This window comes from Aythya fuligula, chromosome 4, assembly GCF_009819795.1.
Source record: "Aythya fuligula isolate bAytFul2 chromosome 4, bAytFul2.pri, whole genome shotgun sequence".
NCBI lineage: Eukaryota > Metazoa > Chordata > Aves > Anseriformes > Anatidae > Aythya > Aythya fuligula.
The window spans coordinates 11,639,782-11,901,923 of record NC_045562.1 but is presented as its reverse complement, the minus strand read 5'-3'; the positions used below and the strand labels follow the sequence as shown (position 1 = coordinate 11,901,923).

At 45.5% G+C, this 262,142-nt stretch overlaps 8 protein-coding genes across 15 annotated transcripts; 3 read left to right on the top strand and 5 right to left on the bottom strand.

Moving 5' to 3' along the window:
• Positions 1–14,379: 14,379 nt before the first annotated feature.
• CLDN23 (claudin 23) lies at positions 14,380–15,075 on the bottom strand. Its single transcript, XM_032185961.1, has one exon. The coding sequence runs from the start codon at positions 15,073–15,075 to the stop codon at positions 14,380–14,382; it is 696 nt and encodes a 231-aa protein (XP_032041852.1).
• Positions 15,076–29,979: 14,904 nt separating this feature from the next.
• Positions 29,980–49,181, top strand: PRAG1 (PEAK1 related, kinase-activating pseudokinase 1). 3 transcript variants are annotated; one of them, XM_032187495.1, is made up of 6 exons: positions 29,980–29,989; positions 32,002–32,395; positions 33,428–35,187; positions 42,478–42,635; positions 44,764–45,500; positions 47,907–49,181. In XM_032187495.1, the coding sequence occupies exons 2-6, from the start codon at positions 32,042–32,044 to the stop codon at positions 48,942–48,944; spliced, it is 4,047 nt and encodes a 1,348-aa protein (XP_032043386.1). In that variant the 5' UTR covers positions 29,980–29,989; positions 32,002–32,041; the 3' UTR covers positions 48,945–49,181. The 3 variants fall into 3 exon arrangements, with proteins under 3 accessions (XP_032043386.1, XP_032043385.1, XP_032043384.1); XM_032187494.1 differs by lacking the exon at positions 29,980–29,989 and adding an exon at positions 30,879–30,935; XM_032187493.1 differs by lacking the exon at positions 29,980–29,989 and adding an exon at positions 31,769–31,919.
• Positions 49,182–51,764: 2,583 nt separating this feature from the next.
• Positions 51,765–53,673, bottom strand: MBOAT4 (membrane bound O-acyltransferase domain containing 4). Its single transcript, XM_032186020.1, has 3 exons — positions 53,555–53,673; positions 52,861–53,076; positions 51,765–52,674 (listed from the first exon to the last, which is right to left on the bottom strand). The coding sequence occupies exons 1-3, from the start codon at positions 53,671–53,673 to the stop codon at positions 51,765–51,767; spliced, it is 1,245 nt and encodes a 414-aa protein (XP_032041911.1).
• Positions 53,674–62,350: 8,677 nt separating this feature from the next.
• Positions 62,351–62,788, bottom strand: LOC116488437 (ribonuclease CL2). The gene has a single exon (XM_032185954.1). The coding sequence runs from the start codon at positions 62,786–62,788 to the stop codon at positions 62,351–62,353; it is 438 nt and encodes a 145-aa protein (XP_032041845.1).
• A 5,492-nt stretch (positions 62,789–68,280) lies between these two features.
• On the top strand, positions 68,281–90,406 carry LOC116488556 (probable E3 ubiquitin-protein ligase HERC3). Its single transcript, XM_032186212.1, has 24 exons — positions 68,281–68,374; positions 68,993–69,125; positions 69,811–69,887; positions 70,444–70,665; positions 71,450–71,541; positions 72,144–72,274; positions 73,056–73,201; positions 73,531–73,607; positions 73,922–74,019; positions 74,506–74,565; positions 75,126–75,228; positions 79,132–79,315; positions 79,655–79,839; positions 81,357–81,452; positions 82,552–82,683; positions 82,772–82,902; positions 83,442–83,556; positions 85,382–85,672; positions 85,760–85,926; positions 87,017–87,083; positions 87,294–87,367; positions 87,999–88,182; positions 88,564–88,663; positions 89,282–90,406. The coding sequence occupies exons 1-24, from the start codon at positions 68,281–68,283 to the stop codon at positions 89,494–89,496; spliced, it is 3,174 nt and encodes a 1,057-aa protein (XP_032042103.1). The 3' UTR covers positions 89,497–90,406.
• Positions 84,284–85,064, bottom strand: PIGY (phosphatidylinositol glycan anchor biosynthesis class Y). The gene has a single exon (XM_032187304.1). It carries the CDS (start codon positions 84,994–84,996, stop codon positions 84,766–84,768), a length of 231 nt encoding a protein of 76 aa, XP_032043195.1. The 5' UTR covers positions 84,997–85,064; the 3' UTR covers positions 84,284–84,765.
• Positions 90,407–93,507: 3,101 nt separating the features above from the next.
• On the top strand, positions 93,508–132,813 carry HERC3 (HECT and RLD domain containing E3 ubiquitin protein ligase 3). Of its 2 annotated transcripts, none has more exons than XM_032186771.1 (25): positions 93,508–93,529; positions 96,659–96,916; positions 104,164–104,323; positions 105,753–105,829; positions 106,410–106,631; positions 108,638–108,729; positions 109,742–109,872; positions 109,994–110,154; positions 110,682–110,758; positions 111,371–111,495; positions 112,040–112,099; positions 114,204–114,315; positions 115,269–115,458; positions 117,168–117,331; positions 117,685–117,798; positions 119,048–119,071; positions 119,159–119,248; positions 120,157–120,327; positions 120,949–121,092; positions 122,448–122,614; positions 123,778–123,844; positions 126,562–126,644; positions 129,272–129,455; positions 130,199–130,301; positions 131,041–132,813. In XM_032186771.1, exons 2-25 carry the CDS (start codon positions 96,691–96,693, stop codon positions 131,247–131,249), a joined length of 3,153 nt encoding a protein of 1,050 aa, XP_032042662.1. In that variant the 5' UTR covers positions 93,508–93,529; positions 96,659–96,690; the 3' UTR covers positions 131,250–132,813. The 2 variants fall into 2 exon arrangements, with proteins under 2 accessions (XP_032042662.1, XP_032042663.1); XM_032186772.1 differs by lacking the exon at positions 93,508–93,529 and adding an exon at positions 94,112–94,138.
• Positions 132,814–133,658: 845 nt separating this feature from the next.
• On the bottom strand, positions 133,659–261,820 carry FAM13A (family with sequence similarity 13 member A). Of its 5 annotated transcripts, none has more exons than XM_032187025.1 (23): positions 261,782–261,820; positions 259,210–259,399; positions 256,298–256,507; positions 246,095–246,275; positions 235,430–235,589; positions 211,748–211,920; positions 184,426–184,467; positions 174,858–174,902; positions 173,106–173,285; positions 170,069–170,252; positions 166,879–166,955; positions 166,130–166,172; positions 160,813–160,963; positions 152,896–153,109; positions 152,369–152,507; positions 151,212–151,293; positions 150,850–151,070; positions 149,422–149,505; positions 145,251–145,346; positions 143,622–143,705; positions 139,683–139,879; positions 138,871–138,972; positions 133,659–136,998 (listed from the first exon to the last, which is right to left on the bottom strand). In XM_032187025.1, exons 1-23 carry the CDS (start codon positions 261,806–261,808, stop codon positions 136,872–136,874), a joined length of 3,009 nt encoding a protein of 1,002 aa, XP_032042916.1. In that variant the 5' UTR covers positions 261,809–261,820; the 3' UTR covers positions 133,659–136,871. The 5 variants fall into 5 exon arrangements, with proteins under 5 accessions (XP_032042916.1, XP_032042918.1, XP_032042919.1 ...); XM_032187027.1 differs by having other exon boundaries at positions 160,813–160,960; XM_032187028.1 differs by lacking the exon at positions 143,622–143,705.
• Positions 261,821–262,142: the final 322 nt, after the last annotated feature.

Below are 262,142 nucleotides of genomic sequence, written 5' to 3'. Positions count from 1 at the left end.
CACCTCCTCAGCAAGGAGGCTTTGAGCAGGGCTTGGCTACAGCCTGTGGAGCTGCGAGGTGAGCTGTGGGGAGGCTGCAAGGCATGGCCTGGGCTGTGGTTCACTTCTCCATCCTCCCTGGGTCTCACAGCTCACTCGCAGAGCCTGGGAGGAGCAGCTTGACAAGACGGGGCCATCCTGCAGCCTTCTGCTGCTCCCCAGTGGCCGCGTGGAGAAGGCTTCACAGGAGGATCCCAAAGGGTGAAGCCCTGGAGATGTTGAAGGGGCTGCAGCATCTCGAAGTAGAGGTCCCGATTCCTTTCTCACCAGCTCCACACCTCACAGATAATTTTCACAGGGCCTGGGAAGAGCAGGACAGCAGAAATGTGGGAGAGGTGTGCTCCCAGGCTTGGAGTTCTTAGAAAATAAGCGAATATTTTTAGGTCCGTTGGGCACCAAACAGTGCTTTCTGGGTTTATTGTTGCAAAATCACCGAAGAGGTCACAAAAAAAATCTCAGTTTCTGTATTCAGGCAATTCACCTGCTTGTTAAAAATGGTTTTGCTGCTGTTTGCTTTGGGGCTGGTGCTGGGGTACTTTCTCAAAACAGAGAGAGGCAGTGCCTGCTAAGGACCAAAGCAGGAAAATGACAACTGAAGGACAAGGTCTCCAGTCGTTTCCTATCCCTCTGGGCACAGCCCTGCAGGTGTCAGGGTTGTGGTCAGTGTAGAAGTAGGGAGAAATTGGGAAAGCACAGAAGTGGAACATGCAGGTCCCTGATAAGAAAACTGCCTAGGGTGAGAGGTGTTTAAAAATAAAATAAAAAATGCAGCTCTCTGGTTATTTCTGCCTCATCCAGCTTTCTGGGCTGCATGCTCTCTGGATGGGGAAATGTCAGAGAGATTGCACGTATTTTCAGCTTCTATTTCAATCAGTCAAATGATCTGATACAAAAAACAGGGAGATGAATTGCTGAAATACTTTTCTCAAAACTTTCATTTGGGGGAAAAAAAAAAAAAAGAAAAACCGAGCCAGTAGGCTGTTTGTGTGCCGTGGCTGACCCACATAGATGTGGGTAACTTGAAAAAAGGTGATGCAGGCATGGAGAACAGCACGCTGAGAGCTTAAACGATAAAGGGATGGGGTTTCCTCGCTGAGGCACTAACCTCCATTGAAATTCAGTGCGAAGATCTCCATCTGGGAATGCTGCGAGGGGCAACGCTGAAGAAAGGCTGTTATACCAGTGTCATCAGGCCACAGCTTAAAATGGAAGAAAGGGCATCTTGTGATTGCAATCAGCTGCGACACAGCCAAGGAAAATAAAAGATACATTTTGAGTTATGAAAGTTGATAGATGGAAAAGGTGAAAAAACTTACAGCCCCTTCCCACAGGGTTTTTTCTATGTGACCAAAATGACTACTTCTGCTGTCAGAAACTGGCAGGCAATGTATGTGCCACATATTAATCTCTTCTTCTGTGGGTCTTCCCGATCACAGCTTGTGCAGATGAGGGAAGGAAACAAAAGAGGGGGATATGGTTTGAAATAATTTTCACTTTGCAAGCTGAAGAATGGGGCGTTCGCTCTGCTCCCTCACCTCACGCCCATGCTTTGGGGATGCTCCTCACCCAGCTCCCTGCTCCTGAGACCTGCACACCCCTGTTCCCTCGGAGGTGCTGTGAGTGCCTGGCACGCTCGGAGCACCGCACCGTGGCACATAGGGTGTCTCTGCCTGCGTTTTGGGCACCTCCCCTGTGCCGCACGATGCCCAGGATGCCCCGTCACCAAATAGTGACGAGCACCCAGCCGAGATGCCCACCCCAGAGCCTGTCCTGTGCCGGCAGCTGCCTGTTGCCCAGCTTCACGGAGGCGATCCAGGAGCGATCCCTGCGCCCTGCGCTGCGCTCGGGGCGGCGGCGAGCGCTTTCCCAGGCTGCCGCAGGTGCCTTATCCCACCGGGGGGGCTGTTCCCCCCCTCCTCGCTCCTTGTTGTGCTGCACACCCGTCCTCCCAAGGCCGAAGGGCCAGCGGCAGCCCGTGTTTTGGGTCTGCGCCCCGGCTCTCAAGGTTTTTCCCCGGCCCCCCCCGCGGCCGGGCCCCTCCATAAAGGCGGCTGCGGCCGCCGCGGGGCCGTCGCGCTGCCCCCGCCGGCCCGGAGCCCCCGGAGCCCCCCACCATGGGCCGCCCCCCGCCGCTCCGCCTCCTCCTCCTCCTCATCCTCGCCGCCCTCCTGCCGCCCCCCGGGGCCCGCCGAGCCCGTGAGATGGGGCTGGAGGGAGGGAGGGGGCGATTGGGGTTGGGGTTGGGGGTCCCCATCCCGGGACGAGGTGGGGAAGGGAGGGGGATGGCGCAGGGCTGAGCGCCCCCCTCGCCTTCCTCCCGCAGCCCCCGGCGGCCCCCCGTGCGCTGCCACCCGGCAGGCAGCCTGCGGGGCTGGCTGCGGCCCCGTGCCCTGGCTGTGCGATGGAGAGAGGCAGTGTCCCAACGGGACGGACGAGATGTGTGGTGAGTGAGGGTGGTGGGTTTTTTTGGGTGGGGGGGGGGTTTGGGGGGCACATCCTGCGCTGGGCAGCCCCTCAGGGCATGGGGATGCGTCCTGGAGCCTCCTCCTCGGAGGATGCCGGGGCAGAGGGGACCATGGTGGTTGTTCCCGGAGCTGTGGGAGATCCCACTGACCGTGTGCTGTCCCCACTGACCGTGTGCTGTCCCCACAGATGCTCCCTGTGGCGGGGACCCCCACGCGTGGCAGTGTGACGACGGCCGCTGCGTTTCCAGCAGCTGGCGGTGCGACGGCGCTGCCGACTGCCCGGATGGCTCCGACGAGCAGGACTGCGGTAGGTGGGCCCCAGAGGGCTGAGAAGGGCCGAGAGGGTCTCTCGGGGGGCGCAGGGCGAGGTGTGAGCGTGGCTCCGTCCCCGCAGTGTGTGGGGCGAAGAAGCTGCAGTGTCCCGGCACTCACCACTGCATCCCGCACTGGGAGCTGTGCGACCGGCACCAGGACTGCGAGGACGGCTGGGACGAGGAGGGCTGTCCCCTGCAGCCCTGCCTGCCCGGGCAGTGGCAGTGCAGGAACAGGGTGTGCATCGCGGCCGAGTGGAAGTGCAACGGGGTCGACGACTGCGGCGATTCCTCGGACGAAGATGTCTGTGGTGAGTGGGCACGCGAGATGCTCCTCGGTGGGCTGACACCTGCCCGGGGTGGTACGTGTGAAGTTTTTTTGGCCTTCCCGGACCCCAGCTCCCCTTGGGATGGTGGGAACCTGCAGACACTTTGTGGGACCTCCCCACAAGTCAGGGACCCACAGCACCTCCCGTGCCCTCCTGGCACTGCTCTCCCCTCCTGACACGAGCTGTGTGTGCCGCAGCCCCCTGCCCGGCCGGCATGGTGAGGTGCGACGAGGGGAAGTGCATCCTGGAGTCCCTGATGTGCAACGATGAGGATGACTGCCTGGACGGCACCGACGAGCCCAGCACGTGCGGTGAGCGGGCGTGGGGCCGGGGGAGCTGCAAGAAGCAGCCCCGAATTATTTCACTCCTCCGCTGCCTCCCTGCAGGGCGGAGCTGCTTTGTGCGCAACGGGGGCTGCGCGGAGACGTGTGCTGACACCCACTGGGGCGTGCGGTGCTCCTGCGGGGCCGGCTGGGTGCTGCAGGCCGACGGGCAGAGCTGTGCTGGTAAGGAGGGGTTGGGGTGTGCACACTTTGGCCTTGCCAGAGCCAGCGTTCGTGCAGGAGCACCCACTTCAGCCCTGCTCCTGCCCACGTCTCCTACCTGGCCCCGAGAAGGCTGCGTGCAGGTCGTGTCCCTGCTGTCGCCGATGGGTTTGGGGTCTGGGGGCTGTCTGGGTAGTCCCTTGTGGCCAGGGGCTGGTGGTGCTGCCTGAAGGGAGCCGGGCAGCCGTGCCGTGGGCTCCCTCCCAGCAGCTGCTGTCGCTGCAGATGTAGACGAGTGCTCCTTGGAGTACAGCCCCTGCAGCCAGCTGTGCAGGAACACGCCGGGATCTTTCAGCTGCTCCTGCCTCCAGGGCTACACGCTGCGCCACGGCACCATCTGCGAGGTGGCAGGTAGGGTGTGCTGGGCTGCCTTGCCCGCCCCGAGTCTCGTCCCATTCCCATCCACCTGCTGACACCGTCCCGGCAGACAACTCCACGCAGCTCCTGGTGGCCGTCGGGGAGGACCTGGCTCTTCTGGACGTGCGGACCCAGGCGTACCGACCCCTGCTCTCCACCGAGACCGAGCCCCGTGCCCTGGTGTACGACCTGCTCCGGGAAACCTACTACTGGCTGACGGAAGAGGGTGAACTCTGCGCCCACCACCCGGGGAAAGGAGCACGGCTTCTCTACGCAGGTGCGGAGACACAAAGGTGGTGGGGCTGAGAGCTGGCCTGCCACCCCGGCCCTGCTTTCCTGCAGTGGAAAGGGAAAAGCTGGAGTGTGTGGCCAGGAGCCGAGGCTGCGAGCATTAACCACTGTGTCTCTGCAGATGCTGGGGAGGTGAACAGCATCTCCGTGGACTGGTTCACAGGGCAGCTGTACTGGGCCAGCAGCCACCCCGCGGCCATCTGCGCGGGGCTGGGTGACGGCCGGGGCTACGTCAGGGTGCTGGGGAAGGACGTGGCCCCAGAACAGCTGACGGTGTACCCCGCTGCGAGGTAAGGAGGCGGCGAGGCAGTGCTCGGAGCTGAGGCTGTGCTTTTAGCGTGTGAGGGGGTTTTGGGCAGCCCTGGGGGCACACCAAGAGCCGGGTGCCTGTCCTCAGGTCCCTGTACTGGGTGAACCGTGGGCAGAGGGGCCGCACGGTCATCGCTGCAGCCGGCATGGACGGCTCGAACCGCCGGGAGCTCACGGTGGTGTCGATGGAGGAGCCTGTGGGGCTGAGCCTGGACTACGTGGCCGGCAGGCTGTACTGGATCAGCGAGTACAAGGAGGTAGGGACGGGGGGCGGCAGGGCTCAGCCCCGCCACGAGCTGGGAGGTGGCGAGGCGGGGCTGGGAAGGGCGGCCCCGCTTCCCCCTGAGGCACGGGGTGCCCCTGTGGCACGGGGTGCCCGTGCCGAGGCGTGCCACGTGGCGGCTGTGCCCCGTCCCCAGTCCATCGAGACGCTGCGGGTGGATGGCAGCGGGCGCCACTCCTTCCCCTCCGTCCTGCGGAGCCACGCCGAGCCGCTGGGCCTGGCCGTCTTCGAGAGCCGCTTCTTCTGGGCCGACGGCACCGAGCTGGTGTCCGCCAGCAGGGCCTCACCCCGGGAGCACGCCGTGCTGCTGCGGGCCCCCGTCTCGGCCTTCACGGTGCTGCACGTGCTGCAGCAGCCTCCACGTGAGTACTGCGCCGGGCAGCCCGCCCGTGGGTGCAGGGAGAAGCGCGAGGGGTGGCAGCTGCCCGAGCTCCTCGTGTCCCTTTTGCTCCCAGGGGATACCGCTGCCTGTGCGCCGGGTCTGTGCAGCCACCTCTGCCTCCTGTCCCCCGTGCACCCCCAGGGATACCAGTGTGCCTGCCCGGAGGGCCTCTACCTCCTGCCCTCGGGGAAGTGTGCAGGTGAGCAGGGCTGCAGGCTGCCTCCCTGCCTTGGGGCGCTTCGGGGAGGGCCCCGGGGAGCCCTTCCTGGTGCTGTGCCCCATGCAGGGGGGGAAACGAGGAGCTGTCTTCACCCTGGGGAGGGGATGGTGACGCTGGAGCCACGCTGACACGCTGTCCTTGTGCCCCACAGAGCTGTCCATCGCCTACTCCTCAGGGAAAGCCATCTCCCTGGTGCAGGTGGGCCCCGGGCCACGCAGCCGACGAGTGCAGCAGTGGTGGGAGCCCCTCCAGCTGCAGGACGTGGACTGGCAGAGGTCGGTGCTCTACGGGACGGACGACCGCGGGACGCTGCTGCGCCTCGTGGGGCACGCCGGGAGGAGAGAAACCATCGAGACCAGGCTGCCAGGTGAGACCCCATGGGGTGCCGGAGCCCCCCAGAGCTCCCAGAGATGCGAGGCTCTTCTGCCAGAGAGCTCCGCAGTCCCTTGGTGCCCACGCTGGGGCTGTGCCCTGGCTGTAGGGACAGGGGGGGACCCAGGCGGAGGAGCTGAGCCGTGGGGCAGCCCCATAACTGCTTGCTTGCCTCTTGCCAAGTCTGCTCTGCCCGCGTGGACGTCCGCTCGGGGAGCCTGTACTGGCTGGCGTGTAACCGGAGGGACATCGGGGTGACCCAGGCGCCCAACATGACCTCGCACGTCCTGCACCGCGCCCGCAGCAGCATCCAGCACCTCTTCTTGGACTGGCAGCGGGGGGCTCTGTACTGGCTGGCTCCTGGGCAGCCCCTGCAGCAGCTCAGCCTGGCGGGGGGTGACCCACGGGATGCCTGGAACGAGACCTGGCCTGGAGAGCTGCCCGTGGCCATGGACAGCAGGGCCTTCACCCTGCTCTGGAGCTCAGACCTGGGTGAGTGCTGGAGAAATCTGGAGCAGAGGGGGTTGCTGTAGAGGCAGGAGCGACCAGCCGTGCCCTACATGCAGCAGATCCCTGCCTGGGTGGTGAGATGCTCGTGGGACAGGCTTTGTCCCACGGGTGGGCTCCTGTCCTCAGCCATGGGGTCCCTGCCATAACTGGGGGCTGTGGGGGCACAGGGTGGGCCACAAGGGGTGCTGGCAAACCCCAGGTCCAAAACATCCCCCTCTGCCTGCAGGCCTGAGGGCGCTGAGCCTGACCAAACGGCAAGCGGTCACCCTGGCGCCCAGCTGGCCCCATGGCCTCGTGGCTGCCTTCGAGCCCTACCTGCTGTCTGTTAACAAGACGTCTCTGCTGCTCTGGGACCGGCGGACGCTGGCCCTCGTGCTGGCCGTGCCAGCAGAAGGCGTGCAGGGAGCGGTGGCCTTCGTGGAGCTGGAGCTGCCTGCAGGTGAGAGGGGCTGGGGCCAGCAGGGTGCCTGGTGAGGCTGGGTGGCCCGAGCAGGGGCAGTGCCGGGGTGCAGGGGGCATCTGGGCTGCTCCTGGACGTGCCTGGAGCGTGGGCAGCCCCAAATCCAGGCTCGTGTTCCAGTGCCAACGAGCAGAGGGCCTGCCCTGCCGCTCCATCCGCCCGTGACCGCCGCGTCGAGGACGAGCACGAGCCCTGCCTCGAGGACAAGCCCGGCCACCACCTCCACCACACCACCTCCGCCACGCAAGACGACCACCGCTGCGCCTCCCACCACAGCGCCAACCACCTCCAGCACGTCCACGCCGGCCAAAACCACCCCTGCACCAACCACCACCACCACCAGCACCACCACGTCCACCCCAACCACCACCTCTGCGCCCGCCACCACCCAAACAACATCAACCAAGGTCCCCTCCGTGCGGTCACCCACCACGAGGAGCTCCACCACCACCACCACCACCACCACGAGGAGCACCACCCTGTCCGTGCCACCCCAGCCCGCTGCCCCACGGCTAACCACAAGCACGCAGCACCCACCCAGCCCTGCACGCCCCCTCCCCGCCGCCCCCCACCTCTCCTGCCCTCGCACGCACGTGCCCTGCCGGGACGGCACCGAGTGCGTGGCGCAGGAGTATGTGTGTGACGGGGAGAGGGACTGTGCGGACGGCTCTGACGAGGACGGCTGTGCCCAGCTCTGCGACACCCCAGGTAGGAGCCTTTTTCCCTGAGCAGACGGGTGGCTGAGTGCCAAGAGTGCTGGTGGGGCATTTTCAGTCACCGGGGGGTGCTGGCACCCTGCCCGGCACGGCTCCTCATCTCCCCAGGGGCCTTCCACTGCGTGAGCGGCTCCACGTGCGTCGGGGCGGGCGAGCGGTGCGACGGGGTGCCGCAGTGCCCCGACGCCTCGGACGAGGCGGGCTGCTGGAGCCCCACTCCAGACTGCGCCCTGCGCTGCGACGCTGCCACCCGCTGTGTCCCCGAGAGCTGGCTGTGCGACGGCCACGCCGACTGCCTGGACCACGCCGACGAGCAGCGCTGCGGTGAGACCCCCGGCGGGCGGCCCCGGGGGTGGTTTGGGGTTGAGCTTTGGGTTCCCTCTTTCTCATCCGTCCCCCTCTCCCCCCGGCAGCGCCCAAGGAATGCAGCCCAGCCGAGTTCCCCTGCCGCAGCGGGCAGTGCGTGGCCCTGTCCCTGCGCTGTGACGGGGACCGGGACTGCCGGGATGGCTCGGACGAGGAGGGCTGCGCGGTGCCGCGGCCCCTGCTGTGCCGCGAGGGCGAGGTGGCGTGTCCCCGCAGCAGGCAGTGCGTGCCACACGCCTGGCGCTGCGACGGGGCCGCCGACTGCGAGGACGGCACGGATGAGGAGGTGGGAGTGAGCTGGGGACCCCCTGCCCCAATTCCCGGGGGGCTGGTGGCACCGCTCACCCCATCCCTTGCTCCTGCAGGACTGTCCCCAGGAGGAAGGGCCGTGCCGTGACCAGCAGTGGGGCTGCTCCCGGGACCACGAGTGCGTCCCCAGCGCCTGGCGGTGCGACGGAGAGGAGGACTGCAGGGATGGCAGCGACGAGGCCAGCTGTGAGCAATGCGCTGCGTGTCCCCTTCGTGTCCCCCCGCGGGCAGCGGGCCCTGCTCTGCGCTGAGGGGAAGGGTCCTGTGTGCAGAGCCCCCTCCCAGCACCGCTGGTGGCTCCAGGCCCCGGCTGGGTGTTGTCCCCATGGGGCTGGTGGCCTCGGTGTTAGGATATCCTGTAGGCAGGCTGCTGGCACAGCTCTGGGCATTGCTGCCACGCGTCCTGGGCACCCTGCGGGCACAGCTCAGCTCACCCTGGGCACGTGGAACTGGTGGACGAGGCTCAGGGCAGCTTCCTCCTGTGTGTCCCCGCAGGCCAGCCCGCCCCGTGTCCGAGCCACGAGTACCCCTGCGGGCTGGGGGTCTGCCTCAACGTCTCCCTGGTGTGCAGCGGGCAGCAGGACTGCGTGAACGGCTCAGACGAGGGGGGGAACTGCTCCCTGCCCTGCCAGCTACGCTGCTCACAACTCTGCCACCCTTCACCCCAGGGCCCTGTGAGTGCCAGCAGCCCTCACCCGGGGGCTCGCACTGCTCTGCTGCCCTGTCCCGGCTGCGGGAGGAGCCCCGTGCTCACCTCTTTCCCCACAGCGATGCTACTGCGCCCCCGGCTACCGGCTGGCCGAGGACGGCCTGACCTGCGTGGACATAGACGAGTGCACGGAGTGGGGTGAGCGAGCCTGCAGCCAGACCTGCCTCAACACCCCGGGGTCCTACAGCTGCAGCTGCCTCCCTGGCTACCTGCTGGAGCCTGACGGCCGCGTCTGCAAGCTGAGTGGTAAGCACAGGGGTCTGCAAGCATCAGGGGGGGCGTGCTGTGCCCCAGAAGGCTCTGTCGCCTGGGATTGCCATGTTTCCTGGGGCCATGGGGCCACCAGGGGCTGAGGGGGCTCTGTGTCACCCCCAGGACCCGAGCCCGTGCTGCTGGTGGCCGTGCAATCAGAGGTGCTGTCCTACGGCCTGCGGAGCGGGCGCGAGGAGGTGCTGCTGGCCACCGACAAGGAGCGCGTCGTCTTCTCCCTCGACTATGACCCGGTGGAGAGGAAAGTTTTCTGGATAGACCTGGCCACGGAGAGCATCAGCTGGCAGGGCCTCGACTCGGGCAAGAAGGGCACGTTGGTGAAAGGTAGGCTGTGGCTGCCCTGTGTCTGTGCAATCCCTAGGATGCAGCTGCACCAGGCTGCGTCCCCTCGCACGCAGAGGTGCTGGGGGGAGCCTGAGCTCCTGGGGTGCTCCAGACCCAGCCTGGGAGCGTTTTTGCCCCAGCATTTTGCCCTCTGGGTGCTGACTCCTGGGCACGTCGCAGGGGTGAGGTCAGACTGCATCGCTGTGGACTGGCTCGGGAGGAACCTGTACTGGACGGACGGGGCAGCGGGGCAGGTGCTGGCCACCCGGCTGGGGGCTGCCTGGCGAGGGAAACCAGAGTACACCGTGGTGCTGGATGGAGACATGGACCAGCCCCACTCCCTGGTGCTCCAGCCTCTAGCAGGGTAAGTTTGGGGTAGGAGGACTCGGAGACCTTCTTGCCAGCCCTGTCCTGGCCCGTTTTCCCCCTGCAGAAGCAGGCAGTGGGGTGGGGGAGAGTTGGGATGGCTTCACCTGGGTGCTGTTGGGGCTGTGTGACTGGGGAAGAGGAACCCCAGGCACCTGCCCCTGCTTTGGGCAGAGCTCTTAGCGCATCCCTGATGGAAAGGGGTACAGTACGGCATCCCTGTGCTGTCCTCCTCCCACCAGGGTGCTGTACTGGTCCGAGGTGGGGAGCCTCCCCCGCCTGATGGAGGCCACCATGGACGGGAGCCGGCGGCGCGTGCTGCTGGCCCAGGGGCTGGGCTGGCCCACGGCGCTGGCCCTTGACCTCCCCGCCTCGAGGATCTTCTGGCTGGATGAGAAACTGAGCAGCCTGGGATCCGCACGCCTGGACGGCACGGACGTGAGGGTGCGTGCTGGGTGCTACAGGGCTGGGTCGGGTGCCAGGGGCTGTTCTAAAAACCCCTCTACTCCTCCAGGTGCTGCAGCTGGGCTGGGTCCGGAGCCCCTTTGCCGCAGCAGTGTGCGAGGGGCAGCTCTACTGGTCGGAGAGGAAGACGTGGTCGGTGCTGCGGGTGGACAAGGCTGCTGGCAAGAACAGGACCGTGCTGCTCAAGCGGCACGGGCAGCCCCACGGCCTCCAGGTACCTACCCCACGGACCCCAAACCCTGCTGCACCCGCTCTGCTCAGGCACAGGGCGTGGAGGCACTGCGAGCCATGGTCCTTGGGGTGCTGATCCCTGTGCTCAGGGGTCACCAGCTCTCTGGTGGAGCTGCGAGGCCCCGCTCGGGCTATGGGGCTGAGCCTGCCTTGCCCTACAGGTGATGCACCCAGCCCTGCGCCCGGCGGTCCCCAACCCGTGCGCGGCACGTGGCTGCTCCCACCTGTGCCTGCTGAGCGCCCGGCACTCCGGGCAGTGCCGCTGCCCTGCCGGGCTGACCCTGGCTGCCGATGAGACCACCTGCCTGCCCCTCCACGACTCAGCCTTCGCCCTCCTCGCATCACCAGCAGCCGTGATGCAGGTACCTGCAGGGCCAGGCCGGGGGGCTGCTCCCCTCGCCGCTTTTTTTGGGAGCGGGGTCCCCGTCCCAGCGCTGCCTCCTTCCCCTAGGTCTACCTGAAGGATCTGCCCACAACAGCCACATCCCAAGGCCTCCCTCCGCACCGGGCCCTGCCGCTGGCCAAGGTGGGGCGCCTGACTGCTGTCGACTACATGGTGAAGGACAAGAGCCTGTATTTCGCCGAGGCGGGGGGCGACTCCATCGGGCTGCTGCACCTGAAGGACTCGGGCCGGCTCTCCTGGCAGCGGGCGGTGGCCGTGGAGGGCTCGGTGTCCTCCCTGGCCCTGGACTGGCTGAGTGGAAACCTCTACTGGCTCGGGGGGCAGCCGGCCAGCCTCCAGGTGGCTGCGCCCGGCGGGCGCTGGGCCCTGGAGCTGCTCAGCGAGGGGCTGCAGGGGGCCGCCTGGCTGGCCCTGTGCCCTCGCGCCTCCACCATGTGCTTCGTCACCGCGGCGGGGAGGCGAGGGCCGGGAAACGTGGTGGAGTGCGCGGCCATGGACGGCAGCGGCCGCAGGGTGCTCTGGAGGAGAGCCCGGTCCCCTGCCGGCCTCGCCTTCGGGGGTGCCGGCACCAGGCTGTACTGGGCAGACCGGGGTGAGTTTGGGGTTGACCTAGGGTGCTGTGGGAGCTCGGGGGGACTCGGTGCAGCCCCAAGGGGCAGCCCTTAAGCCATGGTGTCTGTGCCCGCAGAGAGGGGTGCGATCGGCAGCATCGAGCTGGACGGCTCCCACTTCCGAGTGGTGCGGGAGGGGCTGCACGGCCTCTCGCTCTTTGCCATCGGAGACGGCTTTCTGCTCTGGACCACGGCCTCCACGAATGGTGAGTCCATCTGGGATGCACTTCAGCTCCTCCTGCTGCCCCGGGACTCGGGGTCTCTGCCAGTCCCTGTGGGATACCGGGTACAGGGCAGGCTGGAGGAGCCCCACACCTCTGTGGGAGGAGGCGGAGGGGTGCTGAAGCCGCTGTGTGTCCCCAGGCTCCAGCAAGGTCTGGCACAGCCGTCTGGAGCAGGCCAAGAGCTGGTGGTTCCCCATGGAGCAGGAGCTGGTAGCCTTGAGGATTTACAGCCAGATCTCACAAGAAGGTGGGTCTGGGGCTGCCCCAGCCTCTGGTGTCCGGGGCACTGAGTGAGGCCCTGCTAACTCCTGCTGTCCCGGCAGGCACCCACGGCTGTGCGAAGAGCAACGGGGGCTGCAGCCAGCTCTGCCTGCCCACCCCCTCGGGGCGGCAGTGCCGCTGCGCCCTGGGGTACCGCCTGGTGCGCGGGGTGAGCTGCGTGCTGGCCCCGCCGTGCCCGGCCCCGCTGCGGGCTTGTGCTGACCTCCAGAGCTGCATCTCCGGAGAGCAGCTCTGCAACGGGCACCCCGACTGTGCTGACGGCTCCGATGAATCGGGCTGTAAGTGCTCACCCCCTGCCGGGGCACCTCGGCGTCAACTTTGGCTGGGAAGGGGGCTCTCACCCGGCTCTGTGCTCGCTCCTCCAGGCCCCTCTGTGGAGCCGAAGACGCAGGTTCCTGCGGTGGTGGCACCCTCAGGCATCTCCCACGCGGAAGAGGAGAAACCAGCCGTGCCCTCAGCCGCCCCTGTGCCTCGGCAGCCCGTCCCCAGCCTGCCTGCAGCCCCCGGGGAGCACCGAGAGCCCTTCCTGGTAACCCCCAACACCGAGGAGGTGCTGGGGGCCGTGCCCTGCAGCAGCGAGACGTGCAACCTGCGCGGGGACTGCGCCATCGAGGCCGGGCGGGTGACCTGCCACTGCGCCCTGGGCTACCGCGGGGACTACTGCGAGGAGGCCGAGGTGCAGCCGGTGGCAGGACCCATCGCCCTGGGGGTGGCCGTGCTCCTGCTGCTGGCCGCCGCTGCCGTGGGGGCCCTGGCCTACATGCGGAGGCAGGACAGGCGGAGGAGGTGAGCTGTGGGGTTGGAGAGGGGCCCGGGAGCAGAGCGGGGTCTGGTGCGCCCCTCTGCCACGTGGAAAGCTGCAGTGAACCCAGCAGGACAGTGACAAATGTTGAGATCCTGCTCCACCTTGAAGGCAGGGCTCTGTCGCTCTGAGATGCTTTATTTGCTCTCCGCAGGACCTCGAGCACCGCTTCCACCCGCGTGCTCACCCTGTACCACCGTGAAAGCGACCCCGAGGAAGAGGACGAGGAGGAGGAAGAGCTTCCCCCCAAAAGCGACACCTTTGTGAACGAAGCTTATGACGGGAAAGAGGTGAGCAGCGTGCGGAGTGGGCCTTGCTCTGAACCCTCCTGACAGCCTGGCTTGCCCTGGGGCTCCTCCAGATACACCTCAGGCCCAGCTGAGGCGAGAGAGGAGCAGGATGCAGGGATGCCAGGAGGCTGAGCTGATGGAGGGGCTGTCCCGCTCCTCCTGTGGCCAGAAGCCCCGTGCCGAGGTGTGGGTGGGCCCGGGGATGCTGGTGTAGATCCATCCTGGATGCATTAACCTGTTGTCTCTGCAGGAGCCGCCAGCCGTGCTTGGGAAGGGACCGCCTCGCCCCACTCCTGTATTTCCATAAAGGAACATGGTGCAGCAGCTCTGGTGCCGTGGTGCTTTGTGTTTGGGGGAGCAGAGCGTGCTCAGGGCTCTGTTGGGGTGGGAAAATGGCCAAAAGAGCTCTGCGAGCAGGCTGGCTGGGCTCAGCTCAGCCCCGTTACGTTACGCAGGCTGGTGGGTGGGATTTTATGGTGCAATCCTGGTCCCTTGGGTGTCCCTTACAAACCAGTGCAGCCAGTTCTGCTGCCTTGCACCAGCCTCATGGTGGGAAGCAAAATCTAGGCAATTTTTCCCCAGAGTGGCTGTGCTTTGGAGGAAGGAGAAACCTCCTCCTGAGCCCGTTTTAACCACGGGAGAGGAGTCCTTGAGGAAGGCGGCTGTAAAAGCCACCTGTCCTCCCGCAGACCTTCCCTCCCCGCTCCAGGTGAAGCTCAGGGGAGCAGGGTTGGCCGTGCCCCTGGCTCTCAGCCCAGCCTGCCTGGCAGAAAGCCCGTAACTACCCCACGGCACGGACCTGTTCCTCTTCATTTATTTTCATGTTTACACAGCCCTGAGCTGAGCGGAGGTGTGGGAGGCGCTCCCCTCCCCTCTCCCCCACCCTGCAGGCTGTGCAGTTGTAAGCAGCCTCCTGCTCGTGGGAGAACACCCTGAAACGCCGCACGGTGCAGGGCCGGGAGCACACAAAGCCCAGCTTTGGCACAGTCACGAAGCCTGGAGCGGGGCAGGCTTTTGAGGAGGCTGCAGGGATTCAGGCTTGGTCCTTGTTGAGGTGCCCCGGAGCCCGGGGAGGCAGCAGCCAGCACCCTTCCCAGCACCAGGCGGGGCAGTGCCCGCTGCTCTCCCCGTGCTGGGGCTACAGGTCGGAGTCACAAGGCAGGGTGCTCTTCCAGGGCCGCCCGTCTCGCTCGTCCTCCAGCACGTCCCAGGGATTGCTGTAGCTGGTGGAGGGTGGCCCGGGCTCCCGCGTAGGGCCGGGGGGATATTTGGGGGCCCTGCGCTTCTTGCAGCAGCGGTGGAAGCTGAGGGTGAGGGCCAGCCCCCCCAGGATCTCCAGGCAGCTCCCCAGGTAGCTCAGCACCAAGCTGTAACCCACAGCCAGCGTGCTGCCGGTCACTGCAGGCAGTGCCCACAGCTCGTGGGTGTACCAGGACACGGGGACGAGGCTCAGCAGCCCCGAGAGGAGCAGCACCAGCCCCGCTGCCCCAGCCACCGGGTGCCGGGGCTCCTCCTGCCAGCAGCGCACCCCCAGGGTGGCCACCACCAAGCCCAGCAGGGTGAGCACCAGCGAGCTGGGCATCAGCCCTCGGGCCACCTGCACGGGCACCTCCTTGAAGTAGCCCAGCTCGTCGGCCTGCCCGCAGAGGCGCTGGTGGCTGCTCTGCCTCTCGCTGCACAGCTCCCAGATGCCCTGCTCGAAGACCAGGTCGGAGGGCTGCTCGGGGACGAGGCTCACCTGCCTCCAGCTGGGCGTCATCGTGCCTACCAGCGTCAGCAGGAGCCCGCAGGGGCACAGCACCAGGCCCACGATCATCGCCTTCGGCGTCCTCATGCTCGGAGAGGTGTGGGGGGGTGCTGCCCAAATTCAGCTCCCGCTCGCCGGAGGGAGGGAGATCAGCGCCAGCTCCGTGCCCGTGGGGTTTATCCCGCGACACGGGGCCGTGCTGCGGGAGGTGCTGGCAGCAGGAGGAAGCGCAGGCAGGGAGGAGCCGGGGGCAGGCAGCAGAGCTGGGCAGCACCCAGGCAGCACAGGGGGGGCAGCACCCTCCGGCAGCACCCTGCAGCAGCACGGCGGGGCCACGGCACTGCAGGAGCCACCAAGGCATCGCTCTCCGCTCTGCCCTCGCAGGTAGAAGTGCTGGGAGGCCAGGGGCAGGAGCCGGTTGATGGAAATCATTCATTAAAATGCAATTGCGACTCTAGTTGTAATCGGTAAGGACGCTGTGTGGTCCTCTGCTGGCCCAAGAGACCTTCCCAGCCCCTTCGTCTCCTCGCTTACCCTCCCAGCAAGCATCTCCCTGCACGTCAGGGACCGCTCCTGAGCTTGGTCCTGCTCAGAGGCACACCCGCAGGTGGTGGTGGCAGCCCAGCTCCCAGCAGGAAAAGTTCCTGGGATGTCCCTTTGGGGCAACTGTGGGTAAGTCAGCACTTTTCAAGGTTCCCTACATGGGCTTTTGCACCCCAAAATATCACTGGTTTTGTGCGTCTCATGGTTTCGCTGAATTTCTGCCGGTCACGCTGGGTCCAAAAGAGGGCAGCATCCTCTCTGGATTAATTTGGGATGATCGATCCTAGCTGAGCGGGAGGGCTGGCTGCACGCCTTCCCCACAGCATCCTTGCACTGGTGAGCGCATGGCCTTGGCTGCCTCAGGGTTGCCGGACTGCCCCAGGAGCCCTTCGGTCTGTGGGGTCAGAGCATTTGGGGAGCTGATGGCGGGGCTGTTAACCCCTGCTCAAGCAGGGTCAGCTAGAGCATGTTGCAAATTTTGAATATCCCCAGAGAAGGAGACTCCACAGCCTTTCGGGACAGCCTGCCTCAGTGCTCTGCCACCCTCAGGAGCTGTCGGTCCAACCAATGTGCCAAACACTGTCTGCCTGATGTGTCACCTCGTGAGGCTGCCTTCTGCCACGGGACCTCTGTCCCCTGGTGGAGCAGGCTCTGAAATCACCCAAAATCTCCTAATCCTGACCCTTTCAGGAGGTTGGTTTTCTCTCGTTCGCCCAGCCCCTCTCCCTGAATGCCCCCACAGGCCTGGCCTCAGAAGGTGGGCGCTGGTTGGCTACCCTGTCCTGTGAGGATACGTAGGTGCTGGGTCCCTTGGGCTTTGCAATTAAGTGCAGGTTTAACAGCCTGGGCCCTCCTGTTTTGTTCTTAATGCCCAGCAGCACTTTGGGCTGGCGCCCAGGCTCCCGATCGCAGGGTAACAATGAGATTAGGTGATGTGGCCCCGATGCTCCATGACCTGCCCTGAGTAAACCCAGGGAAGGAAATGGGATTAACAGAGCTGTTTCCCACTCTTCCTACGGCGTTACAGATTGTTCATTTCTTCCCCTTTTGGTTTTTAATGAAGCGGTGTGAAAGGCCATTCAAAGCCGAGGCTGGCCCTTCCTAGCTCTGGGGAAGCATTCAAAGCCATCTGGTCTCGGAGATAAAATGGGCTGGCTGAAGTGGCCTTCCTTCCCACGTTTCCCCAGCTGCTGGGTGGGGAGAGCTACCTTACTTGGTGTTTTCTACTCTTCCAAGGATGTAGTTTTCCCTACCTTGGCAAAGCCATCGTGATGGAAACTTTACCCAGGCCTGGTTGAGTAGGCTTGCGACTTTTTTTTTTTTTTCACCCCCACTTTGTAAATCGAAGTACCAGCAGGAGGCCTTGAGCTAACAGGAAGGGGAAGAGATCTGGGGTAGGACGGTCAGAGCTTGTGCCCGGTTCCAAGGAGGAAAATAAAATAATAATAATAACTTTTTAAAAAAAAATAAATGGACAGGCTACTGAGTGCCAAGTTGCTGCTTCCAGCCACACGTACCCTGCGTTGTTGAAGGCTGCGGATGCATTTGAGGCAAGAGGGCTGTGATCATCAAGAGCAAAAGCCTGTGACCAGACTCCCTGGCCCAGCTGAGCTTTTAAGAAGCGATCCCGGAGGGGAGGAGAGTCCTCCTGCACAAAGGCAGCCCTGTGCTGGCTGAATTCGTGGCACGGAGAACAGCGGGGCACGCGCTCGCGAGGGGGCTGCTCCCACCCCCTTCCTGCCGTGCTGCAGGGCTTGCCTTCAGGAGCAGCAGGATCTCTCAGCATCCTGTTTGCCGTGCTGGGAACAGCCAGGGCCGGGGCTGTTTGGTGGGAGCCTGCAGCTGGCAATTCCTGTTTGTGTCCTGCCGAGCGTGGGGCTCCACATCTGCCCTACGCCGCGGGGCTGCAAGGGCGGAGGGGGCACCGGGCCCGGCTCAACGCCTGTGTCCCAGGGGCTTGAATGTCTGCACAGCATCGTGCTGCCCGCACGTGGTGTGGGTTATGCTGTACCTGAGCCCAGGCCCTATGTCCTTTGCTCTCTCTTTCTCTCTCTTTTTAATGGCGAAGTGCCTTAGCTCCTGCCTGCTGAAGGAGAAGGGGCTGGATGGGAACAGGAGCTGGGGGTGCTTGGGGGTGGCAATTTCCTCCAGCCCAGCTCTTTGGCCAGGACCACCGTCCACTTGCGTTTACCCCTGCTGAAGCCCTGAATCCTCACAGAGTGGAAGCAAGGCAGGGTGCCTTTAACACCCTGTGCTGGCTTGTTCAGGCCTGGTTGCCTAAGCCTGTCCCCAGTCTCCATCTCCCAGGGAAGTCTCCTTTAGCAGGTGTCCAGGTTGGAAGACCTGGTCCGGACAGCTACATTTTTCCACTTTTTCTTCCAGAATTCAGTGTGAGATTAGGATTCCCCATCATCTCAGCCATAACTTTGAGCCATGGCCCCAGCAGCACGTGAGAGCAGCCAGGCCGTGCTCTGCGCTGTGCAAAGAGCTGCAGCTGCAATGGGTCCAGCTCCTGGCTTCCTCCCTCAGCACAGTGCTCTTTGACGTGCAGCCCTGTGCCCCAGCTCTCCAGCCCTCAGGCTGTGTCTTCTGGGAGCAGATTTATCGGCTTCTCATTTGCCTGCCACCCTCCAGGCTGGATGTGGCAGTCATCAGGCTGCGCTTTAGGGGGGTATCAGAGACCAGAAGCTGCGCTGGGCATGCACAGGGCTTGCAAGTCCTGTGCTGGTAGATCCCCCTCCAGGGCTGTGACCTATCAGCGGTTTTACTACACTCAGACCATGGCCTGTAGGAGGCCTGCCTGTTTCCCTCAGACCCCAAACCCAGCGTGAGGGAGCTGCATGCAACCACACAGCCTGGGGACGGCATCCTGCGGTGCCTGCAGAGAGCAGCAGATCTCAGTTCCACTCCTGGGAACGAGTTGTTGAAAGTATTATTAGATGCCCCCCAGCTATTCACTCATCTGTTCACTCCCTTTCCAAGCTGCTGTATTTAGACTTGTAGATTTCCCAGAGTATCTTCTGAGAATCTTTGCTTTCGGTTCAGAAAGTGATGTGAAAAGCATTTTTGAAACTATTTCTATCTGACTCAATCCTAAAGCGGCTGAGAGGGATTTGGTCGCAAAGCCCTTGTTTTTCTGGGTTTCCAGACCCTTTTCAGATGGACCCTTTTCAGATGGACCCTTTTCAGATGGAGAGAAGAGAGCTGTGTGAGCTGTGGCTGGCTGTGGAAACTGCATGTTTGTCCAGCTCCTGGGCTACAGATCCCAGAGCAAAAGGCAGTGCCAGTGCCCGTGGGCACTAAACGTGTTGCAACCAGCAAGGTGAAAGCAGTACTTTGTAACGAGGTTCATCTACCTACTGTAAATGTGACTCACCTGCACGTACTTTGCTCTTTCCTTGGGCTAAAAGGCCAGAATCCAGTGCACAGCTAGTTTATGACTGTGCCTTTGCATATTTCCAAGGAGTCTGGGCAACTCCGTGCTGGTCAGACCTCTGGGTGTTTGACCCAAAAGACCTGCTTAAACCTTTCCTCTTAAAAAAAGCCCTGGGAAGGAGACAGCTTTGTCCAATGCCTGTGCTAGTGACTGAGGAACAGCAGGACCTCTGGTCTTCGGGATTATTATTTTTTTCTGACATTGCACAGGAAAAGGACAGGGCCTTTGTCATGACTGTAGGAAAACCCCCCGCTGTATTTGCAAACTACATGGACGTTTTGACCTGGAAGGATAGTTTTGTCTTGCTGCCACGTTACTTGCTGGCCAGCACACTGTAGGATTTTGCTCTGCAGGAGGATCCTGGCCACTGCTCAGGAAAGCATGGGACTCTTCCAGGTTGGTCAGGGAGATTCTGCAAATGAAAGAGAAACAGTTTTCTGTCTGTGTGTCAGATCCACTCGGCACAGCACACCTTCGGTGTGTGTGATACCATCAACACAAGCTTTCAAGGAAACCAGCACTCCAGTGGAGACAAAACGAATTGATTTTGGCACAGAAATGCCAGCTGAAACCACTAGCTGCAGAGCATGCATAAGCAGGTCTTGGGTGTAAACTGTCCCCTGATGCAGGACTGGCCCACAGCAGCAATGCCAAAGCACGTCCCTCCTCATCTTCTTCATCCCATCAGAAGGTCACTATAAACCTTAGAAATCCCCAAAGGAGTGAGCCCTTCTGGGGTGGTGAGTGTTTATGCGTTGCAGCAGTCTGATTTAAGCAGATCTGCTTCCCATCACTGGTGCGGTGCCGCTGTGCCATCACAGTGTGGGGCATTAACACAAGGCTGGAGGCAGTCAGCAAGGCAGAAAGTGAGGGAGACATCAAGCCAAAAGCACAGGAACGTGCGTTTACCAGCAGGGAAACAAAGGAGGAAAGGAGATGTCCTGGAGCAACCGTCAGCTTCAAAGGAGCATCAAGCAGGAGTACCGAGACAAAACAGTTCAAAACTGTGTGTGACACCCAGCGCTTTGCTAGACAATAGCAATAAATTAGCCGTGCTCATCAAAGCTTTGTCGTGAAGGAAGGCATGGAAAACTGCCAGACAGCTTGGGAGAGCAGGCTGCAAGGGGGAGGTGTCTCTGGCAAGGCAGAGCCTGGCATCGCTCTTACACAGCTCCCGAGGCATCTGCAAGGGCTTAACTGAGCTACTGCACAGGGAGAAGACCCTGGACAGTGCTGGGCACTGGCTGGATGGCAAAGAAACCAGAGAGCCCAATGATCTCCTGTGGAGACACAATGGTTCCCATCCTCTCATGATGTTCACTGGATGTGGTGGCTTGGGAGATAGGAGAGGGCTTCGCTGGCAGCATGGGCCTGTGCCAGAGATAGGAATTCCTCACTGGTCTGTCTGTGGTGGCCGGGTGTTTGCAGCTGGCTGCAGAGATGCCCTGGTCTGGGGCTGACTGTTGCTCACTGGGCACAGCATCCTTTGGGGGTCATCTCCCTCTGAAGTGGGCACAGGCTGCAGACCACAAGCCACGTGGATAATTGACACCCAACATCATTTCCAACCCACTGGAGTTTCGTTAAAGCAAAGCATGGGAGAGCAGCTGGCCAGATTCTTGGATAAGAAGGAGGGGGGCAGGCAGACACAGCAGTCATGGACAGGGTGAAGCTGTGGTGAACCACCTCCAGCCACTAAGTCTGAACACCTCTGGGGCACCAGTTTGGTCCCTGACACTTAGTGAGCAATGGGAATAGAGCTGTAAGCATCCTTACACTGTATGACAAGCACGCTGAATGATTTTCTGCCTCATCACTGAGAGAAATTGAAATGGTGTAGTATGGAGTGGTTCTTGTCTGCTTCCTAGCTCGTGTATTAGCCCTAAGTGACTGCATTAGTCCTTCCTGCATGTTAATTTTCCAGGCACTGAACAGTGGATCTATAGCTTGCATTAAATTCTTTTAAACACAGGACGCTGTGCTCATCCTTTGCCATCGCCTTGGTCCTGCTCCAGCCCTCCAGCAGTTCTTGGAGAGCATGACTTGAGAACTGGAGGTGGCTCCTCCTCTGATAATGGGTGTTGCTACAGCTCGTACACGTTTCACCTAGCTAAAAGTTCGTGAACCTCTCCTTTCGCAATCCTGGCCCATTTCCAGACCCCTTTTCTGCTCATCATCATGGCTAAATGCCGGGGCAAGGGTTTGGCTTAGTAACTGTAGGTGCTTGAGAGAGACTGCAGAGTTTCAGCTAGTTATCTGTTCATCTTGGTGGTTGGCAGAGGGCAGTGGATCCTTTCAGTGGGTTATGCGCCTCCAGATTTGACTTTCATGTGAAGGTTAAGACAGCGGTGTCATAAGTTTCTCCCATTCGCTTTCCTCAAATGAGCAATAGTGATGGTCCCACCTGCCCCTTGGTCCTTCCTCTTCACCCCCAAAAGGTTGCTTCTCAGGTCCGTCGCTGGCTTTTCAGCATCTCAGCTGTCTTCCCACGGGTGGGTGGTCATTGTCAAGGCGAACACTGAGCACAGAGCCAGCTGATTCATCAGGGTATAGCTACAAAGTTTGCCCCGTGATGTATGAAAGGCCATCGGGCTGCACTGCAAAGCCCTGTGTTTTCTGCTCATCTTCTTTCTGTGACAAATGCTTGACTAGATTAAGGTGAGAAGCTTGTGGTGAGGATACTCTCAGTTGGCACTGAGTTCTTTGCTCCCTCCTTCATCCTCCAGGCCCTGACATTCATCTGGCCTGCCCAAAGTAACCTGTGGGTACTTGAGACCCCTACTATCCCGTTAAATACTCCTGGCAGCTGTAGCAGTGAGCAAATTATTGTACAAAATTATTGTATTCCCCATCTTTTGGAGACGACCAGGATCATCCAGGCAGCACCAGTGAAGCCTTACCATGAGCTGCCTGGCACGGACGGCTCGCTGGGTGTGTTTTGGGAGGGCGTGAGGAGGTACCACATGGCCTGGACTTCCACTCCAGCCTTTGGGAGATGGAGCAAGGGGCTCTCTCCCAAGACACTCCCCCAAACATGGCAGGAGATAAACCTTTTTTTTTTATTTTTTCCAGGAAGCTCACTGCAGGTTTGGGAAAGAGTGTTAGTTTACAGCCTGGCCCCCAATAAACATTTGCATGCCTTTGCCCACTGCTGCCGATGCTCTTCCCTCAGCCCTCTGATTCACCCGGGCCTGCCTTGTCTTTGCACGCCGGTGACGCCCGGGGAGCTGGGCAGTTACCAGAAGGCAGTGAATCACCTGAAACATCCGCTAACCTCATTCTGCAGGAGCTCGCTCCACTCATGGGACAAATTCCAGCTCCTGGCTCATTTGTCCGATGCCACTCTTGAAAGGCTGAATCTTATCTCTGCAAAGACAGCCCCTGGGAGAGGGGATAGCACAGAAACACACCGTGTATCTTCCCACCACACCACGACTTTTTCTGCTCTACGCCAAAAGCCAATGAGTACTAATGCCAAGGTGCTGTGCCCGATGCACATCACAGCCCGGCACAGTACTTTGGCATTGCAGCATTTCAGGCAGCAACCAGGCTGGTGTCTCGTGTCCCTGCCCTGTTTTGGTGCTGATGGGACCCTCACTACAGCCTGCACCAGTCTTCTCCATAGGCGATGCCCCTTCCGTGATTCTGTGATGAGGGGTCTGGGAATGGTAAACCCAGATACACCAACTATAGTCCAAGGAGTCCTGCAAGTTTGCTGGAGGCCAGGAGATTTCCATATGCCTGTGCATTTTGGGCACAGCAGGAGAAAATATTGTGGTCCCCATCGACCTTTGGTCCTCCTACATGGGAACCTTCCTGCGGGTGCTGGAAGAAGCACAACAGGCTCTGGTCAGCATGGCTCTACTGTCTCCTACCTGCGTGTCTGCTTGGACTATCACTCATCACAGAGACTTCAGGCCACAAGAGGCTTTCTGGAGATGCATCTTCCAGCCAGCCTGGGCTCCAACATCCAGGCAGTTAGCTCTGCCACGCTGCTGGAGGAGCTGTCCCCAGAGGTGGGGACTGCCCGGTAAACCAAATGGCTCTGCACAGCCGGACTCATGCCGCCAGTGCACCCTGATGAGAGGAGCGAGAGCTTCAGAAGGTGGCTTTCAAATGTAAAGGGTGTGAGCACGTGGAAACTCTGACGTTTCCCCGCAGACATGCTCACGGGTGTGTCGGCTGCTCTCAAGGCGTGGCTGTTATCTAACCAAGTTTTGCTGTTTTCTTTTATTACGCTCAGGACATAATTTGCATTCAGCTGTCTCCAGTCTCCTGTGGCTGCCGCCTTTCAGGAGCAGCAGGCCCCAAGGAAGCAGATAGCTCATCATCTCACCTCTTCCTGCAACCGAGGGAGCACAGACTGGGCCCAAGCTTTGTCCTCAGCCCAAATCCCTTGCTGACATGTTTCTAGGGGGGGGCACAGTCCTGTTACATGGCCGGTGACTGTCCTTAAGCAAGCCTGCTGGAGGTGGCATGGTGCCTCTGCCATCTCTGGGCTAATTCTGGCAAATCAATTTCACTTCCCGGTTGATTTCATTTCCCACTTGACTTTGAGAGCTCTCCTTCAGAAAATGTCCTAGGAGACACGCCTGCCAAACCTCTTGCCAATACGGCTCATCTCTGAGATCCGCTGACTTTCTGCAGATGAAATCCTCCTTTGGGGCTTCTCAGGGGCAACCTAGGGCAGGGTCCTATCTGCACTTGTTCCCCACTGACAGGCAGGCCAGGGGCATCAGCTGCACTTCTCTGAATAGCCACAAACACGCAGGGGGTGTGTGAGCAGATGCTGGTTCTCCCAAGTGAAGGCCTCTGGTGTCTGCAGGGAGATGTGGCAGCCCTGAAGAGGGGAACGTCCTCTCTGGGTGTGAGAAATGACCCCACGGTTAATATCAGGTTGATTCCTCTCCATAGGTAGCTCCAGGCTCCAAATCTGACCTCCAAAAATCAAAATAATAATTTAATATAAACCTGGGGCTGGCTGTGCTTTGCACCTGCTCTACCCTCCTTTCAAAGGGCTTTACCCTTCATTTTTTAGTGGCACAAGGCACAGAGGGTTGCAGCCTGCATCTCCAGCAGCAAAATGGACGAGGGCCTTCTGTCAGCTGAGCTCACGGGGGCTTCCAAAGCCCCTCTTGAAGTTTCCCCCCCTCTGCCCATGCTACCTCATCCTGCTCATTCATATCCTAGCACTACTTTCTTGTACACTGTTGTTTTTTTCATCTCCCTTTTGTTTACCTGTCCTGGACATAGAGGAGTCCTTGGGTGCTATCAGCATCTCTTTCTGTTTGGGCTAACGCCCGTGTTTTGCCTGATTTTTGTACTTCTCCTACCAACACAGCCACTCTGGGTGCAGGGACCTCTCCCCTGCTTTCCAGCCCCTTAAATCATAGCCGGGGATGCACCCCTGGTGTGGCCTGCGATGTAACCAGAGGTCCAGGACACCTTTCCCCATGGGGGTGTGCTCAGAAGGGCAGCTCAGTGGGTGCCCCATGGGTGCTGCCCCCCGTGGCTCCAGCCCTGTCCAGCCCCAGTCCTCCCAGTGCCTCCCATACAGCCCACTGGGACCAGGCCGCGCTCATCCCTGGGGGGAAACGCTGCTCAGAGGCTTGCTGCCTTCCCCGAGTCGTGTCAAAATCTGTCCCAAATATTCTCTTTGAAGCTCTTCGTGCAGCGCCGAAGCGCTCTCGCCTTCAAAGAGGCTGCCGGAGACAGGCAGGCTGCTTGAAAGGCGCTCGGGCGGCCTCACGTCACGTTCAGGCTGCATTAAAATTTCACCGCGCTGCTTGCACACCTCAGATGAAACACGGTTACCCCTGAAAAGCATCTGAGGCTGAGAGAGGGAGAACGTGTGCGAGAAAGGATTTTTTTTATTTTTTTTTTTATTTTTTTTGAAAGGGATTATTAATGCACGGGGATGCTTTGGTGTGTGCAAGAGGCCCTGAACGGCAGCTCCGTGCTGATGTTCCCCGTGCTGGTGAACAGCGAGGGGTGCAGCCGCTGCGGGGCGAGCAGGGCACGAGGGGCTGCTCCGGGAGGGATGCTCCTGGCTGGGAAAAGGACGTGGGAACCGAGGGAGGTGGGTGCTGGCTGCCTCTGGAGAGGCAGTTTCGGGTGGTGAGCTCAACGCCTGCCTCCGTTCGGGAGCCTGCAACCCTCTGCAAGTCTTTTCTTGACGCGCACACAATTAAAAAGAGGGCGTGGGGGGAAGACGGAGAAAGCAAACACCTCCGCCGGCTCCGGGTCTGGCCGCCGCAGCTGCTCACCTAAGGCAGCCCTGGCGGGGGGCAGTTTCACCCAGGGAAAATCATCGTGCTGGGCTGCCCGCAGGTCGCAGGGTAGGAAGGCACGTGGGATCTGCCTCCAGCCCTGGGCACACAGGGCCTTCCTCCCTCTCCTGTCCGGGCACACAGAGGTGTTTTACCACGGGCTGCGGTCCCCCTTTTGCTGCTCCCCAAACCAAGTGTTTATTTCTTTATGCCGAAGCTAAAACGTGCCATTTTTCTGACTTAAAAGGGGGCAAAGGTGCATACGGGCCCTGTGTCCCCTGCCACCTCTCCCTCTGTCCCGCTCGGTTCGCTGCAGCGATGCCCCCCAGCCGGTATCGACGCCTGTCACCCTGCTGACAGCGCGAGAGACAAACGCCGGTTTGCCTTGGCCAGAAAACTTGCCTTGCAAAGAAAAAAGCCAGCTCAGGGCTTTTCACTTGGAGAGAAAGAGAACAAGAAGAATAGACTTGAAAGCAAATTCCCATGGTTTTGTTTTTGCTTTTTTTTTTTTTTCTTCTTCTTTTTTTTTTTGCTTTGGGTGAGAGCTTTTCCCACGCTCCATTGGAAGGCGTGCAAGGAGCAAATGTTCCCTGGTTCCCGTAAATACTGAAAGCCACCGAGCAGCAAGGGAGAGAGGCAAAAATCAGCAGTCTGCTCTTCCCGTGGCAGTGACTTTTCCAGACCCAGCTATGTTTTCTGAGTGTGCCCAGAGCATTGGCCAAGGGGCTGCACCGAAACGAGACAGGGTGGCGGGTGCTGCCCCCAGCAGCACTGCTCAGCAGCTCGGAGGCTGCTTTGTGAGGAGAATTTGGAAGAGTCTGGGGGGTTTGTTGCCCTGGCTTGCATCTGTTTAGGTGCTTGACAGTGTTCACCTGGCACAGGTCAAGGGCCTTCAGCTGGCTCTGCCAGAGTTGTTCTCTCCAGCAAGTCTGGGGCTCCGTGGTTCCTGCACCAGTTGCTTTGTCTGAAGATCATCACCCTTTCCTTGAACTGACTCCTGCCTTCAGAGGAGTGAAAAAAAGAAGCCTGTGCTCTGCACTTCGGCTATGCAAAACCCCTCTGTGCGTGGGAGAGCTTGCCCATGCAGCTCGCGCCGCTGGAACCGGTTCACCGGCTCTGCAAGCGGAGGCCTGTCTCCGGCGAGGCCGGCGGCAGCTCCCCGCTGCACGAGGGGCTGCGTGTCTTTGAACTGCCCCCAGAAAGCCGACGAGAGACACGAGGATAGCTTTTGGAGCTGAGGAGCCAGCTGAGGCTGGGGATGCTTGGCAGGTCCTTTCTAGGGCGGCCGGGCAGCTCTGTCCTGCGGGGTGCCCCAGCTGCCTGGTGAGCCCCCACTTCTCACAGCTGGCCAAGAAAAGAGCATCCAGGACACCTAAAGCCCCACTGTAGGTTCCCGATTTTAAGAAAAGCAGTGGGATCCTATCACTGGCACATCTCAGCTCCTCGCCGTCGATGAGAACCTGGCTCCTTCCTGCTCCCCTTCCACTTGTCTTTGGTCTCGCTTGCAGTCCTGCTGACGAGCTCCGCAGCCTGCACGCGCCCCTATCTGCTCCCACGATCTCCCTTTGTTTGGCTGCCAGCTTTCTACACCTGCGTGCACGTATGCTCTTGCTCTCTGCTGGGGTTCGTCCTTCCCTCTCCCCGATACGGGCAGGAAAGCAGGTTTTAGCTGGGTCTGGGGTCAGGGCAAAGGCAAGTGTTCCCACTGCTGCCCAGTGGCTGCTGTGGGTGGGATGGGGGGCACAAACTGCTGGCAGCTTGGTTATTTGCAGGTGGAGCGTAAATTGCCCTGTGAGCAACCTGCAGCCATCAAGTGATGATGGGCAAAGTGGTGCCAAGGGCCCGTGGGGTTAACGCCGGGCAGGCAGTGCGTCCTCTGCTCCCCTGGCTGCCACGGTGGCCAAGCCCTGGTCTTCATATGTCAACGTGGGCTGCCGGTGTTCCCCAGGGACAGGAGGAGAGGGAATCCGAACCGAAGGGACCAGCCCGAGGGCATCCCCTTTCCAGGAGCCAAAGCAGCAGCCGGAGCAGGACCCGAGGCAGGCTCTCCTCCCAGGGGACTGCTGCACGGCTGGGAGGAGAAGATGCTACGGCACAGCTTCGCTTTTGGCAAGCAGGGACCGAATCACTAAAATCTTATCTGATTTACACTCATTCTCTTGAGCTTTTGTAGAGGCAGGAGAGGGGCTAGAACAGCTGTGGATGTCGCTGGGCGCAGCGCACAAAGCCCGCTTGTTGTCGGCACTGTCATATGCCTCCGCGCCCCCTCCCCCTGCCCAGTCCCACCACCGAGGCTGCGTCCCGAAAAGCACGAAGCGAGCATCCCTCAAAGGGGCTATTATCCCCGATTTCTTAGCAGCCACTGTTGCCCTTCGCCACGGAGAAGCGGCGCGGTGCCTGTTGCTGATGGGCATGCTGATTCGTGGCCCTCCGCTGCGGTGGGGCAGAGGGGGAGGAAGGGAGACGGGCAGCTGCCTTTGGGGGAGAGATGTTCACATGGGCTTCCAAAAAAACTAAAAAAAGCCCACATGCAGGAAAGAAGGCGACCAGCTGAGCAGCCAGGGGCATGGCAAAGCAACCAGCGTTGGAAGCAGGAGAAGGCTTGGGGTACGCAGAGAGGCAGCGTCCAGGGTGGGCACGTTGAACCTGGTGGCCAGGTGGAAGCCCCAGCACGTCAGGGGCACTGTTGATTTTTAAGTCCCCTGGAGGAAAAAGCACTGTGGACACAAGCTGGTTTTGCTGGCTGTGAGAGATTTCATTTCATTTCATTCTGACCACAGGGAAACTCTCTATCAGTTTATGCTTTTTTTTTTTTTTTTTATCCTCCTCTTCTCGGGGGTCGTGCCTGCAGACCCTATGGGCCTGAAGCCTCTCCTGTGCCCTCAGGGTTTCTCCAAGCCTCGCTGCTGACGCAGCGCACTGGAAACAATACGCTGGAAGAAATATGGCTGGCCAGGACACACGGTCACATCTCAGCAGGCTTTGTATACTGATTTCCACTTGAGAGGGCCTTTTTATTGCGAGTTTTCTTGGCCATTGGTAAAATACCTAAACGAACAATGATGAACAGTCTATTGGAGGAGCCCTGGGAGTTTGCAGCCACCCAAAAAGCTGCCGTTCTTGATCTCAGACCTTGAAGAACAAATTTTTTTGGGGGGGAATCTTTGAGGATACACTGTTTTCCAGCTCCTGGCAGCACTGGGACATCTCAACCCAGCCGTCTTGGCAGGAGGGGCTCACGGGCAAGGCTGCGAGGTCAAAGCACCCTTGTCCCCAGGTGTCTGGCCACAGCGGTGCAGCTGATTTTCACAGCTGATTTCCCCCCCAGCACATTGCTGTGCTAGAGGTTTGTCGTGATTAATGCATTTTGGAGAGCTAATTTACCCATTTGATGGGGTGCCCTGGGATGCTGCGTGCAAACAGCACAGCAGATTGTGAACAAACGAGTGGTTAAGGACAAGCAGGAGGTGTGCTAGGTGGATTTCTTTACAGCAACGTTAAGGCAAATGAAGCAGAGGAGCCCTGTGTTTTTCTGCCTTTCTGCTTATTGTGGGTTTTCCTGGCTATTTTAATACCTGATCAGAGTAAGGGCTGAGAGCAGAAGCAAAGAGCAGGCCTGGCCAGCCGGGGCGTCTGTGAACAGAAGGTTTGCAACCTGTGGCACTGCCAAAATCCCCCAAAGTGGAAGGATTCACTGGGCTGATCGGCTCCTGGGAGGGTAATTTTTTTCCATGATGAGTGCTGTGCATATCTCCTGCTTCAGTTTTTCTATTCAGGGACTTGGATTTCTGGTTGGAAGACGGTTTACATTTTTATTCCGCTGTTTTGTCCCAAAATGCATGTCACTTGGGATCCTTTGTTGTACTAAACAAGAGGTGGCTTTAGCAAGGACCTGAGTTCAGGCCCTGAACAGAGACAAGAACTTCCTTTTTTTTATTATAATTTTTAAGCTTTTTTTTTTTTTTCCCCCTCTTTTTTCTTTTTTTTTCTTCCTCTTCTTTTTTTTTTTCCCTCTTTCTTCTTTTTTTTTTCTTGTTTCCTTTTGTTCGTTTTTTCTTTTTTCCCTCTTTTTTTCCTTTTGTTCCCTTTTTCTTTTATTTCTCCCTCTTTTTTCCTCTTCTTTCTTTTTATTTTTTTCTTTCTTTTTCCTTTTTTTTTTTAATTTGTTTTTCCTTTTCTTTTTTTTTTTCCTTTTTTTTTTTTTTTTAATTTTCTTTTTTTTTTTATTTTTTTTTCCTTTTCTTTTTTCTCTCTCTCTTTTTTTTTTCCTCTTTCTTTTTCTTTCCCTCCCCCAGCTTCAGCTGAACCAGACTCTCAAAACCACCCAGCCCAGCGAGCGGCTGGGGGCACACCTCTCCATTTCCCACCCACCCTAAAGCACACCCCAAACCCTACGGGGACCCAAACCTCCCCCACCTCCCTCTCCGTGACCCCACCCTCCCCGAGCCGGCAGGAATTTAGGATCTCCCGAGGACACCGGCCCCATTTCGGCCCCGGGGATCCAACCCTCTCCACCCGCAGGTGCGCGCACGGGGGGTGCGCGCCGGTGCCACGCGTGGGTGCCCGGGGCGCTCCGTGCCGGGGGCGCGGCCCCGTGGGGGCGGCCCCGTGGGCGGTCCGAGGCGGGGCTCCCGCTGCCCCCTGCCCACGCGGGGACGCGCTCGCCACTCGCCCGGTGGCCACCGGAGCCGGAGCCGGGCGGCAGCAGGGAGCCGAGCCCGGTGCGCCCCCCCCCAGCATCCACGGGAGGCCGGTGAGAGCCGCGGGGCCGGGAGCGGGCGGCGCCGGGGCTGGGCTGGAGGGGGGGAGCTCCGGGCGGAGCCCCCCGGGACAAAGCCGGGCTGGGAGAGACCCCGCCGGGGCCGGGAGGGGGTCGTGGGGGCGAGCCGGAGCCCTCCGCTGCCAGCTCCCGGGGGGAGCCCCGGGGAAGTTTCCGCAGCCCCCCGGGGGGGTTTGGCCGGGGGGATGCGCCTGCTGCTCCCCCTGCGCAGGGGGGGCTACGGGCTGAGAAGGGCGCCTGGCAGCGCCAGCCATTCAGCCAGCAGCGAGGAGAGTTTTTTCTGGCTCCTGCCCCTCCTTTCTTCCCTTGGATATATATTTTTATTTTATTTATTTATTTATTTATTTGCTGGCTCTCATCAGGACGCTTGGTAAACTTTGGGCATTGTCGGCGTGGCTGGCTTCCCAATTTTCCCCGTGGCATTAAGCATCCCTGCATTTCAACGTTTTCATTTTTTTTTCCCCCCAGTCAGGTTGATAAAACTAATATCGGGCCATTTGGATCATCTCCCACTGGCTCAGCGACCAGCCCAAACCCGCTGGCGGTGCCCTGCTCGGTTAAGGGCTGGATGCTGTGTGCTAAATCTGAAGGAAAACAAAGCAGGAGCACTGTAGTATCTTTGAAGATGATTTTCTTGCAAATATTGTTAATCTTGGGGGTGTTGGGGTATGCCCGAGAGTGATTTGCTCTCCTTTGGTTAATTTGGAGTCTGAAAATCCATGGAAAAAACTGTCTAAAAGAGTCTCTTCTCTGAAATAGTGAGGCATCCTTTTATCTTATTTATGAATCCCATTGCTGTTGCTCTTCTTGCTGCTCTGTCATAAAACAGTTCCTAATTTATCGGCCTGCCAGTCTGCAGGTACTGATGCCTCATGTGATCGAAGCCTCCCTTCCCAAAGCTGGTGTCTGATGCTTGCAGGTCAGTGGCTCTTCCCCCGTTCACTTGGTCCCACTCAAGCTCCTACAAGCTTCCACCCCTTTAACTTTGCCTTTGTGGTGACCTGAAATTGGTTATATGGGGAAGAAATGGGTTATATGGCTCTGCACAACGATATAGGGGAGTCGTGCACAGGGTCACCTGTAGCAGCCGGCTGCAGTTTTCCTCCCCTAGTTGCACTTTCTGATCTGCTCTTCCCTAATCCCCTGCGCTTTGTGGGAGTCGTTGTCTGAAGTATCTCCAAAGTTGTTAGCTGCAGATAGCTACCGGCTGAGTGCAATCAGATCTGGCTGTGCGGGGAGGGAGGGCACAGGAATGCAGGAATGTCTTGGTCCTGGGGCATTTCCTCCTGGGGAAGGAAGATGGGAAGGCATCCTTGTGTGTTAGTAATCCAAGAGCAAAGCTCTTCTCCCCTTGCAAACAATGAATCACTTCAGCGAGCTGACACTGTTATTTGTGGCTCCTGGCAAAGCAGATAAGAGCTTTTCTGCCAGGCACTTGCTCAAATCAGTGCCAGCCCCAGACTTGCTGCCTGCCTTTCTCCGTGGCGGTGGGTGGGAGAGGTGCCTTTGTGTACGACTGCAGTGATCACGGCGGTGTCTCTGGGAGAAGGAAAGCTGCTGCTGGTCCCTTTGGCTACACAGCTGCCGAGTCTGGTGCCTGTATCTCCAAGCCACTTTGGAAAATATATATATTTTTTCCTGCCCAGCTTTGCTCTGCGGGGATGCAAACAGCTATTCCAAGGCCTCTCTCCTTTACCCTTGATACAAGCCTCGCACGAGGCTGGTTCTACATGCTTGTTAAACAGGCAATGAAATCACATAGGAATGCTGCTTGTTTGATGTCTTCTCTATTACCGAGTTATGCTTAGAAGTTGGGGCTTTTAATGTGATTGTGTGGGCTCTAGCTGAGCCGTGAAAAAAAGCCCTGTAAACAACGAGCCTTTGTGATGAAGGCAGAATCAGTGTAATTATCACCTGTCCTATTAAAGATCTTCCCATTTTTTTTGTGGATAACAAAACTAATTGGACGGTTTGTGCTTCTCCAGGTTACCAGGTGATCTTCAAGAGCGGCTCTGGAAACAGCCAATGCAAGATGAACAGCAGAGAACAGTGCAGGCGACACGGGAGGCTCTCGGGCTGAGCCGCAAGGATTTGAAGATGTCTGCGTGCAGTGACTTTGTGGAACACGTTTGGAAGCCCGGCTCCTGCAAAAACTGCTTCAGCCCCAAGAGTTCCCATCGACTGCAGACACCCCCCGACGTGGGAGCCTGTGGTGTGCTCCCGAATGGAGTTAGGACCAAGGCTGAGAGCCCAGCGTTGGAAGACGAAGGCGTGAATACCCCTGTCTCAAAGCCAACGATTGCTGTGAAACCAACGATGATAAACTCAGATGTTTCTGACACGTGGGCGGATGTGAATATGAATGCAGATCTGTCACAGGTAATGATTAATCCAGTCCAAGCGTGATTTCCCGTTACTTGCCTCCTCTCAGGAGCTCTTGGAATATCTGTTAAAATGGTTTCCTTCCCATTGCTTCTCCTTCTGTTCCTGACACAGGCTTTTAAGCCTGATCTTGGCTTCCCAACGCGTTTTTGGCTAAAGCTGAATGAAACGTTGCAGGCTGCCGTTACTGGTGTGGTTTGATCTGCGCACGTGGATCTTGCCCCAGGCTGAATTTTGTGCTGTGGGAGTGGGGTTTGCAACATCCCAGCCCTTCGGGCTGCAGCTGGTACCTCTGCTTCTGCCTTGGCAAAAAGGGGGCGTGAGGACTGTCCCTGCTGCCCCAGGATCTCCTTCTGCTCCCAGGCAGGAGAAGCATGGTCTCCTATTCACCCTGTGAATATCTACCAACGCCTAGCGCGTCAGGAAAAGAGGGGCTGCTGTAGTACCTGGCTACCCATCACAACGCTGCTCCTTCAATTTCCCGTGTATTTTTCTGTCAGGTTTCCACGCTGCAAAACTAAGTCTATGGGAGCTGAGTTGAGGCTGCCAGTCTTCTGAGGTGGAAGGGCAATTTAGCAAAAATCCCTCCCTTCTGGGAAGCAATACTGCTATCAGGGGATGACCTGCTAACGATAGTTCCTGTCGATGCTTTGGAGTCTGCCAGTCAGGAGCAGCAGCGTGCAGCGAAACAAAAACAGCAGAGGGAAGCACAAAGATTCCTTCCCTCTCTGAATCCGTAATTGCACGGTGACTCACAGACAGGATGACAGGTTGGACGTGTTGCTGGCAGGGAACCCATGCAAAGAGAAAGGGGAATGCCTCATTTCATTGCATTGCCATTGTTGGTAATGCGAGGGCTGCGAATGGTCCAGGAAGAAGAAGGAGCAGAAAAGGCTTATTGGCGGGGTGAGCGCAGAGCAGAAAAAGGCTGCACATGCCGGAGGATTTTCCTATGCATCTGTTTATCTCTTCTGCTTTCTCTTTCATTTTGCACGTGCTGATGGTGTGCTCGTTTTTCGTCCCCTGCAGGTCAGCTGGGGGATGGTTTCCGGCAAGCACCTTCTGCTGAAGTCAGGCGATGCGCAGCGGCTCTGTCGGGACAATTTTGGCAACGGCGGCGTGAGGAAGCCCTTCCTGCACGGCTCGCCGGGCGAGTGCCTGTCCTGCTGCTCTCCCAGCTACTCCATGGTGGGCCTGCGCAGCCTGGAGGGACGCGTGGAGAGGAACGTCTCCATCCACAGCCTGGTGCTCCTGGGGGAGGTGGGCAAGCAGGAGAGCAGAGCCAAAGATAAGCTGGCCCTGCTGCATCAGCATCAGCCCCTCTGCCCTAACCCGCCCGCCCTGGGGGACAGAGGAGTCGGCAGCTCTGCCAGAAACCCTTCATCCCATGGGAGGGAAGGAGCAGCGCTTCCCTCAGAGGGCGACCGTGCTCGCGTCTCTTCCAGCTTCGAGGGTGAAGGGGGTGAGTACTGCTCGATCACGGACTGCCGCAGAGAGGGCCCTGCCCCGCGCTGTGCCGAGGGGAAGGGGGCCTGGTGCGAGAAGGAGGGCCCGGCGCCCCGCGGCTGGAGGCAGCGGGATGCTCCCGAGGCGGCCAGGCCGAGCGGCAGGGCGGTGAAGTTCAGCGAGGAGGAGCGCAGGGCTGCCAGCGTGGCCTTCTGCATCGCCAAGGAGCAGGGCGACCCCTCTGCCCCATCTTCAGAGAGGAAAAAGTCGTCCCTCCGCGCCGAGGCGGCCGCTGCCTGCGCGTTGTGCCAGGATAAGGAGGACGCCCCTCGCTGCGGGGACGCAGATGCCGCCGGAGGCACGAGCGGTCCCCAGCAGGCGTTGGTGGAGCCGCAGTGCTCCCGCGGCGACCCGATCTACGCCGAGAGCACCAAGAGGAAGAAAGCCCAGCTGAAGGGCCTCAGCGGAGCTGCGAACGTGGAGAAACCAGCCCACAGCCCTGGCACGGAGCAGGCAGACGGTGCGTGGAGGGATGGTGGCTGGGCGTGGGGCACAGAGAAGGAGTACCAGGACCCCGCCACCCAGGTGGCGGCCAAGATCACCGTCATGACCGCGCACACGGAGGACGACCACAAGACCATCTTCCTCAGCAGCCCCGACTCCGCTGTGGGAGTTCAGTGGCCCTGCGTCAGCTCCGCTTCCCACCCTGATTTTGGGACCTCGCCGCCCGCCGTTGAGCCCGGAGAGGTGTTTCAGGCATCGGGAAGTGACAACGGACTGAGGCTTCACTTCGCAGCTCCTCCCAAGAGCTCGGTTACAGAGAGCCCGGCCATCCCTCCCAAGATGTCCAAAAACAGCCAGCAGGGCAGCGAGGGGAGCTGCGTGCTCCCAGCCAGCTCCCCCCTGGCAAGGCTCGGTGACGGCAACAACCACGACGGAGCTGGAGCCCACCCGCTGCCGAGGAGCTGTGCGGACACGGGGGGCTTTGGGGTGTCCCCTTCTCTGTGCGCTCACGTTAACGGAGCCTCCGTGGAGGAGCCTGGCAGAGGCCTGGCAGGTTTGTCCTACGACAGGAGGCAGAAGCACTACACCCCAACGTGGGCCAAGCAGTGCCGGATAGAGGAGGAGGAGGAGGAGGTAGAGGAGGAGGAGCAGGCGCTCTCAACCCACCCGTGGGCAGTGGGAGCCGAGGTTGGAAGAGCTGACGCCGACCCCGTGGATGACTGCCCGATGGTGGAGAGCCAGCCTGGGATCAGCAAGTCGTCGTCCTTTGAATTCCCTAAGGAGAAGAGCAATGGCACGGAGTTTGCACCACCACCGCCGCCGCCAAAGAAGCAGTCCAGGTATTCAGCCTTGTGAGCGTGTGCATGACTGTTAAGCATTTGTGGTCGTGACGTGTTTGCTGCGGGGGTTGACTGGCCAGCAAGGTTTTTGGGATCAAAACCAACAGGTTACAAGGTCCTTTGGTATGTGGAACTGGGCAGCTTCCCCTCTTGGTTCTTATAGCAAGGGCCTCTGAAATCCTAATTTTCTGTTTGCCCCTAACGTCTTCTTGCTTTAAAGGCTGACGCTTGAAGCTGTAGCTTCCCAGGGAGGGCTGCTTGCCTGCAAGCAAGTAACCGGAGCTTGTCGAACATGTGCTTGCTTCAGGCAGCCTTTCCTTCACTGCAGCTCTCCCGGGATTCAGGTCTGCAGGCAGGGTGACAGCAGTGCCTACAAAACAAATGCAGGACTGCTGTCTGTCTGGAAAGGAAGAAGCTCCACTAAACAATTTAATCTTCCAATAATTTATGTGTATGCAGCAACTGCAGTTGGCTGTGTATCAGGAAAAAAAAAAAAAAAAAAAAAAAAACTGCCCAAAGGAGTGAAAGAAATTGATTTCCCTCCTGTGCAGCTCATGGGTTAGGCTGCCTGATCACAGCGGGGAGGGACACTTTGCGTCCTGCAGGTGTCCTGAGTTTGCTTTCTCGCACACTTTGGTTTTGTTACCTGGAACCATGTGTTGCGTGGCAGATTGGGCTTTGGCTCTTTGATCTAGAAGTTGAGGGAAGGGATGGGTGTCTGGAGAAGTTGCTCTTGGGGCCCGTGGTCAGGCTTGTGTGTGGTCATCAGCGCTCACCGGTCTGAGATGGTGTTTGGGTTGGTGCTTCCTTAATTAATGAATTACTTTAAACACTGCTTTATTCTTATACCAAAATTTCAACTTTTTAGGGCTGGCTAATACAGGGAACTTCTACCTTGTTTAAAAGCTCCTTTAAACAAAATACTTTAAAGTGTTTTAAATTGACCAAACGATGAGCAAATCAGATTTCTCAAGGGAAGGAAGCAGATGAAAAAGAGCCTTCAGCCCTTAGTGCTGGGCTTTCTGCTGCGATGCCACGTGATCCCTGCTGAAGTCAGAGGAAAGAAAGAGCCCACAGGCGAGCACACAGACGAGCTTTATTGCCTTCACAATCAGAGATGACACTGAGATGTGCTTCAGTCCTGACCCTGAGAACTTTATTTCGTGGCTGCTGCTGCTTGGTGTCTTGTATCAGCACCCGGCTCGGGGTCGCGTCTGCCACGTGTGGGGTGTTGTTGCGGGGGCTCAGCAGAGCTGTTCAGGAGTGATTCTTTAGGAAATGTGCAGTCACCTGCTGAAAGTCTGGAGCTGTAACAGTGCCAGGTGGCTGAGGTAGGTGCTGGCATCTACCCTTACCCTCCGTGGCCGCAGGCGAGGCTTTGCTCTGTGTGTAGCTGCCTCCTCGGCACCGTGCTGCCTGCGGCTGGGCCTCGGGGTGCCTTGCTGAGAGCACAGCCCTCCCTCTGGGAGCAACTCGATCAGATGGCGGCTTTCACGAGCTGCTCGCTTTGTTTGTTTGCTCGGAGGGTGCTCGTGTTTTCCTCTGAGCGTGTTCACACAGGAACCGGGGTGTTGTTACCTGTACGTGGCAGCGGGAGGGATGGCTACGTGCAACACTGCTTGAAACCACCACAGCGGGGTTGTGTTACCTTGGGCAGTCATCGCTGGCAGCTTCTTCTCCTGATGTGACTTGCCTGGTGCTGGGGGAACATCTCTGGTGCTCCTGGGCTGCAGCCACGTGCCTGGAGGAGGGCAGAGATCCTCCACGCGGGGGTGACTCTGAGGCACCTTCATCCTCCCCTAGGCCTGGGCATTGTTCATACATTTTTTTTGTTGTTCGTCCTTGCTCTAACAATTAAAAGGGAAAAAAGATTACAGGGTAAATTCCTGCCAGGCACTGAGGAAACTCTGGTTTTGCTGTAAGCTGTCTCCTAGGATGGCTGAAGGAGTGCTTTTGGGGAATTTTAAAAGTGGGCATCCAAAAAGGCAAATAATAGATCCGGATCTGTTTCATCTTTCTCATTGTTTGTATGGTTCTTTTTCCTGCTTGTGTGAAAGATTACAGATATTTAAGGCTTTCTTGGTCTGAAATGGAATAGAAAATGAGTCAAATTACAAGAGGAAAGAGACTGGAAAAGGAAAAGGGCGACTGGTCTTCATCCAAAAGCTGGGAGGGTAGTTGGGTATGGAAAGGGCTAACCCGGGAATCTAGGATCCCCAGGACTTATATGTACAGTGATGATTTAGATGCTCTTTGGTGAGAAACAGTCTAGCACAGCCTTCAGTTATTTGGCACAAAAAGGGAATCCTTGCTGAAATTTATGCCTTTGTTATGCAGCGGGTGAGGTTAAATGATGCTCGGGTTCCTTCCAGCGTGTCAGCCTTAACTGTTCATGTATGCCACGTGCCCCTGAAGCAAAGGAAATGGTGCTGCTGTTTTGCATTAGCTCTTGAGCTGGTTTTGTCACAATTAATGCCACCTTCAAAAGGCAGCTCTGTAGGTGTCTTTCTAGTACCCTTCCTGAGGCACCTGTTTCCTTCTGGATCTTGGTATGGATGTGTACTCCGGTGAACAGAAGCGAGCTGGCTATGTGGTGCTCCTGTGGCAGTACAAAATGCAATTGGAAGTCATATAGGTCCCCAAATTTGACGCTTTCCTTTCCTCTGTGGTCTGACTGTGAATGACAGTAGGGAGTTGCTTTGAACAAGCCAGACTTATTATTATATATATATAAAAACAAACAAACAAAACACAACAACAACAAAAACACTACAAACTCTAGAGTCTATTTTAAAAATTTTTAAAAGTACATAAAGCAAAGTGCTAGTATGGCTCATGCAGGAGAGAGCATCCCACTCCAGGACAGGGAGCTAATAGGCCTTTTGGATTCTCCCTGAGTGTTTTTTGTCTGAAACTAATCAGGGATTTCTCATGTTGCTTCTGCCAGTGGATCACTTCTGCAGGTTGTGACATATCGGGCAAGTCTTTTGGGAGAGACTGGCTCCCATTTTAAAAGAAACAATCTCTGTTCTTTGTGTTTCCTATCTTGCCACGTAAAAAGTACGGGGTTGGAAATCAGATTTGTCTTCTTCACCACATCGGAGCATTCAGTGATTTCACTGTTGACTCAGCTATCATTAGTTCTGCTCTCCATATGAATTTACTCTGGGGAAGATCACAGAATCATAGAGTGGCTCGGGTTGGAAGGGACCTCATAGATTGTTCAGTTCCTACCCCCCTGCCATGGGCAGGGATGCCACCCACTACATCAGGTTGCTCAGGGCCTCATCCAGCCTGGCCTTGAACACCTCCAGGGGTGGGGCATCCATAAGCTTTCTGGGCAGCCTGTGCCAGTTCTGAAGAACCTGTCTCCTGATAAGTCAAAAAATAAATAAATAAATTGTAAAAATTATGGGTTGAGTCACCCCCAAGGGTATAGATCATATGAACATGCCACTGATTTTTTTTTTTTTTCCTCTGGGCATTTTACCTTTAGTGTAAAAGGGATGGGAAGAGCTTTATTAGCTACACAGATTAAAGCATTCGGATGACCTGACCACATAAAGGTTTCAGATGGGATGCCGGTATTAATGGGAGAGGATGCTTAGCTTTTTTAGATTGCTTGGTTTGCCTAAACCAGACACAGAGGTATAAAAACAGCTCCCTGGCACCACAGATCTGCTCTACCTGCTTGCTAATGCCCACCTGCAGGGAGGAGGAAAATGAAACGATTCCTGTTTCATGATAGACAAGCATATGGTGCCACGATGCTTCCCCTTGTATAATAATTATGCCCAGGCACGTGTGGCTGCCATGTAGCCTGGCTTTTCTCTCTGCCATGCATTAGTTCCAGTGCTGTACTTTGGGAAGGGATGTCCCATTCACATTCACACCGCCTTCCCCTGGCAGTTCCTACTGCTCTGTGTTTGAGGGGTTTGATGCTCCTACTCTGCTCCGTTCGTGGAAGCATCTGGAAATAATGCACTCTGCTTTGTGGGTCACTGTACACAGAGAAACCAATTCTTCCACGGCCAGGTGAGGTTAGTATGGGTTTAACTGCCTTCTTAAGGGAGAAACGAGGACATTGCTGTGCTTTCCATCACCACAGCACACAAAGAAACACAAAGCGTTACTCCGCCCTAGCAGGAGATGCAGCATTGCAAATGATCTGGTGTCCCGTGGCAATGTTACAGATCTCCAAACCCTTTTTTTCTTTTTTTTAGAAGACCACAGTCTTCCATTTTCCACCCTGGTTTGTTTTAGGCAGGACTGTGGGAATCGTTTGGAAAGCCAGCTAGATGGAATTGTTTCGGATGGGAAGACTGGTGAATAGTGAATTGTAGGGGTTGCCCAAATACGCTAGGATGTCATGTGGAGGATGTTGAAGAAGCCAAGTGTGTTTAAAGCCGCCAGAATAATTAGGAGAGCTGGAAATCCTGTCTTATTAGGTTATTAGATTGAGAGCTGACTCTTTTGTGACCCGCTCTTTAGGTGCTCACGCTCAGTGGAGGCTCTGCTGCTGTTCCTGAAGTTAGCACTTAACATTTAAAGTGCTGAGGAAATGGAGGGGAATTACCCATTGCGACCTCTTTCTGAGGGAAGCGGAGCCCACACGTGTAAGCAGGCAACGGGGGATAATCCCAGTGATCTCTTCAGGTTTAAAATGGGTTTGTGCTCTTTATTTCCACTATCTTTTGGAGGAAAGGGCAGGGCAGTGAACCTGTACAGCTGTGCATGGCGTGAATGAACGCTACAAGCGGAGGAGAAGTAAGGATCCCACGGGCTGTTGCAGTGGTTGGTTGCTCAGTTCTTGGAGTGGATTTTATTTTTGTTGGAAGTGGGACAGTTTGGCCATAGCGAGTATTTCCAGTAATTCTTCGGGAAAGCGATGGGTATTTTGATCTGGGCGCTGTCTGGGCTAGGAGGAGCTTATAGGAAAGGAGGGAGATTTGGAGCAAAAATATTCGCAGGAGGCAATAGCTGGCCTGGCTGCAGCATCTGAAACAAGAGCAGGATGTCATTACAGCGGCGAGCAATTTTCTATTTTGGTGCGACCCGCTCAGGAACTACATTTTTTACATAGCGGCGCGGGGAGGAAGCGGTGCTCCCCGTCCGTATGACTTCACGGCAGCGCTGGGCTCAGCAAACACGGCCGGCAGGATGGTGCTGGCAGGCGCCGTGTTGTGCCCAGGTTGCTTGGAGGAATAGGTGGGGCTGCGCGGGGTGGACCTTGGACCCTGCCGAGCAAAGTCCCAGCTCTGCCCGAGTGTGGGAATGGTAAGGCAGCTCCGTGGATCCGTGTTTTAAGTGATGGGGAGGAAACAGAAATGCACCAGCTTTTTCTTCTGTGTGTGTTCGCGTGTGTGTATGTGTGTGTGTGTGTCTGGAGAGGGGGAGGGATGCGTCAGGAAACCTCTCATCTGTGCAAATCGAGACCCGCTCTCTCCTGAGATCTCTCGCTTTTCTTCTGGATTCAAACACTTCCTTGATCCTTACCCAGTCAGGCAGGGCACACGCATCGATGTGCACCCCTTCGTTTTTTTTTTCCACCCCAAGTTACTAAAAGTTAAGTTTCTGAGCAAGTCGGTTATGGGATAAGGTTATATAGCTTATATGTATATAAAACTATATATGTAGTTTTATTTAGTATATGTAGCTTTATTTTTTTAAAAAAAGACTAGACTCCAGTTGGCTGTTTTCAACAGCGTTAATCATAACAGAGCTAAAACAGAGCTAAAAACCACAGTGTCTCTCACTTGCTCTTTTTTTTTATTTATTTATTTTTAATAAACCTGTCTTGCGTGGTGCACTTGAAGTTTTGTAAATCCTCCTTGGGAGGCTGGCTGTGGTGACCAAGTGCGTGTGGAAAATTCATCACCGGGGCAAGACCAAGGGCAGTGTCCCTGCCGGAGCTGTACCTGAGGAGGTTTCCCCGACCCTTATTTTGATCAGCCCCCGAGTATTTTTAGAATGAGCCTGCTCAGGCAAATGAGGAAGTCTGGCAGAAGTTTCTTCCGGGCTTCTCATACATGCTGCTCTCCATGTGGTTGTGTGGACACCAGAGTAAGTGCTTTGTCTGGACGCAGGATGAAACGTTTCTTAATCTTAAAATAAAGCGCTCGTGGCATCTGCTGTGCCTGGGGATTTTGGAAGAGGAGGGATTCTGCATGCGTGAGCAGTGTGTCACAAGAAAATAGTTGTGCATGTCTTTTGTTTGTCTTTCTCTGCAGCCGCTCCGCCGTCTGATTAGGAAATGCCGGATACCTTCCAGCGAGATAGCTGGTGGAAGTTATTTTTCTTTTCTTTTCTTTTTTTGCAAGTCTTCCGCTAACCTTTTTGCATTCTCAGTCATCAATGCGTTGAGTTTTATCGGTGGATTGGCAGCTTTATTTAAAAATGTGGCAAATAACCTCAACGGAGAGTTTGATCTGTACCGAAGCTGGGGGTATTTGTGCTCTGGTGTGCTGCCTGGTTTCGCCAGCTCCTGTTGTTTTCCAGGGAGGAAAAAAATGAAGAAAATATGGGGAAAATTCATTATCTCAGCAAATAGTCCTGCTTGCCTACAACTGATCACTTATATTGTGGCTCTGGCAGTACATAAGGGCAGCTTGTGGTTTAAGGGTTTATTGTAGATGGAAGCTGTGTGGAGAACAGTAGGTCTTACCCTAAAAGCTGCACGGTGGGTCCTGCGTCTGATGTACGATTGTTTTCTGAAGAGGAGCTTCTTTTTTCAGCTGTTAGGGTGGTGCACAGAGGAGAAAGCTGCTGCTGCTGCTGGACTGTGCTTCTACTCGTGCCTCCACCGTGTAGGAGTTGGGTTCTGGTGCCCAGCACCAACTTTTCCTCCTGTAGGCTAGGAGGAGTGATGCTGCTCCCTTCCACGGAGTTTTACTGGAGGCAAACATCCGTGGGTCCCCGCTTCCTGGTGGCAGTGGCCAAAATGGGATGCGGTCCAAGATCACACATGTGCTAGAAAGGGGAGGCTGAGGCTGGGGCTGGGTGCTGTTGGCTCCGTGGCTCTCTCTGCTCAAGCACACGTGGTTTCTCAGAGGAAGTGGTGCCTTGCAAGGCCACGACCTGCTTGGTGTCAGTGGAATATGACCTCCAAATCCCAGAGAAAGGGGAGGAAAAAATTGACAATGAAACGCTAATGCCTGGTAAGACTGCAGGGTCCGTATGAATACGTGGGAACCAAGCTGAGGCTGCTCTCAACTTTAATCTGCGCTCGCAGCTGCGTGCGTGGCACCTTTTCCTGCCTGCCTCCTGACCCTTCTGCTTCGTTGTCTCTAGGCGCGCTCTGAAAATGAACCCGAATAACGCTGAGCTGGAGAGGGGCAGCAACAGCTCCACCGAGAGCCTCAGCCCGCCTTTCCGCAGCATCCACGTCAGCTTCACGGCCGGATCCACCGACAGCCTCAGCTCAGACACGCAGACCGGCAGCGATGGCAGTAAGTGGCCGAGTGGGTGTCGGAGAGGTAGCATCGGACCCGGGGAGGAGATTATCCCATCCCGAATCCCACTGCTGGGGCGGCATCTGCAGGGCAGGGGTCACAGGGCTCTCATCAACCCTCTGTCTGTCTACTCTCTCCCTTCTGCCTCTTGATGCACTTAAGATGAACGTGGGAGAGCCAGACCATCATTTTTTTTCCCTCTTTCATTTGGCCAGTGCCAAAATCTGTTTATCCATCATGTCTGGATGAAGCCTCTATCTGAAAGCAATTGTGCTCATCCTGCTTGTGCTTCCCCTGTTGCACAAGGCCACAAGTAAGCTCTCCTGGAATATCCTCCACAGATCTGAGGAGTACCAGAAGGGGTTTTGTGCTAAAGGTGATCTCTCCCTCTCCTTGTCTTCCCAGTTGTTTCTTGAAGGGGGAAAAGAAAAAATCTGCCTGCACTAGTTTAACTGAGATTAAAAAATACTTACTATGAAGTCACTTTCTTCATAAGTGCGTAACTGAGACATGCACTAACGTGTTCGGCAGCTCAGAAAGTATTTCCTTTGCAGAAGTAATCTTCGTGTAGTGGAAGTTCTGTCTTTCCAAGAGCAACAATGTGCAGCAATAAAATTAAGAGCCAGAGCTCTGGAAAGTCCATTTTTCCACTGCTAACTTTGGAGTCTGAGAGCGAGGCTCTGCCAGGAAGTTGTACGTGGGGAAGAAAAACTCACATGTTTTGGATCTTTACTTGCTGGACACAAAAGCAATTTGCTGTCAAAAATGATACGGAACGACAGGAGTTCTCTGCTTCCACTAGCAGAGGCAACTGTTTAAGCTCATCTCAGGAAGGTTGAGCTTTAAAATGAATAACCCACACGTGAGTTCTTGTTCTGGTGTAAGCAAGCAGCTACGCAGTCAGTCACCGGGTGAAGTGAGCTCAGATTAATTGGCTGTGCTGTCAGATGTGAAAATACGGGGGGATGGAATAAGCCCCATCCCATCTCATGCAGGAGAACCCCACGCTGAAGGTGCAGAGCAGTGTTAGGAAAGCTGTGAAAAGGTTTTAATTGTAACCCAGAGCTTGGGGCAGAGTCCATCGGGGTGTAAAAAAGAGGTGAGAGCAATTTGACATTTGTGGACTGGTTGCCAAAGGTTCTGGGGCTGCTGTTTGTTCCCTAAGCCTCCACCAAATACATTTATCCTCTTGAAATGGGGGCTTCACTGTGTGTCCTGGCAGAGGTGCTGGTCTTGGCTGCGTGCTGAAGAATTTCACTTGGTTGCGTCTTCTGCCAAAGCCCCTTGGACTGGAAGTGGCAGGAGATGCCCTGCTGCATGACTCCTGTCTGCAGGACAGCGTGAGCTGGCATCTGCTCTGGTAGCTGAGACGTAGTGGACCTGCCCCCACCGTGGTCATCACAGGCAGCGAGCAGCTACCAGGGATCGCTGTCCCAGTAATTGTCACTTCTTTTAATTGCTGCTTCAGATCCCCACCGCTTCTTTCTCTCTGACCTGAAAGTCTTGCTGTCTATTTCAACGTCAAATCACCCTTTTCTGCTTTTCCCCTCTTCTGAGGCGTGCAGCTGTGCTGCCTGTCTCCAGCCTAGCTGGGGCAGGAAGGCAGAGAGATCTAACCTAAGCTGGGGGACAGCCAGAAGGGAGGCCAGATTTTTTTTTCAGTAGGGTGGAGCTGGCCAAATCCCAGCCCTTACCCGGTGACCCTTACCCAACGAGAGGCAGAGGCAGGTTCAATATCCTTCTTGGGCAGCTGTGGCCAGGCTGAAGTCAGAGCTGCGTGAGTCACTCTTATCACGCTGTGCTGCTCAGGCAGCGGGTGGCAGCTCCGAGGCTTTGCTGGAGGGATTGCTGCTGAATGAGTGTCCTCCAAGTGCTTCCTTCTTACTTACCTCCTCGTGGCTGATGTCACGGCTTAAATATTTGCCCTCTGCCAGCTTTTACTGCCGTGTGTGAGGTTCGTAGGAAAGCAGTCTCAGGTGGAGGGAGCATTTCTCTAGTGAGCTGTCTGCAGCCTGCTTCGCGAAGCCGCTGTGTTAAACCAGATTAAGGAGAGCTAACCCCTTCCATGCAGCTCTGCCTCCACCAATGGATGAGTCAAACCCCGTTGTGTCTCCCTGTCCCCTAGGGCACTCGTCTGAGCCGAACCACTCGCCGCCTCCAGCTGAGAGCCAAGTGTTTCCCCCCGGCTCCTTCCTCCCCACCTCCAGTGAGGATGCTCCCTCTGCCGGCCCCAGCTGCCCGCCCCCTCTGCCCCAGAAGAAGACGATGAGCAGAACGGTGTCCTCCCCGGATGGCTTTTTTGGGAGCCAAACATCTTCCGGCAGAGCAGCCGGCACTGCCAGCCCCAGGTTGAACGTCAGCCACTCCGAGAGCAACTTCTGCCTGCGGGAAGAGCCTCCCTTCATCCACCCAGCCGGCCTGGGGGGCCCCGGCACCTTCTCCTCTTCTGAATCCCTGGAGAAAGCCTCCAAAGGAAACAGCTACTGGGGCTCGGCTACCAGCAAGAGCACGGGGGCCTGCATGCCCAGCAGGAACCTGCAGTCCCTCTCCTCCTCGCAGCTCAGCGTCTCCAGCCAGGTGTCGTCGAGCTCCAGCCTCCACCTCCACAACCTCCTGAGCAACATCGACAGCAAGGAGGGGGTGTACGCCAAGCTGGGCGCCCTCTACGCCGAGTCCCTGCGCCGCCTGGTCGCCAAGTGCGAGGACTGCTTCATGCGGGAGCAGAAGAACGAGCTGCGCTTCAGCGAGAACAACTGGTCGCTCTTCAAGCTGGCGTGCAACAAGCCCTGCTGCGACTCGGGGGATGCCATCTACTACTGTGCCACCTGCTCCAAGGACCCGTCAACCACCTATGCTGTGAAGGTAAGCCGGTGACCAGAGCAAGCCTGGGTATTTGGCTCATCCCCAGCTCCAAGCAGCCGCAGGGTTCGCTTCCCACAGCGGAGCTGGGACCGGTCTACAACCCAACCAGGTTCTCTCTGAAAAACTTGGTGCTAATACTGTATTGTAAACTCAGCATAGTTCACCTCTGACAAACCAAGCTGCTTAAAAACTGCTCAAAAGACAGCCTTTTTCCCCACTGCCCCCCTTCTAAGGGGAAGGTCTGACCCAGAAACCATGTGAGCGCCTGTATGATGTTGAAACTACGGGCTTTAAGATATTCCAGGTCTCAATTAAATAATGAAAGGCTGACCTAGAGATGGTGTGTAAGGCCAGGTTCTGAAATATATCCCTGTAACTGTACAGAATCCACGTTTGAAATGGAAATGTGGGGTGCAATGCTTCAGCTCTCCGAAACCTGGATAAATAAGCTTAGGCAGCTTGTTTCATGCACATCCCATGGATTTGGGGTTCTTGATCCATGTTACTACTTGAATACAGAGGCTTTTAACTTCTGTTTGGGCTTTAACCTAGGAGAAGTTCACTGCTGCTTCCTCTTCATGTTGTTTTCAAAAACTAAAATAATTCCCAAACAAGCGCTGCCAGAGATGCATTAAGCAAGGAAAAAAAAAGATCTGCTGAATCCTTTACACAATTACAACCCCCAAGGGGATGTTTTAGTTAAGTGATAGCTTTAAAGCCTTAAAAAAGATTTTCTAAAGGAAGCAGTCAACCCAACAGGGGGGTGCTTTGAATAACCAGAGTTGAATCAGGGCTTGCCCCAATACCTCTAGTCCAGCAGTCAGAGCAGTAACTTTTTAGGTACAACAAGCCAAAGTTCATCAAAATTTTCCTTCAGAAACCTCAGAGCCGGTCAGCTCCTTTTCAATATGTGGTTCCTGGTGGCACACACAGACCTTTCCTCTTGCCAGCCATGCTGTGTGTGGTTCAGTGGCTCTGCCTCCACTGCTGTAGTGGATGAATTACAGCCAAGGCAGAAAAAAACACATTTTCAGCCTCTTAACGGAGCTGCTCTTGGGTCCCTGTGTGCTTATTCTGTGTCCTTGGTACTCCACAGAGCACCGTGATAAAGCCCAAAGCAGCCCAAGAGGGCTGTACTCTGCACCAGCATAAAGTCATGCACGTGTTTATGTACGTGCACTCACACATCTCTTGCAATGTTCCAGGGTGCTACCTTTTTTTGGTAGCTGAAATGGAGAACACTTGCAAAACTTTACAGTTGGCTGACTTCTCACTGCCCCTCCTGGATGTGATACAGATTTTCTGACGTGCAAGAAATCGCAGACCAGTAGTTAAAATAGATTTGGATAACTCAAGATGGGCAGAGGATCTGACTTGAGCCAAGGGGCCAGCTGAGCAGCCAGAGCCAGGGTTTAGGCTGTGTACAGGCACACAAGGATATGTATAAAATAGTTAGAAGGAGCCAGTTTTACATGAAATGGCTTTAGAGGAATTAAGCCAAGAAATGCTCCGCTCCTTGGCTTCTTTCTCTGCTTAAAGGTGCATGACTAAGCCAGCCCCAGGCTCCTACTTGGAGCCTGTTGCATGGAGGATGCCTCTGGTGCAGCCGAAGTCAGGAAGAAAGGCTGGCTGGGGAAGATCTCCCTGACTCCATCTGGCTGCATTCATTCTTCCAGGGGCTCCTCTTTCCTTGGTATGGTAATCTGTAGTCTGCCCCACTCTCCAGAGATTATCTTTCCCCTAAATAAGCATGAAGCAGCAGCAGGGTATTTTCCTTTAGAAGAGAAGGGGCACTTCAAGCCCCTGTTGTCCTATCTCTACGCGATCATCTCATCTGAGTGAATTACCTGCAAATGCCTGGATCCAAACCATTGCTAGTGGAGTACAAAAGCAGCCTGTTTCTCCAGCTCCTCTCTATTATTGCATTTATTTTAGCTTGGAGGCAAAATTGATTTCTTGTCCGATTTTGCACGCACACCATGACTGGCAGTGGCACGCTCCAGGGTTTGAAGCCTTTTATGTTGAGTTTCAGCCTGTTGTTGATTCCTGTGGTTGAGATATAAATACATCCCTAAATAGAAGGGGGAAAAAAACAGAAGCGTACAAAAGAAATGCCAGAAGGCCTCACAAGCTAATGGATACTCCTATAAGAAACCTGGTTTTGGGTTTGTGCCGTCTTTAATGCAGCCATAATGCTAAAACACAGAACAAAATGAAGACAAAGTCATGCGAGTTCAAGAAAATCTAGAGATGGTTTAAAGTGCTAAAGGAACTAATATGCACCCTGCTTCTACCAATACCTTAATGTCTTCAAATCCCAGCTTAAGGAACTACCTCTGAGCTTCTGGTCTGCGCCTGGTCTCTGTCACTGATGGATAAAACTTTTTCTTTGGTCTCTCCTTGCAGATCTGTAAAAGCCAGGAGTCCAAGGTGGCCGCTTCATACTGCAGCCCCGCAGTGCCCGTCCACTTCAACATCCAGCAGGACTGTGGGCATTTCGTGGCCTCCGTCCCCTCCAGCATGCTGCTGGCCTCGGATGTGGAGAAGAGCGTGCCCGGGGATGGTCTCCGTGCCTCCCGCGCTGCCAGCGAGCACGACTGCGTGGTGGTCATCACGCGGGAGGTGCCGAGCCAGACCACTGCTGACTTTGTGAGGGACTCGGTGATGCTGCACCAAGCCAAGCCCGAGCTGTACGAGCGTCGGGTTTGCTTCTTGCTCCTCCAGCTCTGCAACGGGCTGGAGCACCTCAAAGAGCATGGCATAATCCATCGTGACCTGTGCCTGGAGAACCTCCTGCTTGTCCCCTGCAAGCCCCCCATGAGCTGCGTGAAAGCCAAAGATGACAAGCACTTGCCCCGCCTGATCATCAGCAACTTTTTGAAAGCCAAGCAGAAACCGGGATCCGGAGACTCCAAGCTGAAGAAGAGTCAGGCCAGGCTGGCCCCGGAGATCGTGTCAGCTTCCCAGTACAAGAAGTTCGATGAGTTTCAGACCGGCATCCTCATCTACGAGCTGCTGCACCAGCCCAACCCCTTTGAGGAGAAGGTGCACCTCAAGGAGCAGGAGTACAGCCCCGAGGACCTCCCTGCTCTGCCCAGCCTGTCCATCTACTCGCGGGGGCTCCAGCAGCTGGCCCACCTCCTTCTGGAGGCAGACCCCATCAAGCGCGTGCGGATCACCGAGGCCAAGCGGATGCTGCAGTGCCTGCTGTGGGGGCCCCGGCGGGAGCTCACCGAGCAGCCCCTCAGCCACGAGGAAGCCCTCTGCCAGGTGCTGCAGAACTGGGTGGACATGAAGCGCGCCCTGCTGATGATGAAGTTTGCCGAGCGAGCCGTGGACACGGAGCGGAGCGTCGAACTGGAGGACTGGCTCTGCTGCCAGTACCTGGCGTCCGCCGAGCCTGCCTCCCTCTCGCACACGCTGAAGCTGCTGCAGCTGCTCTGATGCTGGACGTGTCTCGGGGGCGGCTGGGGAAGGGGCACAGCCCCGTTACGCGGGGGAGGCTGGCATCTCAGCCGTGAGCGTGGTGTGCTCCCACCCGTGTAAGACATTCAGTACAATTGCGAGCAGGCAAAACTGGGAGCCGAACCCTCTCTAGGGGGATTTTTTTTGTTTTGTTTTGGGATGGTAAGTCTGTTGACTAATAAATTCCTGCCCGCGTGTGTGCATGTTTCTAATGAACACGGCGCAGTTGAGTTGATTTCTGAGCCTAGGGGACAGCCCTTTGATCCCCACCCCCTAAAGCCTCAGAGCCTCTTTGCCTGGAAACACCGCTGATTGCCAGGGTGGGCAGCAAGGAGGAACAGCTGGGTTATTCTCCCGAGGAGTAAAAACAATGCATTCACTGCTCCTTTGCATGGGAGAGCCAGGAGCTGCTTTCAAATTCATTTCTGCTTTGACATCCGTTCTGTGGTTTTTATTTTTTTATTTATTTTTTTTTGCTTTAAAAAACAAAAATCACTGCTTGTTTCTGCTGTGGGCAACTATCACCTGCCTGTTGCCTTCTCTGGATGTTAATGCGGCATTGCCTTCCTGTCTAGCACTGCTGCCTTTGTGAAGGGGGGAGAGAGCCAGGATGGGGCTGCTCGCAAAGATGATGCTGCATGCTGGGAATTACCCCTTGTAAAGTTAATGAAATGGAAAATCCCCAATTCACCTCCAAGGCCCCCGAGGAAGAAAGTCGGGGCCAGGCTGCTCTGCTTTCCCCATCCACCCAGCTTATCCCCTTCACCTGGTAACTCACCTGTCCCTTGTGCGTAGCATGTGTTTAACCCCTTTATCAAAAGATTAGCTGGCCTGTGGGAGGCTGGTGCTGCTGCTGCACTGTGCTGGTGCATTAGAAATGCAGAGGGAGAGCTGCTTGCATTGTGAACATGATCTTTCAAAAGATATAGCACAAGGGAAGAGGGAGAAGCTGGCCTAGCTCCCTCCATCCCCTTTCTCTCCATGGGGACATGCAACAGCCACCTGGCTTGGTGGAGAGGCCGTGTTGCTGCTTTTTAGGCAGGTTGTGGGCTGCCTTTATGCTCTTCTACCTCAATACGAGGCAGAGGCGAGCTGCCCTGCTGCTGGGACCGGTTGTGCAGCACTTGGAGGGGTCGATTTGGGGCTCATGGAGGGAACCCAGCATCAGCTTTGCTGAGGAAGGACATCACCATCTGAGCTACCCCCATCCCAGCTGAAAATGGGGAGAAAGTCACGAGCACTCTCCTCCAACCTTCATTCACCTCCAGCTCCAGCCTGCTCTCTTGTGGGAATTTTAATTCCCCAGGATTTTTGACACTTTGCATGCTTTCTGTGAATCTTTTCCAGGCTTCTCACCTGGATTTTTAATCTGTTTGGCTGCAGTTGCTGCTGATGGGAGGGAATGGTTTCTTGGCTGGGCACCCGTTTGCAATGAATTTCCCCTAGTCCCCTTAGGGAGGAAGCTGTGCACGTCCCTGCCTGCTGCAAGAATGTGGAATGACTCCAGCCGCTACTGTCAGGGATTTTTTATACACAGGCTTTCTTGTGCCCTGTCTCTTGTGTACATTTCCCTCCAACACGGGCAGCATGAGCCTTCTGGCTTGGGAGCCACTGTCCTGTGGACCATCCCGCACGCTTTGCTGGGATCTCTGGCCACAGTCAGCTCCGTGTGGTCTCATGTTGGCCAGGGGAGTGATTGAACAGCCGGAGAGCCTGTCTGAAGGAGCCCAGCACGTTTTGCGGAGGTAAGATGAAGAGATGACTCAGTTTTAAAGCATGGATGTAGGGAACAAGTTGGAGGCAGCTCTGCAGGACTAACACCGAAGGAGATGGGGTCTGACCGTGACCAATCCAATCGTAATGCCAGCTGGAAAATAACAACTGGGACAACTGGATTGAGACTGGTTCAGGTGTTGGTGGTCCTGGTACCTTGCAGCAGTATCCCCCATGGATTAGGGACCAGCTATAGTCTTGTAGCATTTCCAGCTATGTTATATTGAGATTGGGTGGGTGGCTTCATGCTTTCATGTAAACAAAAGCTCCTAGCTCCATGGGTTCCTGATATCTTCCCCTCTGGTACCCATGCCTAAAGAGTCTCAGGCTTTTGGGTCCTAGGTCAGTGCTTGGACTCAAGAAGAGCGTTGTGCAGCTGTTGTGGGGAAAGCAACCCTCAAGCCCTAGCTGAATGTCACAGCCAAGTCTGAGGGCCTTGCTGGCTTATTTCCCCGCTCTGCCCATGCTGTCCTCAGCATGCCCTGGGCAGTAGACCCCAACTCTATTTGCCCACGTGCCCAGGATCCCCTGCAGAGGTGGCTGAGGGAATGGATCATCCGTGTTCCCTGACCTTACACCTTGGGGGCCAAGCATGCCACCCGCTCAGGGGGACTGCAGAAGACATCCAGCTGGGACAAAGCTTGGGGTTCATGTGCCACGGGAAGAGTGTCAAGGGGCGACTGCTGGAGAAGCACCGCAGACTCATGCCTCTCACTCCTACTGCTGCTTGGGTATTTGCAGCACTGAAGAGTTTGGCAGGGAGGTTGCATGCTTTCCACATGAAATGAGGCTGAGACCCAAAGCCCCAAGACAAATGCGGGGCAAGCAGTGCTGCTGGGAGCTCTTTTTTCTAGGTTGGTGTCATCTCTACTTTGCTTCAGTGCTTCCCTCAAAGCTGGGGATATACCAGGAGTAAAAGACAGTCTTGGGTCTCTGGAGGTCACTTGACCAATAGCTACTATCACTGCATGCTCACGTGTACAGGGACATGCCCTAGCCATCCACTCAAGGTAGTGCAGGACAGGCTCAGTTCTGCTTTGCTTTTCTGGAAAGCAGCAGCAGCAGCACAACACCGTAAGAGAGGGGAAGGATACTCTTGTAAGAAGTCCAGAGCAGGCAGAGTGCAGACAAGCTCTCAGCCTCCACAGCATCCAGGACGTAGGCGACAATGAGCTGCGTGAAGACCCAGGTCGTGCCACGGTAGAGGAGCTTTGCGACACGGGAGGTGGCCCAGGCGCTGAGGAAGGGATGGATGCGGTAGTCGGCCTCCACCATGACGGCCCAGCACAGGAAACCAAAGACGTGGCCGGGCCGGAGGCCATGCCACCAGGCGGAGAAGGCGAAAGTGGCGAGGAGCGGCTGGGCTGGGCAGCGCTGGAAGACCAGCCTCCGCAGCCAGCGGGACGTGCTCCTGTTCCAGGTGCGGGTGAAGACAGCCAGGCGGTGCGTGGTCTCCAGCACCCACAGCTCACGGCCTGAAAGGTCTCCCTGCCCTTCCTCCAGCCCAAAACCTGCCACCTCGAGGAGGGCCTCGTCCAGCACCCACTGCGTGTAGTAGGCCAGCCTGAAGAGCAGGGCTCGCATCCACGCGTGGCACAGGGTGGCCAGGATGGAGCAGCCCTGTACCCGGGGCAGGCAGCCCTCCAGCCCCACACGCAGCCCCTGCAGTGCCAGCGCCCCAAGGCACCTCCATCCAGCAGCCTCCAGGGGCAGGGGGACAGCCCCCAGGGACTCGGCTTGGACCCGAAAGCTGCTGAAGGGCAGCAGGGGGCCTCCGAGGAGGGCTGGGAAATAGAGCAGGTAGCTGGAGAGAGGCAAGGCTTGCTGTAAAAGCCCCTGGCCTGTCTGGAGCAGAACGGTCCCTTCGTGGACGTCCAGGGCCAGATATGTCGCTTTTTGGGTGAGCAGCATGATGGCAGAGAGGGCAACAGCTGGCCTGAAAGGAGAAAGCAGCGGGGAGAAAGCTGAGGGTGCCTTGGAAGGAGTGCGTGGGCATGCATGCTGTCCCTCCCACCTCCCCAGTGCCATCAGTGGGGACCAACGAGCTTGGCTTGGGTGGGCCTCCACCCGTCCAAAATGTCTGGGAAGGTGTAGAGGGAGGGAGGCAGGGCTGGAAGGTTACCTGGCATCCCCTGACTCCAGTGCCAAGCTGCCCAGGCCCAGGTGGCAGAGGGTCTGCCAGCACATCTGGAGGCCAAAGACCCAGGTGTGGACGTGAGCTGGGCTGGCGGAGAGGAGGACGAGCACAGAGGCAGCAGCGGGGATAAGGAGCAACGCGGCATAGCTGCCCATGGCTGTGACTGCAAGGAGACATCCTCCAGTGAGGAGGAGTGTGTACCTAGAAGAGACCAGATGCCCTCTGACTGGCTTTTTGGGGAAACTGGCGCTTGAGGTGCCAGCCCTGGTGATGGTGGTAGGGTGTAGTCTGAGGCAAGCTATACCCAAGCTACCGCCATAGCTGCAAGGCAGGGACGGGGGGGACTAGGTTGGGTATCGCAGTCCCTGCCTGGCCCCTATCTTTGTCACGCCAGAGGCAGTCCCCATTCCCTCCCTGCTCCCTTTGCCCATGCACTCATCCCAGTACACCCCTAAAACCACCTCTTTCAACAGGAGAGTCTGGCCTGGCTGTTTGAGCCTTAACCACCCTGAACGGGCCCCACTGCACAAAGAGGGGAGCGGGACAGCTCACGTCCATACCTGCATCAGCAGGGAATCTCTACCTTGTGTCCCACTGCATTTCTGGCTAGGAGAGACCCAGGAAGCACCCACAGACACAACCTGCCCTTGTCGCAGCAGCAGAGGTGGCAACCACGTACCGAGCAGTTGGAGAGAGCTGCCCCGAGGCACAGAGCTGGTGGAAGAGCGCAGCGAAGGGGAACGCTGCCAGCTGGTACCAGGCTGCAGGGAGAAGGATGAGCAGGTCCGCCGAGCGCATTGAGCACCTTGCTTCTCTGGCTGCCTCTGACACCTGGAAAACGGGCTGAGCCAAGGGCTCCTCTGTCTCTGCTTTATATCTGGCAAGGACCACGTCACAGACAGCAAAAAAAAACAACAGAGCAGAGCCAAGGAAACAGAGGTATCTGCAGGAGGAGGTGCGTGGTTTTTGCATTCGTCAGTGCTGGCTCCTTGCAGCACCTCTCTCCCAAGGTTTGTGAGCAGGTGGAAAAAGTTAGGGGTTGGCTATTTGCTCTGCCAGATGCCTGTGCCGTTACCATGTGCTTTGCAGGCAGTGAGAGTGAGCACTTAGATGTGAGCCTCCTTGAGCTGCCAAATGTGTCATGCTGGGATGCACTTCAGAGCAAAATCTCCAGGTACAAGAGAGGCTTGGCCTCATCTCAGCTCAGTCCTTCATGGAAAGCTGTGGCTCTTTCCCATCTCTGGCCTTGCTTGTCGTGGTGGTGGTAGGGATCTCCTACTGTTTAAATTCCTGGTGACAGAGAGAAGATGGGCTCTGGCACCTCTGCAAAAGGCCAGGGCAGGGTGAACCCATCAGCCCCAGTACTCAGCCTGAGCCACAGGGCCTTTTCACTTACCAGACATAACGAAATAGTTCTATTCTTCCTGAATGTTTTTTTCTTTGAGAAGATGAAAAACAGAATCATAGACATACTTGAGATCACAGAAATCAGCTGTTGCTGTTAAACTGCACATTGGTTCAGAAATGTGTTGTGTAGAAAAGCAAAATTTCCTCTTTCTGTCAGACCTGAAAGGTGATTTGAAGACTGAGCTCTAGGGTGATCTGAAGACAGTTGCTATTGCTCTCAAAATGCCACTAGTGGTAGTTGGTAGGAAAACAGACCACAGGAAAAAAAAAAAAAAAAAAAAAAAAAAAGGCCACAAAAACAAAGTCAGTCAGTCTACAAGACTTTGTTCTTCGTTTTACTTTGTGAGATACAGGTAAGAAAGTGAATTCAAATGGAAAGCTCATGCTTGTTTTTATTTCTTTGGTTTTGGTTTTTGTTTTATTCCATTGATATCTGCTTTATTTTAGGCATATGAACAGTGTGATTGTGAAGAGAAACGCCATGGAATTTCCCTCTGTATGAAAAAAAAAATTACTTATTAGAGAGGCAGAAGAAAGGTTTTTGCCTTCCTTGGACTAATGATTAAAAATATTTAAAAATACTGTTTTTCAGTAAAAAAGAGCAAAATTTTTGCTTAATGTTACAGAAAAAATCTGTTCTCAAAAAAAAAAAAAAGAAATTTTAATTTTAAAACTTTTGCAAATGTTTCTACTCTTCACAGAGCTTTTCAAGTCACCATGATGTTGGCAAGCCTACCATATTGTTTGGAATGGTTATAAGAAGGCAGGGAGCAAAACCCGATGGAAACAATGACTCAGAGTGAAAACTGCAGGAGAACTGGTGCTTGTAAGGTATATTTTAAGAGGAAGACATTAAATATTTGCAGTTCATATGTGATAGCAATGGAAAAAACTTCTCTCCACGCCACTCCCGGCATGCATGGCATGCAGCAACAGCCTGGTTTCACAGGACTCATCCTGCCGAATTCATGGAGCCCAGCACTAACTTTGCTGTGTAAATAGTTTTCAAGGTCTTTGCAGTGCCTATTTAAGCAATTTGCTGCTATGGTTCTGAAAAAATGTCATTGCTTTTCAAGAAGCAGAAATGAATTTCCACAGTAGCATTGGAAATGTGATGCACAGCTCATGCCGCTTATTTTATAATGTTAGCTGCTGGGCCGTGGAAGTGTGATCTTAAAGTGAGCATGTGAGCCATAGAGAAACCTGTGAGAGAGCTTTATTTGCTTCATTTGTATGTACTACACAAGCAACAGCCCTGTTCCTGCCTGAGGAATTAATTATTTGACAGAAAGTGGGATGAGCAGTGTCAGAGCAAACTGTGGGCATGACATCTGGGCAGATATGACTCAGACACTATTCCTGGGCTGGTACTCCCAAAGTTCATACCTGCTTTCTTAGTGGAGTATAGTGCTGCTTCAGGAACAGTTTTGGTGGCCTGTTGTAATGCGTCATATACTGATCTTATGCATATTTAAGATATATATGTGATACACATATATTAATTTGCAGGACACGCAGCAAAATGAAAGATAAGAATCAAAGGCAAAGTATATATGTATATATTTTAAATAAAAAAGTCAGAGCAGTGGGTTTAGTCTTTATCCTAGAGAAAAGCACATAAATAGGAAGGAATGCTATTAAAAAAATATAAGGTTTAGGAAGCTTGGACTGAGCTCCTGTCTCCATGTTTCTTTGTGACCTTGGGCAGCCTGGATTTTCCCACCCACAAAACAAGATGATAGTTTCTGTCTCCCGGCAGTGTTAAAAAGCAGAATCAACTAGAAACCTTGGGACTTCACATTCAGCTGTGATAAGCAGAACACGAAAGTGCCTAAATAAGAAGGGAATTAAAAAATAAATGCAAGGCTTTATTAAAACAGAAAAATGCAAAAAATCTTTGTTTGCAGGGACTGGTCCCTTACTGGCTTTTTGCTACTTGTTGCCATTACAGATCTGCTGTCTGCTGCCTGTAAATGGCCCGTTGTTGCTTGTGGTAAAGACATTTTTGTCTTCCTGGAAAAAGGGCTGAACCCCAGAAGTTTAAGGATAGTGACGAAGTCTCTTACTGTAGCCATGACCCCAGTCAGAGAGGTCTGAGAAATCTCTCTGCCCCTTGGTGATGTAGCTTTGAGCTAGGTCCCTCTGGCTGGTGACTCCTGCTGCCTGGCTCTAGGTGTACAGGGACATCTGGTCAATAGAGACTTAGTCTGAAGTTAGGGAAATTGGAGAAGATTCAATAGTCTGGTCTGAGCCTGGGTAAAACCCATCTTTTTGAATGGCCTGCACCACTGAGCAAATAGCCTGGCCCTCACACTCAGCTCGATGTGACTGTTAATGAAGTGGGTTTATCCAGAGTCCCAAATGCTAAGGAAGGGTTTGGTGGTGGCTGTCTTCTGCATAAAAGGAGGCTAAGACACACTGTGAATACATTGTTTCCAGACTGTGCTGTATAAATGGACTTTCTGAAGTGGTGATTGTTTTTTTGCCTTGAAAACGTTTTCCTTCAGGTCTACTGTGTTGTCTGGTGTACTTGAATAGAAAAGAGAAAACAATAACAACAACAACAACAAAAAAATACAACAGCTGCTCAGGAAAGGGAGACACAAAGTGGAGGCGATGACTCTAGGGATATTTGGTGCAAGGAGAAGGACCTTGAGGGTCTTCGTGAAATAGTGGTTCAGACTTTAATGGAAGGAGGACTGTCTCTGAGAAAGCTGGTACCCAGCCTTGGCTGTGGAGGAGGAACCAGGCAAGTGGAAGGACTTTTCATAGAGCAGCACTGGGATGTTCAGTCTTGGCAGCAGGTTCACAGGATGAATCATATTTATACTATGCCGTATGCTTGCATGCTTAGCAATTTCTTTAACTTTGCACAGTGGCATAGCCTTTTGACCATTTTTTGGTGTGAAAGCTTTCAAAGTTAAACACATACTCTGTCCAGTTTCACAACAAATTGCAGACTTGAGGAACTAAGGTCTGGAAAGCAAATGACTATTATACTCTGCAACAAAAGTGACCTTGATGAGGTACACTGCAGAATTCAGGTTCTGTTAGTCCAGTTCCTTGCTGCACATTTTGCGTGAGTGCTGCTGTTTCCACCTGACACCACTGGGTACACAAGCAATGCTGTGTGGACTGCTAGAGAAGCCTATATTTTTTTTTTCTTTTGTGTGTGTGTGTTAGAACGAGTGGTTCCAAGAAAACTTTTGCTTGTGCACACATCAAGATATACTAATGGATGCTCTGTACTCATTTTCATTGACATCTGCAGGAGGCGTTACAAAAACAGAACTACAACAACGACCAAACTGAACCAAACCCCCTTGATACCTCTTTTTTTTTTTTTTTTTTTTTTTTTTTTTTTCAGTCAGAGTAGCTCATGGAACAGCATAGGCATGCGATCTGCTTGCTACATGCACACAGAAACTTTAGCAAGACTGTAAGTATATTCAGTTTACTTGCAAACTAACCACAACCCACAGTGTCAGTCATTGCGTCAGGCTATAAATAAGTCGGACAGCTCGTGTAAGATCTTTCTCTCTGCTCCTGTTCAGTATAGGGATGGCTCCACTGCTTTTGTTTTCTGGGAATGTGATAAGCACAGTGGTGCCTTCTATAAATAAGTCAGTCTTGCTGCTGATGTTGAGCAGGGTAGCGTGTAACTAACCGTGCTGTGGTTCCAGATGGCTGCAAGGTATTTAAAAGAAACCAGTGAAAAATAATACTAAAAATATACAGTATCATTAAATCAGTAAGCTGCTAAAGTATCTTTCATACTACTTTTAGATCAACAAGATTTTGCGGGAGAGAGGGAAGAAAGAAAGTCATCAGCTAATTTTGCAGTCATTTAGTGTTTGCCAGTAAACTGGAAGAATCTGCAGGCTCATCTGTTATGCATTAGGCAAGATGTTGCCTCAAATCTGTTTTCTCCCAGAGTTCAGGTCTTCTGTGTTTGATGGTAAGTCCTGCAATATCATCATACACTTTAATTCTGCAACACACGTCTTGTAGTTTCCTCTCTGAGGCTCCTCTCACCTTGCTGTGTGCTCTGTTCAGCAGTACTTCTGTAACTCTTCTTGAAGATGTGCAGACATTTATTCTGAGGTACCAAGTGCTTGGAGTGCCTGAGGGGTACACTGGCACTCCCTACCCATGTGGAACCCCTTTTCAGTCAAGATTTAAACCCTCACACAGTTTCTTCAGCTTCAAGGAAAATGGATCCTTGAAAGATTTGCTTAAAACTGGATGGATATATTCTGAGTATAAAATTGCAGAAGGGCACGTCTGGGGTCATTTCCTAAAGAAGCAGTTCGAGTTCTGAGCAGTACTGTTTGATGGAGCAGTGCTGCCCTCAAGTGGCGTTTTTTTGACCCATTTTCCGTGTCGGCACTTTTAAGCTGCTGTGCATATGCTCTGAAAAAGGCTCGTGCAGTCACAGTAATTTTTCTACCTTTCGTGAAGTGAAAGTCCGGTTGGGACAGGTGGATTTATCTGAAATGATTGAGAAAGACCTGCCTGATGAACCCTGAGTAAATGCTCTTGCTGGCCTGTGGCTGAAGTTTGGTGTCCTCCAGTGCAAAGCAAATAGCAGGTCCTCCTTTCATGTAGCTGTCAGTCACGTTCACGTTGTCTTGACTTTTGGACCTCGACCAGGTGCTAGGCCAAAGTCTATGCATAGTGGTGCTGCTATTACTGGCTTTGCAAGGCCTGTCATTTCTTCCTCCTGCTGGCAATAGCAAAAATGTGTTTGTGTGCAAATTGAATTTGAGAGTAGCCAGCGGGAAGCATTTAAAAGGCTGCCTCAGTGCTCTTATACACTGTTTTAATGTACAGCTGTGACTGCAAACATCTCAGCAGCTTTAAGTTCCTGAGTAACTTCTGAAGCACAGACAGCCCTGTACCTTTATAAAGCCTGTTGGCTCAGCATCTACAGTCTGCTTACTTTCTCTTTTGCAAATATTTTGCAGTTCCATACTTCCCAGAGTGCTAGTACAGTGGCTCTGTGCTTTGCTAGGGCATTCAGTGGATGTGTTAGGCTGAACATGTTCCTCAATACACTTTTGACATGTAAAATAGCATCTAATAGAGGTGGCCCAGAGGCCCATTCTGGCCATGAAAGCAAAATCAATACATAAATCCATCACAGTACACAGAGAAGACTGAGCTGAAATTACATGAGACTGGGCTATTTATAGCTGCAAATCTGGGGTTACAGAGCCTCTGGTGCTTCATAGGGCCCCACACAAATTCTCTTCTCCTCAGTTCCTTTTTACTAAGTCAGGCCTCTTATTGGCAGAGGGAAAACAACCAACCCTGCCTTTAAAGTTTCCAAAGATCTGTAGCATCAGCTCTCCTAGAATATCAGTAAGGAAAGGTAATTGTGGATTTCCTTGAGGTATGTTTTTGATTTTTTTTCTCAGTGAGACATCAACGGAGCTCATGATACCTTTCCCCTTGAAGCAATAACTAATGGATAAACCTGTACAGTCCTGTACTGTGGGAGACAAACAGGAGAAAACCCAGGCCTTATTAAACATTTCCTCATCCATCCCTGATTTTTCTTCTGTCTGTCTTCCATATTACAGGATTCACTGACTCTGCTTGATCTTTAGAAGTAGCTCTTCCAGACAGACAAGTGCTTTTCTGTTTCAGGTTCGTAACTGTGACTCTGGCTTCTCTGTGGTTGCAAGACAAGTAGGTCTCTGGCTGTGGTCATTAGACACATAATTTTTCATATAGGTATTGCATCACTTTGACCTGAACAATAAATTTTGCTTTTATCACCATGTTCCGCCATCCAGCCTGCTAATGGACTGCTCCCAACAGGAGGGTTGATGTGATCTCTGCAGTTATTTTTCCAGTCAGGGGAGCTGGTATTCCTCAAAGAGGAAAGTTTGTAGCTCCAAGTTGCCACTACAAGTTGTCTGTTGCACCAGTTTAAGCGCTTTACTACTGGAAATTCAAGGGAAGCTGTCGCTGACCAGCGAAGAGATACAAAAAGGCATGCTGGCAGTAAACACTGGGAAAAGTCAGTAATGCTCTGAACAATGTATTTGCAGTCTTCCAAAGAGGAATTGGGTTTAAAAAAAAAAAAAAAAAAGAGAGAGAGAGAGAGAGAGAAAATAAAAAAGAAAAAAAGAAAAGCCCAAGGTCTTAGGACCGCAGAGAAGTGCCCCACTAAGTAAGGGCACTGGCCACACAGGCAGCCCACCTCCAGCACCTCTCCCAGCAACCCAGTGAGACCTGGAAGGGATGCAACATATGTCCCAGCCTCTCTTCTCCCAGATGGTTTTGAGGTTCAAGTGTTGAGGTCTCTCAAAGCTCATTAAAACTCCACCACCTGGTGTTTTAGCTACTCAGGTTCCCTACTTCCAGTCCCAGAGCAGCATTGGTCGTCTCCCACCATGCTCTCTTGAGTAAAACAGTTAGAGCCAGTGGATTTATTTGGAGACTCCTTGCACGGAGGGTCCTGGGTGGCTCTGGTACTTGTGTCCCCCTCTTTCGTGCTGCCCTTCCCAATGCTGATGTCTTTGGATGGGTGGTTGCAGCTATCTTGTTTTCAGCCCCATTAATCAGTGATAGTTGGTAACCCCATGAAGCAGGGGCTTGCCGTGATGGTGGACTCACCCTGTGCTCCAGAGGCCAGGCACCAGCAGTTTTGCTTTAAGTCAGAGCTTGTAGAGGTAGAGAGACCCCCTGTCACTCTCCCTTCTCTACTCCAGCTATGGAGACAAACTGCTGCAGCCTGCCCTGAAGCCCATGGAGATGGCACTGGGACAGAGGAATCAGGAGGGAAGGATAGCCGGCTCCACCCTAGCCAAGCAAACCTGTGGACAGAAGAGATGCTGGAGGTGCCAGTTTTCCAGGCCAACTTCATCCAACTTCTCCACCAAGCCAGGGAAAAAGGAACCAAGGTGGCCATGGGCAGCAGGAGCAGGAGGCCTGTCTGCCCCCAGCTCTATGTGCCTGACTCACCAAGTCCTCTTCTGATATTCATGGCACAGGCTCCAGCTGAAACTAGAGCTTGAAACCAGGACTAGGCCCATGGAGGAAGCTATACCAAAGGAGATACAGCTCCAAGGGAACTGCAGCCCATGGGTGACCCATGTATGAGCACATATTTACTCAAAGGCTCTGCTGCCCTTGGAGGAAGCAATGTCAGAACAGGTATGAACACAAAGGGATTACAGACCAGGTGCAACCTACACCAGAACAGGAATTGCCCCAAAGAGACTGCAGGACACCGAGAAAGTTGTGTTAGAGCAGAGAAGCAAGAAGAAGCAAAGAGAATCAGAAAATAAACCCTTATGCCCTAATTCCAGCCTTCTGAATTGCCTGCCATCCCTCAGAAAGAAGGCAGGGATGGTAACATACAGCAAAAAGCAAAGTAGAGAGTAGCAAGGAGGGAGGAGAGGTGTTGGCCTGAGGTTGAGCGTTGGGAAGACATTACCATAAGTGCTAGTGTAATTGTTTTATATCTTCTTTGTTTCTCAATACCCAAACCAGTAATGAAAAGCTTATGAAAATAAATTATTAAATTAAATGAAATTTCCACAGACCGAGTCTTGCAGCTCTTGAGCTCAGCCACGTCACTTGTATGAAGAGACTGATCCCACTGGAGACTAAACTCTGATCTGGTTCCCCTCAGACTGACCACAGAGATTTTGAGACAAAAGGTATGCAGCTCCGGGGGCCATGCACAGCAATGAGTGGTGGGGAATAAAGGTCTAGGGCTGCTTTCCAGCCCCTTTCATGGGAAGTTGTGAAACACCTGGTAGGGGGCAGAGAACATGGTGGGCAGTCTATAGGGTACCGTAGGGGTGAGAGACACCTAGAGGGTGCATCCAGGAGATTGGGAGAATACAAGGGTTTATGGGGGCACCTAGGGTGGCCATAACCACCCTGGATGGGGTCAGAGGTACCCAAAGGGTACCCAGAGGGGAGTAGGGTCCCAGGGTCCCCCCACAAGCTGATGCTGGAGCCCAGGCCTGTGACACCACCTTTATTGTAAAAACAGCCCCTAAAACAGCCCCTGCCAGAAGCAAGGGGGAATCCACCTCCCCACACATCAGGCCTCATCGGGGGATGCATGGGTGCCAGCAAGGTGCACGGGCAACCCATCCAGGCAGGCAACACGCACGTGGTGCTGGAGCTGCCGGGCCCGGTAGTTGCAAGGGGGCCGGGTGTCCCCACCCCGCAGGCGGCAGGCTGTGATGCCCATGGGTGTTGAGGTGCTGTGGATCCCCATAGCATCAGCAGGGTTCTTGCAGGTGGCTACCAGGTCCGCAGGCGGGGCGTGCACGAAGGTGTTGGAGGGCTTGCAAGGCCGCCCTGAGGCCGTCACTTGCCGTCGTGCCAGCATGACCTGGCAGTAGCGGTGCCCCATGAGCCCGAGCGTCCGGGGATGGTCCACATGCTGCCGCAGGAACTTCTCATAGCGGGTCTCACCCACCGACCCTGCCACTAATGCCAGCACCAGAACCACGCATAGTGTCCAGCTCGCCATGAGTACCTGTGGTAAGTAGGGTCAGGGCCATTGGGACTGCAGGAGCCATGAGTGAAAAACCCACCCCGGGCACCTGAGTCCCTTGTGGATTTCACTCCCAGACAGCCAGGTCCCTTATAGATCCCCTCCAAATGCATGAGGAAGCCCCCCTCAGACTCCTGGGTCCACTACAGAAGTCCCCTGGACACCTGGGTCATCTGTAGATCCCATCCAGACCCCTCGGTCCCTTACAGAACACCCCACCAGCACTAGGTCCCCTACAGTCCTGCACCCCACAAGTGTCTGGGTCTCCTATGGAACACCCCCCTGGACATATGGATCCCCTCTCAATTGCCCCTGTGCTCGGACACCTGGATCCCTGCCATAATCCTGCTTTCCCACTGGATGCTTGGGTTCCTTGCAGTTCCCTCCCGCAGAAACTTTGGTCCCATATGTATCCCTCACTCTCACCTGTGTGAGCGCCTCAGTTCCCCTTCGGGCTTCAGGGTCTCCTGGTCCCTCCCACCCCCCCGTGCCTCTTTTATACTCGCCCAAGCTGGGCCCAAAAGGCAAGGGGCCAGGAGGAGGGACAGGGCAAAGAGCAAGGTCCGATGTGCGGGGGGGAACCTGGCACCCAGGAGGCCCCACTCCCCTCACATCCCTCCACCCCTCAAGGTCATTAGGTAATCATTAAAGGACCACATGACTGTCCGCAGACATCCCCTCAGCTGCCTCCTGCCCACTTCACCATAGGCAACATATTTTCACCTGGGGCCACAGGTACCAGAAGGGGCAGGTCCTCTTGGTGGAGGGGGCAAGATGCACGTGGAATGCTACTATGAAGAACTGGAATGAACAGGAAGACGTGGTTCCTGTGGGGAACCATGACAAGACATTGGGTTTAAGTGGCAAAATTTCGGTAGCAAGTGGGGCTGCATGGCTGGCCTCTGTGAGAGGAGACCAGAAGCTGCCACATGTTAGATAAGAGCCAGCAATAGTCAGCTTGAAAAGGGACCCGCCACTGGCCAAAACCTTGCCACATATACACATGGGAATATCCCTGAGTTGACCTGGTAGGAAACCAGAGGTGCCTGGGCACAGGGAAAGCAATTAGATTCACCTGCTTTGAACTGAAAGGCACTTGGATACCATTGCTGAACACGAAAAGAGACTTGCAGGTTTTTTGTGGAACAGAGGGGAGTTCAGAGGCATCTCAGCCAAGCCAAAGGGCAGTCAGATGGCCCTGGGTCAAGCTGAAGGGCACTCAGAGGCCCCTGGGGCTCACAGAAAGACACTTGGAGGATGACAGAAAGGAATCTGTTACCCTGTGGGGTATAAACAAGCCTATTCTAAGGCTCCTGTGCACAAGGTAAGGCATCAGGTAAATGCATCGGGTAAAGCAAACAGAAGCCAGCAGCACCCTCGGGCATCCTGCACCCAGCCCAGCAGGCAGCCTGACAGCAGCAGGGCCTGCAGCCCCCCAAACCACTGCCGGTGCCACTGCCACAGCCAGGGTGGGCACTGCCAATGCCACCAGGAGAGCACTGCAGCATACTGCCACTGGGCTAAGATGCAGCATGGGAAAACCCTGCCGCAGCTGTGGCAATGCTGCCCCATGCTTAACCAGCCAGGTGGGCCCTGAGTGATGCTGCAGCTTTGGTGGCCTCTCCCAGACATGTGCTAAAATCACAGCACAAAATAATGCTAAGAAATAAAACCCGTAGCTGTTGAAAACCAGAGTAGCCATTGCTCAGACACTGGCTGGCCATTGGTCTGCTTCTGGGAGGTGGTGAGCGATGGCTCCCCCCTTCAGATTACCTCTCGTGTTCTTTTTCTCTTTCCTTCTCCTCTCCCACTTTCCCAGGGGACATGTGTGCCAGGGGTGGATGTAGACAATACACGCAACCTCCATTGTTTTGTTTCACACACATTATTCACTGGAGAGAAATCCCCCCTGATTCCCTCCCAGAGCCTTCTTGGGAGCCGTGGCTCTCCAGGCAGGTGGAGAAAATGCTCTCCTCCTCTTCCGTGTCTTCCACCTTTCTCTTCCTTTTGGCTCTCTGAGTCCTACCAGCTTTTGGGTGGTAGATTTGCAGCTCCCTTAGGTGCTTCTGCATCAGGACAATGTTTCCTTCCATCTGGTGTAATACCTCATAGCTGTTGTATGAGTACCCGCAGTGGCAGCACATCCCGGAGGAAGTTGAGGGTGTCTGGCTCACCTCCTGGAAACAAGATGCCAAAGGGGGCATGATGAATGGGACATGGGCCTTGGGGGTTAGAGACATCTACAGCTGGGCTTGGCCTCTTCTTGAGAACTTTGGGTCCTGCTGGGCTGCTCCAGGCAGCATGATGTGAAAAGAAAGCCTCAGGCAGGCCCCGTATTTTTATTCCTCAGGCATGAGCCTGTCCCTGTTTGCTCGTCTGAGGATGAGACCCACCTCTGCCTCCCAGGGGTGGAAAGAGGTCCGGGGAAGACCCGGGGCACCTTAGGGTCCTATTGAGTCCTTCATGGCCATATGGGCTGTTATTCCTTGTCCTACCCATTACTGACCCAAAGTCCAAGGCCTGGCAGTCCCAGCAACCTGGCACTGTCTGACCTGCCTGACCTCCATACTCACCTCTCTCTGGCATCTCCTTGCTTTCCTCCATAAGCAAATCCCTACAAGGAAAACCCCGCCGAGCAGGCACAGGGCTGGGATGCTCCTATAGAGCACCTCCATGGACAAAAAAGCTCCATCCAGCATGGCCAGGGAGGACCACAGCTGGTCCAGAAGGTAGGGCAGGTAGGAGCACTGGCTGCCCGTGCCAATGCCCTGGTGCTCCAGGTCCTCGGGAGCCACATCCCATATAACTGTGGCCCAGGAGGGCCGGCTGGAACAGCCAGGGCTGCTGGGGAGCTGAGAGGCCATGCAGAGCAGGAAGAGCAAGGAGAGCCCCAGGCTGAGCATTTTGCTGCTCCTGCTCTGGGCGTGATCTCTGACTGTCACCAGCAGCACCGCTGTCTGCACGCTGAGTGGGTGATGGTGCCAGCAGCCCCACAGTGCTGTCACCGATGGCCCTGCGATGTCACAAGGCCGTCATGGGGCACCCAGCAAGAGGGGAAGGTCTTGGCAGGGAGGCAGACCCTGGGGGGCCAAATTTCTCAGCCAGCTGCTCCTACAGTCACCCCCCTGCTGCGGGTCTGGGTCTGCCTCACCTCTGGGGCCTGGGCCAGAGCCCTTTTGGCAGGGGCTGTGCTCCAAAATGCTCAGTGAGGAGCTGTGCCAGTGCAGGGGCATTGCCAGGCCCCCCAGACCCATGCTCGTCCTTCCGTGCTGTTCCCAGGGGCTGTGGGGCAGCCGTGGCATTGCCTGCAGCACTGGTGGGGTGCTCAGGGGCTTTGGTGGCACAGGCAGGAGCAGATTGCGGGCCCAGCTGGTGACTCCCATACTTGTCAATAGAAATGACACAAATACCATTCTTTATTAAATGGAAGTTTTCATTCCTTATCTTTCTCCGTTTATTGACATAAACTCAAAATAAGTAACTTGCTAGGGCACATTTTTTCATGATACAAGTCTTGTGACTTCAGTGTGTTGCACAGTGGTTAAATTTGGTGTTAGACTGGTGACTGCTTTCTTCTTCACACCTTTTTCACTACTCTGTATATAGCTTTTGTTGTGGTGATGTCAGATAGGGTCATACCATTCTAAAGCACCGGTGAATCTTTCTTTCCCTTGGGAAGCTATACATGCTTGATGAGAGGACTTTTATTTTGTGGGAGTGTCGATCTGCCTGAGGCTACGTAGGAAGGCTCTGCAGAGGGATCTGGATAGGCTGGATGGATGGGCCGAGGCCAAGTGCATGAGGTTCAACAAGGCCAAGTGCAGGGTCCTGCAGTGGGAGCACAGCACCCCCAGGTAACGCTGTGGGAAGAGTGCTGGAAAGCTGCCTGTCGGAAAAGGACCTGGGGATGTTGGTCAGCAGCCAGCTGAATATCAGACAGCAGTGTGCTGGCTACTAGGGGCGGGTGGCCAAGAAGACCAACAGCTTGTTGGCTTGTACCAGAAGTAGCGTGGCCAGCAGGCCCAGGGAAGTGATTGTCCCCCTGTACTCAGCTCTGGTTGCACCTCACCCCGTGTTCAGCTTTGGGCCCCTTACTGCAAGAAAGACATTGAGGTGCTGGAGCATGTCCAAAGAGGGACTGTGAAGCATGGTTTAGTGGTAGACGTGGCAGTATAGTTAATGGTTGGAACTGGCGGTCTTAGAGATCTTTTCCAACCTTATGATTCTGTGATTCCTGTGCCTCTGCTTGGAGCACCTTCCTTCCCTTGGGAGGACTTGTTAGCTCACGCTTTGGTGCAGAGGGACCTCTAGTGTCCATTTGCAGCCCATACTTTGGCCTCACAGTCCATAGCTTGCTATTTCTTTGTCAAAAGGCCTTCCTATGTATCACAAAAGGAGACGAGGTCCCTGTAGTGTTGCAGGAAACAGGCTAGGAAAGACAAGTGCTGTTTGCTCCCCTGTAGGCAAAAGGCAAACCCAATTGTGGAACTGCTTTTGCTCAAGGACCCAGGGGTACTTGGACGATGGGGAACTGCTGTGTGTACCCTGAGTGACTTTCACCTTCATGGATGTAGCTCCAAAAGGAAAGAAAGAACTTTAGTGACTGACCTTTTCCTCTTCTCCCCTCAAGTCTCTTCATTCCTGTGCCTCTGTCTGGAGCTCCTTTGCTCTCTTTGGATGACAGATGAGCTCATCTGCTGGTGCAGAGGGACTTGACTGTGCTTTTGTGGCTTGTGCTTTGGTGTCCCAAGCCTCACAGCATTTCCCTGGTTAATGCTGAGTGCTGCAGGACCTGGGCTGGGCCCTGCCCTGGACAGCATTGCCCCAGCCCTGTCAAAGGGCTGTGTTCTCTGTCTCCACCCTGTTGTTATTTTTCACCACATTGACTTTCTGTGCCTTTTTGTTCACTCCATTCTGCTTCATTTAAATGTATCACATTAAACACTTCTGTTGTCTCAGTAATTATTTTTTTTTTCTGCAGCATTTCACTCAACGCCAGTAAGAATCTGTAAAATCACGTCCCTAGTGCTACTTTCACAGCACATCTTACCCTGCTATCCTCCCAGCTGTGCTCAGCATTCAGCAGCATGATTTCTTTTAAGCATCGGTTAAAGGTATCGGGAATACAATGAAGATGCTCTTACGTCTTTCCATGCATCTGATCCCTAACACGGGCGTCATTTATCCTACAAGGCGGTCACGTAGCCCTGCGTGTGCTCTCCTTTAGAGGCAGGGGGGGAGATTTAGCAGACAACAGCAGAGGACAAGTGAGAATGGAAAGCCTTTCGAGCGCAGATCCCCGTTTCCCAGCTCAGCACCTCCAGGCGGCAGCATCCCGGCTGCTGGGGCTCCCGGCTTTCGCTTTCGCTTTCGTTTCCCGAAAGCTGGGGCTGGCTGGGGCGGGGAGCAGGGATAAAACAGCTGCCTCGGGCTCAGCCTAGCGGTAGCAGGCTGCTTGCTATCACGGTATGGCCGGGAGAAGGACAAAGCAGCGGCAGCAGCGGCGGCAGCGGGCCGGGAAGCAGAAGCGCAGCCCCAAGCAGCAGCCGGCGGCAGCGGGAGGTGCTGGGGGGGGACCCGGCGGCGTACCGGGGGTGGGGGGACAGGGACCCTGCCAGGAGCCAGGGGACGGGGAGGAGACGGGGGTGATGGGGAAAGATGCCCCTGCCTGGCTGCATGATGTTGGTTGAGCTGGGGAGGTGAGAAGGGTGGGCGGTGGGACGGCCGAGGTGTGAATTTTGCTGCTTGCAAAATATCTGGCTTCGAGGCAACCTGTGCCCAAGCGTGTGACAGATCTAGGGCAGTCAGATAACTCAGGAAGTGCTTTTTTTTTTTTTTTTTTTTTTTTTTCCCTTGGATACTCTCCACGGCTGTGCAAAAGTATCCGTGTGCTTCTGCTGACATGTCAGTGATTGTATTCAGAGCCTGTATCTGAGAGATGGAGAAGTGTCTTCCAGTGACAGCCAGGGGAGTGGCTGGTGGACAACAAAGTAGTGCATAGGACACTGAAGCCCCAAGTGACATGGGAAAATATTGCCTATGCTTGTTGCTCTTCTTCCCAAGGAGCAGAAACTCTCGGTGAAAGCAGTAGCACACGGAGATACTGGGGAAGGAGCAGAGATGGTTGAGGTGCCTGCTTCCTTAGTGTGACTGCCATGCCTGTCTTTATCTGTGCTGTAGAACAAGTGCAGCTGCAGAGAAAGGAGAAGGCGAAATGTCCAAACTGTGATGAAACACATACACCCCTTTTCTCCTGTGATGGGAAGCTTTCCAAAGACTGGGCTGCATCTTCGGATAACTGCTTTAAGCCAAGGTAAGAAGAAGCTTCCTCAGGGTGAAGATATGCATTGCAATGGTTATAGAACATGGCCTCCTTTTCCTAAAGGTAACAGTCAAGAAACTTAGGCATGCTCTTACTGCAAAAAGGAAACAAGAATACTTGCATTTCTAAAACTCAGAACTTTCTCTTTTTTTTTTTTTTTTTTTTTTAACCAGCAAGAAATGCTCTGATCTCAAGGGTAACACTAAGATCTGAGCTGTTTGAGATACTGACGGTACAGGTTCCTCTCAGGACTCAGTAAGGATAAATAGATACACCAGTTTGCAAATGACATGCGAACTACGTGTGGTTTAGGAAAGCTGTGTGTGAAAGACCCAGGCCCACCTAAACCTCACCACCTTCTGGTTAATCCGTGAGGGTGACCAGCATCTACAAATGAAATAGCAGGATATCATTTATGGAATTTGCTCTTAACTTGCCCAGGAATGAGACTGATTCTCTTTCAGCTTCCTCAGTCACGAACCACAATCAAATCAGTTAGTGCAGCTGAAGGAGGCTTGTGTAAGAGCAGGGTGAACCAACTGAGAGACGACCGATATTTTTCTATATAAGTACTGCTAAACATCCTAGGACGTGGTGAGCAGAGGATCCTCCTCCTTTTACTTAGTCTCATGGCACAGCATCTGTTTTGATGTGGTATTTTTCCTTATCTTCGTAGGCTGGTGAAAGAACTGGGAAACCAAGAAGTTGTTCAAATAACCTGTGGGGACCATCACTCCATGGCACTGTGCAGAGGTAGTCTCTTTTATGCACACCTCTTCTCCAAATGGGAGTCCCATTTGACAGGCTCGCTCAGAAGGGAGACCTTGAACTGTGTTCAGTAGTTAGTGACACCACCAGTGAGTAATGAGCAGTGGATAGGGGACACAAACTGCTCTCTGTCAGCACTGCCCTTCCTCCCCAGCTCTCGGGGACCTGCAGATCTGTCCTTCCCCAATTCCTTAGCACTGCCCCTCCTCAAAGGTGCGTTGTGGAGAGCAGACGTGGCAGCCCCACCCTACTCTCACCAGACCTGCACATTTTTAAATTTGAGCTCTTTGCTTCATAAAAGTATGGCAATAGAGGCAACACCCTGCTTTTGCTCTTGCTGCAGTGAGTCACACAGGCAGCATGGTACTGCCCTGAAGGGGGCAGAAGCAGACAGGGAGATTGGGCTGTTGCTGCTTCTGCACTCCTAGCACTTAGGAGCCAGATCTCTGAAACCAGCACTGATTCTCACTCCCACTCCCAAAGTACAAAGACTCAGGGGAAGCATGACACAGAGCTGTTTTCTTTTGTTCCACGTGTGAAGGAGGTGAGCTCTTTACCTGGGGCCAGAACACCCGTGGACAGCTTGGAGTGGGGAGACAAGTCACACTCACCCCCACACCGCAGCTGGTGAAAGGACTAAAGGGCATCCCACTTGCTCAAATTGCTGCTGGAGGAGCTCACAGCGTTGCTGTGTCACTCTCTGGAGCTGTGTACTCCTGGGGAAAGAACGACTTTGGACAGCTGGGACTCGGACACACAGAAGGTAAGAAAATAAAGCAGTTTGAGAGCAAAGCAATAGAAAGGTATTTTCCTGCTCAGTGAACTTTCTGCACACACAGGAATTGTTCTAGAGTGCCAAATCTCTTTGGAACAGCAGTGGGTGGTAGGGACTTTGGAAGTGAGTATATCTAGATAAGTTTTTTCTTTTGAAGCTATTGCATCCTGACCAGAAAATGCATGAAGGGTCAAGGGATTTAGATATTATATATCTACAGATCATTTTGTCATCATTTTATGTGGCCAAGTGGGTAGCCTGGGCTCCTAAAACCATATGTCTCTTTCCAGGCAATCTCGTGTGAAAGAAATTCATTTTATACCTCTTTGCCTTCTTTTATTTTCTGTGAAAATAAGGTGAGAAAATAATTGAAGTCACCCACTGTCTTCAAACATGGAAGGCAAGAGCAGAGTTGCCTTAGCCAGAAAGAACCTGAAGTTGTTGAATATGTTCAACTCCTTGAAATTCAGATGTTTTGAGGCCAAGTACCTTTTGGCCAACAAACCTGAAAGTGTTGCATTTTGTTTCAGACCTAGTGTAACTGAACAGAGAAAAAACTATGAACCAGACAGAACATTATGAGAAAGAGAATGTTATAGTGGAGGGTAGAAAAAAAACCTTGAAACCAAGTCACAAATATATGAATTGCTGTAAGATAGGACTGTAAAATGAAAAAAAAATAAAAATAAAAAAAAATTAAAAAAAGTTTCTAAATCTTTATTTCTACACTTCAGTATGCTTTCACTTTATCTATGCTCTATTTTCTTTCCAGACAAGGACTACCCATCATACATTGAAGCATTAGAGCACTGGAAGACTGTATTTATCTCATGTGGGGCAGATCATACTGCAGTTCTCTCCAAGGTGAGTCTGAAATTGAAACTCAGCACCTGAGAAATGCTGGGAGAAAAGATGCACTGTTAAAACTCAACACAGAGAAATTGGAATGGCAACGCTTGCTTCCATCAGACTCTGGAGATGATCCTGAAGGCAGACTAACTGTGGTAGTGGGAAAATTGGCCTTTGCTCAGATTCATATCATCTGCATAAACAGGGAGAGAGATGGTGAATGAGAATCCTGGGGCAAAGAGAAGCAGTTCAACACTTCATACTTTTTAAACATACTTTCTTTTTTTATATATATATAGCATACTGTGAGTAAATGAGAGCAATAGGTCATTCACTAGGTTTAACTCATACAATAAAATTCTTAAACAAGAGGTAGTTATTCTCAGGAATTTTTTTTTCTTTTTTTCTTTTTTTTTTCTTTTCAGGAGTTAAAGGATTTGGGCATAAAAACAGCATCAGATTAGTCTTGATGAGAAGTGAACTGTGTTTGAATGAGGGATGTTTTGAGAAAAGGCCCATAATGCATATTGTGTCTTGCTGGGTCTCTCTCTTGATGGTGACCATCTGAATGCTGTTAATAATGCAGAGATCCTGTTGTTTGTTTCTTCATCTTCAAGGATGGCTTGGTGTGCACGTTTGGAGCAGGAGGGGCTGGCCAGCTTGGCCACAACTCCACCCGGAATGAACTAAAACCTCGTGTAGTGGCTGAGCTGTGGGGAGCAAGAGTTTCGCAGGTTGCCTGTGGAAGGTAGGAAAGTACCTTAATAAAATGTCTTTCGAGGTCTGAGTTTTAGGGAAATCACTGAAGAACAGCAGGGATGAAAGTCACCAATATGTTCAAATCCCTGTATGCTCAGCTCTCTCAGGGATCTTCCTGATCAGGCCACCCTTCTGCCAAAAACCACGTGAAATCAGGACCCTCAGCCAGTGCCAAGCAGGGTGAGAGGGCTGCAAAAACCAGCAGGAGTCCTTGGCTCTTGCTCTTCCAAGAAATGAAGGATGTGCTGGGTTCCAAAGGACAGAAGACTGTCAAAAGGCTAAGTCAGAAAAGTCATCGAGTTCCAATCTAATTCAAAAGACTGGGTGGAACCTTAGAAAGAACCAAGAAATAGTGAAAATGACCCAGTTTCATTCTGCCTTTTTGGAACTGGAACAGAAAAAATCTCCCGTTGAATTTCCTGGGTTTTGAATCAGACTCAGCAGTATGGAAATTGCACTTGGAAAAAATGGAAGGAAGTTAGCAAGGCATAACATTTTTTTTTTATTATTTTTTTTTAATGCAGAACCAGGGTAAACCATAAACATTCGGGGATAGTATAGGAAATTTAAGTCTGTATTTTTTTACTTTTTTTACTATGTTTATAGAATGAAAGGGTCCTATGGCTTCAGTTAAAGGGACTCTATGGCTGGACTGTCATGACTTCTAAAGACAAGCCTCAGCTATCCCCTCTGAAAACATATTTGTAAATTGTACTCTAACTAGCTCAGAGGTGTTAACTTATTCTGACCATTTTTCTTTTTCTGAACAGACAGCACACCCTGGTCTATGTCCCCTCCTTGGACAAAGTCTATTTATTTGGTTCTGATGAAGGACAGCTGGGAAATGAGAGAACAGCTAATCAATTGATACCACTTCCCATCAATTCACCAGTGGATAATGGAAAATCCTGTCAGGGTAATGAACAGTGCAGATGTGTACAAACTGTATTAATTTGTTCAGTTCAGTCTGGTTTCTTGATTTCCAGTTTACACTAGAAAGCTGATGGCTTATAGTTGCTTAGGCTGTTATCTCATGCTTGCTCGATAGTCCCAAACACAGTCTAGCAATGTGTAAATCTATTTGCTATTTGATTTATCACCATGAGTAATGGCCTCAAGGAATCAACTTTTAGATAGACAGCTGCTGTCTTTTTTTTTTTTTTTTAATATGCCACCTCTGTGCACTGAACTCTATGTAACAATTACTGTTTTCAACTGTTTGAAAACCTTTTTATTCTTTCACAGAAAACAATACCTCACAAAAGGTGATTAAAACTACATCAGAAGAAAATGAGAGTATTGTGCTTTGTTTGAAGGAAAGGGTATGTACATATTTGTTTACAGCTTGTAGTTTTACCATTGTTCACAATACTGTTGGAAGCTTTTGATTGTTCTATTCTGCTTTTAATGCTCCAACTAAAGATAAGTCTCTTTGCAGTTCTTTTCATGCCTACATCAGAAACAGACTTGTATTGCAATTATATTTCTGTTCTATGTTTTCTGCATCTGGGTCATGCTGGATGACCATTAATTTATTTATATTTAGGCTGAGATGTTCTTGTAGTGATTGACTTGAAAAAAAGAATCACATCTGCTATACCTTAAATTTCATCACATATTCATGCATTCCATACAGAACTCCTATCCTTTGAATGGAATTGCAACTCTGAAGGAGAATGAAGTGGATGCATGGATTCCTAATTCCCGTTCAAAACGCTGGGAAGCTATAAAAAAGTAAGTCAGAATGCTGGTGTTGATTTTTTTTTTCCCTACATATAATTTTCCCTAAAAATTACTATTCTTTGAGGACTGTTATAGGAACTGATGTTCGAGAATTTAGCTGAGGGCCATATCTTGTACCAGAAATTCTTACTTCATTTTTGCATAGGAAAAACGTGTGTTCATAAGCAACAGCCCCTTGATAACCCTTTTGAAAGAACAGAACAGATGTACTGCCTGGTTTTGGAAGCCAGTCCTTCTCATTGCAATAATTGGTTGTTAAATTGGTGAAGAGCTGACAAAGTTAAACCAGTCTGGAGACTGAGTAAAAGCTCTCAATATAGTGTTGTTAAGATTTTTTATTTGGTTATGTGGAGATACACTTGTACACATGGCTTTTGTTCTTTCAGAATTAAATAATGAAGTTGCTACTTTTGTTCAAAGGATTGTTTTTTTTCTTTGCTTTTTTTTTTTTTTTTTTTTTTTTTTTTCATTACTCAGGAATATCAGACTGATCTTTTCATCTGAGGCTTGCATCAATGGAAGCTTCCTGGAGAAGGGGTAATGTGTGCTGACATAGACATAAAAAATATTTGCTTAACATAAACTGATCACAAAGTGTTATTGTAAGCTATGTATGTAGAGAAGAATAGTTGCATCTGAATTTGCAAGAAGCAAGTCTGCATTTTCAAGGAAAAGCCTGAACTAAAATTATTTTTTATCCTGTAGTTCCTACCAAAATTTGCTGTAGAAGCTGATATTCTAGCAGACCATCCCATACTGACAACTGATGGATGATTTTAATCTTGTGAGGCAATATTACGGCTCCCACTTTATTACAGTCCATAATAGCTCCTCCCAGCACTGAAGTGCAATTCATTTTTGGGTGAAGTACAAGCAAGCCTGTTATTAACAGTTATTAACAGTGCATCACTACACAAGATGGGAATGACAGAATATCAATGAGGACACACCACAGTGAGAATATCTTTATAAAACAGGTGAAGCTGTACTCACTGGAGTTGGGGCTTAATTTTAAGTATTTTCTGATGTTAGGGTGCTTCACTGTTCAGTCAGTAATAAAAAACAACTCATTTGATTTTTTTTTTCCTTTGTGACAGAGACACACATTTCAAAACTTCCAAAGAAATTTCAGGTGTAGACATGAGAGCAGTGCAATGCTTTTATAAGAAGATCAGCAGCAAGACATTACTCTACCAGGAGGTAAGAATTTGATGTAAGAATTCTCACTACACGGACACCAAGGAGCTCTAGGTCTGACTGCTATTTTCCCCAGAGGTTTAGGTTTTCCCAGTCTTTCACAAACAAAGCAAATGCAGGACAGAGGTGTTCTGCAGCAGAGCGGGGAATCAGGGCATGCAAGGCATTTCTCACATGCACTGACTAGAGAATAAGGGGCAATGGCAACAAGTCCGGGTCTGGCGCAGCAGGCTCATCCCCGTAGGAACTTCCCACCTTCTTAGGTGCCCGTGCACAATAGGTGTGAAGCTTTGCAGGTCGATCTGAGCAACACTGGGGAATGCGGTACATCTGGCTTGGATGTGACACAAACATCACCTGCATTAAAATAGCTCCCACCAAGACAAAAAGATAGGTCACTGTTGTGGGAGACTCCCTTCTGAAGGGAACAGAAGGCCCAATGTGCAGACCAGACCTGCTTCACAGGGAGGTCTGCTGCCTCCCCAGGGCCCGGATTAGGGATGTGAAGAGAAAGCTTCTTGCCCTGGTTTGGCCCTCAGACTATTACCTGTCAGTTATTTTTCAAGTGCACAGAGATGAAGCTTCAAGACCAAGTCTGAGGACAATCAAAAGAGATTTCAGGGCCTTGTGACATAGTTGTTGAGAGGTCAGGAGTACAGGTGGTGTTTTCCCCTCTCTCCAGTTGCAGGAATTGATGAGTTGAAGAATAGGAAAAGTCAGCGAATCAGTATCTGGCTCCAAGCCTGGTGTCACCAGCAGAACTTTGGAATTTTTGACCATCAGTCATTTCACAAGACACCAGGCCTGCTGGCACTGGATGGTGTTCACCTGTCTCTAAGGGGAAAAAAGGATCTTTGCTCAGGAGTTAGCAGGGCTCGCTGATAAGGCTTTAAATTAGATTTGAAAGGGGAAGGGGATAAAACCAGGCTTGACAGAGACAAGCCTAGGGGTGATATGACAATGGTTAAAGAACAGTGTGCTAGCAAGGTCCATTGGTCTACCACCCCTGTTGAGGTAGGGGATGAAGAACCATGTGGTACCAAAGGCATGAGGGATATTGACAGGTTAGAAATCACAAAAGGAAGGAGAAGTGGTGGGGTAGCATTATGTTAGGAAGCATTTGGGTTGTCTTGAGATTAATAACGGCGATGACAGGGTTGAATGTTTATGACTGAGAATCAGAGGGAAGGCCAATGAGGCAGATGTCCTGGTGGGCATCTGTTATAGAGTGCCTAACTAGGCCGAAGAAGCAGACGAATTATCTACAAACAGCTGGGACAAGTTTCGTAATTGCTAGCCTTTGTTCTCATGGGGGACTTCAACTTATCAGATGTCTGCTGGAAATACAACCCAGCACAGAGGAAACAGTCTAGGAGGTTTCTAGAGCGCGTGGAAGTGCCACAGTGATCATGAAATAACAGAGCTTTCAATTCTTGGAAAAGTAAGGAAGGGGGTTACCAGAACTGTCACCTTGGACTTCTGGAGGGCAGACTTCAGCCTGGTAATGAGGCCAGTTGGTGGAGTCCCTTGGGAGGCAGTTCTGAAGGACAAAAGAGTCCAGGAAGACTGGATGCTCTTCAAGAAAGAAATCCTAAAGGCACAGGAGCAGCCCGTCCCCATGTGCCAAAAAATGAGCCAGCATGAAAGAAAACTGGCCTGGCTGAACAGGGAGCTGCAGCTAGAGCTTAGAAAGAAAAAGAGGGTTTATGACCTTTGGAAGAAAGGGCAGGTAACTCACGAGGACTACAAAGATGTCATGAGGCTGTACAGGGACAAAATTACAAAGGTCAAAGCCCAATTTGAGCTCATTCTGGCTATTGCTATTAAAGATGATAAAAATTATTTTATAAATACATAAACAAGAAAAGGAGGACTAAGGAGAATCTCCATCCTTTATTGGATGTGGAGGGAAACATACTGATAAGAGATGAGGAAAGGCTGAGGTACTTAATGCCTTCTTTGCCTAAGTCTTTAGCAGCAAGATCAGTTGTTCTCCAGCTATTCAGCCCCCTGAGCTGGTAGACAGGGATGCAGAGCAGAATGAAGCCCTCATAATCCACGAGGAAGTAGTTAGTGACCTACTATTCCACTTAGATGTATGCAAATGTATGAGGCCAGATGGAATCCACCTGAAGGTACTGAAGGAGTGGGTGGGAGTGCTCACCAAGCTGCTTTCCATCATTTATTAGTGGTCCTGGCTATCAGGGGAGGTCCCAGCTGACTGGAGGCTAGCAAATAGGATGCCCATTTACAAGAAGGGCTAGAAGGAAGATCTGGGAAACTACAGGCCTGTCAGTCTGAGTTCAGTGCCAAGGAAGCTCATGATGCAGATGATCTTGAGTGTCATCTCACAGCACTTAGAGGACAGCCAAGTGATCGTGCTGACTGGCATGGGTTTATCAAAGGCTGAGGAACCTGATCTCCTTCTACGATAAGGTGATGTGCTCAGTGGATGAGGGAAAGGCTGTGGATGTGGTCTAGCTAGACTTTAGTAAGGCTTATGATACTGTTTCATGCAGCATTCTCCTGAAGAAGCTGGCAGCTCAAGGCCTGGACTGGTGTATGCTTTGTTGGGTTAAAGACTGACTGGATGTCTGGGCCCAAAGAGTCATGGTGAATGGAGTTAAATCCAGTTGGAGGCCGGTCACTAGTGGAGTCCCCCAGGCCTCAGTACTGGGGCCACTTTTCTTCAATATCTTTATCAATTATCTGGATGAGGGGATCGAGTGCACCCTCAGTAAGTTTGTTGATGACACCAAGTTAGGTGTGAGTGTTGATCTGCTCGAGGGTAGGAAGGTTCTGCAGAGAACTCTGGATAGGCTGGGTTGATGGGATCAGGCCAGCTGTATGAGGTTCAACAAGGCCAACAGCATCCTGGCTTGTATCAGAAATAGTGTGGCCCGCAGGACCAGGGAAGATATTGCCTCCGCCCCCCTCCCTGTACTTGGTTCTGGGCTGCACCTTGAAAACTGTGTTCAGTTTTGGGCCTCTTGCTACAAGAAAGACATTGTAGTGCCGTAGTGTGCCCAAACAAGGGCAACAAAGCAGGTGAAGGGTCTAGAGAAGAAGTCTTATGACTTGTTCTGAGTGGCTGAGGGAGCTGGGGTTGTTTAGCTTGGAGAAGAGAAGGCTCAGGGGAGACCTTATTGTACTTTACAATTACCTCAAACGAGGTTGTAGCAAGGTGAGGATTGGTCTCTTCTCCCAAGCACCAAGTGATACAATGAGGGGGAAATGGCCTCAATTGTGCCAGTGAAGGTGTAGGTTGGATATTAGGAGAAATTTCTTTACCAGAAGGGTTGTGTGGCATTGGAATGGGCTGTCCAGGGAAGTGGTTGAGTCACCATCCCTGGAGGTCTTCAAGAAGCCTTAGATTTAGACCTTAGTAGCATAGTTTAGTGGTGGGCTTTAGGACTAGGTTAAAGGTTGGACTAGATGATCTTAGGGGTCTTTTCCAACCTGAATGATCCTATGGAAAAAAAAAACAAACAACCTTTCAGGAAGCTTCTTGAAGAGTTTGTTTGTTGTCTCTGCTGAAGCTGAATCCTGGAGAGGTGAAGTTTTATGAAAGTCTTAGTGTAGGGAATAAGACGTTTTACAAAAAGCTGCCAGGCTTCCCAATGAAGAGAAATGATGGCAGAATTACCCCAGAAAGAAGTTGTCTGTCTTCTACTGGGGGAAATAAGTGGATGAATGAGTTACCCAAAATCAATCAGAAAACTGACTAATTCAGGAATTGAATTTAAAGGTAGTATCCTAGACCTAGTGTATGAAGGAAGATTTGTGAATGAAACGAATTCTGTGCTAACCTAAATCATAGATTGTTTTGGCATAACACAATTGCATTTTTAATCCTTTTTTTTTTCTTTTCTTTTCTTTTTTTTTTTTTTTTTTTTTGTTCTGAAGGTGCAAAATGGAATTGCGAATTTGCTGTCATCATTGTCTTCCTCTCCCATCTCACCAGAAAATTTCAGAGTCTACTTGATTTTGCCTTTTATTCTTCAGGGAGATGATGATAGCTCTTACCATTTTCTCCAGCTGTTAGCAAAAGCCATTTTGAAGCTCCAGAAGAAGGACCGGAAAGTTCTTGGTAGGGTTGGAAGTTGATGGAATTGAATGATTAAATGTTTGGTCATTTTGGGCTGTGGAGCAAGAAATAGTATTGTTGATGTAATTTGTTCCAGAGTTCAGCCTGGAAGAATTGCTTTTGGTAGAAACGCAAATATGGGGACTACTACAGAAAAAGCAGGCACAAGAAAAACAGTGTTTTTCAATCTGAGGTTTACTAGTTTTGTACTATGAAATTAAGCATTTTGTTTTGTTCAGTTGATAAGAATGGAAAATGCAACTTAATCCAAAAAAAAAAAAAAAGTAGTTATTTGCATGTTACCTGTGGTGGATATCTTACTAGCTGTTGTTTTATTTACAGAATGCCTGTGGTCAAATCTAGACACATTATCTTTCAAGAATCTGGTCTGTATATATCAGAAGCTTTCGCAGAATGTAATGTCTCGGTTTTTCATATATAATGGACTGTTGCAAATATATGTCTTTCGACACGAGACTCCCATTGGACTGCAAGAGGCTTTGCAAATACTGCATATTCTTTACCAGGTGAGAAAGTGATTGGATCCAGATTAGAAAGGATGTATCAGTATGATTTAGAATATTTCAATCATTTTTCTTTGTTGAATTTTCTGTGTTTCCTTCTTATGAGGAAACATGGTGCTTTGACATTCCTTCAGGAATCTTTTTAGCATGTCTTTGAAGGAGTTGAGTTGTCCCACTACCTACCTATTACTGTCACGCTACCTACCCCAAATCATGCTCTTGAGCAGTGCCTGGCTGACTGTAGAAATGAATCATGGTTGAGGTTGGAAGGGACCTCTGAAGATCATCTAGTCCAAAGCCCCTGCCAAACATGATCACCTAGAGCACAAATGAAGAACTGAAGCATGTTATAGCCTCAAGGTGGGAGGGAATGCTTTCAGTGAGGACTGCATGCCTTGATGCATGTTGAGCTATGGGTGTAGCTGGTGGTTTTACCATGCTATGCAGTTGCACACCACAACGGCTCTCTGACTTCCCCTCCTGAAAGAAAAAAGGGGAGAAATACGATGGAAAGGGCTCTAGGGTTGAGATAAGGACGGGCAGATCACCCACCAATTATCATCATGGGCAAAGCGGAGGGGCCCTTTTGGAGGCAGGTGAAACTGGCTCTTATCTGACATAGGGCAGCTTCTGGGCTCCTCACAGAGGCCACCCCTGCATCCCCCCGCTACCAAGCCCTTGCCATGTAAAAGCAGCACAGTGGTGCCTGGTAGAGAGATCCCTCACCCCAGTAACTGCTCACAGCATTTACATGATGGCCCACCTATTTGGCACAGCATGGCTGTCACAGCAATACTGTAGGATGCTTTAAGAGCCTGTTACCTGAGAAGTTTTCTGAAACAGAAGAATTATAACGTGTTTAGCTGCATGTGAATAAGGGGAAGAGAGGGGACAATAGCTGTATTCTTCTCAAAAAAAAAAAAAAAAAAAAAAAAACATCCTTTCTCTTGCTGAGGTTTTCAAAGTTTAGGAGAGGGGAAAGCTCAAGCATGCACTCAGTGTGAATCAGAGAACTGATAAACTTGGTTCAGGATTCAGTATCCTTTTGGCTGAGAATGCAGACTTGGACCTCTAAGTTTATACTGTTAAATCTATTCACCGGATAAAACTCAAGTGCAGGAGGGTACTCCTCAGTAAGCGGTGACATCATTTGCAGCTTTACATGGTCACTTTCCCTCCCAAAATCACATCTTTGTCAGGCAACAAACATGCAAGTGAGTGAGGAACTTCAGATTCTCTTGCAACATGACAGACAAAGTGACAAAAATACCGTTCATGTTGCAATCTTGGTAACGAGTCTTTGTTGTAAATGAAAATCATGTTCCTGCAAGTTTTTACATGGTTTTCTGTGACTTGCCACTGTTGAGTGCTTCTATAGTGTTGTAGTGTTTCTATACTTCCATTTCTGTGACGGGTCTCAGAGCTATTTCTGCTGAGAGTCCTGTTTCTCCTTAGTCCTGTCCTGCTTACAGATGCATAGCTCAGCAGTTCTGCCTTTCATATTGTGTCTATCAATGCAGGTGAACACCAGGGCTGGCTTCAGACTACAAGAAGACAACTTCTATGTGCCTGAAGCGAAAAGGATTGTCAAATATTTATTCAACAGGAGACATGAAGTAAGTATAAAATCCTAGAGCAGCACAAAACACTTATTCTGCTGTTTTGTAAATCAATATATATGGAAGTCAACTCTAAACTCTACCCAAGTGACAGTGCACTTTCCCACTCCTCTGGCTGTCCTAAATCATGCAAGCCATTTACAGTCTCAATATTTCAGCAGCTACAATAGTACCTTTCCTTTGATGACTCCCTGGTTCAGAGGGTTCAGAGAGTCAGGGCTGTTCCCAACAGCTTAGATCTGTTTGCTTCAAACTGGTGATGAGTATGAAATAGGAGTGTGAAGGATGGTTGCTATGCTGCTTGTATACTTCTAGATTTTATGATATTTAATTAACAGAATTATTGTGAGATCTCTTTAAACTTTTATGGAGAAACCCTATTGAGCACTTCCATTTACTTATATCTAAAAGCAGTGTTAATAATATTAAAATCTGTGAAATGGTTCACTTCTTCACTTTTAATAACAATATGTCTAACTTGGGTGTCCAGGACATTTTTACTATTTTTACAAGGTCCAGGGGGACCTTGATGGGGTTGAGAGGTGGGTGTGTGTGAACTTCATGAGATTCAACAAGGCCAAGTGCAAGGTCCTGTATCTGGGCCAGGGCAACCCCAAGCACAAATACAGGCTGGGAGAATGGACTGAGAGCAGCCCTGAGGAGAAGGACCTGGGGATGCTGTTTGACGAGAAGCTTGATGTGAGCTGGCAATGTGAGCTTGCAGCCCAGAAAGGAAGCCCAAGGAATAAACTTACTGTTTTATTCCTGGGATACTGTAATGCATGTCTGCCTACACAGACAGTTCTGCAAAAATTCAGATGCCTCCTTATCGGTTTCCCATTCATGCTAGTGGTTAGAAGCCACTTTTATGAAGCGTGCCTCTCTGTTGGCATAGTGTTCATGTACAAAGTATGTACATGTTGGTACATGTACAGGTATGTTGGTAGAGTGTTCATATTCTGTTGGTATAGCGGTCACGTACACACCAAAGGCCTTTTTCAGAAATAGATGATGGCAGTTCAATCTCTACACGTACCCCCAAACTCTCATCTTGCGAGTAAAAAATCATCATGTCTTCTCTTCTTTGTGATTTCAGGTGATGTTTCATCGGGACATATTTCAGAGTACTCTAGGGATGCTGATCAAATATCCATGCATCTTTGACATGCACGACAAGATCCAGGTTCATTATTTAGATTGTGACAGTCTGTACACATGTAATGAGTTTGTAAGTGTGACCAATTTATGTATTTATTTTTTACAATTTAGAAGAGAGAAACGCACTTCTAATGAATGGTTATGTAATTCTTCAACAGCTAGGCTTTTTATGCGAGGCACCCTTTATTTTACATGTCAGACGAGAACACCTTCTGCATGACATACGGCCTCTAATGACAGCACGAAAGGATGAGTTCAACAGGATGTTAACAGTAAGATATCAAAATATGTTGTTTTATTAGCTCTAAATGTATTACTGCACTGTTCTGAAGTATTATAAGGAAGTTCCACCGGGGATGTAAAGTAAATCAGGAGGGTAGTATTTTACATTCCTGTTCCAGGTAGCCATTAGGCTTTCTGGGCATAATTTAAATCCAAGTGGCAGTGCTATTTACTGTGAAGCTGCTTTGGGATAATGTAATAGGATTGCTCAGGAAACTGGTAATTGGCAAAGTCCATCACTATTACTGCTACAATGATTTTGAAGACTCTAGGCTGGTTTTCTTCAATACTAGCCCTGCCCTGCAAAAGCAGTTAGCTGGCTGACGTGGGATCCAAGCACCTGCCCAGAGCTGAGGACCACGTGCCTGTGTTCTGTCACCAACACAAGGGCTGTCAGTCTGGTACTGCACCTAGGCATTATCTGATTCTGTTTCTTCCCAGGTGAGACTTCTTGCTGGCCAGAGCTGTCAAAGCTTTTCCTTCCTATACATTTAGGAAAAGATTCACAAATAGCTTCTAGAGCTCCTCTTCCTTCCCCCTCCTTAGTACAACAGCTAAAAAGGGAACTTCTTACACTGAAAATAAGGCTTGTGCTCTGTACTATCCTCTAGATGAGCCTCTCTCCACTGATCATAGAAGGAGCCCCAACAAGTTCCCAGATGTTGGCTAGTCAGCCTTCAAATACACCTCTTCTGCACGCTGCCTTTCATACTATAGATCACACCATTATTTGCACAGCAGCTACTTGGTCAATTTGATTAGTGTCTCACCAACAGACACTACTGTCTATAGACACTACTACTAAGATCTGCAACACTTACAACTTCGTGCTTCATTTCTGAAGTGTTCAGCAGGTAAAGGACATTCTGTCACTCCACTCTCTAGTCTTACTGTAAACGGGAACAGGGAAGGTTGAAGTATTTAGCAGAAGTATCTTCTGTTTGCTCTCTACTGAAGATGCTGAGGAAGAGATTGTGTTAAGGGGAAAGATACCCTATATATGTATGTAGTATTTGTAGCTGCTGACTTGGCTACTAAATCCTGGGCTCAGTAAGTTGTTTTTCCTCCAACCTGTCAGGAGACGTTTCTTTAATGAAGCTGACCCAGCATGGCTATCAAACGTGTGCACTCAGACACACTTAACAAATACAATAAGGACATAAATCTCTGAAATAGACACTGAAATATGTTGTAGATGATTCTGCACAACAAAACCCCTAGATGCACAAATACATCTTTTCTGGGCAGCAAGCAATGCTTTTGTTTGCCCGTCTTCTTCTTACAAAAAAACAAACAAACAAACAAAAAAAAAAACACAAAAGCAAGCAGTTGCTGGATGTACAGTCATGGGTGTCATCCCAAGTAAATTTTTTCATTTAACTCAGAGCTTGTTATTAAACATCAGCCTAGTTTATTTTATGTTCTTCTGACAGTGGGACAAATACATTTCAATACACACATCACTTCAAGACATATGAACAGAATTACAGCTTCATGACTCAAAGAGAGACTCATACTGCCACGTTGTCATTGCTTATTATCTGTTATTTCAAAACGCGTGCTGTCTTATCTAACAAAGATAACTGCCACCTATAAGATTTTCAGTAGTACCATTAGAAACAGAGAACGTTCTTGAAGAGAGATGCTAGAAAGAGTTAATGCTTCTTGTTAGTCTTCCTCTCTATCTTCCTTAGCAGTAATTAAGTAATGGGCTTGCTGCAGCAGACTTTATACAGTTCCAGATACCACTAGGAAAAGTGACAGTCACTAGGGCCAGCTGGGAACTCTCTCAAATCAACTGTAGCGCCCTGTGAAATTAAACTGTGTTGCTCTAGAGAAGCATGGGGGGGGGGTTAGCAAACGCACTGCACTAGTTGTGCCTGAAAAGCTTAATCCCCATCCAGGTCCACAGGTGGAAGAACACATAAACTGGTATAGTAATGGGAAGGAGGAGGCTGTAGAAACACAAGCTGTTGGTGCTGGTGCAGCCCTGCGGGAAGGTCTCGTCCACCGCGGCGGCGTAGAACAGGCCTGCTAGGGACAGGAGCGGGACGAGGACGGTCAGCGTGGGCAGGGAGGGCAGCACGCCGCCTCCTGCCATCGCCTCACTGCTGGGGCCCGGCGGGCCCTGAGGTCTCCTTCACGGCCTCAGCCTGCTTCTGCGTTCTCCTGGCCGCCTCCGGGATCATGTTGGGGATGCCATCGATGACAGGGTAGGCGATGCCCAGCTCCTCGTTGACGAGCTCGTTAGCCGACTCGTCGTACCTGGGCAGCCAAGAAAGAGAAAAAAACAACAATAATAATAACTCGAAGGGAGAGGCGAACAACTTAGCTTTGCCCTTCAGCGCCCGCTCGGCCCCCCCCGCTCACCTCAGCGGCCGCTTGGAGAGCGGGCACACCAAGAAGCGCAGCAGGGAGGGCTCCAGCCCCGGCCCCTGCCCGCCGCCCTGCCCGCCCGCCCCGCGGCTCCCCGCCGCCCGCCTCAGCGCCGCCACGGCCCCGCGCCCGGCCCGCAACATGGCGGCCGCGCCGCGGTGCTGAGGCGGGACGCGCCGGGCTGCGCGGCGGGCAGGGCGCGATGGGTTCCGGGCGGCGCTCGGGTCCTCGCCTCACCGGGCTCTCCCCGCGGCCCGCAGGTGGTGTTCGTGGGCGAGGCGGGGCAGGATCTCAACGGGGTGTCCCGGGAGTTCTTCACCGTCGCCGCCAGGGCTTTCAGCGACCCCCAGAGCGGTGCCTTCCGCCACTACCTGTCCCGGCTGCTCTGGTTCCCCGCTCAGGTAAGGCGGCGCAGCAGCCCCGCTGCGAGGGAAATGGGCTTCAGGAAAGACAAAGTTAGGACTTCTTCTGCTTTTATTTTTAACTAGGTGCCAAGCCACGACGACACGTTTGTCCTGATCGGGATCCTGTGTGGGATGGCTGTGTATAACAAGTGCCATGTGCCCTTCCCTTTCCCCGCCGCGCTCTTCAAGAAGATGTTGAACGTCGCGCCCACCCTGGAGGATCTGAAGGAGCTGATGCCAGCAGTCGGCAGGTACAAGCTAAGAGTGTCCTAAGCTGGGAGATGCCTAAGGGATTTCCTAATTTGTGGTGAAACTACAGTTCAGGCAGCTCTCCTGGTTTGGTGATGTGCACAGAAATCATGAAAGCAGTGTTAGGTACACCTGCGGCAATGATATTTGCCATTGCCGGGCTGCTACAAACCACAGTGTTTCCAAGGAGGCTCCTTGGCCAGGAGTACAGCTATCAAACAGCTGCTGGCATCAACAAAACAAAAAAAGTCAAGTCCTGAACGCTGGAAGCAGTAGGGATGCCACTCCATGTGAGCTTAAGTCCACACTAGCAATACATGGTTCATAAATACTTCAAGCTGTACTTTAGACTTGAAACAACAACCTTATTTATTTAACTATTTATTACTAATTTCTACAATGATTTTAAAGTAGGCAGTGATGAGCGCAGTATTAACCTATGCTGCAGTCACGTCAAATCTGAGAACCAAGGTGCAGGGTTCCCACATACTGAGAAAGGAGATAACAGGCTGATACTGCAGGAAGAGGTGCTGCTGCCACCAGCATAAAGCTCCTAGGTACCTGAAGCCTGGCTTACACACAAGTGCTATCAACAGTTGATAGGAACCTTTTCCCTAGAGCCAGTGACTGTGTCAATGTGCAGAAAAGCCCTCAGTATACTGCGGGTTGCCAGCAATGCTTGGAGAGACACTGTTCTATAAAGCAGTTCTCCCAGATCATCCAGATGCATCCCAGATGCACACGTAATTCCTTACTAGATGGTCTTTGGAAGGATAAAGCTGTGGTCTGAGCCCACTTGCCACTGTAATTGTTCTCTGTAAAATCCCCACAGAGCATGGAGATGGTCTTGCTTGGAATCCTTTGCAATCAAGGCATTTGCCCTTAAGTCATGGCAATTGTAGAACCCAAGTGTATAAATCAGTTTAGGGCCACATTATGGAGGTTCTGTGTGAGTACAAGTACTCTGTATGCATGTGCATTTAAATACTGCTTGTCAAAGGATGCTTTTCAGCAGAATCTGAGTGTGTGACGAATCGTCTTAATGTCTCTTCTCTATTTTTCCTTTTTTTTTTTTTTTTTTTTTCTTGAAAGGAATCTTCAGAATATTTTGAATGAAGAATCTGAGGATGAGCTTGAGAGCCAGGACATGACCTTCGTGGTAAGATGCCACTGTGTCATTTAGATGTGCCGACCATGTAACTGAGGCAAGACAGTATCCCACTGCAAATGATACAAAAACTTGTCTGTAAACACAAAGTAGCGAGACTGCTGGGTCAAGCCCTGCAGAAAGAAAGAGTAACAGATATAGCTCACATATGCCTATTATGTGTAAGAAATATGGCATCCAATATTTTCGTTTTCTGTGCAGCTACTGGAAGAAGGAGGTTCCGTGGTTGACCTTAAAGAAAACGGTACCAACATCCCTGTCACTAAGCAAAACAGGTCAGTTTTATTTTTCTTATCCTGTTATCTCTTATGAGTATACAAAATGTCGTATCTATACTCATCCCCACATATTCCTTGAAAATACTGAGCATCAACATTGTGCTGTTCATCTCAGTCCAATAACTTGTTTGCTTTCAGTTCTTGCTCTTTATGCTGTCTGTGTGCCAGACATCAGCAGTTTAGGGATCCCTGGTCATCCTGACGTTGGCATATGCAGGGATACCTGGTCTTTTCAGGGAAGTTCCTAACAAATATGTAAAATGTCCCTGAACAGCATTTTCAGGGAAATACAGACAACTTGTTTGGGAGATCAGGTACAGGTACACCTCTGTAAGATTTTTTTAATGAGCAAAATATTCCCTGCTTAGTTATTTGTATGAAACATATCTTGTACGTGATGGAAGAGGAGCAATCTGTCAATGAGGATTTGTGTTAATATTAACCTCAGCACAGAGGACACAGAGCAAGTCTATGGCCTGAGTTATGCAGGTGACTGCTTTCAGTAAAGAGTTTTGAAAATAAAGCAGGTCAAACGGAGTAAAGAAAAAGGAAACAAAGAGTTCTATGTATTTCTCTTTTTCAAAAGTCACATCTTGTGTTACTTGTTTGAATCAAAATATTTTTGCAGGAAGGAATTTGTTGACTTATACGTGAATTACATATTCAATGAATCAGTGCGGAAGCCATTTGAGGACTTTATGCAAGGTTTTTTAAGAGGCTGTCCAGCTAGAAGCTGGAAGATGTTTCTCCCTGTTGAGCTCCAAGTTCTTCTCCTGGGACACGCAACATATGACTGGCATCTGCTGCAAAAGGTATTGGATACAAGCAGAGGGGCTTTCTGCTGGTTTGCACAAGGTGTTTGCTGAGCAAAACCTCCTTCAGTCCTGCTCTCTTATTGAATGTGTAGGTCAGGAACACAAACATAGTAGCTCAAGGGACTCTTTTAATCATTTGTAACATTGGTTTGAGTCTGTTTCTAATCCACACTAGGTACAAGAAAATAGGGGGATAAAAATTAAATTGTAGCTCAAGGATTGTCATATGGATCTTTGAAAGACAAATGAACAAGCAGATTCCAGTCAAGAGGATTTGAACATCTATGAACAGGATTATAAAATTTATCAGATAAACTGTTGTTGCTTTAAATAAAAATGGAAATAACAAAGCCAGTTTTATTTTTATCTCTTTAACAGAATGTGATATACAGAAACTATCAAGAGTCACATCAAACCATCAGGAATTTTTGGACTGTGTTTTTCAGGCTCCCAGAAGAAAAAAAGAAAAAGTTTCTTGGTAATATTCAGACATTCTAAACTTTTCTATAGCCCTTTTCTCTCTCTCTCTCTCACAAGATACATCTAGACGTTTGTGTGTGAAAACTACTGTAGATCCAAACTGCTTTTCAGCATGATTTTCCCCCCATTTTCTAGTGAAAGCCACAAAGGATTAATGCTAAGAATAATACAGACACAGGTCTGACCCTTCTCACCTCCCTTGAAGCTTGCTTAAAGGCATCTGACACCCTCAAATCTTGCAATTACCTTACCCCTTACTTTTGTGGATATCAGTTGTTGGTCAGAGGCCTCAACTTGCATGCTGACACAAGCAGTTTAGCTTTCTCAAAGGAAGCTACCTCATCCTTTTTAAAGGTAGAAGATCAAACCTAGCCTGGGTTTTCTCATCCACAAAGCCTATATAAGTTAAAGTAGAAGATGGTTTGTAATTATTACAAATCAGCAAGAGAATTTATTATAATTGGGTACAAATTGAGCAACACAAAACAATTAGCTTATGGAAATAGTTATGTTTACACTGATTTTCCTTCATATGTTTTTCATCCACAGATGACATTTTCTTGTTTGTTTGTTTTTAATTTGCTAACTTGCCTTTGTTCCATCCCCCTTTGTTTAGCTTTTTTGTCAGGATCTGATCGAATCCCTGCCTTAGGACTGGAATATTTACGATTTACTATTGAAGATCCTAGATGGGAAAATCCAGATAATTTTCTTCCTCGAGTTAGTACCTGCAGCTACATTCTCTACCTCCCCAGGTACAGCAGTAAAGATATACTAAAGAAACAGATCCTCTGTGCCATAGAGCATGATGAAGGTTTTGCCTTGCAGTGACTTTTGGTCAGGAGCATGTTAAAGCACAAACAGGAAAGCAAGTCTTTGTTTCACGTGTAATATTTTTCCTCTTGGTAACTGATTTACTGCTTTCTAGCCTGACTTTTTTTTTTTACTGTACTTCATAAACACTTGACTGTTTGTTTTGACTAAGGTTGTATATTGTATATATTCTTGATGGTTAGATTATAAAGTTAGTAAAGAAAAGAACCCTATTTAACATGCTTGCAAGAAGCAAGTTGGTAAATGAGTATATTTACATGTATGCTCATCCTAATTGCGCTGTAGTGGTCTTCTTTAGTTGGTTGAGCTTTCAACAACAGGGTTTCTGTGATTTGTACGTTACCAAACACACAGCGTATGCTAAAGTCATTGTCACAAGAGGAGGCCAAGGTAACATCTTAATTTGTGTTAGTCAAGGATGCCCTTGGAGAGCAACCAGCCCTAAGGAGACCTGATCCATTAAGTTGTGAATTGAAGGAGCAATCTGTACGTAGCTGAATATGGCCTTTTACTTATCTGAGAGAAGTTCTTAGGAGGAGGATTTGATCATTCCTAGACTTGGTCAGCACTGTAAAGCATTAATTTGTAAATTAATTGTTGTTTGTAATTAATGTAATTAATTTGTAAAGCATTAATTAGTTTGTTGTGTTGCTTTACATCTTCTAAGGAGATGGCTGGCAATTAAAACAGAATTTTAGGCCTGCAGAGCGTTGTGAATATGAGGCTTGCAGGACTGTTGGAAGCTCATTGCCAAAACTGTTTAACACTGGCAGGATATTGGCAATGTCAGGCGGGAAGCACAGGCAGAATGTGTATTTTCTCTATATATTTTGCTTTATGTAAAAAAAATAATAATTGAGGGATAGCAGTCATGATTTTTCTGCCGTCCTTTTTTCTTTGGTGTAAGTGTGTCAGTAGATGTACATATGTAAAGAAGTTTTTACTGTGCTAAATTAAATGATGATTGGTTAAATTTTCATACCTGTGGTTCTGTTTTTCCTCTGTTATGTGGCTGCCTATGCATGACAATGTATATCTGTTTTCTGTCCTCATTCATATACACAAGGCCTGCACCAGAGGAGTCAAAGGCTATATAGGTGTGTTTCAAACATGCATTGCATACACTGAACAAGTCGAAGTCTTGTACATTTGGTGCAGAATATGCTTTATATGAATGCAAAAAATCTAGAGCGAGAAGATGACAAATTTTCACCACCTCCTCTGCCTTGATTTTGTGTTGTGCATTACACGCACATTTTAGTGATGAATAAACTACTCCCAAGGTGCAGAAATGAATGTTACAACCTCTGTCGCTGGAAGGTTGTCCATTAAGACTTGGGGAACTATCCTGTTGCTGCCTGCCTGACTCACTGACGTGTTTGGTGGGCATGGGTACCATGACAGTGCTGCTAGTTTGAAGCATTTGATACAACTCCTTATCATGTATGATGCAACAACACATGGGAGATTAAATCCCAGAATAACTTCCAAGGCTATTTTGATTTATCTTTAAATAAGCCCTGCTTTTATTAAAAAAAAAAATAAAAATTTTAGAAAGACCTTTCAAAGAAGCCGAGTAGAGCACTGTCATATTTTGAAATGACTTCAAGCTCCAAGCTGTGTCTACATTTTTTCAAACAGTGCTTATTATAAAATATGCAAAGAAATATGATGTGAGTGAGCCTGATACCCAGCTATGAGTTTAGGAGGCTTTACACAGGTATCAAACGTATATTGAACCTGCAGCAGGATTTTTTTAGACTGCTCTTCTGATCCTGAACGTCACCTGTAGAGATGTGCCAGAGCCCTGTAGAGCAGCTGATGCAGTCAACATAGATCTGGGATGACTTGGACACCCAGGCAGCTTTTAAGCCATGAGAAGCAAAGTAGGTAGCCTTGGTGAAGAGTGTTAGGGATGCCTTCGTGCTGGATTTGCTGCAGAGCAGACACCATGCAGAAATGCCACTTCCACGGGGGCTAGCAATACCTCACCTTGGCTCGTGGCAGCCAGCATAGGCAGCTATCCCTGGCTAATCCTCTGAGCTCCTCTGAAAAAAAGTCTCTTTCCTGACACAGAAAGGGCTGAAGAGAAAAAATACAGAAGGGTTCATTGCTTCCAGAGCAACACAGAGACTAATGGCCACACAGAGGGATTTTTCCCCTCTCCAGCCAGTAGAGAGATGTAGATCCCCCCCCTTGTCTCTCTGATTCCACCTGAAAAACAACAGGTGAGGTAAGTTCATGGTGCAATCAAACCTGAGCCAGCGTGAAGAAATGAACCTTGGGAGTAGCCTCCAGAGGGAGCTGTGCTCAGTAAAGTGGGTGAAACCAATTTACTTTGGTGTTTTTACTATTTTACACGTTTATGAAAGACCAGCCTTGAAAGTTCTCTGTGAACTCTAAATGTAGACAATTAGCAACAGGTTTGAGCAACAGATTCCTGCCCCCCTTGGACAAATTACGGGCCTAATTTCCTCTTTTATATTATTATTATTATTATTATTGTTAATATTAATATTAATATTAACATTAATTTATTCGATGTCTTCCCCTCCTTGATTGCCCAGAGACAAACAGAGGAAAATGAGTGTAAAGGGACTTTTTACAGATATCTCCAAATGACAAAAGAAATAAAAACAAATGAAACAAACATTTTTTTCCTCTACGCTTACTTATTCTAGAAGCTACTTGTAACGCAGCAAGTAGAAGCCATTATGTCATAGGTACAATTGTACAATAGCAAGTAACTCTTTTCATGCTCAACATGCATGACCCATGCAAATACAGAAAGTGAATTTGTATCTGATAAGTGACAGTGCATGCTAAGTATACAAACACTGGCATTTTGTGTCTCATGCATCCTTGCAAAGATCTTTACATGGTTTGCTCAAATACGGACTGTCATTTTGAAAAATGAGAAAGAAGACCTACAGAGAGTGGAAGCAAGGACAGATAGCCTGGGAGGGATGCAGAGACACTGTCTGAGCAAGAGTTCCAGCCACGTGGCCCAGGCCCCAGGAGGCAAAGGCCAGGACTGGAAGAATGAAAAACTGCCTCTGTGGGAGAATACCAGGTTCAAGACCAGCCAAAGAACCTGAAGTTGCACAGGTCCATGGGATCTGATGAGGTGCATCTGCAGGTCCTGAGGGAACTGGCAGGTGTGGTTGCTAAGCCACTGTCCATCATTGTGAGAAGCGGTGGCGGTCCAGTGAATTTTGCAGTGGCTGCAAAAGGGGAAACATAACCCCCCTTTTTTAAAAAGGGAAAAAAGCAAGACCTGGGGAACTACAGGCCAGTCAGTCTCACATCTGTACTTGGCAAGATCATGGAGCAGATCCTCCTGGAAACTAGGCTAAGGCACATGTTAAATAAGGAGGTGAGTGGTGACAGCCAGCATGGCTTCACTGAGGGCAGTGAACAAACTTCCTGACAAACCTGGTGGCCTTCTACAATGGGGTTACAGCACTGGTGGGTAGGGGAAGAGCAACTGACACCATCTACCGGGACTTGCACAAAGCCTCTGACACTGTCCAACGTGATATCCTTGTCTGTAAGTTGGGGAGAGATGGATTTGATGGATTTGGTGGGTGAGGATTTGGCTGGGTGGTCGCACTCAAAGAGCTGCGGTTCAATGGCTCAGTGTCCAGGTGGAGATCAGTGATGAGTGGCGTTCCTCAGGGATCAGTTTTGGGACAGAGCACCTCTGTCGGTGACAGGGACAGCGGGCTCAAGCGCACCCTCAGCACATTTACTGCTGACACCAGTGTGGCTGACACACTGCAGGGAAGGGATGGGACCTGGACATCCTTCAGAGGAAGGCTTGGGCGAACCCCTCAGGCTTCACCAAGGCTCGAAGAGAGCCCAGAGAGGCCGTGCCAGCCCCACCGCCTGAGGCGCTGCGGGCCGGGCTGGCCGTGGCCCTGCCGCCCGCCCGCCGCCCCGCCCGCCATAGGCGGCCCCGCACCGCCCCTGCAAGGGGCCGGACTTCCGCGGGGCCGCGGCGGCAGCGGCGGGGCTGGGGCTGGGGCAGGTGAGCGGCCGGGGGGGGGGGACCCTCGGGGCCCGGCCCCAGCGGAGGGGAGGGCGGCCGGGCAGGGCTGGGGACCCCCGGGTTAGCTCGTCGGGGGTCGCAGCTCGGGGTCGGTGAGCAGCTGGGGGAGCAGCGCTGCGGGGCTGCTGGGGGAGGGAGCCGCCATCCGTGCCAGCTGGGGCTTATTATAGCCGGGCTTATTATAGCCGAGGTCTCCCCATGGCAGCGCTTCTCCTCGAAATGCAGCCGTGCCGCGTCCCCTCGGCTCTCGCTGTGCCGTGCACATCCTTCATCCAGCCGGGCTGAGCTGTTCCGGGAGCGGGGATGCCGGGAGCCTGCCCTCCGCCCTGCTTTTTGGGGGGGGTTGCGCACGGGGAGGCTGCAAGCGAGCGGCTTTGCTGCATTGCATCCCTTCGGGTCTATAAAACACGAATATAGAGCTGTGAAGGGCAGGAGAGGTGCAGGGGTTGGCTCTTAATCCGGTTTTAAATTGCCCTAACTGATGCATTTTAAAGACCTTTCCCTAAGGGCTTGTCCTATAAAAAAAAGCCGGATTTTTATCCGTAGCATGTATCTAGCTGAGCACTAGGAATAACGTTGAAAGCTCAGGTAAGTGAATATGAATTTTATCTATTTTTGCGTGTATACGTGCACGTCAACCTTATAGCCTCCTCGCCATCGAAGCCTTTTATATCCTCCTTTTAGTATAAGGAGGATGCACAGAAGGAGTTTGCAGTGTAGGATGGCTATTTTGTTCTGCCGCCGATGCCAGAGGAATAAATGCCTTGACCAGAATGGGAAACGAAGCGTGAATCTTTGTTCAAAGCTCCGTGTGTCGGGACACAGCTCCTGCTCCAACACCCCACGCATTAAGGCTCGCAGCCCCATTGCAAGCTGTGGTGGGGTGGCAGCACAGGGCACGACAGCACGCTAAAACAATGCTGGTTTTAGAGATGGTTATGCTTTCCAAATAAATCAGGTGAAAACACGGCGTGCCAGGCCATTGGGAAATAGCCAGCTGCGTCTGTGTGCTCTCGTGGAAAGGGGCTCTGTTGGTTTGCACTCTTTGAGTGGAAAGTGCTGCCTGGAATAATAGGGCTGCACATGGATTTATCAGCAAAACGTTCAGAGGGTGGGACTCCAGAGGACATATTTTTAGAACTAATCAAAAATCCATTTAAGGACAGATTTTTTAGAGTTTGTGGCATGCCTCGTTGTCTGCTCTAGCGATTGTTAGGTTTTAGGTGCTTCAGAAAATCTGACAGCCAGCATGAATGGGCTCTGAGCTTCTTTGAGGTGTCACCCGAGTAACTCATATGAATCACTGGGAGTCTGACCTCTTCCTACTTCAAGTTATGTCTTAACAGTGGGAAAAACATCGTTTGCTAATTGCACACACACCCCCCCGCCCAGCACTGAAACTGCTTGTGTAGAATATTAACACAAGGAAATTAATTTGAAGTATTTTTAGCCTTTTAAATGAAATTAGCATCTGGAAAGAAGACCGTGACCCATGGGGAGCAGACTGCCCAGAAACCTTTTTAGAAAGGTATCCTAAATTAATATTTAGCTCACGTTGTCCAATGTCCCTGCAGCTCAGGTTGTAGAGCGCTGAAGTCTTTTCAGCCCAGAGGCAACGTCTGCTGAGAGCAGCGAGGAAAGCGATCTGGGGATCTTCAGGGCTGCTCTCCTTGTGAAGCTGCTTATACCTTTGTAATCAGGGGATTCCCCAGGATGAGAGAAATGGTAGCCTCAGATTTTTTTTTTTTTTGCTGTTTCAGCTGTCAGGCTTGAAATGATTCTGTGCCTTAGTGTTGTCACCTGCAGGAAGTTGCTTGCGGTGTTTATTTTTATTTTTTTAGTTTTTAGGCAGAACATGAAGTTCCCTGTAAATATAGCAGTTGTGTCACTGGAAGCATAAGCACGTGCATGACTTCAGTGTCACTGCGTCCCACGGCACTCCTGTTCCTGGTGTAGGAAATGGTGTAACTGGCACAGAGGGTGTCTTCTGTGGGCCATCTGAGGGCAGCCAAGCACAGAGTATGTGCAGCAGGGGCTCTGCCAGCTGGACAGAGCCTTGTAAGCTCCTGCTGTTTAAACCGGGGGTGCCTTGCAGCTGGCCGGTGACAATTGTAAGTGGGGTGTGAGTGAAATGGGTTATGCTAAAAAGGAGCAGGGGCTCTTAGAGATAAATGGGATTCAGTGCGTACTTTAGGGCACCTGATAAGAGATCCTAGTGAACACTTTGTGGCAGGAAACTGCACCACTGATGGGCTACAGCTGGAAAATCCTCTCCTCTCTGAGGTGGAGGTGACCGCAGCAGGGGAGCCCAGCAGGAGATGAACACACGCTGCTCAGGACTTGGATTATGAAGGGCTTTACTGCTAATACCTAAGGCTTGAATTAGCACCGAGCTTTGGAAACCAACTGAGTTGCATGTGTTTCCTGTCTATGAATCTGATTTTTTTTATTTATTTTTTTTGAGGAGTTTTCTGGTGCTTTGAGGGTAGTCTCTGGCTTTTAGATCCTGTCCTGACATTGTAAGTGTTGCTGCGGCTGTAAGTTGCCTTAGTTTAAAACTTGGCATGGTAAATCGTAAGGCTTGATGTTGAGGATCTTTCATTTTCTGTTCTGCTCTTTCTTTTTTCTTCTCTTTACAGAGAAATAGGGCTTTAATCAGTTTCTGGTTCAAGCAGGGGAGTTCTCGGTGTCGTACTGGTATGGCATGTTTAACAAACAGCCCCAAAACACTGAGATTAGGAGGGACAAGGAAGCGCTACTACAATCTTTGAGGTGCTTGTTCTGGAACAAGGGCTGATTTCCCCCCCCCCAGCTCTTATGCAATAGAAAGCTGTTGCCATACCAAGTTCAGACTGCGCGATAAGTCAGTCCCTTTACATTGCTTTATTTTTTTCCTTCCCGTTGTACTGCATTAGCTGAAATCCCTGACTTTCACTGCGTTCAGCACCAGAGATAAGCCCTGAGCTCTGGCAGGTTGCAGCGACGGTGGAGTTTTACGTATCTGTTGCCGTCAGGGGCTGAGCTGTCAGCGTGCTGTTCTACTTCAACCTCTTTTTCTTGGAAAATTCTTGCTTCATCCACACTTCTCCCCTCGTTTTCTCTTCCCAGGAAGAATACATGACTTGCTGAAAAGAGAGAAAATGCTATGCTGGGGTTACTCGTCTTTTGGACAGCCTGGGATAGGTAGCAACCTCCAGGTCATCATTCCTGAACCGCAGGTGTACGGGTTCATCCATGACAGAAACGTCAAGGAGGTGGCGTGTGGAGGAAACCATTCTGTGTTCCTGCTGGAAGATGGGGAGGTGTACACCTGTGGCTTGAACACCAAAGGCCAGCTGGGGCATGAGAGCGAAGGAAGCAAGCCAGGTAAGTCTGCCTCTTCTGCAGCTTCGAACTCGCTGAGGCTGGGGGGCTGAGATGACCTGGAAGGTGCTCTGTGCTGGCTGCTGTGGAGCTGGAACAGCCAGCAGAGCTGAAGATCACGTCGTAACGGGGCGATGCTGAGTAGTATTTGCTGTCTCTGCAAAGCTATAGCTGGGCGGTATGGGTGGGGAGATGTTTCTGCCCGCTTTGTGTGGGAAGTGCATCAAGAAGCAGAGGTGAGTGCAGGTGGTCTCAGCACAGGTGTTTTATTTGGCTTTATGGTGCCTCGTGTAAAAAGGGAAGGGAGGGCCTTCTTGCTTTTGGCTGAGGGAGTTTATGAATTTTGTTTTCTGCTCTTGCAAATCTCTTGTCAACTTAGGCCTTGTCCCCTTTGTGGTTTCTTAAGCTAGAAGAAGGTCATTGTAGCTTTGTTTTCCCCAAACTCAAATAATATCAAGACATGCAGGGGACCAGCACCTTTTGAAGGCTGTAAAAAAAAATAAAAAATGCTTGAGGAGTTCAGAAGGGTCAGTGGTCTCTGTCCTGTTGCCTAGGTCTGTGCTCAGAGAGGAAGCAGCTCCCTTTTATCTCTCATGCTTTGGGGTGGAGGGGGGGGAGCTGGAGGAAGGGATATGGAGACATATGCTGCCATTATGTTAAAAGCTTCAGTTACTGTTTTTAAGAATATGTGATCATGCTGTTCAGTCAGAGACAGATACTGCCCAAGATGATGTCTGCTTATTAATAAAATTCCAGGAATCTGCAATACAACACACTCAGTGTTGATCTAACCTTTTTTTTTTTTTTTTTTCCCCTCGAAAAGCTTGCAGGTTTTACTAATGACTAAGGGGGAAAAGAGTTTTTATGTATGCAGTAAGTTTTTTTTTTTTTTTTTTTTTTTTGATTCTGGTCCCCTTAACTATGTATTCCAAACAATTAATTTGTTTTTCTTCTGCCTTCCGTTGACATAGACGATACTATTTCAATTTTGCTTCTCATTCTTGCTGCTTACAAAAACATCAAACAGGAACAGTTGTTTCAGTAATTCTTCTCGGAGGAGTCCTTTAGGGAGCACCTTTAGAAATGAAAGATGCTTTTGAATTTATTTTATATTGTGTTTATTATCACACTGGCTGAGCTTGTGGATGTAATGCAGAGATAGGATGGCAACCACTGAGCTGATTTTTGTGCCTCTCCACCGCAGGGAGCAGGGATTACTGAGGGAATATTTTATGCTGAATGAGGATGAGTTGATGGAGATTTTTTTACTGGAAGTGTCCTTTCCTGATGTTACTGCTTAGGAGAATTAATTCAGAGATCTTCCTGGTAAAGAGTTAAGAGTCCACTGTCCTGCAAAATCAGTCTGAGTTTGCTCAATTTCCTGAGCATCATCAGGTGTTACCATGCATTCAGTCTCCAGTGTATAGTGATAATTTTGAATTACAGTAGTTTAAGGAAACAAGAAGCTTATTTCTAACTGTACCTCTAAACTTCCTCTGTAGCCCTGTAATCTCGCTTAGATTTGGTTCTCTCCAGGTCTGTCCTGATGTCTTGCCTCCCTGTGATGGGAAGCATGTTTCATCTGAGTGTGCCTATGTGTGCTAGGCCCAGATACCCGAGGTAAAGGCTGTTGTGGAATTTGGGCTAAATTATGGAGGTGTGTGAGATACCCAGCTGTTTTTTAGACGTTTGTAAAGCCTTAGACACGTGTTTGAGATGTTGAACGTGTTTTATTACAGGGATTTCTTCTCTGCAGCTCATTCAGACTACTGCTAGTGGGGAATAAAAAAAAAATAATGTTGGGAGGGGGAGGGAGCTTTGGTAATTAACATCCCAAGGGAGCTACAAAAAAGTGTCTGGCACCAACGTTGCCTTGAACCTTCCCTCTGGTAGCAAACAGCAGGCAAGACCATGGCATTACAGATTTCCTGCCTGGATGCAGAAGTTCAGGGCGATATTGTCTCAGTTCATGTTGTAGAATCTCAGTGCTCATTGCTGCAGGGGCTGCAAATATCACGTCCAATCTCAAATATCATTACACAGAGTCTCACTACGTATAACCCCTGTCACTTGAATTTCTCTGAACACAGTGGCCTTGCTTTTCAAATGCAAATTTACTTCCTCTGAACTCTGGCGTGGAGCTAAAGTGGCCAGAAACACCGATGCCCACGGCGGTGTGCCTGTAAATCATAAACTGTGTAACAGCTGAGAATTCAGCTGTGTGACCCGTTTGTAAGGACAGCCTGGATGGATCGTCCTCTTGTAGCCTCTTCCCTGTTGGGGAGAAGCCAGCTGGGAGGCCCTGCTTGCTGGGAAGCAGGAGGAGAAGCGGCAGGGCTGGTGTTTGTTGGAGGCAGCCATGGGAGGTGAGCAAGTCACAGATGAGGAGGAGTGGCTGCTGCCTGGAATAGGTAAGGTCTAGAACCACGTACAGCGGTAGGAGAATGTGGCTTTGGGGAAGGGGGAAGCTAACCAGAAGGGTTGAGGTTGGAAGGGACCTCTGGAGGCAATCTTGGTGGGAAGAGGTGCAACCCCCATGCTCGAGCAGGACAACTGAGGGTAGGTAGCCCAGGGCCACGTCCAGGCAGCTTTTGAAGACCCGTGTTCACAAGGTCTCCCCAGTTCCTCTTCTGCAAAGTTGCTTTCCAGCTGGAAACAGCTGCTCCTGCAGCAGTTGTGTGGAGAAATGCTCACTCTCTTAACACCTGACCTGCCTTTTAAACAGCGGGTTGCCCGTGTAAACTCCTGATAAAGAAACAGAGCTATGAGCATCTGTACTTTCATCAGAATGCTCTTCAAATCTTGCAGCAGAGAAAGGGGAATTGTTCTGTGCATGTATACACTTCTGATCTTGCTTCTGCCCTATGAACTAACTAATTCTTGGTGGTTTGTCTGGCCTGTTATACAGAATAACCTCTGCTAAATGACTGAATTTCATGTCCTTGAACACCTTTACTGCAGAAGCACAATAAAATCTTTCACGTTCCTGAGGTTTGTGTTAATCTGTGTCCTACTTGAGTGTACACATGAATCGCTTGTACTTTAGCCCTGTGATGGTAGTATGTACTTGACAATTTTTTCCTTTAGACACATTTATATCCAAAAGATCAGTTTGTGTTCTGAAGGGGAAAAAAAAAAAAGTGAAGTGCATCCAGGGATGACAGTATGCTTTTGCTCTACATCCAGTAGCAAGCTGTGAGACCAGTTTCTCAGCCAACACCTTCCATTTTGCTTCTGAAGTACTGTTGCTAGAGCAAATGTTTTCAGGAAGAGCTTTCTCCAAAAGCTGTTTTATGAGTTGGGGTTGGGCTTGAGTGTATAAACTTTTTTTTACAAACCCAAAAGATGGGGTATTCAAGTTATATCAAACCTATGCCCTACTGAAAGCTGCTGAATCTGAGAATAAATAAAATCTCTTTTGTAAATGTTCAATGGGAGCGTGTTGATCCCTCCCTTTTCCTGTCACCTGCCTTCTGTGCAATAATATTTTCAAACAGGACTTGTGAAACTGATTGGGATGTCATTGAAAGCAAGGACAAATGTGTTGCAGTGCCCACACTGTACAGATGTGACTTCTCAGGAACATGGGGCTTTGTTCTGCTCCTTTGCAAATTGCTGCAGGATTGATTTGAAGAGGAACCAAGTCAGCAGGCCAAGTGCTTCTGGAAATTCTGGGCTTCTTAGTCAAAGCCTTCCTTCTAGAAGAGAATATGAAATGCTTCTGTGAAGGCTAAACGTTTCCTGTTTCTGTGCAGAACTGCTCTGATAACATGAAATGATGGCTAAATAGCACCTGTCCAGTTACAAAAAGTGGAGCAAACCCCTTAGGTCTTGCTCGCAGTGTGTATATGTTGCAATGCTCTCTGTGCTGGAGGGATTTGGAGGTGCTTCAGTTAGATCCCTCGGCTCAGATAGTCACAGGGTGCAAGGACACGACTACAGCAGTCACCTGTCTGCAGGACTGACCACAGGATGGCCGAGGTGGGAAGGGACCTCTGGAGATCAGCTGGTCCAACCCCCTGCCGAGCAGGGTCACCTAGAGCACATTGCACAGGATGGCATCCAGGCAGGGTTTGAATATCTCCAGCGAAGGAGACTCCACAACCTCTCTGGGAGGCCTGTCCCAGAGCTCTGTCACCTCACAGTTAAGAAGCGCCCCTCATATTCAGCCAGAACCTCCTGGGCTTCAGTTTGTGCCTGTCACTGGGCACCACTGAAGAGTCTGGCCCTGTCCTCTTAACTCCCTCCCTTCAGATATTTGTGTACATTGATCAGTTCCCCTCTCAGTCCTCTTTTCTCTGTGCTAAACAGACTGGGACACCCAGCAAACACTATCTCAGAGAAAGGCTCGGCAAGGAGGAGAGAGGTGGTGGCAGCAAAGCAGTGGGGCTGGCGTCAGCAGGGCGGTGCCAGCTGCCTACGTGCTGTGCACCTCATCGGGGCAGAGACTGTCTGCAGACACAGAGGCGTGTTCCCAAAACTGTCCTCGGGTGTTGCTGCTGACAGCCCACAGCTCCAGAGGTGGTGTGAATGAAGCCAGGGGAGCTGCCTTGCTTCCCGTGCTTCCTTGCATGCTGGCTGGGTCAGATTATGCTTTCAGAAGCACCTGATAGCATCACAAATTCTATATATTTGCTTAGGTAGTCTATACAGTCTGATCTCCTCCTCTTCAATCCCAGGCTCTGGATGTTCTTCATGGCAGCTGTGACCACGAGAGAACTGCGTGAGGGGAGCTGAAAGCGTGCAGAAGGCAATCACGGGGTGATGCACGGGGGCTTTAAAGCAGAGAGGAAGGGGTGAAAAGGCCCTGACAAACAGCACGTGTTTTTTTTCCCTCTGCAGTTACCAGTTTCCAGGTGTCAGCAGCAGGCTTCACAGGGAGTGGTGTTTCCTGGAAAAGGTGCTGAGTGTATCAGTGCTCCTGATGCTGGTAAAAGCAGTGAATAGCTAAGGCAGTGCTGACAAAACAAGGAGTAACCCTTGGCTTGCGAGCATTTCAGGTCCTGGAGCTTGTTTTTTCTCTTCTCCTTTTTCCATTGAAACACTCAGACGTGTTTTAATGCTCAGCTGACTTTATTAGGACTGAAATCACGAAGCTCACCACAGCCTTGAAATACAGCTGGGGTGTCCATGTGCAGAATCACCTCTGGGATGACTAGTGGAGACCGAGGAATCAGCAGTGAGCTGAAGGATCCTACTAAATGTATGAAAAGCTTGTCAGAGAGCTTGGGGATCCGCTGTTGTTTATGAGCTTTTTGTACTGTGTCTTTACCAAGTTTCTGGCTGTTGACAGCTGCCGTGATGTAGCTCAGAGGAATTTCAACAGTTGGTTTTCCCTCCCCTGTGTTTCTCCTGCCATCTATTATCTGGGCAAGATACCTAATGTAGAGACTCAGCCCTTTCTGAGCAGAAAGAAACAACCAAGAGGGACAAATGCTCCGAGTTGCTTATTGTCAAGCTGGGGAGGACACGAGGAGCTCCACTTAGGTGTCCAAGAGGACCGATACTGCTTGAAACTCTTCCAAGCAACAGCTGCTTGTCCCTAGGGGAGAAAACCAGATTTTGCCCCTGAAGGTGTAGCATTAGGGCTGATTTCAGACAGAAGAAGCCATCTGGTGCTGTCCACGTACATCACAGGACACTTAGGGCTGAAAGATTTTGCCACATCCTCTAGGAAAAGCTTGTCTAGCAACTGGAAGCTATGCATAGAAAAAATATACCCGCCTGCTGGTAAACTTAGGAGGAGTAGCAAATGGGATCAGTAATTCATTGTTCTAATCAGTGTCATACAACTGGGTGCTTCGTGCTTCCAGCAGTCTCAGACACCAAAGATCTTGCAGTGTAGCTTTTCAACAGCACTAAGTAGAAGCCCTGTTTTACAAATTCGGAAGCTACAGACCAAAGGTGAGCTTTTCATGGTTTTTAATTTTTGGCCAAGCTTTATTGCAGTTTCCAACACCTTCAAGCTAAATCACCTTGCCTGTCAGAGCTGAGTTACACAAGCGTATAGCAGCTGTCCTCGGCTTCTGTTGGAGTGTGGCTGCGACGTACGGACAGCAAGAAAATACTGGAGCAGCACTGGGAACCATGCCTGTCACGATCCAAAAAATCGCTGTCCTGGAAGTGCTTTGCCTTTTCATCTTTTTAGGAAAAGATCTGACAAGGTCGGGACCAAAAGAAGTCAAACCTTGGTATGTTTGTTTATGCTCAGGTGAAATGGACAGAAGAGAGAACTGAAAACGGGAACTCCATGAGGTAGCGCAGAATGACAAGTGGGAAGTGAGAGGGGGACTTAATCAAACTAATCACCACCTTGCAGCTTATGCAGTGCATCTTTCTTCATCCACTCCAAAACATTTCTTCAGGGAAGAAGGAAGAAAATCAGCTTTGCTTCTGTCTGGCTTGTGGGGAGTTTTTCCATTCAGCTGTCTGTCAGTTCCAGCGTTTTGTTGCAAGACAAGACCTTTTCATGTCAGTTTGTAAAAGCTCTGCGTAATGAATAAGACTTGGTTGCTGATGTTCTAAAAATAGCTGTCAAACCTATTCCAGTTGCATAACATGACATGACAATGAAAAGTAAATTGTGGGTAATCTTCCAAAGGAATGAGTGTTGTTTTTTTTTTTTTTCTCTTTTATTCCTCTGTAAGGCCCTCTTGTTCTTTATATGATTTTTTTAATGAGCATCTGACAGCAATAGAAGCACTGCTAGCAACAGGTTGGTAGGTTCAAACCTGTTCCAGGCTTAGCACTGGGAGTGTTGTGACATGTGTGCTTTGTGCATCGGGTAGTAAAGCAAGAGACAACTGAATTGATGAGCTTTTTGGACAACCTCTCATTGGACATGAGAGGTGTGGAAGGTCAAATGTATTTTACAGGGTTTGCTGGCTTCTGAGTCCTTGCTGATCCCCACATCCAGGCTAAGTTAGAAGACATCAAATCTGACAAGTCTGGTTGTTCCTAAATAACCTGATTGCCTGTATCTGAGAGGCTGTCTGTGTGTAGGCTATCATTGTGCTCTGGGGCGTGTACCTGCCCTTATCCTATGATTCACAAGCCAGACTTTCAGAAGAGCTCAGCAGTTTCAGTAAAGGTTGGTGCTTTCCTCTTGTAGGAAATGTTTTAAAACTAAATTGAGCATCAACGCACCTTCTGAATGGCTTTGCCTACAGGTTTATCCAGACCTGATGTCTGCATGTAGCTATGAGACCAGTCCTGTGACCAGTTTTTTCTTTTTTTTTCTTTTTTGTCAGAACAAATTGGAGCCCTGGCAGGGCAGCACATAGTCCACGTGGCCTGCGGAGAGTCTCACAGCGTGGCACTCAGCGACCAGGGGCAGCTCTTCTCCTGGGGTGCCGGCAGCGATGGGCAGTTGGGCCTCACCACGATAGAAGAAGCAGTGACAGTGCCAAGGTAAATTTTTGAAGAGGTTCAAGTTTCCTTAAGGCACCTACTTGGAGGTGTTGTGTCAGGGGTTTTTCACCTTCCAGCCTGGAGCATTGCTCTCACTCCAAGGGCTGGTAATTGGGCGCTTCTCATGTACCAATAGTAGCATGATGCCTCCTCCTTTCCCCTCTCGGCATTTTTTAAGTTTCATTGGCATTCAGGAAGTTTGAGCAGGCCAGGACTTCTGTTTCTGGACTTTGGTGCTGGGGACACAAGAAGGAAGAGCATGCTCAGCTTCTTCAAAGAAAAATCTGTCGGTGTTTTCTACAGAGCAAGGAGACACATGAGGGAGGACTCCAAAACAGTAATGTTGTGTGGTGTCTGTTTATTCTACTCCCTAGAAATCCTTTGAGTTCACAAGGCCATATTTCAAGAACGGGGTAAAAATATGGCCTTGTGAACTGGCACCTCAGTTTTGAAACTCTTGCAGTGTTGCCCATTAGCACCTTCTGCTTGTCAGCAAAGCTTCTTACCCAGCCCATTGCAATTCTGAATAGTCTGTGTTGCTCAGAAACTTCAGGGAATTGCTCTTTTATTTTTTTTATTCACTTGCTTAATGTCTGTTACCTGTCTCAGAGTACTAAGAGTATTAAGTACAAGGACATGTGGATGGAGCAGGGGCCAGTGGCTGACATCCAAAGCAGTTCGCAGATGACATGTCACAGCTTAGCACCACAATGAAGACAGCTGATCTCTTTGTACCCAGTGGTGTTGTATCAGGCTACGTTAATAACAGATCTGTTCTGTCTGTTATTCTGGTTACCGCTGCATATCCAGCGCAGAGCAGGAAGAGGAGGTTTGGGGCACCTATCTAGTAGGGTGGCTGTTATTATTGGAACAGTATTTAAAGAAAATGAGTTCTAGTTGCAAAAGCACATATTTCAGATGAAGGGCTCTGTGGGAAGAAAGCTCTTAACTTGCAGGCAGATCTGATACAACAAAGAGAGACATGCTCACATGCCAATGTAATTGTGCCATTTTAAAAATAACATTTTTTTGAAGCAACTTGAACCTTTGACGTGCTGTTCTTTGTGCAAAACACTTGAAGAGGTTTTGGTTCTATAACTCATAGGAACTACTATGCCCTGATGGGTTGAAGGATGTCAATGCCTGTAAAAGAATAGTAGAGACACCAAAAAATGTTTCTTTCCCCACCATTTTCAGATGTCTGGAAATGTAGCAGTAAAGATAGTTGGAGTTGGTAATCAAGTATCTAGATCTCCTCACAGATTTGTATTTATTATGCATAGATCTGTATCACCTCCAAGATTCAATTCCTCATCTCAAAATCACAGGTTATATGTGTGTCTAGAATACCTGAATGGAAATGATAAATTAATCTTTGGCCATACTATATTTGTGGATGATTATTCTAAAATAATGTCGTCTTCTTTAGGTTGATAAAGAAACTGAACCAACAGACGATACTGCAGGTTTCCTGTGGAAACTGGCATTGCCTGGCTTTGGCAGCAGGTGCTGTAACATTCATTATTTACTACCAAGATTTCTGCTGTTGTTTTGCACAGTGTCCAAGATTGCTTATTTCTGCACAATAAACCAAGGACATCCCTGTTGCAACTGTTTTTGGGACAAATGGGAGACAATAAAGTGGATTAGATACCATGAATATTGAAGAGCTTTGCCAATACTGCCAAGAAAGGAAGCATCACTCATTACGCACTGCCTCACTACTGAATAATGGCAGGAACAATTAAAAGCTTTCCATCTTGATGTAGAAAAATGTGTAGAGTTAATTCTGTTGCGTCAAAATTATCCTTGGCTCTTCTGTATGCAACATGTGGACCATTCTTTGTTGTGTTGTTTAAGTTACAGCAGTCCATGTTGTATTTTGCACTTAGTTACGCATCTTTCTTTACTTAATGTCTTTGGACAGGGCTTTTATTTTAGGAAAGATCATCTTGCTTGATTTTTCCATCATGAGGTTTGGGTGGGAGAGAAGCCCCCAGCAATGGTGTTCATTTTGACAAACTTGCTCTTCTGTTGACCAGCTCTTATTCACTGTTCTCTTTTTTTTTGTTTTGTTTTGTTTCAGATGGCCAGTTCTTCACATGGGGACAGAACAGCTATGGTCAGCTGGGCTTGGGTAAAGAATGTCCCTCCCAAGCCAGTCCACAACGTGTCAAATCTCTTGATGGCATCCCTTTGGCTCAGGTTGCTGCGGGTGGAGCACACAGTTTTGCCCTCTCTCTCTCAGGAGCTGTGTTTGGCTGGGGGAAGAACAGCTCAGGACAACTGGGACTAAGTGATGAACGAGGTATTGAAATTATGCTCTTTGGTGAAAGAAGGATGGACGTTTTTTTGTCTGAGTGACACTCTTTTTTCTTTTGACAGTCTGTTTTTACTGAGCAGATGTAGAAACCTCAGCAGCTCCTTAGGTTTTCTGCCTTAGAGGACAGAAAAAGTCTTTGGCTCTATAGGCTTTTTATGATTAGTCATAATAGAAACACCTCTTTTTCCCTTGTAGATGTTAGTGGGAGTGAAGGTCAAAAAAAAAGTGTCAAAATGCAGGAACCCAGGAAAGTGCTTATGTTATTCTTCCCCTCAGAAACACTCTGTTTATATGTTATTTGAAGTTGATATAGAGCAAAGGCTCTCCATGTGGAACAACAAACTGAACTTGCGCAGTTTTTCCGACATGCAGGGCCAGTGGTATGTTTTATTTCAGGTGATCATGATCAGTGAAGCCTAGCCATCAACAGACCTGAAGACTGATTTATAAATTAGGCTTCAAGAGTGGATATGACATTACCACTAGTCTGAAAAGTCTGGATTCCCTCAGCTTATTAATGTGCTCTTTAACTATTTGCAAAGGCAAGAGAGATTTTCTTTGGAGTTTCAGATCAACCTCTTCATCTTTATCTGCATAGTTCCCAAGTAGCTTTAAGTATCTAGGCAAGTTACTGAGCGTGGATGTGAAATGCAACACGCATGGATAATTTGCTTTGCATGGGTGAATACATGAGGTGTGTATATATTTAAAACTGTTAGGTTGTGTATATAGTAGCTTATAAACACCGTATGTTGCAAGAGAAAAGCATTGCCTCACATTTTGTCTACCTATAAGGGAACGATGCAACTTGACAACCCACCCTACCAACTGAAACATGTATTTAAAGCAATTACTCAAAACCAGCCTGTATGCTTAATTTCATCTTGCTTTGCACTTTTAGGAATACGAAATGCAATTGTAAGACTTGTAACACATTTTGTGCTTTCTCAAAAATGCTCCAGGTTTATTATCTTTATGGTTTGTAAGATAGAGGACTGGCCTTGTATAAGAGCATCTATGTTCTTTGCATGGCGTTTGACAGATAAATGCTTCTGATTTCAACACAGCACTATTAGAAATGCTGCAGCTTGTGTATTAGAAGTTTACTTGTTTACTTAGTGCTAACTGCAGAACAAAGTAAATGAAAAAAGCCTGCCCTCATTTTTAAATGCATGAAAATGTGACCATTTTCCTTTCGCTATACAGAAAAAAAAAAAGCACCTGTCAAATCCTTGGGTGAAAGTCTTAAAAAATGAACAACTTCTATAGGTAGGAACTGGGTTTTTTGTTGGTACAAAGTAAGCAGCTGTTCCCCTTGCTGTCTGAAGCTGGTTTGGGGTACCTACTGCTTCTTTAAGTGCTTTTTTAATAATAAAAATATATATATTCTTTTAAATCAGTGAAACATATAGCCTTGCATAGTGTATTTATCCTCGAGATGTGTACTTTTAATGATTAGAATGTCATAGTGAAGGAGAAAAGCACCATTTAACTGTTGGCAGAGGTTAGCCTTTGCAAGTAGAAGGATCTTAAAGCATGACAACAGAAGGAAGACTAGGTATTTAAATGCACCTGCTGCTTGCCATGTGTATTGGACACATCAGGATTGTTCTGTATGAAAAAGTCATAGCAAGCTTTTGGAAACAAAAGTGAGGAGTTTGGAATGGGGCATGAGGCTGAAGGTGGGTGTAGCTCACCTGCACTAGTCATGTCTCCAGTTGCAAGCACACATTTAATTTATACAAAACACATTATATATTTGTGTTCTTGCAATACCCAATGGTTTTTGAACCAGGGCAAATATTTTAAGACTGGAGGGAGAAAGCAACAGTAAAGTAATAAGGGATCTGTTGTTTTTCCCACGTTTGTTAAAGCTGTGCTCCATCTGAATTATAGAACAAGTCTGAAAATCAGACTGCTGCCAGAGGTTTTATCAGGCATTTCGGATTGTGTTTATGAAAGAATTCCTTTATTTCATTTGTCTTACACAGACCGAGAATCGCCTTGCCATGTGAAGCTGTTGCGGTCTCAGAAGGTTGTTTACATCAGCTGTGGAGAGGAACACACGGCAGTTCTAACAAAGGTAGAGGAGCTAACCTGGAAGCCCCGGCTGCTGTCTTGCCTGCCTGATGGTTTCACTTTAGTTTCCTAGGAAATGATAGAAAAGAGCAGACTGACCAACCTTATTTCATCTAACACCAGTAAGAGAAACTAAACCAAAAGTAAAGTCTTGTGACAATTTATTCTGAGATTCTTTGCCCACATGATCCATTGCCATTTTTAAGATGAAGATGTTAGTAATCCATGACAATAAATAGTAAAACTCAGATGAATCACTCAAAGAAATGAGCTTTGAGGAATAGAAAAGAACAAACATATATCTTAGGAGGTTAAAAATAACATTGTATTGGAAGATGGAGAGTTATTGTGCCTCAGAGTAAAAGGCAAGCCAGAAATAATGGGCTGTTAAATGAAAAGTTATCGGTCAGTCACAGCATTTACAAGAGGTTTGCAGTTCCAAAGCTACTGCAGTTTCCAAGTAGTGTGTAGTTTAACAGAGGATAGGGATGGCATTTGGAAGATCACTGTTCCAGTTCTTGCCTTGCCCGTGCCACTTTCTAGGTATTGCTTCCTTGGTTGGTGCCAACATGTTCTCCACTGAAAAATGAATCGAAACAGCTAGCTGTGGGATTCCAGTGGGAGAACCACTGTGAAGACCAGAGAGTGTGGGTCTTTTTCCAGGAAAAAGCTCATCATCCTTTTGATCAGCAGCCACCAGAGATCAGTGTAAAGTACTGTGGAAATGGGTGCTATTGAACCATGGTTAAACCTTCTGAGATTTAGGCCCATTAGGTAATGGTGGGGGGAAGCTTGTCTGCTGCAGGCATACTAAGAGATAAGTCTGACACTCTCTGATGGGTGGCAAGGAAGCAATTTGGAAGCTTCATTAGTGGAACCCAAGCTTATTTTCTGAATCCTTTGGAAATCCCCAGCAATCTCTGCTTAAGCTTGGGCTCGTAGCGGAACTGGAGTCAGAGAGATGCTGCTGGGATATGGGTCCTAAATGGAGAATATGCTGTTTGATTTGCTAACAGAGTGGAGGGGTGTTCACGTTCGGTGCAGGTTCCTGTGGGCAACTGGGACATGACTCCATGAATGACGAAGTGAACCCCCGAAGAGTTCTTGAGCTAATGGGCAGTGAAGTATCCCAGATTGCCTGTGGCAGGTGAGTCCTGTCCTTCAGTGGAGGTTAATGCTGACACTGGCTCTTGTAAATGGAAGGAATAGTCTTGCTTCTGCATTGTACACGTCAAAATTAAGTTAATTTGTACCCGTCTCTGTTACAGACACCACACTTTAGCCTTTGTGCCTTCTTCAGGAATGATCTATGCATTTGGCTGTGGAACAAGAGGCCAGCTGGGAACTGGGCACACTTGCAATGTTAAGTGTCCCTCTCCTGTGAAGGGTCACTGGGCAGCTCACAATGGGCAACTCTCAGGGAAGCCTGGTACGTACTATGCGTGATTTAGAGTGGCAAATGGACATGAATCACTTCCTTTCATCCATTGCAGTCGAAAGACACCTTGACATTGTTCTGTGAAAGTGCTTGAAACGGCAAAAAAAACCCATTCCCCTGGCCTGAGTGCACTGGGGAATTACTGTGTGACCTCTTGCTCTCTGTTACTCTGTGTGCCCTCTCCCTTTCTCTTATCACGGCAGAGCTCAACATTTCACAATCTTGAGCCTTCATGAAATTGTCCTAATGCTGATTTCTGAGGGCTCTGATTTCTCATTAAAAAACCCATTGTAGTTTAAAAATTACAGCTTTCCCCTCCTGTCAGGCAGTATGTCTCAGAAAAAAAAAAAAAAAAAAAAAAAGTAAAATAAAGTGCTGAAGTGCTTGAGTTCCTACTGAGTTCAGCCTTGCCTTCAAGTGTAAAGCATTAGACACTGGCAGTGCAAATGTGGAGGAAAGGCAAAGCAGAAACTTGCGTTCATCAGCCTCTAACACAACTGTGTCGCTTTCCTCAACAGATGCCTGTAAATATCACATTGTTAAACATATCTTTTCTGGAGGAGACCAAACATTTGTGCTTTGCTCCAAATATGAGGTAAAACAAATGAAATACTTTCTCAAGCCTGTTCACCTGTCCCAGCCCTCACTATGCACCTTTTTTTGGTGGTAAACCACTTTGATCATCAGGGAAGGGAGTTACTTCCTTGGCAGATGGGAAGAAAGGGACTGCCTTCCTCCTGAGACAGTGGGGCCCAGGTGATCAGTGTAAGGCAGCGGAACACACAGTGGGGTTCTGACAGATCAGCTGGATTGTGGGCTGAATGATGGTTTTTCTCCTTCTGGCTTATTTATTCCAGTAAGTGTTTAACATACACTTTAGAGGCATGGAAATAAATCTAGACAAAATGTACTAAGCCTGTAGCTATATACAGCATTATTTAAAAGGCCTTTGGTACATTTAAGGAAATGTATTTTGTTTTTCTTTTTTCTTTTCCTCTTTGTAATAATGGTTTTGCTGATTGTCTTTTTTTTTTTTTTTCCCATGCCTTTCCTTTTGGCCCATTAGTAATGTTGCAGCTTCCTAATCAAGCCTGTTCAGAGATCACACCCAGAGACCTATTAATTATATATAGAAAACTGAGATTTTTAATAAGAAGGAATTGTTTTTACAAGCCTTGTGTTTGCTGAAATCTGTATCTTCTCACAGAATTCCTTGCCTGCTGATGATTTCCGGACCATAAATGAAACGCGTTATACCTGTTTAATAAATGATGAAACTATAGATGTCTGGAGGCAAAAGCTTTTAGAAAAGAACAGTTCTAATTCTGTCAAGTAGGTATTGTGGCACTGGACAAGCCTATTATTGGAAGTTTTATTTAAATAATTTTGTTGGCTTCCATGCCCTGTTTTCACTTGAAATTCAGCAGCCTTTTCAAGTGTGGTTCTTGGTTATATCCAAGGGGAGTACAGGTGCCAGTCACAAGGATGCTAGGTTAGAGCTTCCTAGCAAAACCAGAGGAATTTAAGGCTGCTTCAGGATATTGCAAATAGTGGGTGGGAAATGGATTTAAAAGTTGTTCTTTATTATGTGCTTAGAGTTTGTGTAAAGCAGCAAGAAGCTGTGAACACACTGGTTAATTTTTTTCTTGTTTGCCTGCTATGAGAAGGGCAGAATAGATGGAAAGGCAGCACTGCTAACCTCCCTCCTTTGAAAGAGGAGTATTATATGATCCTGAGTAAGCCACTTAGCCTTTGAATGATGGGATGATCTTGACGTTGTTTCCCATTGAAGGAAGGGAAGATAGCTGAAGAGATTTACTGGACATCTGTTTATACCCTCTTTCTCTGTTTTCTTTTGTCTTCCTGCTGCAAACAGTAATGTTGTTCAGATACTGTCCTCGGCTGCCTGCTGGAATGGAAGCTTCTTGGAGAAGAAGTAAGTATCAAAGAGAGTCAAGTAGCGTAGCTTTCCCTTGAGGCAGACTGGAATCTCTTCTTTTCTCTACTTGCTTTTGCACTGGGCTTTGATTTTTTGGTCAGGAGACTGGGGCAGAGAGTGTTTACGGAAGAGGTAGGCAGTCAGAGCTGGGTAAGGAAGGCAAATAGTCTAGGAAAGAGCATGGTTTAGTGTACATATACTGTACACGTTCCTGGAGTTGTCATGCTTATACTTTTTCCGTATGAAATTAATATAAAAATCTTTGAAAGAGAGGGTTGGGAATTTGACAAGAAGAGAAATGAGTGATTGATGCCACGTACCTGAATAGTCTCTCACCCAGCTGAGCTAGCTGATGAGGGCTAGTGCTTGTAAAGGGAGGGAGGCATACCTCAGCACAGGCTGCTCATGAAAAATACATCCAGGCCAGCATGGAAGCACTTTTCTTTTAGGTGACATCAGTTGTGAAAAAGTTTTGTGCTTTTGCGTATGAAAGCAGGAGTTTCAAATGGATGTAACTAACAATAGGTGGTGACAAGGATGTAATAGGCACAGCTGAGTCAAAAGCTGTGGGCTGGGAAGGATTATGTTGCCTGCGTTTGTGAAGGTTGGGGAGGTAACAGCATAAGTTGAGGTGGGGGAGGAATTTTTTATGGTGACGTAATGAATAAATGACCTGTAAGTAGGTGAAGATGAGCCTAGTTACTCTGAATAATTTTTGAGTAATCTTCTCCAAGAGCAGCTCGAAAAAGAAAACAAGTTACTCATTATGCTTGCATTTTTCAGCTGGTACAATGGTTGATTCTTCTCTAGCCTTGGGGAAAGGCAGCATTGTTACTGCATGTGGAGAGTTGTGTCATGTTGGTTTAAAACACTCAGTGAGTTTTCTAAGTTGTTGGGTCACTGCAAATAGTCCCATGCCTCCTTTGAATGTGGAAATGAATGGAGTGTATGACTTGATCACCTCTGGGCAGTTCTCTTCCCACCCTAATGATGCCCTGGCCAGTGCAGGACTTAACTTTCACAGAAGATCTGTGACTAAATAAATCATAACATTTGAAGCCAACGTATGCTGAGGTGAGGCTGTATTTAACTAGCTACTAGTATGGAAATAACTGTTCTACTCCAGCAGACAATATTTACCTTCTCATATAATTACGGCCACATCAGAAAATTGACAAAGGCATCCCATGTTTAACCGGTACCGTTTCCTTCACAGTGTGTCTGGTATGACAGTGTCTCAGGGATGAGGAGTGACATACCTGGGAAATCTTGAGGTCAATAGATTTGTAGCAATTACTGTTTTTTTTACTAGCATCTGCAAAGATTTATGTGCATTTTTACTACAGACTGTGTTGCTGAGAGTCTCTGCTCCAGATGCTGCACGTGCTCCAGGTGCTGAGCTAGGTAGCTTACCTGCTGGACTGCAGGACATTTCGGTGTCCCCAGATCTGGCTGTTGGACTGTGTCGTACTTTGCAGGCTTGCCTTCATTACCCCTTTTATACAGGTAGCCTGCGTAAATTACAGCCTTTCACACATAGCAGACAGGAGAGAACATTTCTGACGTCTGAAGACTGTTTACAACTGCTCTGTGGTTTGATTGCGATCATTTAGTTTTAGAAAAAATGAGAGTGGAATTACCAAGTTCTCTGAAATCTTGTTTGTTATGTTTTGAAAGCCTTCATCTGATGTTCCCTTGAATAATGTCATCTTATCACCCTTCCCTTTCTTACTGGGTGTTATTTTCTATAAAAATAAATAAAGTGTATGTGAAGAAAATGCAGAGGATCCTGAAATGATAGATAGGTATTATACAGGTTTTTAAGCAGTCAGTCCTGTTCAGGCAGGCTATTAGCATAGCGAGGAGTCCTGGGGAAACCAAAGAGTTTGATGAAGTGTTTATTTGCAAGAATCCGAAATCTAAGCAAGGCCCAGAAGAGTTCAGAAAGGGGCACTGTGCATCTTGTCCTTAGCAAGAAGATTCCAAGTTGTGTTTTGTTTCTAGTCTGGTTCATTTCCTGGAGGTCAGGCAGTGCCAATACAGAGGTAGTGTTTTCAATTCCTTCAACTTATGTCTGTTTGTCTCTGATTTTTTTTTAAAGAATTGATGAACATTTTAAAACCAGTCCAAAGACCCCAGGGATTGATTTGAACTCCACCAGAGTGCTGTTTGAGAAGCTGATGAACTCTCAACACGCCATTCTCCTAGACCAGGTATTGCACTTAAAAATTTTTGGGTATTCAGAGGGGATATAAAGGCTTTGTCCCTCTGAAACATGGGAGAAGAAGCGCATTTTTTAGGGAAAGTTTGTATTTCAAATCTGCAGGCCAGATTCATCTTGGTATCTGTGGATACATCTCCATTGACCTGGATGGATTTTGACCTCAGAAAACGTCTCAAAGATTTGTTTATAAAACAGTTTTTTTTCATGGCATTTAATACTTGAACTAACTGCTGAAATTAATTCTTGTATGTTATGCTTGAAAATAATGACTGTGTTCTTATTTCTTATGGGTCAGCAGTTGAGTACTTTCTGGTTGTTTAGTTTATTCTAACTCCCCTAAAGCAGAGAAGACTTGGTGCATTGAGTAGTCCTGTGGATGAGGCAGTCCTTGTTTTATGTACAGTGGGACCTGAGTACACTGAGCTATGGCACAGTGCAACCATTTATTATAGGTGTCAGTGAGAGAAGTGAGTAGAAAGGTGTTGTGAGATGTTTTGCCAAATTGGAATTGTAGCAGGTGAAATTTTTCGTGTTATCTGCCTGCTTCAGACGCAATTATTTCTGGAGAATTTTAGCTATACAGTTCTATGTCTTTTTTTTTTTTTTTTTTGCCATGCTTTAACGCACACAAAAAAACTAGTTCAGCAATGTTTCTAGTCTGAGAAATTCAATTCACTGTACTTCTAAAGCAGGGATGTGGCCTTCAACAGGAAGGGTTTACTAACATAGATATCCCTGGAAAAAACTGCCCAAACATTTATGTCTTTTTGGGAAAACATGAATTTAGTCCTGTCCTGTGGAATGCTTTAAGGGATCAGTAACAAAAGCTGTTAAGCCTACCTGTGCTACATGTGCTGTGTTTCATTATTATTTACTCATCTATTTTGTAGGTGATCTATCATCCGGGATAAGTTGCCTCCTTTTGTCTTTTTTCCCCTGTAGATACTGAAGAGCTTTGAAAGTTTCTTGATTCCTCAGTTGTCCAGCTCACCACCAGACGTTGAGGCAATGAGGATCTATCTGATTCTCCCTGAATTCCCCCCCTTCCAAGATTCAAAGTATTATATCACGTTAACGCTTCCTCTGGCAATGGCTATTCTGCGCTTAGACACCAACCCCAGCAAAGTTCTTGGTAAGAGGCTGTCATTTAAGATGCATATTGCTCTCACGATCCAGGGAGAACACAAAGAGTTGCCTTTGGATCTTTCAGTCAGGTCTTTATGTTGGTTTAATTTTGGTGTTGTGTTAACTATGACTTCTATGATAATGTTCTTTGTGATACGGTGTTGCTATGAAGCAGCTGCCTCTAAAAAGCACCTGCGGACCAAAAGCATTCAAGGAATCCTCCCCCAAAACCTATATTCCTATGTAAAAGAATTTTAAACACAAAATTTGAATTTTAAATATGAAATATGTGGGAATGAAGACTGTGCCATACAGGTAAGATAGAGGGAGTTAGTGAGTTATTGTAATATAAAACCTATAAAATTTATGGTGGTGTGGATAATAAATGAGAATGAAATATTCTGCTTCTAAATTAAAACAACTCAACCTGAACTTTCTAAGAACATGTACTGGGGAAGTTAAACTAATTTACCTTGTCTAATTTACCTACATTCAGAGACTCAATTCCAGAAAATTTTAATGCCTCTATGTGAACATAGATTTTGTGTATCATGAAGCTTAAGTGATCTTACTCTGTTAATTTAATCAGACATTGTCCACATTGAAATTTCTTTTCTGTGTAAGGTAAATAAATGAATATACTGCTAATATAAAGTTAACCTGATCAGTATAAAGGGCAGAAAAACCTATTGGTTGGTCATGTCTAAGCTATATGTATAAACAGTTCATCTCCTGTTTCAGAATCTTAATTCTACTAGCTTTATTTCCTATTAGCTCAATATAAGCTAAGTAGGAGATAAGCTACTCAAAAGTGTTACTTGTGTTTGCTAGGATATTACTTTTTAGTTATTTTCTTCCGTTTCTTAATGTGATCTTATACTAATTTGCACAGTATTGTGTAAAATGCTGTATAATAGATTCAGACGTCCAGAAGCATTGCTCCAGTGAAAACTGTTTTGAACTTTAGTGATTTATTTATTATTCTATTCAAGGAGGTTTTGTAACCAGATTTTCTCCTATGCTCAGAGTTCCTAGTCCATTGTGACTGTTAGAATAAAGAAATATAAAGGATTTTTGTACTTCTGTCTGCAAGAATATGTTGTTTTGCTGACACTTGGGAGGCTAAGTTGGTGTTTGTTTCTAGCAGTTGATGTGATGTTTTCCCAAGCTGCATCTTCTACTTTGCAGGTGGATTGGTTCTAGCAAAGACACTCATAGGCAGGGTCCCTTCAGAGGAGAGGTAAGGGTTACTGCCTGTGGCAAGGAGGAAATCAGCTTTTTAAAAAAGAGGGAGCTTTAGTGCACATGTGTTAGGAGACACCTTCTGACATCTGCTAGAGAAGGATGTGGTACAGATGGAGAACTGACCAGAGAGCTACTTTTTTATCACTACAGACAGACAATGTTTTGTCTGCAAGGACACAGTATCTTGAATATGAGCTTCTTGAGACGGTTGAAAAACCTTGATTTCAGGCTCTTGTATTGATCAGGGGTTGGGACTGGGTGGTGAGTGACATGGTTGTTTGTGAGTGGAAAGTTTCTCAAGTTCTGATATCTGCAGCTTACTTTGCTTGCTTTCTATTGCAACAATTAGGAGAGATGTAGGGAAGTTTTTAAAACTGTTTTTAGGGGTGTTCCCCTACTTTCATCTTTATGTAGGGGAATATTCTGTGGTGTTCAATTCAGGATGTATTTTTATGTTCCTTTTCTTTCCAGATAACTGGTGGTCTCAAGTGTGCCCACGATATTTCCTTAGGCTAGTGGATCTCTATAAAGGTGCAGTAGTTTACCTCCTCAGTGGAAGAAAGACATTGTTGATCCCGGTCTTGTTCAGTAGCTACATTACAGCTGCTCTCAGACTTCTGGAGAAACTCCACAAGGTAAGCCTTGGGTGTACGTTGGCTTAAGATGCCAACATGCAGATACTCACTCGGTCTTGTCTGCCCTTTGGCAGTTTTCGGGGCGAATTGGTGACAGCCCTGGCTTGTGAGCCGTCTTGTGTCACTGAGACACCACAAGAGTGAAGATGTCAATGGTTTTCGTGAATTCAGTGTACTTGAAGATTGCTTAGTCCTGTCTCAAATACTCATACTAAAATAAAAGGGATGATGGCTTTTTGCAAGACTTTCTGGGGCCTATTGTTGCAAGCTGATATATTTGATTTTATGAAAGCCTGTTCTAAAAAAATGCTGGATACATCCATATTTTAAAAGCCATCTGTTTTCTTCCCTAGGTAAATCAGAAGGTTAAACATGTAGAATATGATAAGTTTTATATCCCTGAGATTTCCAGCTTGGTGGACATTCAGGAGGATTATCTCATGTGGTTCCTACATCAGGCTGGAATGGTAAGAGCCACTTTTGTCTCTCCAGTCATTAGAGATCTGCATTTTTAATATCCTTTTTGAGAGTGTAATGTAATCAGTATAGGAGCATCTATATGTTAAATCTCTCAGATTTGGATAGTTGGTGCCTTGAAGTTGACTTAAAATAAAACCAGAAGAGCTAGAGTTAACGATATTTAACTAATGTTTGCAACAACCTGTGTGATTATTCATGTGAATCCCATTCAGTCCCTGCACAAAGGGATTAATTCAGTCACTGGATCCTTTTAATGTAATCAAGACCTCAGGAGCCAAGTCCTGTATTCTAAAATTATAATTTTTACCCTTTACTTCTGCTGTTTAGGCAGGTATTGTGAATAATATAGCCAGTGGTCTTAAAATGTTGCTCTGTAAGAGGAGGCAGTGTGACGTTCTGGCTAGGGGACTGAACCAAGACTCAAGAGATGTGGGTTCTATTCCTGGCTCTTCCAGTAACCTGCTGGGTGATCTTGGGTAAGACCCTTCACCTCTTTTATGCCTCACTTTCCCATCTTTAAGAAAAGAGATAACTGAACTGAGGGCTGGACAATGCTGTATGGGAACCCAGTGAGATTATTTAAATAATGCAAGGAAAGAAATCCCAGATATGAGAAAACAAAAAGACATCCATCAAGGGATGCTGCAAGAGTAAAATCGGACTGTAGCAAGAATTTCTGTATGTGTCTGTATGCACTTTCTAAATGTTGTGTGTGCTGTGTCCCCTCTCCCATCTTCCGTCATATAAATAGTGCTCTGTGCTTGCTTTTAGTGAGCAGAGCAATAAAATAATGACTCAGTTGGATACAACAGTAATAGTTAAAATTGTATTGATAGAGCTAACGAGAAGAGTAATTTGTGTTGCAGGAGTGGCCTTGTATTGTTGTGTTGTGGCCTTGTGTTCTTTCCTGTTGTTTCATGTGGTCTCTGCCTTGGGGATAGTTTTCTGGTTGTTCTTCATAAAAATAAGTTTCACCTCTGGCAAGCTAACAGGCTTCTGTGCTAGTTAGTCCTCTTAGTAATGTTTGATGTGCAAGTTTTGGATTAGGCTTGTGCATTGTCTTGGGAAGGAAGTTCCCATGCTTTTTTTTTTTTAAGAAGAAAAAAGTGGCTTGTTGGTCCCAGAGGAGAAAAATTTTGTGGGTCACCTTTGAACTAGTCTGTCCTAAAAAAAATATCTGACACAATCAAGAGAGTAAAAGTTTTCATTTTTTTTTTTTTTTTTTTGCCTTCGCAGAAAGTTAGACCATCCATCATGCAGGTAAGGAAATTGTGTTTCGTGACTCTTATTTGAAGCAATGCTTCTAGAAGCTGTACGTGGGCACCAGTCTGTCTGTGTGTCTTGCAGGATGCCGTGACGCTCTGTTCTTATCCCTTCATCTTTGACGCTCAGGCTAAGACCAAGATGTTACAGACAGATGCAGAACTACAGATGCAGGTAATCATTCTCTCTTCCAGTTTTCCTGCCTCATTTCTTTTTGACCTGCCTTTTACATTGGTGCCTGAATGGAAGGGAGTTCACTGGGGGTTACTTTGTGCCTCATTTTATTGTTTCTATGATACGAGAGAGCAGAATAGCTGGAAAAGCTCTTAGCCCTATCCAGGGCACACACAGTATTGAGTTTCTTTTACTTCAAGAGGTTTGGTAACATCAGAATTGCCAGATGTGCATGTCAGGGAAATGTAAACTGTACCTATGGAAGGAGCACTCGTGTATTTATGAGAAGGATGAGAAGAAGTAAGGTGAGGTCTCTATTAGAGGAGCTGTAAGGCTTTTGGGTGAGTGAGCACCTTTTTGAAGTTTGTGTGCAGCACAGGAGTGGTTGTCAGGACTAAGGGTTCAAATCTGGTGGTCAAAGCTTTGACCAGACTTTGCATCTTTCCTGGCACCAGAAAATCACTGTAGATGAGGGCTTTGAATTGTATGCAGTGGGTTCCTCACAAGGCGCACATCTTCTCACATGGTGTTTTAGTAACACTGTTTTCCCTTGTAGACTCTGATTTTATCAGGGTTGTGCTCACACTGAGTCTTTTGACTCAATAGAAGTATAAATAAAACCTTTTTCTTCCAGCCACCTAATGTCAAAAAGTGTTCAGGAGTTTAATATCTCTGTTGCTCAAATTTTAGAATTGCTCAGTGGACTCAAACGTATGGATGTGGGAAATAGGGGGGCAAATGGGAACACACGCACACACTTGTACAGAGTGGGCACGCAGTCCTCATACCCTGAGGAAGCCAAACCGAAAGAGTAAGGAAGAAAGGAACATCAGGCACATAACTGTTTTCCCTCTAGAAGAAGAAAGGAGCTGAACAGCAGCTGATTTTCCTGCCTCTGTTATCTACAGGTGGCAATAAACGGTGCAAATTTGCAGAATGTTTTCATGCTTCTCACCCTGGAGCCTCTGCTGGCCAGAAGCCCTTTCCTGGTACTTCATGTCCGCAGGAGTAATTTAGTTGGTGATGCTTTAAGGGAGTTGAGCATCCATTCAGATATTGATTTGAAAAAGCCTCTTAAGGTAAGTTTTCCTCAAACCCTCTCATGCAGCTGGCACTTCTGAAGCCTTTCCTCCCTTCACATTACCATTTTGCTAGTGTACTGCCATAGGTGTAGCAGACAAGGGCACATCTAATCAGTGGGGGAGCTGAATCTTTCTCCTGTCTGACTCCTGGACTGTTTTGGCAGTAGTCAGTTTACGTGAAGCCAATTAGAAGGCTTACTTTTTTTTCTGGTGTCTCTCCTATATAGGGGACAGAGGAGAAGTAATGTCTATGATATTGCACAGTGTCTGTTTCACCATGCTGCTGGAATGGGCCACCTACAGTAGGATGTGTTTTTAATATCTGAGAGGTTGCTATGAAGTTCAGCAGCTGCTGCCTGTTGCTGGGAAGACAGGTGGTTATTTATGTCTTGGCTGCTATCTAACAGGAACAACATAAGGAGTTACATTTTCAGAGTATCAGATTTGCCACTCCGTGTTCCCTGTCCTTACCTGCAAGCAGAGCACTTGAACTGGCTGAAGATTTTGGTGGATTTGGACATGTCAGACAAATTGCTTTGTGTGGCTTCCAGATGGAAACTTGTCTGATTCACTCTGTCTCAGCTCTGCATAATTGTTACTGACCTGCTTTTTCTGCAGGTCATCTTTGATGGTGAGGAAGCTGTTGATGCTGGAGGAGTGACAAAGGAATTCTTCCTCCTCTTGCTAAAAGAACTCCTCAACCCCATCTATGGCATGTTCACTTACTACCCAGAGTCAAACCTGCTGTGGTTTTCAGACACGGTGAGCCATTGCCCTCTCTACACACGGGCTGAAATGATGTGCTGCTTTAGATGTAATTAATTTAGTAGCAAACTATGGAAAATAAATGATCTTCCTCCAATTTTCCTCCCACAATACAACGTCAGCTTTATTTATGGTCAGTGCAAATTAGTATAGGTTCATTAACTTTATCAGAACCATGATACTGTTGCCTGTTAAGGAATTGGCTCTTTCTCTTTATTCTTATCCTATAACAGGACTTAATATATCAAGTATCACATGACAGTTCAAAGAACTCTCAGATAGCATGAACGTGCTTTTCATGCTATTTATATGAATAATTGTGCTATTCTACAGAACCCCAGGTTCAGGTTATACTGGCATTAAAATTTAGTGCTTGCCTTGCCATTCGCTTATTCACAATCAATCCACTTGTTCATGCAACACAGTCACCTTCAGGGCCTAAACTCGTTAATGCTTTATGTGAGGAAGCTCTTGAATGGCAAGAACATTGTAGTGAATATTGGCTGGTTTTGGAAAGGTGGGGAGTGGAAGTTCCCTATACCCGTCAGATAGCTGGAGGTGATGGTTCATCTCCTTCTTTCCTCACCTTCCTAGTTAGTGAGGAGGAAAATGACGATGTCATTGTTACCTTCGGGTGCATCTGTCCTGGTGGGGGTTCTTTTAATTTATTAATTATTCTATAAGGAAGGAAATGACACAGCATCTTCTGCAACTTGTAAACAGTATTGCAGAGCAATTATTCTTCATGTTAATGCATGTAAAATAACGAATCTTTTGACACTGAAGTAATGACAATCACTGAAAATATCTAAGTTGTATATTTACAACATTTAGCAAGTATAGGCAATGAGACCGTGACCAACATACCAACGTGACAGTAAATATGTGAAGGAATGAAGGCCTCTATACCAACACCTACCTATGTTTGCCTGGGTGGCACTGTGGTTACACATAAACTTTTAATAGAGGATAAGATGGGTGGTAGGGAGAGAAGTGTTAGACCAGTTTCTTGCAGTTCATAGCTGGCAAGCGTTGACGCTTTGTTAATGTCTAAATGCAGAAGTATTTAAAAAGGAAATAAAAGGCAGATAAGGTGGAAACTAAGTGTTGCTGTTTCCACAGCTAATCACAGCTTGCAGAAGTAATAGGACTTGGTTCTGAAACTTCATTTCTGTGCCACACTCCAGCAAGGCTAGGGACAAGGAATTTACAACAAGACTGGGACCTGATGCACTCTGATACTGTCCCAGTTGGGAAAGCGGGGGCTGTCTTCTTCGTGCATGGGGTAAGAGTGCTGTGCATTGCAGCAGAAACAGTGCGTCTCATCAGGGTTTCTCTCTGTGGTTTTGAAGTGTTTTGTAGAACACAACTGGTTTCACTTGATCGGCATCATCTGCGGTCTTGCAATCTACAACTTCACAGTGGTAGACCTTCACTTCCCTTTGGCTCTGTACAAAAAACTCTTGAACGTGAAGCCCTGCCTAGAGGATTTGAAGGAGCTGTCCCCTACGGAAGGAAGGTATGAAAAACAAGATCTGCATCCTGTCTGGGATGGGAAACCATCCATCAGAGAGCAAGAAATGCCAGGTGGGGTAAAACTGTTCAACAAACCACCTGGTCCTTCTGAGTGACTGATTAATTTGGGGGCCTGTGAGCCTAGCAAAATACATAAGACTGTGGTGAATTTCACATAGGCCTTCTCCTCTTCTGTAGGCTTATCAGATCTGTCTGCTAGGGCTGTAACCTCTGTACCCACCTTACTGACCCCAAAAACCTTGATATCAACACAACCAAAATATACCTACCATGTACCTTTGGAAATGACCGGGGACCTGCCACCGAGTTGTGGGATTTCATGCCTGATCCCAGATCCTAGCCTCAGCCTTTTTCCCCAAGCCAGGCTTGGGTTAGCAAATAGATCCACTGTATATCTCTTGGCATAGCCCAGGGTGGGATGTGTACGTTGGATGTGAACTTACTGCATCCTTGAATCAGTGCAACTCTGACCTGTTCCCATGCCAGAAGATAGGGAGTTGAATGGGGTGAAGGAATGACTTTTTCTAAAAGACATGTTGAATCTCTTCTATGTAATCGCATGGGCATATTGGTTTACTTTGATACTGAGGGGTTAAAATCCCACTGTATGACTGCTGTCTTCATGTTTCTTTTGAGTTGCTGTCCGATTTACCAGCAAAAAGCTGCAGGTCTAATAGTAACAAAGTAAAGTGCTAGGAAGACAGCAGCAGGATTTTGAGGGATAGTAGAAGAATATCTTCTACGTAATGGGGATTAAGTTATAGCTTCTCACCACCCTCTTTGTTGCTTCAGGCCTTTGTGTGTGTCTAGATAGCATATGTGATAGATAGCATAAATATCTAGCAGTCCTTGAGAACTAGAAATGTAACTGTTTTGAGGCCAGGATCATTAAAGGGGATACATGTAGGCATGGACTACGCTGATAACTTGTGTGGACTGGCATGTATCCTGCTTCTAACAAAGCATCTCTTCATTTGAGGCGTATTTCTTTTTTACTTCTTCAAGTGAATCAGAGGTGCTCTCTCTTGTAATCCTATTAACCAGATGTGTGATGCGGTTTACTTTTGCTGATTTTCTTTTGTCTTTTAAATGTTTGACTTTTTTGAATCTTTTTTTTTCTCATTTCTTTCCCTGACTCTCATGTAGGAGTCTTCAGCAGCTTTTAGATTACCCTGGGGAAGATATAGAAGAGACATTCTGCTTGAATTTTACAGTAAGATACATTTAACATATAAGTTTTATGATAGTCATAGTACAGTTAAAGCCCATTCATGTCTATCATAGTTTATTCAAAAATATGCCTGTAGCATATACCCACATACTTAACGTTAAAATATTAAAACTCACTTGTTCTTTTATATATGATGATGAAAACTAAGCTAGTAAGTAGATTAAGTAGAGTGATTTTCAGAATATCTTTATTGTCAGTGCGGTATGTGACTTAAATGACAATGTCCAAGATCTCACACGAGACAATGAGAACTAGATTCCTGAATCCTTCTTGAAACTGTAAGTTAGGCTTTGACATCACTGGGTCAATTGTTGAAATGCTAATGCAATTTAGAATTTTCCTTGCTGTCATAATACTAATAGTTTTAAACTTCAAAATTCATAGTGAGTGTATATGGTCAGACTTCTCAGAAACCACATTTTTCTAGGAGATGTACTAATGCAGTTAGTTTCCCTCTGCTTCTAGGATATATATATATGTGTGTGTATATATATATATATTTGGTAGTAACCCAGAGACAATAGTTTTTATTACACAGTGGACAGGTTCTATAGAATTAAGAGTTAAATCTTGATGTGTGTTAACATATCAGGTCCTTCCTCATGTGCAAACATACACTCATGAAGAAATTCAGCATCATTGTTCTCCAGCTGTGTTTTCCTCTGTTAACTTGAGCAGGGTAAGGGCTTCCATGTTTCAGTGTCTTTGCTTGTAAGTCCTGATGCTGTAGCAGACTGTGAGTAGATCTGGATTCTTGTCTGTCTGTCCAGGGCCAGCCAAGGGTAATAACAGGGTATTATCAGGAAGCTCTGCCACATATTGTCAAGAAAATTCATGCTGAGCTTGGAGAGTGCCATTTCTTTTTTCATAAATGAGTGCGCATAAAGTCTACTAAATCAGACTTATCCAGGTCTGACTGTGTCTCACACAGGTCAGAGCTGCAATTCAGGATGAAGCCATAATGATGATATCATAAACTCTGTTTAAAACAAAACAAAAAAGATACTTTTAAAGACACCCAAGAAATTTTTCACCAAATTGTCTTTTACAGACTCAGCATAGCGAGATTAGAGAAATTTATTGCCTATTACCAAAAAGCTAGAGAAGTGAGAATGAAAGAAAGAAAAACTAAAAACACCTTCCTCCCATCTGCCCTCTTCTACCTTCTCCCCCCGAGGGTCACAGGGGAATGGGGAACTGGGGCCGTGGTCAGTCCCTGATGCTTCGTCTCCACTGCTCCCTCAGGGTCCCTCTCTGCCCCTGCTCTGCATGGGGTCCCTCCCAGGTGATGCCGTCCTTCCCAAACTGAGCCTGTGGGGACTGCCCACAGACAGCAGCTCTTCAAGCACTGCTCCCACACGGCTCTGTACCATGGGGTCCATCCCCAGGAGCAAACTGCTCCAGCACAGGTCCCCCACGGGTGGGCGGCAGCTCCCCCCAGATCCCCTGCTCCTGCGTGGGCTCCTCTCCATGGGCTGCAGCTCCAGCCCAGGGCCTGCTCCTGTGGGGGCTCTCCATGGGCCGCAGCCTCCTCCAGGCCACATCCACCTGCTCCACCGGGGGCTCCTCCACCCATGGGGGGGCTGCAGCGTGGAGATCTGCTCCATGTGGGACCCATGGGCTGCAGGGGGACAGCCTGCTCCACCAGGGGCCTCTCCCTGCACAGCCCGCAGGGGAACTGCTGCTGCCTGCCTGCAGCACCTCCTGCCCTCCTGCTGCACTCACCTGGGCGCTGCAGGGCTGCTGCTCACTCCTCACTCTCCCAGCTGCTGTTGTGCCACATTTTTTTTCCCCTTTCTTAGATTGCACCTCTGTGAGAGCATAACATTACTTATGGGCATGGCTCTGGGCAGTGACAGGTCCGTTTGGAGCCAGCTGAAGCTGGCCCTTATCTAACATGGAGCAGCTGCTGGACTCTTCTCACAGAGGCCACCCCTGCAGCCCCCTGCTACCAAAACCTTGCCACGTAAAAGCAATACACCTTGAAAAGAATAAATAACTGATCTTGGCTGTCAAAATCAAGGTCTGTCTGAATATGAGAGGGCACTGGGACAGGTTGCCCAGAGAGGTTGTGGATTCTCCTTCACTGTAGAAGTCTAAAACCCACCTGGATGCCATCCTGTGCAATGTGCTCTAGGTGATCCTGCTTGGTGAGGGGGTAGGACTAGATGATCTTCAAAGGTCCCTTACAACATTGGCCGTTCTGTGCTTCTGTGAAAATATGAGGCCCTTTCACGTATGGCAACTTGACAATTGACCCTCCTGCATTTTGTTTGCATGACCAATTCTGTACGTACTGAGTATGTTTGTATTGGTACCATCGTAGGCCTGGCAAAAGCAGGAATTTTTGGTCATGCTGTCTTACAGTGCAAGCAGATGAAGTAACCTACCTTCCATTAAATTAAAAAAAAAATAATACTTTTTATTAATAGAGCATATGGGCTTAGTTAATATAGGTTTTATTAGTTATCACTTTTTTTTTTTTTTTTTACAGGAAGTTGACCTAAAAGGATAGCTTTTTCTCTTCTGACTTTGCTTTTAGGCTTGATAGCAGTGCTACAGCAAATGTAAATGATGTGAAGTACTGAAACAGGAAGAACATTTACAGCAGGCAAAAAGTGTTCTGCATTTACCCTTTATCTTTCTGCAGGCGTATGACCCGAGAAGTACTTCTGGTAAAATTTTCTCGTTTTGTGTAGATCTGCAGGGAGAGCTATGGTGTGACAGAGCAGAAGAACCTGATCGAAGATGGAGACAATATTCTGGTGCAGAAGGACAATAGGTGAGAGGGGTAATATGGGGGGATGGACTCACTTGCGATGAAGTCAAATGCATTGCTACAGAAACTTTGTCTGAGGTGAAATGTGGGAGAGGATTAGAAGTCACTGAACAAATTCTTAGACCGGTTGTTCAAAAGTTACTGGATGCTAGTCACACTTAAGAAATCAGGTTTTCATTATCTTTTCACCAGTACTTGAAAAATGTCCCACAACTTTCTGGATGGACATCTTCCCTATAAAAGATCTTCATAGAGACCCCCGGCACAGCTTTCTCGTGGTCAATAGAGATTGCAATGTGATTTTGGCCCTTGGAGATTAATCCCCCTGATGGTGTGAATAGGAATTACAATTCCTGTCCTGTGACCAAAAAGCAAAACCGAGACTGGCAGACTTGTTCATGCTCTTTCTTTAATTCTAGAGCAGGAAATAATTCCCTCTTACTTATCTGATAGAGGACCCTCATCCCTTAGTGGAGCTGCAAGGCACAAGTGTATGTAAACTGCTTCTGCCTAGCTAGCTGCAGGTAGTACAGTTACCATTTTCCTCCCCCTTTTTTTTTCTTCCATCTGCTAAACTGTTTTCTTCTTATAATCCTATAATTGGATTTCTTCAGATGCCTTTATTACTTGAAACAGCATTCAAATTCTTTCTCTGCTGGCAAAACAGTGTGATCCAGTGATTAGTCAGCAGCATGGTTAGGGGCTTGTGCTAAGATTGTTTGAAGACCTTGCTGGCAAGTCTGGAGATGAAGTAATTTCCCATTAATCAGATTATTTAAAATGGTTCTGATTGTGTCTACAGCCATTGCTGTAACAAAAGCTTTGTCTGTATTACCCTCTCAGTTACTTCACTGCTGCTGCAAAAGGTGCAGCTTTACAGCTAGATAGCTACCTCCGTGCAAACCCAAGAGGAGATGGGCAATACAGGAGACTTCGAGAGAGTGAAGTAAAGATGTAAATGCCAGTGATAGTCTTTTTTTTTTATTTTTGGCTAGGCATGCACATTCACGAGAAAAAGGTCTCTTCTTACACGGTGTGCCATATTGGCCTAGTGGAGGATCAAAGGTTTTGGCTAGAGCAAAAGTTTGGGAAGAGCATCCTGGTTAGCTCCTTCAATACTAAGTCAGGAAAGGCAAGAGAAGCAAATCCGGCTGTGCCAGCTTAACACATTCCAGAATGCAATGGCTTTGTCTTGACCAGAGTTTTGAACTCAAGCTAACCTCTAAATCCAAGTCTAGACGTGGCTGTCAATTCATCCACCTTACAGTGCTTAATGACTTCCTCCACTGCTGTGTTTAGAGGTCAGGGACCAAATTGCTGCCCTGCTGGCCTCAGGAGTGTGCTGTGTGCATGTCTTTGGGCATCGCCCTTCCTACTCGAGGGAAGGTTCGCTGTTAACTGAAGAAATTCACAGGATTGCTTTGACTGAAAAATACCAAGTAGGAAATGCTTGCGTTTTCCCTTTCTCCTTTGGAGTTTTGGTAAAGAGTTCGTGACTGTAACAGCCAAGGAGGTATTAAGCAACAGTTAAGTGCTTAATCAGCTTGGATTTCTGTAATGCTCACGTGATTTATCAGCAAAATGACCATAAAAAAAGCGCACTGGAAAATGCCCCTGTGCTGTATAATTTCTTATTCTAGGTTTTCATATTTGTCAGTCTGCTGCCTTATTTTTGTTTTTTAATTTCTCACCTAGCCTTTGCTGCTTTTATGTAGCATATGCACTGAGAATTTCTCTGCCAGAAGGTCATAATGCTTTTTTCAATTTTGGTGCCCTCTGCTAGTGATTGAGGTATTGGATTCTGTTGCTTCCCTGGTCTGCCTAGCTTCTGAGTTCAGGTGTGAGCGCCTCTTAAAGGTCAGAGGCAAAAAAACAACTGCTCCACCCAGAGACTGGTTTCATGTCCCAGTTTGCCACATTGTTTGGTGTGTTATGGTCAGGCATTCAAAAAAAAACCAACACAGTGTGCCTAGCTAGGGCTCTGGGAGGCTCTCTGTTCTGGAAGTGATGGGTTTCTGATTACCTGCTGTGTGGTTTGGTTCCCACTCCACAGCTAGGTGCTTGCTCTCTGCTTGGTTATCAGGGCTCCTTGCAGTGCCCCGTGCTAATTAACACCGTACACATACAGACTGAGAAGAGCTGTAGGTAATTCCCTGGACATCCTAAACACGGGGCTGCAATTGCTGGGTCAGGTGTGGTTCTCTGGTAATCGAATCCTGCTACTGGTGTAACTCAACCTCAGCAGAGCAGCAGGTTCCCCAGGGAAGAGGACTCTTCCTTACACCTTCCTGGTGAATCCTGTCACCCTGGCTCCCTCCTGGCTCTACGGCCAACTGGATGCAGGGCTTCAGGGTGGCTTTACTGTAGTATAGAAGAGCCTGGGCTGCTGGGGACCTCCAGCACTGCCACTGCTGCACTGGTTGAGCACACACGTAGTGGTACATGCCCCCTGGTGACTTTGTCTCTGTTGCAGTGAATCATCTCGGTGGGAGGTGGGCAGTGGGGTGAACCCATGGAAGACTCATATTTACAAGAGATATTACAGGCAGAAACAGCAAAACTGGCAGTGCTGCCGCTCGGGCGTATGAATAAAAGTGCTTTTCTTTACCTGCTCTCTCTCAATGCCCTAGGGAAGAATTTGTTGAAGCCTATGTAAATTACATCTTCAACCTCTCCATCCATGAGTGGTACACAGCTTTTTCCACTGGCTTCCTGAAAGTATGTGGTGGGAAGGTCCTGGAACTCTTCCAGCCCACAGAGCTCAGGGCCATGATAGTCGGGAACAGTAACTACAACTGGGAGGAACTGGAGGAGGTAAAGCTTCCCTCTTGTCATGTTTTTCTTCTGTTTTACAAGTCCTAGGATTGGGCAGCTGCATGAGGTGGGTACTAGCTTGGGTCAAGAGGTGTAGTAAGCTATGGATGTTTCTATATGTTTCTTGTGCATCTTGCAATCATTTACATGAAAAGGTAACTGTTCTATGTCACTATCCCGCTACTGATAAAGCTTGTGGAGGAAATTGGGGATGAAAAAGAAGAGTCGAGGAGGACTTCTGTCTTTTTTTCATAGGGATGAAGCCTAAGATTGAAAGAAAGAGACAAAATCAGGATCTTCATTTACAGTAAAACTAACAAGGGCAAAAAGTACACAGCCAGGTGTTCAAAGGGAAGTCTGGACAGAATGCAAGAGCTGTGTCCTCTCGCAACATGTGCAGATCAGCAAATACTTGTTTTGTCTCAGCCTTAGCAGTAGAAAGGGCCTCACAGTGCAGAACATGTGATCCTGTCCACGAGTCCAGCCCGTGATCAGGTACACCAGGGTTCCTCATTACACCTCTAATTAGCTGCATACCTGGAGGCCTAAATACTGGCCTTGCACCTGCAGCACGAACACTTTCCCGTGTCTTTGAGCCATGCTGTTGCCTATGGCACATCCCACACTCCATTTCTTAGCTGTCAGACATCAGTCTGAGACACTAGCAGAGATCAGGTCGTGTTTCTACTTAGTCCTTGCTTTCTAGTGCTAGATGAAATTGTGACTTTTTGTTTTTCTAATAGAGTGCTGTCTACAAGGGAGACTACACTGCGACACACCCAACCGTGAGGATGTTTTGGGAAACGTTTCATGCATTTCCCTTGGAAAAGAAGAAGAAATTTCTCTGTAAGTATTGTGCAGTGGTGCAGGCTGTTAGCTGATATTGATGTATCAATGTCACTGGGGGGGAGATGTCACTTTATTTGGCAGTAAAAGGGGAGAGAAGGAGAAATACATGGTTTTAAGGGCAGGTGGCTCTGAGTTGGTTGCTACAGCTGGCAACTGTTGCTCCCTTGGGGCATCATGTTGAGGGAATATCGTGTCCCAAGGGCAACCTGGGAGAGCACTGAAAGGAGCCACTTTTTATTTTCGGACTGGTTTTGTTTCCTGATCTTGTGCCCACTAATGTGGATCTGTTTGGAAATGCTTGGTGTCAAGCACAGAGATGGAGGCATGCTGAGGAAAGCACTGTTTTATTGAAGGATTATTCAGATTTACGTGTCCTAAAAGAATCTAGCTCCAAGAAGTGTTGAATCTCTGTGTGGCAGTTTTGCTGAGCTGGCGGTCACCATCCCCTTACTTGGCCAGACCTGAAGCAGTTGCTGTCTTTCTCTAGAGCATTGCTCCCAGCAAACTCAGCAACATGCAGCCCAATTCTCTGCTGCTGCAGCTCCACTGACCGCAGTTTTCTTACGTATTGGCACATGCTTCCAGGAAAAAGCTTTGGGAAAAAAAAAAAAAAAAGGCTGAGAGAGCTACAAGTGTTCAGCACGGAGATGAGACAGCTCAAGGTGCATCTTCTCAGAGCCATACAAGCGTGAGGGTGCCCGTCCTAACCGTCCTGCCTTCTCTCTGCTTCTCCTAGTGTTCCTGACAGGCAGTGACCGCATTCCCATCTACGGCATGTCAAGCCTTCGCATCGTCATCCAGTCCACAGCCAGCGGGGAGCAGTACCTGCCCGTGGCGCACACCTGCTACAATCTCCTGGACTTGCCCAAGTACAGCAGCAAGGAGATCCTCAGCGCCCGGCTGGTGCAAGCCATCGATCACTATGAGGGCTTCAGCTTGGCTTGACGTGTGTGGGAGAGGCACAGGCACTTGGGTACAGAGGAAGAAAGCGACGGGCTTGGCTTTATTTTTATAAAGGAAGGGATCGGGACATTTTGGGGGAAAAATAATAGTAATAATCATAGATGCAGCTGATGCAGTCTCAGCCTGATGCTGCCGGTATTTTGTGGGGCTTAGCAGGGAGAGACTTTAGCTTTGAGTTTTCTGATCTACTGAACAAAATGAGTTTGGTGGGCTTTTTTCTAGTTTCCCCTCCAACTTCACAGCACTACTTTGTAGTTTGCTTTTATTGTCCCCCTTCCCTTTCCTGCCCCCCACCTTTCCTTTTCGTTCAGTTTAAACCTTTGGTGTTCCTTGCATTTAGGCTGCGGTGGAAATTCAGGATGAAATAGTGATCTTTTTGAAAAGCTGTGATTTCCCCCATCCTTTTTTTTTTTTTTTTTTTTTCCTTCTTCCCTTTTTAAATGCAAGCTGGTTCTTGCTTGCTTTGAATGGACATATCCCCTCTGCCCTCTGGTCCTTGGCAGACGGTACTGGGCTGGGGCGCCAGCTGTGACCCCCAGAACAGTGTATTAGTTGCGGTACATGCTCTGTCTCTTTGCACCAGTCTATCTCATGGAGAGTATCGTGGTTTGGGGTTTGGCATGTTTTTATTTTGTCTTAAATTTTGTTTCTAAGCAGCGTCTTTATAAAGAAGCTTCAGACTCCTCTGAGTAAAGGCTTGGGGAAGGTCAAACCATACCTGTAATAATGGGCTTCTCAAACTGCCTCTCTCTTGTGTTGGTTTTCTGCTGGTAAGCCTACAGGTTAGGCAGGTAGGCTTAGCTGAGGCCTCGTTTTTCATTCAAACAGAAATGTTGTTCCAACGCAAGGTGAGGTGGCTGCTTTTACCATTCCCGCCTTTCTCAGAGGAGTCATGCCGGAGAGTGAGGGAGTGTGTGAGTGTAAGCGGTGTTTACACGCTCTCCAGCCTCATTAGGTCAGAGGAAAAGAAAGAAGCATGAAATCCACATTTTTGTGGTAATCCTCTCCTTGGAGGCTGTTTTTTTTTCTGCTGGTAGGATTATTTTACTGCGTGGTGTGGGAGGAGCCCTTGTCATCTGGTTTGCCCAGTAAGTGCTGGGACCCCTAGAGGACTACCTTCATGAATTAGGTTGGTCAGGTACGTTAGGAGTTGAGTAAGCAAAAGCATTAACTGAATTTGTCCTGTAAGATTGGAGAGCCTTTATGATTCTCTTTCTCCCAGTCCCACCACCCATTAAATGACATGCAACTGATTTCCTCATTTCTTCAGGTCTTGGTGTAAATCTCATTTTAAGCCTAGGGTGGTTTTCAAATTGACTTGTTATTAGGACATAGTATTTATGCACCACGTTCAATATATAGTATTGAACTTTGCACCTCTTAGGCTCTTTTTTTTTTTTAAGACAAGCTGTTGGCTACACTGAGAGCCCTTCAGCCTCTTTCTAATGCAACAAATAGAAGACATATACAATTATATCAAATGTTTATTTTCGATGTGTGTGTACATAGGTCAGTATTATGCAATAAATTTGATGTTTAATTCTGACTCACTGGCTGCCTTTATGTTGGGAAGCGAAGGAGGAGCTGCTCTGAGCAGCTCCGGGCACAGACTCTGCCTCTCCCTGGGATCTCCAGTCTCACAGCTTCATCTTTGAGCACCTGGAAGAAGGACTCTGCCTAGCTCTACGTTAACCCTGCTGCCGGTGAGCATTCCATCCCCATCAAATGCTGCCCTGCCATCTCCAGTTACAATTCAGGGAGTTTTTCACCTGCCCCTCCTGGCTCACCTGAAATCCATCTGTCTCCATTCCTTCATTCTGTTTTTCTCCTCCTTCCCATGCACCTTGCAGGCACCATTGTGGGTACGGGCACAGGGCACAAACTGACTCCTCCCTCGGCTGTTCAAGTGCCAGTGAGTGACTGCTTTGCAAACATCTATTCCACAGAGGAACAGGGAAACACCTCAGGTTGGTCTGGTGCTTACTGTCTAAAACTTGCACATATCAGTAAGAACAAGTGATGTCTTAGCAGCATGATTAGAAGATAATATCCTCTAGCTTTACTGCCTTTACTAAACATCAATTATTTGACTGTTTCCTCTGGAGTAAACAGACCGACAGCAAATGAAATCTGTAAGAATGACAAGTTTCTCATTTGTCTTTAACTCTTGCAGTCTTATTTTGCCCACAACCAGATAATTTTCATTTAAATAATTCACAGATGTGTGTGTCTGAAATGGCCCCGGTTCATGGGCCCATACTGCCCTCCTACAGCAGCTGTAGTGACAGGGAAAGGGCTGTTGTACACTAACAGCTCACTCATATCCCATAAAGTAGATTTGTGCACAGTATTCCACATCTTTTAAAAACAGTCTTGTATTTAATGTTCTTCAGGCAAGAGACAATGATGGTGGCATATACAAACCGTAAAACAGAGCATACAGCTGCTGCTTGGATTGGTTTAGAGTGCAGTGAGGCAAAGAACCTGGGTGCCTGTTGTGGTTAGGGGGAAGTCAAATCAGGCTGTGGAAGATACAAAGAGATCTTAGTGCTCAGGTCTCGGAGCCCTCATCCTCTGCAGGCCTGGAAGATGAGAGCAAGAGCATCTGGAAACCCAGGACAGAAAGCTGACCATTTGTGTGAGTCTTTGCAAGACTGGAATTTTAAAATCCACTTGGATGGGTCTTTCTGAGCAGTTTCCTTCACAATCAGGCAGATTATGATTTGATTTGATTTTATTTTTGCCAGTGGGAAAAGAACAGTTTAAAAAGAGAGATGGCTACGCATATATATTCTCTTCTTTTAATGTACAATTTCAGTTAACAGGTTGTGTTACTTTTAGCTTTCAAAGTTCAAAAATAGAAACTCTCTAAAGTGCATAATTGTACATACATTTCATACAAACTATCTGAAATTCTAGCAATATGCCATGTAAACAGCGGTAACTAAGCATCAGAAAATGCTACAATCTCAGTTTAAAAATAAAATGGACTGTTCCCTACATATCATTTATCAAGATTTGTCAGGGGCAAAACCCAGCAAAACAGATAATTTATCAGTACACAGTGCAAACAGGCTTTTAAAAACAAGCAGAGAAAACATACTCCGGGAAAGCCTTGGCCCAGTGAAAAATGGATGACTAGGAAGAAAGGGGCAGAAACTGTTTCTCATGACCCTATGAAGGTGTCTAGGCCAGGTTCACCAAAGTGCTCCAGCTTTAGCCCGCTGTAATTTAGCAGAATCCCAAATGCAGATCAGCTTGCTGCACGCTGTCACCATATATGCTTTGAAGCACTTTGAGGAACCGGGCCTGAACACCACCAACAGTCTGCACCACCAACTTTTTGGAGCCCCACCGCTCATCGCACGCTTCTACTAGTGGCGTAGTGGCGCGTGATGGTGGCTCAGCAGCTGTACCTAACACAACCAGGGAGAGCTGGCCGCAGGCTGACACGTCCCTAAGCCCAGGCAGAAGGCCAAAGGCACAGCTCTGATTCCTTGGGCTGCCCTGTCTCCAGACAGGCGTTTGCTTCCCTCACACTCCAACATCTTCAAAAGCAGTTTCTGAGCCCATTTGACACACTCAGAGGATCAGACTGATGTGCAGAGGCACAGCCCCACCTCTCCCACCTATGGAAACCCAACATCTCCAAAAAAACAAGCCCCAGGTCAGCACCCAAGTCCTCCAGACTCTTTGGAAATAAGAAATTCAGTCTCCACCGATTTAATTAGGAGGGTGCAATTTCTGCAATCAGTAAAATCAGTCCCCCTCCTAAGTGCTTTCATTAATTATTAACTTCATCACTGTCTTACCCAGGCGGAGTACTAATGGGCACGGGCAGACCCCGGTGAGGAAGGCTGCCTTCTGAAGCGTTTGTGGGATCCCGAAGCGACCCGCCTCAACACCGGTTTTGGCAGGAATTAACACAGCACACACTGCAAGTTGAGGAGGGGTTAGTCTGAGTAGCACAACCCAAAAACCCACAGAAAAAAAGAAAGGGAGAAATGGTTCTGGGACTCCACTGCTTGCCTGCTCCCCCGCGACTTGCGTGAGGCCTGGTGCTGCGCTTGGCCTCGGCTGCTTGGCTCCTGCTCCAGTTTCCAGGGCCCAGACGTACAGGGCAGCATTACTCCGTGGCTTTGGGGTTGAGACCTATTCCCAAGAGCTGCGTCCCGGTTCCAGCAGGAAGCGTTGCTGGGCAGTATCGGCCCATGCACATGAGCTCCTGGAGCGCCAGAGCAAGCCCAGGTGGCTGATGTTACACTGCAGTTATCGGCCCTCAGCTACTGGCTTTGTTCCTGGACTCACGGCCTTTCGCTCCTTCAGGCAGCGGTTGTCTGACAAGAAGTGGAATCTGCTGTCCCAGGGCCTCCTTTTCTGCAAGTCATACAGGTGGAAATGTCGAGTTGTCCAGTCCTGCCCCAGAGACACAAGCCCTCTCCATGGGCAATGTGTGGATTGGGGCTTTCAGTTCCCTGCAGGATTCTGTGCCGCAGCACTACCTGTGCACAACAAAGCCACTGGGAAGAAAACACAGTCTGCTGTTGCCACAATCACAGCGTCCTTGCTCCGGCCCACACTGCCTGATGGTCTACAACAAAGAACAAAATGTAGGCTAGCAAGTCCATATGACATCAACGCTGACCATTCACCTTAGGCTCTTGTATTCATTAACAGATAATGAAGCACATGAGGCGGGTCGTCTTGATACCTGACACCAGGTATTTAACTGAGCAGCTACCAAAATCCCAAGAGGTTCTGACTTGTAGCTGATAAAACCTCTTTTCTTCCCAGTTGCCCACACATGGTCATAACCTTACAGTACCTCCTGCCAAGTGGAACAAGCAGGCAAGAACCCTGCTGCGTTTTCTTTGCCATCCCAAACATCTGTAGATACTTTCTCCTAGTTAATTGAATTGGCAGTCAAAAAAAAAAAAATAGGTAGGGAAAAAACCAAACAACTCAACCCTGGGCCCTGGTCACCCATGTAACTCAAACTAGTCTGGGGCTATAACCAGGATAACCTTCCAGCATTCAGAAAGAGCAACAGAAGATGCTGGATTCCAAACAGTCTGGTCAAAAGTCTGAGCAAATCTTTACTGTAGCTACAAGAGAACAATCTTGGTGCTATCTGACCTGTGCCTTTACGTGAGATCAAGTTAGGGCACATGTCTGGTAAACTGAAGTGAAAGCTAGTTGATGATTTAATCACTATTCATGCTACTTTGTCTCTTGCTATGATATCCTGGAAAGGAGAAAAAAAAAAAATAAGAGCATGGTTGGCTTTGATATTCTAAATATTACAGGATCTGTAAGCAAATCAAAACACAAGAATCCCTTCTGTGCAGTCACTGAGGACAGCATCATGTCTCCTACGCTGGCAAACTCCATTTGGGCATCAGGCCTGGAGAAAGAGTGGACAACAGCAAATGTAGAGAGTGATGGCAAGCCACCCTTCCTCCCCCTCCTGCCTCTGGGATTGGCCCTTCAGTTCTCAGGGGGCTCCTCAGCCCTCCCCAGCCAGGCTCCTGGTGCATCCACTTCATGCAGTTGTCCACTCGGTGCTCTCTCTTCTACGTTTACTGGCAAAACCAATCTCCTCCTTTACATGATCTTTGAGCTAATATCTCTTTTACTGATCAGGACCTCCAGCAGCCTCAGCTTGGCCTTAATCTGCTTGTATTCATTGTATTCTTCAGACATAGGAGTGCGGTCTTCTTTCTGCACATTCCTAGGGGGAGTAAAAAGAGGTCATGAGGATTTCTGTGCCAGGACATCTTCCCTCGGCAGCCTCCCTCCACCCCCCGACAATATCAGGAGTAAGACCTACAAGACAGCTCACCTCCTCCACTACCCATCAGGGAATAAAGACAAAGTGATTTTTATTCTTTGAGAGAAGACGACAGGGGCAAGGCAAATGCCCTAGCAAAGTGGGGGAAGCTTGCATGTCGAGGTTGAACAGAATCCCATGGTTCTAAATGCAAAATCTTACTTGAAGCATGTCCTACTTCACTAGAATTGTCAGCTTCTACACAACAGTTGGTCAAAACAAAACAAAACAATACAAATAGATGAACCCTTTCCTTTTCAGGAGCCATCTGAATGTCAGCCTGCTAGATGCCAAAATAAAATACAGCTTTTCTTGGCTTGGAACCACAGGAAGAAAATATTTATTCAGATTTCTCTAAGCTTAAGTGAAACTCAAGATTCAATGATTATACAAGAATCTCTCAGGTTGGTGGGTAGTGGCAAGAATCACAGAATATTTTGGGTTGGATAGGACCTCAAAGATCACCTAATTCCAACCCCCTGACACGGGCAGAGACACCTTCTGCTAAACCAGGTTTCACAAAGCCTCATCCAGCCTGGCCTTTAACACGTCCAAGGATGGGGCATCCGCAACTCCTTTGGACAACTTGTTCCAGTGCCTCACCACCCTCTGAGTAAAGAATTTATTCCTTATAACTAATCTAAATCTACCCTTTTTCATTTAAAACCATTACTCCTTGTCCTATCACTGCACTCCCTGACAAAGAGTCCCTCCCCAGCTTTCCTGTAGAACCCCTACAGGTACTGTCAGGCCGCTATATGGTCACCCAGGGGCCTTCTCTTTTCCAGGCTGAAAAAATCCAACTCCCTCAGCCTTTCTTCATAGTAGAGGTGCTCCAGCCCTCTGTTCATCCTCACAGCCCTTATCCTCTGGACTCATTCTAATTGGTCCATGCCCTTCTTGTGCTGGGGGCCAAAGGGCTGAATGCAATACTCCACGAGTCTCATGAGTACTCATGGGTCTCATGAGGGCAGAATCCCCTCCTCGCCCTGCTGGCCTTGCTGCTTTTGGTGCAGCCCAGAAAACGGTTGGCTTTCTGGGCTGCAAGTGTTCACTGCCAGATCATGTTGAGCTTCTCATCAACCAACACCCCCAGGTCCTTCTCCTCAGGGCTGCTCTCAATCCGCTCACTGCTCAGCCTGTATTCATACTTGGGATTTCCCTGGCCCAGGTGCAGGACCTTGCACTTGGCCTTGCTGAACTTCATGAAGTTCGCCCAGGCCCACCTCTCAAGCCTGTTCAGGTCCCTCTGGATGACATCCCTTCCCTCCAGCATAATAATTTCAGGAGTATAAATATATTAAAGCATTTTACCAGCTCATTTACAAGGAGCTTTTTCTGAGGAACACATTTAGCTATATTGAAGCAGAAATACTTGTTAAACTAGTGTATGAATACCTCATAGACAAGCAAGAATAGGACAGAGATCTAAACATTCTATATAATTAATAAGAAAGCAAATTATTTTATCACTGAGGAACCGTTTCATTATTCTTATTAATTGTGCTAGAGGCAGTTGGATTTTCAGTATTTATACTTGTACTTCCCACTGCTTTTCCTAAGAAAATGTTGTCTAAGAGGCTGTGGTCCTTAAAGTTCTTTGAAAAAAAGTCATTAATTTTAATGGGCAACAGAAATGAATGTGGGTAAAGCAATAATGACAATGCAATACGTAATAGTGAATTCACATAACTTTCCACAGTTGGAGGCCTTTGTAAACGCCAAACTGAACTTAAGAATAACTGAAGGACAGAGGGATAGCTGAGAAATTACCTTCCATTTTGTCGGAAAAAATTATCTTCAAAGTCTCTTAATTTTTTTCTGATTCGCTTTTTCTCCTCTCTGACTTCTTGCAGCTGCTCTAATAGTTCAGGGCTGTTGGGTTTAAACATAAACATGATTATACTTATGTACACAACTATAACTGAAAACATAGAGTAAATATACAAATGCATGGTTGTATAGATGCCAAGTGAGAGAGCTGCTCCTGAAAGCAGCCCTGGCAACCTGATGTTAATTGCAATACAAAGCTCTCTGAATTTATTTCAGCAAAATGATTATTTAATTAGGCTGAAACCTCAAAGAAGGTCAAGTGTGCATCACACAATTCATCACTAATTTCTGTGAAACTTACTTGCTGAAGATGGATATGGTTTTGGTGAATTTTATAGGATCACGATTCAATGGACGTGTGGGCACAGTAGACCTCAGTGCTTAACACTAACGGGACTAGCTCAACTTGATGTCTCCAAAAACTGAAAAATCTTGTAGAGTGCAGGATTGTTTTCACAATAAAGGCTCACCATAGGTGAAGTCAAGCTACCATTTAGTCCAAGAATCCAAAGATACATAAGTCAAATATCAGTATCAGGACAGGGTAGTTTTCTTCCAAACTCTTGGGAGTTTTGGAGAAAAAATAGACCCTCAAAAACGGGTCTATTGCATTTAGAGCTGAACTGCAAAAGATTCTGAATCAGAACATAAATGAAAAACAAAACAAAACAAAATCTATACACTTTTCTTACAAATAAAATGCCATCTTATCAAGAAGTAACATTTTGAAGTTGTCTGCAAATTCAACGTACATGGATGCTTCATGGAGATTTGAAAGCCCCATATCCTGGTTGCTCCTTGATGGCATCTTATCATCCACCGGGGAAACAAAGCCATCAGCATCATCTTCTAATTGATCCAAGAAGCTACGCACGTTGAAGTCGGTTTTCATAGTAATTGTGAAATCTGGCTTCACATTGCTGTCCTCCTCAGAGCCCTCCTCTTCCTCCTACACAGAAGGACAGAACACCCCCATAACAGAGTAAGTTACTGCTTCCCTTCTCAGAAACAAGTATCTCCTTTCACGACATGCACTGGGAACAGATATGGAAAGAAGCTGATAAGAGCAAGCACTTCAACTGCTAAGCAAGACAATACACCAGAATATCACCAGGAAGAGTCCCTACACCCAGAGTGCATCAGAGTAACTGTGATTACCAGCTCAGATTGCTTAAGGAAACCCAAGACGACAAAACAGTGAAAAACTATCTAGGTTTCTTAGTAAGCTGTTGCTTTGTTTAGTTTATATATTCTGATACAAATAAAAACATTTACAGCCATGTCTAAAGCTTACCCGTGGTCCTCTACGTGCCTCTTCAAACACACAAGACAGCACACGGATTGCCAGGTTAACATGTGAAGTGTTCTCTCAACTGACACAGCTCAACAGCTCTCTCTAATGGCTGAGAATTCGACCTCAAATGCTCTTAGAGTGATAATGAGCTCAGATCAGTCTTTCTATGGTCAAATATTGGATATGATTGACTGTAAAGGCTTGCTATTGTTAACGTGATCCTGACATCAGCTTTATTTTACAGCCATGTAACTAACCAGGAAGAATCTAAGCATATATATATGTATATATATACATACATATATTAATATACATATATAAAAGCTTTTGAGGACTAATGTTATTGAAGACTTCAACTGTATGCAAAAATATATTGTTGCAGCAGGATCAAAACTAGCTATTTTCTTTGTGTGATTCCTTGCTAATAGTTAAATTATTCGTAAGAGATTGCTCCCATATTTCAAGCAAAAAGGGAGAAAATAACACTGGGACCTAGCATAGTCCCATTAAATCCCCAAAGTCAATGATTTATAAGTGCATACATTTACATGAAATTGGAATTTGCCCAGAGTTTTCTTTTCATTTTAAAGCTCTAGGCGATGACAATGCAAACCAAAGCCAGAGGCCAAGAATTACAACCATGATGGAGGCTTGAGGATGGAAAGATTAGCTGCAGAGAAGCTTTGAGCAATAAGGATAATAATAATAATAATAATAATAATAATAATAATAATAATAATAATAATAATAAAAGATACTGAGAAGATTGAAAACATCTCAGAAGAATCTGCAGGAAACTAGTGAAAATGAAAGCAGTTTTTAGCACATGACTAGATAAGATCCTTTCTCCAGACAAATTGTAGAGCTTAAACAAAAGGCACAAAATGCGCCTTCACGAGAAGAACTGCAGCTGTAACAGCAGTCACGTACTATTGATAAACCCTGCAGATAACTTTGGGCTGGAAGGAGGGAAGGGAGACATCCCTCCCTGCCATTCACAGGACCCCAGGTGTGCTGTCCTGCCCAGCTGGGTAATGGCAGCTAGGACTGAAACAGGATAATGCCATCACTGCTGGGGTGCAACGAAGGATTTGCTAAGTCAGTCTAACCAGTAAAAATGATACTCTTATTTTAGGGGAATCCCTTCAGTACCAAAGGAGGAGCCCCCTTGCCCTTTCCTGTGAGAGCAAGTTGCTTCTGGCTTCCAGTTCTGGAGAGAAAAGGAAAGGACCATTTTCATAAGCAATGTAGGAAACCGTTCCCAAAGAGGGGAGCAAAGTCTCCATGTAACTTGAATCTGCACATCTGGCAGCAGCCTCTTCCCCATGGACACGGGTGAGCCTGTGTCAGCTAATGGGGGCTGGCACAGCAGGCTGGCCTGCCTGCCTCACTCCAGGGCACGAGCACGCACCCCAAGCCAGCAAGGATTATTCTGGCCCAGAGCTGAGGAGCGAGCCTCCTGCCAAAGAAAGCACATGGGAGGAAAGGACAGTGTAGAAATTTCACTTGTTTAGAGCTCAGTGCCAAAACACTACATCTGCCTGTCACAAGACCTCTTAAAGCATTTTGCTGTTTAAAGTGAAGGAGCAAATTAAAAAAAAATCTGAGCAAGAACTCTAATGGACAAGGCCATTGTTCTGAAGAATTCTTATATGGGAGTCTTATTTTAAACCTGCTCTGCCATTTACATCTCTAACCAAAATTATCTTCATTGACTACATCCATTTGGCTTGCACCTGCTTGGATCTTTAGGCAATTGTGAGGCATTTAAAGTTTAAAGAGCTACAAATACAAAATCTCCAGAGTAACCCAACACCAGTACTCCCAGCCAGCAAGGATTCCAGTGATTTTCTAAACACAGTCAATATTCAAGATATTCTACCCAAACGTTCTGCAAAGCATCACTCAAACCACCCTTCAAGCTTTTATCCAGCTTTCACATATACTTGGAAAAAACAACAGGAAAGTGACAGTGGGGCTCATCAAGACAGGTAGTGCTCTGTTCACAAGGTACCCATATGGGGGAAAACTCTTGGGCTTGTTAGCAATTTTCTCTGTTTGAGTGCAGTACAGTGAAAATCTGCTGTGCGCAGCTTTGCTGGGCCCCAGTTAAATGTTAATTGGCATGTGTTAATGGGCTTAATGTCACTCTGATCTTTGTCAGTGACACCACAGCTCTCCATGCTTGTGCTCCCTGCAGGACACTGGTGAGCTGGTGAGATACTGTCCCAGTGCAGCACTAGCCACAGTAGTCACCAAAGGTCACCACACTTCATAGCTGTAACTTTTGACATTGGGTGCAAGCACAGTTGAAAAACAGAGGACACAAAAATACCTGAAACAACCCAATAACCCGGCCCAGGCCACTATCACAGACCTGATCCAGCAGTTATCTAGAAAATGCTGAGAACTCAGTGCTCATCCTCCAGTTGAACGTGCTTCGGTCTGTAATCTGGTTTTAATGAGTATGTGCCTCGAACAGCTCACTAGTACACAAACTACCAGAATTGCCTTATCACAGAACCACCCTGGATGTGTAGGTTTGCAGTATCTACACCATTAACCAAACTCCGGTTGGATAACACACAAATGACATGAGTGTGTTGAAATGCTTTTTCCTGTTACACTGCAATGGGAAAAACAGACCAGGGCCCAGCTCCACGCTGCTTGTCCTAGCTGACAGCTGGACTTCCCTTTTCAGGGGAAGAAGGACCGATATTTTAAGTCTTCACCACCAAGAGCAACCACCCCACAGCAGCATGAGAAAGAAACACAACCATCCTACCATCCCAATCTGACCGAGTGTTAGCAAATTGAACTGAATTGTTCTTAATTCCATTCTCTTATTACTTGCTGAGAAATACCATTTGCAAAATAGTGAAAAAGAGCCCCGGATAAAACAAGCATGTGAATGGGAGAAGGTACAAATCCTTTAAGTGCCTGGTTCACTCCATGTGTGAGTGTTAGTTTTGTGAGATCTCATTCCAGCCACGGTGCTGTGTGCAAGTCACAGAGCTTTGGAGTGAGAGACACTATTGCAAAACAAGTTAGTGTTATTAAAAAAAGGAAGAAAGCAAGACGACAATTACAACCCAAGGTGCAAAGGATAACTGTGAGTTTTTCAGCAAAGTAACATACATTATATGCAGGTGGCAAGGGAGGGGGAAGGAGAAGGGAAAGAATGCAAAGCCAAGGAAAATGTTTAGTCTTATCTACAACAAGGGAAGAGTTTGATCAGAACTGGACAGGCTTAAAGCAGCTACTGATTTTTCAGGAAGACACTGCAAAAAAATCAACACTGATGGAAAAGAAAAATCAATCAATCATTCTCTTTTATTGGTGTAAGGGGGAAAATTGATGCAAACTGAGCAATTAGTTAGCAGCTGGAGGTCTTCACCTTTATCTCCTTGAAGAAGGAAGCTGTTTCGCCCTCGATAATTGGCTGCAGCAAAGGGCTTCTCCGCTTGCTGGAGGGGGAACCCTGTGACAGGTGTTAACAAGTACGTTACATTAGGAACCCCCTTATCCTCCACCACCTGCTCTCAGATCATTCTCACTCACTCATTCGCTCTCTCTCAGTTCATGGCCAGACCATCAGGAACAATCCATTTCTTAAAGAACAAAAATGTGCCTGGCAAACCCTCTGAACCTTGGACCACTTTCTCTCAAGATCTTGCTTAGCAAGGAACATCATTGCCAAACGCTTCAGAAAAAGCCTTGGATGCTGGAACACTGGCTGGGCAGGAACTACGAAGTAAAGGCTGCAAGAAAATAACCCCCCAGCCTGAGGCCTATACACAAACACACACACACACACACGCACTTGGTTGACTCTTCAGAGCTATGGTGTAAGGCCTGCTGGACTCTCCAGCCCTGCTTTCCAGGAGCCGGATTTCCCACTGAAGTGCCTGATGATGTAGAGATGGATTTTCAAATGCATCCTTCCCCTGCATGAGACTCTCACTTCTCTTATTAGAGGGTCTGGGGAAAGCCAGTCTCCCCTCTCCTGTGCTAGCCAGTGTGCAGTTTCAGTTTCCTGTCTAAATAGGACCTAAGCTCTCTTTTGAGAGCTTTGCCTTAAGCTGTCCATGCACAACTACAGGGTTTCTTCCTTCTGATGCGCAGCAGCATCTTCACAGCTCCAATTTTGGGGAGAACTTTGCATATTCAAAGAGGGATAGCTTTTGTTTTAAATGCAAGACAACCTCCCCCTATTTGCAGAAGAAAACTACTTGTGGGCGTGATTGACTGCACTCAAGTAATGATGTGCCAGTCCATCCAATTCAGCAAACAGCCTACAAAAAACAGCCATCACAGCAGTGCTGCCTGGGAACAGTGGAAATGGTAAGGGATCTTACATGACAGGGAAAATAGGAACCAAGATAAAACAATTCCCTTTCTTTAGACAGGCTAAAAAAAATCTGGGTATATATTTAGGTCAAATAATTTTTAAAAAGTGGCCTACACAAGCTGTCTAGAATTTGAGATGCTACATTTGCTCTCTAGAGGGGTGCGCTGGATTCCAAGCCGGTAGCAACGTTTCCTTGCTACCACCTTGAGTGAGGAGGCGTCTACCACTTACAGGATCTCTTTAATGGAAGTCAGGAGACTGTTCCCCTTTCTCTCAGCCAAGGAGCCTGGTATCTCTGCCTTGGGACCCATGGAAGCCTACATTCCTGTGTAACCAAGCAACATGGAAGACCTACAGTTCTGAGTGGATTGGTAAGGCAAGAAAAGTCAGGCTGTAGCCAAACGTAAGATGATGAAATAACAGGAGCAGCCCAATGGAAAGATGAGAACCATCAAAAAGTGAGATGTGTCCCATGGCTAATGAGCGGGCACTTGAATCCCCTGACCAGCTTTGCCCGACTTCAGTGTATGGCGCGCCACTGATTCACTCGTTTACCTGGCCTTTAGGTTATAAGGGAGTTGGCCATACTGACCGTGCTGTATGCCAAGGTGTAGTGAATCCTGTTTACTCAGCTCTAAACTGAAGTAAGAGCCCCTGAAAGAAAGTTTCACTTACAATGATAGGGATGGTGTTGGCTCTGGAGAGGATCTGCTTGACCAAGCGATATCTGTCATATAAGGGCTTCATCACCTGTCGTTCATTTTTGGTAACCTGTAAAGGAAAAAGAAATGAGAAACATGAATTCTGCAGCAGCAGATACTCCATTCTACAACGTATGTGCCTGTTATGACCATTATCCAGAGGGGCTTGAAGGGAATTTCATAAGGATGATAACAGCACTAGCACGGATCAGACATGCTGAAGTACTTGGGTATGTCGTCATTGCATCTCCTGTCCTAGGTGCCTAATGAAACAGCACCCAGGCTATGGGCTGTCTTGTAATGTGGCTGTGTAAGACAGATTTAAACAACCAGCTTTCACAAAACAAAATGACCCACGGAGACAGCAGTCTGTGCTTCTAATCATATCTACCATTAAGAGACACAACATGGGATTTCCCACCCTTATTCTTGTGGCTGGGACCCCAGAGGCAGTTTATGATCCAGGAAAAGAGAAAAGAGCTGCAATGACTGCCTCCCCAAGGATGCTTTCCCAGGGAAGTTAAACTATAGATTTCACAAAAGCTGACTTTCCTGTTTTGCTCTTCCTCTTTACTTCCCTTTCAAGATAGCCCTTCCTTGTCTTTTAATACCCTGCCTTTCCCCTCCACCCTTCCTCCCAGCAACTTTGCTGGGGACAAGAGTTACCACACACCTGAGACAGGATGAATCTATCACAGCTGTTGTGGCACAGAGCAGGCAAAATAGTGCTGTAACACCCACCCTGAGCCCTACTTATACTACTCTTAGTTTGAGTATTGCAAACTGCTAGATTTCATTTCTGTTGTTCCTTCAGATCCATGTTAAGCAGAAAACCTCAGTGGTACTGACAGTGCAGAAGGGAAGACCTAACAGACAATAGCTAGTGTGGGAAAGCAAAGGCCTGTCCAGCTAAGTACTAGTTGCAAGGAAGTTGGTTTCTATTTCTTCAATGGTTTGTTACAGCAGGGTTAGAAAACAAAACAATTAGCCAACCAACCTGATCATCATCTTTCTTCACATGCAGCATTGTCTAACCCACATCCTATGACTGTCCTTCCATTAGATCTTTTGTTTAACTTTAGATTATAAAACTCTTCTGAGAGGAAGCCTTAACTGACTCCGATATCATTTGTAGATTCCAAGACTTTTTACTGCTGTCAATAACCAGTTGATGAAAAAATCTAAATCAACAGCATTAACCCCGATGAACTTAGCACAGCCTCCCCTTCAACAGTAGAAAGAGGAGGGAAGAGAATATGGCTTGAGATAGGGAGGAGATTTTAAGATGAACTGTGTTTTGGTTTGTCTGCAGCTGACTTTCATTGGAGTAAGCTTTTTAAAGCTTTCACATCATCCCACCAGAGCAGAAGAGGGCGTTGGTTTGCAAGGGGCAGATGAGGTACTGCAAATATTGCCAGGAGTAAGACTGGCAGGAGCAGACTCTAAGAATCCAGAGGTAGCATCTTCCTCCTAATATATTAAGCTTATTTCCTTTGTTGGGGGGCAGATGAATAGGGAGAAAGAAGAAGGAAGAGGTTTTTACTGCTTTTTGGGCTCAATGTAAGCATCTCCAAGCCTGATATGGTGCATATAAATGAGCAGTTTGAGCTCTACGGACTGCACGTCTGCTTCACACCTCTGAAGAGCAGTCTGGCTCCCATACCTGACAACCTCAAACTGGCTGTTCATCGAGTGAGCAAACAGCTTGTGTGGATGAGGGGGATGTGAGCAGCATCACACAACTCACTGAACACTCTCTGTATCAAATTTTGTGTTTATATGTCTGCATTCAATTGGAGGCAATTTGCTAGCCACTGCAACTTTGGATGTCTCTCTGCAACAAATCAAGCATAAAACTGGAGAAACTGAAGAAAGCTTACAGGACTTATATTACTCCTAGCTTTACCACATTAGCAGTTAATAGAACACGAGGCACAGCACTACTGTTGGCTCAGGCAGCCTCTGCTATTAAAGAAAAAAAAAAAAAAAGACTATGCTGAGACTGAGAACCAAACCTCCAGTTCTTGGCATTTCAAAGTAGATCAATGCCCCTGTTCTGTACAGGAAGATAAACATAAGCCTCAGAATGGGCAGAAAATCCTTAGGTATGCTTAGGAATAGAAAAAATAAATTACATGCTCCAGAGTCTGAATATCACCACAGAGGAAGAACACAAAGAATTAATTTAGGCAAGGCAGTTAAGTGTACGAGGCTTGAGTCAGCCCTGCAGACGTGCACCAGAACATTTAAACAGAAAGCAGGCTCTGAAAGAAAAGGTTTTGCGCATGGGCAAACTGTCTCACTAGGTAAACATTAGTAATACCAGTGGAACCTGAATATATTTTGGGAGAACATCAAAATGCAAAAAAGCTGTCAGAATAACAGAGCCTTTGACACAACCCTGGAGCACACTCCATATGGCAAATAGCAGCAGCCAAGGAAGAGACCATTGCTTACATTGTTGGAACAGCTCGTGAATTTCTAGAGATGGACATTTTTGCTTAACTAAAACAGTTCAGTTCTACCTCTGCAGGTTCGTCTGTCACTGGTACAGAAAGACCTAGCTGCACAATAAATCTGAGCTCCATTGTTTTTCTTGTTTAGTTAAATATCTTTAAAAAAAAAAAAATCTTGGCTGAACTATCCCTATTCTCCTCAAGCTCTCAGTATTTTTCCACTGTTGCAGTGCCAGGAGCTGGGTACAGCAAAAGCTGATCAGCTGCAGTCTTCCTTGCTATGCAGTTCCATGTTGCTAGGTATAGACTGCTTACTTAAAAACAAATACATTAAAAAGTGGTTGTATAAATAAAGCATCAGAAGGTGTGTGTGGGGGGAAAGGTATGCTGACAAGATAGGCTCTGGGCTTGCTCTCTTTTTAAACAGATTTAAGTGAGTTTACTTCAACAAGGTGTCACCTGCTGATTTATATCATTGTAATAGCAAAAGCAGATTCAGATTCTGCCTGAAAAGACCAGGCAGATTTAAGTGAATTCTCTTGTGCTGGCCTTTTGCTATTTTATACAATAATAAAATTGCACGTCCTTTCATACAACCATAGTTTTCACTTGCTGGTATACGTGACTGTACAGTATTAGTTCTTCACAAAGGCATTTATTTAAATTAGCAACACTTCTTAAAACAATGGACAAAGGAGGAAATAATTGAGAAGCAAAAGGAAGGAAGAAATCAGGACTGCCATGCAGTAGGAGAATGACAGATTTGTGAGCTGTACTAATCCAATATTCTTTATAAGCAGTAATTTGCTGCTCCCAAGCCACTGGTCAAGAAATTAGCACCACCCTGAAATTAAGTTACTTTACCTCTGTGGATGGTAACAAAAATTATAATGAAGTGAAAGAGGAAGAGGGATCCATACAAAGCCAACCAGAGTACTTGGTGGCTTGGAACCTGTGTTTTTGTCATGGAAGGAATCAACAGGTCACAATATTTAACTCTCTGTCTTCACAAATACTTTTGCTTTGTTAAGATCAAACGTATGAGAAACCTCGTACCCTTCCCTTCCACATGGAAACAAACAGTTTCTCAGGGGAAGAAAAAAACCTCATCTCAACTTATGTCATGATGCTCAGGAGACAAACTATTTCATGAATCCGGCACAAAAGGATTAGCAAATTGCAAGATGCAAGTGCCTCCTTGCACATAGCAAGGTGCTGGGAGAAAGATGTAGTTCCCCTAAGATTGTGCGTTGCTTGCACACCTGTATTCCAGTGAGCCATTAATACTAGCAAATTGCAAAATTCTTGGCTGGATGGGGAACCATGCACAATTAACTATTCCTGTGCCTACTGTATCCCCAGCTAAGCTGGTGAATCAGCAGGGCTGCAAACTGAATGTCTGTGGATCCTAGCGAGTGTGATGCCAAAATAAAGCATAGTCAACTTCATTCAGCCTGTAGGCTCAGTCCTACAGGTATGTGTCACGTCCAGCACTATGTGCAGACACCGTCCTGCTGAGAACAGACTCCTCAGCAGCAACAGTAGTGAGGAAGCAAGGAGGTGACTGGAGTATGCATGTGTGCTTAGAACAGCAAGAAGTGACTGTGACATCAAAGGAGCATTGGGGGATCACTTATGACAGACAAAGACATATAAAGACATACTTTGAAAAAATGCTGCTGTACATACCGGTCTGCCATGAATGCTTTCGTAATACAGCAAAGCTTTTTGAAGAGCCACTTTCTCAGCTGCTATCTGATCTCTTGTCATGTCCTATGAAAAGTGTCAGAGAGAGAAGAGGAAGAAAAAAATTAAATGCCTGAACTCCAACCATACTAATTGGTGGCCTAATAAACGTCCTGGCATTTTTTCATTAATGTTTTGAAGATTCATCTTTGCTTCCTAGTCTCCCCCCACACCCTTTTCCAACTATATTACTGAAACAACTTACCATGCACAGAGCCATATACACAACACAAGCAAGTAAAACCCAAATAAACTTTGTATACGAAAGCATTGTATGTACATAATGGGGATTTATTGATTCTCAGCATGCTTTGAACAACCAATGCTAAGCAACTTTTAATGACGGTGGCTGTTTTTCACTTACAGTGATCCGAGTTGTAAGTCCAGCAACAAAATGCATGTTCCTTCTTGTCTTCCAAATCTGAGACAAGCTCCAGAAAACCTCTTGCAAAGCTTGCCATCATTGCTTTGACTGCCACAAACACACTTAGCTGAGAACTAAAGTGCAGTCAGACCACCTCCTTCTGCCAATTCTGCTATGAAGTGAAAAGCTCCAGCAGACAGGCTGAAGGGACCAAGCCAGAAAAAAGGGCAGACAGTTGGAAGAGACTTTCCTAAGTTTGCCAGAGCTTCCCCACTGAACTTGCCTTCTCTACTACTGCACCAAATTCTATCATATGCCTTCTTTAAAAGGTCAAGACTGTATTCTTGCTGCCTTCAGAAAACAGCCAAACACTTTTGCAAATCTAGTAAACAAAGATAACACTGTCTGCCCCTCTCTTACAGAGTACTGCACAATTCACACATCAGCGGACTCAAGGACTTCATTTACAAGGCTACCCAAAACTCAGGAACTAGCAACATCAGACAAAAAGACCTCTCTGCTGATACCTCTCAGAGATTATAGAAACTAACTGAGCTTAACATGACACTCAGAAATGCTGTGATAAAATGCCCTGAGACAAGAGCATTCATCTTTGGAGAGAAGAAAATAGATGAAATAATCTCCAGAATCACTGGAAGACTCAGAATTTTCCAAAAGCAAATAAAGACAGAAACAGTGAAATGCAAAGCAGGAAATACTGCAGGAATTCAGAACTGTTACTTGGAGTCTGTGAGAATCAGAAAAGAACAAACAATACCATTCAGTAGAAACAGAGCTCTGTTAAAAAAATAAAATAAAATAAAATAAAAAATCACAGACACCAAACATAGAGGGAAAGAAACTAAATCAAGTGAGTTGAGACAAGAGTAAAGCTTGTAGACTTTGTGACAAAATGTAAAAGAACACAAGGTTTTCACAAGGGTCCATGCAACCATGAGCTGCACACTTGTACTTGAAGGCCTAAATTTGAATTGAATATATTTTACCTTTATATCCTCAGGTCGGTTTGTCTCTGCTCGTTTTTCCTGAAGCTTCTTCTGGATAGAATCAAGGGTCACTTCCACAGCAGGCTTGGCAGATTTATCTGACAGGTCTTGCTTCTTGTCATCTTCCTTTTCGAGCTGAGAACCGAAGCTCTTGGGGAGAGTGTTGCTCCGTTGACGCACCACAGGGCCAAGGTCTTCCTCTGATATCTTCAGTTTTGATTCTAAACAGGGACATGTGGGGCATAAGAGGAGTATTTTTTCTTTTTTAAAATGTGACAGTGACAGGAACACTGCCCGACATCAAATTTAAACAAGGCAAAGTCCACCTGCCCCCAGAAGGTACACCAATGGTGGCTGCTCACCTTTAAGTTGTTTTCTGAATTTGGCCAAATCATTTGTCCATTTGAGCACTTCAGGGTTGGCTGCTTTGTCACTGTGGGAAGGCTGGGAGGAAAAAACAGTCATGTTGAATCTGTGTTAAACCACCAGGAGAGATCCACTGAAACAAGTGTATGTCACAACAGAAGAAACAGCAGCACAGAGCATGGGCACAGGCTTCTGACTGGTTCCTGCATGCCTCTGATCAATTCAGTTCTGATCTTGCTTTGACTGCCCTGCCTGTCATAACACTGGCTCTTAGGGAATCATGAGATATATTTATTTTAAGAAAACAAAATCCAAACATTATGTTGTAGGAGTGCCTTGGAGGGCCAGAAGCACATTGAAGTTCTGCCTATTGTTTCCTAACAAGATGGCAACTCCAAAATAGGGGAAACCTACCACAAACAGTTTGAGAAAAATTAGGATGTACGTATTGACACTGAAAGCTACCTACCATCCAAAAACACTGAAATAACCCAAATGCTAGGCTGCAGCAACCTCTGAACATTTCATCCAGACTTTTCTACCGCGGGCAAGATCCTTTCAGTACTGCCCTCTGCGGTTTAGATCACCAATGAAGATGCACACATATGAAGCTTCAGTTCCTTAAAAAACCTTTCTGTTCATCAGAAGGGCATGTCAGGACTCATTAGAGTACAGTACACTGCTACTGCTTAGTAGCACTTGGCTATGGTTCCTTGCTCAGGAGCAAAGAAGGCTGCTCTCCCCTCCTCTGCAATGTGCTGGTGTCCTTAGGTTACCATCACGCAAATGGGATGCACAACTGTTCTTCCCATAAGCTGAACTTGAAGAAACAGACAAATAAAAAGTTTAACATAGCTATTCCTACACACCTGATGTTTGCTTTTTGCAAACTGCCTAAATCAGTGACCAAAATCCTATGTTTGTTAGACTACCTCTTGTACTGCATTGGTAGTACAAAAAATGCTTGGAAAGGTAATCTGCATGGTATGGATGCACATTTCTGTTTTGGGGAAGCAGCATTTTTTTCTTCTTTTATTTATTTATTTTTTTAAACACTTTCAAGCTCTCTGTGTAAGTTTGACCAACTTCCCTGACACCCTTTCCCTTTCCAGCTACCTCCTGCCTTTCCTTACAAATGCTTCTGGAGACTCACTCGGTATTTCCTTTCCTCTTCAAATTTTTCCTCAAACTTCCTGATCTTTTTCTTCAGTCCATGAATCCTCCGGGTGAGTTGTGCAGGGGTAAGGTCCTCTCTGTCATCTTCATAAGATCCCAAAGAAGAACTCCGCCTCCTGCCAAGAGCAAAGATTGCAGGAAGAGTTTATCCAAACAGTCACAGTACATCTTCATGCTCAGAAGGCCACTTAAACTTTGTGTAAATAAAGGCAAATCCCACGGAAGTGAGAAAGCTATGTTGGCTACTCTGTAATGACAGATAACACAAGAGGATGCTGTAACAGCCTCTTTCAGCAACAGCAACTGCCTAGATATTAATTCAAAAACACAGAAATGATTAGTTACCAAGAACTTTTCTTAAAATACTAGTATATTCTTGGTATAAACAGAATCCCAACACAATACAGCTGTATGGCTTATGTGATCCAAAGAGCTGTTGCTTGCTGCAACCGCACAAACCCTTTACAGCCAGATGAAAGTCAGCACAGGGAAATCACAACGCACCTCATAAACGAATGAGAGTTGGGAGGGGAAGGAGGCACTTCTGTATCATCCAGGTACTGCTGGCTCTGTCCGTAGGCATAGAAGCGAGGGGACAGCATAGGATCACTGTCCTCATCCAGAAGCTGGCGAATTAAGCGACCAGCCTGCGGGGAAAGGCGAGCCTCATCTGAGTCTAAGCTGTCTCGCTGCCATGAGGAAAGAGCAGGGATGGGCTCTAGGAACAGTAAGACAAAGACTGGTTTTATCATTTTTGTTTTACAGGTACCACAGACTCCAGGCAACTTTTCTAACACCGTACCCCAACCCGTTCAGACTAGATCATGATTCCTTGTCGCCAGGCATTCTCTGGGTCATTATTCACATCTCCCCGTGTGCAAAGAAAAGCAAAACACTGCCTGGTCACAGTGGATACATAAATAATCAGTGGATACATAAATAAACAGTGGAAGCATAAATAATCTTCTAGGCACAGCATAAATAATCTTCTAGGCACAGCATAAAACTCTACCAATAATCTGGACAGTAATTACCATGGGCTGATACCAAGAGAGGCTGTCACCAGCCAGCACCTTTCAGGAAACAATTATTCCAAACAGAATTAGTGGCACATGGCAGGATAAAGCTGGCTACAGGAGGAACTTTTTCAGTTTCAGGACATACAAAATTTCATATGCAAGCCCGCTGCTTAAACCTGTTGCATGGTAGAAAAGCGAGGAAATTTTCAATCCTCTGGATGATTTAGCAAGCTGAAAGTGGAAACAATGCTGTACAGGGAGATGGTGGGGTGGGAGCGAAATGGAAAACCAATTTAGCATTGTTGATTAGCATAGCTGAGTCCACAGCAAGCATTCACTTCAATCTTGTGATCGCTCCCTCCAGATGCCATAAGGAGTGTAACATTTTGTGTTCGGATAGTTTACTAAGCTGATTTGCATGCTCCTACTTAGCGCCACAGGATTAAACAGTTTAAGAGGCAGGCCTTGAACTTATAAACCTAACAAATAGTTCCAGAGTCAAATAACAAAACCAAACAAAAAAGTTATAGAAAACCCACAGACCAGTCACACAGCTATGGACTCATTATTTCCTGCACCTAGCATGTCTTATTCTCGTTCCATGAAGAGAAGGGGGCTTTTGAAGTTAACAATTTTTGAAAAAAAAAAAGAAAAAGAAAAAAACAGTATTTCCTTTTGCTGAACAAGGTTAAGATTGTCACAGTGGATTGTATAAGGATTTCCTTAAAAAATCTTTGTGCTGCTTTCCTCCAGGTACAACTCGCGCAGCAAGATCTGGATCAACCAAAATTCAGTAATGACAAGCTCGGTGGTATTTTGCTGCATTGAGTGTTCCTTTCCTTCTCTTCTTCCTCAGCACAAGAATATAAACCACATGCCACTGCTTAGAGACTGGTGCTGAATGCAAGCTGACAAGTTACTGGAAAATGGACAGCTCGACGTTCTTGCAAAATAGCCTCTCCTCAGGTGTTGTGATAAGCAAAGCACACACCCGGCACATACAAGTGTGGCTTGCAGAGGCTACCTCAATGAGGTGTGCAAAACCCAAATGCATGTAGATTGCTTTGCCGTGGACCAGAAACATCATGTAGCCTACACTTCTCTTAGATGTAATGCAAGTTTTTTCTAAGCTGCATTCACCTTGACAGTTCCTACTGTCTGGCTTTCTTTTCCTCGAGGTACCTAGCAGGAACAAAGGGAAAATGAAGGGCAAATCATTCATCCAAACTGTGATACCTTGGTGTCAGACCCTTCCCCGAATTTTATAATTTCAGGTTCTCACAAGATCTCTTGCAGGAAAATAATGGCTGATAACATGAAGGGAAGAAATTTGATACATTTGACTAGTGTGTCTGTCTGTGCCTGTGTGTCCTGCCCCAAAGTAATAATTCACAATCCAAAGAAAGTGTTTCAAAGGAGAAGAAGAAAAATCTGAAAAGGAAATAACGAATTTGAGACTAGGCAGAAGAAATGACTACTATATAAAATCAGCTGTTTTTAAGCCTCACTCCAAGAAAGCAAGAATCTAGGGGTAAATTGTTTCCCTTGCTGATGAAATGTAGTTAGAAGACCAATCTTATCTGGTCACAGAATGAGTAACACCCCTTCCCACTCCCTCCCCCCAACGTATAATAAAGCATCATATGAACAAAAGGAACAAAATAAACGATAAAGGAACATATCTAGGTATTCAGAATTATGGATCTGATCTGCATCAGACTTTGAACTTGATCAGAGTTACAGTCCAACTGTCTTGTTCCTCATACTGGTGAGGTGCCAGATGCTTCAGCTGGAAGCACCAGAATTGCTGGATTGTACAAATAAATTGTGACCCACTAAGGGTAAGTGGCTTCTGACACTGCATAATCAACCACATCTTGTCTAACACAAGATATAACATCTTCTGTTATTTATTTATCCATGAGATATGTATCAAAGTGTTAAACCCTTTCTGAAGGCTGTTAAATTCTTGGACTTAATGGTTCAGGTGTGAAGGTATCTGTTATAAATGTTAATGTTGTGACCCTTTCTGCTAACTGAAGAATAAAAACCTCAGTACAGAATGTAAACGCTTTCCCTTTTTCTGCCACTGACTTGACAGAGCAGTTACCCTTGCCTGTCTTCTGTCTTGAATGGATCTCTCTTGCTGAGAAGAAACTTTCAGTTTTCCAGCCATAGAATTGTAGAATGGCTTGGGTTGAAAGGGACCTTAAAGCTCATTTAACTTCAACCCTCCTGCCACAGACAGGGATGCCACTCACTAGATCAGGCCCCTACGGACTGTGTCCCATGGGATCTCATCCACTAATTGTTTGAACAGCTGGAAGTTGACTCTTCTGAAGTTCAGCATCCTGACTTTGCTCTTAGCCAGGCCCGTATCCCTTCAGACCACTAGCTGAACCAGGGCGTGCTCACTGCCACCTGGGCTTCCTCCAGTCTTAACCTCTTTAATGAGCTCTTCTGCATGGGTGAGTATCTGGTACAGTAACGCTTCTCCTCTGCTTGCTCTAACACCTGGATGAGGAAGTTGTCCTCAATGGACTCCAGGAGTCTCCTGGATTGCTTACTGCCTGCCATTTGGCTTTCCCAGCAAACATTCAGGTGGTTGAAATCCCCCAGGAGGATGAGAGCCTGTGAGCGTGATGCTTCCTGTAGCTGGAGCAAGAAGGTCTCATAGGCCCCAACTACAAGATGTCCTTTGTTGGTCCGATATCTCTATATTCGATGTACTTTATTTTCTTGATTTTTCCATAACAAAAGCATTTAATGAAAAACTTAAATAATTTGGGGAATATTTAACCATCATGGCTGTGCCAGCACAGAGAAAATTCTCCTTCTTCTGTAGACTCTTACTGCATTTCTTTTAGGTATGCCTTTCCTAAGTTGTCACAGAAGTGAAATATACTGGCATTGAGCTTGCAGACCTTCAGCAGTGCCGCACTCCTCTCAAAATCCCACAACCAGCTCATCTTTCAACAAAGCTGTCAGCCATCTGCCAGGTGTTGCTCTGCACAGCTCCGTAGGCATACATACATCTGTTGCAACACCATCTCTCTACCAACATGCCGCATAAAGGACTGGAGTTATTAATAAACCTATATCGTGCATGAAGGAATATGGATGAAATTTATCAAATTTAACAGGGGTTAATATTGGTCAGCTCCGTCTTGCTGTCCAAAACTTTTTATTTATTTTTTTTAAATCATTATCCTATTTATTTGTGACAGGGTTACCAGGGGCTGCATGATGAACAGAGGGGCATGCCAACACACACATCTGCTCATGGTGCAGTAGCAAAATACCACTGGGGTCTTGTGTGCTCCTCTCTGCAGCCACAGAGCTGATACGCTGCTTTTACACACACCTGTCTGCCAAAGGGCTAAGGTCAGAGACGCTGTAAGCTGAAGTAGGTCTGGAGGGATTAAAAAGCCTAAACTAATTACAGTACCTGAGATCCTAGTATTAAAAGCCACTTGAAAGACCCCAGAGACCTCTCATAATAAATCAAAGCAATTCAAAACTTCAAAACATTCACTTGCTCAATAACAACCCATTTTATATCTCACAACTAATTGCTTGAAAACATCCTCAGACAGTTCTGTCAGTATTCTTCCTAAGTACATCAAGAGTAGCCTAAATACAGTGCTACCATGACTCTTCTGTGAGATGAAACATTTCTCAGCTAATAAGCCAATTCTGCATTTTGATAATGTTAAACCATACAAAACGATGAAAAATATTAAAAAAATACTGATGCTATAAAATAGTGTCTGTAATCAATGCAATTATTAATTTTTAGACATGGTGATAAAAATGCAATGTTTTATCACCTTTTGATTTCTTATGTTAGTCTGTGACACATAGATACACTGATGTATCTAAGCCTAATGTCAAAATCAATTCCAAATGTCCTTAGCTGTTGCTATACTCTTTTCCTTCTTGTTACTCTGTTTTTATTTTCATGGGAAAGCATCAGTTAAGTCAGTCCCAAAACTATCTGTAGATCAGCTTCACCCTCAGGGTCTCAGTGCCGCAACACTTAGGTTCTCAACACTGAAGAGAATGCTTATTCATCTAAAACTCCAGCTTCTATTCTTATTTAAAAAAAAAAAAAATAGAAGAAAAACATCTGCTTATTTTTTCATAAACTCTTGACTCTGCAAACTGATTGAAATTTCATCTAGAGAACTGTTTTGTTTTGTTTTTTAAATGTCAGTCATTAGGTGGTGAAGGCAGCAATCACACACAGCGTATCAATTTACTGAACTGTCTGTTCAGCTCCAAGCTCCCAACAGGGCCTGTCGCCTTTCTGGAGAGCAACATACTTCCAGATTTTCCTTGGGGATAGGATAACAAAATCTGTGCTTGAATTAGTAACATTTGGTAAGAACTCTACACAATAGCATTGGACTCTAAGAGAACACTGTGTCCTTCCCACTCACTGTATTTGATTCAATCACAACCTACGACAATTAAAACCTTTGCTACGGAAGTAGCTCTGGAAACACTTGCAAGCTGTCAGACAGGCTCAGTCTGCAGGCCCAGCAGTCAGACGACCCGGTTCAGCCTCCATTTGGCAGCGGGAGAGGTGAGCTGCTAGGTCAAGGTGACTGCTCACGAAATGCCTCTGGCACGCGCTTCCCTTTTGCACCTATTATGGAGACAGCTCAGTTCACATCCACCCTGAGAATAAAAACGATTTGATTTGCATCTGCTGAACGCACACTAGTAAAATCCTTCTCTCAGATCATCGGAAATACACCTAGGCTAAGTGCGCAGCACTTGAACGTGCCTGGGATGCTCTTTATACCTTGTGAGCTGCATCATACCTTCGGATTACAGGACATAAACCCCTATACATAGCAGCAGGCAAGGCTGACGCAGGAGGTCAGTGCAAGAGGTGGGTCAGGTTGCTGCTGCTGCACTCTGCGTGTGGCAATGTGAGCCCGTGCATTTGAGGAAGCAGGAAGGAATTTTTTCTGTCCTCAGCTTTATGCAAGGGGAACATGTCCTGTGGAAGCATAGCAAATCTCTTCTCTTGTGAACAGATCTGACTATGCAGTGAGCCTTAAAAAAAAGAAAAAATGGTAATAATTATTTCTAGAATAACATAAAAGGCAGGTGGCTCCGCAAGCTCAACAGCTCAACTGGCAGCTGTTATCAACAGCCACTTGTGAAGGGCCCAGCAGCTGCACTGGTCACTACATGGTCTACATCTCCTGCAGTAATAATACAGAGGACCCTGCCCCCAGAAGTCAGCTCAGTGATGTCCTGGGGGAACGGGCAAGTGATTTCCTGATAGATGGATCAACTGAATTTACTAGATAAAAGCAATAAATAACTTATCAGTACCGCATTTGAAGGCACAATCTTCACTATTTTCACTGGGGATAGCACCAGAGATGCAGCATGGACCCTGATGACACGTGCAAAGGTTTGAGTGACACAGGTTGGCAGGGGAAGGGAAGATACCCCGACTCCTGGAGCTGTGGATGAGTGGTACAACCCTGCACTGCAAAGCCAGTCTCACTAACAGTCTCTGCCATTAGCTGTAGGAGTGATCTTGAAATTGAGGCTAACATCTAACCTGATCTGGCTTCTGCAAGCTTCATTTCAGATCCACAGCTAGGAAAGATTCTGTCTTCCTTTGCTCAGACGCAGCAGTCACTGTTTTGCTGCACTTTAACCTGCACCAACAAAATGGTGATTTGGTAGGCAAGGGTTTTACAAGATGACATCTCTCTCACCCTAGACAGCTGGTTCTTTTGCAACTGCCCACCTCTTCCTCTTGTGAAATACATTTGAGCAGAACGGAGAAAGGAAGAATCTGAAAGAAGCACTCTTCAAACACAATCAAAGGTGCTCATATTCCCATTTCATATTTGCAGTGCAAGAAAGCTGGAAGCCAAATGTAAGAACATGCCTATGAAGAGGGGTTTGTACCAGGGTGCAATGTAGTTCATACAGTGGGAAAGCCTCTGGCAAACAGAAGGGAGTTGTATTCTCTCTTTCATACATCCATTAAGACTACCATTAATAACACTGGTAGTTACAGACACGCACCAGGAAGAAAAAAGGAAAAAAAAAAAAAAGAGTATTTCCAAAGGTTCATGTGACGGCTGAAGCCACACATCACCTTTGGGAACACAACTGTGCTCATCCTGGCTTGAGACCCCGAGGGGCAGTGCTGATTAGTGTCTCAGCAAACACACAAAGCAGACACCACAGGGCTTTGATCAGCTGTGCCGCAGCCCTGGTGATATCATCCAGGGGATCCCCCTCCTAACAAGCAAGTGGAGAAATTCTCCTCCGTCCCTGGTGACTAGTCACTTTGCTGAATCAAAAGCAGCCATGGCTGAGGGTTTTCTTTACTCATACCCAAGGTGTCATAACTAGACAGAAAGGCAAAATACACCAGGTCACGTACACTGTGGAGACAGGAACAGAGAACTTAACTTCTCAGTGTTCCTAAGGGATTTTTTTTTTTAAATTAGTAAATGACAGATACAATTTTTCCCTCTCTTGCTTTGATTATTAAAATGCAATGCTTACATCTTCCTATTTCTTCCCCATCAAAGCCTCTCTTTTACTCCTAAAGCACAAACTAGCACAACAATTCTTGCTTGTACGCAGGAGAGAGCCATACCCAGTAACTGAAAGAGGGGTTGATCCCAGAGGTGCTGGACACCTTCAGTTCCTCTTTATTTCAAAATAAATGGATGTTCGTGATACCCATGCAGATGAACCCATATTTCACACTCCTAACTAAGTCAGTGCAAACAGCCAAGCAAGCATACACTCTGGAGATGGGTGCCAAGAAACAATATTAAAATAACTTTAACCACAAGCAATTAAGCATTGCCCTTCAAGCTCGTGATCAGAATTTTTTCACAGCATACATCAAAACAAAGTTGTTCATAAGAGTCATCAAGATACAGAGCACTAGGTAGCCTTTTTTCCAGCTGTAGTTTTCAGATCACATGCATTATTTGGAAATCAAGATTAAAATGAAGTGGAAGAAAATGGAGAAAGAAGGAACTTCCTTTCAGACTGTGAAATACCCGGTTTCTTTGAAGTACTCTAGCTTAGCAGTCAAGTAACCAGCCACCAATAAATGTCATCTTGAAGCACACAGGGATGTACAGCAACATTAAAGCACACATTAAAGCAACTTCAATCACAAAACAATTTATTTTCTTCCTCTAAGTAACAACTAGAATTGGTACCCATCCAGAATTTCACTGCTAGTTTCTCCAAACTTTCAATTCCATATTCAGGACAAAACTACTTTCCTGTTGTTTTTGGCAAGGGAACATGAGCACATAAAGATATATCCAGCCCACTCAGGTTTCCCTCTCTCTTTTTACTCACACGAACAGCCATCACATCACACAAATCCTACCTTCCCAGTTGTTGTCATCGCACAGTGCTGTCAAATCCAGCCGAGGCACTTCTGACCCAAAGCTGTTTTCCTGGTCATCAGCATCTTGATTTCTTTGCAATTTGTTTTCAGGAATGCTTGGATGCTCTTGAATCTTCATATTTGAAGTCTGCTGTATTCCCCAAACACCCACAAGAGAAAAAAAAATGTTTCAGGACAAAGAAGAGGGAAAAAAAAACCAACACCTGCTGTCACAGAGGCAGCAAGTCCATGCCTTTAACATAACAGATCCAAATAAAAAGACCCTGATGTTTTCAGCTCTGAATCTAAATCCCCTGTTCGGTGAACTCTATGCATTAATTGCTGATTCACACCAGTAAAAACATTTGTCCATCCGCTTTCCTTGAATGTTAAATTCTTTAGAAAGCCACAGCAAGTTCCCAAGACTGTCTGCCCTGACAACGGCATGCAGCTGAAAAAGCCTCCGCTAATCAATTGGGATGAAAAGGGAGGGAGGAAGGCAGGGAGAGGGAGGGGAAGGCTGCGCAGAGCTCCTACAGCAGTGCAACTCCTTGGAACAACAACAAAAATGCTGCTGCAAGGCTGTGGCAATATGGTGTCTTCTAAAAAGCAAGCACCGGAGCTCCCGAGGCAGCAGCCCCAGACAGCAAGACGTGCAGGCTACGTACATGACCGCTCTCATGCAGGCTGTGCTGGCTCAGATCAATTAGTGCCAGCTAAGCTGCGCTGGCTGCACATTCCCTGATTTCCTGTGGTTGTTTTCTAGCTGGGCGTGGGGAGAGCAGAACTATTTATGGAGGAGCTCTGGGTATTAAAGCAGTGTTGCGCAAATCCAAACGGCAGTAGGGTTTGGCATCTCAGCTGGAAGCAGTGTGGACTCTGGGAAACTGCCAAAAAATTCACACAAGCATCCAATGACTTAAGAAAAAAACAGGCAGAATTGCTGTCAAGTCAATGATTCATGCTTTAGCGCTACCTAGAAGCAACTGCTGTTTGTCCCTCCACTATTCAGCCCGCACATACCACGCGTGCTGTGCTTTTATGCAGAGATCGTGGCCGATCGCACACCCCAGGTCCGCAGCGCCTAGAACAGCGCTGTGGGACACAAGCAGCTTTGTCACAGCCCAGCAAACGAGGTCTAATGGCTCGCGGAGGGCTGCGGGGAACAGGAAGCATAAAGCACATGCACAAACATGTAGCGTGACATGTATACACCAAACAGACACACAGCTAGCCAAACGGATGGCATTACGTTTGTACGTAAAGTATTTGATCTTGGTAAGGATGGTTTAGGAATAACTCTCTGAAATATAGTCTAGCAGGTAAGCAACATGCAGATTTCACCCCCCATAGGTATTTTGATAATCTAGTTACAAACAGCTTATGTGTGAAGAAAATGCATCTAAAGAAAATAACTACATTTGGACATATTTTTCTTGTAAACCCATGGCCAAACTCTACCAAATCAATATTCTTAACACATGTCAGTAAGGCATGCTTAATTTTTTTTAATTTCCATAAAACCAGTGTGTTGTTTCTTTCTTTTTTTTTTTTTTCTCTGAGCTGAGACAAACAAATAAGCTCCATGCAGAGAGGGGAAAAAACTGCTCAATTCACACATCATATGAAGGAATGTGTTTATTTGGATGCAATCCCATCAAAAGCCTGATGATGAACACCCTCGTATTAGTAAACAGTGTTTTGTGTTGTATTTGTATAAAGTTTCTTTCCTCTTTTTTTTTTTTTCAATAAATCACCTTTTAAAAACATTATAACAAAAGGAAACCCTAAATGACAGTTTGCCAAGCACTAATAACTTGTAGGGCTTGACGATAAATCTGATTACAAACGTGTTTATTGTGTGAGCTGTACATGGAAAAATGCTAATTCACCATTCAACATCTTTTAAGCTGCTTCCAGGCTGGAAGGACTTAAATATTTCTTTAAAGTCTTTTTTTTTCCCCTCTTCCTGCCAGGATCTAAATAGTCGGTGTACATTATAAACAGAAAGAGTGGCCAGTGGCCAGAAACAGGCAGTCTTTTGCACTTGCTAAAGAACAAACTGTACCAGTTTATAAACAGCACTTAAGTTACCAGCACAGTATTTTAAGCATGAAAGAAATCAAGTAATAAATTTCAAAGTGATGTTATTAAGAATAGCACCTAAGAAGTGTGAAGAGCTTACCTAAATGTTAACGATTTAACAGTTTCAAAAGGACCAACCTCAAAATACTACCTTGTCACCATCACTGATACTAATTAAATGTCTTCCTAAAATGCGTGTATAATCTGCTAACTTATCAAGACTCTTAAAAAATATTTTCAGCAGATATAAGAATGTTTTTCCAGATGTGTACACATTTCCATTACAGGTACACTAGGAAGATTATATCCACATCTTCTTCCTTCTAAAGTCACTTTAGTTGTTAGACATATTTAAAGACTGTTTAAGAAGAGGCCTGTGCTGTGCCTGCAGCACTTACTGTCCCTTCTTTGCTCACTTGCTCACTGATGCAGTCTCTAATATAATGAATAAACCATAAGTGTTCTGAAGAACAATGGTGGTGTAAACCCAGGGAGACACAAGAAGGCAAATATTTAATCTTCTTTGCATTAACACTCAAAATCCATAGATTGGTAGATAATTCAGGGTTCTGTATATCGCTTATTTTCTAAATGATTTCCTGATGCTACCAGTTGTCAACCTCCAGGACGAAAATCAAGGAAGAATTACTGTGCTTTAGGTAAAGATGTACCATCATTTCTTATAAACCAAAGGGGCAGCGACTTTATCTCAGTAGCAGCTGGCAGTCACGGTGCATTGCAGGTCTTACATGAATGACCACAAAAATCTTAAAACTGGGCACTCAACTATGCTTTTTAGAAACTACTTCTGCAGCCATGCTTTGCAGTTACTACTAACTAAAGATGTAAATAACCTGGGGATAGGTCAGATGCTTTCACTACCTCTTCTCCAAAGGAGATTCAGCATAAAGAGTAGCTTGAGCACATAGAAATAAATTGAAACAGATCTTTGAATTCTGATCAGGAAGTTACACATGGAATTGTATTTTTTTTTAATCAAATTTTGATTCAATTTTATACAAAATCTTCCCCTCCATCTGATCATCCATTGCAACCACAAGCAGGAAGCACCCTTAAGCGTCTCTTGATAATATAATCAGATGCAGGAATGGAGTCACTCTGCTGCCTTAATCCTAAATCATGCCATTTTTCCTCTACACTTGTTTAAATGCTAGTGAATCTTAAAAATCAAGTACTCTACTGCGTTAACAAAGAAAAGAATAATCTACCTTCAAGCAACTTTCTGAAAATAAATGTAACTTAATTTAGCTCTCAAAAATTTATACGCTTGTCTGCAGAAGAGCTTAGTAATGAAAGTGGATTAAAAACTTCTCAGATGGAAAATTTCTGTAGTTCTCTTTCTGCTTTGCTGCCAGACAAGGAGGTACAGGAAGTTTTCCTGGTTTCCAGACTGAGTACTCACTACCTGAATGTAATCAACAATTAATAAGTTGACCAACATTTTTGTGTTATTATGTTCAAAGTAAAAGCAGCACTGTGGTAAACTCTTGATGGTCTCAGGCTGCAGGAGTCACACTCGGTTCCTGGTTAGGATGGCTTCCCTTACCAAACCCTGGGTACTAGAAACCTCTCTTTTTCAAATCACAGTCTACACTCTGGAGCCTAGCTACTTCCAAGGGTAGATTATGAATGCTACAAAACCAAAGAAAATTCATTCAGGACATGTGTTTCAAGGTATTTTTACTGCCACATGGAGACCTGAGGTCTGCATAAGCAATAGCTGCAGCAAATTCCAAATACCTTTCCTAATATCTTCAGACTGATCTTCAGACTGAAGACAGGGTGAGAAAGGAGTAAGGAGTCCCTTCCTCATTCCGAATGATTTGTTTGTTACAGAAGGTATGTTTTTAAGCTGCCCTAAGCAAAAGGCTTATAAGGGACAAGGAATGTGAAACTACCCTGCAGGAATGTAACATTTTCTTGACCCTGTAATTCCTATATAATACAATCTCTGGGCTAAGACTATGTCTCCTCCCACAGTTAAAACTCATACTGAGTTTTAAAACTTTTCCTAAGGAGTTTATTTTAAGACCATGATTTCCACATTCATACAGACCTCCCCAAACTAATTTAAAAGTTGAATGGGAGTACTCTGGGTCATGGCACATGCAATAAGGCACGTGAGGAACAAGGTGTTGCAGAACCTGTGCTCTGGAAAATGCAATAGCTTGTGAGCCAGGCTTCCAGGAATTACTGATGCCAAGTGCAGGAAAAACGGGGATTATGACCCTCTGGGAACAAAGTAGGAGATCTGGCTAAGCCCAGTCAGAGCAGTGATCAAAGCCAGCACTGAGCACCCCTTGCAGAAATTACATTTCAGTGTACCACGAACTCCAGCTACTCCATGGCTGCTCAGAGCCCAACAATTATCAAATGATCTCTTCTACTTTTCCTGCTAGACAGAAATAATACCTGCTAGAAACAAAGTCTTCCAAAGGCAATAAATGCACAGTGGCTTTAACAAAGATAACCAACCAGCACTGACCAATCCCCAAAAAGCCACCAAAAGCCAATCCCCCTCCAAAAAACAAACAAACACACACACACACAAATGTGAGAAGGCTATTGTCAGTCCTCCTGTTAACTCCAGATGGTCAGAGACATCAGACATTGTCCAAATCTGTTTCACAGTCCTCCTCTAAAATGGATGCACAGCTGGGGGAGAGGTACCTCAGATAACTCTCCCCACTGTTTTAAATGCTGGTGTATTAGGCAGAGACAAATGATCTGGACAAATCCAGTTTTGTAAGACAAGTGATCCTGTGATGACACCTGTGTTCTAAGGTAACAGCTGACACTGGGAAATCATAAACGAAAGACTGAAATTATTTTAGAAACAAAAAATATTTATCGAAAGAGACAGGATTATCTTACTACCCTGGGAGATAACCAGTTACACACCCTGCTCACAATGATTGTAACTCAGTAGCATTCAAACCAAAGCGCTTAACTTCAGTGATGCTCCTCTTTTTGGCAAGTGGGAATTGAAGGGACTGAGGCAGATGCTTTCAGACTCATCAATGGTTAAGAGGCTCCCTAAATTATGTAAACAGAGAGGAGAGGAGAGGGAAAGAAAAAGCAAATCCTATTTCTCTGGAAGCAATAACGTTTCATTGGGAGTACAAAATGACATGCCTAGCTACTTGTTTCTGCTCAGTAACAAGACAATTCAGAGCCCACAAAACTGAAATGTGAAAAAAAAATTACCAACCTGAGAGTGCCTGCAAATAACCTCACCGCTTTCACTTTCTTTGCTACAAAACAGAAAAAAAAAAACACAAACCAACATATTACAAATATAAAAACAGACTTGTCTTGTAACAAAAACAAAACAGTCTCCCCCACGCGCAGGTTTTTAGATGCTGTACACTTAATGCATTCCAGTAAATAAAGGAACACTGGGTTGCAGCACTTTGAGCTGCTAAGCTACCTATTTTGCTTCTTCTTGGGAGCCATTTGTGAGAAATACAGTGACATTTAATTTCGTGCCTTTAATCCAAAGAAATACACCTCTCCCAACAAGCAACATAGTTGTGGAGAGAAAGTGTGGTATCAGGGGAGCAGAGTGGATCTATACAGTATAGTGAAGTCCAATAGGCTGGACTCCCAGCCCAAAGACCAGGTGTGACAGGCATCTGTTGCTCTGCAGTCCCTGAGTGGAGTGTGCAGTTTCAGGCATCTAGAGCTGACTTCTTTTCAAGTCTGAACCACCAGTGCTTTCAGTACCATTCCTCATAAGTTGGGAGAAGAGACTTGGTGGCATACAGTGCTGGGCAGAGCCCACACGACATAAGCAGGACCTCCATACAGTTCTACCTTGAAGCTAACATGGCAGGCAATGCTGGTCTGCAGCAGAATTAAACATACTCTCATACTCTGTGGTGGAAGATCTCTTATGCTGTGCTACAACCACAGGGAAAACGTACATATAATAATAATAATAATAATAATAAAAATCACCTTTCTTCAGACAAAACTTCCATGTCATCAGGTCCTGTTCTGTCTATAGGTCTGGATGAGCTAAAGCTTTCCATACTCTGTAATATAGTAAACATTAAAGCAGTAAGATACATGAGAGAAATAGATTCAAGCTGCAGGCCATTAAACAGATCACACATAGAAATATCCAATAGGACTTTGAGAAACAAGCCAACAATCAGACTACTGCCTGTTGTATACGTATAACCAAAAAGCCTGCAACAAAAATAACTGCTCGCTGCTTCCTTTGTCTCTTTCATCATATGACTTCAAAATGCCTGGCAGAATAATGCTGCACAGTACTCCTACAGTTCCCATTTTACAGACTGATACACTAAGCAAGAGAACAATTCTGTCATGTGTAAAAGTCCTGTAAGAGCAGGTACCAAAATTCACAGCATCCTCCTGGCAGCACTCCTTATGCTCATCTTCAATAATACACCCTCTTCTTTGCCAAAACCTTTCATAGTCTCTTCTCAGGCAGACAGAAGATGTTAGGAGTATAAAGAGACTGCTATATGCACAGAGGTAATGTTAAGCTCTGCTAATATGAATGGAGGGCAAGAAATTCAGCTGATGATGACCACCTGTTCTGAAATTTGATTTGGCTATCAACAGCAACATTAATGCTGTTGTCCGGTGAGAGCCTGAGAAAGAATTGTGAAGACAAGCCAAACTCTGATATATCTTTGATGGATACAGGGGTCTTATACCTCTGGTTGCACACTTACAGGAACAGTTTTCAAAGTCAACAATGAAGCCTTCTGCCTGCTTGGACTTGGTCTGCAAGCTAAGAGGTGTTCTTCTGATCTATTCTGGTATTTTTAAGGTGCTGAAGAATGAGGACATAGAACTGTCCCTCCGGGCACACAAACTGTGTGATGTGCTTGCTGCACATATGGGGAGTAGCACTTGTTGTAGCTTAGTGCAGGTGAAATACACAGGAAAATCAAATTCTTAATTTGAATTAGTCAGAACACTTTTTTCTTTTAACAAAACCCCGTCACACACACTATATTTGTATCTAATACTTCTGTTTCTCTGTCTTTCTGCTGACTGTGACTCAATCATACAGCATTTACAAAAAAAAAAAAAAAAAAAAAAAAAGCAAGCAGAAGTAAAGGATGCCATCATCTGTTTGGGTTGGTACTGAGTTTTTTCATATCGGAAATAAGCTTCAAAATTGCCTCAATGTCATTGTTAGGTGCACTGTTGCAACAATTCTTAAAGAAATAAAGCAAAGTACACATGACACCAGAGGTCAAGATTAGGAAAATGAAAGTTGCCACTTTGGGCACAAGACCGGGAGCTTTTCTAGCCTGGCATTTGGGCAAGTCCCCCTTAACCAGAAGGAAGGAAGTGAGCAGCACACAGTGTGGTTCGTGGCTTGGCCCAGGAAACCTCACGCCACAGACTTCTTGGGTTGGTCACAGCCCTCTCTCACCTGCTACACCTCCAGCCCTGTACGGTCAGACAGCTCAGCCTATTCCAGCCTTGCTCGATGCGATGCTTCAAGTCCTAGTGATACCTGGCTACTTGTGGCTCTGAAGGGCAGTTACAAGCTTTAAATGCTTCCTGGTCGGTTTGCTCAGAACCAGCAGAACTGACAGTTTCTCTACAACTGACTTAACGCTTTTGAGTCAGATGCATTTAGACAGCTAAGAGGAGAGTTTCCGCACACTGTCCTACATACTCTTTCAGGCTTTGAGCAGGAAGACTAAAATTCAAAAAAAGGTGAGGAAGAAGCTGCAACATCACAAACTTGTTTAGGTGAGAAAGCACTGTTAGTAAATGCAGGTTACGTCCTTTTATACTCAAGTAAGTAGTCCAGCTTGGGTTATTATTTGAAGCGTAAAGACGTAGCCAAAAGAAAGCTAAGCCACCACACACACTGCATGCTCCTGGCAGCCTCTGAAATGTAAATATTAAATAAATGCATTCATGAAAGCTTAAAGAGCAGTCTTTGCTCTTCATAGAGTAACACTGTGTTCTTCTCAAGCTGTTTCATAACAATGTTCCCATTTGACAATCCCACTGCAACACTTCCAGCAAAGCCAGCAAGGACCACACTCACAGGATGATCATCTTGTTCAAAGTGCTCTGTATGTGGAGTTTGTTCCTTTTATGTTCCTTTCAGCCTTTGTCCCTCCAAAATTCAAAAATGATCCAAAAATGAGGGGCAGAGAGAAGTCCAGTGGAGACAGGTAAGTTTGAGGATGCTGCCTCCAAGAACATTTTTAAGACAAGCAAAGGCACAAAGTGAGAGTGTGGCTATCAGACTGTGCTCTTTCATGAAGTATCACGTATCAGTAGGCTACTGAGTGCTAAATCTAAGCAGAGTCTACAATTCTTGGCACCTTGCCCTCTCTTTATCACAAAGAGAAGCTAAATCTGTCTCTCTCTAGGATCTCTGCACAGGGTAAAGCATAAGATCATTGCAATTTTGTAACCTAAATAAAATTAGTCACAACACAATGTCACATTAAGAAGGAACCCAGAGCAGAGTCAAACTTAATAGAGTTTACTGAAGGAGATGCTCTATAGCTCAGAAGGCTAGGCTTTTCACACAGCTTTCACCGTTACTAGTAGCTGTGCAATACATACATGGTACCTTCCCAGTAAAAGGTAGCTGGAGGGATGATCTTTTAGACCAATGCACTCCAAAGTGTTTTGCAAACTGCAAACATGACAGTAACACACAGACGGTAGGAAAAAGGCATAAAAAAACCTTTATCGTCTTATTATCAAGCAGTTATTTGTGACCTATGGTTTCAGAACTTAGCACGAATAATCAAAATAAACTCAACATAAGCATGTGATCCTACATCTGAGGTTCCAATCTCCTCACAAGAGTTTTGAAAGACTGCGAAAAAGAATTCCATCCTTTTTCTCTTTCCAAAATATTTTTCTAAGTTCAGAAGACATTAGCAAAAGGTTGTGGAAAGAGAAAAATGACTGTGGTGGAGTAAGAGGATAATAATGGAAAAATAGCTTCTCAGATGACCTTTCACAAAGGTTACAAGTGCAGAATCCAGTGTTACCCACAATCCAGAAGAGTCGTGTATGCCTTTACTGTAAGTGGCTACCGGAGGGAACCAGACGTGCACCAAAATAAAAAAGATTTTTTCCCATCCTAATACTAGGTGTCAAATAGTGCAGCATGGCAGCTTACCACAGGACTGTCTTGGTTGTCATTAAGCTCGGAAAGTTTGGTGCTGGATTTCTGCCGTTTGGGTTTATTCCTTTCACTAAGATATCCAGAGTTGTCTTGTAGTTTTTCTACTTCTTGAGCAGTCAGAATACAGTCTTCAAGATTGCTGAAGCCAGAGGGAATGTTCTCCTTGTCGATGACTTCCCTAAAACAAAAAGTGACAGCGTTTAAAACACTCTCCCGCTACATTTAGGGTAGCAATAGAGAAATGTATTATGCTGACTGGCGCAGTTCCGGCAACATTTTCTACGCCCTATGAAACAGGTCTCTCTGGTTCTTCCTAGTACAGCAAACAACGTACTCTGTGAAACACTAAATCCCATCGAGGAGTGAAAGCCAGGTGTATACACCTCCAGTGAGAAAGCTGTCAGGGTCAACATTTGGGACTCGATTCATGGAGAATCACATTGACTTCAAATGGAAGCTGGACTAGCTGCTGGTTGTCTGTAGTATTTTTATAAAGAATATGCTACATATTTTCCTTTGAGACATGTGCTTTTGATTTAGGAAACTGATTCACAGCTGTGGTCCAAGGATCTCCTTTGGTCCATGACACCGTATAATCAGCCCTCTTTACTCATTCTCAAACACAAGAGCTTCAGCCAAATGCTTGATTCTATCTTGCATAATTGCCAAATAAGAAAAGGGAAGGCATCTCTGCAACAGCAACACAACTGCTAGGACAGAAGACTATTCTGCTGCATCAGGAAGCAGATGGGACAGCTCCCTTGAAGTCATCATGTGATATGCTATTGGGGTCTCCCTGAGCTAGCTGGGTTTGTGTGTGTTTTCCAGAAGCTTCGCACATGGCTTATCTTCCCCTGTACAATTATCCTGCTGGATCTATCAGCATGCAGTTTTGTCGTCACAAGCTTTTCAGTAGTCTTCCCTCTACTTCATACAATAATGAACAGACACATACAAAACACATCACTATGTTAAGGAAATAGAAGAAACACAATGCATCTCATTCTTTACCAACCCTATCCCTCCAGGGGCTAAAGACTGCTCACACCTGACATCAAAACTGGAACATTTACTAACTTCTGTATGTGCAGCAGCCTTATGCAGTGCTGTGCGACTCTAAAGCCTGCTTTCACAGGCAGCAGCACAATTTCTCTGAACTTGCAGTAGTGTAATAAAAAAACAGTTACTCTGCAGTATCTGGAGGGGGCCAGCATGACAAAATGTTCAGATCAAAACCAAAATGTGTAAGTTCCAGTGATTTTCTAGATCTCAAATCTCTAGGGTTGGTCACTGGAAGAGAGATACAATAGATGGATTTGTTGTACGTTGTATTATATGTCTATGATCAAACTTCTAAGATAATCCACTTGCTTTTCTGTAAGTTTTTATAATCCCCTGAGCAGACCAATTACTTCCATATAGTCTGTAGATCATGTAGTCTGCGAAGCCTAGGAGTTCATGTATGTATTTTTGTGATGAACGCTCTTGTATTAACACTGGCTGTATTAATGCTACAGTCCCATCTTGTGACATTACAAATCCTCTTGTGATCCATCACAAGGCAAGGAGATGAAGTCACTGACAACCAAAGAGGGGAAAAAAAAAAACAACAAAACAAAACAAAAAACTACTAGTTCTGAAAGGAATTCTGAATTTTGACAATTCACCCACAGGAGTTTCAGCAATCTGACCTAAGGGAACCAGGGAAAACAATCTGAACCCCAGCCAGCATTCAAAACTTCCAGTATGTTATAAATCCTTGGCTCATGCTTTAGGGACTGAACGTGAACAACTGCGTCAAGATAGGCTAGAGTGCACTAAAGGCAGCTCTGTAACGCAATGTTGAAAAAAAACCCTGCAGTACTATATGCTTCCAAACACGTACACTAGCCAGTCTCTGACCTACTTACCTGCAAAGCCTGTCAGCAGGGCTACTAAACAAGAAAAACTACTTCAGAGCTACTGCCAGGTACTCGAGTGACTTGCAACTGCTAATTTCCCAGTCCATAATCACAGGATATTTTCATTCGCTATGGAAATGCTTTTTTTTAAAATTTATTTTGTAGCTATGGATTATTATTATTTTTTTTAAACTGACACATTTTGGAAAATAGCACAACTACAATATTCAGGTGAGGTACTGAAGGTCATGCATCTATGCAAAAGTGGCTTGGTATAGGAAAGTGCAGATCCAATAGGATTTGTGGAATTCAGCATCCAGAAAAGAATAAGAGCCTAGATCTGTATTTCAGAAACTACCCTGACGTCCTACCAATCCAATACTACAGTCAAGTACAGACATTCTTTACAAGAATTATCACAGTGTTTAAAGCTAGATGTATGTCTAAGCACTAATTAGATGATGGGCTTGCAAAATCTTTAGTTACAATTCCTAAAGATAGCTATGTCTTGGACATGTGTTTTTTAAAGCTGTGGTGGTTTGTACCACATCTGTGCCACACAATACATGCCACAAGTATAGCAGTATGTAAGGAAAAATAGGTATTATTTTTACTCTTTGATTTAATGAAATTCACCATTAAGTCATGTTTACTGTTTGTGTAATGGTGGATAAAAAAATCTTAGGATCTGATTAATCAAAAGAATGATTTCTAGTTTCAGATGAACTCCCAGGGCTCCTCAATAAACCTGATTATAAGCTATACCTACACATACGAAAGGAGAACTTGGTCTCATTTTGAATTCAGAAAAGCATCTAAAAAAAATGTTTTTATCTTGCAGGAAGTTACTGACTCTAGGGCCAATTGCTTGGGGATTTCCACAAATACAACAAATACTGTAATGAAACAATTCCAAATTCATTAGGAACTCTACTACACTGCTTTAGCTTACTTCTTATCATACTCTGGCCTCCTCAGTTAGCTCTACAAAACTCCACATTTCATAGCTCTAGCTGATGCAACAAAGCTTCTGTCCATATCAGAACTACCAAGCAGTGCCTAGATAGAAGACATAACTAGGGTACACTTAATCAAATATACTTTCCAAAACAAAGAAATCAGGATCGTACATGTCTCTGTTTCTCCGGGCTTCCTCCTGCTCTTTGTGATGTCGCCTCCTCTGCCTGGCAGACACATTAGAAGAGGCTGATGATGTTCCCGATTCAGAGTCCTCTGAACTCTGGCCGCCTGAGCAATGAACATCAAAGAGATGCTGCTCCACGGCTGAGCGGATTGTCTTCTCTAAATACCTGTCAAGCCGAAAAATAAGGTCAATTGAGCTCAAAGATTTTCTGGAGCTCCCTCTCTGCAACAATAAAGGCTGCATATTGGGGGGTTATGTTTTTTTATGAATGGCAAGACAGTATAAAATGTACTAGGGTCCAAGACATTTGCAAAGAGCTAAGCCAAAATCTTCAGTTAACTTGATGTTCAGGTTCCTCAGAAGAGCTGAGCTTACCCAGTTCATGTTGCCTTTGTTTATTTTTAGGGCTGCCTGAACCTTCTGTTGTAAAACAACTGCTTTTATTTACTGCAACTTTGGTGTCTAACTTTCACCCTCTACTTCAACATCCCTTGCCCTGACAAAATCCTTTTTTGCGACCCAACCATGCTGATGCTGGTCAGGTCTATGGTGCAATCCACGTTCAGTAAGGCAATGGATCATCTGCAAGAAGGTGATTCACTGCTGTCTCACAGGGGGATGAGAGCACGTAAACAGTACCTCACTGTAAACTCATACTGCAAAACCACACATTTAACCCAGTGACCAAACATGGATCTGGTTCTGAGCTCATGCTGGTTTTGCACTGTTATTGTGCCACCACCTGCAGTCACTTCTTGATGTTCTCTCTCGATAGAGCTCATGCCCACTGGCACTAAGGGATCTTCCACACAAGTGACAGCATAGAAGCCTCTGCAGTTCCATCAGTTAAAGCTGCGAGGCTACTTGAACTTTCAACACAATCAGATCTGCTTCATTATGGTACTCATATTTTCTTGTAATATTTCCTTTCTTCCTTAACCAGAGGAACTTTTTGTAGACAAAATCTAAATACTTTTTTTTTTTTTTTTCTCCTAAAAGATCTTTTGGAAACACATTTCCCTGCCCCATCCATGTTTCTTGCAATGAAGAATGAGTTTTTCTAAACACAGCTGATCAAGGCCCCAGTATAACTTGTAGTGCTTTTTCCATACTTAAAAATGTTATTTGCAAGATTTGCTGCTTAATTTTTAACTGAGTAGCAGTAAGTATGTATACCTTTACCTTGCCTGACTTCTCCAGAGAATTTATGAAAGTTGTTGCTAAGTTGCTATAGTTCTGCTGATACTGCAGTTACCAAAATGTCAGAAGGTCTTAGCAACTGCAAAAAAACGTATGGTTTAACTTGGCGAGCATGTCTGTGCTTCATGTATTGACAAGAATCAGCTCTGCAAACTCACCAGCCTATGGAAACTTTCAGCTCTGTAGGGGAGCCAGCTCTGCTGCTATCGCTGGCACAGCACTTACTGTAATGGGATCAAGCCCTGTTCTCCACTGGGATGGGACAGGGTGCAAACAAGAGCAAGAGCACAACATGAACAGTTTCTCTAAATATGCAGGATCAGCCTAACCAAAACATCACATGCACAGAAAGAACCAAGGACCTGCAAATTTTGCAGGAGGAAGTAATTTATAATCATTGCAGATGCTTTGGGTTGGGAAACAATGTCCTTTTTGCTTGTGTAAGAACGACCCTTAAGGAGAAATCAGAAACCAGCAATACTTTAAAAACTTCAAGATACCAACATTGTACATACAAAATAGTAAAAGAGACACTTACTCTCCTGTAGCAGGCATGTTACTACTGACTTGTGATACATGGGAGCTGTGTAAAAGAAAAAGAAGAGAAAGTTAGGCCTACATATTGCAATAATGTCTCAAAACATGTGTTCTTTGCAGCACTAAGAAACAATTTAAAGGTGTGAGGCTGTCTCAACAACAACTGCATGCACATGCCACAAGTTTTCCCCTTAAGGAATTTTTATTCCCACAGTGACGTGGCACATACTGACAATGCCAATATCCTCAAGAATTACTTTGCCTGTCATTTCCCAGCAGTAGGCCAAGAACTAAATGGAAAGTATTTCAACTTCAGCATATAGCAGAGTTTTTGCTTTCTTAAGAGCTTTCTGCAGCTGTATGTCAGTTGTTTTAGCCTCATCACAGAAAAAAATTGACTTTTGAGGCTGACTTGAAAACATATGAAAGGGGACTTAAAATTTAAGAATCTGTAAATATTAAAGTGACAGGAAAGGAAAGGAAAAATGGGCTATTCACAGTTCTCCTCCTGCAGCTCTCTGACATTCACGTTCATGTTTTACATTTTTTAAAATAAAATGCATGATCTCTTCTTTTTCTTTTCACTCTCAGTCTGTTTTCGGACTCTGAAGAGCTTGCATGACTCTTAATTGTCACTGCTTGCTGCTTAAAACCCTTCTGAACAAGCTGACGTGCTGCCTTGCACAGCTGTCACAGCTCTCCTCCCTCTGCACAGGGCCAGAGTCAGCCTGGCCGAGCCAAGTCCCATCCTGCCCCTCTTCTCCACTGCCGACTCGGCTTTGCAGATAAGGTGACACTTCATGACCATCACCCCTGTGATCTTCATTAATTAAGGCAAACACATTACAGGCCTAGAAGGTTCCTTTGGCTTTCTTCCTGTATCAGCAGAAGAATCAGTAGTGTGACTGGCTGATAAATTCCAGAAAAGTGAACAGCGTGGATAGGTTATGAGACACGCTGAATGCAAACGTGCTTTCTGCCAAAACAGTCACTCACTGCTTTCAATCCTCGTGAGTTTCTCACAAACTGGTTCAATGCGGAAGAACCAGTAACAGCCAGCTTCCCTTAAATACCCTGCTTCCTCTCTCGCTTCCCTTGAATGTTTAGTTCTTGACCGTACAGATCTGATGCCAGCTAAGAAGCTGCGACACCCAGATGATGACTACTCTGTGGCTCCACTGCTTTTCAGGGTCACTTTTGGTGGAAGGCAGGCAATAGAGAATGGGAAAGGTAAATTAAGGATCACGATGGGTCTGTTTAAAAACAACCTCACTCTCTGTTCAGTTCTGTTCAGTGACAAATACTCCTCACAAATACCCAGCTGCAAATCACTCACATACACTTCTGCTTTCTTAGGCTGAGCCAGTACGTTCAGCGTGGTTTGGATAAACCCGTGCACCCTACCACACTCATCCCTTCCAGGCCTTCCTTCGCTCTGTGCCGATCTCTAGGCCAGACACAGTCCCCTGGAGCTGTGGCACAGCATGAAAGCAGTCACGTATTTGCCAGCCTATTCCACATTACCTACACAACACCCAAGTAGCTGTGTCATTCAGATGAGTTCATGAATGGAAGACACACAAACAAGTATCAAATTGCTGTACTCATTATTATGAACGCTTATTATTATGGACATGCAACCTACACGCAGAGAAAAGAATTGCAAGATCTCTCTCTTCCTATATTCACTCTTCTGACTATTAACTATTGCATGGATTTACAATTTGAAGTGCACATTTCAAGCATCCTATTTGCTTTCCTGCTTATCTACATAAACTTTGGCCTCTTCCAAGCCTGATATTTTTTTTTTTTTTTTTTTAATGATCTGGTCTCTCATGGGAGATGGATTAACAAGCAAGCAGGAGGCTAATCCACATTATAAGATACAATTCATCCTATGGCTACTCTGCGTTGGTGTGGCCTCACCTCGAGCACTGTGTGCAGTTCTGGGCACCACAGTAAAAAAGGATGTGAAACTGTTGGAAAGTGTCCAGAGGAGGGCTGCAAAGATGGTGAAGGGCCTAGAGGCCCTTCCCTAGAGGGGAAGACGTACGAGGAGCGGCTGAGGGCACTGGGCCAGTGACAGGACCCAAGGGAATGGGGTCAGGCTGTGACAGGGGAGGGTCAGGCTGGACAGCAGGAAGAGGTTCTTCACTGAGAGGGCTGTCGCGCACTGCAACAGGCTCCCCAGGGACGCAGTCACGGCACCGAGCCTGTGGGAGTTTAAGGAGCATTGGGACTGTGCTCTTAGTCATAGCTCTGAATTTTTGGGTAGTCGTGTGTGGTGCCAGGAGTTGGACTCGATGATCCTTGTGGGTGCCTTCCAACTCGGGATATTCTGTGATTCTATACTGCCGTGTGGGAGTAAGTTAATCCTGTATCAACTTTCCATAGTTTTTACATGCATTTCATACTGAGTGCGGATGTCTTTCATATCACATCATTTTTCTCTATTTTCATGTCAGGAAAGTGGTAAGGGAGGAGGAGATGGGGATGTTTTCAGAAGACTAGAATCCAAACAATCTTAAGATGAAGGTATATCTACCCATCATACAGGACAGAAAATCTCAGGAAATAGCTCTTCCTTCTATTTCTAGCAGAATTAATAACTGTGTGAAAATGCAAGCTCACATTTCACACAAACCTAATGAAAGACCAGATACTATATGTGAGAGAGCTCATGCTGTTATCCCCATGAGTGGTATTCAGGGCCAACAGTCTCTATCTGCAAACCACTCATATCATTATTGAAAACACGCAGCAGCTTCTTAATACAAAAAGTAGTTAGAAGAAGAAACTAAAGATAAAGCTGCAAAAATACCTAAATAAGATGTCGAAAATGTTTGTAATTCCCAAGTACATTCTGTAGCTGCCTAATTCTCAGTTAACTGTGTGCTTTGCTACCATCAACTTAGTTTTAAGTCTATTAACATCATTAATTTACAATAGCACATAGCTGCACAACAATTACTTTGTGGTATGTAGAAGAACACTACTCAAACTATATCATGTCAGAGAGCCCATAATATGGTGATTTTCAAAGTACCAATAAATAGGAAGGAATGATGTACATAGCTATATGCCAACATAACAACAAATGAAGCTGTCATTCTCTTTTTATTATACTTCTGTTCTAGATGCTGCTTCCTTATAAATTCAATATGACTTTATTCTTAGCCCTGTGATATTTTAACGCTCTTTTATTCTCTCTCTCTCAGTAATATGGGGATCTTTTATATAAGTTTTTCCAGATACACTAAGTTTCTATTGATTGCACAATCATTAGCTTTTCTTGTCATTTCATTCCGAAGCTTAATTAAAATGCATTGATAAATCAGTTTTTTTACTCTGCACCATTTTTTTTTTTCTTCTGCATTGACAAAGTTCACTTTAAAAAATGGTGGGGAGAAGAGAGTTACACTGAGGATTTTGGATTCTAGCATGCCCAGAGATGGAGGTGGATGTGCTTGAGTGTGTTGGCAAGCTCAGGAAAAGGCATGGCTCTGTAAGAGTTTCAGAAGGGCAATCAGGCATGTGGGATGCATCCTGAGGGGTTTTCCAAACTTCTTGGGTGGCAACAGTCACTCCATCATTGAATTTATGCTTCCCAGAGCAGGCAAAGCAAGCCATGCCCAAAAGAGCCCTCTTGGCATGCCCTACTGTGGAGCAAGCTGCCTCAGAATGGCTGCTTTGTTCATTAAATCATCTGGACAATGTGAAATCATGTTCTACTTCGGTTAATTACTTTCTCCTCACGTCTGCTTGATTTCACTGATACGTACAGTCAATTATCTCCACAGCTAGATTATTAAGTTATGCAGCTGCTGGTGAACACACTGAGAAATGTCAACTTTTGGTATAAATTAAAGGTTCTCCTTCTTCTGCCTGCAACAGAAAGCAGCAGGAGAGTTTTCCAGTGCTGGAGACTTTTACTTTCAGAGAGCCAGCCACAAAACCCGCATCATTGCACAGAGATGTTTTAAGTGCTATAAACTTTTTTTGACCCCCACGCTTTTCCTTTTGGGAAGTCTGATCTCTGGCACTCCTCAAAGTTTTCTGACCTGTTTACTAAAGCATTTTGCTAGTCTCACACTCTTTCATATGTGCCCCCTCTGAATAATGTCTCGTTTCACACATAATTCTCTCTTATATTACCTCTGCTTCCATGTTGTTTCAATCTCATGTATGGAAAGGCTGTATTTTCTGCCAGCTTTAAGCACATTACATTTCCCCTGCTATCCCAGCTAGTAACCTGTAAGCTTGAAGATATGCACTGTAGAATTACCTCATGCAATACTTGCACCCTGCTTAGTCTGTACTGGGCAACAGCAAATAATTGAGTTGGGCATCAAAACCTCTCTTCTGTTTTTTGTTTTTTTTTTTTTTCCATTCAAGGCCCTGTTGAGCAAAATCTATCAGCATTCAAGTATTAAAAGAACACAGTATAAATCAACCAGAACAAACTGACTTACTGGCATAGTATTTTCCCAGATTGGGTTTTCATTTATGAAGTCAATGAATTAATTGCTGGACATACTTAACTGCCTAAATCATAAGCTGTATTTGCAATCTGGAACAAAGGCGACTCATTGCTGAGATTTACTTAAAATCCATTTGCCATATTGAGGAAGCCAAAATATTTTGTTTTTGCTTTTTAAATAAAGTCGAGCACAATGAGAAGAGAGCCTAAGTAGATACACACTTTTAACATATCACCACTCCAGCAAAGCAGACAATGATTTTTAAATTACTTTGACATTTCAGGTGAGAAATTTCTGAACCCTCCCTAATATAGAATTCCAACATGATCCAGGATTTTTTTTTCACAGATACCAATCCTGTGTAAGAACTGTTTACTCTCCACAACTGTTGCTTACAGTGACATGCAATGTTGCTGATTTATGTGGGATCTGTCTTAAGACAACCACTTCATCTGACATACATTCCCCAAAGAAAAAGATCGTGTAAAGTATGAAAATAATGAGTTCAAAAATAAATAGATGTGTTCTTATTTCCTGGGATATTCCATCACACAGAAGACAATGCTTTCAAAGTTTTTTTCAGCATCTTCACACTTTTTCAAGCTTGGATCCAATTATCCTTCCTTTAAATATGGTATATTTGATGCTATTTGTTTACTATGCAGAAAATTCATCCCACTAAAAGCGACTGCCTTGTTTTCTTCAGTATTCCTGCTGTTTTCATGCACACTGGAATTGCCCTTTATGATGGGTGCACACTGACACCTACTGCCTGAAGCAGAGACAACCCTGAAGGGTTTGCATGCACACCACCCAATTCTGTTTTGCAAATTTAGACCACTGTGTCTGTGCAGGATCCTCTCCAGACAATGAAAATATTCCTCTGGGGGCCATTCACAGCCTCTAAATTATGCTCCTGATTTGAAATGGAACAGATCACCTTCTCCCACTGAATATAAAGGGTTCTTAGTGAGACAGTCCTAATTAACAGCATGGAATCAGGACTCTCCGTTTCCCAGAGCTCCACCTAATGACAGAGATCCCTTAGCCTGAAATCTGCAAGGTAGCTGGGCAATAAGAACAAGGGGACCCTAGCAGCCTTGTAACTATTTTCAGCCAAGGTTTATGTGATGGACAGGAACATGCATCCCATAACATAACAATTTGTAAGAGGGCCCTGCACTCCCGCGGGCTTTAGGACCTCTTACTGCATGTTCAGCCAACAAGGAAGCACTCAAAAGGAAGTCAAGCACCTTTCTGAGCAGACACTAGATCTACAACTAGTTGTTTCTGTTTCTTCAGAAAATGGACCTGAGAGCAAATACAGTAAAACATCTCACCCAATATACCACCAATGCTTGACTTGTATTATGTAAAAGTTGTTGTCTCATACAACAACTGTTAAAAGGGCAAACAGGCAGCTGCATTAAATGCTTCTAACAGGATATTAGTACTGCCAGAGAAAAGAAGTACTAAAACAGGTGAAACTGTTTTACGTCAATGCCTTGCCCTGAACTTGAGGGTGTCAAATGCAATTTTGACACTGCTTGTGACATCAGCTCTCATCCCAATTCCAGTTTAATGCTTTACATATCAACAAGAAAGCTCCATAATACATCAAAGCTTCTGTCCTTTTCCCCTTTAATATCACTCTGGCTTATCTCAGGTTATACTTATTAGGAAACTACTCTGGAACCATCTACGTGACTCATATCAAATCTAAAGCAGATCCTCGAGCACAAAGAATGCCTGTAGATTCTCTGTCTTTTAAAAACTCATTGCACATGTTGAGCAAAAGTGTGCTCACAGGGAATTAATCGCCTTTGCCAGATGCTGTTTAATTACCTGAAACTGCACACTGCTTCTCAGTACAGATTACTCAGTATAGCTGGCATTCAGATTTTTCTAACAGAATTAAAAAATCCGTAACATGGCTCCTTATATAACTCTCTCAACTCCCTTTCTCACAAGGCTTCATTACAAAACTTTTGGAACATAGATGCCCTTCAGGCACGACTCCCTAGAACAATCAATCATCCAGCAAGGTTTTCCTCTTCTTTCAACACAGCAGAAATCTCCTTGCCTGGTACTAAGTATAGCTGAGTAAACAAATTGTCTTACCAGGGAATACAGAAAAGGAAAGGACAAACCTGCTCAACAGTCAGGGAATGAATAAAACCACAGAACTCAGAGAAAACCACCTTGCACGCTGATCAAACCCACCTCATCGTCCAAATGCCTAGTAAGAGAAGGATTCAGCTACAAAATTTCTCATTACTTGCCTAAATTTATTAATTGCCTGATTGTATCAATTTTTTTTCCTCACATACTTAAGAAAACAATCCTTCTCTTTGTCTAAAATACAGGTGAAATACATGCACTCTAGTTTGTTTCTTATGGTAAATAGGCCCTCCCTGCTCTTTTCTCCATTTTGTAACAGTTTTTGCTTGCTTTTTAACCGTCTTTACAAACCTAACGCCATTTGAACACAAGTTACTGAAATCTTATGGGGCCTCATCTGAGTCTTGTAAAAGGGTATTCCTACCTCCCCCAAGTCTACTGTAAAAATGTACTTTATACATCCACAAATTTCTGCTTTAAGTGAAATTCATGACCATGTTTGTTTGTTTGTTTGTTTTACACCAGTAACTATTAAAGAAAAAAAAAATATTCCAGCACACTTAAGGAACTCCACAAGCAATCTCTTTCCTCTTGTAGGAAAAAGACCTATAGATCTGAACCCTTCCCTGCCCATCTTTATGTTCTTAGATTAAGGCCTTTTTCTCTATACAGATGGCATGATATAAAGCATTTTGCTCAAATTGGATGATATATAGTTTTTTTCTTCCTCTCTATGGAAAGACTTTTCAAAAATAATTTGATTGTGCTTGTATCACCTCTCTTGATAAACTTAGATCACATTTTGCCTCATTTACCACTTTTGCACCTTTAATGATTCTTTGTATCCTTACAGAGCAAGAGTGATGATTAGTTCTATACTTGTTAATTACCTATCCCTGCCCCCCCCCCAAAACAACCAACCTTCCCCTCCCCCCAAATCAAACCTACCAGAACACCAAAAGACCAATCCAGAACCCTAAAAAAGTGCAATTTAAAAAAAATAGTGTATTGGTGGCATCCTGACAGTTCTGACTTGAAGACTTAAAGCATTTGTGTTATTGTTACCATTTGAACAAGAGCATTTGTGCTCGTTTCCACTTAATTAAATTATTGCATAATTATCTATATGAAGTTACTGTATAAACAGGGCAGTGGCCTAACTCCGGCTCTATACACACTCTCCTGATTCACTTGAAGTTGATTCACCTGTTCATGACACTTGAACAATATTTCAGACTATGTAAGTGTGGCTGGTAGCAGCACAAATAGATGTGACCATCATTCAACATTCAAAGTGGCACAGAAAATCCATGCCATACACACAAGTTCTCAAGTCACTCTATAGTTATTCTATAGCATGAATTGCCCAAACAGAACTGGCTACCCTGCCAAACTAACTGCACCTGGCAACTCACCTCAGGCGTATACATTTCTCACTTGTGGTAGATAGAAGCAAAATTTGCAAGCTGCTAGCTTTATTTACAAGTAATTGCATCTCAGCAGTGTTAGAAAAGATGCGAGCTTGGCCTGAAGCCTCACTTGCGAGGTGTGCTGCTCCCTTTCTGCTCTTACTAGCCACTTCACTATCCATCTCTGATTACTCTTGACTGTTGAAAAGATCCCTTCCTGGATCATTTTTCCATGATCCAGGAAAAAAATCAGGAGGACAATTTTATGCAGTAAGGCAGATGGACATGTAGTGAAAGCCTACAAATATCTGAAGGACATATACTGCAAGAAAGGAAAAAAAATATGGGGACTATTCTCAGTTGAAAGTCAGGATGAGAATCTAAACTGGGTAAAACGTGACAGAGTGATCTGTGCAGCTAGGAAATTATCTCCAAAAGGCAAAAGCAGAGCCTGCTTGGATGATTTGGAGTTTCTGAAGCACAGATTAATTAACCTCTGCACAAATACACTGCAGGGAATGACGGTGCTTTATCAGGAAGGCAGACAATACTATGCAACCAGGCTAGTCCATAAACAGTTCACTGACACACATTTCTGCAGTTTTAATGCAAGTCTCCACATTAAGAGCACTCATGAAATGCACATTTTCTGTAGTTTCTGTCACAAAAAATCTCCACAAATGAGCCCAAGCTACATAGATAAAAAGGAATACATGCAAGAGAATTAACAAATAAGAGGTCACTGTAAGAATTACCAATCTCACTGCTCTCATAAAAAGCACCACAGGGACTTTTTATTTGTTTAAACTCCAGTTAGAAGAACCCAATTATAATATCTGGCTGTTCTTCCTCTACACCCCTTCACTGTTAATTGCCCTGGCTCTTGGACTTTCACTAAACAGAAATGAAAGCACTGGGACTGAGTTGGCTACTGAAGTAAGCAGAGCAAACTTTCACTGATGTCAACAGAATTAGGCCACTTTTATAAGCAGTGACTTTGCCCTCCAGCTGGCAAAACAAGAAACATGATTTGTTCAAATGCAGTCAGGCTGCCATTCCCTCCGGGCAGGCACACTCTGGACCCAGGCCCTCTCCTGCTTTTCTGGGCTGGCTGGGCTGCATCAGAGGAGCGGTTGCTGGATGGGCTGCTGACTCACCATCTGGTTCCTGGTTTCTTTCTGACCAGCACATGATGCCAGTTCCTCAAAGCTTGTGGCAAAAATCTCTCCTGCGCCCACAGATTATAAGCTACTTAAAACAGGCATCTAAACTGCTTAATGAAATGAAGAGAACAGGAAACAAAAGCCCATCTTCTAATTAAGAATTGACAAGACTGGCACAAAAACTTTAACCTTGCCTTTAAATACAAAGTCTGCTGACATTATTTTTGTCTCTCTGAAGTCTCAGTCATCCCACTAGCTGAGCAATAGTTATCAACTTAACATTAACCTTCAGTTTGATTAGTCTGTGCAGACTTTCTGGAATTGCTCTGCATATTTAATTCTAATAACAAGGCAATCCTGCTCAGAGAAATACGTTAAAATAAATGAGTAAATACCTCACATAGAAGGGTGACATAGGCCGCTCATCTTCTTGGGAGCTAAAAACAAACAAAAAAAAATTAAAGTTAGTATGCAGCTCTGTCTTGTTTCTGCAGTTCATTTACAGCAAGACATTCAGTCTGAAAAAAAAAGAAGTGATTATAAAAGTGAAGTAAATAAAAGAGATAATAAAAGTGAAACAGATTTACTTCTCAGTGTTCACAGACGTGTAACAGTTCCACTGCTACACGGTCAGAAGTCGCTCCAGCTCAGCGGCTGTGCACAGCTTATTCCCATAGCAACAATAAAGCATTTCTGCCAGGAGAAACCACCCGAGCCTTTCGCTGTCTGCTGCTCAAGAATTAGACAACCTGCCTACCTAGTAAAGGTTAAGAATAATAAAAAAAAGACATATTGAGGTCTCTCAACCAAAGAAGCAGCGATGGCTGTATGTATACAGCTAAGAATTCCCTGGTATCGCTGTTGCTGTTGAAAGCTGATTTGATGCCGCTGCAATCTGGCTCAAATGTAGAGGTGTGAAATGACCAAGACACAGGTCTGACTGTGGCAAGTCACATCTGTATAAAATTGAATGGATCTGAAGAGAAAAGTATGTTACTTGCAGACTTGAGAATGCATATCTTAGGTATGAGATCAAGGGTTGCAACTGGCTGGCACAGAGCTCTGCTGCCAAAAAAGTATTTCAGTGGTCAACTGCTCTGTCTGAAGCAACCACTTCTTGTGTGGCCAGGTCAGTCTGTAGACAGATCAACTCCCTGATCCGGCTCATCCTGCAGCCACACATGCCTGTGCTGGCACATGGGCGAGGATGAGTTGCTGAGGTGCTAAAGCTTAAGGTGTAGGGGATTAAGTCAATTTTAGACCATTCTGTTATAAAAAGGGGTACAAACAAATTTCACCTAGTCATTCCAACCAAACAAATGGCTGGACTTACAGGGCATTTAGCCCTTGTAGCTCTTCAGAGCAGGAAACTTGCCTTCCTCTAAGCACACAGGAAATGCCACTGAGGTCGATCTGTCCCCAAAGGACTTTTAATTGGGTCTGAAGAGCACAGTAAGTTTGGGAGAAAGGAAGAAAAAAGACGGGAAGCTGCATAAATTACTTCATACAAAAACAGAAAGAATAACATTTCACAGGCACTGGAAACCACCCATTTCCCTACTGTTTTGCTGCTGCTTTAGAAGTCTGGGACTCCACCAGAGCCCTGCAATTTACCATGAGCAGTCAGTAACTGACATCAACTGGGAGGTCCGGGGCACTGGCATGCTTTGAAGGTGCTCATCATTTTGAAACATATTCAGAGGATGAGAGAATAGTCATAAATGCTCTGGGTAAGATGAACTCAGCTTCAGAATTTTATTTATCAGTTTACAAATAGCTTCTCTAAGCGCAGAATAAAAGCCAAAGGGCCACCACCGTGGGTTTCGTAGCTAGGAGGTCAAATAATCACACCCCCGTTCTGCAGCTTGCGCTGGAGTCAGAAGGAAGCTGGCGAAGCAAGACGAGCTGCAGCTGGCCCGGAGCCAGGTGAGCGCTGTGCTCTTACAGCAAGCATAGCCAGAGGCAGGCTTCACTGTGGCTTGTTTTGAACTCTGACAATGTTATAACAGCTCCACAAATACGAACACCAAATTTATCCAGGGGGAAGGGAGGAGGCAAGGAATCGGGAAGACCGGGAAGGTGGACAGATGGAGCACAAGCAAGCGAGCAGAGCAGAAACCTCACAGGGGTTACCTCTGCATCGCTCCAACTCCCAGCTACAGCATACAGAAAGTCGTACAGAGATAGCTGGAATCCCCTACAGAAAAGACTGCCCCACTCACTGTGACAGCACACGTCACCCTGGCAGCCCGCAGGGAGCCTGAAACACAGATTGAAGGGGAACACAAAACACCACAGAGAGGAAGGAAGAGAAGCGGCTTCTCAACTCAGTGTGGTCTGCCAAGGCTTACAGAGCCTCTGTAACACAACAGTGACTGGGCAGTTTCCTGCAGCTCCCTGAGGAGACCGAGATCGTGGCTGCTGCTGGAAACTGTGGTGCCACTTGCACAAGTCTCCCTTTGGCTGCTCGAGCTGCAGGCGGCTGCTGCTGTGGGAGCCCTCCTGCGCTGTCAAACCAAGCGGGCCTGTGGAGGTGCGCGAAGCAGGCCAAAGGCTCCTGCCCGCAGCCCGCGAGGCAGTGCAGAAGCTGCCTGTGAACTGAGGTACACCCAGAGGGTCTTTGTGAGGAACAGTTACAGCTTTCAGACAGCCTAGGAAAAGCGAAGACACGTGGAAAGGTCCCTCAGGGCTGCTTTCCAGAAGGCAACCTGCAGTGACCGCTTGGGTAAGAATCTCTTCCAGGGACGGACTCCCCTCCGACAGCATCCACTACCTCGCAGTTCATAGGCTTCAGTTGATTTCCTTATTTAGCATTTGCAGAATACTCTTTTTAACACAGCACTTATTAAGAAAGTTTGTGACATAAGGGCTGTCCTTATAAACTGAACACGGGCAAGTCCCGATGGCACACACCATGTGTGAAGAGTCCACAGTGCCATCAGGATCTCTGTGCAGCAGCACAACTTCAAATGACAACACAAAATGCTGTTTCAGGTACAAGTGGCAGTTGTCAAATCCACAGCAAACATCCTCTCTGTTTCTTATCTCATGATTTGCAAGTAAGTTTGAGGTCACAGAAGCACTGTGATACTGAAAAAGCCCAAATAACTTTCTTATATCCATACTCCCAACTAGTAGCCACAACAGACCATATGTAGTAGTAGTATTCACCAGACTCTGAAATCTCATGCACTTCCTTTTTGTTTTCACAGCAACTATGATATGATCACTATTTCACAAGTTTAAGTGTTATACATCTGTACAAAAAATCATTATCCGTTCACACAAACCAAGTGAGGAACAAGAAAAAAGCTTTTAAGAATATTAGCTGGGGGTTGGGAATGAGGAAGAAAGAAACGCTATAGAAGACAGAAACCAAATATCGATTTCATTTAGATTACCACATTTCAAAATTTCACATAGTTAACAATGATTACAGCTGTGTATAATCTCTTTTATCCTGAAGTGCTTTATGTTTTTACATATGCAGCATGGATATGTAGCTGCGTCTGGGATGAAGAGATCCAAGCTAACCTCCTTGGAGCAGAGACTTTTGAAAAAACATAAAATCTTTTAACTTTAAAAGATCTGCATCTGAGCAAAGCAGGTTATCCATTTCCCCCTTCCCAATCATTAGCAACAACATACTCGAAGCATCTTTCCCTAACTTCATGCACCTTTGTCAACTCACCTATGCAAGACGGAAGATGAGAGCTGTGTAAATTATGAACAGATTTGAAACAGCTATTTCAAATAGTTCTGAATCCCTCAAGTGAGATGTTAGATGGCCCTACTGCACTCACAGAGCACACAAGGATTCTATTTTGATTAAAATACTTTATGAAAGTCTTAAGTATTGGTAAGATAATACACTGCTGTGCTTATGTTATGCACAAAAGCACAGTTTAATGAAAGAAATAGAAATTGTGTGAAAGGTTTTAAACCTTTATACACCTCATCACATGATCTGTGACATAGAAGAGACAGGCAAGCAAGCAAGAATGTACAAGATATGAATCATAAGTGATCATTAGTTGCTATTACACAATAAACAGGGTAGAAGTTGGTTTAAAACCTTCCACGCAGGACTCTTACTCACTATCACTCACACTATGCTTATTAAAAAACAACTGCTTGCTCATTTTTAAAACACCTTGCACTGAAGGGGGTTTATTAGTATTGCTAGGAAGCCCTTTCCACCACATATTACATCCTTTCTAAAGGAAATGCTGTCATTAAGATATGCTATACGTTCACATGCACTTTACTTATGCTCCATATTTCCTCTTTGGTTAAAGGGACCTTTGCAGAAAGAATTTCATACCTGGCACAGCAACCTGGCAAAACAAGTCAGTTGTCCACAATAAGGAAGAGACAAGTCATTCCAAAGTGCATCTCCTATACAGTCTAGATTTCTACCCAGGAAAGAAGTTACCCATTTAGCAAGCAGGTTTAATAACAAATTATATATTTTTATACCTTCAAAGTTTTGTCTATGTTTTACATATTGTTTCATGGTCAGAAGTCACTGAATATACTTGAGAAAGGATACAATAATTAAAAACCAAAACAAAAGAGATATTTAATCAAATGCCACTGATAACCTGGCCAAGCAGGTGAGGACCAAATATAGCCATCTCTTTCTTCTCAGACACATATATAGCACTGCTAAATGAAGGGATTAAACAGAAATTGCTCTTCATGTAATGCCTGGGAGAGCAATTTCTCATACTCCTGTGGATACCTAAAAATCTGGTGCTCTTTTAAAACAGATTTCTTGAAAAACAAACAAACAAACAAAAACAAGACAAAAAAAACCAACTTGCTAAAGTGGAAAAAAAACAAACAAACCAACCAACCAACCTTTTTTCTTTGTAACTTTATTTTAGTACTGGTGTTCATTGTATTTGTGATCCCCAGAGAGCTAACAGAAAAGTTTGTCAGACTGGAAAGAATGCCACTCTCACCCCTAGTTAGTTTGGCACGACTTAGTATTTTAATGCACATGTATTTTACATCACTCATGCAAGGCAGCCTTTGTGTCTCTAAAGATGGAAACATGAAAGCTTCGGTGAAGTCTAATGGTTAAACAACAAATTTTCAACACGGAACCACCGCTACCTTTTTTTCCCCCCTCCCTTTTGTAACAGGAGTGTTGCAGGCAAGCATCCACCACACCATCACATTCTCAAATATGAAATGAGTGTTTTCCTTTTTTTGTGTGTGTGTGTCTCATAATGACCTTCCCAAAGAGTAAGAGAGTTCAGCTCACTCCAGAGCTGAAGCTGTAAAACACCCATTTAGACTGATAGTTCCTGATTTATTTACATGCATATGGGATACCCCAGCACTACTCTGCTCCAGCCCCCTTGCTGGCTTGAACTCTCACCACAGGTCAGAGAGTGGCTCTGGGCCCTTCCCAAAGAGCTCAGTCCCAAACAAGGCTGTTTGACCTGCTGAGAGCCAAGTCTTAAAGATTTAGGGCCACCAAACCTGTCTCTGAAACAGACATCAGTGGACTTCCCTTCCCACGTCACTCATAAAGCTTTACAAGTACAGTGTTTGGAGAGGGCCTTATTGACTTTCTATAAACTACTGACTTATTATTGACTTTTTATAAACCACTTTTTTTTTTTTAATTAAAAAAAAAACACTTTTTTTTTAAAAAAAAAAAAAAAGGTTTTAATAGTCCTGTTTTATTTGTTCTTAATTATCAGGAGTGCTTCTGTCCTGGTTTCCTGGCACTGCATTACTTCATTGTAAAGCAAACACTGCTTTCCTACTGCGCATCTTTTTCCGAAAGTTAAATGGGACATTTCGTTGCTTAAAATAATGTGTTATTTTGTACAGTCATGAAAATGTACTTTGACTCAAGTGTCAACATTTTGCACCAGAGATGAAGGGTCGCCACACTGGCGGGATCATGCTGCTAGCCAAGGTCATGTTTTCGCGTAGCCTTGCCATAGGCTCTATTTGTTCTGCCCTCAAAACTTAGATAAAGGAATGGCTCTTTCTATTGCACCACCATCTATTCTGGACTTCAAAAGAAATTAATTATTTTTTAGTGAGAATACTTTTTTTTTTTTTCAGGCAATGAGATTTCTGCTTCTAATTTCAACACAGTCAAACAAAAAGCCACTGAAAATTCAGTAGCGTCAAATTACTAAGAGTATAAAAAGTTGATGCAGCTTCTGGGTGGAGAGAAAGAAAGGCTAAGCTTGGGTGGCTTGTTAAGACTTTTTGCCCTCTTTTCTTCTTACCATTCAGAACCATAATGCCATCTTGCATTAAAAGACATGCCATTATTGCAATTGAAAAGGATTTTAATAATATTATTGATTTACTAATATCAACATTAATGGCACTAAAAACAGCTTCAAGGAATACACGATTCGGAGGCCAAAGTAGTGCTTTTTGCTGAATTTCCTGACTTAGTCATGCATTTTTCAACATTTCTTTTTCTTCCCTGAGTTACTTCCCCATAAAAGTTATTTCAAACTTGTGACAAATGCAAGACTGAAACTGTCATGAAAATGTATTGCATACTTAATTTCTCAGCAGAGTGATTTACTCATAGTTTGTCCTTAACAGCAGTGGGTAAAAGGTAATGTTTGTGCATGTGAGAAATAGCAGGCAATATAAGTTCCTTCCTTCAAATAAAGCAAGTGTTAAAGTATGTCAGGCAAAAGAAGAAATAATATTGCCCTTAATGAAAGAATAACCATAAATCTAATCTAACACATTAACACTGTGGTGATACATTGGTCATCATTAAAACCAGCATTTATCATCAATTGTTGAGCAATGTCCCCCTTGCTCTATACCCTTAATCAGAGAAAGAGGAATGCCCTATATAGGAACTGCTGGATAGCACAACCAAACATACGTTTAATAGCCATTTCTCTGTGAGAGTTATTTCCATGAAAACATTTTCATTTGACCTAAAGAGTAACTTTTATGTTCAAAAAAAAGCATCTTTTCTGATATTTATCTCCAGTCTTCCAATAATTACATTTATGCCCAACCATGTTTTAAAACATGGAATAAAGTTACACTCGTGCTTAAGTACCTGCTTAAGCTACTCATTAAATGAGTCAAATGTCAAATATTAGACTTAAAAACCAGTATATTTAATTCTGAACTTGCATACACTGCAAAACGTCTTGAATAACTCACATGGGGGTGGATTGGTGCTGATTTTAATACTAATCTCCAGAGGATCCTTCCATTTTCCCCAAACTTCTTTAATCAATGTTTTTCCTAGAGGTCTCAACTGAGTTATGTCTTAAGCCAGAGAGATCATAGCGTGGAGCAACGTGACTTCAGGGCAGTAGGAAGTGACCTCTCTGAGAGAAAGTTCCCCACTAATCTTCCCAAAAGCATGGGCTTCTGTGGCCTGTTCTAACTGGCGTTCACCATGTCAATATTACTATTTTATACAGATAAACGGAGGTGAATATGAAGGAGCATTCTGTCACACGTCTGAGGAGCATGTACTATTTATTATTCTGTTTGCCACAGCAAAGGTTAAAGCAGGAGTACCCAAGCCTTTTAATTCTAAGAAAAGCTGACATTCAGAACAGCCATACAGGGAATATACTGCATTATCCACAGGCATAACTCTGTGCAGCCTGTATGTGAGAGGGCAGCAAGATTAGGGCAAAAAGCCTGAACTGAAAAAAAAAAAAAAAAAAAAAAAAAAAAAGATACACTAAAGACATTTTACAAATGTCCTCCCACTTTGAAGAAACATCAGGGAAGTACAGGCTACCCCACAGCAAGATTTAATGGGCGAAACTTCCAGCTGATAAATGCCACTGCAAGCAAGAGGCTGACTTTACTTTTATATTCACATATCTGAATCCAAGAGAACCCTCGACAGTTTAATTTTGTATAATTATTTTCTACTTGCTATCCTCCTGGATTGCAAATATGTTTATCTTTTTATAAAATGACGTCAATGTTAAACAGCCTGCTTTTGTTGTTTTACTTCTAAAACTAGTTGGGGCTTATTATGAAAGCCAGGGCAGCGTCTTTTCTTCTAGTTGTGGCTTGGCAACAGTCCTTACTAGGATAAAACTAGAAAATGGGTCAGAAAGAGGCAGAAGACATGTACCAGCCCAAGTCTCACCTTTTCACAGAATGTAACAGGGTGAAGTTGCATAATGCACGCATACCTGTTGCATTATAATCATGAAGGACTGTTACCAGGTAACCAGCAATTTCTGTTTCAGGATTGTTTGTTAAGAGCTTGCAGGCTTCAAATAAAGTTATCTAGGAGCCCAGCTTTTCAATAAATATTCACATTTTCTTGCTTAATCAGGTAGACACCATGAGACACCAAAGAAAACGTCCACGTCAGTTTCCTTTTTCAGTCAGAGGCCCCTCTGCTGCCCGCTTTGCGGTACCCAGGAAAACTTCCACATGCTTCTACATGCATCAAAGTCAAAGCTGTGAGAAGACAGAGCACTCAACGGATCAAATGCGAGCCTGGAAGGCCAAAAATTTATATAACATTTTGAGATAGGCTATGACTACGAATTCAGGAAGACAAGGACTACAGGCTTGAATTTCTCTTAATTCCTGACTAGTGAAAAAACAAAAACAAACACACCTGATAAATCTTCCCTATCCCCAGAGGGAGATGTTCCAGAACATACTTCAATAGTGTTTGTGAAACACTCCAGCTACCTTGGATGGAAAGTGATAACAAAGTCCAAAGGATCAGACTTATTTACAATACAACTTTACACACAGAAGCACTCACTAATCTGTTAAAGAGAACAAGGCCGCCAGTAAAAAAAAAAAAAAAAAAAAAAAAAAGGGAAGAAAATGCAGTGGAACAGAAATGTGGCTAAAATATTTGGTATTTGTGAAAGACTCCAAGGAAAAAAGCTAGTAATGTAAATTAAACAAACCCAATGTGGCTACAAGTGAGACAGTCCATGCAGAGAACTGCTGCTGTACAGATTAGAAATAGAAGGGAGTGTGACTGCTCCATCAGATATGCATCTAAAAATATTTGTGATGGCTTCTTTTTTGCTCATTGTTGATTTGTTTCAGCAAAGTGCAAAGCAAAGGAGGCCACTGATCACAAACAAGGCCTAAGTGTGTACTTTGATTTCTTATCTCTTATGGAAACTGACAGCTGCAATTGGCGAAGGCGGGCACAGGTTTCAGCTTCACACGACTTTTGTTAAATGTGCAGCACACGGAGCTAGAGGAAATGAATTCAAACATACTTGAGTAGTATTAGTAATGCTCTAACTAGGAACCTACGTTATTAAACTAAGCTCATGCTGTTCAGAAAACAGATTAACAGTAATAAAAGAGACAATCGCTGGTGGACAGGTTGTTGGAAAATGACGACTGCAACCAGCGTGCCATTTACAAGCGCCCTTTGGGCAAGGCAGCACATAGTGCAGCACAGGGATCAACACATTTGGCCTTCTGTCCCTTCCCATGCAATGAAACATAACCCTGAAGTCCCTATTGTCACTCCCTTGCAGCAGGCCACCATATCCTTTCATGTGCCATTCCACAGACATCTATATATAGAATAAAATGACACAGTATAGTACATACGGCTCTATGCAAGCCCATTATATGATTTTTTTTGAAGACAGGCTTATGTCTTCTAGATCCAGGGTAGATATAATACTCGGCCATTCTCATGACAAGTAACATTTTATCACCGCAGCTGCTTAAACAGCAGCATTCCCACCTTCCCCAACCTTCACACACCAACCATGCAGAGATGCAGTCGCAGCACTTCAGCACAAGGGTTCCTGTGGCAGGCACAGCACAGCCAGCTTGTGGCTGAGAACACGGTGCTCAGAGGGCACTGACACCAGGGAGCTGACCCGCACAGGAAGGGCACCAAGCACGATTACTGCTGACAGCACATTCACTTTCCTGAAAAGGCTGGATGGATGCTTACAGCTTGGGCACATGTCCTAAGCAGCGGCACCTGGAGGCTTTAGACGCAGGCAGCACTGCCAGTTGCCAACACCCTCAGCTGGAGTATCCTGTGTGCCTCAGGGGAACCACAACAACTGGCAGAGATCACCTTTCCTTTAGCAGAAGGAAATCCATAAAGCCAGAATGACCCTCCTCATCAGCAAGAAACATGCACTAAGAAGGGAGGAGACAATGTTCAAAGGAAAAGAACAGGGAAAATAGGTGCAACCTGGAGAACATTGTAAAGGGATTTGGGAGTCTGTGTTTACCTGCCCCTACCTCCATAGGAAATGAGCTGCTAAAAGTACGGTGTATGTATACTAAAAATAAATCAAAGAGCAAAGAATACAGAAATTTGTAAATATTTCTAACTGCAGAATTCATATGATACTGTACAGTGCTCTAGGTTTAATGGGAGTTTTAAGAAAAATCTTCAAAGTACAGAGTGCATTTCTAACTGATTGCGAGTTAGTCCTTTTAACCAAAAAAACAAACAAACAAACAAACAAAAAAACAACAACAGGGGGTCTAGGTAAGGCTACCCCATGAAACCTATCTTCCCCTGGGGTGAATACGTGTAGGCAGGAGTGCAGTAAGAACCACTTGTTCTGACTTTGGCCATGATAGGCAGATCCTCCGGAACACAAAAAGGTTAAAAATACTATGTGAGGCTGTTCCTTCAAATAGAAACGATGTGCTATGACTACTTCTTTAAGACATTCAAACCGTATTTCTGCTTCTCTGCAGTCATCAACATGGAACCTTGCAACTACATTCCTGCAAAACAGACCTCCCCTGCATCCCCCTGCGGAGGACACCCTGCTACATCACGACGGTAACAGTTTGGACAGCAATTTCAGTTCTGATTTTGCTGCGTCCGAGTAAACAGCAACTTCCCAGCTTCTGCTGAAGCAGCACCGCCGTGGTGCTGAAAAGGCACACCGAGTTGTTTATTGTTTCGCGGATTACATAAAGATCGGTATTGGCTCCAACGCAGTACGGATAAGGAGGCATGCGTAATTTTGAGAACTGAAGGAGCAATAAAGAATAAATAAATAATAATGACTCGGTACGAGGACCGTGTAGGCGTACCCCCGGGTTTGTGCCGTGCCATTTCCAGGCTCGCTGCAGCCCCCCCGCGATGCTGTGGCAGGGGCACATGCCAGCACAGGTAGGCGCTGGCAGCTGGTGCTGGGGAGAGGCGTGTCTCGGCACCGCGGAAACAAAACAGCCCCTGCTGCTGCAAACTAACCCTCGCCGCCGCGCTTCCCAGGCAAGGGCAGACCCCTCAGGGAGCCGGCGGACACCCGGCCCCGACCCCCGTCTCCGCACGGCCGCCCCCCGCCTGGCTCCCCGATAAAGCACCGTGCGCCCTGGGCGCGGAGCCCGGCTCCCCCTGCTGCGGGGATGGGAGCCACGTACCTCTGCAGGGGCATGACTTCGCAGGCCATGCTGGCCATGGAGCCGCTGCTGCTGTGCTCTGCGCTGCTCTGCTGTGCGGTGCTGTGCTGTGCTCTGCTCGCCCGCAGCGCCTCGCCTCGCCTCGGGGAGCCGGCGGCGCTGCCCGGCCCCGGGGAGGAGCGAGGGGCCGCGGGTGGGAGCTGACGGCGACCCGCCCCGCTGCCGAGGGGCAGGGGGAGGATGGCTCCAGCCCTGCCCCGCGGGCAGGTAGGGCTCCGGGAGGGGAAGGCGAGGCGGAGCGGAGGTGGTGTGGAGCTGTTTTCAACGTGCGAGAAACGCCACGAGCCGCAGCCTCATGCCCACAGGAAACCTTTGCGCAAAAACACCGCACGAGGTCTCTTGCATCGCTTCTAGTAACCGGGACCCCCACACACCTTGTCTGGGTAAATGCCCCCCGGGGGGGACAACCAAGAGCCCACAACCTGACTGCAGCGGCACCGCTGTCCCCAGGGAGGGCAGGATGCCCGTTGGGCCAGCACTCAGCACACACCGAGCCACCTTTGCCACGTTGTATGTCTACAGGGGCTGCGATTTCACCACCCCTTTGCCTTGCAGTAAGCACTACTGGGGTTCAAGTGGTTTACGCAGTAGTAAGCTGATCAATCCAGATGCTCCGGGAGGAGGAACATATGAGAATTCCTTTTTACCATTCTTTTCTTTACTTTTTTTTACTTACTTTGTTGATGTTCCCTGAGGGTAGCCCACCCTCAACATTTTATTTAGTAGAGATTTGGGGCTGGGAACTGTGATACCAAAAGAACACTACACAATGATGTGCCACTTTACAGTGTGTTTTTTTTTCATACCACAGCAGTCTTGGAAAACACACAGTACGAAATCTGTAAGAAGGTCTTGCACTGAAACTTTTTATGGATACCGAGGGCTCATAAACAAAGTTTTATCTTTAACCTCCAAACTTCAGCTGCCCAGAACATCTAAGGAATCATCATCAGCTTCCTCCAGCATCAGACACACACTTCTGCTGCTGCCCTAGCTGTGAACAACATTACCATTGTGAGAGGGAAAAAGGGAGAATCCCAAACTGATGAAAGGGCAGAAGAGAATGGAGCCTGTCAACATTTTAGGCAATAAAAACCTAATGGCTAATTCCCACAGAGCCATACATGACAATCTTCTAAAATTCAAGCCAATATTAAAAGCACACACACCTTCAACCTTAGGCCAGGGAAGACTGGCACTGGTTTGGGTGAAAACTGTGGCAAGAGCTAAGTATCTGTATGCTTATGACTTCCATACAGATGTAGGTAATATGAACTATGTGCGAGCCACGTCAGCTTTCTGGAGAAGCAGCAGACACTCCAGGGTCAGAAGGAGGATATCAGACTTTTTGCAGGGATGCCTAAAAGATCTTGACCTTTCTCGGCAGGAGGCAGGAGCATTCTGTGTCTTAAACACAAAAGCAGTGGGCAGCTGCAGCCTCGGGAAGCAGTGGCATGGAGTAGAAACAGAGAGGTCAACTGAGAAGTGGCTCTGCTTCAGTATGCTGAACTGTTTAATATTTGCTCCTGTCAGCAGGCTCGCTGGAAGAAGTGCATTAGTAATGCTTCTGCCCATTGCCTCAGCACAAGCCTGTTTGGCTGTGCTGCAGTCACGCCAGGCACAGCACAGGGCCCCTTTTTAGGAAAGTCAGCAGTGCTGATAAAGCACTCTGCCATCACGGATCTGGCCTGCTCTTATCTGTGTCAATTAAATGAGTATCTTGATGACTTCCTGTTAAATGTGCTATATGTGCTCTTAAGCAACGAAAATCGTGCAAGAAAGATTTTACTCTGGTACACAAACTGTTGCAGCACGAAACAAAAGCACCTTGTATTGTTTCACAATTTGACTGTAAATGAATTTGTCCCTCCTGGTCAGTCTTTTTTTTTTTTTTTTTTTTTTTTTTTTTTTTTTTTTTTAAAACACAGGCACAGTTATTCATAGCTTATTACATTTCTATAAGCTGAATGTTGTCATCAGGTTGCCAGTAAATAATTTTTTCCCCATTTAATGAAGGGCCTATCTGCATGGGGAGTCCTGGTTCTCCAGAGCAACTTGCTGAATGAACAAAGTGGAATAACTTCTAATAGCTGTTGTGCTTGAAGCTTATATCCTAGCTATTTTGTTGCAACTTTCATGTGACTTGCCTGTATAAATGAGCTGGAGCGTACTAACATTCACAACAAAGAATTCACTAACAAAAAGAGACACTAGCATAACCAGAAAGATTAATTCATGAATTAGCATCAGTAAGAAGGTCAACTGCTGGCACTTTGCTAAAATCAACCAGATGCCTTGGGAGAACACTGAAGCCGACCAGTGCATCCTGTGCCATCAAACTCTTCAGAGCCATCTCCTGTTTCTGTTCTCTGCTTCTGGAATCCCCTGGATGGGCTGTCAGTTTCCTCCTCTCCTTCCTCAGCTGCATCTTTAATATTGCCAAAAACATCACGACAAAGAAGAGGTATCCTAGCTCACCTTTCCCTGCACACCCCCTGGTGTGCAAATTCAATGCCCACTAAGAACAAGGAGACCAACGACGGACTTTTGCTAGCACTGCTGGTTTCCCAATGTTTAAATTATTTCCAGAATAGCTGCAGATATTGCAATGAAAGGTGTTGACATGGAGAAGCATCAAAGGGAGTGAAAATTTGAAAAGTACTTTGTGGCACAGAGGCCAATCACCTGTGAGAGCAATGCTACCTGCTACTCACACAGCAGGAGATGGCCTGCAGATGCACATCACCTTGCTTTGGTGTATATTATTGCTTTGAATCTGTCACTTTGCTAAAACAGCACAGAACTCCTTCATTCTTCATCTGCCCTGTCCACGTGTACCCGGAGCAATGTATTTGCAGTACACATTAGGCAGACCAAAGCTGCCAGAATACTGAAGCCTTATCTCCAAACAATTCCACTTCCTTCTCACGGATGTTTTTATGTTAAAGCCAACTTGCTATTTGGCAGAGGTAAAGATTTCTAATCTTACACCTGCCCTCTTACACCCTTTCTAACTGAATTCAAACTGGATTATCACATACGAAACCTAAGATTATGCAATATTTTGTTTTGGATTTGTTTGTACCTATTGAATCTGTTCTCCCATGTTAAACATGGGAAATAAAACCTCTTCTGCATGTTGCATACTATTCTTACGTCCCTATTACTTGCTCAGAAAGGCCAGACTCATTTGTTGGCAGCAACAATGCACTGCAGTGGCTATTTATGGAACCACAAAACAAACGTGCAGAGAATACACCCACATACCTTTCTCCCTCCATCCTCACTGGAGACTTTTAAGCCCAGGCTCATCACAACCATGTATCACTAAACACTTAAAATGAAAAGAAGCAACCATTCCCACCTATCCAGTCCTCACCCTACTAAAGAAGTGCATGCTTCATAAAACATGGTAATCATGGGGAAAAAAACAAAAAACCTCTCAGCATAAGCACAGCATCCTCTCCACTGGCTCTGTGCTCTCTAGTATGTTGCGAATATTTCAGGAAAACATAACAAATAAAAGTGATGAAACCCCTTAAAATACCAAGACATGCCACTACACTTCAGCACCTGGGTATGGCACCACCTAGGTTCCCACTATTTGATTTGCAAATTTATTGCTGAGATTCAAGAAAGAAAGAAAGAAAGAAAAAAAAAAAGACACTGTCTGGAACTAAATATGAATAATCACTTTTCTCCTCTGCCATCAATGAATGAATCTACATTTGGAAGGGAAGTGTCCTGTCAATCATCTTTATAGACATGCTTTCTCCTCTTTTTTTTCCTTTCCATACTTAGCTGCACAACAAGGAATTTTCTCAGCGCATAAGGCAACAAGATGACCTGTGGCCAGCACAGCAGCATAAGATCTAATGCAGCAACTGATCTAATTAATAGATTTTATAAGGATGTTGCTGTGTCTGCCTCCTGAGAAGCAGTTATCCTTTGCCTCACTGCACTGTCATACACAAATTAGATACTATTTAAAGAAAAAAAGATTTGTCTGGTCTGATAAAATCTTAAGATATTTAAGATGATGGAGTTCTGCTCAATGCCATCCATGTGTTACCACAGTATTTACTAAGTTATGTAATAATTTCACCCTGGCAGAAACATGAAATGCAAAGCAAAGATACAAGCACATCTTAATCTGGCTGAAAATTAAAGAATGTACTTTTAAAAACACCACCAATACAAATTTTAAAATGCCATTATTTATGTACACATGCTTGCATTTATACTCATTTATCTCTTAAGACTATCTGTGCATATAAACAACAGCAATTGCAAATGAAAAATACCCTGGAAAACTTCCTGCAGGCCAGAAGATTTGTGTGCACACATGGAATAAGCAGGACACAAGTAAATAGAAACCATATTTGGGAACTGTAGCTCTTCATGTCCAAACAAAGCAGACAGATCATTAAATAGACTCTGTTCAAAAGAGCATATACTGGAAAAAAAAAGAACAGAAATGGGAATAAAGAGTATCTAATATGTCAAAAATGTTATTTAGCAAACAGGGAATCCTCAGAAAGTGCGTGAGTACTAACTGGATTTCCAAGGCTGGTACTCAGCTCTATGTTGCTTAATGATTTTATCAGTGATCTGAATGGAAACATAAAATAGTACTGGTGGTTCTGTTTGCATGCAAGCACTACAAGCTTCAGTATATGAGTCAAATCTGGGATTAGGAACACCCAACATTATCTGCAGGTTCTACTGGGGGATGCAATGTCACGCTAGAGCAGCACCTCCATACAAGCTCTGAGTGAATATGAGGCTAAAGAAATTAACATCATCCACGGATGTATCAACACTGATGGTGTGTGGAAACAGTGAATTATTCCTGTATTTGCTACGGGTGTGGCTGCTACAGAAGACCGGTCAGTTCAGGAATTCCCATTCTCAAGCAAGTTGTGAAAAATTGAAGAGTGCTCAGAGACGACCCAGGAAGGGAATGCAAAAACTAAAGACCACACATTTAGTATTTTTCAAGTTAGTCAGTCTATGCATGCAGGCAGGAAATGTTAATATTTGAACCAGCACTCAGAAGTTGAATGAGATCCAATGGCTGGAAGTCAAGGATAGACAAATTATGACTAGAAATGAGACATTTTTAAACAGTGAGGATAACTAACTACTGACACAATTTATCAAAGACAATGGTGAATTCTTTACCAACAGAAATTTTAGAATCAAGAACGGACAAAGAAAGGCTAAAAGAAATGCTGTATTGCAACCACAGAAATTGAATTGGGGTAGCAATTAATTCAGAATGAACTGTGGTTCTATCACCTGCAAGAAATTATGCTAGATTTTTATTATGGTATCTTTTGATCCTTATTACGGTATCTTTTGACTGTAAAACTGTATCAATGAGCAGATTCTGCTACCATTAATTCTTTTCAAATGGGACATGTACTACCAATTATGAGATCATTCTGGCATGCTTTAATACATAAACAATTGATATTGTGGTTTCTCTGGATCCTCCTTTGGGCTCTTTAGTCCCTTAAGGGAGCTCAACATCAGCAACAGATTGCAGACAGTTACTCAGGCACAATTTATAAGGGATGAGAAAATAATGGGAATATAGCAGACATTTTTGTCTGTTGTCAAAGTTAAAGCAAATTGCCTTAGTTCTCATCACTCTGGCTAAATTTTTCCATACAACATAGGACTCTATATTTACAATTAATGAAGTGTGATAGTTCGATCCTTTGTTACAGAGCTACTCTCCTAAAGAGTCCAAATTACCCATTTCACAAATTTCTTATGAAAACTTCAAAAAATTCCACAATTTCTATCAAAGATATTAAATAGTAAGTACAGAGCACGTACCTTAGTAAGTCATGTGCTGAACTTGTAGTAAGGAAACGAACAACAAAAAAGCAGAGTCATAAAGTACAAAGTTTTCACAAGCTCAAATGCCTGCTACCATAAAATTGTCTCATTGGGAAAGCTGTAAGGAAAAGCTGCTTTTAATTCTGAGGAGGGAAAGAACAGGAGGAAAGGATTCAAACATGGCACCTCCATACCCATACTGTGACTACTGTGTTTTTAGCAATGCAGGGGTATTCTAATTGGTATAATTCATCTCTATCACTCAGAGTGCTCTGAGGAAAACAATGAAGAGAATGCAAGAATTAAAGCCAAACAAATGTAGTGTTTTTCAGAGGAAACAAGCTATTTATGTGTGAAGCATTAATATTTGAACTAGCACTCAAAAGGTGAACAAGAACCAATAGAAGCTGAAGACAGACAAACTAAAACTAGAAATGAGATATTTTAAAATGGCAAAGATAACTAACTACTGACACAATTCATCAGAGACAACGGTGAATTTTTAACCTGCTTACTTTTTTTTTTTTTTTTTACACTTGCTCATGTTGAAGAATGCTAAACCTTAGACAAATTGCTCAGATATAATTAGCAAAATTATCTTACACATTTTCCTAAGTGATTTCCTCATTTTCCTCTTGTCCAAAAGAGAAACACGTTGCTCTCAGTTGAATTAATTTCACCCTTTTTTATTTTCTGCATAACAATACAAGTTTTGTTGGCATACCCATGGAGAATATACTGCTTTTTTATAGAACCACAGAATCATGGAATGGTTTGGTTTGAAGACACCTTAAAGATCATCTATCCTGGCCTTAAACACTTCCAGGAATGGAGCATCCACAACCTCTCTAGAAAACCTGTTCCAATGCCTCACTGCCCTCAGAGTAAAGGATTTCTTCCTTATATCTAGTCTAAATCCACACTTTTTTAGTTTAAAGCCATTACCCCTTGTCCACCCCCTGACAAAGAGTCCCTCCCCAGCTTTCCCGTAGGCCCCCTTTAGGTACTGGAATGCCTCTATAAGGTCTCCCAGGAGCCTTCTCTTCCCCAGGCTGAACGTCCCCAACTCTCTCAGTCTTTCTTCATAGAAGAGGTGTTCATCCTTGTGGCCCTCCTCTGGACTCGTTCTACTAGGTCCATGTCCTTCTTGTGCTGGGGGCCCCAGAGCTGAACACAGTACTTCAGGTGGGCTCTCATGAGAGCAGAGCAGAGGGGGAGAATCATCTCCTTCCCCCTCATGGCCATGATTCTTTTGATGCAGCCCAGGGTACAGTTGGCTTTCCGGGCTACAAGCACACATTGCTGGCTCATGATGAGCTTCTCATCAACCAACGCTTGCGTTCTTCCTCACTGCAACTTGGAGGCCAAATTGCCTTTTAAATAAAGCTAGTTAAAATCTATTAAGGAGGAAGCATATTCCAGAATTGTTCCTTAAACCTGCTGGGACAAGACGCAAGTAAACATGAAGTTAAAAGTTTTTCAGAGCTTCAGGTTCTCAGAGTTCCTCATCTCAGCCAACAGATAAGCATGGCAAGTACGTTTTGCATAGAGCGAGACACTCCAAGCTGCTGTGGCATCTCTCCATAAGCAGTGGTTTCCTTTGCAAGCTCTGCCACACCCTATGTCAGCCGCTTTTACTTGTTCCAAAGACTCTCACCCCATGGGATAGCCCAGAAATTACTTCTTGGCTTCCCTCCTGGAGTAGCGGGAGGATTAAAAGTAGGTTCTTAAAATATTTTCAGTGAACGCATGAAGTAATGAATAGCTGTGCCGGATATCTGCTGTGGGAACAGGGCTCACCCTGTGTGCTGTGCAGCAGGTCACTAGGTTCTTTGCTTGCACCTGTTAGTCCAAGTGCCAGAGCATGGCACAGCAAGAAAACTATGTTGTTTTTCTTCTATCATGTTATTTTCAAAGTGGGCTTCTTCCAAAGCTGATAATTTAATGAATTGTGTCTTCTTATTGGGGTTCAGTTATCCTGCGATCACATGGTTGTTGGGGAACGAGTCCCTTTCATTTCTCAAAAGGGCTGCTGCTTTCTTGTCAGATGCTTAACATAAGTTTAGGGACAAAGAAACAGCTGGGATGATGTTGGAGAGAAGGAGAAAGGCTGATGGGTTTGCAGGCACTTCAAACTGCTGAGTCCGAACAAATAGAGGAGCAGGCCTCACGATTTGTATTTGGTGGATGTGCCTTTTTACTTCACTTAAAAGTAAGCTGCCTTTCTTGCTAGCAAGGAAGGCAGTCTGGCAGAGTTACCCTGTAGGACAACCCTCTAGAAATAGCTCCTCTTCTTCAGCTAATGACATAAGAGAAAGGAATCATCGTTTTGCAAGAGTGCCCCATGAGCCCTTCTGGCTCTGACAACAGATGATGGGAAAAGATGACTGCACTCAGGCTTGGCGGGACAAACTGACTTTGGCAGGAGGCTCTAAGAGAAGAGTGAGCTGGGTGAGAATAACTTGATCTCTCTGCTTAGAGCTGGAAGATGCATCTACCGTGGAAGCATAGGAGATCCTGGCAAAAGGACAAATTTGACTAGATCTATAACAACCTGACTGCATTTTCCTGGAGAACAGCCCTCTCAGGCCAGTCCTGGGGATTTTTCCAAACTCATATGTATGTATATCAAGAAACATGAATTATTGTTTATGTGCAGCCAAATACAATGATGCTGGGCTCAAGCAGTGTTACCACAAGTACAGCTCAGTGTTGTACCCCTCATGTGCATCATCAGCTTTGAGTCTAACCACTCCATACATGTCCAAGCTGTGCAAACTTGCTCCTATTCCGCAGAAGGCCAGTCTGAACAGTGTTAAAAGTGACACTAGTGAATGATAAAGGAAAAAGAAAAATCATTGTAAGCCTATGTTTAGTTATCAGGAACATCCAGAATGACAAGAGAAAGGCTAAAAGCTTGCAATTGCCCAACCCAAATTCAAAGGCCAGGAAAAAAAAAAAATCTACTTTTTCCTACCCAAATGAATCAATCAAGTGAAAGCTAACAAAGGTTTAGAGGAAACTTTCTTTAATCTCTGTGATGCTCAGAGGCCTTCACAGAATGGTGGGCACTGTATTTATTTATTCCAATTTAACACTTCCTGGAGGGTTTTCTGTTTTGTTTTTAAGGAAGCATATATAAATTTTATAAAATATGGTGCACTGTTAGCTTTACTCTCAACAGAGTAATTGTTTCACTGTGGTTAGGTCAGTCCTGTCAAAGCCTTAATGAGTGGAAGTCGTCAACATCCAAGCAGCCTTTAGTAATTTCTTTGCAATTACCCAGTGACCTCTCTTTGTAGTTATCCCTAGTGCAAATACACTGCTTCCAGAATGTGCAGAACGACGAGGAAAACTTTGGTGCAGAAACAGAACTATCTTCGCGTCTCCTAAAGGCAACGTTTTCAGGACAGGAGGAAGGCACTGAGTCAATACGAGAAAGTGAAATTTCTAGATAAGCAGTCAGTCAGGAATCCCATTCCTCAAAAAAAGATATATGAAAGGAAATCTTTCATGGTGACTGACTGTGAGAGGGGGGTTTTACAACGCTGAAACTGCTCAGAGACAAACAGACACAGGCAAAGTGACAAGAGTGCTGAGTGACAACCCTGCCCTGCCACCAACAGCCTTTTCTTAAGAGACAGACAGCTGACCACTTGGTTTAATACTTTGTTTAAAAATATACACGGGTGTCATCGGAAATCACAGCTAAAGTCCATCAGTCAGTACTGCCAACGTGCTGAATGCAACGTCCAAATACACAGTTCTTTCAGCTGAACCGGGAAGTTGCAACACCAAACAAGCCTGGTTGAGAACTCGCTGACCTCTGTACACTGATCTTCCTGCAGACCGCCTGCAGGAAGCAGGCTGAGGTCCCCTCTGGGAAGCAGCACAGGAAGGAGCACCTCACGGCTTCAGGTGACTGAAAACTGCTACTGGAAACAGGGTACACTGTGATGATCTTCCTTAGCTAAACAACGTGCTACACACATCAGGAGACAGGCTAAAGAAGCTATAGGAAAGGGAACTACTCACCCACTGGAGTACAAATAGGTAAAGCCACAGTGCAGAGGTTTTACATCTTCCCTAGATGCCAGTCAGAGAAGTAGTGATGGGTGTTTTGGTTTTTAAAATCACAAACATTAAAAACAAAACAATTTCAAAGCTGGCTTAAATTCCTTATGATCTATGACGTGTTCTCCCATAAGAGACCACCAAGCTTTTTGTTTGAAAAGAACTTCAAAATTGCCACAAATATTTGTACCTTATATCCCACAGCAAAAACTTTTACCAGGTACCAGGATGCCACCTGCCTCATGAGATGAGGGGACTTTCTCCTTGCAGCTAAAGCAGATAAGCAAGAAATGAACAAGACAAAATAAATAATGCTTCTAGGTGAGAGGGCAATGCCTGAGATACATGAAGGGAGCCTTTTTTTTTTTTTTTTTTTTTTTGCTCGGATATGATTCAAGTTATTACTCAATTACCATGAACTTGCTGTAGTCCCCTACAGTTTTGTAAGGCTACTGGATGCTGTTCCAGGAAACAGGAAAAGCTTATACACTTGCCTTCTGGATTGAAAGAATTTCTGTTTCCCTATACATCTAATGGCATTAACAAGCTGCTTTTCACAGGTAACGACGGTCAGACCTTTATTTGGCTTGTGATTCTTGCTGTTTCTAAGATGAACCTCCACTTCTGTGGCACAGGCCAGGGGATCAGATGCAAAATGCTCTCCATCCCACAAGCCATAATTTGTCACCAGGTAAATCTTGTATAGAGAGGCAGAAATACGATAACAGAGTAAAGAGGAAGGTTAGAATAGCCTCATGGATAAAACCTAATCTAAGCGGCAACCAGTGCAGGGTGGATGAGAGAGGGCAAATGTTTGAAAAAATAAATGAAATCCACCCAGGTGACTTGCATGGGAAAAATCTACATAATTACATGCTACTGTGACTGTCATTACATCTTTGTTACGGACAGGGAACTAAGGAAGAGCTGAGACCACACCCTGACTCACCATTCAGAGTCACCTAGCTTGGAGAGAAATATAAATCACATCTTTGTGGCTGTCTTTTTAAAAAAAAAAAAAGAAAGCTTTTGTTAACAACTCATTCTGTAATGCAGTTCATAGTGCCAGCATCTCATGATGCAAGAAAGAAGGGAATTGATCGCATGGGAGGGTGGAGACAAATGTGCTTTTAAAGTGAAATGAGTCAGCTTGGAAAAACTAACTCAACACAACCTAAAGAGAGAAAGGGACAAACAGCAAAAATACCAGAGATAAAGAAATCTCCTCCAAGGGCTCGGAGCAGGGCTCACCAGAGGCTGCTGCTGAGCAATGCAGAAGGTAACCGCCATCACCACTGCCTCATCAAATTCTCTCTAGACCTTTGTTCCTTTCCTCAGCAGTTTTCTCGAAGAATCCAGGGCTTTCATGAGGCAGCCCCGTCTGCTGTTTGGCTGCGATCCCTTATGTAAACCTGGCAGCAAGACTCCTGAGTGATAAGGCAAATTATTGCTTTGGATAGGGACTGAATGTACTGCCATGACAGGCTTCAAAAACAAAACAAAACAAACCGAAAAAACACGCAACAAAACAAGCCAAAACAAAAATAGTCAGCTAAGCTTACAGCACCAGCCCCCCTGGTTGATTTGTTCTGGCAACAGGAACCCGAGTTCTTATCACATGCCAGAGAATAATGGTAAGTTTTGGCTTGCCTTGGTTTTAAACCGCAGCTGCTAAAAGGAAAGCCAACAAACAGGGAAAGTGTTTATAGTAAGCACAACCTTCTCGGTGTACAACTACATGTGTTTTCATACCTCAGCAATTAAGGGCTAGAACATGCAGTTGTTAAGAGGAGGGTGCAGCAAGGGTACATAAACCCACCCTTTATTTCAAGGAGACCATTACAGCATGTGATCGCTACAGCCCAAATATAAGGATCTTTGTGAACAAAAGGTTGATGTAAACAAATCCCTTTGAGAACTTGCACATGTTAGAAAGCCAACACGGTGTATCTGTGCCGACAAAGCTCAGTGCAGCTGTGACTGCAGCCACAAACAGGAATTTATGATCTTTGGCACACAAAGAGATGGCTAGCAGGTACTGGACAAGTCAGATTGCTTACTGAATGGTGGCGAGTTTTGCTCCAACGCTTCAGCTCTCAAAATCTGCACAAAGTTTTTCACAAAGTTTGTCTGCTATCCACACACCTATTGCTGCCAACAGGGAAAGGTACCTGGCAGCACTCCTTCGATCAATAGTTCCACCTAGGGAACGTGCACAGAGCCTAACAACAGGGCAAACAGCAGGGTGCCCTCCTACAGAAGGATCCTCCTTGGAAACAGCACTAAGACTGCAAAATAACACAGCTCCAGCAAGTGATAGAGCAGTGGCATACAGCAAAGCCTATTTCAGTGCCCTTTCTGGGGCTAAAGATTTTGGATGGTGAAAGTAAAAGTCTGTAGACAGCAAGCATCTGGCACCTTTGAGCCAGCATCAGGAAAGAAACTTCAACTTAACATCAGCATCTCCTGCCTTACATTTTGGTTGCAAGAAGCTTTTTCCCTCCGCCTGAAGGCTTTCCCATTTCTCTGCTGTTATAGAAAGTTTGGCATGAAAGGCTATGAACACTGCTTGTAAGAGGCCTTCCTACCTTTGTATCCACTTAAATCTTAATGGATCCTGTCCCTGAAGTAAAACACATTTGAACTTCTTATTCAAGGTATGTAAGTTTAAACACCTCTAGGCACATCCAAAATAATTTCAATTACAACTGCTGTTATGCACGCCCCTTCTGAACCAGCTATGAGAAGATTATGTTCCTTCTTGATAACAGGGGAAAAAAAAAAAAAAAAGAAGAAAAGAAAAGAAAGAGCTCCAAACTGAGCTTCCCCCAGCTGAAAGCCCACCCTAGCCACATTTCATTGAGGGCCTGGTAAAGCTCCAGGGAGCCCCATCTTCTCCTGCCTACATGCTCATCCCAAAGCTGCTATCTCCCCTAACTTCTGAGGTTTGGGGTATGGCTTGTGGCTTTCAAACTGGTAAAGATAAGGTGTGTGGTTCCCAGGGTCCGGAAGTTTGATACAACTGTCTGCACACTGCATACAGACTTTCATCCCTCTTTCAGAGGACTGAACTCATCCCTCCTCAGCCTTCTTTTCTTTCTTTCTTCAGCGTTTTGGGGTTTGCTCGAAGTCTGTGCTACAGGTATGTTTTTCTGCTACTACATAATTAGCAGTTTGCCCTTGGCACACAGCTATAACAATGAGGTAATTCTCAAGAGAACACATACATTGTGTACTCATGGGGATTACAGGTACGTATAGTTACTCCACCTATTTTGGTCAGAAGAATCAACTTCAAAATACCATTTTCTTAAGATCACCAGAAAGAGACAGATTTTATGCTCTGCAATATGTCTTGACTACAGCTGATATTTGACACATTTCAAATGACAGCAGCACCTTCAAAAAATTCCTGCAATGAGGAAGATCATACCTGTAAAAAGGCATAACATGTTTTTCAATACTAAAAAAACAGTAAGCCATTTTATTAGTCACGATTGTAGCTGCTACTTAATAAGCATATCTTCGTTTTAAGGTCAACTTTATAAAGACACATCCTGAGAGGTATTTTAAATAGTAACAAACAATACTTAACAATCAGAAGTCTTGTTTTCTCCCTGGTGACCTATTCTCTAATGTCAAATGAAAGTGACTTTAAATGACAGGCCTGTATTGTAAACTTTACTTTACAGCTACTACTGTGGGGCCTTACAGGCGTAGCGTGTGTGATTATTTCTTCACTGTCACGCTTGTAAGTCTGCTCAAGGTGGAGTCCTGCATCTACTGTTCTGCTGTAGCCCTTCATCCTCTTCTAATCTGCCCCTATCATGGTATCTGGGCATGGAGAGGGAACAAGCCACAAGCGTTTTCATGAAACAGCAAAAGATTATCATTGCCAAGAACAACCTTTATTCTTTTCTAACAAAGATCATACGATAGCCGAGCAGTCGTTTCACTAAAACATATCTGATAATTGCATGTAATTACACAACGATAACATTTATTTAAGAACTGCTAGTACCTTGTGACAGAAATCCCCCCAACAAGAACAGCAGCGTGTTTACAAAGCACTTTATAGCCCAGATCAGATGCCAGAGTCCTTCTGCTGAAAAAGGCAAAAACTCCTAATGTAGCCCTGCACTGAAATAATACCAGATAATACCTTGCTGTGAGCTTGGATCCCACGGGAATGGCACAAGGCTGCCAAAAGCATGTTTAAAACCACTCCTGATATATTACAGCACTATATGAATGCCAGGGAATCAGGATTTCTGATTGTTGCACAGAAAGCTGTGCCCCAGGTCTACTAGGGACCTCTTCCCCCTCCTCTTTTTAGGGGTGGTCATGAGCCTCCTCCTCTGCACCCTGTCCTGCTCTACAGTCTGGTGTCCTGGAGCTGGACAGAAAACAGCAAGCACTACCTCATTCTTCAGCAGCAGCAGCAGATCTCTGACAGAAAAGTACTGGAAGCTAACAGCAGAGCAGACAAACTCAGCCCAATTAGGTAAATAGGCACACAAGTGTGATACGAGACAGAAAACTAAGGCGTACCTCAACAAAGCGGGATTGCAAAAGAATTCGTTTCTACAGCTTATTCATTTCCCAGATAAAATTAGAGATGCAGACTTCTTTCATCCTGAGGACTGAGCATGGAGACTGACTGCTTCTGCCTAATTACAAAGGCATCTAATTTGGTGCTTAGTGTCCTGTACCAGTATCAGTCCAAACGTCCCATATTTCAGTGGTACTATTCTATCTAAGGAATAACACCTCGACTGGAAAATACCAATTCGTATAGCAAATAATTACCTCCTCTGGGGAACATTCATGAAATACATCAGTCATACACCTTCCTATATATGCAACTTAGCAGTCCTTTGATTTAACTCTCCACTATTTCATTTCCCTTTACACCTTACAACAAATAGAGGAGTACTGACCGGCAGGGGCATGTTCTCTGCCAAGCTCCAGCATACCCATGCATGAGCCCATAACTTCTAACCCATCCCTACTTGCACGGCCCTGTCTAGCTGGTAGAATGGTATTGCTTTCTCAGTTTTGCCAGCTGACCTGCTTTAGTAATTGCTTCCTAACTCAGTCAGGAGATGGATTAATAAAGACGTAGATTCATAGAATCATAGATTCATAGGATAGGTTAGTTGGAAATGTAAACTAACCTGATGTCTTCTGAATGTAGGATTTTTGAGGGTGGGATTAGAGACAGTAAAGCACAAAGCTGACACAGCTAGAAGCTAAAAAGGTTGTGCATCTGCAAGGGCTGGAAACCAGATTTAACATCTGTGCTTCACTACCATTATTATGAATCAAAATCTGGTGTTGGTGCATAATTTGCTAACTCGGTTCATGAGCTGACTGCCGTCTGTCTGTGCGAGTGCTGAGAATAGCACCCCGTCTCCTGCTTACTCAGTGAAGTCACTCAGTTACGTGTCTGGCAGCATTGCCCCTGCTTTGTGTTCTGCATCGGTATGCAGAGACACTGTGGTGTCATCTTTCATGACATGTAAATAGCACCACTTCCCACATTAGGCCAACCTCATATTTCAGTAGCATAAAGGAATTTCCCACAGTAACTTGAATCCTTCATGTTCTGCACTAGACACAAGAGAAAAGGGAATGAGATACAATTCAATAACCTGAGAACATGGAAAAGATACTGGTTCAGTCTGATGGTCAGCGAAGAGTTTTACAAGCAGCTAAATTGCCCATTACCTGCTCACCTCACTGGCAAAGTGCCATCAATCAAAACTACAGGTATACTCATGAAAAATAGACAGAAAAACAGACAGACGCTTAAAGATACTTTTAGACAGATAATCTTAAAGATACTCTATAGATACTCTTCTTTTCCTTCTTGTCTGAACAATCCTAATACTATCACCATTCTTGTCAGAAAGATAAATCCCCTCTAAAGCCCCTTCCCTTTTTGGGCTGAGAATGGGAATAAACTCAGCTACCTGTTACAACTTAAACTGGGCAGATCAAACACACTTAAAAACTGACAGGAGACACCTACATTTTGGTTGCATCTTGTACTCAGTGTCATTTCTAGTGCCTGACTTCAGATCAGTCCTGTCCATCTGCACTCCTCTACCAAGCAAGCCATCTTCATATGTACGCAAAGTTACATTTGAATGACAAACTAAAGCACGCATCAGGTTTTGTAAGGCACCTGTTGGAATGTGTGGCTTCAACAGGGATAAGCATGTTATTTTGCCTTGCACCACAGTATGCTGACATTGTGAGCTTCAATGGAAAAAAAAAAACAACAACCTGTTCAAAATGCTCAGAGCTGGAGGTGCAGGTACAGAACAAATAAGGAAACAAATACAAAGACAAAAAAGGAGCACTAACCTGAAGAAAAATGCACCACTGTTAACGAAGGAGATTTCATCTGTTAAATCCATCTCCTTCAAACATGAACTACTGTCTGCTAATCGGAGGCTGACCTGAGGTGTTCCATCTGACAGGTCTGGTTGTGGCACTAGGCATGTTCGGCTGGATCCTTCCCTTGTGGACTTTGTCACCTACAAAAGTAAAGAAAGAGAAAATTGAAACATGAAAGAAAGGAAAAGCAGAGCAGCCTTTTCAAATAATCTCTAACAGAAAGACATTCCCTACCAGTGTGCAAACAGTGAACAATATGATAAAGTGCAAACTAATGATACAAAATGCATATAAAGCAAACAACTGGCTTGTTTAAAGGCTATTTAAAGAAGAATAAACATATGCCTATTGAAAGAAGAAGGGTGGCAGTGAAATTAACAAAAGGAAGGTAAGGAAAATAAATGGAGAATTATTTCCTGTATCACAGAAGGCAAACTAAAAAAAAAAAAAATATCTCCTTGAATCCTTATCTCTTGATGTGAACTAAAGTAATAGATAGTAAAAGAAATTGAAGACCTATTCCCAACAACCCTTTCATTTTGAAAAGGAAGTTTATGTCAATACACTCTCTGCATGAAATTTCTCGAGACGTGGACTTTCTTTCGTGTTGGTGTTTGGAGCCAAGTCCAGTTGGAGGCCAGTCACTAGTGGCGTCCCCCAGGGCTCGGTGCTGGGGCCGGTCCTCTTTAATATCTTCATCGATGATCTGGACGAGGGCATCGAGTGCACCCTCAGTAAGTTCGCAGATGACACCAAGTTAGGTGCGTGTGTCGATCTGCTTGAGGGTAGGAAAGCTCTGCAGGAGGATCTGGATAGGCTGGACCGATGGGCTGAGGTCAACTGCATGAAGTTTAACAAGGCCAAGTGCCGGGTCCTGCACCTGGGGCGCAATAACCCCAAGCAGAGCTACAGGCTGGGAGAGGAATGGTTGGAAAGCTGCCAGGCAGAGAAGGACCTGGGAGTGATGGTGGACAGTCAGCTGAATATGAGCCAGCAGTGTGCTCAGGTGGCCAAGAAGGCCAACGGCATCCTGGCTTGTATTAGGAACAGCGTGACCAGCAGGGCTAGGGAGGTGATCGTCCCCCTGTACTCAGCTCTGGTGAGGCCGCACCTCGAGTACTGTGTTCAGTTTTGGGCCGCTCGCTACAAGAAGGACATGGAGGTGCTTGAGCGGGTGCAGAGAAGGGCGACGAAGCTGGTGAGGGGCCTGGAGAACAAGTCCTACGAGGAGCGGCTGAGGGAGCTGGGCTTGTTCAGCCTGGAGAAGAGGAGGCTCAGGGGCGACCTTATCGCTCTTTTTAGGTACCTCAAGGGAGGCTGTAGCGAGGTGGGGGTTGATCTGTTCTCCCATGTGCCTGGTGACAGGACGAGGGGGAATGGGTTTAAGTTGAGCCAGGGGAGTTTTAGGCTAGATGTTAGGAAGAACTTCTTCACTGAAAGGGTTGCGAGGCATTGGAACAGGCTGCCCAGGGAAGTGGTGGAGTCACCATCCTTGGAAGTCTTCAAAAGACGTTTAGATGTAGAGCTTAGGGATATGGTTTAGTGGAGGGCTGTTAGCGTTAGGTTGGAGGTTGGACTCGATGACCTTGAGGTCTCTTCCAACCTAGAAAATTCTGTGATTCTGTGTTCTCTGATGAGGCAACCAGAACATGGAGTCGGAAGCTGGGCTTCCTATATACAAGATGAAGTTTCCAAGAATCACTGAGTCCATATACAGGGTGGCCAAAGTTCTTGCTTTGGCTTCTCAGCAGAAGTGTGCAAAACCAAAGAACAAATAGTGCTGTGTCAGACCATTTTCCGGTATCAGCAGCAGATAATGAGTGCTTAGGGGAGTAAGAGCAAATTCAGAGGTTTGCCCCTAATGCATTGTCCCAGCTTCTGGCACTTTGTGGTTTGGGGCTTTCTTTGACTTAGAAGTTGAACCTTGATCACTGTGTTTAACAGTGAACATTAGACCTATACTTTGTGATCACATTAAATTCCTTAATGTCCACTTCTGTCTTTAGCTTTTGTAGGATTCTATGGCTGGGAGTTTCAAAACACCTTTACATATTAATTAACTTTTTAAAAAAAAGAGTACTTCCATGTCAGATAAGGTGACATATAATCTTTCCTTAGTTTTTGAACTGTGAGAATTGGCAAATACTGTTCCTTACCCACCTTCCCCATTCCATTTTTGACTTAACCCCCCCCCCCACACACACTACTCCATTAACTCCATTAGTAGTCTAATCAGACTGAAAAATCACAGTTCATATGGTCTTTCATTTTAAATAAGTCATTCTGCTGCCTTTGAGCCTTTTTGCTGTCTTTCTCTACACCTTTTTACCTTCTGCTAAATCCTTTTTGAAGAGGTAGCCAGAACTGCATGCAGAATTACATTTATATAAGTAAATCTCAGATTTAGTGATGGCTTCTTATTAAAATGCAGCTTTTTGTTTGCTTTCATGATATCTAATTGAGCTGACAGGATTGTGAAGCTTCTATAGCACCAAGATCTCTTTTATAAAAATAATAACTAATTCAGAGCTCATTGGTATACATTTACACAATTTTTGTGGTTTTGTCTAGTGATGGAAATTCACCTAGTATTTTTTCAGCCAATATGGAGTATCTTAAAAGCCTTCTGTAAGCCCCTATAACCAGTTTTTCCTGCTTTGAATAATTTTCTTTTATCAGCACATTCAGCCTCTTCATGCGTCACTATTAAAAACGTTGAATAGTATAAATTCCAGCAAAGATCCTTGAGAGACTTCACAGGCAACCTCTCTCCACTGATAAGGAGACCATTTATTTTTATTGCTTTCTAATTATTAATCCATACTTTTCTTCTAATCACATGTGAGCTTTGCTTCTTTCAATGCCTTTGATAATTTTATCAAAACCTTTGGAAACTCAAGTGAACTGAATTGGCTTTATTTATAAACATGCTTACTGGCTCCTTTGTCACAATATTTTTCTCAAAATGAGTCGTGCTTGTGTCTCCCAATGACTCTAATTATCCATTTGTTTATTAATTATGCTGCCTGCTACAGTTTCTACAAATCTCCTGGACTGTACATCAGGCTTTCTGGATCTCTCCTGAACCCTTACCTTTTTAAAACTATTTTTACTATTACTTCCTATTTTTAAAACTATTCTCGTTTTCACCTTCTGTTTTGGAATGCTCCGTTTTGCTCACAGTTACTTCCAAATACTTTGTCTGTGTTTAAAAGTTTAATGGGACAGAAAGCTGTTTGTTATTTAGCTCTGAAAAGATTGAACTGAAAAACAGGATGTATATCAAAGGTAATGGGAAACCAGACAGATATGTAGAGAGCTGCTCATGGCAAGATCCTGCCTTCACTGACATCAACGGGCCTTTTGCCCGGTGTCAATACCTCACCTTTGGACTATCCCTCTTTTCCAGCAATACTCTGCTGCCATGCTGCCTGAAGTGGATGCTAGCTTTTGACACCACAGGAACTGGGCATGCAGCCTGCAGACACCAGGCCGTGGCACTCAGCTGCAAACAAAAGGGATGCTGTAGTAGCAGAGGGTGACAGTGTCTGTACGGAGCAGAGAAGACAAGTTGAGGCTACCAAGTTGGCATACGCTGAAGTCTGCTACTCTGTCACTTGAAATACATCTTCATTCTCAGCTAAACAAACTGAAATAATATCAGATGCTACTCAGGATCAAAGGGATCACCCAAATAAAGGACAATCAAAACACCAAAGAACAGATAACTCAAAGGAATTGCATTACACCACACATCCTGCATTTGGCTTTCAACATTTGCTGTCTCAGAGTTTAGGTTCAAGAAACTGTGTTTGCAGTTCTAATGGTGACTTGTCAGATCTATGACCAGTATAAACATTTGTCATTAGCAGTGTTAAAGAAAGTGCAATGAAATATCTCCCCTAGAGGCTTAAACTGACCAGACAAGGTGGCATCACCCCACACATACCACTGTTAAGATGTTTCTTAACGTATGGATGCATCATCGAGCTGTTTCATCTCTCTGTGAGATGTCAGAAATTACTGGGTTCAAAGATCATAGATATATATGCCACATATTCTAAAGCTCTGATTTGGTATGATGACTCTAATCTTTGTCTGCTCCTGAAGAACAGGGAGTGCTCCACACCAAGACGAGTCTGGAGAGTTCCATGCACATGCCTTGACAAGGAGTGAAGATACAGATTCTTAGCACAGAACATCCTGCTTTTCCAAGTACCTCATTCATGTTCTCAATGAGGAAAAAACTTCAGCTATCCTAAACTATGCATGAACTCATAAATAATTAGGGCAATTCATACCCATTTGAGTAAATAATTATGACATCTACATGCGGAACCTTTGGAAGAAGCTAACTGTGAGTTTATACTTAAAATTCAGAATTTTAAGTGTGATAAATATATTTCCATAAGGTTATCATCAGGTACTTTTTCAATTTCATCAGGTGGCCTCGAACCTGCTCTTCGCTTACAGCGGGTGAGACTTTGCTCCCCCAGCCTCCATCTGCGGGTTCAGGGAAACAAAAGACTTGGGAAGCCTGACTGGCAGTGAAGATCAAGGCAAAGAAGTTGCGGAGTGCCTCAGCCTTCTCCATGTCTGTCCTTATCAGTTCACCCTTCTCATCCATCAGAGGGGGCACACTCTCCTTGGCCTTTCTTTTCTGAGCCATGTACCTCTGGAATCCCTTACTGTTTCCCTTAGTATTCCTTGCCAAGCTCAGTTCCATTCCTGCCTTGGCTTTCCTGATCCCATCCCTGCACATCTGGACCACATCCCTGTGCTCTTCCCAGGCCACACATCCCTGTTTCCACTGCCTGTGGATTTCCTTCTTGCACCTCAGTCTGAGCAGAAGGGCCTTGCTCAGCCAGCCTGGCTGCCTACCCTCCCTGCCCGCGTTTTTACGCAGAGTGATGGAGAGTCCTTGTGCTCTAAGGATGTTGTTTTCTTTTCCACCCTAGTCTAAATTTGGTTACATCATAACTAGCTGTCCTCATAAACCCTACATTCTAATCAACTGTCATTACCTTTGCCTCAGGAACAAAAGAGAAAGGGAGACCATTAACCAGATGTACCTCTTGGCTGGCAGCTACTCCTACAGAACCTGCTGTAGCCAGTACAGTGAAGTCAAACACCCAGGAATCAGACACTTGCCAAAGTCACCCAGGCCACTTGATGGCTCTTGAAACAAATGTAATACATTCACTCCAATTAAAACATCAACTGCTTCAAGGGGATTTTTCAACACATACACAGAGCTGTAGGCTCCCTACCAGGGTTACCTAACAGTAACTACAGCGACGACAAGTTATTTCAGGATATGCCTGGAGATGCAGAATTTTGCTGGAGGGTTTTGCCACCCTAACTTGTCTCAGAGATTCAGGTGGAAATTCCTTCTGAAACAGCGAAGTCATTCAGCAAACAGCCACGTATTTATGCTGTACTGTCATGGTTCTCCAAAGCTTCACAGCTCAGCAAGCTCTCACACGCCAGCTTCATCACCCACTTTGTTGTAGTAAGAGACAACTGAGGTGAATCTGGATGGGATGAAACTCTTGCAGCTTTGAAGACCATATAACTGCCAGGCCCACAGGGCTTTCTGCACTTTCTTCTGCACAAAATGAGGGCCTGATTCATCACGCCACTGACCAGGGCACAGAATTTCTGACGATGTTCTGACGATGCAAGGGCCAAGGTTGCTGTCTGAATGCTGTGCGTACTACACTAGCTGGGAACAAAGATGTCAGAGCGCCTGTGAAACATCATCTAAACATACCCGAACTACAGTGGCATCCTTTTCCGTACTACTAGAACTTAAGAGAAGTCCTTAAGCCTGGATGTAACTTAAAGCAAGCACACTGTCATCTTTAGTAAGACTGCTGTATGTGCTAAAAGTTGGCCTGTGCTCAAATACTTGCTGAAGCATGGATTAAGTTCAGAAAGTTATTAAAAAAAAAAAAAAAAAAAAAAAAAGTAATAAGAAACTGTTGATAAGTCACTTCACCTAACATCTACGATATTGATTTTAAAAGTATGAATGGAAAATACTGTTGACAAGATGAGTTCTTCTCAAAGAAAACATGCCTCATCATCCTAAATTACTGACTCTGGGACACAAAGATCAATAGCTTTATAATTCTTACCAGGTTTTGCACCAAGTCAGCACAGATAACTTAAGCAGTAACACATACTTGTAAAATTTAGTCATCAGTTCTTTTCCATACCCACAACCAAGCCCCAAATCCTTGATTAACTGACACACTGAAATCAGAAAGTCACGATCAATGCAGTCATCCTTTCAATCTGTGCAGCTGCCACTGCCAAATTTGGATTCCTCTTACTCCACTTGTATTTTTAGGCATGAAATCACTAAAACACCTCCTCTGTACTCTGCCCCACTTTGATATCAAAGTTTTAAATTTGATGCTATCCTGAAGTGTGTGAAGTTTTAAAGTTCAATCAAGTTTTGATGCTTGATTCAAATTCCTGTGTCTTTCTCTTAATGATGACAAGCCATTTTGGATTCAAAGGGCTGAGTGTTATTTTCCTTTAAACCACATTGCCACAACCTTCCTATCTGAAAGAAGCCCCTGCAAACAGAAGAACTTCTTAAATGTTTCAAAGTAAAAATTTTGTTAACTTTACATGATTCTAGGAGTAGAGAGCTAGAAAACGCTCTCAGAAAGTCCATGAAATTCAGGCTCTGCTATGCTGATATCGTATTTCTAGCTCCAGAGTTAGTTCACTTGTCACTGGCTGCGAATCCCTGAAATTTTGTTTCAGTAAGCTTTCTCAAAGTTAAAGTCTTGTCTGTGTTACAGACCTGTCCAAGCCCAGGGACTTCAGATTGTACAGGAATTCCATCTGTCAGAACAATTTTCTTGTTTGTAACTCCTTTACTGAATTTTGTCTGTCTTCAGTGGGGTATTACATTAATGTTGTAATGGCAAGCTCATTCCTAAAAGTGTTGCAGATATACAAATCACAACAAACTCCCTGTCTCTAACTGAACCAGATACACAGAACTAATCCATGTGAAGAGCAGTAGACACTTTACATAATAGATGGGATTCTGAGGAGATTATTCATAGAGATCGTAACAGTCTTCCTCTGTTACATCTTTACCAAAACAAACTCCTTAAAGCTTTAGAAATGCTGCTGATATAAAAGTCTGTAAAAAAAAGGAATCTGTGCAACATGGCTGATTCTGGTCCAAAGTGACATGAAAGCACTTTAAGAAATTGCACCTGTGGTTTATCAAAGCTATTTAAATGATGACATCTCATTGAACATTCTTGTGCTTGCTACTTGCTGTTCTCTATAACAGCAGGATAGAAAAGAGCTGCGTAAAGGAATCAGTTATAGCTATCTTCATCTTTAAACTTGTCTGTGAAAATGGGGCATCCCAGAATCTGCATACTTTGGCTATGTAATTCAAATCCCTGCACTAAACTTAAGGCATCAACAAACAAGACTGATGTGGTGCCTGTGCTGTTGTCCACATACCATTACCCAGGCCTCCATCTGCATTCACTGGAAAATCTTTGATCAAATTTATCTTCCTCACAGATTTGTTTCTCAAATGCTGAGTCAAACCAGCCTACTCAGTGAATCCCCTAATATAGTAAGGCATAGGAAAGGAGGACTCCTATCCATATGTTCACTACGTCTTAATTTCCCAGGATTTCCTCTGGTTACCTGTGTTTCCATGCTTGCTTAGTTAGGCAGTTACTATCCTAGTTTGAAGTGCATATGACTAAGAAGACCATACTTAATGACAAGTGTAAGCCCTCTATAAGATTTCAATACTGAGTCTATTTTTTTCTTGTTACCTGTATTCTCTAAGCCACATCAAGTAACTTATCAAATCATTTCACCACCAGTGAAATAGGCCTTTTACTGTAAATACAGTGCTGTATGATATGCAGGAAAAAAAGCACTACACAGAATACTTTGAAAGCAAAGTGGGCACTTACTATGAGTTGGGACAATACCCACAATATTGATATTTTTGTCTGCGCAGCTGACAATTACAAATAGCAAAGCTCTTGATCAAAAGCTTGACAATTCCAAATATGAAAGCATTATCAAAAGTAACTCACACCATTGCTCAGTGAAAGTAAATTAAAGTACAAATCAGACTCATAGGTAAAACATATCTCGCCCTTAGTCAGAGTACCTCTGTACAGCAGTGCAGCTTAGGGCCTCTTGAGAAACATAAATGAAGCCTCCGTTGCTACCCGGATGTGGAATCAGAGTATCTCCAAAGACAGCAAGGATGCTATAAGAATTTATCACCAAGTCTTAGAGTACAGAGAAAAGTTAGTCCTCCGGATTTAACTTCTACCTTTCATTTGCTTGGTTTCTTTGGACTGCCCTCACTTGAGCAGAGGATGTATCAAGAATAATAAGCACAAATATGGTCAGGTGATCGCAATCAGAGGAGAGATGTAGGAATGAAGTTGGAAGGCTATGATTAATGATTTCTGTTTTCAGTTTCCCACAGGGCAGACTTTCTGCTCATGGCAGTATCCAGCTGCCCATTCAGAACAATAGCAATATAAATAATGATAAGTTACTGTAGTTACAGGGGGCATCGCTTGATATTTCAATATATGCTTAAAATAATTATGCTACCTCCAGTGAAGGAATCTTAAAAAAAAAATCTTCTGCAAATACCAGCTGTGGTGTTAAAGAGCAAATGATAATGAGATCATCAAAAGCCAGGGAACAGAGGTAAGTCAGCACAACGACCATCACATTCCTCTATCCTTCCTAACTGTTTGAGATGTAAACACGTCTGTTTGCCAAAGGATTTCTGCATTAGAAAAGTGTGAAGCTGTGCCAAAATTCAGAGCTCCTCCATTGAAGTCCATGTAAGTAGGTTGGAAAGACTCAAACAAACAGTTGAGAAACCTGTCTTTCTCCATGTATGGTGCTCCTCCCGTTCACAGCTTGACAATGAATTACACAGTAATGAAAGAATTTGCTGCCTAAAAGACTGCGTTGGCACTGGCTTGGACTGTACTTTATCCCGTAAAGTGCAGACAGATCCTTCAAGGAAAACAAATTAGTTTTACCTCTGTATTTCTCTTAGCCCACAATACCATATGGCCAGCTCATTAACAAAAGAACTTAAAAGAAGTGGAATAACAACCACAGAGGTGCGTGCCAGCTACCCACCATTGAAGCACTTCTGCTTCTCAGCAATGAAGTATGATGTTTACAAACTCTGCAAAGAGAGCAGGTTCAGGCCTTAGGGATTTTGAAGAGCGGGGGAGCAGCACGTTCAAGCACTCCATAAACTGGTACTACTGGTGCCCGAGCTCAGCTAGCACGTTTTTTTATGTCCCTCTGAATCAACACCGGGTAATACAGATAAGCTGAGGCTCCTCTAGAAATTCCACTAGAGCACATAACAATCCACCCAAGAAGGGTTACAGAACTTCCTGGTCTTGGAGCATTCACCTCTAAACTAGAAAAAGAAAATACATTCCGTAATGTAATAGGATCTTCAAGGTGATCTCATAGGTCTTTTCCAGCTCCCATTTTCATGGCATTACATCTTCATTATAAGCATACGTTTAATTTTAAGTATGAGTCATTGCAGACAACTGACTCAAAGAAGTGAGTCATAAAGGTGTGTTAGATCAGATTCTTCTGTCACCGTTGCTAGTAAAAGTTAGGAATTAACATTCCTGCAGTCAGTTAGGATCTAGCTTGCCACTGACTGAATGCTATTAAGATGAGCATGCAATAGTCAGTGATTGCAGGAATCAGGCAGTACAATAATTGCTTTCTTTGTGTTGACTGGAGATGAAAAACGATAACAAGCATGTGTGAGCTAAAAGCAGAAAATCCTTTGATAGCACACTATTAACTGATTCGTCATGGAACAGCACATGTAGACAGATGCATTTCAGTATTAAAATGCACTTTGTTTACACAAAATAATGCTTCCAAGGGAACAAGAGATATGTATGCTGAGAACACAGCAAGCAGCTCTAGCTAGGGACCCGTTAAACATTAACCTCTACAAGTCTGCTCACTATTGGCAAGAGATCATAGTTTTACTGGGCAGAGTACACACAAGTATACTTTAGAAGACCTCCAAAAAAGATAGTATGTATGATTTATTCAAATACTTGCAATCCCACTGTCCTTTCCCTATTTTCCTCCAATCCATGTTGTTTCTTTTTACATGGCGTTCATTAGCACAGGATTATACAATGGCTCCTACAAACTGGCCACTTCCTCTTATTTTAATTTTGCAGCATAACTTTACATTAAACAAAGCAAGGAGAAGATCTTTCCATCATTAAAATGAAAGATGCAGGTTGAAAGGCAAAAGCTACCAGAAGGCAGCATACCTAACAGTCACATTCTCAAGCTGCTTAAGTTCTTAGGCTGCTTTGAAAACTTAAACAAAGCAAAATCAGAGCCTCAAATATGATTTGAGCTGAAAATCTGCTGTTGTCAATACTGGCAGTCTGTTTGATGCTATCCTTCAAAATACAGAAAGTAGAAAGAACATATACTCATTTCTAATATTATGTCACACTTTGGTAACTAAGTATATTTTGGAATATATTATGCTTTTTAAATATCCTGCAAACATTCAGATCAAAAAATATTAAATCATTTAAAAATATTTAAGATAGTTTTGAGTGTAGTTATACTGACTCCCAATTCTACTAGAAGACATTAAATAATTGCATATCTTCAGAAATCTGACACTCATCATCTCAGAACACTCTCTGGTGCTGGGGTTCAAATAATAAATATAACCCATGATTTTCAAATTTGAGCATTTAGACAAGCACCTGCATTCCACATGGAGTAATAAAAACATCAAGTTTTAGTCACATTTCCAAAACTTAACAGCAGAAACCTGTGTTATTGATGAAACAGATTATGCAATTACACCACTTTTGTACTTGCATGGGAAATTACTTTTATGATGTATATATGAATTTCTGCTTATCTCTGAATTAGTGAAGCTTGAGAATTCTGTGAGATTTCTATTCATTCAGCTTAAGTGTTGCTTGTGAAATTTGTGAAACTATGGGATGAAATCTGTTGTGCTTTAAAGCCCGATTTCCTTTAAAGCCAACAATACAGTGACTATCCTGTTGGGAGAAATCAACGTGGAACCATAAAATAAGTAACATGCATCCCAAACACAGGCACTACCTGAGGATCACTCTGCTGAACCATTACAAACCTCCACAGAATGCCGTGAGGAGTACAGATTACTTGCAAATGTATCAATTTCATTCTTAGATAAAAAAACCTCTGCTACAGCATACTGCATACAAAAGTTCAAGCCTCTGTCTGAAACGTAGGAGCATTGTTTTGCTCAACTGTGTGTGCTCATCAGTTGGTGTAACCTAAATGTTTACATCTGAAAAATTACCCGAGACCAACTCACTGTCAAAAGCTACCAGCAACCACTTCTCCATCCCACTTTAGCCTAAAAAAAAATCCCACCCATGAAAATCATCACCTCCCACGTATCAACTTTAAATGAAGCAGGAGTCTCCAAAATGCGTTAAAACTAGAGTACCTGCTCATCATGGCATCAAGACAACACCATCAAGCACCAGCATTATTACTAAGGAAAAATTTCTACTATTAAGAGTAGAAATGAAATTGTCAACACCCATTCAGGACACTGTCAAAATCCAGATTTTGGACTAAACTTCTCTTGATGATTTCTGTGCAAGAACAGAGAAGAACATGGAGAAAGCTAGAGACTATTCACTTAACTTCCTAATTTTGATTGTCAATATTCTCTGCAAACTCTCTCAGGCATACCCAAGACCATCTTTTAGCTTTGGGTTAACACAGCAGTGGATCCTGACTCACAAATCAGATTCTTAGGTAATACTGCTACAAATGCTAATAATTGTTAAAAAAAAAAAAAAAAAAAAAAAAACAACACTAGAATACAGCTGACTTGTCCACGCCCCTCAAAAACAGAAAAAGAACTCTCTTGATTCAAATCCCAGTCCTGTGTTCTTACACCCAGATCACATTTATTATAGTGGCCCAAGGAACACATCCTCTTCCTCAGTAAACCTATCTTGCTGATAAAGAATTTTTTCTCCCTTTGCCACGTTCTTTGCAAATCATACAAAATGTAGGTTTCAGAATGCATGAGATTCCACATCAATAAAAGCTTTAAATCAATTAACTGTCGAGACCTCAATGATTAGAAAAGATTAGAACATCCCTAGAATGCTCTTTGACCTATTTATTCTTCAGGACAATAATCCTGTAAGGTCAAGAAGCACTGACACTAATAAAGACAGGTGGTTAAGTACTCCAGCTCCTATCTTCCTCCCACATGAACGAAGAAGCACAACAGGTCAAGGGTATCCTTAAAGGAGAGACTGAATCATGGGCAGGGTATAAGTCACTTGACAATGTTTTCCTCGGCAACTCTTGCTGCACTTACTCCTCATCATGTTTGTTGCTTCAGACAGACAGACAGCCCAGGATTATTGATGGAATGGTGAAAGTATTAAATTTCATATTTATTTTCAATTGCATACTTAAGTTCATTTTAGGGAGGAGACTAACATCAGCAGAAAAGACTGAGAAAGACTCTGGCAAAAAAAAAAAAAAAAAAAAAATTAATCTCCCAGAACGCCCATCAACAAGAAGAGCCAGAAAGAGGATCTGGGAAACTACAGACCTGTCAGTCTGACCTCAGTGCCAGGGAAGGTTACGGAGCAGATCATCTTGAATGCCGTCACAGGACAGACATAGAACAGTCAGGTGACCAGGCCCAGTCAGCATGGGTTTATGAAATGTGGGTCCTGCTTGACTAATCTCATCTCCTTCTATGACTAGGTGACCCACTTAATGGATGAGGGAAAGGCTGTGGATGATGTCTACCTAGACTTTAATAAAGCTTTTGACATCATTTCCCACAGCATTCCTCTGGAGAAACTGATCGCTCATGGCTTGGGTGGGTGCACACGTTGTTTGGGTAAAAAGCTGTCTGGGTGGCTGGGCTCAAAGAGTTGTGGTGAATAGAATTAAATCCAGTTGGAGGCCAATCACAAGTAGTGTCCCCCAGGTTCAGTACTGGGGCCACTTCTCTTCAATATCCTTATCAATTATCTGGATGAGGGGATTGAGTGCACTCTCAATAAGTTCGCAAACTACATCAAGTTCGGCATGAGTGCTGATCTGCTTGAGTGTAGGAAGGCTCTACAGAGGGATCTGGATAGGCTGGATAGATGAGCCATGGCCAACTGTAGGAAGTTCAAAAAGGCGAAGTAATGGGTCCCATGCTTGGAGGACAACAATCCTGTGCAATGCTACAGGCTTGGAGAAGAGTGGCTGGGAAGTTGCCTGGCAGAGAAATACCTGAGGGTACTGGTAGATGCCCACCTGAACATGAGCCAGCAGTGTGCCCAGGTGGCCAAGAAGGCCAATGGCATCCTGGCTCGTGCCAGGAATAGTGCAGCCAGCAGGACCAGGGAGGTGATCGTTCCCCTGTACTCATCTCTAGTGAGGCTGCACCTCAAGTACTGTGTTCAGCTTTGGGCTCCTCACTACAAGAAAGACTTTGATGAGGTGGATCGTGTCCAAAGAAGGGCACCAAGGTTGGTAAAGAGTCTAGAAAACAAGTCTTATGAGAAATGGTTGGGCTTATTTAACCTAGAGAAAAGGAAGCTCGGGGAAAAGGAGGCTTGGAGAAAAGGGGAGACCTTACTGCTCTCTACAACTACCTCAAAGGAGGTTACTGTGAGGTGGGGGATCAGTCTCTTCTCCCAAGCACCAAGTGATAGGACAAGAGGAAATGGCCTCAAGAGGCACCAGGGAAGATTTAGGTGGGATATTAGGAAACATTTCTTCACTGAAAGGGTTGTGAAGCATTTGAACAGGCTGACCAGGGAAGTGGTTGCAATGCCATCCCTGGAGGTATTTAAGAGATGTGTAGGTCTGGTGCTTAGGGCCATGGTTTAGTGGTAGACTTGGCAGTGCTAGGGTAATGGTTGGAACTGATGGTCTTAGAGGTCTTTTCGAACCTAATGGTTCTATGATTCTGTGATTGTAATGATTATACAATGTGCTCTATTTCAATGATGCAGGTAAAATTATTTTATTGATCAACTGGCATTCCAAGATACCTTTGTCACGTTATCAGCATTACTGCTGCGTTCACTTTCTCCTTCCTACCTGGTTCTCTTTTTGGCCTCACAAACTGCATCATTGGAGAGGACAGGACTGTTAGATTTTCAGTTCAGTTCAAAGGCTGCTAGAAAGCATCATGTCTATTTTGTTAGACTTTAAAACCTAAGAGAAGACCTTAAAACAAACTCAGACTTCATTAACACAAAGCTTTTTGTTAACTAGGGCACAGCCTTTTTTTTTTCCCCACAAAAACAATTGGACAGATTATTTTCTGATATTAAGAACGTGCAGCTTCCTGAGATTTGCTAAAATGTCATTCAATTTACTACATCAGACTGTTTGGCCCTGTGCCCCAAAATAGAAGAGTTATTACACAGGATTGTTTGCTGACTGACTCTATGCAGGGGCTTTGAGAGAAAAAAAGTCATTGACATTGCAGTGATTAAGGCTGCAAATGTCAGTACTAATTTTTCATTAAAAAAATAATAAAGGGTCATGGTAAGCTTGTAGGGAGGATCTGACAGAGTTTTACAAAATGATGGGGAGTAGAGAGTAGATGGAACTGTTCGCTGCCTCTTTCAAAAAAAACACACCCACCAAAAAAGGTGGCCTTCAAATAACATTTTCAAAAGCCATGTTTACAGCAAACAGAAGGAGTCAGTCCTTCACCTGACAGGGAACAATTTACAGAACTCCTTGCTAGGTGACACTGTGAAGGAAAAATATTTACATGTATGCTAGGGGGTGACAGGACAACATCAAATACACAAAGAACATCAAAACCAAGGAAGCCCCTAAGAACAGTAAGGAACTAGTAGAGTAATTGAAGGAAACACCATACACGCCGCCCCCTGTTCTGACTTTTCTGGACATCCACTTATGGCCACAGTGGGAGACAGGAAATGAAGCTAGATGGACGTCCATGCCAGTGCAGCCATTCTTATACAGGATGAGCAACCATTAAGAGGATTACCCAGTGAATTCAATGCTGTGAATGATTGCAGAAGTGATGCATTAGCTGATTGCACTGGGACAGACTGCAGCAGATGATTCTTGACTGGGTCAGCAGCTGTACACCACTGAAGAGGGAACATTCTGTTTCTCTTAGCAGCATCCCACAAAACAATGCTATGCAGCTTTTGCTTTAGGTAGGTGCCAGTAGGGTCATACCTGCAATTCCTCCCTAAGCTACATGTATGAAAAAAAGCATGTACCAGTGTTGTTCATGGGGCAGTCCAGAAGAAAGAATGTACTTCAGAGTCCCTGTCTTTCCCTTCATTTGACATCGGAGTGGGGAATAATACCCAAACCACTGATTTTCCTTGCACAAAATTCTTCTGGAGCATGGCAGCTCAGATGTGACAAGCAGTAGTGCTGTCAAGGGTGCCAACACATGCAAGAGAGCCATAGCAATTACAGAGCTGCTCTTCCTCCTACTCACAAAGCAAGAAAATAAGAAATCTCTTCCCAACCATGCAAAAGAGCTCACGGTTAGTTAAGGCTCCATAAACCACATGAAGTATCAAATAATTTATACTTTTAAGACTAAAGTTGTGGTGCCCATGCCATGGGGATTTTCAAAGGCATTTTCTAATTCTTGTGGTCATAGATAATTTCATGAATGCTAAATGGACAGAATGACTAATTTTAATTCAGACATTAACTCAGACTCATCGTTCAGTGGCACAAATACCTCCAGGAAAAATGCAGACAATGATATAACGTGATCAATGACTTAAAAAAAAAAAAAGTATTTTTACTATGCTTTAAATACTCTTTCAATTTTGTATCCAGAAAGTGATGAAAACACCCTTGTTAGAAGGAGAAACAATGTTAGCAAAGCTGTAAAACATGTTTTTATCTAAGGATAAAAGATGAACATAATGAAGGATGAAACATCTAATATCACATATTGGATTTTTACCTTGGTTGCTGCTGACATATAGGAAGAAAAGTACAACTGACTCAGTATCTATCTGCTGTTCTACCTCAATATCGTTTACACTATACTTTAATAACCACAATTCAGTAGAGCTGTTCGAGACAGAAGTAATAAAACGCCAAGTCTCACACTTTGCAAAAAACACATCATTGCTTTTCAATATGAAACTAATACCCTATTCAGTTCCCCTTTCATTTCCTTTTGTTCTCCCAAGACTATTTATATATATGAACTTTTACCTGAGACCAAATCTCTTAATAAACTGCTAAAGGTTACTCTGTTGTGCTTCAGTACAACCTTAACTTATTGCAATTATGGCTATGAAACACGTACAAAGGTCTTGGTATGAGAGCAACAGAGAGACACATAAATCCATTATTTTTAGAGAGGACCACAATATAAAAAAGGAAATGACAAACATAGCAATAACCCTGTGATATACCTCAATATTGGCAACTACATCTGTGGAATATCATGGTATTTTCAAAGAAAAGAAAAACATGTCTCTGGCAGTCCAGAAGGACTGGTTAGTGAATGCTGCAAAAAGTTACACTGGTAATGGTGGGATCAAATATAATCCCAGAATGTGTGAAAAGGTTACAGACTTCACTGTGTGAAAGCATTAATCTTTCATGCCCATCCCCAGGATTTGTAAGTCCCTGTCATGTGTTAGCTGGCTGAGTTAAGGTGCCGTGTAACAGGTTAATGTCCACAGCTTGTCATGGCTGAGATACCCATAAGGAATGTGCAGAAGAATTTAAGATAAAAAAATAAAATAAACATTTACAAAGTGACACAGCAACGCTGCTGTCTTGCTGGGTGTACCCAATGTGTGCGCTCAGTAACAACAGAGCTGAGAGCAGTTCCAGAAGAACATTCTATTCTCCCTGGCAATTTTGAAAACTAGAGTCTGATTTATCTATTTACTGTAATGTTATTCATAAATAGAAAAAAGCGTGATCTAAAAGAAAAACATGACCTAGCTATGGCAGAAACCCAGGCTCACCAGATCTCCATCTCATATTACAGTTCCTTTAATTCAGTCTTAACTGAGTTTTAACTCAAGACAAGCTAAGCTACATTTCTGATCTAAAAATCATGAAGAAAGAAAATCGTTTTTTCACACATAGAATTCAGTAATGTTACTATTGAAAGGGATCTGATGTGGCAGTAAACTAGAGAGTCCTAAGTGTCTCCATATTATTCTGTTTGCCACTGTAAGATTTCCAACATGCAGAGGACAGAGCCCTTTGCTATTACTGAAACTGAGATGTTCACCATTGGTAACTATGGCCAAATGGTGCTAGGATCTGATGGATAGATCAGATTTTCAAGAGCGTACATATTCAGACACATATAGAGCATCTGTCTCCTTGTGTCCCTTGCACCACAGCCTCCTGTTGCTCTCAGACTGCCTTGAGCCCTGCTTATTATACATAAGTTTTAGGGCACCAGAAATCCTGCAAAGCAGTAGACTTATAGCTGCACCAATGTATGCCAAGCAGTTTCTCATGGACAAACTGCGATCTTCATAGTATTCAAAGGAGGACTTATAAAGAATGTAAAGGATTTACATCGAAGTCAATGAGCATTTCATTAATCGGTTATAATGGGAAAAAGAATTAATTCTGTGCTGAGCCCTTCTGAAGTTCCCACCCTGAAAGCATCGCAGATGAAGCTAACGGCAGACACCAGTATGAATTAAAACACAGGCTGCAAAATGTCTTGAATCCCAGCACTTTGGAATAATTTTGAGTGCCTACAATGTGCTGTTGTTACAAAGACAGCATTAACACTGCCGATTTCTACAGAGCAGGCACAATGCTTATTATTTCATGCAACCTGATTAATTGAACAACTAATTCATGAGCAACCAAATAAACACTGGGGAACATGAACAGGAGGAACTGAGAGATGCGTCTTAGAAAGAAAATTCTCATCCTTCTACCAAACCATTTTTCCCCCTGGTACGGTAAGGTTGCTCAGAAATATTTGGCTAAAGGAGAGGCTCCCATGCTTATTTTTACTGTATCTTGTTTCCTGGTACGTCTTTGATGCTTCCCTTTCTAAGGATATTGTACTGACTGAGAGGGACTGCTCTCAAATGCTAAACTGCAATGCCATCCACTGCTTCCCCCCAAAATAAACAGACAATGAATGAAAAACATTTCAAACAAAACACGTGCAAATACAGATGTGAACACACATACACATATGGATCCTATTTGCTCTACACTTTGATTATGTGGTATTATCAAGGGGCAATGTTATTATCACTGAGTATTTGTTTAAGCAAAGCACCGTCAGAGAGCAAAAGCAAAGTTCCTAAACATCACCACTACCAGCTGGATTTGAAGGAATTCTAGTATACTAGAAATATAGACAGCAGGACAGAAAGAGACAATTGTTATATGCCCCTATTCCCTTTAAATGTACAAAAGCTTAGCAATTTTATTTTCTCACAAAGTACTAAACTGAAAATATTGTCGGTGAAGTTCCAGCTAAAGAGATACCAGCATTATTATTATTATTTTTTACTTTATAGGGTTCAACATTAACATCATTTGTGTAAATATTCAGTACTGTATTTAGTAACCACCACAAGTGACAGATTTATAATCTAGTGAATGCTTTAATGACCTTCAAGAGCAGAAGTATTCTAATATTACATATCCAGAGTTGTCAAAAACAGTGGAGTTAGAAGCAGTGGAAGATTATACCAAAGTTACACAAGGCATTGTTTGAGGATGATCTGATTTTTCACTTGCTTTCTGTTTACAGCCTAAACAGAGCAGTCCACCTCACTTGAGATTCGACAATCTCCTATAGGTGAAAGGTTTGGAGGCTTATAAACTTTCCCCTGCAAGTCTCATATTGCTCATTTCCTGTCAGCTCACGTCTTAAAATGTCATTTAGATTGAATCACTATATACCCTTCCTATAAACATGCCCATCTGCTCACGGGTGGACAACTGTGAAGTGAATACTATCTGAAGGAATACTAAACAGCAAAGCAGAGACAGATTTCCACAGGTGTCCTTTATCCTCACTTGCTTTCCACCCATCTTTCTCTTGCTTGAACCCACTCGGACACTTGGGTGCACTCTGGCCCAGGCAGGAGAAAACTGGTGAGAGAACTGGTGTGACTCGTTCAAAAAAAGGGGAACACCAAATGAAACAGTAGCATTTGTTGAGGCCTTCAGGAAGGATTTTCAAAGGAGATCAGTTCCCTGTGCCTTCTGAAGAGAAGGAGCTAATGTCGTACTGAAAACCAGCCATTAATACGATGCTAAAATGGTCCCACGCATGAAAGAAGCATAAAGGAAACTATCTAGACCCTGCAGGCTTAGCCAGGGCAGTATAACATGGATTAGAAGCAGATGCCATTTTCCTGATATAAACAAGGGATCACTCTCATGTCTGCTGCATGCATAACCACAGGGCCAGAGCACTGAGGTCACAGGGAAGGGTGACTACTTAGAGTGGGGGAGCACACCCACCACAGTGTGTTTTCAGCATTTTCTCCTAAATCTTGTCAAGGGATTAGATCCTCATGCTATGGTATTTAAGTGAAAACAACTGAGGAAAGGGGAAGGAAACGTTTATTAGTAAAGTTCTTTCTTCACATATCTGAGGAAATAATCAGAAACACCATGGCTTTCAGAAGTGCCTAGTGGAAATGGAGTTTTACCACTGCCTGTAAAGAGAGCAAAGTCAAGCCACGATGGAGAACTTTTTGACTGTTCTCCCTTTTCTATCTCTTCCCAGGGATGAAGGGCTCAAATCCTACCAAGACCTGAACGATCCAATCTGAGTGTTCAACTGAACATGCAAGCAAGCACTCCACTTCAAAACAGCACCTGAAGGCAGCTGGACCATTCTTCTTGCCATAAAATCCACACTTAGGGGCTTGCCTGGCTGGGTTGGGCACCACATGTTTTGCACCCACCAAGCACCATCAGATGTATCTACATGTGGTGGTGGCTTGCCTGCCTCCTTAAAAATCTAACAGCAGGCTTGCAGAACACAGTGCATGCATTTTTGCTGTCATTTCAAGTAAGAAAGATCTGTTTTGACAACTAAACCTCTCAACTTAAGTGGCTACTTCTGTTAGAAGGCTGGGAACAAACTGGATAAAAATGCAAGAGGTTACTTGTGTTGTTTTGAAACTATTAATTTTTGCAAAAGCCAAAGAGACTAATTTCTGTAGCTCTTCAGGAAGTGAAATCCCCCTGTTCAGAGGCCAGCAAAAGTACTTTGATTACATTCAGAATGTTAAAATTGTACCTTTATAATTTTACTTGAATTTTTAACTTTAATTTTAATGTTATAAATTCATTTTTATAAACGGACTTACTCTCTCTTCTGCATCAGTTGAACAGGGCTACATGTTCTACTATCCAACAGGGAAAGAAGGGGAAAGCCCTTTGCATTCCTTTCCCAAATATGTAATCGAGGCAGGAGCAGTATTAAGTCCTCAGTATATTGGTACTTGTTTCTCAGTGCAAACATTTATGTGCTCTCAGCTGACTGGTTCTTAAAACTAACAAAGCTCTGTCAAGAAGGCATTGGAGGGAAAAAGCAGAGAAAGAAAAAGCCAAAAGAAGCACAACCCTGTAGCCCTGCATGGCAAGGGCTCTAAAATACTGACCTAAAAAGCATTATACTATTAAAGATGGCACATTTTACCTGGAACCAGCGAAGGCAGTAATTCCAGAAATCTCTCAAGAGTCTCATAATTCTTTGCCTGTCCAGGTTGTCCTGGCCTCTGGAACTCAAACCAAATCCTCTTCACTGCTTATCTTTGATCATTAATGAATAACATTACCAATGTTATTCAAAGGTTCTGTTTTATTGCAGTTGTAACAGTACAACACTGTCTAGCTGTACAATATAGGACTACATGTAATTGCAGTTTGAAAAACACTTTAAATTCTTTGGAAAATAAAAGTCCTAGTCTAGAATGATTATTTTTGTTATTACTGTAGGTTTCTTAAATCAAGAAGAAAAAAAATAATCTGTACTGCAACTCAAAGCTGACTGTCTTTAATTACCTGAGTAATCACTCAGTTCACTGCCACAAAAATCAATCAGGACTATAACTAAATGCTCTTGGAATTCTTCTCCAAAGCAAATCATAAACATTTTATAATGCTCCACTGAAACTTAAAATGTGATAAATACAGAGCAGTTCAGATATACATAAAGAATAAACAGTTCACACCTGACTCTGCCCGAAAAAAAAATATTTATGGTCCTTCCAAGTCAGAAAAAGACAACACTGAGCAGATAGCTAATCAGAACACTTAATCCACTTCCCCACCCATTTCTAACTAGCAGATCCTTTTAATCAACAGCCTGAGAGTCTTTCAGACCTTCAACGGATCTGAAAATCAAACTGTAGCTTGGAAAAAAGTCTTAGAAATTGTAATGATAGCTGGCTACAAATGAGACCTGCTATACTTAACTATATTTATCCTGTTTTGGAATAAAAAAAATCAAGTTTATTTTAGGGAAGGAATTTCCCATAAATATGTGTGTTTCTGAAGGAAGTACATGTTTTATTTCTACCTGCTAGCCACCTGCCTAGAAGATCTTGTGGATCTCACTCTACTAAGTGGAGTGAGAATCTAATGAAGCCATTCTAGGCAAGAAATCAGGAATTAGTTCAATTTCCAAGGGAAATGAAATCTGTTCCAAGATAAAAGTTGTTTTGTAAAAATGGCACTTTTTTATTTCTAAATAGAGGTTTCCAAAGAAAAATTCCCCACCATAACTATAATCTTACCATACACGTATGCCTGAGCAATGAATGAGAGGATGTTTTACAGTCCTGGGAACAAAGCAGGGACTGGAAGGCAACTTGCAGAAAATTTCTGCTCCCTTACTTTCTGAACTATGATCCAGTGAGAAAACAGGCTAAGAAATCACTTTACCTGGCACAACTTGTCTTTCCCAATGAGTGAGCAATCTTTGAAAGAGGAGATATAACTGGTGTGATATAACCTGCACCTCCTAAGTTCATAAACACAGCAAAAAAGATAATTCAGCTAACACACCTACAGAATCAGAATCTCTTTTCCCCATCTCTAAAATTAACATTTTGTTCCTTTAAAACAGATTTTCTCTAAGATGCCACAATCTGTACCTGACTGAAATACTCTTACTCCTTCTAGAAGTCTGTAGCATTATGGATTTCCCCTTGCTATGACCAACATGGTAAACAAGATGCAACTTGCTCCACTTAAGTTCTGTTTTTCCTTTCTAATACACTGCTCAAAGAGAAGTGCATGCTTTCACGACTTTATCGGCAAGATCCACGTTTTTGTTTCTAATTTAAAAGAGCATTACTTCTGGCATTTAAGTCAGTGGATTTTTCCAAGAGCAAGTGAAAATCTTAAGATACCCAGCTCATGAGGTGTCAGGAGATGCATAAGTTCATGAAGCTGGTAAACATCATCAGGCATATGAGAGGAAGTACTTTCCAATATAGGGATGGCACGTTTCTGGGTATTTGCTCCAAAATCATGACTGAGTTGGCTTTAAAAACCATGGTTGAAAGTGGATGACGTGAAGGCAGCAGAGACTTCAGGGAGAAAGAATGATCTGGGCATCAGTCATTGGGTGGTGAGCAACTGCATTGTATATTCTTTTATTATTATTTTATCTTCCTTTTCTGTCTTATTTAGCTACCTTTATCTCAAACCTTGAACTTTTACTCTTTTACATTATTTTTCTTCCTTTGACTCTCTCCCCCATCCCGCTGAGTGTGCACTGCTTAGCTGCCTGCCGGCTTAAACCACAACACATGCCTATCTAGCATGGCCACTTCTGAGGTAGGCCTGGTATCTAACCTGCATCAGGATAAAGGCAGCAACTTGAGCCACACAGAGGAGTGGAAGCAAGTTACTGCATGGATCCAGAAGAGGAGCCCGTCTGCAGGCTCAGCCTCCACTACTGAATACGTATGAGGCTTTAGGTATGCCAGACCAGAGATGTGTAAAGATGGAAAAATAGGCACTTGGGCAAGTTCTCCCTCCAAGGTCAGATCAAGCAAGACCTTGTAGCAAGTACAGTATTAAAACCAGCACTACGAAGAAACAAAGGAGCCTCTGTTCCTTTATCAAAGGAACAGACTCCCATCTGCAGACCAGACCTTCTTCACAGACAAGTTTGCTGCATTCCTGGATCTTGAACCAGGGATGTTATCACTAAGATTTTGAGTATAATACAGCCTTAGAACTATTAAACACTCTTCATCTTTCAAGTAGGTACCAACGATGCAGCTACAAGAAGCCTGAGGCGTATCAAAAAAAGGATTTCAGGGCCTTTGGGAGACAACTAAATGACTCAGGAACACAGACAGTGTTTTCCTCAATCAACTAGTAATTAAAATTAGCCTATTAGTAGGATCGATTTGTAAAGCTGTAGATCAATAACAAAGAACATTATTGTTACAGCGCCTGCTTCCCACTTATCTAAAAGATTTCTGAATTGAAGCTGTAATAAGTCTGCACTATTGATTTGCTATACAAAAGTGCAATATTAGAGATACTCACTTTTACCAAAATAATTCTTGATAGCTCTTCACATACCGGCTTTTCTTCTTCCTTCTTCAAGCCTTCCGATTCAAATAAGGTGTTGTAACTTTCCAGCATTTTAGTCATTATCTTGTTGCAGATCTCTTGTTCTTTTATACCTTCAAATCCAGAAGGCACACTAAAGTTGGATGGAACATGAAGTAGAATATTAGATACTTAAGAGTGAACTGTTCTCACACAGCATCTCTGTAATGTTTTTATCATGGACACAGGCTAGCTAGCAGACACGCAAAACTGTCTGGGAAAGAAGGATCATAGCTATGGTGGTAACAACTATTAGTTTTTCCTAGTAATATTAAATACTGTATCTGTTGGTCAAATTATCTTCTCCACAAAGTCTAGGCAAAGATCTAATTGAGGAAACCACCACATGAGATACCACTAACCTTGCTGAAAGTTGGGTTGATGACTGCGGCACAGACAGCATGAGGCATTTAAATTCTCTGAACTGTTACTGGGAAGAGTCATATTCCTTGAAAAAGTGATCAGTGATGATCTCTAAGGTATATGATGAGTCAAAAAAAAAAAAAAAAAAGAAAACCCACATGCTGAGCAGCACACTAAAAGGAAATGCTAAGCAAGATCTCTATAGCTTAAGATGACACCATGACATATATCACATTTCTTCATCTAATTCTGACTTGCTATTTGTTTTGTAGACTAATAACTCAAAAAGATTTTTAAAACATGGAGATGGCAACCCTGTCATGTGGTTAAAAAAAACACAACTCACAACTGAGCACCCAATTAATAAGCATCTAATGATCATCTGTTGGAATGTAGGAGTTTTGCATGTTTTATTGAGCCCAAAACATATTTAAATTCTGTTTTAATGTAAAAGTAGGCTCTCTGAAGAATCTCCTTCAGCATTTAAAATATTTCTCCAATCATACAGAATTTCCTGTAGTACAGCATTCCCAGCAGATGTACTCTGCTCTCAGTGATCCATGAAATGGCCACAATGATGTGAATTCTATAAAGAATTATAAGGTGGCAGAAACTGAAAATCAAGAGGTAGAGAAAACCCAGAAATAATTTAAAGGGAAAAAGCAGGTGAGAAAAAAACAAAACAAAACAAAAAACACACAACAGAAAAACATTCCAAGTATTTTTTGGCTGAGAACGTCTACACAATTTTATGAGAGGAAAAACAACCTAACTCCCCCAAAATTAAACAAATGCCATCTGAACTATTTTATAGAGATATAACTTGAAATTAATTATTTACTGTATTCAGCAAATTAACAAATAACTGGCTACTGCTGTAAAACTGTACTTATTGCTTATTGGACCCAAATGTTAATTTAGTAAAAAGTCTCTGAAAGCAGATACTCCCAGAAACCTTCCATCAAAAAAAGGCCTTCTTGTAGGGTTTGCATGTTACTGATCCTTTTCAATACTTTACTCTCTGCAATGCATCTACCTGTCAACAGGGAAAGGATCCTACCGCAGCAGAGCGTATCTGTGTAAACTCTAGAGGAGGATCTTTACTGATGTCATTTTCAACATCCAATATACTTAACAGAGTTGCAGGACCTGAAGGTTAAATGATCAGAACTATTTTATGTGGCAGAACCATTGCCAGCTGTAAAATGGGTCAGTTTCAGGAGCCTTAAATCAGCTGACTCCATTAGTGTAGAACCTGACCTCAGATCACATAAAAAATTGGGAAAATTTCTATGGCTGGATAAGCATGGATCCAACACACTTTTAAGAATGTCATATATTCACTAGAAAATAGTAATGGTCCTGAATAAAAGAAAGTGTGTAAGCATGTAACAGGACTGTGTGTTCTCTGGAGTTGGCTGAGCACAGTTTGCTTGATTCAGGAAAATCTCAACTCTCACCTTCCTGATGTGTTTCTCCAAAACAGGACAACGCTAACATAAGCCTGGCAACCCTATGAACCTCTTTTCTAGGAAATGGCTGGAAAACATAATCCAATGATCTCAAGTCAAAAAACGACTCCAGATAGCTTCAGAGAATTTTAGGGCAGAATTTTGACTTAAACTACATTTGCTAGGAGCTTTAGCCAATGCTTCCTATAGCAAAACAAAACCAAACCAAACCAAACAACAAAAAAAAAAAACATTACATTCCCTCTCTGAATGTAACCAAGTAGGACAGCATGATTTGCTTTACTTTAACAGCAGATAAAGTAAATCATCTATTGCCATTCTGTCACTAAAACTGGTCCACATATTTTATAAAATTTCTTGTTTATTTTTTCCTTCAGTTGCTGCTATTAGACCTCCACTGTGGCAAGGACTATTATATTCTTTGAGCTATCCACGCTGACCTTTTCCTTGCAATAAATCTGCAGCTCAGCATAGTTAAGAAGTTTAGATTATAAGCACGCACCCAACTTGCATATTCATAGAAATTAAAACCCATCTGTTGTCACACTGTATGCAAAAGTCCAACTGGACTTTTCTGAAACTGTATGTAAAAAATCTTCAGTTTTGCTTAGTCTGAAAAGCTATGAAATGTACAAGTTTCACTTCAGATCAATAGGAAAAAAAACCCAGTTCTATGAGAAAATCTCATATAACACTTCCATGATTCACATCCTTGTCCCTGGACACTTTCTCACGTTCTTTTGGAAACACCTTGTAAAAGCATTTCAACATAACTGTGTTCATAGCAATGGCTCCTTCATGTCTGATTTGCACGTTAATTAATTGTGCTGCCTATTGAGTTAAATGCACAATTCACTCTGGTCACAAAATGCTCAAAGGTTGGACGTGATCACCTTACAGCCACGTACAAACTACTTCAGTACCAGAATCACACAAAGTACAGCAGCAGTAGAACAAGAGCTTCTACACCAAAAACACACTTTCCAGAAGGGAGACATAACCTGTAGTTCACATTCTGCACAGTGCCCTCCTATGCCTGCTCACCCATCCACCACAGCTTTGTGCCACTCATGTCCATGCAGACCGGTGCTCACTTGTTTTCTGGGTTCTTCCAGACCACTTTAAGTCAATGGTACGTCTACTTCCATGTGGATGCTCAAGAAAATTAGTCTCAGACTAGTTAAACCACTTCAAAGACCCATGTCACAACTCTTATTCAGAACTGAATTGACCTGAAGTCAAATTAGCTAAGTGTGAAAGAATTACTTACATTTCCTGCATTAGTTAAATGAATTTAGCTCGGGGACCCTGTAAGCAAGCTGTAACAGGCTAAATGTGTAGCGTACTTAGGAGAGATTGAATCTCCAGAATCCACTTGCCATCCAGAAAGAGACAGGCATCACCACAGGATTCCGTCGCCAGTCACCATGCCTGAGAACCTTGCTTCAAGCAGAAACGAGAGCCGGGAGGACTTCTGATGTAATCACCTGCCTATAATGAGTTGGATTGAGATCACTGAACTGATTTCCCCAGGCAGCAACTGCTGACAGCTCCAAGTCACAGCTGAGAACCAGCTATCTCCAGGTGAAGTGGTACATCTCGTTATGAACTCCCAGTGCTGCTCAACCCCACCCTGTCTAAGATGAAGAATGCACACTGCCATTTCCTTAAGTGTCTTTGCAGCCATAGCCTGGGTGGAATGACAGCACCATAATCCTAACTTAAAACACAATGAGGGCTGTACGCTGTCTTGTCTGACTGCTACTTTTCCTGCTGGTACAGCACTGTTTATAAAGGAGCACCACAAAGTAAACTTACCAATCTTCTAGGGGATCCTAGAAGAAATAAAGGGTCTCAGAAGCCAGAGAACATTACAGTTTGTTTGTTTGGTTGGTTGGTTGTTGTTGTTTCTCCAGCCCTTGCAAAATGTTTTCCTTAGTACCTCAGGTGCCCACAAGCCCCTCAACTGCACAACTGAATATTCTGAGAGTAGGGTTGCAGTAGTTTTAAGAGATTACAATGTCTGTCAGTCTGCTCTGTCCCTCCAGATAAATGTTACTGTGTCTGTAACAGATGTGAGCTCAGGTCCACAGCTTAGCCCTGTACTTTAATCAGGTAAGGTAACAGCTGATGAAAGCAATTTGTCTTAACAGACTGGACTACAAACTGGTACAGCTGAAAACAGGCAGGTATTCACATCTGCTGACTCTTCTGCAAGATCAGAAGCTAACAGGCGGCTAAAGACACGGCAACACTGAGTTGAGGGAGGTGTTCATTTCAGTGTGCATGAGTCATTTACAGGCTCTGCATCATTTACAAACTTACGTCTCACCAGTTCAAAGCAAATGCAAGGTCATATGTCACTACTGAGAATTTGCAGAAGTGTCCTCGTTTCCGAGACACTGGAAAATCCCACCAGGCACCTAACTAATTATCTTTTGCAATCTGTTCCAGATTACGGTCTGTAACATCAGATTTAGGAGCCTAAATCAACTCAGTAATTCCACCTCTGTCTACGATACTTGCAGGAAATGTGTAAGGCAAAATGCAGGTAGAGCAGGTAATGCGAAGCAGTTAAAAGTGATGACGCTGCACAGACTTGATTATTGGCTTATTTCATGTTTAAAGCCTTTCGCTCCATGAAGAGCTTCGTTTTTCATCAGGAAATTACAGTCACAGTAGGCAGCTTGGAAACTGTAGTAAAAGTAGGCCTTCTTTTCTCCAGACTAGACAACCAAAGTGTCCTCAGCCTTTCCTCATAGGACATGCCTTCCCAGCCCTCTTATCAAGTTTGTTGCCTGAAAGATACTTGTCAGAGTTAACACGTTTTGGATCAGACCCTAGTTATGTTTCTAAATTCCTCCAGCACTTTCAGCTAGTTCAAATACTGATCTTCCTTTCCTAATCTTCTGCTGGGTAACAAGTGCCAGTCTTAACAGCTGCCACATTCCACTGCAAAAACAAAGCTAAAACATGCAAGGTTTTCTATATAAAACTTAGGAAAATTTTTGGATAGCCTTCAGGATGACAAGTTTCATCTAACCACATGCAACTACTGATACTAATTTGAGAGTGCACCACCACTAACTAGAAATTTCCATTGATTTACTGGCGAGACAGGATGCTGCCCTTGACTGTCTCAATTTATAAAGAAATACATTGTTTACTCCTTTTAAGTAGTAAATAAGGATCAATGACCTCCTTCTTAGCCAATAGTGGAAAATTACAAGTATGATAGTGAAGGGGACATGAAATAAGGCAGGCAGCAAGTCTCAGCTGTAGCAACAATAATGATGAAATGGGAAGGGGAAACTGCTACCCGTTATTTAAAATAATGATGTGCTAAGCTTACATCTTCAGTGTCTCACAACAGCATGATCATAACATTCTTATCTTTTTTAAGGAGCTTGAATTTTTTTGCAGTTTTGCAGAATACTAAGAATTTCTTGCTGGTTCTGATTTCCCTCACTAAACCAGAACAAAATTTCAGTTTTAGTCATAAGAGGACAGGGCAGAGTACATTCTGTAGTCATGAATTTCTATTTATGAAACTCAAAAGAGGGTGGGGTTTTAGGTTCCAAAGTCAAATGAGTTCAAGCTATCGTTTCATTGTACAATTTTTCAAAAACAAGCAAACAAAATATATATAAAAATGTAAAGATGAGTGAAGATATATCACTACTAACTAAGCACTCAATTCAGAGATGCTAAAATAAATTCCTCATTAGCCTCACTCAACACAAAATTTTGATGAGTTATTTGGCTTTACCTGCCTGGCTTCCCTTTCAGTTCTACCAACAAGCAAATAAAATCCACCTTGCTGCAAGGTTCATGCCTGATCCACCGTTACTCAATCACAGATACAGCTGCATCAGTGTTTTTAAATACAGAAAGAGGAATTCAGTGGTTTGCGATAGTGGAAATTTGGCCTTATTCATCAGTGGATAAAGCCTTAATCAACAACACGATGCAGAGCTTGATTTATTCTTATGCTTGCCCTTGGCATCACAGCTACATCACCTGCTTCTCCAAGCCAGATCCCAGCTGAGAAACACTAAGAAACCTGTTGTTTACATTGGAGCTTGTTCCCTAGTGGCACACGGGAGATTGGTGGCTCTGAGCAATAACAATCAGACCTGCGCCAGGCCAGAAAGCTGTTTGTTGTGGAAAACACCTGCAAGAAGTACACAAAAAAGCCAGGTAGATGTAGAAAGCTCTTCCCTCAGATTTTCTCCTCACAAAAGACTCTGTAGGAGAAAAGAAGGTAAGTTTTCTGTCATCAAAGCAGAGTAACTTGTCCTATATTCCTACTGCCACTAAAAGCAATGCTGGTGGATGCACTGTAGGCAGCACATTTGAGTTGAATCACTTGGAAGGAACATTCACTTTGCTATTAGCTACCTTGGAGAAAGAAGCACCCCCAAAGCACAGCTGTTCCCTGCATTTTCCCTTTGCTGCAGTTCCAGAATCTGTGCTTTGTGCCCCTTCTTCCTTGCTAACCATGGCAAGGGGACTGGGAGGATAACCAAGCAGAAAAAAATGCTCTAACTCTGCAAGAAAGTGTTTAGGGGAAAGCCCCTCATTACTAAAGCTTCTTCTCCCTTTGGATCCCAAATCAGCAAACCTCTCAGGCCTTTACATACTCATCCAGCTAGAACTGCTGGATAACAAACAGCATCATTTTAACCAGACACTTGCTTCTGCCAGCCTCTTTTGGGGTGATGGAACAAACCTTCACAACACGCTTCATTTCTGTTAGAATGAAACACAGTTGTATTAGTGAGGGCTTAAATCACCCTCCCCAGATTAGCCTGGTAACAGAAAAGCCAACTATTTATGTTCCTCTGTGCTTGTTGTCTACCAAGGGCTGTATTTCTCTGTATACTTGACCTTTGGCTTCCATCACAGTAGGTCTGAACAAATCTGAATTGGAAGAAAACAATGCACTGAATCTCAAATCATCATATTTTCCTTTTTTGAACTGTTTGACCTTGCCCTTTATGTTTTCTCACATATCTTACACCGCACTTCATTACAAGGACTGCAAATAGTCATTTTTTCCCCTCTTCTATTCATTATAAATACAGAAAACATGAGATAACCTTTCATTAACCTTTAATTAGAAGAGAACCAGTTTGGTTTATCACACAGCAAGGACGCAGGAGAAGTAATGGATAAGATAAAAAGTAATAAGTGTTGAAAGTTTGGGAAATTAGAATAATCACTGAGACATGATATAGAGAAGTGGAATGAGATGAAGGGAATTAAAATGAAGTCTAAATGTTTGCAGAGGTGCTCAATAGGGAGATTTATTCAATTGTAAAACAGCTTCAGTTACCAAGTAGGAAATAGTATGTCCAAATAGTTAAAATGACACTAAAAAATACCTTGTAGAAAGCAATCTTTCACTATCAGCAGATAAACTTTATTCTTTCTGACCCTGAGCATTAGCTACATAGACATTGATTTTAGATGTGTGAGCTACTGACAGAAAAATATCAGGTCTTCCTACGTTAACAGAGGAATTGCTGACAAGCTGGCTGCTAAGCCTTGTTTCCTTGTCCCAGCAAAACACCCCATACACTGCTCTGAACAAAGAATGCAAAGTGAAAGGAATGTTTCCTTCAACCACCGGCTGATATTTAATTTCTGCAGCTAGTTTCTCCAGGAGCTGCCTGTAGTCAGCGGTAAGACAGCCCTTGCCAAGGCAGACTTCAGACAGCCTTGCTCTGGAGCTCTGGACTGCATTCAGAAGATCTCTCTCTGGCTGACTGATTAACCAGCTGGCTAAGACCAATGCCAAAAGTTGGGTGCTGTGAGTTCTTTCTTCCTCCTGTCAAATCTTTGTTGAGTTGATCGGTTTCATCAACTTAAGAATGCATTCATTAACAGAGGGAAAAAAACAGTATTTCAATTGTTGCTCACAATGGTGTCTAGACCATTATCCTGAATTACTCTGAAAAGATAAGATCTGATGAAATCCACAGCTGGATTACCAGATAGTGAAGCTTAGTTTAAACAAAAATCTGCATCCACTCACTCCGAAATATTCGTCTCTTGTAGAAATGCATTACCTATTTGTTAAGTGTCAAGTCTTGCTTTCATTGCCTCTTTTGCTGCACAAGCATTTTGATGTGTGTCACAGCTGCAGGGCTGGCTGCACACATATTCACAAGAGCTCTTGTATCTTCAGTGAACTCTGCCTTTCTCAATCCTCTGTGATGGAATGATTCTTCTCCTCCTATACATAGATCCTATACCTTACAGAAACTGTTAAATCTTTCCTATGCTACCTTATGAGCAGAAATAAGTTGAAGAAACAATTATGGTGCTCTTAGGAAGTATGATTTGGTTTAATCTTGGAAGGCCAATTGCATTTTCAAACTGCAACTCTCTGCATTCTACACCGAAAGGTATGCAGAGCTGATTTTCAAAACTTTTCTGAATCAAGTGATGAGGAGGCTAAAATTATTCATATGGCCACTTGGGAGTTTAAATCAGTGATTTAGGCATTAGATTTAAGAACAAATAGACTATATGAGAAAAACTAAGTCCACTAATACATTTAGACAGAAACTCTCAAACTTTAAAACCTCACCATGTAAATAACAGTGCCCACAGAAATATGATCTTTAAAAACTGGTTTGTTTCTTCTTGTCAGAAATCTGCAGCACTGTGTTTCTACTAACTCTCATACTTGTATATTCCTGTACATACTTTGGTCTTTTGAGTTTTCTTTCTTTTGGAGAGGAAGATTTTTTTTTTGCTTCATAATATGCTTTATGGTTTTCTACTAAGATAGTAAATGCTTTAATGTTTGTATCCTGATGCAATCACCTTCATCCTCTATGAGCAACTACCTTAAGAAGAGGTGGAAGTGTAGACAAAAGGACAAGCTTTGGTATGAACATCTCACCTCTGCAGGTTCTCCCTCTTATCAATGGAAAAAGATGTGTTCCTTTAAAAAGAGAACAAGCTACATCTAGCTTAGGTACGTGGAATTAGCTCAGTATATTACAATCACAGAATTGGCAGGGATGGAAGGGACCTCTGAAGATCATCTAGTCCAACCCTCTGCCAAGCAGGATCACCTAGAGCACACTGCATAGGATACAGCACATTGTGGAGGATGACAATGAACCTTCTGTTTTCTCCCTCTTTAAAGAAGCCTATTTCTGGAGGCTACAGAGGAAGCTTAGGGAGATAGTCTTGTTAGGCAATTAATCTAATCTAAGTCTCATTAGGCAATGCAGCATCATTCTTGAATAAATTTTTGCAAGGGTCAGTACAAATCAGACATTTGCTACAAGGACCATACTCCTCTTTTTTGCAGGTATCACGCATCTTTCAAGACTGATGACCAAACTAAACTCCTTATGTGTCCCCCATGTCTTAGGTCTTGGATGCCAGCCAGCAGTTGTATTACAGACAAGGCCAGGACAAAGATGCTAATGGCACACTACCTCATTGCAGTGACTCAACAGGAACAATCTTGTTTGAGGGCATTCTCACACTTGGAAGTAATTCTTCCCAATACTGCTGCTAGATCCACTAGCATGAATGGCATGTTATCTTTATCAAAGGTTTAAGGAACTTAGCTCCATGAAAGAAACTAGTAAAACTAGTGAATATAGTTGAGAAGTCTCAAAAGGCCAATGGAATCTTATAAACTCCAGACCAGTTTCACAATATACCAGAATGATAAAGAATCCAGAATCATCATCATCTTGAGATCAGACATCAGATCACAAGAGCAAATCTGCAGAGAGTATGTAGTACCATCTAGAAATCATACAGCAGCTGACTGCTGCATGAGTCCTTTTTTCTCCCAGGTACCCTTTCTCAAATCTTTCTGCAGAGAAGCGTCCACATTATTTGATGGCAAAGGAAGAATGTTGCATGAGCACAAGTCTCCTTGCTCTTATACAACCTGCTGTCAACACAGCAATAGAAAACTGACCAACTGTTTAGCAACACTGCAAAAGAAGACAGGAGAGCAACTCAACACCCTGTCATCGTTTTGGCTGGGACAGACTTCTTCATACAAGCTCATACAATGCTGTGTTTTGGATTTTTTTCTGAAAATAGTGGTGATAATACACTGATGTTTCTGGTTGTTGCAGAGAATTATTTGCATAGAGCCAAAGACTTTTGCTTCTTGTGCTGCCCTGCCAGAGGGGAAGTTAGCAGTGTGTGGGAATCTGGGAGGGGACACAGCCAGGACAGGTGATCCAGGCTGACCAAGGAGATATTCCATACCATGCGACATACCATACTCAGCAATAAAAGCTGGGGTAAAGAAGGAAGAAGGGGGAGATGTCCAGAGTGGTGGTGTTTGTCTTCCCAAGAAACCATTATGTGTGATGAGTCCTGCTTTCTTGGATGTGGTTGAGTACCTGCCTGCTGATGGGAAGGAGTGAATGAATTGTTTAGCTTTGTTCGTGCACACAGCTTTTGCTTTACTTAGTAACCTGTTTTCATCTCACCCTATGAATTCTCATGCTTTTACCTTTCCAATTTTCACCCCGTCCCATCTGGGAAGAGGGAGTGAGTGGCTGTGCGGCACTTAGCTGCCTACCGGGACTACACCACAATGCCCCCAATAAGCGCAAACAATGCCTTAGTACTAAAAATTAATAAGAAGCCCCAGTCATTGCCCCTGCTTGATCATTCTGACCAGTTAGGGTTCTCAGCTATATTTTCAGTCATTTGCTCTATAACGCTTTTTATCAAGATAAGAGGAAAAGTAAAAGCCCCAACTTACTGAAAGCAATTCGGTCCAAACACAGTGGCAAGATTGCAGAGGTTCATCCTGTTCTCTACATGATGTTCAGCAACCTTTATCAGGAACTGGCACAGATACTTCAGCAGGCAGTAATGAGCTTCAGGCAGTTCTTTAAGGAGTTCTTTTAAGTTACTTTCCTTCTGTATGTCATTTCTAGCATCTAGGAAAAACAAAAAGAGAAAAAATATACACATGTATATATGTGTGTGTGTGGTTTTCTACATTGCTGCCGATTTACGTAATGGGTGAGCAAACAATGGGATATAAAACGTAGTCTCATTTCTGTTCTGAGATCAACCCCCTCAAATTTCCTCAGTGCACCTATACCTTCCTCCTGAGGCTTATTACGGCCACCACTGGCGCTGTTTCATGCCTACCTTTACAATATACTGTTTTCCTCAGCAGAAGTAGCAGTGGATAAAGCTAGCAGCATTAGAGCATGTTTATTCCCAACTTCACACAATTACATTTCTGCATGTTATTATCTCTGCTTCCCAAGCCCTATCTCTTACTTTGTTTTTTTAGTTTCCCTGCCCATGATAAACTTCGAAAAGAATAAAGCAAGAATGGTAAAAGAAGGGGGCTCCTGAAATGCAGTGTTGTTAGAATTACAATAGTGCAGTACCTTCAGCAGGTACATTTTATGAAAAGCTCAATTTTGTAGTGTTTCAACACAACAACACACATACTATGACAACTCACAATGACAACTCCATACTAAGTCTTTGATAAGGAGTCTTGCTTAAGGAAAAAAGGGTGTTTAGGGAACTGTTACATTCCATAAGGAGCCTAGATTTGGCCTAATGTTAGAAAATAGCCTTGTAATACTGTACAATCTTCTAGAATTTAAGTATGGATAAAAGCCTGACATTAATCAGTTCAGTAAGGGAAAGCAGGACTAAAGCCAACTTCCTTTCATGCTGTACTCTTTTTTTTTTAAGAAAAAAAAAAAAAGAAGCAAAAATTGCATTAACTTCAGAGATGCTGTGCTTATACAGACTCAGGCAGTGAACACAAGCTTGGCCTCACACACAGTTTCTACTTCATTTTGTTTTGCTTCTGGAATTGAACTGAAAAACCACAAAATTTTTTGCTCCCTTTCTCCACATGATTGCTCCCCTTCACCACTTTCCAAAAAGCGATTTGTACCAACCAAAATGTTAGTTTTGCATTTTATTAAAGTAAAATTTTGAAAAAAAAAAAAAATCATAATTCCCCTTCCTTTATGTCAAAACATGCCTTAACACTTGTAAGCACTCATTTCTACTCTCCTCCAAAACACAATTTTATTGTAACTCTCATATACAGTTACTGGGTTTTTGCACAACCACATTTTTAGACAGAACTCAGGCACTACATGTTTTCCTTACCAATCTAATTACAAGCAGTGTCCATTAGCAGGACTGCATTTCTAACAGTTTTATTGTTATGATCAGCCTTATGAGTTGATGGTTTCAGGGTTGTAAAGCTGTCGTGTAATTGTTTTTTTCTTAGAGAAGGACACGAAGGTTTATTGCTTGACAAAGCCAAAGTGACCTTACATTAAGTTCTTACCCTCTGTGTTCTCTGCAAAAGACTGCCTTGTCCCAAAGTAGCTGCTGGCTTATCATGGGAATAAAGACATCCTGTCCATTCTTAGGGTAACAAAGAATTTTTTCCTTCAGAGGACATTACGATCCTCAGCAAGTAGTTTTACCCAGCACTCAGTCAAAACCAAACTGGCCACAAAAATGAAACTGTATGGTAGGCTAGACTCAACAGGTAGTGGTCAGTGGCCCAAAGCCTACTTGGAGCCAGTAATGAGCAGAGTGCCCCAGGGGTCACTACTGGGTCCAGCCCTGTTTAACATCTTCATCAACGATCTGGATGATGAGGTAGAGTGCACCCTCAGTAAATATGAGGATCGCATGAAACTGGGAGGAGTGGCTGACTCACCAGAAGAGAGGGCACCTTGACGGGCTGGACAGGTAGGCGGACAAAAACCTTGTGAAGTTCAACAAGGAGAAGTGCAGAGTCCTGAACCTGGGAAGGAACAACTCTAGACACCAGTATATGCTGGGGACCACCCAGCTATAAAGCAGCTCTGCAGAAATGTATACACCACGTTGAACAAGAGTCGGCAGCATGCCCTTAGTGTTAAGAAGGCCAATAGTATTCTTAGCTGTATTATGCAAAAGTATCACCAGAAGGTCAAGATAGGTGATCCTTTCCCTTTACTCAGCACTGGTGAGGCTACACCTGGAGTTCTGTGTCCAGTTCTGGGCCCCCCAGTACAAGAGACATATGGACATACTGGAAAAAGTCCGACGGAGGGCCACCAGGATGATCAAGGGACTAGAGCACTTCTCCTATGACAAAAGGCTGAGAGCATTAGGACTGTACAGCCTGGAGAAAAGGAGGCTCAAGGAGGAGCCTCCTCATGTGTATAAATACCTGAAGGGAAGATGCAACGAAGACAGAGCCATATTTTCAGTGCTTCCAGGTGATGGGACAAGAGGCAATTGACACAAATAGGAACACAAGAGGTTCTGCCTGGACATCAGGAAGCACTTGTGCTGTGCAGATGACAGTGCGCTGGAACAGGTTGCCCAGAGAGGTTGTAGTCTCTCTCCTTGGAGATCTTCAACAGCCACCTGGACTTGGTCCTGGGCAACCTGATTCAGGTGTTCCTGCTTGAGCAGAGGGTTGGACAAAATGGCCTCCAGAGGTCCCTTCCAATCTCAGCCATTCTGTGAAAAATTCTAAATCTTCAAGACTTGTCTATAGTCAATAATATGCAATACACGAGGCTGGGTCTGAAACTGTTCAGCAACTAGCTGCTGCCTGTTGTACATCCTCCTAGTACCATGCAGAGAAGACTGGCAGGAAAATATCCCATGCCTTGCCTTGCCAGCACAAAGACTTTGAAGAAAAGGACATTTTACACTGCCCCAACATTTTTGCTTTGAAAAGGCTGTGAACATAGTGCAAGGCATGTATAAGTATGTTTCACAATTTTCATCTTCATTTTTACTTTTGATTTCCCAGAAATATTCCAGGGCTGGATTGCACAGTATTCTAGGTATAGCATCCTTTAGAAAGAGGTTAGCTGTGTAAATTACCAATCTGTATAAAAATATCTAAAAGTGATCCCCAAAATTCATGATTTCTCTTTTACAACCAGATATTTTTGTGGCTAATAAACAGGACTTATCGTGCATATCATTTGGGAAGCAAATTAATTTCTATATGTATGCACTTGTCACTTCATAGAGGCACATCCGAGATTTCATCTGCTACTAGGCTTCAGTTTCCTGCCTTATATGACATGCAGTAAAAGGCGAGAAAAGTCTTTGGAAGTTTTATACTCACAGAATGCTAATTTTTATCTCTCTGTTTTGATACCACATACTTAATAAGAATTACTTCATGAGAGCAGGCCAAAGTTTAAAATGCCAGTTAAATTATAGAACCAGACATTTCAACTAAGTGATTAACTATATTCTTTTCTGCTGCAGCTAAGAAATTATCTCCATCAAAGAAAGCAAGTATCAAATATGCATGAAGGAAATATGCAAAAATCTCACTTGCTTATTTATGGCAAGAGTTTCTTTGAAAAATATTTTGAGATATAGAGAAAAAAATATCATGACTTCATTACAATGAATCAGCTTGGTAAGAGTAGGAAATCTGACTTGTTTTTATTTCTGCAGCAAAATTTCACAATGCCCCTAGAAGTCTATGTTAAGTTGAATAACAATAAGGAATTTAATGGATTTGTATTTTCACAGATAAACCGGAATGGACAGTCCCTGACTTGATTACTAATTATCTTTTCATGAAGCTCAAGGAAAACAAACCAAAACTAATTTCCCCATAGAGAGAACACTGAATTTCACCTTGTAACATACTTCTGTTTGAATAACAAAACAACTGCTGCACAGTGTTTTTTTTTTGTTTGTTTTTTGTTTGTTTGTTTTTGTTTTAACTATGAATTGTTTGCAGTTATGATAAGGAATGGCAAAGCCCCCACTCAGGAAAAAAAACAAAAAACATTTCCTACTACCATCTCCCCACCACCTAATTAGGGAATGCCCCTGAGAACTAATTGCCTTTCTGAACCTCCCACTGGGGCATTTGATTGACAGGTGCTTTTCCATTTACTGAAGGATTTTCCATCCTTTTAAAACCAGAAAGATGCTAATAACCTCCACAAAATATTTTGAAGACAGATTTGCCCTGACTACACACAAAGCTAGTGGCCTCATGATACCAACTCTATTTAGTGGGTCTGATGTCCTTGGTCATTAAACACGATTTAGTACGTGGTGTGGACCAGAGATGCTTATTTCTGGACACAACAAAACCTTTGTTCCCTCCTCAGTACTATCTTAGTATCAGGTGTGTTCTGCTTTCACTTCTGTCCTTTTAGGAACACAGACAGATATCAGACCATAAGACCTTCAGAAACTACACTAATTGAATGTCACAGAACCACTGAACAGCAGGAGACAGAAAACCCATTCACTGAGCCGTGAAATTCTTTGCCCTACTGAAAGGGGAACAAGAAAATCTCTCTCTATGTCCCCCTTTTCCAGTGAAAAGGCAAGGGAAGGATATTGAACCTTCCTCCCAATGCAATTCAAAAATCAACAAATTTGTTAATTATCCTGCTGCTGAGACTTGAGCTTTATTTTTAAAAGCTACTAATTACCGTTATACTGAATTCAGAGAGTAATGTGCATGTACAGTGTAACATGCACTTTGCACATTTTGCGGGACGAATGGAAATTAGCTTCCATTCAAATAAATCAGTTTTTCAACTTATTGGAGAGCCCAAATATTTGTGCGTCATGACAGATGATTTCCTGTAGTGCTCTTCCTTCTTTTGTCCACCTGCTAGACAATATTCCAATTTGTCTCAAAATCAATCATAAAAGTTTACTCAGCTGGTAGTGACCATCAGGGAAACATTAAGGTACCAGAGCTGTTTACACTACCATACAGACAAGCATCAAGTGTATCAAAGCCCTAAGCTTATGTAGTTGCCTAATTTTGCAAGGTACAAGATGTCCTGTGGAAGTAAGACTACCAAGAGCATTCTTACTTATTAAATTAGATTACAGAGTGCAGCATGAAGCTAAGCATATGCTGCAGTGCCTTGAGTTGAGACAAATGAGCTTGTCAATAATAGAAACAGCAGAGTGCCAGTCTTTCAAAGGCAATTCAGAAACCTATATTTAAATCATATTTAATATTATAACTATGTATTTAAATCACATAGAAATACCCCCAGCTACCAAAACACTTGTTACTTTCAAGCACAGTACTTTCCTTGGCATATCGAGCTTTTGCTAGGGAATTGCTGCTGAGGGGCAGAAGTCAAGGAGGCAACTGAAAACAGCAGGCACTCTCTAAAAATGTTAATTAAGTAGAAACAGGAGCCTCAACAGTGTAGGAGGCACAGACAAGTTTGCAAGCGTGTTTTCAGTCTCGCTTAATTTCAGTATACACCCACAGATCACAAGAGGGACATAGGATGAACCATTGGAAAATATTTCTGTACATATTGAATTTCTTTGACACACTCCTGGCACGATCTAGCTCTCCAATCAATCCCTCTTCATGCTACTCCTTCTCCTTACAGAGCATGCTGTCTGAACATCACCAAAGGTACAGATGCCAGCAGACAGGTGCGTGTAACTTGTTCATTTCCCACATGGTCTGACCCCAAACAACTCCAGCCTACAAGCACTGAAACTCTATCAGCATGGCGCCGTGCCCTAGCTAATTACCTCTGCTGTGAGGCAAGGAAGAGAGTCTAGGGCTCAGCGTCATGTTATCACGTCTGCATAGCTTTCAGCTGCCTTGCATACTACCAGCCTGGAGGGCAGACAGAAGAGCTTGCATCTGTCTGTAGCTATCAACGTGCCTCTAGAAGTCAATCTCTGGCACAGAGGCAGCAGGCTGTACGCTGCAGTCGCCACTACACTGTGTTTGCTAGGCTAGGCTGCTGAAGGAATCAAAGTGTTTCTTTCTTCCTCCACAATCACCAGGAAGTGGGACTCCAGCCTCTGCCAGGAAGTGATTTGCTTCAGACAAGGCTCTGCCCCAGACGAAAAAAATAAAAAAAAAAAATTACACCTTGCTGCCATCAGAAGCAGAAATGCAGAAAGTCCTTGCCACGAGAAGGTTGTCATCGCAATTCAACTTGAGACTCTTTGCTCTCTGTCATTAAAGCACTTCACAGAGCTGTATTTACCCTCCGTCACTATACTGGGAACAGTTGTCCTGTTACTTCTTTTGCAGCTCTGCTGAGTGTTGCCATCTGCACAAGAAAGCTGGTTCCAAATGTTTTCAGTGTACAGCAAGTCTCTTCAGCACGTAGAAAACAGAAGTGTCATGTGTTGTTCCAAACCAGAATAGCATCAAAATGACAATAAAAGCTAACAGGGAAAGGTTAAAGACATGCCACTATAGCCTGGAGAGCCACAGACAACTAGTGAATCTGATTTATTCCAGTTATTGCAGTTACAGTGGTTAAAGAGTCAGCTCTCATTTGTTCATTTTCACACCCACTATTCAGGTTGAAGTTTGACCTCTAAAATCCCCCAACACAATTTGTATTTTTGGTCCTGCCTGTTCATGTAGCTCAAGCAGCTGATGGCTACCAAGTGTTCCCTAAAATGACTCGTTGATCCAGGAGGGAGCTCATCCTTCCCTTCCACCACCTCCCATCCTTCTCCCTGAGCTTTCAGAGCTGTTCACTAGCACTACACAAAACCTTGTCAGCTGTAACAGTTTGTGAGGGGAGGGGTGTGAGAGACAGAACTCTCATCTAGCTGCTACATACTGAAAAATGCAAATTTTTCAGTGATCAAATAGCATTCAACTTAATTAGACTCAGTGCCAAAGGAAGACAGGAGCCTACATTTCACTGTGCCCCTTCTGGAGAAGGAATGCAACAAAGAAGAAAAAGAAAAAAAAAATCACATAATGGAAAAACTTTCTGCATGCTAAAAAGGATAACAGCAATCTGCCTTGCTAAAAGCAAGTGACCTGTGAAAGGGGTAAGAGCTGTGCATACAGAGCTTGTTCTCAGTATGTACAAATGTCTTAAGAGCCAGTGATTGGGTTAAAAAAGTTAAGAAATGAAAAGCCAGAAGGAATAAACAAGCTCAAATGGATCTCTGTACAGGAGCTACTGATTACTTCCAAATGAGGTTTCTGAAAGAAGTATCTTTCAGTCATCCTGTTCTCCAGCAAAACTGCAGGCACAGAGCAGATTGTAGTGGACATTTTTGACCCCAGGACCCCCTGCAAAAAGCAATGTTCATATTTGTCAGGCACTCTGAGAAGACCAGTCAACACAAAGATCACTACCAGTGTGTCTCTATTCTGTACTTGCTACACGTCTCCGACAACGCCATTTACAGATGGAGACCCTTCTCAACTCCCACTGCCACTGTCCTTCTCCAAGGGTAGAGAGGAAAGGAAAGGTCAGGATGCAGCAGACTGCCCATAGGATACGTTACGTGATGTTTTCTGGAACTGCATAGTCTTGGAATTACTCTGAATATTTATATAATCAGCATTGCGTCAGGATTTAGCAGCAGCATGCACATTTCACACTGTTGTTGCACAGGCTTCTGATAGCATGCCAAACCAGCTGTGTGGACTTCCTGAACTACCAACGTATCACATTTCTCTTTTCCAATAGAGGGCAGATCATTTACTCTTTGGTTTGGTAATGTGGACTATACCCTGCTTTAAAAAGGATTACAATCTCAGGTAGGATTTTTAGTCCAGCTATTTTTAACTGGGGGGATCACTCCCTAATATTTTTTATATGACGGAAAGTAACTGTGTATTATTTTCAGGCCACACTTTTAGCTGATTTAAAAGATTCTGGTACCAATCGCTGAAAATATTCCAAAGGAATTCTAAACTGATTACAAAAAAATCAAAACAAAATAAAAACAGAAAACAAAAACAAAAAGAAAACAACAACAAAAACCACATTTCCCATGCAAAGCTTCAACAGAGGGGAATACAGAGGTTGTAACAGAGCTTGTAACTGCCTTCACTGTAGACATAGAGTGAAGTGGCTCCAGATTCAAAGGTATTTTTTAATAACCTGCTGGCTCAGAAACACCTTGACCTACTTTCTTCATAGTTTACAAAAAGAACACCCAGGCATGCTTGCTGTTGGTACCATTTTGCAACAAATACCCTTGCACATACTTTGATAAGTGAATAGATAATTCCTCCAATCATGCACAGTTGGTTGATCATTTAACTGTAAACACAGGCCCATCGACCACTGCAACTAATCTGAACCCTATGAAAGTAATCAGTACCTTTCAGAGCAATTTATGATACATTTTCCAGTGCATGAAAAAAAACAGCAATTCAGTTTTCTGCAAACTTCACCAAAACCTTCCCCTTGCCATAACAGCTAACCCTAATAAAAAAATATAATGGAACTAGAACTAGAGGTTATTGTACAATACATGCAAACTTAACTGTAAAGGTACATCACAGCTAAACATACTTCTGGAGAACCGGGTTTGTGATTTACACCAGTAACTTTTATTTGAAACAGCAAGTCTGCTAAGTATGGATATGTATCTCATTTCCATAGAAATCACTGGGGAATTTTGTATTTCCTGTGGGAAGCAAGAATGAATGAGACTTTCCACAAACAGCACAGTTCACAAAGTACATCAATAGTTTCTGGCGCAATACAGTGATATGACCTTTGTGGGGACAGGGATGCAGAATAGGGAACATGCAACTTATACAAAAAATCCACTTAAAGTGATTTAAGTGAAGGAACATAATTAAATGCATCTCATGAGTCAGACATGGATAAATCTAAGAGATCCAAAAGAAAGCACAGCTATGACCAAAAAATAAAAATAAAAAAGGGACTTTCTAAAACAACAGCACCTTCCTACCCAGCACTTCCTGAACCCTGTCCTTGGGCCCCAGACAACTTTACTAAATAATATTTTACAGAGAAAGGTATTGTACACAGCCCACATACAACCTGATTATTACTTTACTGACTGCACTTAGGGAAAGGCAGAGTTCTTCTCCAGCATACCCTTAAGAGTCTATAGAGCCACAGACAGGAAAGGAAGACGTGGTTGTGTTCTCCCTGCTCCAGGCAATAACTAAACTTCATCTCCACTGCAGGCCAAAAAAAGTGGGAGGGAAACCTGAGGACAACAGTGTGAAAACTTTGCACTGTTTTCCACTGGGGATCTGTTCAGAGGGTGTTCCTCCACATCATTCCTCCTCTACATGTATCCTATTTGCCTGCTTTACTGGAAAGAGTGTATCTTGAGTAACATGTACCCACTCACTTCTCAGCTTCTTAGGAAGATGGCAAGAAGAGGCATCAACTGCCTGCAGCAAAAGAACTCCCACTGACCCAGATGGTCCAGGAACAGGGCCAACCACCGTCTAGTCTGCATAACAATATGGACTAATACTGATGGATTAGATCAACAAATCATTTAGGCAAACAGTCGTGCAAGTTTCAACTTTCTAAAGCTGAAATGATGTTCTTCCTTACAGATTATCTACTACTTAAAGGATAAAAAAAAGTAAAATCTTCCAGGTTCTGTGCTATGATTGGTAAAGGTAAAGTCTGTTGTTACTTGCAAACTGTCTTGTTTCTGATGGCCAATCACATCACTCAGTGAGAAGTGGAAATTTAGACAATATATGATTTGGGGCTCAGTGGATAATAAATGTGATTGGCAGATGAGGTTGTTATAAAATTTCAGAGTCCATTAGAATGAAATTCCAAGTACTCACTCTAGCAAAACGGAAGCAAACCTGTGTCCTAGAGAGACTGCAGTTATTGTCTTCAAGCTTGCTCTAACAAACCAATTGATAATTTCACTTTATATTTTGCAGATATAACAGGACTGGAAAAGCATAAATAGTCCAGATTTTACCAAAAATGCAATAAACAGTTTTCTCTCTCTTCTAACGCCATTGTGATTTCTGCCAAGACTCAGAATTGCACATCTGGGAGACGCCTGGGAGCAGATGATTAAAGCTAAAGTCAAAGGAAATACAGAACAAAGTATGTAAGCTAAGAAACAGAGAATATTGCTTATGATGTCTGCATAAAATTCTCCTGAAAGAAAGCACACCGAAGGATGGAAATTTTTACCTCTCACTTACCCTGGTAAAGCTGAATGAACTTGGGCTGTAAGGCAGAGCTGATAATCCCATCTGGCAACTCTCTCAAAAATAATTTCAGAAGACTGGCTGCCGAGTACACATCGCCATCTTTAACTAGCTCCACCTCTTCTCCACGCTCGTACTGCAGACGCAACTGTTCCACCATTTTCATGCTGCCGTTTACCCTGAAGAGACCTTCTTGGGCCATACCTATAATTATGTATTACACATGAGGATGGTCTGAACTAAGACACTACTAATATAATAAAACAGATATTCTATTGTGAATGATACACTACCATCAATACAAAGGAGGACAATTAGTACTATGCAGTTTAAAAAGATCTTATTTTTCCCCTAGAAACTCCAATGGTCAAGTATTGGGTTATGATAACTTAATAAATACTGCTGACTAGATCTTGAGGCCTGGGATACTCTATGAAAACCCACAACACCCTTTGGCATTGCTGTAACATGCAAATATCTCACACCATGCAGAAATCAATTGAGATGGCTGCATTTTGCATCAGTACACTTCAACTGAGAAGAATCCAGGTTCTACAGACCTTTCAAAATTGTTTCACAGCAGCAGTAACTCTATAATAAGCACCACAGCTTCACAATAGCAGAAAATCTCTGAGATCAAATGCATATTTTGGACAGCACGAGGCCCAAAGTATTTCACTATGAAAATAAAAATTATCAATCATTTCAGGCCAGACAACCCACACCCAGTGAAGGTTTCCATGGAGGAAGTGAGATGAATCATATTGTATCAAGCATCACTTTTTAGGCATATGCTGAGATTCAAAAACTTTAGGAAAACATGTGCCTAAAGCTCAACTCGGTAAATTAATTTTTCACTAAAACATTTTCACAAGAACTCTGCTTTTTCTGATACAGTGGCTATAGACCTGCTTATTCTTCTTTAGAAGCATAACACTAAGATGATTGAAATATAAGATATATGGTTTTCATTAGTTCAGTGTGGTCATTGCTAAGCAGGAGCCTGACAGAACACTGCCAGTTCAAGAAATCAATACTGCTGCAGCAGACCTTGTAAGGAAAAGCAATCTCTTTTATGGGACCAGCAAACAAACTGATCTAGTAAGAAAAAAAATGGACAGACTTTCAAACACTTAAGCTTTTTACTTGACTAATGTAAGATACAGTTTACAGATCTTGTATTCCTGTATTCGCAACAAAACACTCCAATGTGACACGCTGTACTGCCATCTGGGGGACAACAGGAAACACCACATCTCAGTAATTCTGCAGCATAAATTGAACAGAGCCCCCATCCAGATAAAATGTCCTTTGTTCTTTCCCAAACAGTCATTTATAGAAATAAATACAGGCTAGAACCCACTTGGATCAGTAATCAAATATTTCTAAATTCAGTATAGGAAAACTTGGTTTCACCTATAAATTTGAAAATAAGCAGTTTAATACAAACTTCGTTCAAGAATGTAGCTACCCAAAAGTTGGCTCAGCTTTTTCAAATGGGTAGTCAATTCCCTGTGAGCTGGAAGAGAGCCTTTGAAATGGCTTGACTTAAAAAGGCCTACGGTGCCTATTACTGCATCTTTGCAAAACAGGAGACATACTGAACAAACAGTACACATGCTTGGCAGAACACGATGCCTCCTAAGAGTTTGTGTTCATACCTGGGGCTCTGTTTAAAATGTTTTCATGGTTAACATCACCATTATTTCACAAAACAAACTGTGGGTGAGAACAGAACAACCATTTCAAGAATTTCCCACGTAAGAGGGCATATTTGAGATCTTCCTTGCAGTCTTGAGAAAGAGAATGGATTATATGCTTATCAAGACTGGATAATCACCTTGGCATTTAGAAGACCAACTAATCTTGCTGCAGAGTAGAGGACTTGGCTTGTTCAGTTCATATTTGGGAAACACTTGTGTGGGATGCAGACCTTTTTATGGAAGGCAGAGTATAGCCCACAACTTGCAATCAAGAGGGTTTGTCAACTTTGGTTTTGATTAAACCTGAATGATGCAAGATCTCTTCCCATCCTTGCTTTTTTACTGTTCTAGCAGACTACTTTAAAGCAAGGTGAAGTAGATCAAGCAAAACGCTACTGTGGAATATAGGTAGGATTATGTTTTAAATTTCCACTGTACCTTAATCTAAGCTAACTTTCATGCTGTGTTTGCATCTACCAGCTTCTAAGGGTCTATCAAGACACAGACATGGAATCTTAAGACTCTGTAATGGGATTATCATTACTGAGCAGCTAAAAGAAAGACCTTAGGGTAAAAACAGATGCAGCTTCTTACAAGATGAAATTGCCGCCATGAAATCTTTTCCAGGGCAGAACAACTGCTACAGGATACATCTGTGCACCAACAGTGCTCTAGATTTCTAGATGTATTTCATCAACAGGGAATGAAGTCCCATGAAATGAATGCAAACAAAGGCTAAGAATTTGACACCTACCTCCCCGAGGGGGTTCAAAATAACTGAAATCTAACTGAAAACCTGCAAGAACATGTATTCCCATTCAGTAACGTATTCTCATGGGATTTGTATGTGCACATGAATGTCTCTATATAGATATTTATGTCTTCTCACTGTCAGAAACTGTGAAATAGTCGAATGTTTTGCAACTAGAAAATGACACAAAGCTTCAAAATGAAATACACTTTGTTTATAAAACTGAACAGCTTACTAATGAGCATGTGGTGTTTCATAACACTGTAGTTTATAAACATCCCATTAAATAGTAAATTCAGTATCAGAGATGGAGAAAAAGAAACAAATCACACAGTAATATTCACTGCATGTGGTTAGCACCACAGTCCTATTCGGGACAAAAAAAAATAAATAAATCTTTTCCCTTTGAAGAGACTTACATATAGAGGCAAAAGTAATTTCATTAAGCTTACCGTGCTGGGTCAGGTACTCAACTATATTCCACACAACTATTGGGATGCCATTCTTGCTTAGTCCCTGCTGCTGGAGCTCCAGAAGACTCACACCAAACACCTTTGGATGGGTTGTGTCCTTCTGCTTGTTCAGTGGAAGTGAGGCTATCTTCTTCATGTCCTCCTTCAATCTCACAGCCGATTTACTTTGCTTAAAGAATCACAGGAAAAATGTGCATTAGTCTTGTTTGCTGCAGAAGGTTGCATGGTTACAACATGAGCATATCCATCAAAATTGGCTTTTATGTTCCAGAATAAGATTTTGGTCTTACTTCCTTTTAATTCATAGGAAAGTCACTGTGAAGTAGAAAAATGTAACTGAGAGAAAAAAAAAAAAAAAAAAAAAAAGAGTGTATATCTGGAAAAGAGTCTAAGTAGCATATAATTAGGATAAGGGAGAAAGATACTTTTGTATGCAAGCTTGTTACTAGAGTAAGAAGTAATTTTGACTCACAGGAGGGTGCTTTTGTAACTCATGCAGTTCAGTTTCAACAAAAATCAACCAAACACATGAAAAATCCCAATACAACATAATCAGTTCAGGGTGTATCCAGAATGCCTGTCAGTCTCTGAGGGTTCTCTAGGGAAGGTTCACTGCATCTTTCTTCTAAATGCTACTCCCTGAGGATTCATTTTGGCCACTGCCAGCTGAGATGGACCCTTACAAAAGATTTTATGGTATGTTTAGTATCTACTAAGTCTGCAGTTTAAGTACAGAGATTTCAAAGTTAGCAGGGAGGAGGTAATCGAATCACATCCAATATGTGGGGAAAGGATCAGACCAGCTTCAAATGCAAACATCCCATAGCTTCTTCTGGAGGCACAATATACATCTGGAAGACATTCTCACAAGTTTTGAACTGCAGTGGCAGAAAAAACATGAGACAATATTCAATAAGACCCGAGGGAATCACATAATTTAGGATTAATTTTGGAATGCTGAAATCTAAATAATCATATGGTATTATCGGTTTGGAAAGACAGCCAAAGGCAGAACAACATAACCCACCAGAGTTGTGACTTCCATACATACCTAAGCATCATTTCTCTAACACAGACAAGCAGAATAGAACTCAGTAAACCTCACTCAAGAGGAAATAAGTATTTCTACTGATGTTTCTGATGTTTTCCCCATGTTGCTGACATCAGTTCCCCATGTTGCTGGAACAGTGGGCCACTGATACCACAGAGTTCAGTCTATTAGGTTAAGAAGTCACCACTAGTGCAATGCATAAAAATCAATATATTCCTACAATGTTTTAGTAAAAAATAGGCAGTAGAAACCTTACAAAAAATTACAATATTCTTTATACTTAACACAAGAAACTGCTCAGACTCTTGCCTGGGTCTTGGCGCTTGACTGCATAAGGATAAGGTGTACAGCTTTTTTTTTTTTTAAACAAATACTTAAAACTTCTTTGTTGATGACATGATATTCTTGCTGCAGTTTGTAATGAACCTAAAAATCTGAACAGGGTTGCTATTATGCCTGACTGTACATCCAGATATAATATATCTGACAGTTCATTTCTTCTACTCTGCTGTACCTTTCCCATTAAAAATATATTCCTGGAGTACACGTGGGTTCTATAGTTCCAGGTACTATGCAACACTTATCTGATCTTTATGAAACACATTACTTGTATAAATATGTTTTTTATTTGTGAAACATCATTACAATATATAAATAAAACCAGCGCTAACAGTGAACACCTTTTTAATTCTTTACAGCAAACACCACATGTGTAAATTACTGAACTGTAATTTGACCGACTTGTTAAAGCACCTCGTCACGTATCTCTTTTTAAAAAGAGATGTTTCCATTGAGGGTTAAATGGGCAATATATGATTTTCACTTCAGGTGGATACATGCCAAAGAAAAAGCTACATAACTTGGGTTCAGTTCACAAGACAGCAAAAATCCTGAGCAGTTTACAGGCAGCCGTGGTGCTTAGGGAACTTTTTGCTTAGAACAGGCCTCCGGTTACCCCCACAAAAAGTCTTGCTCAAGCGAAGAGCTCCGGCCTGTTGCCATTTTAACGCTCAAAACACAGAGCTGAAATTCCTCGCTCAAACTCATAATTTACATCTGCAAGACAACCGAGAGACGTTTCCCGCGCCTGCAGGAACAGAGGGGTAAATTGTTAGACTCCTTTTGGGATCTGGCAGGGATATGTTAACCAAGGAGAAAAATTTAAGGGCAGTTATTTCAGATACATGCTGAATCAAAATCAAAGCGCCGCCTCGAAACCGCTCTGAGCATTCACTGTTAGGCGACTTTCGGCAAGGAAGACTTGATGCTACAAGAGGAAAAGTTGTAAAAGAATGTAACTGACTATAACTGACGGCAGAAACTTACAAAAGCAACACTCCCAGCACAAAAGCAGCCCGGGACGGCGCGTTTGCAGCTCACCCAGCCCAGTTTTACAGGCGGTCACCCCCCGCGACTGCTCCCGTTCTCCCCGTCCCGGCCGCGATCCGCAGCCTCTCCCCGTCCCCGTCCCCGTCCCCGTCCCAGGGCCGCCCCACTCACGCAGATGGCCAGCGCCCCGGCCCCCATGCTGCCTGCCCGCCGGCCGGGCCCGGCTCCCGCAGCCCGCCCGCCTCCGCTGGGCCCGGCAGCCCCCTCCGAGCCGCCGGCCCGCCCCGCCGGCCCGCCCCTGCCTCTGCCCCCGCAGCCCGGGGGGGAGCAGCGCCTGCCCCCTGCTCCTCACGCTGCTGCATGGCCCCCCAGAGAGCAGCCGAGGGGGTCTTGGGCTTTTTTTTTTATTAGGGGGGCTCCTCCGGCTTGGCTGCCACCCCTCCGTCGCCCCCGGTTGAGCGGGGAGCAGTGTGGGGAGAGGCAAGGCTCAGCGCGTTTTGGTGCCCCAAAATCCACTTTGTGGAGTGGAAGG

What these genes read in the sequence shown, in the direction of transcription:
- LOC116488437 (XM_032185954.1), bottom strand. Translation starts at nt 62,788, where the DNA reads ATGGCGAGCTGGACACTATGCGTGGTTCTGGTGCTGGCATTAGTGGCA.
- CLDN23 (XM_032185961.1), bottom strand. Translation starts at nt 15,075, where the DNA reads ATGAGGACGCCGAAGGCGATGATCGTGGGCCTGGTGCTGTGCCCCTGC.
- PRAG1 (XM_032187493.1), top strand. An exon ending in CCGCCAAAGAAGCAGTCCAG is followed by an intron (nt 35,188 to 42,477) that starts GTATTCAGCCTT and finishes CGTTGTCTCTAG; the next exon opens with GCGCGCTCTGAAAATGAACC. An exon ending in CAACCACCTATGCTGTGAAG is followed by an intron (nt 45,501 to 47,906) that starts GTAAGCCGGTGA and finishes CTCTCCTTGCAG; the next exon opens with ATCTGTAAAAGCCAGGAGTC.
- PIGY (XM_032187304.1), bottom strand. Translation starts at nt 84,996, where the DNA reads ATGGCAGGAGGCGGCGTGCTGCCCTCCCTGCCCACGCTGACCGTCCTC.
- FAM13A (XM_032187025.1), bottom strand. Translation starts at nt 261,808, where the DNA reads ATGGGGGCCGGGGCGCTGGCCATCTGC. An exon ending in TTATTTGCAGGCACTCTCAG is followed by an intron (nt 160,964 to 166,129) that starts GTTGGTAATTTT and finishes TGGGGAATACAG; the next exon opens with CAGACTTCAAATATGAAGAT. An exon ending in CCTTCTTCAAGGAGATAAAG is followed by an intron (nt 139,880 to 143,621) that starts GTGAAGACCTCC and finishes CCTTCTGTGTAG; the next exon opens with GAGGAAGAGGAGGGCTCTGA.
- HERC3 (XM_032186771.1), top strand. Translation starts at nt 96,691, where the DNA reads ATGCTATGCTGGGGTTACTCGTCTTTTGGACAGCCTGGGATAGGTAGC. An exon ending in GAAGCAGTGACAGTGCCAAG is followed by an intron (nt 104,324 to 105,752) that starts GTAAATTTTTGA and finishes CGTCTTCTTTAG; the next exon opens with GTTGATAAAGAAACTGAACC. An exon ending in ATGCAGAACTACAGATGCAG is followed by an intron (nt 119,249 to 120,156) that starts GTAATCATTCTC and finishes TGTTATCTACAG; the next exon opens with GTGGCAATAAACGGTGCAAA.
- MBOAT4 (XM_032186020.1), bottom strand. Translation starts at nt 53,673, where the DNA reads ATGCGCTCGGCGGACCTGCTCATCCTTCTCCCTGCAGCCTGGTACCAG. An exon ending in CAGCTCTCTCCAACTGCTCG is followed by an intron (nt 53,077 to 53,554) that starts GTACGTGGTTGC and finishes GGTCTCTTCTAG; the next exon opens with GTACACACTCCTCCTCACTG. An exon ending in CTGGAGTCAGGGGATGCCAG is followed by an intron (nt 52,675 to 52,860) that starts GTAACCTTCCAG and finishes TTCTCCTTTCAG; the next exon opens with GCCAGCTGTTGCCCTCTCTG.
- LOC116488556 (XM_032186212.1), top strand. Translation starts at nt 68,281, where the DNA reads ATGGCCGGGAGAAGGACAAAGCAGCGGCAGCAGCGGCGGCAGCGGGCC. An exon ending in GCCCCAACAAGTTCCCAGAT is followed by an intron (nt 83,557 to 85,381) that starts GTTGGCTAGTCA and finishes CGCCCGCCTCAG; the next exon opens with CGCCGCCACGGCCCCGCGCC. An exon ending in TGCTCTGGTTCCCCGCTCAG is followed by an intron (nt 85,673 to 85,759) that starts GTAAGGCGGCGC and finishes ATTTTTAACTAG; the next exon opens with GTGCCAAGCCACGACGACAC.